This window comes from Bubalus kerabau, chromosome 4, assembly GCF_029407905.1.
Source record: "Bubalus kerabau isolate K-KA32 ecotype Philippines breed swamp buffalo chromosome 4, PCC_UOA_SB_1v2, whole genome shotgun sequence".
NCBI lineage: Eukaryota > Metazoa > Chordata > Mammalia > Artiodactyla > Bovidae > Bubalus > Bubalus kerabau.
In genome coordinates, this window is record NC_073627.1 from 73,257,238 (window position 1) to 73,500,333 (window position 243,096).

Here is a 243,096-nt window from a genome sequence, read left to right on the forward strand (position 1 = left end):
GAATAGTGCTGAGAATTCACCGTAGCACGAGAGAAAGGGAGGCAGAAGCCGGCTCAGCCCCGAAGCCGGGGCCAGAGGCTGCGGAGGAGCCGGGAGCCCGCTTCGAAGGGAGAAGGCGGGGACCTGGTGACACCCCTGGAGGGGGCCTCGGAGCGCACGGGGAAGGTGGGTTCGCGGCTGTGTGGGGATGATCCCAGGTCTGGGGGCCGGTCTAGAGGTGGTTTGTCTGTTGCCTTCGGCGCCGCCAGGGGAGGGGGCTCTTGGGGCACCGCAGGTCCCCAGAACTGGCAGTAGAGGGGAGCAGCGGGGACTGCGGGAGCACCCACCTCAGGGCACCCTGGAGTGGACACCCCGCACCCGCCCGCAGGAGATGAGGTCCTGCCTCACCCGCTCCTGGGTGCTTGCTGCCCTCAGCAGGAGTGGGACGGGTGGGTGGCCTCCATCTCTCATATCCCAGCTGGCCTCTTCCAGGGATAAGATCTGGGTGGAGATTTGAGCTTTGAGATATGAAAGGGAGGAGCCCCACTGAGTCTCTCCAGGTCTCCTGACCGCTGGTCACCTCCAAGCCCACCTGGCCCCCTCTGTCTACTTCAGGCTCAGTGATGTGGGTGTTCCTGTCCCAAGGATGCAATCACTAACTCAGGAGAAGTGACCCAAGGGCACTTGGGCCTGAGAGTGCTCTGAAGGGCTGAGGTCAGTGTGGTCAGCAGGAACTGCGCAGCCAGGAGGGCCTGGGGGAATGAGTAGCCCTGTGGCTGACTCCCGGTCACTGAGAGAAGGCGGGCAGTTCTGTACAGGCTGTGGCCAGGAGGCAGATGTCTGTGTGCACCAAGTCACGTTGACTGTTATGCTTTTTTTTTTTTAAATCCCATATTGCTTGTATCTGTTTCTCATTCCTTGTTTCTCCTGAGAAGATTTGGAAGGTGAGTTGATTCCAGGTTGGTAGACCACTGTCTCAAACCCACAGCCATGCTCTCCAGATTGTTTCCACCAGCTCCCAGCAGTTCCCAGTGAATCCCAGGTGGAATGAGCTAGATCCCGCCAACAGGGCAATCCCTAGAGTGCCCGAGGGAGGCGTGGTTCTAAAGCAGCTTCCTTTCCGATCCCCAGAGACAGTGCCACCGCCCTCCAGGCGGGATGCTGAGCTGGGCAAAGTCCTGGGAGAGCAGAGATGGCCAGGGCGCCTCTGCCTAGCCGTGTCTGTGGGGTGGGAGCTTCTGCCGGCGGGTTTTTAAGGGGCTTGGCAAAGCAGCCAGGAGCTGTACTCAGAGTGCACAGTAATGACAGCTCTTTTTCCCTGAGTGCATTTGCCAGTCGGGCATGGCTTGAGAACCCTGCGCACCCACTGGCCATTTTATCCTCATGATCGCCCTTCGAGGAGACATTATACCCCCATTTTACCAACGGGTCTCCAAGAGAGTCAGTAACTTGGTGCAGCGCGTGGGACTGGTGAAAGAGCAGAGAGATTCAGCCCCACATGCCTGACTCCTAAGACAGTGATCGCAAAGGAAGGCTTTGAACATCTGAGCAGAGAGGGAAGAAACCAGATGAAAAGCAGGCTGCGTGGTGGGGCTTGTCCTGTGACCTGGGAATGTCCCTGGCCGTTTCAGGGGCCCTATGGAGCCAGGAGAGAAGCCAGGCTCTGCATTCCACCTGGCTGGCTTCAATCCCACTCCCCTGAAGCCAAGAGAGGAAAGGGTCCTCCCTCATCCCCTTTTCCTCTTTGCCCACTCGAAGATCCCCAACTTCTTGTGTACTTGCTGTCTTGTCCTCCCAATTACATGCATGGGATTCCACTAAATAAACAGTCCCACCTCCATATCTACCAGCTTGGCCTTTTTCCAAGAGGGACTGTGTCAGGGAAGTAAATTCAGGCAGTGCCTAAGTATCGCTGAGAGAGATCCACTGAGCCCCAGCCCAGCGAGGAAGAAACTGCTTGTCAGTCTCCTCACGCATGCAGGTGGCACTCTCTAGGTAAATTTTGCTCATGGAAAACTCCCTTGGCCCCACAGGAGTGTCTGGAATTCCCAGAACCTTCTGGGAGCTGTGCCTTCCCCAGCAGTCGCTCTTTGTTTGCCTGGGACATAGAGCTGTTTGCAGAGGTGGAAGATGAATGACAGTTGGAGCAGTTTGACCTCAGTTTCCTGACTAGGCGGGAAGGGAGTTCTCACTCACGAAATGGAAATCTTCTAGGATTAATCAAGATGACTCTTAGCATGCACATGGACTCTGGGATTTGGACCTGGGCGAGGAGAAAGAAAGGGAAGGCAAATTCTGAAGCAGAGCTCAAGGAGGTGCGTGTGGACTAAACAGAGGGCAGTGGGCAAGCTGACCCAGAAGGATCTGGAGGTGGACAAGGTGGTTAGAAGGAACTTTGTCATCAGCCTGTAGAGTTTGAGCTGCCCCAGGGGGTCAAGTTGCCAACGTGAGTTAAGAAGACTGCAAATGTCAGCTTCTGCATGGTTAGGACAGCTGCCCCGGTGCAGGAAAGCCCATCGCTGTCCCCTCCCCTGCGCCCGTCTCCCCTACCCCTCCATACTTCTCTCTGGAGAGGCAGGAGAAAAGAGGAAAACAGAGAAATTGTCGAGAGAAGTTAGCAGTGTGCAATCTTTTGTCCTCTTGACGCCACCCAACAGCCACCCCCCCCCACCCCCAACCCATAACAACACTAGCCCATGAAAAGCTCCTTAAGGAAAGAAATGCAGAGCATAGGAGCTATTCTCCCTGTGGGCACACCATCCAGGAGGGTAGGGGGACAGTGAACTCCCCACCATCATGGGCCACCTCGCTCCTGGCTCCTGGGCAGCAGCCTTCACACAGCCCTGGGGAGGGGTGGGGTTCATCTCCTCCCAGGCACAGACTGAGCCCCACTTCTTCAAAGCCATCTGTCCAGGACAGCCAGAGATTCCCTCAGGTATCCTGATTCAGATGTGGGAGCTGCTTATGTATTCCCAGAGGCTTTGTCGTCAGGCTTGTCCCTGGGGACCTGGAAGGCCCAACTCAGAGCTGGTTTCCAGGAACATAATGGGCAGCCACAGCTCAGGGTCACTGAAGGCTGAGCAGCCTTTCCTCATTCCAGGAAGCCAGCCGGGCCTGAGTGTGAGCTGGCCAATTCAGCCCCGGGATGCCAGCCGGGGTGGTGCATGGTGAGGAGTACACAGGAAGGTTCTAGATCAGGATCTTTGACAGGGCAGGCCACTTCAGGCCCTTGTCATCCTTGTCCATCATCAAGTTAAAGCCACACTGTCTCCCCCAGCCCGTGAGCATTTACACGTGTCTTGACCTGGGGACATTGCTTTACTGACCTACGGGCTTGGTCCAGACTCTCAGGCTCTGCTGTGTTGTTGTTTGTTTACTTGTTTGATGGCAGCCACTTAAGACTATGAGTTGAGAGCAAACCTCAGTATCAGGCTGAATGAAAATAAGCCTCAGACTGAACTCTGCCACCCATCTAGACATTTTTTGAACACTTGTTTATTGCAAATGGGTCCAGCAGAGGTCAGACAGCCTGTTCTGTGAGCTTGGTTCAACTCACAGTCGTCTATCTCTCTAGAAGGCCCGATCATACCTCCCTCGAGATCTTGCCAGATTCTTTCTCCCTACTCTTTCATGAGTCAAAATTCATTTGGCCAGCATATCTTGAATACCTCTGTTTTCACCAACGAGAATGCATTTCTAATGTTTACTGTGTTAACTGTCAAATGTCTGGTGTTGAGCAGTAAGAAAGATACTCAAGCATTTGCTAGAGCCCCTTCTGGAGTAGGGAACCCTACACTAGGCTCCCGGCTGGGGTTGGGATGTCCCTTGTTGAATGCAGCTGGTTTCCGCTGGCCTCACAATACCACACGGAACATCTCATGTCTGTGAAGGATTTTAAGGTCAATCATTGACATCTCACCAAGGAAGCATAAGACGCTAGCTCTGTTTTCGAGGAGTGCAGAGTCTGATCAGAGTTGCTGAAGAGAACAGACCATTTGTGCAGCCCAGAGTTCTGGGCTGACAGTAGAGTGCTATTCTGCAAATTCTGGGGCACACAGAAACGTGTGAGCTAACTTCAGTGGTTTGGCAGCCAAGGAGAGTCCAGCCAAGCACTGTCATGGGCAGGAGGGGACTGTCCTACTAGAGGCATAATTAAGAATTCACAGACTCTCATCGGATCCTTGCAAACATTTGCAGTTGATTCCATTATGATCCCAAGGTCAGAGAATTAGTGTCAGGGCTTAGCCATCAACTCACATCCACCAACACCCAGCCCTGCCTCATCCCTAACCTGTTCCATTTCTTTCTCCAACTCCTGATTCCTGCCCTTTGTGAAGTGTGAATTCAGGCAGCTCAGCATCTGGCTGTGCTCAGCTCACACTGACACCAAAGGGGAGCAGGGTCACACATCCTACTTTCTGTTCTGCCTGGGGCCCCAGAGAGTGCAGGGCTGTGCTTTGGGGGAGCTGCAGACAGAGCTCCCACACATCCTTAGTACAGGCCTTGCCCAAACACAGGGAAACTCTGAGGGCCCTGCACCCCCGAGAAGTCAGCACGCCGAGACAGACTATGCAGAAGCTAGTGAAACTTCTTAGGACATCCTTGCCAAACCATTAGGCTTTGGAACTTTCGATGTGGAGTGAAACAGAAAACCAGTCATCCCAATAGTTTCCAATTTGAGCCTGACCTGGTTGCTTCCGCTTATTTGAAGCTGAAGCCTGTTATCCTGTGGACTCAGATAGTCCTAACTCTGACTTGTCTGGGAGCTGAGACAAATGCCAATTAGGGGACCCTTGGGTGGGGTGGATACACCCTGCGGGAGAGGATGCACAGCTCCTGCATCCTCAGCTGTGAAACGTTCCCTGTTCTTAGAGTCAGAGTGTCTGCTCAAACAGCCTTCTACTTTGATCTCTGCAAATTGCTTTAAAGGCCACTCTGTGTCTGCTTTCTGCCCCCTAATCCCCGCTGCCATGGCCTTTGGCCAGAAGAACCCCGCGGTCACATGCAGCGGTTGGCCGGGCAACGAAGGGTTGCTTCACCCCTCCTGCGCATCTCTGTCTCCTCAGGGTTCTCACGGAGGAGAACCTCCGCCTCGGACTCTGTGTTTCCCATGGCTAATCCCCCCGCTCCCCCCGAGGGACCCTCAGATTCTCAGGCACCTTTCTCCCGCCTTTCGGAGCTGAGTAGCCCTTTCCCAGGGCCTTGCAGCCTTGGAAGGGACACGGTGGCGGGGATGCTGTGTGGCCCAGCAGCCCCTCCTCTCCTTTCAGCCCGGCAGTGAATTATATCTGTGGCTCCCGGGAGCCAGGACCTCTCCCCCACCCGCGGGGACACACAAGTCTTTTTTGGAGGTTTTCTCGGCCACCTCTTCTTTCACTGGGGAAAACGATAGGAAAGGTCTCTCCATTCCCAGCCTCAGCGGGAGGTCTGTGCGGCCTCTCTCTGCAGCAGGGAGCAGACCATCAATTATTCAGCGTGGACCGAGCTCTTTGAAAGCACAGAAGTCCTGACAAGGATTTTTATAGATCCTTGCCTGCTCACAGTGTCCCAGAGAGACAGAGCAAGCTTTCTCCGTATTTTAGACATTGGAAGCTCCACTTGGAGTCAGAAGATGTGGGTCCAAGCCCAGCCAGCTCCCCGAAAGGAGCTGTGTGACCCCAGGCAAGTCTTGCAACATCTCTGGTTTGTGGCTTCTCTGTTATACTCTCAGGAAGGTCTTTCCACCCCAGGTCATGGAGTGAGTATGGGGAAACATTTGTAAACTGCAGTGTGATTTCCCAGTGTTTGTGATGGCTCCTGTGATTTCAGGTGTGGACAAGGGAGCTCTGAGTGATAACCTGAGGTGCAGCCAGTTAGCACAGGACTTGCAAACCAAGCTTCACTGGGAGAAACGCCTGAGAGAGCACGGATGAGTGGGTTCCTCTGTCCCTGCCCCCTGTGAGTGTGACTTCATGATAAGGTGAGAACCCCATGGGGTGCTGTGGTCTAGACTCTGCACTTATTGGCAGGGAATAAGGGTCAAGGCCATTGCCCCCAAACCATGCATTTCCGAGGGGAGAAGCGAAACCCGAAGGGGAAGTGAGTCACCACAGTCACTCGAGTTGGTGGGGGTGGGGACGGGGTTCTTGGAGCTGACTCCCAGGTCAGGGACGTCTCTTTCCCACCCAGGCTGGGCCTGACCAAAATGGACCCATTCCTCTCCCCCAGCAGCAGTCCTGGGACCCCTGGAGCAGGCAGTGAGGGAGTGACGAATGTAGCACCCCCCAGCTTCCTTCCACCCGTCCACTGGGCTAGAGGACTGTAGAGTAGAATGAGATGGTGTCTGAACTAGGCTCAGAGACTTGTTGGGAGAAGGCAATGGCAACCTGCTCCAGTGTTCTTGCCTGGAGAATCCCAGGGACGGGGGAGCCTGGTGGGCTGCCATCTGTGGGGTTGCACAGAGTCGGACACGACTGAAGCAACCTAGCAGCAGCACAGCACAGCAGCAGCAGCAGAGACTTGTCAAATTCAAACGTGAGGCTACATGGAAAGGCTTAAACAGCAGGTTGAGACCAGCTTCCTAAACCACCCCTGCCTTCCCCACTCAGACTCACTAGAAACATTCTGACCTTGAACTTGCAGGGGGTCTTCTACTGGGCAAGAAACCATCTGGAGGTGTGAATTTGTTCACTGGTTCACAGCACCACCATCCTCAGCATTGAATGAACATCCACTCTTTGCAGAACTCGGAACACAAAAGAGAAAGGAAGGTCCTTCCCATCAAGGAGCTAGACGGTGGTCAGGGAGCCTAGACACTCTCACCGTTCAAGGTCACACAGGCCTTGGGTGCAGCGCGAATGACAGCGCTGGGAACATTCAGAGGATGGCTTGGAAGGTGGGGTTTTCTAGAGGACTTTGGAGAGGAGACTCACCCTCAGATGAGCCTCAAAGCAGAGCTCTGGACCCAGCGAGAAGGGCGTTCCTCAAGGGCCAGTGATGGGCAAAAGGATAAAACCGACTGTCCAGAGAGTCTTCCTTCTTTCATTCATCCTATCACTCCTTCACTTGTTCACCGAGTTTACTGAGCACCTACTATGTGCTAGGCACTGTTCTGAGAGCTAGGATCACAGGAGTGAACAAGACGACATCCCTACGCTCAGGGGCTCACATTCCCATGGGTGACACGTGATCCGTGTGTAATATCCTAGTTATGTGAGTGGGAAGAGCTACAAAGAAAAAGGAAGCAGGGACGTCCCAGTGGGCTGGTCAGAGCTGGTGTCCGTGGAGGTGGCATCTGAGTGGTGGTGTGAGATCAGGGAGAAGTCAGCTGACAGAGCAAGGCATGAGGGCAGGGGCACAGTCTCAGAGCCTAAGAAGAAATGGTTGGAGTCTCACAGTGGTTTCGGGCAGGAGGAGTGATCTAGGCAGCCAAGGGGTGGCTTTCTGGAAGTGGAGAGTGGAGGGTTCTCCTGGTGGCAGCTTGTGGCTCCTGAGGAGCACATCATGGGTGGATACCACCCCACTGTCGTCACCAGCCTCCCCCACTGTGCATGTCCAGAGCACAACCGCAATAAAGCCCACCCCACCACACACACACGCACGTGCACACACAAACACATAGACGCACACACACACAATGTCCCGATTCATTCCGCCCCCACCGTGCACCCACAGTTGGCACCCAGGGTCCTGTCTCTGCACCATGTCTTCCCCATCTCAGGTGCTCCCAACACCAGCTTTGACCAAGACCAGGAATAAAGATGAGCTGGGAAAGATGATCTGTGCAGGGCCAAACCAACAGTGTCCCCTCCTGCTTCAGTCACCATGGCAACCTCGGAGGAGGTGAGAAAACACGCTCTCTGGCAGCTCCTGGAAGTGCCCTGGAGACTGTGGGTCGCTCCATGGGGCATAGGGCTGTGTCCCCCAGCCTCTCATCCCTGGTTGTTAGGGCTCCCACGAGTCTACAGAGCACAGATGGGGTTTTCCAGCCTCTATCGGCCACAGGAGGTCAGTCCTGAGGCCCAGCCCTGGGCTCTCTGTTTAAGATAAGCATCAGGGTTTTATGATGAAACCCCATACTGAAAAGCCAGCCTCATCACAACTCCACCTCCGTGTCCCCCACCTACTGACCTGTCACTCACCTGGAACAAAGAGGGATTCGCTGCTTTAGAAGAGGAAAGAAAAAGATTCCGGTGTGAGTTGCAGCCTCAGCCACGTTGGAACTTCATAATGTGAAGTGCAGACCACAGAGCGCTTTTCCCCGACTCTGTGCTTTCAGCCCTGCGGGTGGCTGTGGGACAGACACTGCAGCCACTTCATTTTCAAAAGAGGGGCCGAGACCCAAGTCTCCCAGCTCCCGCTGGAGAGGGATCCCCCCCTCCCAGAGGACAGACCTGGAGCAGGAAGCAGGGGTCCCTTTGTCTTCAGCCCCGGCAGCCTCTGACCTGCTCTCAGGGCACACCTGCGGGTGGAAGGTGGGGCTCTGTGGCCCTGCTGGGAGGTGGCCTGCGGGCCTGGCCCAGCTAAGGCCAGAATGGGTGCTGCCGCTCCCCTCCGGCTTAGGTGACCCCTCAGCCCTGGGCCTGAGTCCGATAGGTATTTTAGGCCTCAGGACACATAAAACACCCCCACAGGGAGGCTCTCTTTTAGGGATTGGTGCGTCCAGCCTGACTCAGGAGTAGAAGGTGGATGAGCAGAGGCAGTGGAAGGCACAGCAGTGGACCCAGAGTCGGAGGTCCGGCCCTGGGAGTGGGCCCCGCAGCTGGGTCTGTCTTCTGCAGAAACATTTCCACAGTGAAGAACTGGCTACACTGTGGCTGAGGCCTTCACAGGATCTGACTTTCCTCAGCAAGGCAGATCTGGCCGGGATGGGATGCCTTAAGGGGCTGTTCATCTCCACTCCAGTTCCTGCATATTGCCCAGTGCTCTGCTGCTGGAGGCCAGGGCCAGCCTCACACACGTGTGCAGAAGAGCCTGTGCTGCGGGTATCACCCCAGTGAAAACCAGAGCATGTCAGCTGAGGCACAGGGACCCATGGGTGGCATTTCTACTAGAAGGAGCAGCAGAAGTGTAAATTTGCCCGTATGGAAAATTCTTATTGCATCCTCATCAAGCATTACCCATAGTAGATTGTAAATTAGGAAACAATCAACTGTGGATGCAGGTGGAGTCTTTTTTTTTTTCCCCCAAATATTTATTTATTTGGCTGTACTGCCTCTTAGTTGGAGCATGTGGGATCTAGTTCCTTGACCAGGGTTTGAACCTGGGCCCCCTGTGTTGGGAGGGCAAAGTCCTAGCCAATGGCCCACCAGGAAAGTCCCTCCAGATGGACTCAGTAAAAGCTTCTTTGAGTGGAGAGCAGTCATCCAGCCTCAACTGGAGGTGGCATCACCCCATCTAAGGGACACGTAGAAATGTGGGGGAGAGTCTTTTGGTCTTCATCTTATTTTATGACACTGCTTAGCCATCAGTTATATGCTTTGGCTCCCCAAATGAACTGTTTGCTCCCCTCATTTCCAAGAGTCAGCCCTCATGAGGCTCAGAGTCCAGTGGAGGAGACCGTGGAGAAAGTTCCTGGTAGAAGTGCTGTGGTCTAAGAGGCCCACTGAGCCCACTGTTTTGAGCCAACCTGGAGCCAGACCACAGGGGTTCAGTTCCCACCTTTTCAGTTGGTTCTGTGACCTGGGGCTGGCTACTCCACCTCTCAGGGCTTTGATCTCCTCATCTCGGTCATGGAGATGGTGATAATGCATGCCTCGTGAGGGTACTGTGAGGACTGAACGTGTTCGTGCATGTGGAGCTCTTAGAACAAGGCCTGGCTTGCGCTGCTCTGAGACGTGACCTAATGTCGCTGTGATGACATGATTGTCTCCCCGATGTGGCCTCGTGGTATTGCGGGGCACGTGCAGCGTGGGCAAGTCGAGGAAAACTTGAAGGGGCAAAATTCCTGAGAACTGAGATGTGGAAGGGAGCAAAGGGCATTCTGGGCTGAGGGAAACAGCTTGTGCAGAGTCGCAACGGCCATGAGAGGGCCCGGGATTCAGTGTTGGAAAGGTTTGTGTATCACGGAGAAGAAATGAGTCCCTTCTAGTGGAGAACCCCAGACTAGAAGGAGCAGACTGGAGCCTGGGGATCCAGACTGCTGGAGAGAGTGACTGAGACTTTCTTGGGAAAACAAAGGGCAATAGGGAGGGAGGGGGATACTTCTCTGGTGGTCCAGTGGTTAGGACTCCACACTCCCAATGGAGGGGGCCTGGGTTCAATCCCTGGTCAAGGAACTAGATTCCACATGCTGCAACTAAGACCCAGCACAGCCAAATAAATAAAAATAAGTATTAAAAAAAAGAGAGAGAGAGCAAGTGTCCTGTGAGAGAGAGAGAGAGAGATGAGAATGGGTCTTCAGCATCCTTACTGCTCTCAGAGCCCATCTAGGAAGCGGGTTTGGAAGTTGTCCAGGAGGATAGATTAGGTCATCTTGGGATGAGATGTTGGCCGCATGACTGGGCTGCACCCACCTGACTCCCCCAGCAGCCGGGGCATTAGCTCATGGCTGGCACGACATCCTTTGTAGCAGCCACCAGGGGCCCAGAGCGAGCCAGGAGCATGTTTGAACAGCAGTCCTTGTGTGTGGTGTGGGTCCCAGGTGCTGACACGTCACTACTACAGAAGCTGATCTCCCCCAGGGCTTGTCTTCTGCTTCAGGAACTTCACGTTCTCCTGCAGCTCAGTGGCTGCCTGGCGGGGCGTGCCCAGGCCTGGAGGGATTACCGTCCAGCCTTGTTTTTCTGGATGTCCCAGGTCCTAAATCTGGAAGCATTCTCTGGCTTCTCTGCTGGGACTCTCTGTCTTTGCCAAGTCCCCAACGACTGTCACTTTGTCTCGGGCTTACTGTAGACCAGGCACTGTTAAGGGCTTGATATTTGTCACCTTGCCTAGTTTTCAGAATGACCTACAGAGTTGATAGTATTACCCTAGGAGCCAGCTTCACGAGCAAGGGACCTGGGCAGCCCCACAGAACCCTGTCCTTGGGTTCATGCTCTGCTGTCCCTGTCTTGAAAATCTTAGTACTTTTTTTTTTTTGGCTACCCCTCAGGTCTTAGTTGTAGTGTGTGGGATCTTTCATTGCGGTGTATGGACTCTCTAGTTGTGGCTCACGGGCTCTGGTTTAGTTGCTCTGCGGCATGTGGGATCTTAGTTCCCCTACCAGGGATTGAACCCGTATTCTCTGCATTGCAAGGTGGATTCTTAACCACTGGACCATCAGGGAAGTCCCCAAATCGTAGTACATTGTAACAAGGTGCCCTTTGACATTTTGCACCAAGCCCAGCAAATTCCATAGGGAGTCCTGATTCTCCCCATTTGTCAGGAGAAGACACAGAAGCACGGAGTGGTCTGAAGCCACATGCTGAAGATCACAGAACTGGGCCCCTGGGGGACTGACGCCAAGGCCTATGGCCCCTGGAGGAGGGACATAGGAGGGACACCCAAGTCCCTCAGCTTTCCTGGGCTCAATCTTCCCATTCTTGAAATAGGGTGATACCACCTGCTCTTCACTTCCGCTGTGGCTCAGCTGGTAAAGAATCTGCCTGCAGTGCGGGAGACCTGGATTCGATCCCTGAGTTGGGAAGGTCCCCTGGAGAAGGGAACGGCAACCCACTCCAGTATTTGGCCTGGAAAATTCCATGGACTGGATAGTCCCTGGGGTCGCAAAGAGTCGGACACAACTGAGCAACTTTCACTTTTACTTTTTTCACCCGCTCCTCAGAGCAGCCATGAGGTTTGAGGGAGAAGACAGACACACCAGGGGAGCCTTATACGCTCAGGCTCAGCCAATCAGGGATCAGCACGGGCTGACTCCCACAGACGCTCCTGCCGATACTGCCAAGTCGTCCTGACACCATCTTGGAACTGATGCAGAAACCGCTGATTAAAATAAGCTCCCCGCCCCCAGGAGGTAGCTACACGACAGTGGTCAGAGCTGTTTCCCCCCAGAAGGAGCACGCCTCCTAACAGGTCCTCCCTCTGCAGGGAGGGTGCAGCTGGCAGAAAGGGAGGCAGACAGACGTCCCAGTAGCTTCTTCTGCTCACAGATCTCAGGGCTCATCTCCTTAAAAGGCTTCGCTGGACATCACCAGCGCTCCTCTGTCAGTGGAGGATGCCCTGGAAGGTAAAACCACCCTGGGCACACTCCAGCCAGACTCTGGCACCTCAGCAAAGAGGTGGATGGTGCCTGGGAGGGCCCCCAGACAGAGGCTAATGGGTCTTTAGATTTGGAGAGATTCTTGAGAAGCCTGGATGACAGTGAGGCTGCATAGAAGGCCCCCATGAGAATGCCCCACATTTGCAGGTTGTGCTATGCCTACAGAAAGTCCTCACAAGCCTTAGTTCTGCCAGTGTCCCAAACCTAGGGGGCTGGTATTGTCACTCTCCATTTTATAGATGAGGAAACTGATGCTCAGCAAGCCTGGGAGCACTTACACCTGAGCGATCTGATTCTGTCTCATGCTTCTGTCTCAAGATCACTCAGATCTGTCTCTCAGATCACTTGGGAAGCTTTAAAATATGTTGATGCCTGAGTCTGGCTATAGACTAATAGTCAGGACCCTTGGGACAGGCCTGGGACTCATGTGGAGGTTCCTCGGGGGATTCTCATCTGTGTGACTGGAGCTGAGAGCTAGGTTCCTCTGCCATCAGCAGGGGGAGATTTCTTTTCATTCCTGGAGCCAGGTGCAGTACATCGCTCTGGTCAGATGCGATCTCAGGAAGGGGTTGCAGGAACCGTCCAGAGAGACAGCAGGCTCAGCTCTTGAATAACTCCAAGCCCAGGTGGGAGATGAGCCCACAGCCTCCCTAGTGGCCCAGCCCTCACACCATCGCCCCATGCCTGGTTCCCATCACCCTAGACACACAATCACAACTCTTTGTTTCAGTTTTTCTCCTTAGGCACATCCAGGTCAATACAAATCTCTTCATTCCCCATCTTTTCCATACCAAGTGTCCTCTCCGGGCTGCAGATGTCTTGTTTTTTTTCCCCCACATAAGCTTTATCTTGGACCTTGTTCCATACCAGTTCAGTCTTTTGCCCAACCTCATGCCCTCACACAAATTTTCAAAACTCACTCTGAAAACCAAGGACTCCTCTTCTCTGCCCAAGTGAAAGCTTTCCCACTCTGATGGCCCACCTCCACCTGCCCACACCCTGTGGGACACAGAGGCTGGGAGCCCAGGGCCTGATTCTGGCTCAGTTACTTCCCTGCCTCCCTGTGATGGGACAAGGGCCTGGCTCTCACCTCCTCTGTGGGGGTGGGAAGGCCAAGTCAGATCAAAGAACTGCAGCCCCAGCCCGGGAGGTGCTGCTGTGTGGGCATATTAGGTGAATGTGAGAACCATCTTTGTAGATGGTGAGTCATGGCCTCACTCCGTTTAACCATCCACCTGAGAGCAGCCTGGTCTTCCTCTGCAGGTTTCTTTGCTTCTTGCTCTGATGAGGTGAGGTAAGGTGTTGTCCTTGGAGAAAGAAGCTGAGGGTGTGCAGTAGGACTCGCCCTGAGGAACTGGAGCCTAGGAAGGGGCTGTAGTGGGCAGGGTGGGGCGGAGTCAGGGGTCTCTGGACCCAAGGCTCACCTGAGGCTGCCTGGGGACCACCCTTTCCCTCCCGCTGGCAGCCTTAGCTCAAAGAGACCTGAGCCTGCGTCCTTACTAATCACTGGGAGCTCTTGGGTGAGCCATGTAACCTCTGGAGACTCTGACTCCTCATGCATAACACGGAGACAAAAATAAGTAATTATAGACTTACAGGGAGGATTAAATGAGATAATAGGGGTGGAACCATTTCCTAAATGGTAAGACACTGTACAAAGTCCATTCTTTCCTGCATCGACTTCAGGCACTAAGCCTCTCTGAGCCTCCACGTCCCCTCCTGAGGCTGTGTCCAAGGGAGGGGTCAGCACTGACGTCATTCCAATCCTTCCTGCAGGTCCCACACCAGCCAGCAGCTTCCCGCCGCCGCCTGCCCTTCCTGCGAAGCGGACGGGGTCCATCCTGCATCCCCACTGCCGTCTGATCTGCCTGCCCCTCCAGCACTGATAGATCTTGGCAAAGCTGCCCCCGAAGATTCCTGCTAATGCTTGTCTGTTCCTGCCTCTTGCAAAGCATGGCGCCCACAGCACTCCAGGAAGCCTCTTAAGCCCTGAACGTCAGCAGCTGCTCCAGTGGACACTGTGCAGGTCCACTCCGCCCCCCTGGACTCCTGGAGCTGCGCCCTTCCTAGCGATGCCCTTGGGAGCCTCGGCCCCCACTGGATGAGACCCTTTCAGAGCAGGACTCGACCTTGCTGCCCACCAAGAATCCCACGGCACCTTCCACCACCTCTCATGTCTGGCTGTCTGGGCAGGTTCTAGAATGTCTATGCCCCAGATCCAAGTAGAAGAAGTGGCCGGTGGGGAAGAAGGGCAGGCAGGAACAACCCCACCTCCAGATGACCACCTCCGGAGCCTGAAGGCCCTCACGGAGAAACTGAGGCTGGAAACCCGCAGGCCTTCCTACCTGGAGTGGCAGGCCAGGCTGGAGGAGCAGACGTGGCCCTTCCCAAGGCCGGCGGCCGAGCCGCGGGGCTCTGCAGAGGAGGAACCCTCGCTCTTGCGAACGAGGGCACTCAGGCCGCATCCCCCACCTAACGGGAGGGCTAACCAGGACGATGGGCCCCCGCCCACTGGCAAGCTGGAGGGCTTTGAGAGCATCGACGAAGCTATAGCCTGGCTCAGGAAGGAACTGGTAAGTAAGTGGCTGTCCCTTCAGGAAACCCCAGAAAAGAAGCCTTTCTCTGTCTATTCCCCTGCTAATTTCACATCTTCCTATTCAGACAAGGGTGGGCCTCATTATTATGTAGGTCCATGTGGTCCGTGTGTCCATCAGCCCCCAACCACAGGTACTTATGGAGAGCCTGAGCCCATATTCTGAAGGTGTCCCCAGCCTTCCTGATGCCACCCCGAAGCCACAGCATTCCACACTGAGTGGTCCAAGAGCTGAGCGGTTCAAGAAGTGAGTGAGGTGCTTGTTGTCAATTGCTGATCCTCCTAGAGCCAGGTGAAGTCGGGTCTGGCAGAAGAGTCTCTTGAGCTCCTTCCTGGACTGTAACTGTGCCTCTTCCTGTCAAGGCCTGTCATCCTGCCATCCGCCCTTGTGATCCTTTATTCAGCAGCCACTCTCCCCACGGCGCTGTGCTGGGCAGTGGGGCTGTGTAGCTTGGGCTCAGCCCAGCAGTGCTCTATGCACATTGAGGGGTAAATAGGGAGATGCCTGGGGTACATGGCTGATCAGGCCTGGCGGGGGTGAAGGCTTTGGGCTGAGCCTCGGAGACTGGAAATTGCCAAGAAACCAAGGCTTCCCTGGTGGCTCAGAACGTAAAAATCCACCTGCATGCAATTCAGGAGACCGGATTAGATCTCTGGGTCGGAAAGATTCCCTGGAGAAGGGAATGGCAACCCACTCCAGTATTCTTGCCTGGAGAATCCCATGGACAGGGGAGCCTGGTGGGCTACAGTCCAGGGGGTTGCAAAGAGTCTGACACGACTGAGCGGCTGACGCACTGGGTGAGAGGGCATCCAGCTGGAGTAAGTGTGAGCACTGGGCATGTACTGGGAGCTGGGACCAGCAGCTCAACCCTTTTCCTGCCCATGGTCATGGCAGACTCCCATCAGTGGTGGCGCTCAGCACATGAGAAGGGGGTAGGCATACAAAGCTGTGTCGTTTGGCTCTTCTTAACCACTGTACTATGGGGTGTCTTCCAAAGGCAGTTGATTTTGTTCTGTGACTCCTAAAAATGTCACTTCACAAGAGATGTCGGCAGGCAGTCAACAGAATGTGTAGGGTGGGGCAGAGGGAAAAACAAAACTGGTGAGAGTCCAGCCCTTACACTGTGGTCTCTTTGAATCCTAGAACAGACCTTTGCAATTGGTATTATTGTCTCCATTATACAGATGAGTAAACTGAGGCTCATAGGAGTCAGACGACCTGCCCAGAATTATATGACTAGTAAGTGGTGAACTCAGCCTTTACCAGTGAGAGCAGAGCTTTGGGGAGAGAGGCCATGGGTGAGGGGGGTCCCCCCCCATAGGGCCCTGTCATCGGGCAGGCCTCTTCAGGTGGCAAGTAGAGAAACTCTCAAAGCAGAGACTCTGCAACTCTAATGGGAGGATTCTGATCTTGTTAAAATGAAGATTCTGATCCTACAGGAATGGAATCCTTGATTCTGAATTTCCAACAAGCTCCAAGGTAGTGCTGTACTGTTGGTCCACGGACCACAATTTGAGAATCTAGGACTGAAAAGCAGGCAAGACTGGGGTCAGAGAACCAAGACAGGACCTCAGAGGGGAGTCCCAGGACCCCCAGGCTTGCGCCCTAAGCCCTGTCCCTGCTGCATCTACCCTATAGGCTTGGGTTTCCCGAGTTAAAGTCACAGCATCCCACGCTGAGTCGTCTACGAGCTGAGTTTGTTCAGAAGACTGTAAGTCTGGCCAGAGCAGCCCTAATACAGATGCACGGGCAGGCCAACTGAAACATGCAACTCTGCCTGCTTCTAAGATTAAACACTAACAGAGGCAACCTATAAAATCCTTTGACTGACTTGAAAACAGAGTCGAACGTTTGATCAACATGCCTGTTCTCTGGTTTTAAGTCTCAAACATCAACTTCATGTCATTGTTTTCCTCATTTGTCATCTGTTAACTTGTTGAAGGTGTCATTAAAAATTAACCCATTAAAAAAAAATAGTCATTTCAAAATTGGTTTCAATAACCTTTGTTTTATTTTAAGCCCAGAGTCAAGTTTTCTCTATACCTGGGTGGACTTTCTCTGGCAATTTGTCAGGCTCACTTGCAAATAGGTCTTTTCTCTTGATGTGGCCAAGGAAACCAATTAAAAACCTGCAATTCAGTCAGCCGTGTGGCTGTTTGCCCTATGCAATGCCAAACTCAGTTGCTTGGGAGTTTGGGCTCGGTCGTGGGTTTGTGCCCTGAATAGGTCTCTATCTTATCCTGGGACAGTTGATGCATTGAGTGAGGTGTGTGCGTGCTCAGGCATGTCCAACTCTTTGGGACCCTGTGGACTATAGCCTGCCAAGTTCCTCTGTCCACGGGATTTTCCAGGCAATAATACTGGAGTGGGTTGCCATTTCGTCCTCCAGGGGGATCTTTCTGACCCAGGGAATGAGTGAGGTGCTTGTTGTCAATTGCTGACCCTCCTAGAGGCAGGTGAAGTTGGGTCTGTAAGGATGGGTGGTCCACGCCTGCCTCCTAGGAGGCCAGTTCAAAGGTAGAGTGACTGCTTGAATGTTGGTTTATTTCCAAGGCCAGAGAGGATCCTAGCAGCGCCGTCAGGGTCTGCCCTCCCTCTCAGCTTTGACTGCAGGGCAAGTTCAGGCACTTCTGACACCCCCAGGGATTTGCAAGTAGTGAGTTTTCCTTCAGAGTCACTCATTGTGGGTAGAAGGAAGGTGGGAATACTTAAACACCCTGCTGGCACTATTTCTCCAGCCAGCAAGACCTGACCTTTGGTTCTCCAAGTGTCCAGGAGAGGTGTTGCCACCCAGCCATGGCAGGCAGGGCTGCCAGCTCTGTACTTGGCGGCTTAGGCCCTCTGACTCCCCAGGTTTGCTTTCTGGGAAGACAGACTCGGAGCCGGGTGAAATGACCCTCTGTGACTTGGCTTTATCTGGGTTGCTCCCGCTGCCAGAGGTCACAGCCTCCAGCTTTCCACCTCCAGAGTAGCCTCACTAGGCCAAGGAGCCCGGAGTTGGTGGTGGGGTAGGGGAGGGTCACCTAGAAAGGGCATGGCCCTGAAGCTGTGGGACTCAGCCCTCTAGCTAAGCCTGGAATTCAGAATGTCACAAACCTCTGACTCCAGAGTTCACAGCCCAAGAGAAAAAGAGATGCTCCCTTCTGCCTTCTGTCTTCAATCCTAAAACATTCCCCTTGCCAGCTTGAAGAATAAAGGAAAGGGAGAAATCGTCTCCTTGGCCTGTGCAGAGCCAAAACTAAAACCAAAATAAATAAATAAAAATCCCAGCTTCCTAAGTGCTTGTCTTTGTGGCAAGAACCCCTGAGCATCAACAGATATTTTTCTCTTAGCCTCACGCAGGTGTTTGATCCCCACAGACAAAGCCTCCCACCAAAAAGGTGTTTATGGTTGTTAGAAAAAGGAAGAGAAACCTGCCAGGTTTTAATAACTGTAAGGCCTGCTGTGCCAGGAGTCCTGTAGCTGTGGACGCAGCTGGCCCCTCGTGGCCACAGCTCGGGTCCAGCTTCTCCAGGTTAACCTTCTCTTGCCTGCGCTGCCCGCTTGACAAGCATGTGACTAGGGTGTCCACACACTGCCCTCTGAGGCCAGTGTTATCCATTGCCACTGAATGATAATGGCCAAATGACAATTCAGGCTCACTGAGCATCTTCTGATGGGGATGGAGGTGAGAGGCATGAAGACACCCACATTAACCCTGCCCACCTAGGAAGCATCTCATGGTCCCCAAAGCACTTTTACATGCAGTATCTAAGTGAGAAGAATTGGAGGTATTTGCTCTTCCCATTTTATGAAAAGACTGAGGCTCAGAACGATGATGAGCCTGAGGGTCAGAGAGTTTAAGTAACTTCTCCAAGGTCTTACACAAGGGTGTGACTAAGCCAAGACCCGCATCTCCAGGCTTTGGACCCAGATCTCTTTCCTGTGTACTGGGTACCGGTGCTCACATCAGATGTTCAAGTCTGGGGCCAGGAGTTGTCAAAAAGCCTGCATTTAAAATTCTTCTGATCTCAGAATGGGACCCCTGTTATTAGCAATGTCTTGTAACAACCCTAAAGCAGGGATGGAGGGAGCCATGCCCAGAGCATGGTGAGAATAATTAGTTGCTCAGAGCCATCCAGGCTGGGTGCTGGCTGAGATAAGGTTAGATGCACAAGGGTTTCTAGCTCTATTGTACCTTTACTCAAGGCTCCTCCATGTAGCTGGGCTTTCTGCCTGTTGTTCCTGCAGGAGAAAGACTGTCCTGTTAATCTGGCCAGACACTGCCCTTTAGTTGTTACTAAAGAATTGATCAATAACCTCAGATATGCAGATGACAGCACCCTTATGGCAGAAAGTGAAGAGGAACTCAAAAGCCTCTTGATGAAAGTGAAAGTGGAGAGTGAAAAAGTTGGCTTAAAACTCAACATTCAGAAAACTAAGATCATGGCATCTGGTCCCATCACTTCATGGGAAATAGATGGGGAAACAGTGGAAACAGTATCAGACTTTATTTTTTTGGGCTCCAAAATCACTGCAGATGGTGATTGAAGCCATGAAATTAACTTTCCTTGGAAGGAAAGTTATGAGCAACCTAGATAGCATATTAAAAAGCAGAGACATTACTTTGCCAACAAAGGTTCGTCTAGTCAAGGCTATGGTTTTTCCAGTGGTCATGTATGGATGTGAGAGTTGGACTGTGAAGAAAGCTGAGCACCAAAGAATTGATGCTTTTGAACTGGTGCTGGAGAAGACTGTTGAGAGTTCCTTGGACTGCAAGGAGATCCAACCAGTCCATCCTAAAGGAGACCAGTCCTGGGTGTTCATTGGAAGGACTGATGCTGAGGCTGAAACTCCAGTACTTTTGGCCATGCGAAGAGTTGACTCATTGGAAAAGGCCCTGATGCTGGGAGAGATTGGGGGCAGGAAGAGAAGGGGATGACAGAGGATGAGATGGCTGGATGACATCACTGACTCAATGCACATGAGTTTAAGTGAACTCTGGGAGTTGGTGATGGACAGGGAGGCCTGGTGTGCTGCAATTCATGGGGTCGCAGAGTCGGACACGACTGAGTGACTGAACTGAACTGAACTGAACTGAACTGAAAGAACTGATAAAGGTGTTTCCCTGGTGGCTCAGCAGTAAAGAATCCTCCTGCAATGCAGGAGACAAGGGTTCGATCCCTGGGTTGGGAAGATCCCCTGGAGGAGGGCATGACTACCTACTCCATATTCTTGCCTGGAGAATTCCATGGACAGAGGACCCTGGTGGCTACAGTCCAGGGGGTCACAAAGTGTGGGACATGACTGAGTGATTGAGCATGGGGAGATAGCCAGTGCCGTGTGTAGGTGCTGTGGTAGGAGGAGTCCAATGTGGGAGTCTCTCTCACCCTTCACGGTTGGGGAACAAGGGCTCAAGGGCTGAGCTGGGCCTGAGGACGTTGGCATGGGAAGGGTTGGTTCTGAAAGAGGGGACACAGACCCAGCATGACTACTTCAAAGGGCCAGGGGCTGAGAATGGGGGCCCGAGCAAGGAGAGAGCAAGGGAGCCAAGAGGGCTGGTTGTACCTTTGAAGGGTTTGCAGAAGGGGAGAAACCTGAGCGCTGGCCTCTTGACTGAAGGGCTGAGTGCAGAGAGCGGGAGGGAGGCAGAGAGGTGGCTGGTGCAGGTGAGAGGTGAGTGTGGGCATGCTCACCTGCCCCTGGCAGCAGTGCCCCTCTCTCCCAGCTCACTTTCGGGCATAGAATTCCTTTCTTGGGCATAAGGTTTCCAGGGCTCCCTCCTGCGCAGGATGCACTCTTATGAGGTAGGGGAAGGGGACGAGCATCCCCTTTCCACAGAGGGGGTCACATCACCTGCCAGAGCCCCTCATCTCCTTACGGGCTGGACACGAACTGTCTGTGTCCATTCCGGCCACTGCAGGTGGAATTGATAGGCCACAGATATTCAGTTATCACAGTTCCAGAGGCTAGAAGTCTGGGATCAGAGTCCCAGCATGATCAGGAGAGGGTCCTTTTCTGATTTAAAGACTTCTCCAACTAGGTGATTGATAAGCTACAGATATTCAATTATCACAGTCCCAGAGGCTAGAAGTCTGGGATCAGGGTCCCAGCATGGTCAGGAGAGGGTCCTTTTCTGAGTTAAAGACTTCTCGCTATGTCCTCATGCGATGGAAGGGGCAAGGGGACTCTCTAGGGTCTCTTTGATAAGAACAGTAAATCTTTGTTCTTTGATAAGAACAGCCCCATGATGGGCCTTCTCTGATGGCTCAGTGGCAAAGAATCCACCTGCCAATGAAAGACGTGAGTTTGATCCTTGGGTCGGGAAGATCCCCTGGAGAAGGAAATGGCAACCCACTCCAGTTTTCTTGCCTGGAAGATCTCATGGACAGAGGAGCTTGGTAGGCTACAGTCCATGGGGTCATGAAGAGTAAGACACGACTGAGTGACTAAACAACAAAAGCCTTCATGAGGGGCCCTTACCCCTCGTGACCTCACCACCTCCCAAAGGCCCACCTCCTAATACCAGCACATTGGGCGTTAGGGTTTCAACATATGAATCTGGGGGAAGGGTGGACACAAAGATTCAGATCAAAGCAGACTAGAACCCAGAGGCTCTGGGTACAGACCGGAGGCCTGCAGAATGCATCACCACATTCTTCTCAAAGGTCAGCCTCACCTATATAGGTGGTAATTTGGCCTGGGACCTTCCAAGTTTGAAAATCAAAGACCTTATCATAGAGTATGTAGAGTATGACTCACCACTGGTGATGGAGAGTCCCTGGTGGGGCCTGCAGCAGCTCCTGCTCTCTGTCCCAGCTCCGGGGCTCTGCTCCGACTTCCCCTCCCAGCAGACAATGGCTCCAGGGGGATCAGGAGAGCACCTCGGAGGAACCCCTCCAGACAGAGGATGGGAGCCATGGTACCTGCCCCCACCCACACCCCTGGCCAGCGACATCAGTAGACCCTGCATCCAGCCTGTACCTGCCCCAGCCCCAAGGCAGGGGCTGCAGAGTAAGTGGAGGCTGAGAAACACGTTCTACCCTCTCCCCGAGTTGACAGCATCTTCTGGATATCAATTCACAAACACTGTTTGGTTTCTAGGGGTGTCTGAAAAAATTTTTTTAACTTTTCCCAGCATCTGAGATTGCCAACCAGCAGCACGCTTCAGTGACAAGCCTTACTTTCTTTCCTCACAGCATGATTCTGGCTCTTTCTGAGAGGCCAAGATCAAATAATGAGTCATGTTTTATCCAGGCTTCTAAGTGTGTGTCTGAACAATACTGATTAAAACAGTACTGGACCTTTAGTTAAATCATGAGACAGGTTACAAAAACTGTTCCCAAGTTTCCAGCATTAAGTCCCATAGAGAAGGGAGCGTGTTTCTGAGAGAATGGCTTGGACTTTATACCCAGTCTCTCTTCAGCATCAATCAAAGATTAATTGTAGCTGTTAGGCTGGGCTTCCCAGGTGGCTCAGTGGTAAAGAATCCACCTGCCACTGCAGAAGATGCAGGAGACTTGAGTTTGATTCCTGGGTCGGGAAGATCCCCTGGAGGAGGAAATAGCAACCTACTCCAGTATTCTTGCCTGAAGAATCCCATGGACAGAGGAGACTGGTGAGCAATAGTCCATGGGGTGACAAAGAGTCTGACATGACTGAGCTGAGCTGAGGCTAGAATAGCTCAGACACCAGCCTTAGAAACAAGGATTGAACAAAATGTCCTTGATCACCTTGGGATTTTTTTTCCCTGTCTACCTGAATAATGTCCCTTCCAAGAACTGTAGGAAGCAAGTAGATCAGAAGTAATATGCCACATAAGCTGAGCAATGCCGGTCAAATAAAGGCAAGAATTCCACCATCTAGGTCCTTCTAGGTACAGAATATGGAGATTGGGCAAGGCCTTCCAGTTTTGAGCCTTTATTAAAAGACAGAGACGTTGGCCCTAAAACCTGGTCCCAGTGACTCCACCATCCATGTGGGCTTAATGCTCTCCCTGGCAAAGGCTCAGCTGTGGGACATGTGATTGGTAGTCCCCCCTCCCAGGGTGGCCTGTGGCCTCTGCGGGATAAAGATACTTACAGGATTCTCAGAGGCGCGGTCTGTAACTCCAGCAATCCTATAATTAGGGCATAGTGAAAGGGTGTGTTCTCACCGGGTGAGAAAGCACATGCACCGAAGTCGGGGGTGGGGGGGGGGTGGGCTGGGTAGCCGCTGACCCAGGCCCTGTCGCAATGGTTGTGCTGCTCTGAGTGCTTGGCTGCAGGCAACACACGTGTGATTCTCTGAGTCAGATAAGAATGGCTCTTAGGAGAGCCTGTTTCTTTGTCTCTTTCTTTCTTTTGAGGGCAGGAAAAACTTATTGTACCAGTCACGGAGCTTGGTCTCAGGCAACAGAAGCTGCCACTGACTATCTTAAGTCAAACTGATTGAAAGGGGATTTAAAAAATTAATTTCTACTGGAGTAGAGTTGCTTTACAATGTTGTGTTAGTTTTGGGTATACAGCAAGGTGAACCAGCTATATATTTACATATATCCACTCTTTTGAAAATTCTTTTCCTATATAGGTCATTATAGAGTTTTGAGTAGAGTTCCCTGTGAAATACAGTAGGTCCTTATTATCTGTTTTATACATAGTATCGATAGTGTATAGACGTAGATCCCAATCTCCCAGTTCATCCTGGCCTCCCTTCCTCCTTGGTATCTGTATGTCTTGTGGAATTTAGAAAAATAGATGATCTTATTTGGAGAGATTGGTTATTTCTTAAGGTGAAAGGTGAAACTCCAAGGGAGGGAAGATGTAACTAACGGTGGTAATTAAACTGCTTTGCAAGAGGAAGGGCTTCTCCGTGGCTCAAGTGTAAAGAATCCACTTGCCAATGCAGGACACTCAAGTTTGACTCCTGGGTCGGAAAGATCCCCTGAAGAAGGAAATGGCAACCCACTCCAGTATTCTTGCCTGGACAATCCAAGGGACAGAGGAGCCTGGCGAGCTACAGTCCATGGGGGTCACAAGAGTCAGATACAACTTAGCAACTTAACAACAACATCTGCAAGAGGAGGAGGGAGATTTCTCCAGTTTTCTTTGATGAGATGAGGGGGTGTGATGAGTGGTAAGGCTCCAGGGTTGGGGGGATAGAAAGGGAGAATCAAGGAGGGTGGCGGCCAAGGAAACTCAGGAAACAAGAAGAATCTGCGTGTGTAAGTGGTTTGCTGTGAGGTCTCTTTGTACGAGTCTCATGGGTCATTAGTGATTTCCTGGAGAGTTAAAAGAGGAACTGGCTACTCCTGCCTCTGGACTGGCAGGAATAAAAACAAGAACTGCAGTAAAATGGTGCGGAGAACAGTATGGCAGTTCCTCAAAAACTTAAACATAGGATGACTACATGATCCAGCAATTCCACTTCTTAGTTTACACCCAAAAGAAGCAAAAGCAGGGACTCAGAGCCTGCTTCACCTGTGTTCATAGCAGCGTCATTCACAAGAGCCAAGAACTGTAAGCAGCCCAGACACCCACTCATCCATGGATGAGCGGATAAGGCACGTGTGAACTATACATACTCAGTGGAATATACATCAGCTTTAGAAAGGAAATCTGACTCATGCTACAGCATGGATGAATCTCGAATGAATGAAATATGACGGTCACAAAACAGTAAATAATGTACTGATTCCACTTACTCGAGGTAACCAGAGAGTCAAATTCACAGAATGGTAGTTGCCAGGGGCTAAGGGAGGGGAAATGGGGAGTTATTAATTAATGGAGATGGAGCTCCAAGTGTGCAAGATGGAAAGGATTCTGAAGATAGTTGGTGGTGATGGTCACGCAGCAATGTAAAAGTTTTTAATGCCACTGAACTGCACACTTCACAATGGTTTAGACGGTAAGGTTTTATGCTCTGTGTATTTTAACACAACTGAAAAAATCCTAGCAAGGGGGAAATAGCCTCTTAGCCCTGCACATTTTACTCAGGTTTCTTCAGGGGCTCATAAAACTCATTTCTACATGGATTTGGTTTGATTGCAGTGAAGTTACCTCTTCATTGAGGACTCAGTTTAGGATTTTAGGTGTGGAGTCCCGTTGGAAAACTCCTGTGTGGTCTGCAGAGGAGGTGGGAATGGGGCCAGTACTGCTGCTTTTCCTTGAAGCCCTGGACTGGCTTCACTATTTCTTTGAGCATCAGGTGAAATAGTGGATTTCTATTCAGGAGTCACAACAAAATATGTCTTGCAGGTGAGTCCTAGGCTGGGCTGCTCACATGACAATGTGCCCTCAGGACCAAGGCAGTGGAGGAAACAGAATTCCCAGCCCCTTCCAGTGTTGGGGCTCCAACAAAGGTAGTGACCAGGTCACCATCCCCATAGGAAGCGGTTTCCTTCCTTCTAGGCAGAGGTGGACACCTCCAAGCTCAGTGGGTGGCAGGTGGCTCCACCAAGGTGACCTTGTCCAAGGAAATTGGACAGGTGCCTTACTATCACCCCTCTTTCAGCTGATTTTTCAACCCTAAATTGTTCTCAGACTCTTGACCAGATCTATTTGCCATAGAAAAATAGCCCCTTTCTCCCATCAGGCATCCCTGCCCACCACATCTCACAGAGACTTGCAAACACCTGGTCGAAACTGAAATTCTCCAACTTTTGAGGATATTTTCAGATTGAGGATCCAATGAGGCCAGTTGCTGGGTTCACATCTGAGCCATAGGCTTCCTAGCTTTCAAAGAGATCGATCTTCAAATTACAGGAAACCCCAAAAAGAAGTGGTTCAAGCCAAACTCCCAGAAAGTGAAAAAGTGAAAGTGAAGTCGCTCAGTCATGTCCAACTCTTTGCAACCCCATGGACAAAGTCCATCCATGGGATTTTCCAGGCAATAGTACTGGAGTGGATTGCCATTTCCTTCTCCAGGGGATCTTCCCTACGCAGGGGAAGACCATGTTAAATAAAGCACTGACGTGAGCTGGCACTATCTTGCAGAAAAATTGGACCCCCATCTCCTTCAGAAGGGCTTAGGCAGCTCCTAGCCCAGCTTCCAAATAAGTGAATGAATGACCAGTCACCCTCTGGCGAGCCTGCCATCATTAATCTGGCTCTACTGGAGTAGTCTGATTGGCAATGCATCTGGGTTGTGATGCCCAAGGATTGAGAAGTAAATGGATGAACTGGATGCTATGAACTTGCTGTTAAATACTTTGGTGGTGATGGTCATTAAATACTTTGCTGATCCCCAAGCAAGACTTCCTATCTTGATTTTCCTCATCTATAAAATCTGGATAAAAGAGATCTGTAGAAGTACATCAAACAATGAAAGAGAGAAAATAGAGCAATGAAATGCTTATTGGTGGAGTCACTAATTTTTCTGCAATGCACTTGGTTCTAAGCCTGAAGAGGGAAAAGTGAGAATGTTAGCGTTTATTTGCATAACCAGCAGGAAAGTCCCTCTGGAATCTCACAGTTAGTCTTTCTAAATCAGTTTGGCTCCAAGCACTGGCTGAACAACACAGCTGAGTGTGAAGAAACAGAAGTACATAAACATTAACCACTTGCGAGCAGAGTAAACAGTGAGAAGGAATCAGATCTCGTGCCAAGTAAGAGCAGCTGGTGACCTCAGTGACCAAGTGTCATTAATGGAAAACACTCCACTAGGAGCCTGAAGAGACTCCAGGAGCGAAGCTGCAACACTGAATAGCTCATTAAAACTCCTCTGGATTCAACCAAACTGCCACACTGATACCCTGGGGTTGGCTGTATGGTTCCAACAAAGTTAACCTGTAAGTGAATTTTGGAAACTGTAAATGTGTGGCCAGGTGAGGAGTTATCCCATTTCTTCCTCAGTAGAAAAAAAAAACAACCACTAAATATATCATGAACCTTCTCCTAGGTCATGGGCACAAAATGGGTCCCATGCCCCACACTCCAGCTCTACCTGAAGAGGTGAACTTAGAGGTCAGAGGTTTGGGCTCTGGAGTCTGACTTCTGAGTGCCTCATCCCAGCTCGGTCAGTTGTGAGCTTTGTGACTTGTCATGAGGACTCACTTTGCTGAGCCTCTGCCTCTTCATCTAGAAATTGTGAGTGCATGCATGCATGTTAAGTCACTTCAGGCATGTCCAACTCTTTGCGACCCTGTGGACTATAGCCTGCTAGGCTGTTCTGTCCATGGGATTCTCCAACAAGAATACTGGAGTGGGTTGCCACGCCCTCCTCCAGGGGATCTTCTCCACCCAGGGATCAAACCCGAGTCTCTTATTTCTCCTACACTGGCAGGCAGGTTCTCTACCACTAGCACCATCTGAGAAGCCCAGAAATTGTGAGTAGGTTGGTGATATTACTTTCAGAGTTGTAGTGAAGATTAAGTGTTGCGTATCAACATACCCAGTTCGTGTCTGCCCGCCACCCCCCACCCCCGCCGCCATTCCCAATTCATATGTTGAAGCCCTAGGCCCCAGTGTGACAGTGTTGGAAGGCAGGGCCTTTGGAGATGATTAGATGTTGTGATCATGGGAGTAGAGCCTTTTGGTGGGATTATTGTCCTTACAGAGAAAGGAGACCAGAGCACTCTCTCTGCATCACATGAGGACACAGTGAGAAGGTGGAAGAACCTGTCAGCCAGGAAGTGTCCTCACTGGGAACTGACTCAGCACACCAAGTCCTTGAACTTGGACTTCCCAGCCTGCAGAACCGTGAGAAATAAACGTCTGTGGTTTAAGCCACTCAGTTTATGGTATTTTGTATGGTGGCCTGGGCTGACTAATACCTACTCAGAAAGCTTAGAACCTGGCTCACAGGAAAACATCCAATAAATATTAGCATGTATTTATGCTTGGCTCTTTTGAAATAAGAAGTATTGCAAACACTCTTAAATGTTTAAAGAATAAGGTGACAGCATACCCAGCACCCAGCATATAATATGAAACAGCTTCAATAGAGCTGAAGCCCCGAATACCTCCCACAATCGCAGTCTCTCCTTCCTGCCCAGAGGTAACCATGCTCCTGAACTTGGTATTTATCATTCCCACGCATTTCTTTATACCCTTACTCCATTTGTAAACAATGAGACTGAGCTGGGAATGCTTCCCAGCCAGGACTGACACACACGCCTTCCAGAAGGATTTGGACACAGTGTCTAGCTTAGCGCAAAGGGCTGTGCGGCAAGCGTGTCCTGATTTGTCACCTCACTCTATGATTTTTCACCTCCCTGACCTGAGAACAGGCTACTCTCTCTGTGCTATGCTTAGTCGCTTAGTCGTGTCCGACTCTTTGCGACCCCATGGGCTGTAGCCTGCCAGGCTCCTCTGTCCATGGGGATTCTCCAGGCAAGAATACTGGAGTGGGTTGCCATTTCCTCCTCCAGGGGATCTTCCCAACGCAGGGATCGAACCAAGGTCTCCCGCATTGCGGGCAGATTGTTTACCGTCTAAGCCACCAGGGAAGGGTCCCCAAATGATGATGCAAGCCGTTCGTTAGGTCTGTTAACCGGGGTCTGTGCCGGTAAGGGACTGTGCAGCACCCCACCTCCCCCTCCAGCTTGGCGCTGACGCCTCCCCTCCCCGCTCTTCTTGGCAGATGGAGATGCGGCTTCAGGACCAGCAGCTGGCGCGGCAGCTCATGCGCCTGCGCAGTGACATCCACAAGCTGAAGATCGAACAGACCTGCGACCTCCACCGGCGGATGCTCAACGACGCCACCTACGAGCTCGAGGAGCGGGACGAGCTGTCCGACCTCTTCTGCGACGCTCCCCTCGCCTCCTCCTTCAGTCTTTCTGCACCACTCAAACTCATCGGGGTCACCAAGATGAACATCAACTCCCGCAGGTTTTCTCTGTGCTGAGACGCCCTAGACCGGGCGGTGGAGCCAGAACGAGGGTTTGGGACGTGGACCGGGGATGTAGGAAGGGCGCTGAGGCCCAGCTACCCCCGTGGGTCTCTCCAGAGGCAGGGTGTCCCCGGGACAAGTGCTCTCAGAGCCCAGCTGTGGAGCCCAGTGTCCCCATGCCTGACCCTGGTTTAATACCCCGAGTCCTGCAGAAGGGCTGCTCCATCCGATGTTCAGTGAGACCTCGGTACCCCACGCACACGTCTCATCCCCCCACTCAATAACCCAGATTCCAGTTTCCCGGAATCACTGGTGCTATGACCTGGGAACCCAAAGTGGGTGGGGGGCAAAGCTGTGATTCTTGCAGAAGGCTTCCCCAAGGACACCGAACCCCAGAAGGGAGGTGATTAGATACGTCAGTGGCGCCCATGACACTGTCACTGTGCTCTGAGGCTCGCTTCACCCTAAGTGGCTGACTCAGCAACCTCAACAGGGACCCACCAGCAAAGGAAAATCAAGAGGAATAACAGGTGGCACTTAGGGAAGCAGGCCCCACCTGCCACCAGTGCCCTGGGCAAGGTCTTGGACCTTGGCCCCACAGGTGCCAGGTAAATTGTTTCCAGTATGTGGGGTCCCGCCCGGGTAGCCACATACACCCGTCCCAACCTCCAAAGAACCCCTTTGCTGTCACCCCACAACCTGGGATTGGGAGGGCCTAGGGGTGGGCTTCCCTGGGGGGCCAGCAGAGGCCTCCTGGTGGATTCTGACGTTGTTACCTCCGTCACCTTCGTGCCCTCCGCAGAAGCTCTCCCTGAGCCTCCTCTGAGATTCTGTGCCTGATTTAAACACCTGACTTTACCTGAATCAGACTGTTACTAACCTATGGCCAGCTTGTTTAAACTGTTTGATTTTTGCCCAAATGGTGAACCGGTGGGTAAGTCAAGTTTGACAGAGGTTTAGGGTTTGGTTTAAAAGGTTCTCCCTAAGGACAGGTGGGAGAGTCAGCAAGGTGAGGACTGAGCCCTCCACAGTTTAGGAAGTTAACCTAGTGCAATGCCCTGTGCCTGGGGTTTTGGGTGTTTGACCCAAAGTCTTTGATCCTTCTAGCCAAGCCCTCTGGTTCATAGAGGAATAAGAGAGGCTAGTGGAGGGGAGGCCCCCCACCCGCACCCCCGAGGCTCCTCAGCTCTTTAGTGGCTGTAGAATATGGATGTGTTAATTAAAATCATCATTGATAATGCCTACATGGATCATGTATCAATGAACTTGAATTCCAAAGATGGTACTAAGGCTTTGCCAAACCACGAACTACCAAGCTGTCTACTCTCCGGCTCACTCAACCCTGTCACCTCCCAAGTTGAAACTCTGCTTGCGGTCAGCATTCCGTCATCGACATGAGGTGCCCTATTGCTCTGCCTTTCCTGCTTCGTCTTCCTGTAGAGTTTCATCAAGGCCCATGCATACTTGCACGCACACACACACCATGACCCATGCTGGGGTAAGGTTGGTTTCCTCTTGTGGGCTGGGAGTAGGAGTTTGTAAATGATTGGTCCCTGGTTAGACAGAGGATAATTTGGTGTTTCCTTGTGATTTCTAAGAGCCAGAGGGTTTATGCTTCCTTCAAAGATGCTACAACCACATAGCCAAGATCTGTTTCAAGCTGACTCTGAGCAGTGGCAGAAGTCTGAGGCCCTGAGGTCCATGGAGAAGGCCTTGGTGGAAGGGCAGGCAGCCCCACTCCTGTCCTCAACCCAGCGATGCCTTCCCTCGGGGGTTCTGTACAGATGCTGCCAAGCCCTACAGAGGCACACCTGCCAGCCTTCCTCCAGAAGAGCCCTTGAGGTCGTGGGGTATCAGGCTGGGCTGCACACACTCACACCCACTCTACAGAGACATGACCATATACACACCCAACCCACACGGGCAAGCCCATTCAGTATTCTGGAAGAAAAGTGCCCAACTGGTTATTTTTCTTTCTAGAAACCAGTCATTACACTAACTGAAAAAGCTGGAATCAACCAAAGCTGAGTGATCTAGCTGAATGGCATCAAGTCAGTGGATGAGTCAACTGGGCAGTTCAGTTGCTCAGTTAACCTAATGATTCCTTTCTTTGAGATCAAGGCACACACCTTTTGGAATAGGTTAGTTGTCTGAGCTATTGTGCTTAGTTCATCCCCAAGGAATCTTACTTTGGGATAAGGGAGGAGGGGATCAGGAAGAGAAGCCCAGGGAAAAGACAGGTGTGTTTTCTTACTCATTGTGCAGCATCTGTTAGCAGCCCTATTTCCAAGGTGAATGCAGACAACTAACCAGGTCAGTTTGGCTCTGTGAAGTCCCTGCCTCGTGTGGTCAAGAGATGTCTGAGTCAGTCCCAGCCTAACCGTCATCACCTCAGAGCAGCCTTCCAGCTCTACCATGTGTATACAGTCCTGTTGCAGTTTTACTCATTATCTGCCCATCTTTCTGACACCCCCAAGAACCCCTGGGTGTAAAACTCAAAGTCTGCATAGACACTGCCAAGTGGGGCAATGTCTGACACCTTCGTGGACTCAGCAGTGATCCCAGAGGCCTGGGGAGCCTGGACAGGCTTGAGATGACCTGACCCTGCCCTGGACCTCCTCCCTGTAGCAATACCAAGTGCTATTATGTAATCGATGGACAATTTATAATTTTATTTTTTATGATTGTTTCTATATTGCTGTTAGCAAAAGTGAAATTAAAATATTTCAAAAGGACATCTTTATAAAGAGGAGAAATGTGCTTCCTTTTACGTTGTTCCTGTTATAGCACACGCAGGGCCAAGCACTGAATTGAAAGAAAGAAGGAGGAGATCAAGAGGGAGTGGGTAAGAGGGTGGGGAGGGAAGAGGAGCTACAGGATTCTCTGTCCTTCTGGTGCCTTCCCTCACGGGGAGCTGTTTGGTGGTGATGCCATCAAGAGCTTCCCAGCTCAGGATGCAAAGTTAAGATACCCAGCCATTATTCCTGACTGTGACCAAAGCCAGAGCCAAAGCAAACCCACTGTCTCCTACCCTGTGTGCTAAGTCACTTCAGTCCTGTCTGACTCTTTGCGACCCCATGGACTGTAGCCCTCTAGGCTCCTTTGAGATTCTCCAGGTAAGAATACTGGAGAGGAGGGCCATTTCCTCCTGCAGGGGATCTTCCCAACCCAGGGCTTGAACCCAAGTCTCTTGCATCTCTGGCATTGGCAGGCAGGTTCTTTACCACTAGCGCCACCTGGGAAGCCCCTCTCCTGCATTAAACACTTCAAACGTGACTGGATTCAGAATACTTGGGTCAAACTCAGAGCACAGCTGGATAGCGGACCCACAGGACGTATATTTCAAATCACAATTCCATCATCCAAGTACATTGCCTCGCAATGTACTGTCCCCTGTGGAGAATTTGTGTCAAACTCATTCAACATCTCAAGCAGCGGTCCTTAAAATGAAGCCCACATAAAGCACCACCTGGGGCGGCCGATGCAAATGCGTATTCCCAGGAAATTCCTGGGCTCTGCTCAAGGGTCCTGGTGTGCAGCTCTGGCTTAGGGCCTAGGAATCTGTTCTAACAAACACCCCCGTGAGACCAGCATAGGTGATCCACAGACACTTAGAGAAACCTTCAAAGGAACAAAGCAGGCAGGGAAGGCATGCTTGCTTTACTTTGGGACCTACTGCAGGACACCCTTTAGATACTTCGGAGGTAAAACCAGCAGGGCCCACTGGTAGCTGGAGACTAAGGATGGCTCTCTGGTCAGCAGCTGGACGGGGGTTGCTGTTTACTGAGATGAGAAAATTTGAGGGGAGCACAAGGCAAGAGACGGGCAACATTAGTTAGTTGTTAGTTCCATCTCAGTTCTCTTATATTTAAATGTCTATCAAACATCCAAGCAGGAAGTGAGTAGGTGCTAGGCTGCAAGAACTCGGACTTCAGGAAAAGACCAATGTTGGATGCATAAATTGGGGAACCTGGATTTGGGTGTTTGGGTGATATTAAAAAGCAGCATACTCAGATAAACTCATTTAGGAAGAAAGTATTGACTGAAGTGCAACACCCTAGGAACTCCAGCATCTAGTGTTCTGATAAAGAAGGAACAGTCCAAGGAGACTTAGAAAGACCAGCTGATAAAGTACAGGATAAAACAGATGAAGGAGGCATGGGAGCCTTAAAGAGGAAAATGTGTCAAGGAGAGTGTTGTCAATATCGACTGCTGTGGAGAAATTAAAGAAAAGGTACACAGAGAGATAAACAGTGCTTTCAAGCAAGACAGAGCCCATTTGTCCTTTATTACAGCAACAATAGCCCTTTCAGATCAGGGGTAGCACAGAAGTCCAGTTGTGTGGGTTGAGGACAAAATGGAGAGTGAAGAAATGGATTCTTTCAAGTTGGTTTGCTGTAAAGGGAGCTGAGAAATAGGAGCTGGACAAAGTCATGAAGTCAGGGAAACAATTTTTGGTTTCCTTGAAACAGTGTATAACAAAATAAATGCATAATAGAGTGTTAATTGTACATCAACAGTGTATCATAATAAAATGTATAATAAAGGTGCTGGCATAATATATAATATAGTAAAGGTGCTGACAATGGGAATAATCTGTTAGGAAAGAAGAAATGGATGGTGCAGGAGAGAGAAAAAAGTAATTGTAACAATGAAGTTCTTAAGGAGGAAAGGAGGGGAATGTCAGCATGTAAGTGGGGGAGCCAGGCTGGGAGGGAAGCAAAGACACTCATTGTCATGAGAGGGAAGATTGAAGATGAGTGGCTTAAGGAATCTGGTGGCAAGAGGAGGAGAGTCCCATTGGATCCTTCCTACGGTCCTTATAAAATAGGAGAGTGACGTGGAGTTGGTGGAATGTTGAAGGTCCAGGAAGAAAGTTTTGAAATAATTATCTCATCGAGTGGGCATGTTCATTTATTAGGAAGAGTAGTGGAAGCATCTGGCAGTGTTGGCTCCCCACTTGAGGCTGGTGGTCTTTCAGGGTGATGCAAATCCTGAGAATGAGGTTGTGTGTGTGTGTTTTTTTCCCTCCAGCAATGGTTAGACGCTACAGCGTTCACACAGAGCAGGCAGAGTGGCGAGGGGGTGTGCCAGCCAGGTGCATGGCAGGATGGGGAAGCAAGAGTTAAGTGTTTTGCAAAAGGGCAACCAGTGTGGAATCAAGGAGTCCCAACTGAGTAAGGAGGGAAGCGGGAACACGGAGATATGGGACTGGAGTGCTAGAGCTCCAGTGCCAGAGCTCTGGGTCCACAGCTGGAGGTCTAGGCGCCATCTGGGACTCCCTGCATGACAGGGCTGGTGGAGAAAGGCTGGACAGGTAATGATCAGAGTGTGGGGACAGTGGAAGTGACAATTCGGGGACAGTGCAGCTTCATCTTTCAGAGACCCAGCCTGATGCTACATTAGCTGCCTGGTGGCTCTGGCACCAGGTGCTTCAGGCATAGGTGATGTTGGTCAAGACCGAGAGCCCCCATGCAGACCTCACCTGGCTTATTTAGAAAGGGGCCTTTGTGCTCAGTTGACTGCATTCCCCTTGGCTTCTCTGCAACAGCAGAGGATCTCTCACTCTAACTCCCTGTCAAAGCCCCGAGTCTGAGATTGTGATGGTTGGGGAAGAAGGGCTGGGGGAGCACAGCAGTGGCGGCCCCCCCAGGACACACAGGCCAAGTACAACCAGGGACCTATCTGATGGGAATCTGATGGGAACCACTCAGACACATGGAAGTTTTCAGACGAGGTTATTTTTAAATACCCTGTTCACAGGCTCAAAGCAAACATTGGTGGAGACAGCTAGGCGGTCTCCGAGGGAAGTTGATTCAGGAAGAGAAACCTCAAACGTTGGAGCGCTCTGGACAGTAGTCAGCCACACTCACGGCAAAGAGATAAGTCCATTGGGGATGTTTCCCAACCGGCAGGGACAGGCGCCTATAGTGGGTGGAAATTCCCTGGGAAGTGATCCAGCAAGGCATGGTTCAGCTCTGCAAGACTGGAGTGTGTTTATTACCTAGACCATTTTATCAGACAGGGAGCCCCTCAGTCATGCTTCTTCCAGCCCCTTCCTCCCGACATGTGGACAACTGAAGCCTGAGAAAGAACCCAAGGGACTCTGCCTCCCTCAAGGAAACTCCCTCCCAAGGGGGACCCAGGCACCACCCACTGCTCCTCGAGCCTCATCTGGTCAGGGTGCCCCATCTGGTGGAACAAGACTGAGGCAGAACAAGAGCTCTCCCTCTCTTACCCCGTTGCCCCAGTCAGGGTGGGTGGGGAGTGGAATTGTCCCAGCATCCCAAGCTGGGGAGGACTTGACCCGGGGCGTCCGGGCTTACAGAACCATTGGAGGAGTCAGGCTGTTTTAAAAACGTGATTCCCAGAGCTGCTCTGGATTTCAGCAGGCAAACTTTTGGGCTTCTGGCAGTACCTGAGTGGGTGATTCTCAAGAGGTCTTCTGTCTGCCTCTCTGCCTGCCGACACCATTGGGTTTTTACTCACACAAACCCCGCCCCCCGCCACCAACAGAAGATGTGTGTTTCCCACCCCTATCAATTCTTCAGTTCTCTGCAGATACCAACTGCGTGTTCTACGTCTTAATTTTGACACTGTCCACACACAAAATGTCGTTCCCTATATCCCCCACTCCCAACCATAGTAGCCTCTGACCGCAGCTGTCTACACCTCTCTGTAAGGAAAGACTGAATGTACCATCCTAAAGATGTAGCATGGTGCCCGGGAAGTGAAAAGGGATGCTCTGAAAGCAGGTTTCTGTTAAATATTTTCAGCCACTTCTGTTTCTAGCAGAGGAGACACAGAGTCTTCCTGAGTGGTCCCTTTCAGAAAAGTGGATCAGAGGGACTCACTCACCATCCCCCTGGGGGAGGAGAGCCAGGTCTCTGTGCTGTTGGCCGCCTGGGAGGGGTGGGCAAACCGCACCCACACAAGAAGCCTCCTGAAGAAATGACCTTGACGCCTCTACAGCTTCAAAAGGACCTCTAAGGCTGAATGCCTGGCTCCTTCGTAGGAACACAGATGTGCAGTGAGACATGCCCCCCGGGGCTGGGACGCAGGAGGAGGTGACAGCCCCACTTCCAGGGACAAAGCAGGGAGCGAGAAGCAGGCGTGGGGAGCGATGCGTCTTAGGGAAGGAGGGACAGAGGAGAGACTTGCCCTGGTGAAATGGGGCTGGAATTCAATCACAGAACGTCAGAAGAGCATGGCTTTATATCAACCCCAAGCTGCAGGTGGGGCACACCACAGGCTGTCAGAGTCAGGCGGCGTTATAAATCTGAGTACGACTTTTTTTCCTCCTGTCCTTCAAAGAAGCAGGTCCAAGAGCTGGAGTGGCGGACCACTATCACCGTCTGGGGGATGCAGAACTGGGATTGCACCAAGGCCTCCTAGCTCCTCATCTTGGCTCTTCCCAGCACCCTCTCTTCCCCGAAGAACCTTGCCTCTGGACCCACACAGAGAAGGAGGTCTGAGAAGACAAATCTGAGAAGTTCTTCCCCCAGTACTGTAAATAATTTTTAATTTTTTTTCAGATTTTTAACATGGAGTTTGGTGGTTCAGATGGTGAAGAATCCGCCTGTAATGTGGGAGACCCAGGTTTGATCCCTGGGTTGGAAAGATCCCCTGGAGAAGGGAATGGCAACCCACTCCGGTGTTCTTGCCTGGAGAATCCCATGGACAGAGGAGCCTGATGGGCTACAGTCCATGGAGTCGCAAAGAGTCAAACAGGACAGAGAGAGACTAACACTTATTGAGTTAAGGAAATCCTAAAATGCCCCCTGCTGGAGAAACAGAGGAATCTACTAATACGTGGTTTGATTTCCAAAGACTGTAGCATCGTCAAGACTTTACACCTTGATATTTCCATTTATGATTGTCATCACTTTACATATTTGGTGGAAAGTTCAAAGTTCAAATGCTATCTCCATCCCTCAAAAATGGAAATCTCTAGTTGGAATACACTGTCACAATTAAATTAAATTCTACCAATACCTTTTGGTATTTACTATGTGCCAGGCAATATGCCAATTCTAGGAAAGCAAGGTGACTAGAAGCTGAAGGTTTATATGGCTCTTTGGTTTTATTCATGCCATCTCAACAGAGATTCATGTTTTGTGTAAATTTTAGAATTCTGTATGACCTTGGGATAAGCAAAGATCTTTTTATATAAAAACGCAAAAAAAAAAAAAAAAACCCCAAACCAAAAAATTTTTAACAAATTGGGCTTTATCAAAATGTAAAACTTCTGATCTTTGAGAAGAGATTGCTTATGGAAAAATAAACCACAGACTGGGAGAAAATATTCTCAATATATATGTCTGACAAAGAACTTGTAGCCAGAAAATTTTTAAAAAGCTTCTTAGAACTCAGTAATAAAAAGACAACTTAAATTTTTTTAATGTGCAAAAAAATTCAAACACACCCTTTACAGGAAAACAAGTGGCCAGTAAGCACGTGAAAAGATGCTCAACACCACCTGTCATCAGGGAAATGAAAACTAAAACCACAATGGTGCGCCACTTCCCAGGCTTCCCAGGGGGCGCTAGTGGTAAAGAACCTGCCTGCCAAAGCAAGAGACATGGGTTCCATCCCTGGCTTGTGAAGATCCCCTGGAGGAGGGCATGGCAACCCACTCCAGCATTCTTGCCTGGAGAATCCCTGTGGACAGAGGAGCCGGGCAGGCTACAAACCACAGGGTCGCAAAGAGTCGGACACGACTGAAACAACGTAGCACGCATGCGTACCACTTCACACCCGTGAGAAATACTAAAAAAGACTAGGAACACCAAATGTTCATGATGTGGAGCAAAGTCATATGCTGCCCCCAGGAGGTTCAATTGGTTAGTTCTCTGAATCGACTGCCGGCCGTGCTTACACAGGGTTACAATCTTTGCAGAGAGCCTTTCATATCCACACGGGATTTTATGGTCTGTGACCAGACGTCTTCACAGTACTCCCATTCACTCTTGACTTAGGTATTATTGTTGTCTTCATCACTACAGAAAAGACTGAGGCTCAGAAATCAGTGATTTATTTTTTTTAGGACCGCATAGAAGATGATAGACCTGGGATTCAAGTTCAAGTGCCAAGCAATTTTGTTTTCTGAATTCGCTCACCTCTTATGCCCTAGGAAATGTAACTCAGTTACTATGTTAATTAATTGAAATCACTTGAAATCACTGTGAGTAATGACATATCAATAACAACAGGAACAGATCTAAGAAGTAGAACTAGACTGTAACATTCATGTTCTTGCTCAGAGCAGTCCACACGTGTTTTTCAAACGATAGAATGAGTATAACACCAACTGTTGTATTTAACCATGCTTTATTTATGAGTATTTCGTTTCAACAAATACTCTGCGGTGGGGAGGCATTGTTAGGACCGTGGCATTCAGAAAGGATTAAGACACAGTCCTGGCCTTCCAGGAACTTAAAAGCCAGTGTTAAACCCTGTTCAGCTCAGGACTGTTTTCTGCTGTGTGTGGTCCTCACAGCAGCTGTTAACTTCCTACCGACATCCCATCAGCTCCTAGTGACTTACCGAATGGGCACAAGGTAGGGCACCATGTCTGGACTGTCTTGTTTTCCAAGAAGTATAATGGCATTTTCCAAAGTCAAATGGAGAAAGAACCTGACTAGTACAAGGGCGCTGATGCTCAGAGTAGGAAAGAGCCATTTAAATCAGAGCCGGCTTGCGGGATCCACAACACACAGCACCGTTTTTAATAAGGCTGTCAGCCTCCAACCTGACAGCCCTCGCCTGCTTGAGAACTGGTAATGTTAGAGTTTTGACATGCTTTTTAGCATAATTATAAAATCTGATAAGTCAAGAAAACGCAGGTCTTTTTTGCCTTTTTTCACAAGTTTTAAAACAACTCTTTTATAAATCATCATAAATACCTCCAATTATAAACATTTCTCTGGGAAGGAGGTGGTGTAGGTTGGGGCACTTCTGTGATACATACCTTTTATTTACACATGTCCTGCTTTTTGAGGGCAGGGGAAAGAAAGCAAAGACGGTTATTCTTCTTTTCCATGATGAGAAGCATTCTCATGAAGGACACCTCGGTTTTGTGCATCTCAATCTTTTTTAAAGTTTTGGCATACTCATTTGTAGAATGAATGACACTGAGTAAGATTTCCCTGCCCACATTTGGTTGTCCAAATGAGACTCTGTATCAACTCTTTTAGCTTCCCAGATGGCTTAGTGGTAAAGAATCTGCCTGCCAATGCAGGAGATGCAGGTTTGATCCCTAGGTTGGGATGATTCCCTGGAGGAAGAAATGGCACTCACTCCAGTATTCCTGCCTGGAGAATTCCATGGACAGAGGAGCCTGGTGGGCTACAGTCCACGGGGTCACAAAGAGTCGGACGCAACTGAGCACACACATCACACAGGCTCTTTCACGTGTCCCTGTTCATATTTATGGGCAAGGTTTATGCTCATATTTATAGGCTGAAGCCCCCTCCCAACTTACCAATTGAAATTCAGCTGCAGCCTCTCCTCTATAAATGAGTTCCCCATGTGATCTGAAAATATTATTTAGCAGCAGGAATGGTCATGTAAATCAAATGCAAATCAAATCAGCAAAATGTAGTCTATCTAATATCAAAATAAACTAATAGAGCTGTTACAATGACATATCAAGGAATATAAAATCACTGAGAAAATAAATCAATAAATCATTTTAGCAGTTTCAAGTATTGGTCTTTTAAAGTTTTTGCCTTTTTTCTTTTGGCTGGCAAGCTGTTACCTGTTATATGAAACTGTAATTGTCTGAACCCATAATTTGACTTACAGAATCATATCAAACTCTCAACCATGATATTTGGTAGGTGACTTTCCTCTTAAGTAAACGTCTCAGTATCAATGGTTTCATTTCGCATGCTGAATCTTCTACTGAACTAAGGAATTTCACTAAAGAATTTCTTAGCCATTATAGTACTGCTTGATACTTCTATTTATTCAATATTTCTGTTACCAACTAAGTCATAAAAATGTTTATTGAAATGTCCTATTAAATAATTGGTTTAATTTTATCAACTTATGTTCACCTGCAGCCCATGAAGTTTCATGACTATCAATCAGCCATATGGAAGGAACATCCAAGATGGTTTTTACTTTTGTCATCAAATGTGCATTTATATATAATTTATTTAAAAAATGAATAATTTTCTCTTACAATTGATGTTTCATTACTTTAAATATTCTTTATTTTTTTCTCTATACGTATTTATATATGACCTATATCTTCATTGGACTTCCCTAGTAGCTCAGCTGGTAAAGAATCCTCCTACAATGTAGGAGACCCAGATTCAACTCCTGGGTCAGGAAGATCTGCTGGAGAAGAGATAGGCTACCCATGCCAATATTCTTGGGCTTTCCTGGTGGCTTAGCTGGTAAAGAATCCACCTGCAATGAGGGAGATCTAGGTTTGATCCCTGGGTTGGGAAAATCCCCTGGAGAAGGGAACAGCTACCCACTCCAGTATTCTGGCCTGGAGAATTCAGTCATGGGGTTGCAGAGAGTCAGACTGACGGACTTTCACTTTTATATTTTTCATTATCTCATCTTTTCACATTATCTTCTGCTTCTCTTTCTTAATGTTTGTAAGTGTAACAACTTTATCATTCATCAAAATAATTTTTCAGCTTTAATAACTGAAATATTTCTTTCTTATAAAACAAAACAAAGTTTTGAGATATGTTAGGATGGAGAAGTCTGGTGAGCTACAGTCCATGGGGTCGCTAAGAGTCGGACACGACTGAGTGACTTCACTTTCACTTTTCACTTTCATGCACTGGAGAAGGAAATGGCAACCCACTCCAGTGTTCTTGCCTGGAGAATCCCAGGGATGGGGGAGCCTGGTGGGCTACTGTCTATGGGGTCGCACAGAGTCGGACACGACTGAAGCGACTTAGCAGCAGCAGAATATTATTTACTTGAATCAAGTCTCTAATTTGTCTGCTAGAATATTATTTATTGATACTTAAGCCAAGTCTCCAGTACTCTTGCCTGGAAAATCCCATGGATGGGGGCGCCTGGTGGGCTGCAGTCCATGGGGTCGCTAAGAGTCGGACATGACTGAGTGACTTCACTTTCACTTTTCACTTTCATGCATTGGAGAAGGAAATGGCAACCCACTCCAGTGTTCTTGCCTGGAGAATCCCAGGGACGGAGGAGCCTGGTGGGCTGCCGTCTATGGGGTCGCACAGAGTCAGACACGACTGAAGCGACTTAGCAGCAGCAGGAGCAGCAAGCCAAGTTTCTAATTTAAAATTTTTTTCCCAAATATTTAATCACTCCCATTTCAGTTTCCTGCTCTACAGGAATTATCTAAGTTTCACATTTAAATATAAAGTCCTCAGCTGTTTAAGCCTCACACTCCTTTCCCTCTTTAGGTAATCTAATTACCACTCAATACTCAGAATCACAGAGCCAGACCATCTATACCCTTGACTCTTGCAATGGGCACTATGGGAATGGACCAGCACTAGATACCCATCACCTGGATGTGCCCGTTCTGGGCCTGGATGCCCTCAGACCTGTTCCTCACGCTTTCCCTGCTCTGCTGTGTTTCGAAGGGGCAACCTGAAGCCTGCAAACCCCCTTCTCGGCTGTCAGCTGTGTTCAGCCCAATGGGAGGTGCTGGTGGGGATGGAAATTCAGGAGGAGAAGAGAAACCAGGCTGTTTCTCTCATCCCTCCCTCTGGCAGCATGTCCAACAGCATCTCCATCTCGTCTGCAGTTCCAGCACTGCACGCAAGCCCCTGGCTCTGGTACCTACCATCGCCTCCTCCTCTCTCTCAGCCCAGGGATGGAGGGCCTTCCCTCTGTTCCTGGACTTACATGGTCCCTGGGTGATTCAGAACCTCTCCATCCCCTGGGGAACCGAGTTCCTGCATGAAATCTCCTTTGCTATCCCAGTTAACCCTTGGCTGATGTGTTGCAATTTCAAAGCCCAGTGACAACATCTTTGGAGAGGCACTGCTCCCTCTCCCACTGGCCATGGGTTTTCCCTTCAATACCTCCTATGGCTTGAATCTGCCCATTGCCAGCTCTTCCCAGCTCTGATTTCAGCAACATCTTTTTGTTTGTGGCTTGAACTTTCATATGGAAGAAACTGTGTCATGGAAAACTGCTCACACTGCCTATCCCTGCTCTGCCAAGAGTCAGCTGTTAAACACAGGCCAACACACCCCTGGTGGAGATCAGGATGAGTTAGTGCAGTGAACACTTGTCCACTGACTGCCGGCAGAGCAGAGGGCTTCTCTGTGGAGGTGGGTGTCCAGCCTTAAAGGAGAGCTGGCCCCACATGAAGATGACTAGAGAGCTTCTGTGTCTGGATCAGGGCTGTGTTAGGGTGAGGGGAGGGAGGAACTCAGCTCAGGCACAAAATGTTAGGGGTGTCAGGAACCTCAGTAATCAAGACAACTGGTATTTTAAACGCAATATTTTTAAAGGTCAAAATCAATGCCTCCAAGCTCTATATGAAGAAAATAACAACATTTTCAGTGAAGACAGGATTGAACAAGGCTGAGATCACAGTGAGGTGAAGAAGATTAAGTCACACAATATCCATCTTGGTCAGGTTTTGATCACTTTTTCACATGGACTTTTTGTATTAGTTTTGATTTTTTTTAAAGTTCATGACTTTCCACTTGGCAATGATTTCTTGGCTACAACACCAAAAGCACAGATGACCAAACAAAAAAAGATAAAGTTCATCAGAAGTAAAGACTTTTGTAGTCCGAGGACATGATCAACAGATGAAAGAGACTAGGAGAATGGGAGAAAATATTTTAAATTTACATATCTGATAAGAGATTAATATCCAGAATATTTAAAGAGCTCCTAAAACTCAATAACAAAACCCACAACAACCCTTTTTAAAAATGAGCATAGGGCTTAAACTTCTCTGCAAGAAGATATACAAATGGTCAATAAGCACACAGAAAGATGCTCAACATCACTAAATATTAGAAAAATGTAAATCAAAACTGCAGTGAACCAACACCTCATACATATGAGGATGCTGCTGCTGCTGCTGCTGCTAAGTCATGTCAGTCATGTCCGACTCTGTGCGACCCCATAGACGGCAGCCCACCAGGCTCCCCCGTCCTTGGGATTGTCCAGGCAGGAACACTGGAGTGGGTTGCCATTTCCTTCTCCAGTGCATGAAAGTGAAAAGTGAAAGTGAAGTCGCTCAGTCATGTCCCACTCTGAGCAACCCCATAGACTGCAGCCCACCAGGCTCTTCCGTCCATGGGATTTTCCAGGCAAGAGTACTGGAGAGGGGTGCCATCGCCTTCTCCACATGCATTGCTAGTGGGAATGTAACATAGTATGTTACATTCTATCTAACAGCAGTTACAACTGCTGTGAAAGACAGTATGGAGGTTCCTCAAAAATTTGAAAATAGAACTGCCAGATGGTCCAGCAATTGCACTTCTGGGTGTTTAACTAAAAATTTAAAGCAGGGACTCAAACAGATGTTTGTATACTCAGCATTATTTATAAGAGCTACCATGTGAAGTAAGCCAGGTGTCCATTGATGGAGGAACAGATAATCAAAATGTGGTCTCTCATGCAACGGAATACTATTCAGCCTTTTAAACGGATGGAAATTCTAGCACATGCTACAATATGGATGAACCCTGAAGACTAAGTATACTAAGCAAAATAAGCCAGTCACAAAGGGACGAATACTGTGTGATTCCACTTCCATGGGGTACCTGGAGGAGTCAAATGCATACAGACAGAAAGTAGAACGGAGGTCACCAGGGGCAGGAGGAGCGGGGAATGGGGTTATAGTTTAGTTTCAGTTTTGCAAGATGAAAAAAGCTGGGCAGTGAATGATGCTGATAGTTGCACAACATTGGGAATGTACCTAATGCCAATGAACTGTACACATAAACATGGTCAAGATGGCAAATTTCATGTTATGTGTATTTTGCCAAATAGGGGGGAAAAAGCAAGGTGAAACCAGTATATAATTGGTTACTCATGTTAAATGGAGGGAGGAGGGGATAAGACTCCAGTATTTTATTTGCATGGATATGCATTTTCAAAGCTCTGAAAAGGTGCATAAGAAACTAAAAATAAACTTTACCTTGCAGGGCTTGGGTGGGAAGTGGGCAGATGGAAGGCAAAGGTGGGTGTGACATTTGTCACATGTCTTATAAGAGGTTCTAATTTTATATAAACAAGTCTCGGAAATTCCCAGGTGCTTATGGAAAAGCAGAAATCAGATTTGAAGGTTGCATAATGGCCACGTGGCCGCCTATGAATGCTAACTCTTTCTAGTGGGGTTTACCTTGACCTGCCATTGATCAGTGCCTTGTTATCTGTCTTATCTCACCTGAAACCCAGCATGAACCTCAGACAAACCAGCAGAGCATTTTCCTCTGGAAACAGCCCAGCTCCCTTGAGAGCAGGGGGCCCTGAAGCCCCTGGGACCCTTCCCTCTGGGGGGAAGGTCCATCCTTCCTCTGGGCTTTCTGTCACTCCCATGGACGCTCTTTCATTGGTGATCTGGCTGGGCCAGACCTGCTTGCCAAGCTCTCTGTGTTTTAGGAAGACGCAAGGATGCTAGGCACAGTCGGGGGACCTGAGGACAGACGCCTGTGGGGTGGGCTCCCCCTTCACCTCTCCTATATGCTCCCCTGCTCAGGGAGCTCTGGCTCTGGGTCCATGCCTTGCCCTGCCCACCTCACATTGGCCTGGGCCCCTGTCCTGCCCCATTCCCATGCAGGAGCCCTGCTCCTTAGTCCCATTCTGCAGTCAGACACGCATGGGTTTGAATTCTGGCTCTACTGCTTATGATCTGTGTGACCCTGGGGAAGTAGTTAACCTACCTGAACCTCCTGCCTAAAACAGGGACACTAAAAAAGTACCATGGACATGCACGGTCTCCTACTGGGAGGCCATGGTTCACACTGGCTTCAGGCGCCGGCATGGTTCTGCCTCTTGAGCTGGTTGGTGGCCACACAGGACTTTGCTTTATAAGTATTTCTTAAACTGGACTTTGAATTGTATGCACTTTCCTATAGATATGTTCTACCGTACAGTTTCCCCTATTATACAGAGTGAAGCAAGCCAAAGAAAAACACCAATACAGTATACTAACGCATATATATGGAATTTAGAAAGATGGTAACGATAACCCCGGAGAAGGCGATGGCATTCCACTCCAGTACTCTTGCCTGGAAAATCCCATGGACGGAGGAGTCTGGTGGGCTGCAGTCCATGGGGTATCGAAGAGTTGGACACGACTGAGCGACTTCACTTTCACTTTTCACTTTTATGCACTGGAGAAGGAAATGGCAACCCACTCCAGTGTTCTTGCCTGGAGAATCCCAGGGATGGGGGATCCTGGTGGGCTGCCGTCTATGGGGTCGCACAGAGTTGGACACGACTGAAGCGACTTAGCAGCAGCTGCAGCAGCGATAAGCCTGTATGCGAGACAGCAAAGGAGACACTGATGTATAGAACAGTCTTTTGGACTCTGTGGGAGAGGGCGAGGGTGGGATGGTTTGGGAGAATGGCATTGAAACATGTATATTATCATATGTGAAACAAATCGCCAGTCCAGGTTCGATGCATGATACAGGATGCATGGGGCTGGTGGACTGGGATGACCCAGAGGGATGGGATGGGGAGAGAGGTGGGAGGGGGTTCAGGATGGGGAACACATGTACACCTGTGGCAGATTCACATCAATGTATGGCAAAAACCAATAAAATATTGTAAAGTAATTAGCTTCCAATTAAAATAAATTTATATTTTTAAAAAAAGAATTAATAAAAAAAAAATAAATAAAAAGTAAAGCTATAGAAACAATATCAGGTGCTGAATAAATGCTAGTTTAGTTACCCCTACCCCCATAACATTTTAGTTCTCATCTGTCTTAAAAATCCTTTGATTCTCAACTATCACAGATCTCTCGCCCTTTCCAGCCAAGCTCCTAAAATGGCTGATGTGAACCTACCCCTCCGCTTCTCTCTCCCGCGTCTGTGAGACGCGGAGCTGAGCTGCCGTGGGTGTCAGGCTGCGCCTGGACAGATCTGATCAGCCACTGGGTTTCTGAGGGGCTGGACCACCGCTGGCCACGTGGTCACAGGCAGTCGGAGGGGGTGGATCTCCTTCCCCACCGCAGGGAGCGCCCTCCCGACACTGGTCAACCTCATCCCAGTGCGCGAGGGCGCTCGCTGGGCACAGTCCCAGGTGAGAGGTTCTGTAAACGATCCAAAGCAATGTCTTGCACCAGTGTTGCTGTTTAGTCGCTCAGTCACGTCCAAATCTTTGGACCCCATAGACTGCAGCACACCAGCCTTCCTTGTCCTTCACTATCTCCCTGAGTTTGTGCAAACTCATGTCTGTTGAGTCAGTGATGCCATCCAACCATCTCATCCTCTGTCACCCCCTTCTCCTCCTGCCCCCAATCTTTCCCAGCATCAGGGTCTTTTCCAATAAGTAGGCTCTTCGCATCAGGTGGCCAAAGTATTGGAGCTTCAGCTTCAGCAACAGTCCTTCCAGTGAATATTCAGGGTTGATTTCCTTTAGGATTGACTGGTTTGATCTCCTTGCCATCCAAGGGACTCTCAAGAGTCTTCTCCAACACCTCAGTTCAAAAGCATCAATTCTTCTGGGAGTAATTCACCCATTTGAAGAAATACACTGCTTTCTCAGCTCCATACCTAAAGAATCTGCCAGGAGGAAAGCTCCAGAAAAATAATTCTTATCCACCAATCACCCACTACACACCAGGATCTTCTCATACACCAGCCTATGCAATTCGTCTTCCAGTCCTACAAACTGGGCGCTCTGATTGTCCACATTTTGCAGGCGAGGACACTGAGGCTCAGAGGAGGTGAGTAATCTGCAGTGGGTCAGCTGGGTGGGAGGGTGGAGTCAGGATTTGCAATCACAACTGTGTGTCTCCCTTGGCCACACCTTTTCTGCGGTCAAGCTTACCAGCATTTCTCCAAAATGTCCGTGTGCCTGAGAGTTGCCTGGGTTCCTGTTAATTCTGACTCACAGGTCTGTGACCTCAGAGTCTGCATTTCTAACAAGCTCCCAGGGATGGTGCTGCAGCCGGTGGACCTCACTTTGAGTAGCAAGACAGGAGAACAGGCAGAATCAAGCATACATGTAACCCAGGGAGTCACTGGGGTCTCCCTGGTTTAAGGGTGCATCAGCTAAACTGGAAGGACTGAATGTTTGTGTCTCCCCAAAATTCATGTTGAATCCTAACCCAGGTTGTGATGGGATGAGGAGATGGGGCCTCTGGGAGGTGATTAGGTTAAGAGGATGAGCCATCATAGAGGGGAATTAGTGTCCTTACAAAAGAGACCCCCCCCAAGGGACCCCTTGCCTCCACCGCATGAGGACACAGCGAGAAGACGGCCGTCTATGAACCAGCACCCGGTGAAAAGCCCTGGGGGGAGACTTTCAGCCTGCCCTTCCAGGATGCGCCTTTCCCACACTTTCTACTGTTGCCCTGCTCGGGTGTTTTTGTTCACAGGCATACTCGCAGACTAGTTCAGGGTTCAGGTTGCTCTCTGATCAGAGGTGAGGAACTGGTAACCCCCACTCTCTGTTCGATCTGACCCGAGGTTGCTGGGTCGTATCCACCCCCAATACTGGTGCCACCCTTTCTGACCTGCTTATTTGTTCTCATTTCCCAACAACAACCAGCATAGCTTCCCTCCTTCCCGCTTGTGAAATTAATTGCACAAAGAATGAGAAGTCAGGGCTTTTCATGTTTCTAAGTTCCTTAGCTATGATTTTTGCCATAAACTACTCCTGTAATAACTGGCTCAGGCAGCCTGACCTGATTTCCCCAATGCACAGTCCATACTTCTTGGCAGATGCCTTCTGAGTCTTAACCACGTGCAGAACTTGCTTCTTTCTTCCAGGGTTACACAGCAGGAACGCTGGCATGGCATCTTAGCAAATCGCTATTGTACGACACGATGCTGGCACAGAGTTGGAGGCCTTGGCTGCTTTGACAGCACATAGAATTCCTGAGCCCGCAGATACTCGACTGATCACCATCTCCTCTCCACTATGTCCCATCACCAGCTGGGGACATTTGCTAAACACAGGTTCAGAGCTGCCTGCCCCGGGATGCTGCTCCCCTGCACACGGCTGTGGTGTCTGCAAGCACAGGCTCTACCAGGGCTCCCACCAGTGAGACAAAACGTCCAAGGGGCCGAGATTTGAAAACGGTGGATCTTGACAACAGACCCCCCAGGGGACCCTAGACAGGGAAGAATTGTCACCCTTGGATCCATTGACCCATATAAGCACTACAGAACCTCGGGAGCAGGGCGATGAGGAGAGAAGCCAAAGGGGCCTGTTGAGATGAGGCCAAACACACCCGGCACCTCGGCGACAAGACAGCATCCAGCCCCCTCTCTGGGAGCACCACCAGCTTCATAGGCAATGTTGACTCTGGCAGGAGGAGAGGATGCTATCAGCTCACAAGGTCTGAGTCTCAAGGCAAGGGCAGAGAGGCTGATAAGCTAAGTGGGGCCTGGGAACTGTGCCAGGCACGGGCACACGACTTACCGTGCTTTGTCCTGGCCAACCACAGCTGGGGCTGTGGACGACTGTCCGGCTGTGGCCTGGTACCCGGGGCAGAGTGGCGGGGGGTCGGGGGAGATGGCCAGCCTAGCCCCTCAGATGTGCCCCCTAACGTGAGTTGTCTGTATTTTCCTCCAAAAGTATACACGAGGATCCCTCACATCATGGTTCTTTACCCTTTGTGTTGGAGAGGGACCCTTTGAGAATCTGATGAAAGCCAGCACCTTCTACTCTGAAAAATGTAGCATTTATATGCAGCTGAGAGTTTGTTTTTTGATCCCTATTTAATCAATCCCTGGGTCAGGAAGTTCCCCTGGAGGAGGGCATGGCAACCCACTCCAGTATTCTTGCCTGAAGAATCCCATGGACAGAGGAGCCTGGCGGGCTACAGTCCATGGGATCGCTAAGAGTCAGACATGACTGAGTGACTAACACTTTCACTTTCACTTTAGTCACTCACACTCACACTCAAACCTTGACTGAAGGGGTGCAGGGAGCATCTGGGGGGTGGTGCACCCAGGGAGGGCATGGCAGCTCTGCACCCTCCCCACACCCTGCCTCGTGTGTCTCCTCCATCTGGCCCATCCTCCTTAGGTGTTTTATCAGGTTATTGCCTAAAGGCCTCCCCATCCTGGATGGCTCCAAGTGTGCCGTCGTACAGGTCCCAGATTCTGGGGACAGACCTGGAGGACTTCGCCTGGGTCCCCTCTCCTTTTCCTGGATTTTCCCGTCTCTTTCCAACATGCCTCAATCCCAGCCCTTCATCACCTGCCTCGCCTCCTGCTGCAGGGCTCTCCCCAATCCAGATCCCTCAGACTGGTGGCTGGGTTCTCCTAAGACCCACAGTCCCCTTCATATGGGGTTCCTCAGCCACACCTGCAGCTCAGGCTCTGCACTATGCCAGCTGCTACAGGATGTGGGAGGGGGTTTATCCCCCTTTTCTAAGGGATCCTGGTGCCTTGATTCCTGCAGCATTAAAGGTAAGTCAGGTGTTTCCAGGCAGTGGAGTTGGACAGAGTATCAGCAGAAGGCCAAAGCTTTCCTTGTAGATCAGCTGGTGAAAAATATGCCTGCAATGCAGGAGACCCCGGTTCAATTCCTGGATCAGGAAGATCTCCTGGAGAAGGGATAGGCTACCCACTCCAGTATTCATGGGCTTCCCTGGTGGCACAGATGATAAAGAATCCACCTGTGATGCTGGATACCTGGGTTCCATCTCTGGGTTGGGAAGATCCCCTGGAGAAGGGCATGGCAACCCACTCCAGTGTTCTTGCCTGGAAAATCCCCATGGACAACGGAGCCTGGTGGGTTATAGTCCATGGGGTCGCAAAGAGTCGGACACGACTGAGCGACAAAGCACACAAAGGTGAAAATGTTCAGTGAGCAGTAACCGGATCGACAGGTTTCCAGATGGCTGCATGGAAGAGAGCCCAGCACCCTGTCACCAGAGCAGGAAGAAACACATCCCGTTTCTGGGTCTCTGCTGCATCTGGCTTCAAGCAGGGGTGAGCTTCCGGGGCTCTGACTGTGTCCTTTTCATCCTGCCTGTGTCAGGTTCCAGGAAAGGAGAAAGCGAAATGCCATCCTTGGGTCTTTCCCTCAGAGTTCTCCTGGCTTCATGGGGAGGCAGGTGAGCATCCAGACTTCATGAGAACTAATAACAGGGCATCTGTTCTGCCATAGGCACTGTTTTTTGTTTTTCTTTAATTAATTAATCTAGCTGTGCTAGGTTTTAGTTGCAGCACACGGGATCTTTAGTTGAGGCATCAGGGATCTAGTTCCCTGACCAGGGATGGACAGCCCCTGCATTGGGAACATGGAGTCTTAGCCACGCTTTTATCTGTGCGGGGTTTCCCTGATAGCTCAGTTGGTAAAGAATCCACCTGCAATGCAGGAGACCCTGGCTTGATTCCTGGGTTGGGAAGATCCCCTGGAGAAGGGATAGGCTACCCACTCCAGGATTCTTGGGCTTCCCTTGTGCTGCAGCCAGCACAGCAGGTAGGGATCAAGAGTGGTTGATGCACAGTTTGGGGAAAAAAAAACTAGAGACAGAATTAAAGTTTTAAAGATAGAACCAGAGGACTCAAGACCTCTTGGATCAAGAGCCCTGTTCCTCAGAGCCACATCACTTTTATTTAGTGTCTTGGCAAGCAGAGAGTATCTGTTGTGCTATGATGAAGTCAGCCTCCTGTGTCCCCTGTCACATCTCCCATTTTATTGATTCAGTTCAGTTCAGTTGCTCAGTCGTGTTTAACTCTTTGTGATCCCATGGACTGCAGCATGCCAGGCCTCCCTGTCCATCACCAACTCCTGGAGTTTAGTCAAGCTCATGTCCATTGAGTCGGTGATGCCATCCAATGATCTCATCCTCTGTCATGCCCTTCTCCTGCCTTCAATCTTTCCCAGCATCAGGGTCCTTTCAAATGAGTCAGTTCTTCGCATCAGGTGGCTAAAGTATTGGAGTTTTAGTTTTAACATCAGTGCTTCCAATGAATATGCAGGGCTGATCTCCCCTAGGATGGACTGGTTGGATCTCCTTGCAGTCCAAGGGACTCTCAAGAGTCTTCTCCAATACCACAGTTCAAAAGCATCAATTCTTTGGCACTCAGTTTTCTTTAGTCCAACTCTCACATCTATACATGACAACTAGAAAAACCATAGCTTTAACTAGATGGACCTTTGTTGGCTAAGTAATGTCTCTGCTTTTTAATATGCTGTCTAGGCTGATCATAACTTTTCTTCCAAGGAGCAAGCATCTTTTAATTTCATGACTGCAGTCACCATCTGCAGTGATTTTGGAGCCCCCCAAAATAAAGTCTGTGATGGTTTCCACTGTTTCCCCATCTATTTTCCATGAAGTGATGGGACCAGATGCCATGATCTTAGTTTTCTGAATGTTGAGTTTTAAGACAACTTTTTCACTCTCCTCTTTAACTTTCATCAAGAGGCTCTTTAGTTCTTCTTCACTTTCTGCCATAAGGGTGGTGTCATCTGCATATCTGAGGTTATTGATATTTCTCCTGGCAATCTGGATTCCATCTTGTGGTTCATCTAGTCCGGCATTTCTCATAATGTACTCTGCATAGAAGTTAAGTAAGCAGGGTAACAATGTTCAGCCTTGACAATATACTCCTTTCCTGATTTGGAACCAGTCTGTTGTTCCATGTCCAGTTCTAACTCTTGCTTCTTGAGCTGCATACAGATTTCTCAGGAGGCAGGTCAGGTGGTCTGGTATTCCCATCTGTTGAATAATCTTCCACAGTTTGCTGTGATCCACACAGTCAAAGGTTTTGGCATAGTCAATAAAGCAGAAGTAGAGGTCTTTTTGGAATTCTCTTGCTTTGTCGATGATCCAACGGATGTTGACAATTTGATCTCTGGTTATTGATTACTTTAAACTATCTTTGTTATTTTCTTGTACAAGGGCTCTCACCTAGCTGGAGGTCATAGACCCGCATATGCCTTGGGAAAACATCTTAGTGTGTGCACAAGCGGTGTTATGAACTTGCGCTGACCCAGCGTTCCAAGGTCCACACTATGTTTTTCCTTAGCTTAGCAGGGAATGACAACCCCAACTGTTCAACCCAATGTGCTTTTACTTGGGTTATGCTGTATTGCTATTATTTTGCTTTTATTCTTTTCCCATGGTGATTTTCTCATGGCTTAGCCAGAGCAACAGGTGGCTGACTATTAATCCCTGTACCCTTGTGGCTCACCTGGTAAAGAATCCACCTGCAATGTGGGAGACCTGGGTTTGATCCCTGGTTTGGAAGATCCCCTGGAGAAGGGAATGGCTACTCACTCCAGTACTCTGGCCTGGAAAATTCCAGTTGCAAAGAGTTGGACATGACTGAGCAATTTTCACTTTTCACTGTTTCTGTGCATATGAGAATTCCATTGTCCTATTAACCCAGGAAAGGCCTTCCCTGGTGGCTCAGTGATTAAAAAAAAAAAAAATCTGCCTGCAATGCAGGAGACACAGTTTCCATCCCTGGGTCAGGAAGATCCCCTGGAAGAGGAAATGGCAACCCACTCCAGTATTCTTGTCTGGGAAATCCCATGGACCGGACAGAGGAGCCTGGTGGGCTACAGTCCATGGTGTTGCAAAAGAGTCATAACTTAACAACAGTAACCCAGGAACTTCTGAAAGAGTACCTTGGATCAGGAAAAAAAAGACAGTAAATATGCACCCAACTTTTAAGTGAAAAGGGGGAGAAATGCTAAAATCAGTGTTTTAAAATTTCTACTGGGCATAGGAGAGGTATAAGTAATATATGTTTTTAATTATGAAGTCAGTCTGGGTTCCCTGTTATTTGTTGTGAAAAATGGTATTAAATAGCAAAAAAGAAACACTCACTAAAATAAGTATTATTATTAATCAGTGCAAAGGAATCTTCCCAGGGAGTTGCAAACCATCTTTAAACAGAAGTGTTGAAAGCAGTTTGCATACAATTATACAAAATTCAGTATGAACAGGGACATTTTAAAAATCTTTTACTAAAACAGAAAGATTCTTAAAAATCATTTCTCCCTTTCAAATAGAATCCCATCTGTTTCAAGACTGAATAAATACATCAGCACAGCAAGTTCATTTCCAGAGTTTATTTCCAAACATTGCAAAATTAGTATCAAAGCATATGGAAGATACTTAGCAAAAGTTTCCCCCACCCCAAACTCAATGACTCAAGGAGAAAACTAGAAATTGTCAAACTGTTACAATATATATATTCTACCTCTTTCACTGACTGGAAATGTGCAATTCAACTTTACATAGTCCTCAGCAAGACAACGAAATAATTTTGCTTTAATATGAATGTACTGAATAATTTTAAGCAAAGTATTTTTTCATTAAGGTATTTTGATAATATACCTTATCAAAGGTATATCAAAGGTATATTCTCCAGAGGAGAAGGACTGGAAATATTGATTCATCTTTCATTAGAGCCTTAATGTCTCCTCAGTGACACTTAATGTCTTAAGTGTGGACAGGGAGGGAGGCAGCCTGTGAGAATGGGTGGTCCCTGAGCACAGTTGTGGGGTTGTGGCAGTTTTGTTTTTATAATTTTATTGGAGTATAGTTGATTTACAATGTTGTGTTCATTTCAGGTATACAGCAAAGTGAATCAGTTATACACATATATATATTCACTCTTTTAAGGTTCTTTTCCCATATAGGTCATTACAGAGTACTGAGTAGGGTTCCCTGTGCTGTAGGGAACTTATTATTTCCTACTTTGGAGAAGGCAATGGCACCCCACTCCAGTACTCTTGCCTGGAAAATCCCATGGACTGGGAGCCTGGTAGGCTGCAGTCCATGGGGTCGCTAAGAGTCGGACACGACTGAGCGACTTCACTTTCACTTTTCACTTTTGTGCATTGGAGAAGGAAATGGCAACCCACTCCAGTGTTCTTGCCTGGAGAATCCCAGGGACGGGGGAGCCTGGTGGGCTGCCGTCTATGGGGTCACACAGAGTCGGACACGACTGAAGTGATTTAGCAGCAGCAGCAGCAGCAGTTCCTACTTATATATAGTAGTGTGTATATGTCAATCCCAATCTCCCAATTTATCCCTCCTCCTCTTATCCCCCAGTTGGTTTTCTTATACCCCATAAATTACATGTTTACAGATATGCTTTCAAACATACCCAATGTTACTTTTTCAGGAAATGTTTAACTATGGTCTTGTTTCTAGTCCCCTGATAGAAGCCACAGCCTTGGAAGTCAGGAAGCTGCAGCCAGGCTCACACCATTTCTCACAGGTGAGGAAGTGGAGACTCAAGACAGGAAGTGACTCGGCCAAGATCCTCAACCTCAGGCAAAGTGACAGCCAGAATTCATTCCTCCTCCAGGTGCAAAGCTTTTCCCCCAAATCAAACACCCCTCAAAAATCAGATTTTCACATTTTTTACTTATGTGGGAGACTTGTGGATTTCCAGTGTGCCAGACAGGCTCATGTTCAAGTACAAAAGTGTCACGAAGGAAAGAAGGGAAACATTTAAAGTGTCACTGCCTATTGGCTAGGTGATCGGTCTCCTTTAGGTCCCTGGATTATGAATCCTGCAGACCTAGCACTGTCCGCAGGCTTCAGTGCACTAGGGGTCAGGGGAAGGGGCAGAGCATAGACCCCCTCCCCACGATGGGCGAGTGAGTATCTCTGAACAGCAAGTGAATGCCCCTGTAGAGTGATGATGGGAACACAGGCCTCCTTCCCTTTCCATCTTCCATTTGCATTTAAGTGTTTGTTTGTTGCTTAGTCACTAAGTCACGTCCAACTCTTATAACCCGCCAGGCTCCTCTGTCCATGGCATTTCCCAGGACAGAATTTCCCAGGAGGAATACTGGAGTGGGTGGCCATTTCCTTCTCCAGGGGGTTTTCCAGGGATTGACTCAGGGATCGAACCCACATCTCCTGCATTGCAGGCAGCTTGTTTACTGTCCTTCAGAGGATTAGTGGAGCTCTTTCAAAAGCTCATCTAAGAGTGCATAGAAAGGCTGTTGTAAGGAAGTCCTCTTTAGAAAATCATGTTTGGAATTGGTCTAAATTTGGGGGCCCAGTGCTAGAAGAGAATAACCCATGGTCCTCTGAGATTCCCATCTCCAACAATTGAGTCCACCTGAGGGCATGGAGCCCCCAAACCTGTACATTTAGACAAGCTCTAGGAGAGTCTGACGTGGCAGGTAAGGGATCAAAGTCCCAGTCACCAACCCCCCAGCTCACCAGCAGGAAGGCAATCAAAGTAAGAGATGCTCCTCTTGACTAGTTAGATCATCTCTAATATTCTTAGTTTCCTACCACTATCGTATCTTCACAGAGAAGGCGATGGCACCCCACTCCAGTACTCTTGCCTGGAAAATCCCATGGACGGAGTGCCTCGTGGGGTGCAGTCCATGGGGTCACTAAGAGTCAGACACGACTGAGCGACTTCACTTTCACTTTTCACTTTCATGCATTGGAGAAGGAAACAGCAACCCACCCCAGTGTTCTTGCCTGGAGAATCCCAGGAATGGGGGAGCCTGGTGGGCTGCCGTCTATGGGATTGCACAGAGTCGGACACGACTGAAGTGACCTAGCAGCAGTAGCAGCAGTGTATCTTCTTAGAGAAAAGTAAATTGGAAGTGATCATTTTTGACAGGTTAAAATCTCTTGAACATTGTGAACATGGGATTAATACACAGACATTTTTTTACGCTCTGATGGGATGTAAAGAATTCTTTTAAATTGGGAGATTATCTTTGATGGTCTTTAAAAAGTAATCTTTGGTCTTAGTCAAGGGAATGATGGAGTCTTAGGAGTGATATTTAAATTAAGTTTAATTTAATACAAATGTCACATATCTTCCCGGAAGTGGTCACTTCATCTTAATTAAGGAAACGGAAATGATTGTGACTTAAGTCTTCATTCTGTGATTTGGACAAGTTTAGGCAAACAGCAAAGATTCAGAAGGGCTACCACCAAACCTACAGCATTGAGAAGACGCTAAAGCCAAGTCATTTCTCCATGTGGCAGTTCAATATGAGCTGCGAAAATTCAATCCAATTAGTCCTTCAGCCCCACGTCATCTAGATTCCTTGGGGTCTGGAACCTCAGGGTTGTTATAGCTTTCCCTAGACAGCCACCCAGGACTCATGAGCTCTTCCTCCGGCCCCTTCAGTTAGCCTGGGCAACTCTGCTCTCAGAACCGTGGAAGTTCAACATCGTGGTCACCAGCTCTGGGAGGTCAAAATCGTGTTTCCATCCCCAGTCCTTCCGAGCGTTGCTATCATCAAAGTTCATTGGCCAACTATCCGCTAGGATAAGACATGGAAAAGAAGCTTAAGTTATTCAGGCTGTAGGTTTGCAAAAAGGTCTAGAACACTTTACATAAAGGTCAACATCCCATGAAAGAAACGTTCTCTTTGAAATCCCCCTTGAGCAGAGCAGAGCCGCTATTACAGGCGCACGCAGTCACCTTCTTAGACTAGAAGCCTTATCTACTGCCAGGCACTGTGAGTTGTCACCCGCTAGGAGAGTCCCCTGCAGACTTGTAAGGTGGGACTGCCGTGCTCAGATGGCATGGCACTCACACAGGGGCACAGTCACAGCCTCTGAGAACCCAGGGCTGCTCTCATACTATGTCTGTTTGTTTGATATTTAAACTGGCAAATGGTGAAATGCCGACAAGTGGTTTATTTGGACAGCTCTAGTCCACCCACTTTGGACATCATTTCCCAAAACTGTGCCACCTGCCAGCTCTGGTGCGATAGCAGCTCCTTCTTCGGAAGGTGTCGGGCCCCTGGGAAAGGCACTGCGCTCTCCTTCTCCTCCATGGTTTGTGTCCTCGAGGACTCGTGTGGCAGACTGCAGCTTAACTTTGGTTCTGAGGGGGAGGCAGCCGTCTACCTACCTATGGCCTGTCGGACAGGATCCACATTGTAGGTGACCTGGAGCTCTGGGACATGCTTGAGCACCTCCTGGGCCAGCTCTGCGGGGGTGAAGCTCATGGCACTGATGTTGTAGGTTCTCATGGACAGGGACTCTGCTGGGGCCTCCATGACCTCCAGGGTGGCCCGGAGGCAGTCGTCAATGTACATCATTGGGAGCCTCGTGTCAGGTTTCAGGTTGCACTCAAATCTGCCATTCTTGACAGCTTCATGGAAAATCTGGACCGCATAGTCTGAAAGAGAAGCTTGTCTGAGAGTCATCTCATAACAAAAATTATGAGTGAGCCTTTTGGATTAAGGCAGTGGTTCTCAGAAGTCTTAGTCTCAGAAACTCTTTGTGGGCTTAAAAACCACCGAGGACCCCCAAAAAGGTTTTATTAAGGTGAGTTATAGGAGCCTGGAGGGCTACAGTTCATGGGGTTGCAAAGAGTCGGACATGATGAGCGACCGAGCACATATACACACACAGCAACATCTACTGTATCAGAAATTAGTAACATCTACCATATCAGAAATTAACTGGGAACTTTTAAAAAATATTTCTATATTTAAAAATGATAATAAGCCCACACATTCATATGTATGATATTATATGTGAAAAAAAGAACATAGATTCCAAGTAAGAGAAAATTCAGTGAGAAGAATGGTATGTTTTCCATTTTGAAAATCTCTTTATTCCCTGGCTTAATTGGAAACAGTAAGAATCTCTGCTTCTGTGTTCAGTCTGCTATGCTACATACATCAGGCAGCCTGTGAGAAACTCCACAGTATACTTGAAAAGGATGGTGCAAAGGGCAAATAATATCTTAGTATTAATATGAAAATTGTTTTGACCTCCTGGATCCCTTGAGAGGGTCTGACTCAAGGATCTCCAGGGATTCCTCGTGCCTTCCTGGAGAAGCACTGCATTGGGCAATTTTTTTAAAAGTAACCAAACCCAAAGGCTCTTTGAAAATCCCTTAAAAAAATTCCTCAAATTTCAATTGAAGATATTCAAAGAAATGGAAAGAAAGCCCATGCTTGAAAGCCCATGATTGAAAGAATTACAATAGTATTGTTAAAATGGCCATACTACCCAAAGCACTCTACAGATTTAATGTGATCCCTGTAAAATTACCTATGACATTTTTCACAGAACTAGAACAAATAATTCTAAAATTCATATGGAACCACAAGAGACCCAGAATTGCCAAAGCTATCCTGAGGAAAAAGAACAAAGTTAGAGTACAAGCCTCTCAGACTTCAGACAATACTACAAAGCTATAGTAAAAATCCCTCGGATGTTGTCAAGTATCTTTTATGTTATATCTCAGAACCCCTCATAAGGGAAGGATCTCTGATGTGAGACTTACTGAACATAATACACACTCAAGTCCAAAATGATAACAATGTGGAAAACTATATGGAGGTTCTTCAAAAAACTAAATATAGAACTACCATATGACCCTGCAATTCCACTCCTGGGTACATACTCAGGGAAAAATAAAACACTAATTTGAAAAGATACACTCAGTCCAACATTCACTGCAGCCTTATTTACTATAACTAAGACATGTAAGCAATGGAAATGTCCATCAACAGATGAATGGATAAAGAGTTGGCCAATGTACACACTGGAATACTACTCACTCATAAAAAAGAATAAAATTTTGCAAGTTATGACAACATGGATGAACTTGGAAGGTAATATGCTCAGCGAAATTAGTCCGTTTGATTCGGGCACTGTGGGTGGTAAATTCCATTGGATTTACAGCATTGGTTGAGCTGCCCTGAACAAATTTAAGTCAATAGGGTTCAATGAGCTTCTCAGATGCACTTTTCAGAAAGGATGCAAAGACTCCAGCCAGCATATGGCTGAAATGACAGCAGATCCATCCCCACTGCGCCAGGCAAATAGAAAGCTAATTTTACATAAAAGAGAAATAAAAAACAACCCTACCAGTTGTTCCTCCTCCAGGCTGGGAGTCAGCAGAAATGATTCCGGGATATCTCAGGCATCGGAAATCTAATCCATACCGGTAATAATAATACTACGAGAAAGAGAAAACTTAACTTTAACGGATTCGTTTTGATGTTTGGCAAAACTAATACAGTGTTTCAGGTTTAAAAATAAAATAAAATAAAAAAATCTTTTAAATCAGGTCAGATCAGATCAGATCAGATCAGTCGCATGTATACCTGTGGCGGATTCGTTTTGATGTTTGGCAAAACTAATACAGTGTTTCAGGTTTAAAAATAAAATAAAATTAAAAAAAAAAAGAATCTTTTAAATCAGGTCAGATCAGATCAGATCAGATCAGTCGCTCAGTCGTGTCAGACTCTTTGCAACCCCATGAATCACAGCACGCCAGGCCTCCCTGTCCATCACCAACTCCCGGAGTTCACTCAGACTCACATCCATCGAGTCAGTGATGCCATCCAGCCATCTCATCCTCTGTCGTCCCCTTCTCCTCCTGCCCCCAATCCCTCCCAGCATCAGAGTCTTTTCCAGTGAGTCAGCTCTTCGCATGAGGTGGCCAAAGTACTGGAGTTTCAGCTTTAGCATCATTCCTTCCAAAGAAATCCCAGGGCTGATCTCCTTCAGAATGGACCGGTTGGATCTCCTTGCAGTCCAAGGGACTCTCAAGAGTCTTCTCCAACACCACAGTTCAAAAGCATCAATTCTTCGGCACTCAGCCTTCTTCACAGTCCTACTCTCACATCCATACATGACCACTGGAAAAACCATAGCCTTGACTAGATAAACCTTTGTTGGCAAAGTAATGTCTCTGCTTTTGAACATGCTATCAGGTAGAGCAATGCAAAGAATTTACAGCCTTTTCCTCAAACATCTCCCCGTACAGGCATCTTAAAATCTTCCTCGAGGAAATGAAGACCCTAGAATTGCCATTTTTCTTTAACAAATAACCCTGAAGTTTGTTATCATCAAATAATTGCCATTCTGGTGATAACATCGTCAGACAACACAGTAAATAATAGATCAGCTGACAGTGGGGAGTTTCTGCCTTTCTTTGGAAGGAAGACCCTGCTCATTGTGCTGAACAAATCTCCATAATCCTGACCTAGGAGGTAGTGTTGGGACAGCACAGGGAAAGATGGTCACTGTGATACGTCAGTTGAAGGGTCAGACACTGGCTAAAATGCCCTTTTATGGACATTTTAGTCAAGTAGTTAGGACTCTGCACTTTCAATGCTGAGAACCCAGGTTCAATCCCTGGTTGGAAAACTACAATCCCATAAGCATAAGCTATGAGTCATGACAAAAAAAAAAAAAAAGATGTGCTATGCAGAGATACAGTATAAAGACAAAGTGTATTAAAAAAGAAAACCAAAAGGACACTTGAAGTTATTTTAAGGTTAGCTCTGATAATAGTAATATCAGGAGCCTGAAAGAACAGTGCAGTACAAGTAAGATGGGCAGCAAATGAAGGAGGGGTGCCACTCAAGGGGCATGTTTGAAGTGTTGAAAGTGAGCACAGGGCTGAGGATTCTGCTGGAGCTATGGGTACTGGGCACCTGGCAAACACAATCAGTCCCCAAGCATTTCTGGGGGCAGGGATTGGAGGAGGGAAGAAGTCCTCTCCAAGGATGAATTAGCAGGTGTTTGAGACAAAAACAGAAAAGGAAACACTGAGTCACCTTGCCAAGTGATGCTTACCTCGCCCATAAGCTCAGCATGGACCTTGGACACCCCGTAGATGGTCCTGGGTCTCTGGATGCAGAGGTCAGGTGTTGGGTTCCGTGGGGAAGTAGGTCCAAACGCCCCGATGGTGCTCGGCACAAACAATCGCAGACCGTGCTCTGCGGCAACGTCCAGGACATTGTGCAGTCCTGAAACAAGCAGCCATTGTAACCTGGGAAACCTCTTCCCAGGATTCCCCAGGAAGGGGAATCCGGCAAACAGGGCATCCGGGGCATGACTCAGAGACTCACCAGTGATGTTCACGGCTCTGGCCAGGGACACGTTTGCTTCTCCCACTGCGCTGAGCAGGGCGCTGTAATGGAACAGCCACGTGATGCGGTTGTTCACCACAATCTCCCGAAGATTCTTGTAATCCAGGATGTCGGAATAAATAAACGGGCCTGCAAGGAGCAGTGAATCAGGCAAGTGAAGGAGTTCAGGGCTTGAAAACTTCAACAGCTTTTCCCATTGATTTTGAATTCCATTGCTACCAACTTGGTAACAACTATTCAGACACAACTCAGCATTTTTCTTATGCAGAGTACAAAGCCCAACCCCCAGGTGATTCCCTGGTAGCTCAGATGGTAAAGAATCTGCCTGTAATGCAAGGGACCTGGGTTGGATCCCTGGGTCGGGAAGAGTCCCTGGAGAAGGGAATGGCTACCCACTCCACTATTCTTGCCTGGAGAATCCCATGGACAGAGGAGCCTGGCGGGCTACAGTCCATGGGTCACAGAGTCGGACATGACTTAGCTACTAACACACACACTCCATGGTTAACAACACTTTAAGTCTTACACAGGACTTATACCTGCTGAGCGCTATTCTAAGGACTTCCTGTACAGGAAATCCCCTACATAGGAACGAGTTCATCCTGACAGCACGTTCATAAGTCCATTTGTTCATGTGTGTGTTAGTTGCTCAGTCGTATCCAGCTCTTTGCAACCCCACGGACTGTAGCCCACCAGACTTCTCTGTCCATGGAATTCTCCAGGGAAGAATGCTGGAGTGGATTGCCATTCCCTTCTCCAGAGGAACTTCCAAACCCAGGGATAAGTCCAACAAAGTTAGCCTAGGTACCCAACTAACACAATCGGCTATATAGTACTATACTGCAATAGGTTTATAGAATTTTTAATGCAAATCATACATACATAAAAAACAAATGAAAAACAAAACATTTTTAATCTGACAGTCTAGCACCTTGAACAGTACAATAGTACAGAACACCAGCTGGCATACAGAGGCTTGCATGCATGTTCACACCTTTGAAAGTTTGCAACTTGAAAGTAGGGGACTTACTGTATATTTAACTCTCAAACAGACTTTGAGGTGAGTATTTTGTTGAGGAGGAAACTGAGGCCAAGAGAGGTTAAGTAACTTGCCAGAATCAAACAGAATTAAGATTAAGAACTGGGATCAAAACCAGGCAGCTGGCTTGAGTCAATGCTGTTCACACCAAACCGCAGGCACCTGGTGATTTCACTCCACTTAAATAAGCTGCATATTTTAAAGGAATAGATAACATGGGTTTACAAAAGCCAAAAACCCACCGTGATATAAATAACCCACACATTGTGGGTTCAACACACTTGGTTAGGCTAGAGGTAGAGCCAGATTTCTGCAATGCCAATTTCCCCCACTTTCAGCACATTAATGCTCTTCCCCAAGGTGAACCACGAAAGACTGACATGGAACCAGGAGGGACTAGGAGATGTCATAAAGATATTTTTGATGAGGAAGTGATCTAGGAAGCCAGCGCCATCTTCCCTGAAGTGTCTTGAGGGGTCCAGCTCTCCCAGACATCTTGTGTTCAACCCAATGAAATGAGTTTTAATTTCTGACCTGACCTCTAGAACTTTAATTTAAGTCACTATTTTATGTAGGTTCAAGCAACAATAAGAATGCAATGCACATATTTATCCAATAAAATATGTTCATGGGAACTTCAAAAAAATAAAAAGTACGTAAAAACATCTTTGAGGTGGTAAGCAGCTCGACTACAGGAGTCTGAGGTCCGTGTGCGTGCACAGGTGTTTAAGAGCAAGTCCATGCTGAAATAGGAGGATTAATTTCTCCAAAACTTAAAGTTCCTTTTCCTCATTTCAGAACTTGATTTTTGTGTGCTTTCTCTCTGTTTTAAGTTCACCAAAAACTCTGAAAGGTAGGAATCCAAATTTTTATTCCACAGATATGGCTGCAGATTATATCCAAAGATATTACTCCACGACTTCACATCAAGGGCTAATGAACTCCCCTGTCCTTGGATCACCTGAACAAGCAGTGAGTATACCAATGACATTTTACAGAACGAATAAGGACAAAAACACCAAACTTTTTTTCCTTTTTTGGCCACACCCCCACAGCATGTGGGATCTTAGTTCCCTGACCAGGGATTGAACCCATGCTCCCTGCACTGGAAACATGGAGCCTTAACCACCTAATGACCGGGAAATCCAAAAGCAGGAAACATTTTTAAGTAGCACAAGTGGGCCTCAAACACTCCTCCTCCTTTAATTCACAAGCCTGGTTATGAGTGATGATACGAATCCTACAAGCTGCCTCTCCGACTGCTCTGAGAGCCTCTTACCACTAAGGAAGACGTGTTCCGGGGGCTTCCGAATGTCAGATAGAATCACATTGTCCTTCCCGAATCGTTTCCTAAAGGGAAAATTAAACATACGAGAAGGTACATTTGAGGACACACCAGGTCCTATGAAAACCATTCTGCCCAGAGGAACTGCCATGTACTGCCTGCCTCCAAATCCCACCTTTATACATGAGCCCTTCTTCCTCTCCATCCTCATCCAGCATCCCTGCGGTTCCAGCCACACTTGGGGCTGCATCTCCTGTTATGCCTTACCCCATCATTGTCCGTGCCTGTCACCAATGTCCTCCCAGGGCCCCAGAGTCCTTCCCTCTTCCCCCCTGTTCTTCTCTCTTTTCCTTTTATCCCACTTTCTCTAAATCCCACCTTGTTCCTTTTCAGTTTCTACATGTTCTTCTCTCAGTCCCCAAGCATCAAAAAACTGACTGACCCATTTGGAGGCAGGTCTTACTTTGCCTAACCTAGAACAGGCAGAGGGCAAAGGACCAGGATGGGGGACACTGAGTCAAGGACCCAAGACAAAGTCTGTGATTCTAAGAGGCACAATGAAATGCATTCCAAACGGTCATTTAGATACAATATCGTAAAAGACTCAGGAGCAAGAGGGGAGAGGACAGATTTAGGGGTTAAACAGGAGCAAAGATAAGCTTCACATACCCCCAAACTCAGATTTTAAATTTCAACTTTGAGAGTTCTTACCTCAGAAAGCTAGCAAGACCCACTCCAAGCTGGCCAAGACCCCCTGGATGAAGAAGAAAAAAGTGAAACTTTAATTTAAATTGAACCAGTTCAATTATTCCCAGGATGTAATAACAGAATAAAACTCCACTGGTAATCTTAGCTAATTAGGTGAAGCCCCAGGATGGCCTGATGGAACTGAATCACCTTCTCCGAGCTAGGTCAGAGATCAGGTCAGATGAGTTTCAGAGGCAGAACATTCTCCAGCAGAGGGGTGGCTAAGGGGAAGCCAGGAAACAGGAAGAGAACAGTCACAGGAGAGCAAGAACATCGCCCAGCCAGGAACTCACTAGCAGCTTTGGCTTTGTTATTTGATGGGCTATGAAGCTTGTCTCCTACGGGTACCAGAACACTTAAAGTCACATGTAATTGTTTTTTTTTTTTTAAGAAACTTTTTATTTTGTATTGGGGTATAGCTGATTAGCTATACCCAATTAGCTATCCCAACTATTGTGATAGTTCCAGGTGAGCAGCAAGGGGATTCAGCCATACATATACATGTATCCATTCTCCCCCAAACTGCCCTCCCATCCAGGCTGCCACACGACATTGAGCAGAGTTCCCTGTGTCATACAGTATGGTTATCCATTTTAAATATAGCAGTGTGTATACGTTGATCCCAAACTGTCCCTTCCCCTCATCCTTCCCACCCTACCCTGATAACCATAAGTTTGTTATCTAAGTCTATGAGTCTGTTTCTGTTTTGTAAATAAGTTTATTTGCAGATATAATAGCTGGATATCAACCTCTGGTGGGATTATCCAGAGCACCCTCCTCCATTAGACCTGCAGTGGAATAGGAATGGAGAAAGAAGGCAAAAACCAAGAAGTCACCCAAAAAAAGAGTAGATAACTGGGTGGGTTAGGAGGTGCTAAGAACATTAAAAAAATGATTACAGCATCTTAATCTGAATGCTTACAAATGCCATTGGTGGACATGGGAGAGCTGGGGGTCTAGGAACACATTTAGGGGAATACAACCCTAAATTCCATTTTGGGAGAAAGTAATCAGGCAGGAAGATGCAGACCGTGGGATTTCCTGTAAACTCGTGTAAACATGTGACTGAAACCAGCGACTGACAGTAGCACCTGGAGGGTGCTTTGTTGGTGGCGGGAGGAGGGAATCAAAGACACGGACAAGATGCTGGGAGAGTCAGGGAGGGAAGTGCTAAGGGAGCAGACCTCACTCGAAACCCATTTACAGCAGAGGAGGATGTGGTAGTGAAAGAAATATGCACACACTGAAGAATGTAAGATGGATAATGACGTGAAGTCAAGGCATGAAATTCTGGCAAATCGAAGACAATAAAAATGTGCTAATCAATCAGTGGTGGGCTTGGGTCAGCCGGAAGGACTTGTGGGCAGACAGTCAAATTTGCAGTGAGCAGATGCAGAACTGGACGTTGGGTGGACATGAGGTGAGAGGGGTTGGCGAGCCAGTCTGTGGACAATGAGACACAGGCTCCATGAGGTCATGGCGAGAAGTTCCCTGAGCCCCGGGCAGGCCCTGCCTATCTGCTCCGTCTCCAAGACACAAATATGCAGTAACTGCGTGGCCGGAGGAGCCTGGCCAAGGAAAGATGCGCCAGACTCCAGGGTCCACGTTTTGTCCACACACCTTGGATCTCGAGCAGGAAAGGGGAACCAAGTCCCAGAGTAGCTTTTTCATCCCCAGGTTCCCAGGTCCTTTCTTCAGATGACAAAAGATTTGGGCAGGGAAACCAAGCCCTGTCAACAGCGACAAAATAAGCACCAGGGATTTGCACAATTCAGGAGGAAGCCAAGAGTGGAAAGGGAGTTTCTGAAGAATACATGTCACCTGGTGGTATGTTAGACATTCCAAAAATGAATATATAGCCACACAAGAAAATAATGAAGCCACAAAGGCGGGAGAAAGAAAAAAAAAACCCAACCTGTAATTAAGACACGTTGCTGGTCTGCTTCTGAGAATGAAGTGGAGTGGAAGTTGGCATCCATTGGAATCTGCCGAGGAGAGGTCCCCAGAAACCGACTGGGTAGGACAGGAGCCCGGCAGCCACAGGCTGGGCTCTGCAGCATCCAGCAGGCGACCCGTCGCAACACCCGAACAACTGGCATGGTCTCTGTGGCACACCTATAACACAAAAGGAGCGGAGTTCAGAAAAGACACACGCGTTCCAATGTTCATTCAGCACTATTTACAGTAACCAAGACATGGATCCAATCCAAGTGCCCATCAACAGATGAATGAATAAAGAAGATGCGGTTCATATATATTTAACAGAATATTACTCAGCCATAAAAAAGAATGAAGGGCTTCCTGGGTGGCGCTAGTAGTAAAGAAGCCACTTCCCAATGCAGGAGACTGAAGAGATGCTGGTTTGATCCCTGTATCAGGAAGATCCCTGGAGAAGGGCATGGCAACCCACTCCGGTATTCTTGCCTAGAGAATTGACAGAGGACAGAGGAGCCTGGTGGGCTACAGTCCATAGGGTCGCACAGAGTCGGACACGACTGACGCGACTTGGTGCTCAGAAAAGAATGAAACAATGCCATTTGCAGAAACATGGATGGACCTAGAGATTATCATACTATGTGAAGTCAGTCAAAAAAAGAAAGACAAATATTGTATGATATCATATGCAAATCTAAAATATGACACAAAAAAACATACCTACAAAACAAAGACAGATTCACAGATATAGAGAACAGACTTCAAGTTGTCAAGGAAGAGCCAGTAGGGAAGGGAAGGAATGGGAGTTTGGGATTAGCATAGGAAAACATCTTACGGAAAAACCAGAATGAATTTTTTGGCCAACGTGATATTCTATATAGGACGGATAAACAACAAGCTCCTTCTGTATAGCAGGAACTATATTCAATATTTTGTGACAAACCATAATAAAAATGAATATATATATATTACATATGTATAACTGAGTCACTTGCTATATAGCAGAAATTAACACATTATAAATCAACTGTACTTCAATAAAATTTTAATAAACAAACAAAAAAGCAGAGGTCAGCATGTAACTGCTTACCTTCCAGACCCCTCAAAACACAAACCATTTAACCATGACTAACACTAAGATCGCCAGCTCCCAAGCAAAGCCATGCCCTGGATTCATGAACCAAACTAAAGAGACTGCTGAGTGCAGGGACAGGGAGCCAATCTAGAGACGACCGTGAGCCCAGCCCTGTGAAAAGGGATAAACGTTGCTCATGCAAAGTTCAGGCAAGCAAAGGTTGGCTGAGATTTAGAACTGGAGCCACACAGTGCTGACGACAACAGGCTCTAAAGTCACAGTGGAGGTTACTGTGTACAGAGCCGTCCATGCCAGGAACACCAAGTCACGGATCCAAGTGAAAGCCTCCAGTCTTCACAGCCTAATCCAACCAGTCCATTCTGAAAGTCCCATCTGTCCACGTACCACTGAGGTGCAAAGAGGTTCCGGACTAATTAACACTGCACCCTATGAAACTAACTCAGACATTATCTTAAGGATGATCCAGACTAGAAAAGCAGATCGTTAAGGTAAAAAGGCCCCCAGCAATACTGAGTAAGCCTTGACTAATTTAGATTTCACTGCCATCTCTTAAGAGAGGATAATTAGAAAGCCATTTTCTCCCCTCTTCCCAGATCATGTATATTTTACTGCAGTCCAGCTCTTCTTCCTTGCCAACTTTACCCAAGGTGAGAGTGTCACAAGAGTAGATCAGAGTGCAGGGCTTACTCTACTGGTTCGAACAGCAACCTTCCTGCCCATCCTCCCCAAGGTCAGGTCTTTGCTCTCTGCACACTGCCCTGTGGCCTCCACCTGTCAGCTGTCAGATTTCCAAGAGCACTGGTAGATGAAACTTCAGACACTGTATGTTAGTTTAGCAATGTGGACAGTTCGTGACTGAGTTGGTTCTTATTCTACAACTATTACTAGCTAACATGTAATGCTCAATACAGGCCACAGGCCCATGAATGCCCTCCTGTATTACAGCATTTAACCATGGCAACCACCACCCATCTCAGGGAACCCAGTTCTTAACCATCAAGCAGCTCTACGGTCCCTATTATGGGATGGCTTTGACTACCAATGCATATACATTAAAAACAAAACCCAAAAGCCCTCCACGCATCTACAGCATGTAGCTTTTCTAGTCAAGATTATTATCTTGCCATTTCCAAGTTCAGTTGAATGCTTTTAAGGTAGCAGCTCTCACATTTTCTAGTCTCAGAACTCCTTTTGCTGTTGTTCACGTTGCTAAGTCGTGTCCGACTCTTTCTGACCCACGCACTGTAGCACACCAGGCTCCTCTGTCTAGTGTTAATATAAACGTATTTTATGAAAATATATTTTCCAAAGCAAAAAACATACTGTCACTGTTTTACATTTACTCATCTCTTTGATGTTTTCCTTAATAGAAAAACAACTGGATTTTTGCACCTGCTTCTAACTCAATCTGTGGCTTCGATTGAAGTCAATGAAGAAAATCCAGACTCACAAAGCAAAGCAGTGAGGAAAAGGGAGCAGTATCTTAAAAACCTCCTCAGATAATTCTGGATACTCGCCTTTGATATCCAGAACTCAACACATGCTAGTTTCTTTAAAAGTTAGCTGCAACACAGAATCTGAAGACATTATCATGAAACTGTTGTACCTGTAACATTAGAACCCACTAGTATATCTAATGCTTCGAACAGATGTTTTATTCCTGTATGATTTTACAATTCTATGCCTTGGTCTTTTGGAAAATTTCGTTCAGTGAGTAATGCAGAGCTTCTAACTGCCAACACGCTTGACAGTACCATTCCTCAAAGTTATACTAGTTAACGTCACTGATCTCATCAGAAAATTCCTAAGTATTGGGAAGCGGTTAGGTTCACAATGGTGGATACATGTTAACCTGCAACAGATACCATTGGTTGTTTCCTTGACAGGCTCGCTAGGTTTATCTATTTTTTTTTTTTTTTTAAGAAAATGTTTGCTGATTGTCCAGGTATGAATAAGCATAGTTGGTCAGTCATTCTTTCAGGTAAAACTAGTACTCTATGAAAAAAAAAATGACCAGTGCAGCTCACAATTCAATCACAAAAAATGCTTAATCTCAAAACAACCATCATATTTTGATACACAACAAGTATATCCATTTACTACATGATATGCTAAAAAGATAAATCTCAAGGCTCAAGGTTTAATAAAAATTAATCACTTTTTACTGTTTCATACTTTTGAAATGTGGTGTTGGAGAAGACTCTTGAGAGTCCCTTGGACTGCAAGGAGATCCAACCAGTCCATTCTGAAGGAGATCAGCCCTGGGATTTCTTTGGAAGGAATGATGCTAAAGCTGAAACTCCAGTACTCTGGCCACCTCATGAGAAGAGTTGACTCGTTGGAAAAGACTCTGATGCTGGGAGGGATTGGGGGCAGGAGGAGAAGGGGATGACAGAGGATGAGATGGCTGGATGGCATCACTGACTCGATGGACGTGAGTCTGAGTGAACTCCGGAAGTTGGTGATGGACAGGGAGGCCTGCTGTGCTGCAATTCACGGGGTCGCAAAGAGTCGGACACGACTGAGCGACTGAACTGGACTGAACTGAAAGGACATTCTTAAGTAAGGGGCTTCCCTCGTGGCTCAGTGGTAAAGAATCTACCTGCCAACTCAGGAGACCCGGGTTGGATCCCTGGGTTGGGAAGATTCCCTGGAGAAGGAAATGGCAACCCACTCCAGTATTCTTGCCTGAAAATCCCAAGGACAGAGGAGCCTGGCGGGCTACAGTCCACAGGATTGCAAAAGAGTCAGACACAAGTCAGGGACTAAACAACAAGAGCAACAACAGTCCTTAAGTTTTCTACTTTTTATTTTTTTACAGGAAAGCATATGGCAGTGAAGAATGCCGTGACTTCTAGTACCAAGTGGTGCCACTGCCTTGATTCCTGCAAAGGGGCCAGGACTTCTAGCACCTCAGCTGGTGCACTGTCAGTGAAAATTCAACAGTTGGTCCAGGATAAACCATGAAATTCAAAAAATAATTCTATACCAAAGACTGGCACTATTTGTGTTTGCTGTCAAACCTTCACTAAAAAGCTAGTCTTTGATGATTGGTTTGGCATCGACAGTGCATGAAAACAAACAGAATGATCAGTCCAGCCATGACCACAGATTCTTCCACTTGCAAGACACACACTTCTGCTGTCAGTCTTCACGTCTGCAGCTAAGTCTTTGACAAGTTACTGTCACAGCGGCTGTGCTGAGTGTTTTCCATGCTTTTTCATCCAACCAAGGCTTTATTGTTTCTCCAGCCACTGCAATTTGATAACCTATCTTGTCATACTTCAATAGTTTTTTCTTTTCTAGTTTGGAAAGCTGTAACAAATAATGTTTGGCTTTTAAAGAGATCATCCTATCTATACTTCATTCGTTCAGAATGGTTGGTCTCAGAATAATGCTATTGCCACCAAAATATTATTCAAAATGCTCTTGTGGCATCAGACACACAAGTTAAATTTCTAACCTCTGTAAAACCTGAGGAAAGCGTTCATATTTTCATGTATTATTTAATTTTGTACATTTATCTGGAGAAAAATTCCTCTTTCCATGATTCAGAGGACTCTTGTGTCATTTCTTTTCAGGATTTATACACACAGATGCTATAACTTTGAGTTGAAAAAAATCAAGTCCTCTAAAGCCAATGATGTATCCTTAAATAAAAAAAAAATAAACTACAATAAACTTTTTGTTATTTTTCCATATAGGCAAAGGCTCAACTTAGAATTTCAAAGCAATGACATATTGATATTAAAAGAAAATGAGCTCCAAAGATAATAGCAGATATAACAGCATGTAGCTAATAAAAATGCACAGAAGTGATAAGAACAAATGGAGTTTATCTCTGAAAATGAATATATTTATACTTTAAGCCTGCTATCCTTAGAAGATTCTAGAAACACAAGAGTACACAAGCACACACCCCATTAGATCAGCGGAAAAACTCATTACAAGCCATGTGTCCTCTAGAAGATTCCACCACATATCTGAGAGAGGAACAATGAAAAAGGCAAAAAAATTTCTGAGTATTACTTTAAAAATAGCCTTGACTTCATGGACCTTACAAAGGTCTCAGGGAACCTCAGGGTTATCCCAGATTACACTTGAGAATAACTGTTCTAGAGTAAGACTTGCTTTGCCAAGCTAGTTGTCAAACTTAGAAATGGAAACCATCAAGGATGACTGGAGATCAGATAAAAGTCCACAGACTTTCTCCCCTACGCACTTTGCTTACTTTAGTTCCAAAGGATGAAAGAGAAACAGGCCAACAGACTTTCCTCCTTAAATTATTGAGTGTCTCCCCTGTGCAAGCCTTGCTGGGGTGGTTGTTATACAAACCTTCCCATCTCTAGGCATCTACATTTCTGCCCCAACCATAGCAGAGCTCAAGAAAGCAGTGGCATCATGAAGGGAGTGACAGATGCAGACTCTGAGCCCAGCTGGCTGTGATTGTTGGGACACGGAGCAACTGGCAAGGAATGGAGAAGAATAACATGGACCTCTAATTTGTGCATGTGCTTCCTGGAGGAGCAGATCAGGTAAGAAGACAAACAAGCTTGGTTTTGGACATGTTGGTTTTACATGCCAGGGGCCAGTAAGGCTGCCTCTCCCAGGGAGCTGTGAGTCCCACTGAACAGTTCTAGATGCATGTGAGAATTCAAACACCACGTCAAACAGGCAGGCAGGAAAGAGAAGTATCAGGGGTTTGTCTACACCACAATAAACAGAATGTCCTCTATTTTCAGAGAACATTACTTCCATTTTTGGGGAAAAAAACTTTAATTCAGTTGTGATTTCTCTGGAGACAGATAATTCTATTTCAAAAATATTAAAATAAACTCTAATTTGGAATATTGAAAACCAAGAAAATAGACCTTTTTTTCTGAGGATGCATCATCGGTTTCCCTTAATCTTGTGATCTTCCCAAATCTCTAGCTCTCATCATTCTCAGCCACAGAGATAGTAAATAAAAATGTATTAGGTCATGTCTCCAGCACATTCAGTATGAAGCTACAAGTATCCAGCTCCCAACAGATGAATGGATAAAGAAAATGTGGTATATACATGTGATGGAATATTACTTAGCCTTGAAAAAGGAGATCCTGTCAAATGCTACAACATGGATGAACCTGGAGGACATTATGCTGACTGAAATAAGCTGGCCACGAAAGGCCAAATACAGTATGACTCCATCCATATGAGTTACATGAGTTATCTAAAGCAGTCAAAAAGCATAGAAACAGGAAGTAGAAATTTAGTTGCCATGGGAGAAACAGAGAGGGGATAGGAGTGCTTAACTAACAGGCACAGCTTTCATTTCGCAGGATAAAAAAGTTTTAGAGATCCATTGCACAACACTGTGAATATACCTGACAGTATCGAATTGTACTCTTAAAAATGGTAAGAGGGTAAATTTCATGTTATGTGATTAAAAACCATAATTTACCAAATTTTTAAAAATCCAGGCCCAAGAAATGGTCAGTGCATACATATATTACTGGGGAGCTAGAAACTTCACCCAGTGTAGATCAATGCTGCCCTAGAGAGCCACAAAACCCCCAGCCAGTTCAAACTCCCAAGCCCTTGGTCCCACCAATCCCCTTAAATGGTTCTTTGCCCTCTGCTTATAAACCTGCTGAAACCTAGCATTCTCATCCAGCCTTCCAACCTTTCCTTCCAGTCTCAGGACTCTCCAGAGTGTTTATAACTGCCCCCAAACCACATCCCCTGCCCCTCCGAGCAGGCCTTCTTGATCCACACTCAGTGAAACTGCTTTCACCAAAGGTCAGTCATTGCCCAGTTGACAATTTCCTGGCCCCAGGACACTCTCCCAGGGCTCATCATGCCCATCTTCATCTCCCCTGAGTTCTCCCACTTCTCACTCTGATTTAAGGATCAATAACGCTTATAACTGCTTATTTGCAAGGCAGTCTTGGCTTTATATCCTCCCGTTCATTAAATCATAAAAAATTCATATAAATAAATGTGTCCTTTTTTTTTTTTTTTTTTTTGGCTGCACCTTGTGGCATTCTGGATCTTAGTTCTCCCATCAAGGACTGAGCCTGTGCCCTCGGCAGTGGAAACGGGGATGCTTAACAACTGGACCACCAGAGAAGTCCCCAAAGGTGTACTCTTCATAGTAATGATCCAACGGGAAAATCTGGCACCTCAACTACTGAGCACAGAGGAAGCGTCTGCTCTCCTGAACTCTTATTTAAGCCTCACAGTAACTCTGAAGCTGGGATCCTTTCTCCATTTTGCAGAATGAATTGACCCGCCCAAGGTCAGGCACATAATTAATTACCAAAGGGAAAGGGGTTGCAAACCAGGTCCGTTGAGTTTCAAACCCTCCTGCCAGCACCCCCACTCTTCCCTGCCAAGAGAAAACATCGGGTACCTAAGAGAGGGGACAAGGAGGACGCATCCTCGTGGTGGCGAAGGGGCCACCTTCCCCGCTGCCCCTCTCTCCTGCAGCTCGTCTCCTCCTCTTCGCCGCTCCCCAGGAGAAGAGTACCCACCAGCACCCGGGGTTCAAGGCCAGACAACGCCCTCCCTCCGGCGTGAGCCGGCGTACACTACCTCGCCAACCTCAAGTTTCCCCATCCTTAGAAATGGGACACCACATGCTGACAGGATTTAATAAAAGCAATTTATAAAAGCACTTAGAGAACTGCTAAAGACTCCATCAACCATCTGGTAAAGTCTGGACTTAACGTGGGGATGATCTGAAAGCCAGGAAGGGTCGGGGGAAAAAATCCTGGAGCTCTCAGCGTGAGCCATAGAGGGTCTCAGAGACAGGCTTGGCCCTGCGGAGCGGGCGCCCCTCACCTTCCCACAGTGCACACGGGCCTAGGAGAGGGAACCCCAAAAGACGCGGAGACAAGGGCCGCTAGCGGATCTCCAGCCTTAGCCTCCCACTTTCCTATGGAAAAGTTGTGGGGGAAGGGGGGGCTCAGGCTCCAGGGAAGATGACTGGATAAACCGGTTTTATAAGGAAAACCGCTCCTGGCAGGGGGTGCCCTTTCGAAACTTAGGAAGGGCCAGAGCCGTGCCAGCCGATCCCAGCAGTACCCCGACCCTCCCTCGGCCTCCCAGTTCCACAGCGACAGCAGGGGACCCGCGATCGCCCCGGGGAGCTCTGAGTCTGGGGCGCCCGGCCTTGTCACACCTATCGGGCCAGTCGGGGGCAAAGGGGTCAGGCAATCCCGCGGCGTCAGCCTCCGTTTCAAAGAGGCTCAGTTCCCAGGATCAGCCGGAGGGGAACATCCAGTCCCACCGCACTGACCTTCCGAGGCAGCCGCCCAAAGATGCTGCGCCGCTGAGGCGCTGGAGAAGCACGTGGCACAGAGACAGCGCGCAGAGCAGAAAACCCGGTTGGCCCTGGGCGCACCACGCCTTTATCCTCTCTGCGCGCAAACCCGCCCCCAGACGCACCAATCGCCTTCTTCGGTCCTGGCAGCCTTACGTCAGTGTAGGGTTACCGCGAGGGAGGGCACCGGTTGCCATGGTAACCGACTGGGCGGCGTGAGCCCCTCTCGCGGGCTCCGCCTCCCACCTTTCTTTAGGAGAGGTCGCGCACTGCCAGCCGAGCTTTCGAATCCAGCGAGCCGCGTCCCAGTTGCAGCAGAGCTAGACCGCAACTCTTCGCGTCGGACTGTGCAGGTGAGGGTAGCTCAAGAGCCTCCCACCTCAAGGAACCTCGATCCTCCGGAGCCCCCGGGCACAAGCTCATTCTGGCGATTAGCCTAGGACTAAGGGAAGAATGCGGGACGCAGAAGGGACTGGCAGAGTATAGACCTGGGGACCAGAGTCAGGAGATAGGGAAGGAAGAGACCTTGAGCGACTCATTTCATCTTGGTTTCCCACGTGGGAAACTGATGCGAAACTGGATGACCTCCAAGGCCACGGGACCAGCAGACTCAGCATCACCTAGGAGCTTGTTCAGTTCAGTGTGCGCATGTGCTGTTCTTCCTGCTCACCGGGTGTGAAAAGCCTTCCTGTGAAGTATGGCACTCTGTACCTCTCTCTTTTCGGATTGATCAAAGGGATTGTAACCTCCAATGAGACACTTAAGTGGTCATTTATAATGTAAGCTGTACATTTGGGATCATGTCTACCTTTTATTATTGCCTGGCTCAATGTAACATTTGTTGAAAAAAGAGATAGTTTTCCTTTTAGACTTTGGATTAGACTTTCGCTGTTTGGGGGCTTCCCTGGTGGCTCAGTGGTAAAGATTCTGTCTAAAGTGCGGAGACCCGGGTTCCATCCCTGGGTTGGGAAGATCCCCTGGAAAAGGAACTGACAGCCCACTCTGGTATTCTTGCCTGGAGAATCCCATGGACGGAAGCCTGGCAGGCTATAGTCCATGGGGTCGCAAAGAGTCAGACACGACTGAAGCAACCTAGCACAACAACTTTGCTGTTTAGTATCTTAGTCCTGATAATTTTTATTTTTAATTCAGTATATGGACTGATACTTAGCAGCATCCACTGTGTATCATGGACTGTGCTTGTTGTTGAAGATGCAGGAGTCCTGGATAGGTTGCTGCCTAAATAGCCAGAAAACAACATTTCAGTTCAGTCGCTCAGTCGTGTCCAACTCTTTGTGACCCTATGGACTGTAGCATGCCAGGCCTCCTTGTCCATCACCAGTTCCCAGAGTTTACGCAAACTCATGTGCATTGAGTCGGTGATACCATCCAACCATCTCATCCTCTGTCATCCCCTTAAATCTCTCCCAGCATCAGGGTCTTTTCAAATGACACAGTTCCTCGCATCAGGTGGCCAAAGTATTAGAGTTTCAGCTTCAGCATCAGTCCTTCCAATGAATATTCAGAACTGATTTCCTTTAGGATTGACTGGTTGGGTCTCCTTGCTGCCCAGGGGACTCTCAAGAGTCTTCTCCAACACCACACCTCAAAAACATCCTTTCTTCAGCGCTCAGCTTTCTTTATAGTCCAACTGTCACATCCATACATGACTACTGGAAAAACCATAGCTTTAACTGGATGGAACTTTCTTGGCAAAATAATATCTCTGATTTTTAATATGCTGTCTAGGCTGGTCATAACTTTTCTTCCAAGGAGCAAGCATCCTTTACTTTCATGGCTGCAGTCACCATCTGTAGTGATTTTGGAGCTCAAAAAAATAAAGTCTGTCACTGTTTCCACTGTTTCCCCATCTATTTGCCATCAAGGGATGGGACCAGATGCCATGATCTTCATTTTCTGAATGTTGAGTTTTAAGCCAACTTTTTCACTCTCCTTTCACTTTCATCAAGAGGCTCTTTAGTTCTTTCCTTTCTGCCATAAGGGTGGTGTCATCTGCATATCTGAGGTTATTGATATTTCTCCCGGCAATGTTGATTCCAACTTGTGCTTCATCCAGCCTGACATTTCTTGTGATGTACTCTGCATATAAGTTAAATAAGCAGGGTGACAACATACAGCCTTGACATACTCCTTTCCCGATTTGGAACCGGTCTGCTGTTCCATGTCCAGTTCTAACTGTTGCTTCTTGACCTTGTTAGAAATGTACATTTGAGGCTGCATCTCAGATTTGCTGAGTCAGAATCTCTACGCTGGGGCTCTTGTGAGAACTGTGGTTTCACAAGCTCTCTAGATGATGATGATATGTGCTAAAGTTGAGAAGCACTGATCTGGGGCAGTGATTCTCACTTTGCTGCAGATTAGAATCAAGGGGAAGTGATTGAAATAAAGCAGTTACGTTGTAGTGTGGAGGTGGAGGGGCCACCGGATGTCCAGGCAGGAGTATATTTTTAAAGCTTCTTGAGTAATCCCCACATGCTGTCAAGGTGGTAACCATAGGTATACCCTAGAGGTATACCTCCAAGTGTGGCCCCTGGAGAAAGCAGCCCCCAGCCAGACCTACTGAATCTCAGTCTGCATTTCTAAGGGGCTTTCCGAGTGGTTTTTATGCATGTGAGGGTTTTGGAAAAACATCTGTAAGGCCTCCTCCAACATTAAGAATCTATGATTTTGTGAAGTATGTCTTTCTGTTTTACAGACTCTTAGAAGGCCCCATTTCTTCACCTTTTTCTCTTTGACATGATCTTCATTATGGGTCTTTAGTGCACTTGAAGTTTGAAATTTTCATTAGACTTTTGGCCTCTCAAGAGACCTAGGAGGTTATCAAGGGCACTGTGCCTGTCTGACAGAGGTGCAGCCCCACCTAAACGGGTGAAGAAATTCCCAAGAGACCATGGGGACAGTAAAAACTGACTCAGCCACTGGGTCACCGCCCTTTCTAATACAGCAAATCATATCATGAGGAGTTACTTTTGGTTTTCCGCAAATGGTGGTGAGGTTGGAGATGATACTGAGCTTGCTTTGAGGGGGCTAGAGACAGGGATGTTTCAGAGTGGAGCAGCCCATTGAAGATGCTGCCAGTTTGGGAGGGGAAAGTGAGGAAGCGTCCATTCAACCTTTGCTCCTGAGGACAGGCAAGAAGAAAGGGTGATTCCCAAGGGACTAAAAGGTAAGTGGTTTCTGGCATGGATGAAACATGTTGTCTGCCGTATCAGTCAATGAAGGATGTTGCAGTCACCAAGCCAGCAGCCACGGGCAGTTGCCTGGACTGTTCAGCCTGAGGGGACCCAAGATGGCGAAAAGCAGGATGCTGGCCCCAGATAGCTGAGGTGCAAATCAAAGGAATGATTTCAATGAACCTAGACTCTCGGATCTTCCCATACTTAGAAAAGCACTAAATTATTTAATTTCATGTTTGGCTTTTTTTTTTTTTTTTTTTAAATAAACAGTAGTCTTTTGATGTTCTGACTACTGAACTTCTATATACCCTGGCTTGTCCCTTGCCTCTTTGGAACAGCCCCTCAGAGTAATCCGAGGCTGCCTTCTGGGCTTAAGTCCTCAGAAAATTTGCCAAATAAAACATGATTCTCAACTCTTAGGCTGTGCATTTCTTTTAGTCCAGGCTTTTGATGACTACGAAGGGACCCAAACAGACTTCTCTACTTCATCTGAACTTGATGAAGACCTGGAGCTTGGTGCCAGCAGAGGCCTCTTGGGCCCGTCCGCCTCTTCAGAGAGCCCCAGGAATCTGGATGAGGGTCTCTTGGTTCTTGAATCTCTTGTTATTGGCTGATGATCCTAAGTTTTATTCAATGGTATTTAAATTCTCTGGAGGAGTCAGTTAACCTTGAAACTTAGATTCAAGAAGAGGTACCTGGGTTATCCTTGGAGAAAGACGCTGGGAAGATTTCTGCTCAGCTTAGACACCGAGAGGCTCATCCTCAGTTGAGAGACTGGGATGACCTCGCCCAACTGAAAGTCACTGGGCAGGGCTGGACCAGGGAATTAAGTGGCATCATTTTCCCTTGAATTGGTAGTTGGAATAGTTTGAACAGAGTTTGTTGAAATAAAAGTGATCTCAACAAACCAACCCTGGAATGGGAAACAAAGCTTTCAAAAGGAAAAGGAACAACAGATTCAGTTCAGTTCAGTTGCTCAGTCGTGTCCGACTCTTTGCGACCCCACGAACCACAGCACGCCAGGCCTCCCTGCCCATCGCCAACTCCCGGAGTTTATTCAAACTCAAGTCTATTGAGTCGGTGATACCATCCAACCATCTCATCCTCTGTTGTCCCCTTCTCCTCCCACCTTCAATCTTTCCCAGCATTAGGGTCTTTTGAAATGAGTCAGTTCTTTGCATCAGGTGGCCAAAGTATTGGCGTTTCGGCTTCAGCATCAGTCCTTCCAATGAATATTCAGGATTGATTTCCTTTAGGATGGACTGGTTGGATCTCCTTGCATGCAAGGGACTCTCAAGTCTTCTCCAACACCACAGTTCAAAAGCATCCATTCTTTGGTGCTTGGCTTTCTGTATAGTCCAATTCTCACATCCACACATAGAGTATCCAATCATAGAGTAGTCATCTCTTATTGGGAATCCCTCTTGGGATTATCTGAGTTTTTTTCCCCCACTCATTTTAGAAAATAGAAAACCGATGAAGTCAATTGTTCAAGGTCCTCCTAGTACTCTTTCTCTTGTACTATTTGTCATATATCAGAATTTGTGCTGATATGAGTTGGTTTGACACTTTCATTTATTAAAATGAGTAAGATGAAAGGGCAATAGTGAAATCATGGCAGAACTTCATGCATCAGTGTTGTGGCTTCTTTGCTGAATTAGGTAACAGTTTCTGAATACTGGAAAAATGATGCCTTCATTTTTTGTGTGCTATTTACGGTGTAATGACTCAGACATGCACACTTTTAAGTCTGATTCTCTTATTAACACAATCTCTGTCAACATCGTAACCAGAAATTGGCACACTTTTTCTGTGAAGGGCAAGAGAGTAATATGTTAGGCATTATGGGTCTCATATAGTCTGCGTCATGTTTTCTTCATTTGTTTCTATAACGCTTTTAAAACGTAACAACTCTTGATTTACAGCATTTGCCCATCTCCGTGGTGTAAGTGTTTAAACCATGGCTGATGTCAGCCTACCAGCGTGCTGTCACACTGCATTTGGATTTGGGGAGAGGTGTACTGTGCCACAGGGCAGTATTTCCTTAGGTAATATTTCCACCATAACGATAAGGCTACAGTAACTAATCTCAAAGGCATACAGAGAAAAAATCTAGTAAAATACATAGGAAGTGGTGAATTTGGTTATTAACTACCTTTGTAATTTCATGTATTTAATTCAGTTCATGTAATTTGATTTTTAATAATGCCTGTATTGAAGAAGCAGCTGACAAAATCCCTGGAAAGTTAACAGTCTGCTTCAGCCCTGGTAGGTTGCTTCAGATCGGCTCCAGCAATGACAGTTGATGATGTTTTTCCAAAGGGAGGCTTCTAGCAGATGGGTTCACGCCATCGTTGCTCTGTATTATAATACTCAAAATTAAGTGCATTATAATACTCAAAATGGATTAGAGTTCTGAAATGTCAAGGTAGGATAGCTTTCATGTCTTTTCTACCTTTGTTCAAAAAAATTTAACTTGAAAGGAATTTCCAGTCTTAGAAAAATACTTTGTTGAACGGCTTCCTGAAGTTCTGAGAAAGGGCATGTTCCTCTGGATCTTGAACTTAAACATAGAAGAGAGCTTTCTCATATTGCTCTAATGACTACGTAGTGATTCTGTTATATTTTGAGGTTTATTTTAAAACAAATCTGAACAGCCTGGTCACATAATCCGCCACTTAGTGTGGTAAAGATTAATCCTATGAATCCCAGCATTTTTTTTTTAACTTGTGGTCAAATATGTAAACCATAAAATTCATCATTTTAAGCATTTTAAATGTACTCATAAAATATATTCTCGCTGTTGTGCAAACATTGCCACCATCTGTCTCCAGAAGTTTATTGTCCCAAACTGAGACTCTGTGCCCATTAAATAGTAAGTTCTCATCACGCCCCCCCCCAACACCCTGGCAACTATCATTCAACAACTTTCTGTCTCTATGAATCTGACCACTTTAGGTGCCTGCTATAAGTGGAATCATACATCATTTGTCCTTTTGTGACTTACTTCACTTAGCAGGTTTTTGAGGTTTATCTGTGTGTGGCATGTCAGAATTTCTTTCCTTTTTTTAAGAATGAATAATATTCCATTATATGTGTCTATCATATATTATTTATCCATTTATTGATGGAAATTAGGGTTGTTTCCACCTTTTAGCTCTTGTGAATAAAGCTATACTGTGAGAAGCACCAAGTTTAGTTAGAAAAATCCACCCGTGAACATGGATACTCTATGGCACCATAAAAAATTCACTTATTGAAAGAATGTATATGGATATTTTTCACTTAGTGAGGGTCACTTAGATATTCTAATAAGGCTTGGTTTGCATACACTGTGGCATTCCTTCTGTGTTTGAAAATGGAGCTATTTATCTTTTTTGTAAGATTTAAATACAATATGATCAATATTATAATGGCAGTCTAATCTCTCCCATGAGCTTCCCCAGTGGCTCAGAGATAAATAATCCACCTGCCAATGCAGGAGACACAGACATCTGTTCGATCCCTGGGTCATGGAGATCCCCTGAAGAAGGAAATGGTAACCCGCTTCAGTATTCCTGCCTGGAAATCTCATGGACAGAGGAGCCTGGCAGGCTACAGTCCACGGAGTCACAAAGAGTCGGACCCAACTTAGCTATTCAACAACGTTTTGGTTATGTCTTTCTAAAATAGTTTCTCCAGATGTTCGGTAACTTGAGTTTTGCTAAGTTAAATTAAATAATGGGAATTCATTGAATTATCCAAGTCAGTTCAAGTAAGATAAAATACCTGAATGTTAACTGCTAAACGAGTCTAAATTGACTTACCCTGTCTCCTTATGAGTGAGTGTGTGTGCTCAGTTGCTTCATTTGTGTCTGATTCTTTGCAATGCTATGGACGGTAGCTCCTTAGGAAGGGGAAACTAAAGATGTGTGGGTTTGTTAGATACACATCTGGTACCACACTGAAGAAAGAAATTGGTATTTGTTTCTAGAGGTTGTGGGATATTCCAATCGGGAAATGCTGGCATGGAGAAGACTACAATGACTTGGTGCTTGGCAGTTTTTGCTAGAGATTAAGATTTTTAAGGGTTGGAATTGTAATATGTAATTGAAGCTACTAAAGATATTAATGGAAAGATTTCATTATGGAAAGAAAATAGGATGTGGCATTTTCAGCAAAATAAGGTATGAAGAATGGAAAAACATTTTGTTAAGGGAAAACAATGAGTGTGCCCTAGACTCAGGTGTGTGTTTGTTTTGGAGGTGGAAAAACAAACCAATAAGGACACAGAAAGTTGTGACTAGTTCTAGAGAGAGAGCCCTATAAAGAAGTTTTGTAAATGGTCCAGCTGAGACTAGATTAAATTTAGTTAGATAAGTGGATTTTGTTACAAAAGTAGGCTGATGCAAGACTGGATTTTTGTTCTTCTCTGTTAAGAGAACAAAGTTTTCTTGGAATATAGCTTTTGGTAACAGATCATGAATTTGTTTGCCTTTAAGACACTTGTATTTGCTTTTTGAAATCTTTTGTCACTTTAAGTAACTAAGTTGCTTCACAAGGACCTATGATCCTATTGGACCAAGTGTTTGAAAGCTATTTGATATTTTTTGACAAACTTCCTGCCTGAATAGCAAATTGTAACTAAAGTTCTTCTGACCTCCAGCTCACTCTGGGATGCTTCCGAGGAACGCAGGGGGCAACTCAGAGAGGAAAATTAAAATAATTATGCTTATTTGATATGTTAAATTACTTGAGAAGAAGTGTCAAGTGATTGGAGATAAACCTTATGTTGTATGGATAATTAACATTAATAGAGATATTCTAAAATTTATATGGAATTCCTAAAAATGTGATATGTACTGATATAATGTTATCAGTCATATTCCAGTTATCTTAAAATATTGTATGTCACAGAAATATCCAAGTTTCTTGTCAGTTGGCCTGTAATCAGATCTTTCACCATGCTATTTAAGTCTTTTGTGGTCTATAGACAATCATTGTTTTACTCTTTTTGTAAAATGAAGATCTTCAAGAAAATTCATAAAGACTTCTTGATAAATGTTTCTGATAACTTACGACCATACTGCTAAACTGTGTAAGAAATTACAAAACTCTGATAGCAAACTTGACAGCTTCATCCAGATCAACAGGAATAAATTACATGGAACTCAATGAATTGATAAATACGATTTATAATTCTATGATTTTTTTCTGAAATATACCAGCTTTTAATCTTTATTTTCCAGAAAAAACCTTTACTCTTATGCTATGACTTACTACAAGTTGATAAATTGCCCCTTGGTAAACAAAGATGAAACTTTTTTTTTCTCTTTACCTGATACTTTCCAGAATTTGGCTTTTCCATCTGACTTGATGGTTTCTTGCAATCAGGTTACTTCTTATACTACCCATTGTTTTAATTGGCTCTTTATTTTCAGTGTGTTTATGGTTTGTCTCTCTCTCTCTGCTGGCATATGACTTTATTAATGTTACCCATCTGTATTGCTTATATCCTGTCTGTTTTATAAGATTGTTGTCTCTTGCATTGCCCAATGTGTATCCATGGCTCCAGCAAAAGAGATGTCATGATAGAGTTCATCATATATACATAGAATCATCGTAATTGTGAAACTCTAGGTATGAGAAGATGGCACCTCACTCCAGTACTCTTGCCTGGAAAATCCCATGGATGGACACGACTGAAGTGACTTAGCAGCAGCAGCAGCAGCAGCAGCAGCAGCAGCACGTATGAGAAGAAGCAACAAGGGAGAACATTTCCTGAATCACAACAGACTAATAAGACAGGCAATCTAGAGAATTTTAGATTATCAGTAAGGGCTGATCCAGAAAAGATCAGCACACCAGATGGCCTAGCAATAGAGTTTTCACCTGATTAGGAATAAAACTTCTTACAAGATTGGTCATGAAAGTGAAGTCGCTCAGTCGTGTCCGACTCTTTGCAACCCCATGAACTGTAGCCTACCAGGCTCCTCCATCCATGGGATGTTCCAAGCAAGAATACTGGAGTTGGTTGCCATTCCCTTCTCCAGGAGATCTTCCCGACCCAGGGATTGAACCTGGGTCTCCCACACTATAGGCAGATTCTTTACCATCTGAGCCACCAGGGAAGTCTCATTGGTCATGAAATGCCTCTCAAATGTTAGTTGAATTAATGACTAATGTGAGGCGCTGTGGATGAAAAGTATTGCCTTTCTTATCAGTAAACAAAGGATGTTGACACCCACCAGCCCAGCAGCCACAGCAGGCGCCTGGCAGCCGCCTGGACTGTTCACCTTGAGGGAATTCAGGCTGCAGACAAGCAGGATACTGGCCATAGATACTTAAGGTGCATAATGAAGGAAATGATTTCAGAGAGGCCAAACTCTGGCACCTTACCAAACACAGCAAACCTCTAAACTCATTAATTTAAGATGTTTCCTTTTCTTTAATAGTAATCTTTTGATGTTCTGACTACCTAGTTTTGGGCTTCCCTTGTGGCTCAGCTGGTAAAGAATCTGCCTGCAATGTGGGAGACCTGGGTTCAATCCCTGGGTTGGATTTCCTGGAGTAGGGAATGGCTACCTACTCCAGTATGCTGGCCTGGAGAATTCCATGGGCCGGATAGTCCATGGGGTCACAAAGAGTTGGACACGACTGAGTGACTTTCACTTTCAGTTCTAGGCTTCCCTGATAGCTCAGTTGGTAAAGAATCTGCCTGCAATACAGGAGACCCTGGTTCAGTTTCTGGGTCAGGAAGATCTGCTGGAGAAGGGATAGGCTACTCACTCCAGTATTCTTGGGCTTCTCTGGTGGCTCAGCTAGTAAAGAATCCGCCTGCAATGTGGGAGGATTTAATCCCTGGGTTAGGAAGATCCCCTGGAGGAGGGAAAGGCTACCCACTCCAGTATTCTGGCTTGGAAAATTCCTTGGAGTGTATAGTTCCAAGGGGTCACAAAGAGTCGGACATGACTGAGCAACTTTCAATTCACTTCACCTAGTTATTGTTGCAAAACCGCCATATCTTGGCTCTTCCTTTAACTCTTCAGCACAGTCCTGCATACCAATTTCCCTGTTTTTAATTCTTTTCCATGACTTTCCCCTTTAAATTGTTGGAGGACAGGTACAATTTCAAGCCCAGGAGACCTTGTGAATATGATGCTGCCCAGAAGCCACAGTTTCAGGTTGTTGTTGGGCCATGTGGCTAGGAGGTGAGAGGATTTCTTGATGCCCAACTCTGGTTTCTTCTGCAGCCAGAGCTTTAGTGGAAGTCCTGTGGAGTGTTGGGGATTTTCTCCCCGGGACTTGGAAGCGACGAACCTGAAAGAAGGACACTCGGACAGTCTCTTGCAAGGACTGACAAGTTTATTTCTGCAGTCAAGCCTTTTTATAGAAGCAGGAACAAAGAGCTTAAAGTATATGGCCAGCAGAGCGCATACGGGGTTAACACATAATCAGTAAAAACATTTCATGGACAGCGCGCTCTAAGTGACTCACGTGCTTATCCCACAACCTGTTTTCTCAAGTAGCATCCCTATTTATTATTAAATCTTGGCACCGAGCATAACCAAAGGCAGGAGATGTTTTTCTGTCCGCAGTACAAAGCCGGGTACTTCTGGCCCTTCGCCATTTTCCCAAGGACTTTCTCCTTTTACGGCTATTTTGTACTACGCTTCCCAACATATCCTCCTTTGTTTTTAAATTAAGCTCGGAGGCTGCTAGTTGGACTCCCTTGTGGGAGGCAGGGAGTCTTAAGTAGAGACTTCTGTATCCTATAAGCAATGACAAAAAGAGCAGGGTGATTAATACATATATAAAAATATTGCTTCCTGAAAGCCAAGCTCTAGGGTCTAGAAACGATAGGGTTTTGGTTAAAGTATCATAGAATTGAGTGCTATACAATTCCCTAGGTACCCTAACTTGAAAATTAGCAACTTGTTGTTTCAACAAATTGATGTCTGAACTTGAGTTATCTGTGAGATCCTGCAAATGTGCCTTAACTTTATCCCAAGGATATTCAGCGCTATTATAGGGCATGTTAGTCAGACAAAAAGAAGTAAAATTCCAGTGACAGCGTATACATGTTCGGAAAGTCAGTTGCTGCATTTGATCTCCTAAGTAGATAACCACAGTTTGTAACTCATTAATTCATGTTTGTAATTGCTGATCTATTTGAGCTTGTCGAGTCCATAGATCATGATAGTCTTTGTGTCAAGCAGGGATAAAATCATGATTTTGTATAGAATTATGTAAAGCCATACCAGACAAAGTTCCTACAGTCACAATGGAGATAAGGCTTAAGATGCCTGCAATAATCCACCCAATGATGCGCTTAGATCGCCTAAGCCCAGTTTTCAACAATACAGAAAGAAATACAGAATCAGTCCAAGGTTCAGTTAAGTTTATGGGAAGCCATAACTCAGATCTTTGTTTAACTAGCGCAATGCTAACACTGTGATATGAAATGGTGTGATTTAGGCAGGTATACAATGCACATGCAGTACAATTGACAATCTTGGCCGATAAGTCGATATCAAAATGCCCTACAATAAACAAGTATGGAAGGTGAACACACGACTGAATATAGCCAGTAGTATTATATAGGAAGGTATAATTAGAAGGACAAAACACACCCACAGTCCCATAAACACTAGCAAAGTGCTCTAAAGCTGCTGGAATTTTCCAAATGTGCCATTGCTCTGGCCCCACAATGGGGACGACAATCCTGGGTCGTGGGGGTGATAAGCCCCCATTATACCAATTCAGCAATATGTCCTTATCAGTCCAGAAACTTGTCTTAGATTTATGAAAGCCTCCAATGCTTGATCTATTAAACCAGAAGCAGTTATGATGTTCCTCCTGCTCTTCAGAACAGTTTACATTGCCAGAAACAGCTTATCTGGAGTCATAGGAGTCCCAGTACTCTTCAGTGTTTGCTCAGCCTGACGAGTCATGTTTTTCACTTGAGCCCATGTGGGGTAAGGATTCAGACGATGGCGTTTCCTCATTGGCTCCTCCAGGGTCATTGACGAGACCCTTCGCGTCAACTTCGTCACTTCCCAAGGGAGTCCGGTCTTGGGGTCCCTCTTGGTAACGGACATGGCGAAGGGAACCCAGATTTCCTCTCCATCTGCAATGACAAGACCATAACCCTTGCCTAGAAGTCGTAAGATTCCTGGCAGCCACTGATTAAATTGCTTATACCATATTGCTGTATTGATTTCTAATTTGCTGTTTTTGTCTTCTGCAAAATGTCTATCTGCACGAGTGTCAGAATTATTTTTTGTTAAGTTTAAAAAATTTAGGGAATAAAGAGTTAAAGATAATAATAATTGAGGGTTCATAGGATAAGAAGTGTATCTCCTCTTCCATATTCCCCCTTTCTGTTTTAGTAAATGAGTTTTTAGGGTGCGGTGGGCTCTTTCAATAATGGCTTGACCCTGAGGATTATAGGGTATTCCTGTAATGTGTGTGATGTCCCATTCTGATAAAAATGAACGAAATGAATGCGAGGTGAATGTAGGTCCATTGTCTGTTATCAAGACAGAAGGAATCCCCATAACGGGGAAGGTGAGTAAGAGTGCGGAAATGGCGTGTTTACTGGATTCTGAAGAGACAGGTATTGTCCAGATAAAGTTGGAAAATGTATCTATTGAGACAAAAAGTAAAGAAAATTTTCTTTAAGGAGCAGTGAGTTAAGTCAGATTGCTAAAGGGAATTAGGTTGTTGCCCCCGGGAATTAACTCCTGAAATCATAGTTCGTAAGTGCAGAGGGGCGCAGACATCACAGGTTTTAATAATATGCCATGTTTCAGTGAGAGGAATATGGTATTTAGAGTGCAATCTTTTAGCATTGGTATGAAGATTAGCATGTTTATCATTGGCAAATATAAAAATGGGAGCTATGAGCCTGTCAGCAGCATCATTTCCTGCAACCAGAGGACCAGATAAACCTGAATGAGCACATATATGTGCAATAAAGAAGGGTTCTGTACATGAGCGAATTAAAGCTTGAGTCTGTGAAAAGAGAGTATATAATTCTTCATCTAGATTGTATAAAAAGGAGGTAACAAAATCAGGAAAAAGGGAAGCAAGGTATTTGGAAGCAGTATACACGTTGAAGGATAATGGTTGAAGCGACAAAAGAGCATATAAAGCATACAATTCAACTCTTTGTACTGAAGAATAGGTAGTGGGTAATTTCTCTTTGATATCAGGGCCGACAATTTCTGCTATGCCTTTCTTGTTGCCATCAATGAAATAGGTGGGTGCATTGGAAATAGGCTGGGATGCAATGATATTAAGTTATAATGAATTTAGTACATTGTAGAAAGTCCTATAATTTTCCTTTCAGTAAATGAAATGAGATAACATTTTGAAAATCATTTAATGCCATTTGCATGGTCAAGTTATACTGTAAGGCAATTTACAATTCCTTTTTTGTCAAGGGAATATGTATTGCATATGGATCAAATCCAGTCAAAGTTTGTACATGGCTTCTTCCTGACACAATTAAGTGCCCTATTTTCTCAATATATGATACAATTTTTTTAGACTGTTTAGTGTGTAAATATACCCATTCTATTGGGCTATACTGAGCTATAATTGCAGTGGGCGAATGTTCAGTGGGGACTATATCTAAAGAAACTGGTTGATCATAATCTAGCCGAGTTGAAAAAGATTGTTCAATGTGTTTCTCCATTAAGGCCAGTTCTTCTTTGGCCTCTTTTGTTAGTTGTCTAGGGCTATTAGGGTCAGGGGATCGCTTTGAAATTTTAAATAAATTTTGTAAGGCATAGGTGAGGATGCCAACAGATGGCTGCAGCCAATTAATATCTCCTAGCAATTTTTGAAAATCATTCAGTGTGCGTAGAGATTGCATAGAAATTTGAGTTTTTTGAGGTCTGATTTTAGATTCTTCCATCAGATCAGATCAGATCAGTCGCTCAGTCGTGTCGGACTCTTTGTGACCCCATGAATCACAGCACGCCAGGCCTCCCTGTCCAACACCAACTCCCGGAGTTCACTCAGACTCACATCCATTGAGTCAGTGATGCCATCCAGCCATCTCATCCTCTGTCGTCCCCTTCTCCTCCTGCCCCCAATCCCTCCCAGCATCAGAGTCTTTTCCAATGAGTCAACTCTTTGCATGAGGTGGCCAAAGTACTGGAGTTTCAGCTTTAGCATCATTCCTTCCAAAGAAATCCCAGGGCTGATCTCCTTCAGAATGGACTGGTTGGATCTCCTTGCAGTCCAAGGGACTCTCAAGAGTCTTCTCCAACACCACAGTTCAAAAGCATCAATTCTTCGGCGCTCAGCCTTCTTCACAGTCCAACTCTCACATCCATACATGACTACTGGAAAAACCATAGCCTTGACTAGACGAACCTTTGTTGGCAAAGTAATGTCTCTGCTTTTGAATATGCTATCTAGGTTGGTCATAACTTTCCTTCCAAGGAGTAAGCGTCTTTTAATTTCATGGCTGCAGTCACCATCTGCAGTGACTCTGAAGCCCCCCAAAATAAAGTCTGACACTGTTTCCACTGTTTCCCCATCTATTTCCCATGAAGTGATGGGACCAGATGCCATGATCTTCATTTTCTGAATGTTTAGCTTTAAACCAACTTTTTCACTCTCCACTTTCACTTTCATCAAGAGGCTTTTGAGTTCCTCTTCACTTTCTGCCATAAGGATGGTGTCATCTGCATATCTGAGGGTATTGATATTTCTCCTGGCAATCTTGATTCCAGCTTGTGTTTCTTCCAGTCCAGCGTTTCTCATGATGTACTCTGCATATAAGTTAAATAAACAGGGTGACAATATACAGCCTTGACGAACTCCTTTTCCTATTTGGAACCAGTCTGTTGTTCCATGTCCAGTTCTAACTGTTGCTTCCTGACCTGCATACAAATTTCTCATGAGGCAGATCAGGTGGTCTGGTATTCCCATCTCTTTCAGAATTTTCCACAGTTTATTGTGATCCACACAGTCAAAGGCTTTGGCATAGTCAATAAAGCAGAAATAGATGTTTTTCTGGAACTCTCTTGCTTAATGCAAAGAAATAGAGGAAAACAACAGAATGGGAAAGACTAGGGATCTCTTCAAGAAAATCAGAGATACCAAAGGAATATTTCATGCAAAGATGGGCTCAATAAAGGACAGAAATGGTATGGACCTAACAGAAGCAGAAGATATGAAGAAGAGATGGCAAGAATACACAGAAGAAATGTACAAAAAAGATCTTCATGACCCAGGTAATCACGATGGTGTGATCACTGACCTAGAGCCAGACATCCTGGAATGTGAAGTCAAGTGGGCCTTAGAAAGCATCACTACGAACAAAGCTAGTGGAGGTGATGGAATTCCAGTTGAGCTATTCCAAATCCTGAAAGATGATGCTATGAAAGTGCTGCACTCAATATGCCAGCAAATTTGGAAAACTCAGCAGCGGCCACAGGACTGGAAAAGGTCAGTTTTCATTCCAATCCCAAAGAAAGGCAATGCCAAAGAATGCTCAAACTACCGCACAATTGGTACCATAGAAGGGGAGGGCAATCCGGGTTGTAAGGGCCCCATAGGTAACATGGTATTATTAACATTTCTTAAATCTATCAATATTCGCCATTTTTCCTGATTTCTTTTTTATTACAAAAATAGGGGAATTCCTCGGGGAAAATGAAGGTTCTATATGAGCTTTTTGTAATTGTTCATTAACTAATTGCATAAGAGCTGCCAATTTTTCTTTAGTTAGGGGCCATTGAGGTGTCCATACTGGGGTATCAGATTCCCAATCGAGGGGCAGCGATGTTAACTCAATGGCCCCCAATTAAAAGGTTCATTTAAAGAAATTGTGGCTTTCGTTTGTTCAAGAAAATCACGTCCCCATAAATTGATTGGAATATTAGTAATATATGGTTTAAGATAAGCTACAATTTGATTAGGGCCATACATTTGTAAATAGGATGCTTTGACAAAAGTTTGTATGGCATTAGCTTCATTTTCTTCTAATTGTCTAGAAGGAGCTATAACCTTATCCCAATCAAGGGGCCATTTTGCAGCTCTAATGATTGAAATGTTAGCTCCGGTATCTAACATGCCTGTGAAATTCTTTCCCTGTATGCATAAAGTAAGCATGGGTTTCCGATGTTCCTTTAATAAGGTGGATAGTGCAGCAGTAAGGTTGGTACTGCCAAAGCCTCCCTGCCGAACTTTATCAGATGCCTTCATTGGTTTGACATATGGCAAAAGTAATAATTGTGCAAAATGTTCCCCTTTTTGTAAGTATAAATTTCCCATTTTCACAACATTTACCATAACATGTATTTCCCCTTCATAATCTTCATCCACACCACCAGTCAATACCATTAAACCTCTCATTGTGCAGCTACTACATCCCCAAATCAGTCCCATTGTCCCGGGTGGAATCGGGCCATAATATCCAGTGGGAATTTTGTGGGGGTTGTATAATTCTATTAGTTCCATATCATAAGGACTAGGTATATCAATGCAAGCACTCTTAGATGTAGCTTCTTGTAGCGTCATAACGCTAGGTCCTCCTTTTGTAGTGGGGCTAGAGGATGGCCCCTTTATCAGTTTCCCTGTTATTTTTGTTGTGCACCGGGGTTCAAAGTGTTTCCATCCTTATCAAATTTAGAATGACACTCATTCAGCCAATGGAACCCCTTTTTACATCTTGGACATATTCCTGGGGGTCTCTTCTTATTAGAAGTAGTAGTATTTTTTCTGGCCTGTGTTGACATGCGACATTGTTTTTTCATATGGCTGGGCTTCCCACAGTTAAAACATTTGGCATTAGCAGCTTTTTGTACATTAAAAGTTTCCAATGTTGCCAATTTTGCTCTATGGGAACTAGATCTGATATCCCTATATGCTTTCAAATATTCCATAAGAGAGCCAGTCTCTCGAATTGGTCTAAGCATGGATTGACATTCCTTATTAGCATTTTCAAAAGTTGTTTTAAAATAATATTTTGTAAAGTCACATCCTTAATAGATTTCTCCATTGCATCCTTTAATTTTCCTATAAATTGAGAATATTCCTCCTCATGTTCTTGAATAATCTTAACAAATGAACCATCAGAGTTAGTGCTATCAACCTTTGCTTATGCCCTGCAGGCAGTTTCTTTAATGAAATGTAACATCTGAGGGGTAATATTAGCTAGTTGCGCAATCATATCAGCCATGGCTCTTGTTCCAGTGAGTATATCATAGGTTAAATTGGCAGGGTTACCATGAGATTGCTGGTCAATCATCAGCTGTCGGGCTTCATCATTAACCCACATTTGCCATTGCAGTAATTGTTGAGGATTTAAAACCATCTTTGCTACTTGAAAAAAAATCATATAGCATCCAACGGTCAGCCCATCCTCTGAGAAATTCTATACAGTAAGGAGAAATAGGTCCATACAGAGTACATGCTTTCCTAAAATTAGACAACATGCTAAAATCTAGATGAGCCCAAGTATTTTGGTCTTGGGCAGGTTGATTAAATTGCACTGGGAAAGCAAAAGTGCAAGCAGGCATCTCCCGAGGAGGAGTGAAATGATTAGTACGAGCAAAGTTAGCAATTGCTGTTGCAGGCGGAGCAGAAGGAAAAACCTTAGATTTGGGCTGTCTGTTGAATGAAATGACCTCCGTTCTAAGTGGCTTCAGTTTTGACATATCCTGTATATATATATATGTCTCTTAGTTGTTTTTCTAAGGATTTTGTCTGATTGAGCATAACATTCTTATATTTCAAAGCACCTTGTATATCTTGTTCTTTAAGCTCATATTCATGTAAAGATTGAATAGTTTTTACTTCCAAATCAATGTTATGTCCTTCGATTTGTTCTATGACAGCCCGTATGAGTGACCAGGTAACTCTTGCTGATATGCTCGCAAAACATTATTTTTAACCCTTTTCTAAATGTCTAGATTGAGTGTCCCCTCTTCTGGGAACCATGAATTGTTCCAGTAAAATATGATAGCAGTTGTTCAACTGATCTCTTGAAACATTAACACCGTTTTGTTTCAAAAAATGATGCATTATAGAAATGAAAGGAATTTTACTGCTATGTTGTTCCAGCCTGCTTACCTCTTTCTGCAGGGACTTGTCGCTTTGTTCAGCCTTCCTTTCAAGTCCCTGTTCATGGCGCCACTTGTTGGGGATTTTCTCCCTGGGACTTGGAAGCGACGAACCTGAAAGAAGGACACTCGGACAGTCTCTTGCAAGGACTGACAAATTTATTTCTGCAGTCAAGCCTTTTTATAGAAGCAGGAACAAAAAGCTTAAAGTATACAGCCAGCAGCGCACATACGGGGTTAACACATAATCAGTAAAAACATTTCAAGGACAGCATGTTCTAAGTGACTCATGTGCTTATCCCACAACCCGTTTTCTCAAGTAACATCCACATTTATTATTAAATCTTGGCGCCGAGCATAACCAAAGGCAGGAGATGTTTTTCTGTCCGCAGTACAAAGCCGGGTACTTCTGGCCCTTTGCCATTTTCCCAAGGACTTTCTCCTTTTACCGCTATTTTGTACTATGCTTCCCAACAGTGGAGTGTGCCACAAGAAATACCAAATGACTGGGTCTCATTTGGTCTGTTTTGTTCAGTGACTTTTTAACTGGGATGGGAGGGGCCTTGGTACAATATTGTGTGTCCAGAGTCCTTATCTGCTTCACATACAGAGACAGCAACTCATCTTTCGACTCTGTTCTCATGTCGGTCGTTACCAAGTGTTGAGGGAACTGGCCAGACGTGCCTAAGTGCTTGTCTATTAGCTACTGTATGTGTGACAGTTTGATACTGTTCATCTCAACATCCTAATTTATTCCTGGCCCGCTTCATTCTCTGCTGGGAATCAGAAGCTTGTTTTTCTGTGGCTCAGTCTGTTTATTGGTTCTTTCTTGAACCAATTGACGGTGTGCATTTTTAGATACATGGATTGCTTCTGACAGTGTTCTTTCTGATCTGACTTCACTCAGTGGATTTTGCGATGTTCCTGTAGAGGGCATGCTCTCATTCTTTTGCATGGCTGTCATCCTCCATCATCTTCCTAGATGGCTTCTTTCTGCATTCATCTCTCCGTGGACGCTTCGTGTGCTGCCACGTCCTCTGTCATAAGTGGTGCTCGTGGCCCATGTGGGTCATTTGTCTCTTTGAAAGCTGGGTTTCTGCAAATATGCCCCTAGAGGTGGGTCTGCCCCCCAGGAACTTGTGTCTCATTTTTCTCACGTGGGACACACAGTTCTTGTGATGGGACGATGCTCGTTTCTAGTGCCCTGTTGGCTGCAGGTGTACAGCATCTTCCCTCATCCCCACCTACATGTGTCTTCCCCTTGGCTCTTTGGCCCTGTAGGTTATTCCAGAGTGCCTGGTTCACCACCCTTGCTCTGCAGGAGGGCCCTGTTGAATCCCTGTTTTCTCTGTATTGGTGGGTATGAGTCTCTCCCAGCTGTCTCCTCTATATCCGCAGCCCCCCTTTTCCACTGTTGACAACCATCCGTTTTGTGTTCTAAGTCTGTGTGTCACTTTCACTTTTGGAACGCAGTCATTGGTGGGTGTGGATGTCTCTCCATTTCACCTGTAAGTGATAGTGTGCTATGTCAGTGTTCGTCTTGCTGACCTCCCTGAGGTCATTGTTAGGTGCAGAAGTTCCTGTGGATAGCATTGTGTCCTTCTTTTCACCTGCCACAACAGATTCCCTCTTGTGTGTGCATCACTTCTGTCTCCATTCATCTGGCCATGCCCAACTTGTTTCCTCCCGATTTCGGGATATTATAAACACTGCTGTGGTGCCTGCTGCAGTGCATGGGTCCTCTGGAATTTTTGTTTTCAAACCATACACTCCGAAGAGGGGGGCTGCCCAGTCATATGGTAGCTCATTGTCTGAATTTCTTTTAAAGGCCCCTGCATCCCATTGTCTTCCCCACTACACCCTGGGAGGGTTCCCCTCCCTTCACCTCTCTTAGCTTTTCGCCTCTGTTGATGTTCTGATGATGGCTGTTTCAGTGGGGCCTGTGACCCCTCCTCCCAGTTTGCTTTGAATGTCTCTAATAAGTCACCATCCTCAACATCATTTTAGGTGTTATTTTTGGTTTCTTTAAATGGTGGGAGTGGCAGTTGCCTGGTGATCATTTCTTCTTCCTACTTTCCCCTGTTTGTAATTCTTTTCCATGACTAATCCCTTGAAATGTTGGGACAGGTATTATTTCAAGCTCAGTAGCCCTCATGAATATTAAGTTCTGAGAATCAGTATTGTTCAGGTTGTTGTTGGGCCATAGGGCTAGAAGGCAGAAGGATTTCTTCGTCCCTGGCTCTGGTTTCTAAAGCAGTCAAGCTTCTGAAATCATGTTTTGGGATTATGAAGGATGGTGTAATGTGCCACACTGAACACCAAATGCCTGGGTCTGGTTCCTCTGTTTTATGCCTCCCCCCTCCCCCAAGAGTTGGAGTAACATTGGTATATGGTACTGTGGGACTCCAGAGTCTTTCTCAGTTTCACAGTTCCACGAGACAGCTGCTGAACTACTCACTGATTCTCTTCTCAAGTATGTTATTGCTGAGTCTTGTCAGAATCGGCTTCGTGTCTGTAGGTCCTGGTTGATTATCTACAGTATATGTCATGGTTTGCTTCTTCATCTCCACTTGCATAGTGGATCCCTCGGCCCATTCATTCTCCTTTGTTAATCAGAAGTTTTTCCGTTTCTGTGTCATTTCCTGTATGTATTCACGATGTGCATTTCAGATTCATGGGATAGCTTATGATATTGTTCATTGATTTTGACTGACTTCACTGGAAAAGGTCAGTTTTCATTCCAATCCCAAAGGCAATGCCAAAGAATGCTCAGACTACCACTCAATTGCACTCATCTCACAAGCTAGTAAAGTAATACTCAAAATTCCTCAAGCCAGGTTTCAACAGTAAGTGAACTGTGAACTTCCAGATGTTCAAGCTGGTTTTAGAAAAGGCAGAGGAACCAGAGATCAAATTGCCAACATCCACTGGATCATCGAAAAAGCAAGAGAGTTCCAGAAAAACATCTACTTTTGCTTTATTGACTATGCCAAAGCCTTTGACTGTTTGGATCACAACAAACTGGAAAATAAGAGATGGGAGTACCAGACCACCTGGCCTACCTCTTGAGAAATCTGTATGCAGGTCAGGAAGCAAGAGTTAGAACTGGACATGGAACAACAGACTGGTTCCAAATAGAGAAAGGAGTACGTTAAGGCTGTCACCCTGCTTATTTAACTTATATGCAGAGTACATCATGAGAAATGTCAGGCTGGATGAAGCACAAGCTGGAATCAAGATTGCCGGGAGAAATATCAATAACCTCAGATATGCAGATGCCTCTACTCTTATGTCAGAAAGCAAAGAACTAAAGAGCCTCTTGATGAAAGTGAAAGGAGAGTGAAAAAGTTGGCTTAAAACTCAACATTCAGAAAACGAAGATCATGGCATCTGGTCCCATCCCTTCATGGCAAATAGATGGGGAAACAATGGAAATACTGGCAGACTTTATTTTCCTGGGCTCCCAAATCACTGCAGATGGTGACTGCAGCCATGAAATTAAAAGACGCTTACTCCTTGGAAGGAAAGTTATGACCAACCTAGACAGCATATTCAAAAGCAGAGACATTGCTTTGCCAACAAAGGTCCATTTAGTCAAGGCTATGGTTTTTCCAGTAGTCATGTATGGATGTGAGAGTTGGACGATAAAGAAAGCTGAGCACCAAAGAACTGATGCTTTTGAACTGTGGTGTTGGAGAAGACTCTTGCGAGTCCCTTGCACCGCAAGGAGATCCGACCAGTCCATCCTAAAGGAAATCAGGCCTGAATATTCATTGGAAGGACTGATGCTGAAGCTGAAACTCCAATACTTTGGCCACCTGATGCAGAGCTGACTCATTTGAAAAGACCCTGATTGAAGACTGAAGGCGGAGGAGAAGGGACGACAGAGGATGAGATGGCTGGATGGCATCACTGACTCAATGGACATGAGTTTGGGTAAACTCCAGGAGGTGGACAGGGAGGCCTGGTGTGCTGCGATTCATGGGGTCGCAAAGAGTCAGACACGACTGAGCGACTGAACTGACTGACTTCACGTCGCATGATTAGCTGGGGTATAACCGTGTTCCTGCTGGTGGCATTCTCTCACTCTTCTTCATGGCTGTGTCACCTTCCATTGTTCACAGGTCACTTCCTGCCTCTGCACTCGCCTGTCCATGGACACTGTGTGTGCTGCCACGTGTTCTCTGTTGTAAACGGTGCTGTTTGGGTTTCTCCCAGGACACTCTTAAGAGGTGAGCCTGCCCAATCACCCTGTGGCTGAAAATTGTCACCTTTTCAGGGCACGTCTCTACTGTTCTTCACTAGTTGTTACTTCCCAGCTGCACCATAAATTAGTTCCCTTTTTTCTCTATGGCCTCTCCACCATTTATTCTTTCCTCTTTTTTTTTTTGTATTGACTTTTTGATGATGGCTTTTCATATGGAACTGGTTTATTCCTTTTCAAATTAAAATTTCCTGTGTATGGATTCACGACATTGAGCATGTTTCATGGACGTTTTAATCTGTTAACAAGGAAACTAGCATTTACCAGTTGTCATTAGTTTTCAAGTCTTTTGCAAAAAATTATTTTTGATTAGTTGTATGAAAATTGTTTGACAGCAAGTATCGTTTACAGTCTAGTATTCCTTTTGAATCAAAAGGAATAGGCTTTAGGCTCCTGTGGTTGGAAACAGCCACAAGACGGCAGCATTTCTTCATGCTCCACTCTGGTACTATGCTAATGAAAGCCTTGGGGTCAGTTTGACTATCTGACTCTACCTTAGGTTGAATATACCAGCTGGAACCACCATCAGCTTATGTCTTATTATTTCTTTTTTTTTTATTATTTTTTTTTTAGATTTTTCATTTATTGTAGTACATTTGATTTATTGTTGTGGAGGTTGTAGGTATACAGGATCTCATTTAGTTATACACATATACATATCTGTTCAACTGTTGCCTTCTTTTCACATATAAGTTATTACACGGTATTATGTTACTTGCTTTCCTATATAGTTGTTGGTTCCTTGTTGACAGTCTTATATATCAGGGTGATACATTACTTCCAACCTAATGTATCCCATCCTACCTTCCCCCTTGGTAACCATGCGCTTGTTTTCTAAGTCTGTGCATCTCTTTCACTTTCATAAATTAGTGGATTGGTATCAATTTTTGCATTTCACATAGAACTGATATATGATATTTGTCTTTTTCTGACTTACCTCACTTAGTACTGTATACCATATTGTCTCCAGATTCATAGGTTACTACAAATGGCATTATTTCTTTCTTTTTCATGGCAGAATCCTATTATATTGTGGAAATATGTCAGTTCCTTATCCATTCATTTGTCGACAGACATTTGGTTTGCTTTTGTGTTTGGGTATTGTAAATAGTGCTACAGTGCATGCTTGGGTGCATTTGTTTTTGAATTCTTATTTTCTCCTCTTATTCTCTTAGGAATGTGCCTGTCTGATCATATGAGAGCTCTATTTTCACCATTTAGACATACTTTCATAATGTTCTCTAAAGTGTTTGTTACCAATTACATCCCACCAGCATTATAGGAGGGTTCCCTTTTCCCAAGCTCCCCACTATACCATTTACTGTCAACAGCCTTTTTATGGAGAAGGCAATGGCAACCCACTCCAGTACCCTTCCCTGGAAAATCCCATGGACAGAGAAGCCCTGGTAGGCTGCAGTCCATGGGGTCGCGAAGAGTGGGACATGACTGAGCTACTTCACTTTCACTTTTTGCTTTCATGCATTGGAGAAGGAAATGGCAACCCACTCCAGTGTTCTTGCCTGGAGAATCCCAGGGACAGGGGCGGCCTGATGGGCTGCCATCTATGGGGTCGCACAGAGTCGGACACGAATGACGCTACTTAGCAGCAGCAGCAGCCTTTTTTATAATCGCTATTTTGACTAGTGTGAGGTGACATTTTGCATGTCTCTAATAATTCACCATAAATGAGCGCCTTTCATGGAATTTCTTTTCACTACATACTGAATAAATAGTATTTTCAATATCTACTCCTACTTCTTAGGAGATATCTGTGAAGTTTAGGTGGAGAGGTCATGATGTCTGCACCTACCTGCAGATGTTTCACCAAAACAACAGTGATGCTACACACACTCTCTCACACACACACACACTCAAGGGTGTTCAAGCCTATGTTGATTTATAAAGTATTCCACCTGGGTGAACAGTATGTGGGAGATCATTGCACTATTTGCAACTTTTCTACTGATGTGAATTTTTTCAAAACATAAAGTCCAGAAATATATGAAGTGTCAAGTGTTAGTCGCTCAGTCGTGACCAACTCTTTGCAACCCCATGGACTGTAGCCCACCAGGTTCCTCTGTCTTTGGGATTCTCCAGGCAAGAATACTGGAGTGGGTTGCCATTCCCTTCTCCAGGGGATGTTCCCCACCCAGGAATCGAACCCAGGTCTCCTGCCTTTCAGGCAGATTCTTTACCATCTGAGCTACCCATGTATATAGCAATTTTAATTAAGACACTGCAGAAACCTTTATAAATATTTGGGGGAAAAGTCAGCCTATAGATTTAATTTCTTGCATTTGAATGTATTCAAATTTTATTACCATTGTCTATGGATATTTAACACTAGCATTTGTGCAACAGTCCTCTTAGGCAGAGGGGGATTTTAACACACACATCCTACACACTAAAAACAACTGTACCATGTTCAACAAGACTGTTTTTTGATTCAGTAAACCAAGATTGACAGAGCAGCCAATTCAAGAGAAATGATTCCAGGACTTAAGTGAACTTACCACTTAAGGGAACATTACAGATTATACTAAAATGTTACACAGACTTAGCGAAAGGTCATCATTTCCTCCTAGATGCAGCAGGTTCACCATGTAGACACCTGTACATTAGAGCACTCTGAGGTTTTTGCAAAGCACACATTATAGATACATTTTCCATACAGTGCAATTTTTATTGTGTAAGACATGAGTAATAGTGCACTTAAATCCAACAGTCACATTCAAATATATCAAGAGTAAACTTCAAGTACCTGGTTACTGAAGAAATACATACTGTTATTCTTTTTTTAAATAACTTGTGCAAGTACAAGATTTTCAGTGTAGATGGTAATATATCTATAAGGATTCTAAACAAGAGAATGCGAGGAGTATTTGTTTAGAATAATCCACCTCTCTAAAAATATGTGCATTTGGAAAACTGAAGCAAATGTCTTGGGCTGACAGGCAGGCAGTGTTACACAACTTTGTATCAGAAATCACACATATAATATGTATACTCACAGACGGTTAAAGAGAACTGCTCTAGAAGACGGTGAGCTCTCACCGGGAACCATTTTCCAGGACAATGTAGTGTCCACACTGAGTCCTGTTATCTTTCATTAATTAAACACCAATGACAGTTCTGCACTGTGGCTCAGTTATAGGACATTAGTTTTTGTTTTGTTTTTTTGAGGGGATTTAGATAACAAGTTCAGACTTTCTAAAACCTAGCATAGAGTTTCAGAAGGTCTCTTTTGGGCTTCTAGTTGAAAGGAAGAAAATGCTGTGGACAGTAGACTATAAGGACTGAGTGAAAAAAGAAGTAGTTTTTATTTAAGAAACCAAAAATTAGAAAATAACCATTCCCTATTACCTGAGACTAAATATGAGTGTAGCAACCAGTCTTTTTACAGTTTTTTGTTGAGATGGTGAATTACACAAAAATACTACTTATAATAACTTAGTGTACATGCTCTGGGGGTGGGGGTGGGTGGGTGGAGTCTGTGTCATGTTTAAGGATAAGAAATGATTCATCTATGTTGTCCTGAGGTATAGGATAACCTGGATCGGATGGACTGAATGACTTCATTCTCTGGAAAATTTCAAAGCTTCCAGAACAGAGGATTAACTATTCCAAATATTGCCTATTTTTTTGGTCCAGGAAATACCTCTCTGATTAAGGGTGCTCGTAATAGACTTGTATCATTTTAATTCATAAAATCTGGATATGGGTAGACACTAAAACTGTGTCTCAAGTGAAGGTCCGACAGTAAGTGAACCTGATGCCCTAGCTAGGACTGACCCTTAAAGCAGCTACCCTTGAAACCAGGTAACTACAAGAGTCACATCTTTAAGCGGTTTTCTTTGTAATGTAGCACAAGGTTCCTCTTGATTTTCCGCTTCAAGTGACAATTACTGGTCAGATCTTTTCCATGATACTGATTTTTTTTAACTTAAGAAAGACTGAATCAAAGACTAAAATCTCACTTAATTTTATCCTTTAAAATGAAAAGCAGTGACTTATCTCTCACCTCTACAAAATCATGCTGCGGAGTTCAAAGAAAAGTTTTAAAATAAGATACATACAAAAGTAAGTATGTATCTTAAATGATTATTGTCTTCCAAAGTTTTCCCCAAAATCACTTTAAAATCTTGCTTCAAAGGCCTAATTTTTCTTAGGTTTAAAACAAGCTATAAAATTATTTTATTTCTATCAGGTTTTATAATTTCTGCTTATTTTCTTCCCATTTAATAAAAATCAAAACAAAAAATTTGAAACAATTACTGACAAGTCTTAAACCACCCAAAAAGTTTCAGCATTTTGATATAACCAAATTGTTTCTTCTGATTAAAAAAAAATTATTAATTTAAATCTAAAGATCCCTGTACTGCAGCAGTCCTTTGTATTAAAATATTCTTTGTGGGGGACTTACTTTTTTTTCCACTCCAAAAATGGAAACCAGCCTTCACAATGAATAAATACAGAAGATGCACAATGTACATGAACATGATTATACCTAACTTAAAGCTTGTATGGGGCAATCTGCATCCTCACTAATTGAGCCACTATTCTCTTCATTATGAAAGTTTTTAAAGCCGCCTTTATCAAAGACAGTTCTCCAAACTTAACCTTCAGTAAGTATCTTATTAATACATCCACTGTAATTATTCTTTTCACCCAAGGGATGAGTAATTTAATAGTATTACTAAAAACCCTCTTCAAAATTATATTGATAAAACACTTGTCTTTGTTAGAATTCTCAAGTTTGGGAAAACCTTAGTATTTACATTATTAGATGACCCCTTTGAAAGTGCATTGATACAAAAGTTTGTTTTTACGCCCTGTAAACAGAACTATAGTTTGGACAATCCCTAATTATAAATTAACACTAAAACACAAACTTGTCCAAACTGCTTATGATTGCTGTCTCAGTAAGAGAAAGAAAAAGAAATGGAAACACCATGTTATCATCATACTCTGGCTCATATGTGAAATGTTCATCAGGAAGACAGGTCTAAGCTGATGGCATACAGGTTCTCCATGACCAAGCCTAAAGAAAAAGCCCTCTAATGTTTCCACCCACAGAAACCTTATGGCCAATGGCCAACCAACATTACTACTGCGAGTTGGTTCTTTAAAAAAAAAAAAAAATCACTAAAAATTCTCTAGTTTTCCTTATGGGTCAGTTAACTGAGAAGAAAAAGGCTCCTTCAATTTTGAGGATCCATTAAAAAAGCTAGAGTGTTTCTTTTTTTAAAAAATTAACAGAGACATTTCACACAGCACACAAACACCTATAGCAAGAAAGTACATCTTTGCTCCTTCCCTCATTAGCCTTTCTTTAGGTGAGGACTTGAATGCCCCAAGATTCTTAACTATAATCAAGAAAACAGGCCAGGAGTAAAACTGAGCTTAGAGGAGAAAGACAAATTTACCAAAAGGAAAGCTCTGACTGTAGATTAGTTGTCTAGCCTTTTGCTCCCAGTCTGAGGAAACGGGGGAAAAGACGTCTTGGCAACTCTTTTGGAGATAAGCAAGTGTTCGCCGCTTTCTGCAGCTTCTGAATGTGGCCATAGATTTTGTTAAGAGTTGATTTTGAAGAACTAAAATTTTAACTTGATACATAACTCTGAAGCTGGGTTCAGTTTTGGCGTGTTTTACAATGAAATGGTTATATATAGATGGGATTGAAATGATATTAAAGATTGCCCTTCAACTGTCCTTTTAAGGGAAAACTAAAATTGAAAGTATTTGTTAAAACGAGCAGTGCCACAAAGTAGAAATGTACATGGAAAGCACCTAATCACGAACTGGTAGAGTCGCAGGCAAAAACCAGCCTATAGCATAAAGTCATCACTGTTTCTATAACACTAAAAACATTTCAAAGTGGCTTCTGAAGTTTAAAACATACCTGCATCATGTTCATAAACTTCCACTTAAATTATATTTGCCTAATGGACGAAGCAGCAGAGTCAAGATAAATTTTCAAGAGGCTCAAGGGAGTAAGAAAATCTTAACCTTAGTATTAGTAAACTTAGAATATTTACAAACAACACAATCAAGCACACACTTCTGTACATAAACCAGTGCAGTAAGAACTTCAGACAAGGGCAGTGCATCTCTGGTTTAAGGTAACCATATTTGTAGCTTAATTATAACAAATTAACATCTATTCTAAATGATGGTTTAATGTTACATCCAGCATTTGACACACTTAAAAGGTAGACCAAAACCCTGAAGAACCAATTCGACACTACTGACACCTTATCAGTAACAAATTTCTCCTTTATTTCTAAATTGCACGTACTTTTAGTGTCTATGGTTAAAATAAATTTACTACTTCTTAATGTAAATACCAGAGAACTTTAGCTGTTGCCCTTGTAAAAATAATTTACCTTGAATAAATATTCAGCTTTTGCTTTCTTGACAAACCAGAATGAGGACATGAATGCAGCTCTTGTCAGTCCAAAACTGTTTTAAAAGAAGAAGGGTGATTTTATGCGGCAAAGATATTGGAAATAGCATGTTAAACACAAAAGTCTCGGTTTACCAGCAATTTCAGGTTTGAAAAATATTTCTATATTTGGAGTGCTTAAAAAGTCTGGTCCTTTTTTAAACTAACAAATATTCTCTAAAGAGATTAGTCATATCCTTGACTGGTCTGGGGCATTGTAGAGGCAGAGAAAAGCTTACAATGAAATGGTGTATAACACAAATGGCATTAAATAGGTCACCTGTTTCACATAAAATGACTAGCACCTCCTTCCTGCTCCCAAAGTGAAGAGCCCCACCAGGCCACATGGAACATGAGTAATTATAGTAAGTTTCATTCATAAGGTATTGAGGAGCCCATTACATTAGAAGGTTCTCACTTCTAAAGCCTTACGTTCAAGGCTAAATATGTGATGGTGAACTGAGGGCAGAGGAGACAGAGGTGGGCTACCAGTCTGCACGGTCCTGCGAGGGCTGCCGTGGGTAGGATTCAGGGGCTCTCCTGCACCCCATCCTCAGTCTCCAGTTCTGCCAACTGCCTCCTAAGGAGATTTACTTTCGCTTGCAATTCCTTGTTGTATTCTATGATGTTAACCATTTCTTCATATGCTTCATCCAAATACTTGGAGGATCTGTTCCAGCGTAAAAAAATACCTATTGAATCCATGAAAGAAGAACAGAAGGGAAAAAGATGCACACCATGGATTAGCATTATACTTGTTGTGGTTAATACATAATCCCGTGTATTATAACCCTTTGCTTTTTTCACAGTTCACATCTGTGTTTTATTATACTCTAAAATGTACAGCAATCTGAGATACTGAAAGAGTACAGCTGAATAGTGTACAAGAAGTCACCATGTACATGCTTGTTTTTCAAAAAACCCCATAACATTATGAAACAGATCAAAATGCAGTTCTGGTTATATTCAGGAATACAAACTATAATCATTTACAATGCCATAAACTCCACACTTTCACAATACAAATATTCTTTTTTTAAACAATTACAGAACTTTATCCGAACCTGTAAGACCTCCTATAGGTGTGAAATCATTTTCAGTGGGAAAGTGGCAGTTAGAGCAAAAGCAGAACCACACAAATTGTTTAAAAAGCCGGAACTTCAGCACTCTCTCCCTCTCTCTGTTTCTAACAGACCGTCTTCCAATTCTGTAGGCAACTGCTTTTTTCCCCAGATAACATTAATTATCCTTTTATTATGGATAAAAAGTCATTTTCTCCTGTACATACATATATGTCATTGATATCAGCTCAAAGTGATGGCTTAACGGTATTCAAGTCAGGAGGTACAAATGCTTCCAGAATGCAGCATGCATGTACCAACAGCAACTTACCAGTAGCTGGTAAGTTCACAAAGATTTTATGAGTTAATAGAACACTTTCCATAAACCAAACTGCCATGCACCCTAGAGAGTCCTTCTGTATGCATCCGAATACTACTTACATTCTTATCAGAGAAGGAAGATAGAAACAGACTAAAGACCAACCTTGTTGATTTTTCTATTGCATGTATTTTTAAAATCCTGCTCTTCGATACAGGAATTACTTACTTTTAATGGTTAACTTCGGTGCAGATATAAACAGCAGAGAGACATTTTAAGGCCTCAGTGGTGTTTTTCTACAATCTATATACTTACCATGAGAATATTTTTATCCAACTTAGAATTTCATCCAATTCTAAGCTGAGGAGGCACTAAACATACAGGGAAACCTTGTTCTTAATGGAGCAGCAGGAGCACATCCATATAAAAAAACCTTCTTTTATCACTTAATCCCTGAACTTTCAATGATTTGTAAAAACCAGTTAAATTGTCCTTCAGGAGCCATCTGGCTCTCCAGTTTGCCTTTCCTCCCAAATAACTAGTTTCTCACTTCTGTTATTAAACATGACAGTGCTCTTAGGTAAACGGTCTCAGAGTTCCTGAACAAGAAGTACAGCTGTTATCTCTCATTTACGCGGTCACTTCTCCTGCGCCTGTGCCTGACTGCACAAGTAAGGAGAAACACCGAGCTGAGGCTCAGAGCCCCGGGAGACTCTAAGGGTGAGGCCACTTTCCCACAGTGCTGAACATGGGACCCCTCGACCGATAAGATTAGAAGCCTAAGCTGAGCGGGAGGAGGCAGCTAATGACAGCTATCCCATGCAGAACAAGCCACGAGAGCTGACAGCCAGAGGAGCGACAGAAATAGGCTCCGTGTCAAACCCAGAAAGGAAAGCAACCTGAGACCCCCTCACACATAAAACGGGCAGACAGTTTCCACAAAAGACTTGCCCTTGAAAGTCTCACACAGGAGAGCACAGTAAAATAACAGATGTGGATGGTACTTGAGTTTACCAAACAGCTGCCATTCCTGTGTGTATGCCCTTGTTGTTTTACATAAAGATGACTACAAATGTACTTACCACCTTCAAATTGATTAAAAAGAAATTAAATGGTATGTTATACCCTTTGTGTAATGAATAGATAATATATTTTAGATAGGTTTTTGGTAATTTTTTAAAAAACAAACTTTAGTATTTAAGGTATGCGAACTGACTCATTGGAAAAGACCCTGATGCTGGGAAAGATTGAAGGCAGGAGGAGAAGGGGCAACAGAGTTGGATGAGATGGTTGGGTGGCATCACCGACTCGATGGACATGAGTTTGAGCAAGCGCCAGGAGTTGGTGATGGACAGGGAAGCCTGGCGTGCTGCAGTCCATGGGGTTGCAATGAGTCAGACACTACTGAGCGACTGAACTGACTGCATTCTCTATTTAAGGAGATAAGCTTCAGAATCTGAAAGCAATGCAGGTAAAAACTCTTCTTTAGATATGAAAATCAAGTCTGGATTATTCCACTTAAACAAGACATCTGCATTACTGCCTTGATGGATGACATTATGTACATTTTATGGAATCTTACTAAAATGGACTAGCTCATTAACCCTTCAACAGCATTTAACAGAAGAAGCTGTCCTAAAGACTAGCTGATAAAGGGAACAGAAACCATCTCCTAAGAGCTTACAATTTATTCCTGTCCCAACTACCTATCACTTTCTTACACAAAAAGTAATGTACTTTCCCTCACCCCCATTAGGATGACCTATCAAAGATGGGGGGAGAAACAGGAAATAAGTATTGACGAAGATGTGAAGACACTGTAACCCTTGTCCACTGCTGATGGGGCTGTAAAATGGTACAAGTGTTACGGAAAACAGTATGGCTGTTCTTCAAAACACTGAACAAAGAATTACTGTATAATCCAGCAATTCCAGCATCAAAAGCAGGGTCCTGAAGAGATATTTGCATGCCTGTGTGCCAAAAGGTAGAGGCAACCCAGGCGTCCTTTGACATATGAAAGAATAAGCAAAATGTATACACAAATGAAAAATTACTCAGCCTTAAAAAGGAAATCCCGTCACACGCTACTACATGGAAAGCCTTGAGCACAATAACTGCGTTCAGTGAAATGATGCAGTCACAGAAGGACAAATACTGTATGGTTCCACTTAGGTGAGGCAGCAGGAGTAAGCAGAGCGGTGGCTGCCTGGGGCTGGACAGGAGCTCTGAGAAGCTGCTGTTCAATGGCTGCAGAGTCGTCAAGTTACACGAAGAAAAGCTCTGGAGACCTGTTTCACAACAACGTGATATACTTGACCATCTCTGTACAATTAAGTATTACGTTGGTCAATTTTGTGTTTTTATCACAATAAAAAGAAGTAATGTACCTTCTTATCTTGAGAAAATATCTGATATAAATAGCAGTATCCACGTACTCTTGTACCCACAGGCAGTCAAGAGAACATCCTGGACTATCAATAAAGGGTTTGCAAAGGATGCATGACTTACCCTCCCACAGCTGAAGACTCTGTGGAGCAACAGACGGCCAGATGACAAGGTTGTTGGCTTCAAAGAGAGGGTTGGTGAGCTTACTCAGTTCACTGGGCCGGTTGACCCAGGACCACAGAGACATCGTTTTCTGCTGCAGCTTCAACTTACATCTGATCAAGAAAGAAAACTGCCGTTAAACCAATTAACTTATGGCAACCACTATTAAATGCTGCTTCTAATAGGACCATTTCTTTTCTCTGTACATTGGAAGGCAGAACAAAATGCTGTCAAATTGAAATATCTGTCAGAATTTTTCACTGTCAACAATTACCTAAATTGAAGAAACAGAAAATCTCAACAGACCTATAACAGGTAAATAAATCTGACTCCATATTGGATCTGTTTCTTTTACTTTAATTTTTGTATTCTATTCCTTTTGCTACAAGTTAATCACTAAAAGGATGTTGCTTATAGCTTGAGGTATACATAATGGTCCATCTCTGGGAACTCTGCCTCCATGTTTGAATGCTAAGCTAAAATATATTTGTTTTGCTCACAGGAAACATCCTTACCAGGCCCACCAATGAATGGCTGCAGAAAAGAAGTTAACACTTTCCCTCCCAAATCTGGCTGGAACCAGGAAACATTTCAAACAAGTTACTTTTTTTAATGTTACCTCCTTAGCTCCTCCCCTTCTTTGTTTTATAAAAGTACCTAGCATCCAAACCCAGGCAAGACACTTCTTTGGGACACTAATATACCCTCTTCCTGCTCTGCTGGCTTTCCTAATAAAGTTGCTCGTCTTTGCCCTGACAACTTGTCTCAATTTATTGGCCTGTGGCGCGACAAGCAGTACAGTAAGACATTTCAACTGGAAGAAGTTAATCCTATCTCAACTCCATTCTATCATCAAAGAAAACACTCAGAGCAAATACCCTTGGGATACAGAGCAGTATAAAATATAAACACACCAATTAGTCAAACTGATCATGTGAATTACTGGCTATTGTGTATAGCCAAAACACACTGAGAAAAGTATGGTGACAGAATTTTCTAGAGCAAATAGTTCTAAATTTTCCCCCACAAGAATCTATAAGAAAATCTAATGTTGAAATATTTGCCAATTCAGCTTTAAAGTAAAAAAAAAAAAGAAAGATGTACTGCTTGAATTTTAAACTGGTAAAGATTCAGTGATTCCATTCTTTCGTGAAGACTGTTAATTGCTTACATTTATTATTCAACTACACGATGCCAGCTACCAGTCAAGAGACAAATCCTGTCTCTCACCCAGAGGAAGCCCTTAGATTGTACCCAAGTGAGAAGATGACCCGTTAAGCATCTTTTAATGACCATTCTGATATGAATCTTCTAATTACACCTATACACTTGATGGCGTCTGGGTTATGAAGCGAGACTTGCACTCTGGGCCTTAGGACAGTTTCTTGGGATGAGAGACACAATCGAGAACAGGAGCAGGAAGACCTGTACTGTAGCCATACTTCTGGTGACCAAATGGCTGGGTGTCCCTGGACAATCATTAACTTCTCTGGATATGACCTTTTTACTCTATGAAACTGCATGGAAGGTAGAATTAGATTATACATTTAAGCTTCTTACAGGTGTCACATACTATGTTCTTATAAAAGGAAAGTAACATTTTAATGGTTCCTTAATTTACTCAAAGCTTTTTAATCAGTGTATGGACTCATTTTAATCTAACAGAACAAAATCTAGGATATGCTCTCATCTAGCATGTGACAGGTTCATGATAAACATGTAGCATCTGGACTCATACAGAAGGACTCTCAGTTATACTAACAGTAACCACCACCATCTTTTAAATGTTGATAACGTTAACATAGAAGCAAATCCTCGTCTCTTTTAGGAAATAACCAAAACAACTGAAAATGGCCCCCACATGAGCAGTGTACCCACCTTTCACTTTCATTGTTGCCCAGGAAGGTTCCAAACTGTGAGGCGTAAGCATGCTCAAAGAGCATGATGAGGAAATTCTCATTAAATTCAAAAGAACAAGGGAACTGACGGAGTATCTGCCACACACAGTCCAAGAAGAGAAGAAACACGGGTGACTCCCACTTCTGCTTGCTGTTGCAGTAGGCTGACTGTGCGCAGCGCTGCTGGAATGGGTGACCAGCCTAAGAGAGAAGGTGGACACGTGGCAGTCATATCCTAGTGAGACCACATTGCGGCACATTAGTAACGATGTCACACAGTTGCAACAAAACCATTATATTGAACATCATATAATTTGGGTGACTGATCTTTAATGATTTCTTAGTTTAAGACAATCTTCATTTTGATATTTGGCAAAACTAATACAGTTATGTAAAGTTTAAAAATAAAATAAAATTAAAAAAATAAATAAATAAATATTAAAAAAAATAAATAAATAAAATTAAAAGCTTCTGCACAACAAAGAAAACTATAAGAAAGGTGAAAAGACAGCCTTCAGAATGGGAGAAAATAATAGCAAATGAAGCAACGGACAAAGAATTAATGTCAAAAATGTACAAGCAACTCCTGTGGCTCAATTCCAGAAAAATAAAAGACCCACTGAAAAAGTGGACCAAATAACTAAACAGACATTTCTCCAAAGAAGACATACAGATGGCTAACAAACACCTGAAAAGATGCTCAGCATCACTCATTATCAGAGAAATCCAAGTCAAAACCACAATGAGGTACCATTCACGCCAGTCAGAAGGGCTACTATCCAAAAGTCTACAAGCAATAAATGCTGGAAAGGGTGTGGAGAAAAGGGAACCCTCTTACATTGTTGGTGGGAATGCAAACTAGTACAGCCACTATGGAGAACAGTGTGGAGATTCCTTAAAAAACTGGAAATAAAACTGCCATATGATGCAGCCAAAAAAAAAAAAAAAAAAAAAAAAAAAGACAATCTTCAACTAAGGGAAAAGACAAGATTTCCAAATATTGGGCTGACCAAAAAGTTCGGAAAAACTCTAACTCTGTGGCCATCCCAGAACTTAACAAGGCTACATAGTTAGCCATAAGATCTGTGGTTGTTCTTGGAATATCAAATAGAATAATGGACCTCAGTAATAATAAACATAATATAAATCTTACTAGGTTGGTGAAATCTGGAGCAAAGTCAAAGAACGTTAAGTTCTGCAGGTACAAAACAAAGGTCAGCTCTCCCCTTCTATCCAGCCAGAGTGCTGTAGCCTGGAGTAAGCTCCATAAACCTCACCACTACATGGAGATAAATACGGGGTTTTCATAGACAGATTTCATCAGGTCACTCCTGATATGAATAAGTCTTCAGAAAGCTAAGATCATGGCATCTGGTCCCATCACTTCATGGCAAATAGATGGGGAAACAGTGGAAACCATGACAGACTTTATTTTGGGGGGCTCCAAAATTACTGCAGATGGTGACTGCAGCCATGAAATTAAAAGATGCTTGCTCCTTGGAAGAAAAGTTATGACCAACCTAGACAGCATGACAAAAAGCAGAGACATCACTCTGCCAACAAAGGTCCATCTAGTCAAAGCTATAGTTTTCTCAGTAGTCATGTACGTCAAAGAATTGATGCTTTTGAACTGTGGTGTTGGAGAAGACTCTTGAGAGTCCCTTGGACTGCAAGGAGGTCGAACCAGTCCATCCTAAAGGAAATCAGTCCTGAATAATCATTGGAAAGACTGATGCTAAAGCTGAAACTCCAGTAATTTGGCCACCTGATGTGAGGAACTGACTCATCCGAAAAGACCCTGATGCTGGCAAAGACTGAAGGCAGGAGAAGGGGCCAACAGAGGATGAGATGGTTGGATGGCATCACGGACTCAATGGACATGAGTTTGAGTAAACTCTGGCAGTTGGCGATGGACAGGGAGGCCTGGAGTGCTGCAGTCCATGGGGTCACAAAGAGTCAGACACGACTAAGCGACTGAACTGAACTGAATGTATGAAAACAAGTTCCTGTCATGAAGACATCTGTAGGAATACTTTTATATTAGAGACAAAGCTCTCCTTAGTTTCCCTCTCCTCAACAAAAGAACTGAACAGTCTGCCATCTACTGACCAAAGGAAATTGTCAAATCATTTGGCTCTCTGGCCTATCCAGAACCTGAGTATTGATGTTATCCCCGCAATCACATCCTTCTAGGTATTTCACAGATTTGTTTTATCTTTGTCTCTTTAATGGCAGCCCACTGCAGTATTCTTTCCTGGGAAATCCCGTAGACAGAGAAGCCTGGCAAGTGGACTACAGTCCATGGCATCACAAAGAGTCGGACACGGATGAGCACATACACAAATCATATGCATTTGTCTGCTATGCTCACAAGGAATGTAGCTGTGTAAGATCACCAAATACTTAGGAAGTCTGACTTAAAGGACCGCTGTCAGAGTGGGTAGATGTGGTAAACATAACAGCATTAACACATAATAAATATGAACTGTAACTGGAAGGGCTAGAAGAGAGATAATTCTCCTTTCAAGTTATGTCTAAACATTTGCTTTCAATCACAATTATATACTAAGTGACACAGTGCACAAACATTTGAATTAATCTCTAGCTTAGAGGATTTCCATCTATTTTACAAGGCCTTTATTTTAGCTGCCCTTCAGCATTTCATAGGCCAGCACTGTGCTGTGTCCAAGGAGTAAAAGCTGAACTTGGCAAGGTTCTCTGAACTCAAAGATGTCACTATATTTGGGTCTAGCTCGGGAATCAGTGTGACAAAAATGGATCAGTTTTATCTGTGGAGGAAGTTAAGGTCCCGAAGGCTTCATGAAAGCGACACTGAGCTGGATATTACAGGATGAGAAGGACTTCACCCTGGCTGGGGAGGACGTCAGGACGGAGCCAGGTGAGAAGACAGAAAGCGCTGAAGTACGCGCTCCCTACTTACAAGTCCCCACTCCTCCTCACACGCTTGTTTCTGTCTTTTACCTCAACAAGACTAGGCTCTGTGACACAAGACCGTGCTTTACACTCTTTGTGTTTCCCTGTAGGTAACAACAGACAACTAACAAGAGTTTGTTAGGGGAATAAAGTGCCAAATGAACAATCCGAGCAAAGAGGGAGACAAAAATGGAGAGGCAGTAAAGATCACAGACATTTACTAAGAGGAAGATAGATGAACTGTCCCCCGGAAAAGTAAACATCTGACTCAATCAAAATTTCAGATATCCATTCCCACAAACCAGGATCAAACACTGATTATAAGTAGTTCCTCTGTGGACAAAACAGCTTTTCTCACCTGCAGCCACTCTCTTTCTATTAAGGCCTCAAAGCCACGGATGGTCCTGCTTCTTGGTTCCAAGATGATCTGGGCCAGGGAGGTAACCTGGAGTGTGGAATCAGTTCCTTCTGTTCCATGGATCAGTATGGATGCTCCTTCCCTGAAAGGAAAATCCAGACAACAAATGGGACACTCCCAACACTGTCAATTGACTGCTAATAATAAACATTTCTTGAGAGTAACAGTTGAAAGCCTTTTGCATTCTGCTCTGTCTGGTAGGTTCAGATCTAAATAAGGTACATGAAGAGAGCTTCCCTTGGGGAAAATATGAAAGTATGGTAAGTCCCAAACTTCACTGGGCAAGAACTCTCTGAAACTTCTTTTCATTATTTTTCAGTTTAAGAAAATAGAAATTGTTAGATTCACAACTTAAGGATTTGTATAGAAAATAATAGGTCCTTGAGTACTTAAAAAATCTGTGTCATGGATGATGTGTGTACGTACAGTTCAGTTCAGTTCAGTCGCTCAGTCGTGTCGGACTCTTTGCGACTCCATGAATCGCAGCACGCCAGGCCTCCCTGTCTATCACCAACTCCCAGCGTTCACTCAGACTCACATCCATTGAGTCAGTGATGCCATCCAGCCATCTCATCCTCTGTTGTCCCCGTCTCCTCCTGCCCACAATCCCTCCCAGCATCAGAGTCTTTTCCAATGAGTCAACTCTTTGCATGAGGTGGCCAAAGTACTGGAGTTTCAGCTTTAGCATCAGTCCTTCCAAAGAAATCCCAGGGCTGATCTCCTTCAGAATGGGCTGGTTGGATCTCCTTGCAGTCCAAGGGACTCTCAAGAGTCTTCTCCAACACCACAGTTCAAAAGCATCAATTCTTCGGCGCTCAGCTTTCTTCACAGTCCAACTCTCACATCCATACATGACCACTGGAAAAACCACAGCCTGGAGTAGACGGACCTTTGTTGGTAAAGTAATGTCTCTGCTTTTCAATATGCTATCTAGGTTGGTCATAACTTTCCTTCCAAGGAGCAAGCATCTTTTAATTTCATGGCTGCAGTCACCATCTGCAGTGACTCTGAAGCCCCCAAAAATAAAGTCTGACACTGTTTCCACTGTTTCCCCATCTATTTGCCATGAAGTGATGGGACCAGATGCCATGATCTTCGTTTTCTGAATGTTGAGCTTTAAGCCAACTTTTTCACTCTCCACTTTCACTTTCATCAAGAGGCTTTTGAGTTCCTCTTCACTTTCTGCCATAAGGGTGCTGTCATCTGCATGTCTGAGGGTATTGATATTTCCCCCGGCAATCTTGATTCCAGTTTGTGTTTCTTCCAGTCCAGCGTTTCTCATGATGTACTCTGTATAGAAGTTAAATAAGCAGGGTGACAATATACAGCCTTGACGAACTCCTTTTCCTATTTGGAACCAGTCTGTTGTTCTATGTCCAGTTCTAACTGTTGCTTCCTGACCTGCATATAGGTTTCTCAAGAGGCAGGTCAGGTGGTCTGGTATTCCCATCTCTTGAAGAATTTTCCACAGTTTATTGTGATCCACACAGTCAAAGGCTTTGGCATAGTCAAGAAAGCAGAAATAGATGTTTTTCTGAAGCTCTCTTGCTTTTTTGATGATCCAGCGGATGTTGGCAATTTGATCTCTGGTTCCTCTGCCTTTTCTAAAACCAGCTTGAACATCAGGAAGTTCATGGTTCACGTATTGCTGAAGCCTGGCTTGGAGAATTTTGAGCATTACTTGAATTCCAGTTGAGCTATTTCAAATGCTGAAAGATGATGCTGTGAAAGTGCTGCACTAAAAATGCCAGCAAATTTGGAAAACTCAGCAGTGGCCACACGACTGGAAAAGCTCAGTTTTCATTCCAATCCCAAAGAAAGGCAATGCCAAAGAATGCTCAAACTACCGCACAATTGCACTGTGTATGTACATTAACAATTAAATGCCAGACTCTTCACATATACTTCACAGATACTGAATGGCACTGACTATCTTATCAAATAATGTGAACATAAGATGGGCTTCCCTGGTGGTTCAGTGGTAAAGAGTCTGCCCGCCAAGGCAGGAGATGCAGGTTTGACCCTTGGGTCAGGAAGATCCCCTGGAGAAGGAAATGGCAACCCACCCCAGTATTCTTGCCTGGGAAATCCCACGAACAGAGGACTCTGGGGGGCTACAGTCCATGGGGTTGCAAAGGATTGGACATGACTTTAGCAACCAAACAACAATGAACGTAAGTTACAGAACAGACACAGATGGTAACCCGATACACAAGCACAGGTCTGGACGGAAGCAAGTCCAGTTGGCAGGAGCTCCCCCCACCAGAACCCTGATACTCACTCACCTGTCAAGACACTGCGCAGCCAGGCAGGCAGTTGTCAGAATCTCTTTGATGTGACTCAGCCAGTTGGAGGCCTCCAATTTACCGAGCCATCGGTCCATGTTTTGTGTTTGGTCATTACAAGATTCCACGAGTTTGATTAAGCTCTCCTGAAGAATGTGATACCTTTGAGAAATAAGAAAAAGTAAATAAGAAGAAAAAAAGATAACAGAAGACAGAACAATGAAGGGAGAAACCAAATAAAAAACTCAGCCTCCAATATATCCAAGAGCAAGAGCAGCTCAAAATACTCTAAAAATATTTACCTTGCTATGTAATAATTTACAGGGTTTAGGATTATAAAACTAATATTTAAAATTATCTGACTGGGGAGAGGGTCAGAGCCTTGCATTTTGTGAGCGGTCAGAGACAGCCCCCTGACGCCTGCACCCTACTCCCATGGGCTCACTCTGGACACCGACAGCGTCAGCAGAGAACCCAAGGCCAGCTCAGATCACATCATTTCCTTAGTTCCAACTCCCACCCCCTCACCGCCCCAGAAGCAAGTATAAACCATTAACTGCAAGCATAAATGAGATGATACAGGTGGAGGAAACAAGATGTGGAAGTTAAGTGGGTATGCGGGAGATTAAATGTCTAAGTATTTTTGACTTAGGAAAATGCGGTTGGTCTGTAGCATCTCTTTTCAGTAACTTTGGTGACCACTGATCTAAAGCAGAGGAGATCTCATGGTGATGAAATTTCAGGGCTAAGAGAGAAAAAAATGCTATTTGATTAAAATTCACTTGTGAGCATCTACCATGAGTTTTCTGCTTATCTTACAGAACACAAGGGCAAGATACCCGGCCAATTTTTGACTCAAGCTAATATGAAGGTTCCTTTGAAAACTTATGATCTCCAACAGCTAAGAGGTCACCCACTCTAATTAGCTTCAAATGAGAGTCCATTACTGTCTGCTGAATCTTTTACCTCTCAATGGACTTGTGAATGCGCCTCCACTGGGGATAATGAGCTTCTTGCTCAAAGCCGCCTCCCTTGGCTCTGGCCTGCTGAGCTACATTTAGAGGCCGAGTGTCAATGATGTAGCCACGCTTTCCTGCCCTGAGGGTGGCATTTATCAGTTTCTCGTCTTCTTTGCACCGTCTCCCGTTTGTGCCCGTGAGTGGCTGACCACTTCGCATAATAACCTACAAGGACAGCAGAGTCTAAAATTTAGTAGTAGCTGCTTTCAAAGTTTCTGAAAACAGAAATGAATTAAGCTAGATTAAGAATGTCTCAAAAAACAATCGTGTGTCATTTCAGAGATGAATTTGATCCTAAAACAAAGAAATATTTCTATGTATTAACAACAGTTTAAAAATAGTAAAACAAAAATAAGACTTGGCATTCTTACATGATTTTTCTTTCCACTGTCTCAAAATACTTTCACATAATATAGCTCCTCTTAAAGATCAAATATTATAGTTCATTTAGTCAGTGAATTAATCATCCAGTAGATCCAGGCCTGTAATTAAGACAATAATAATGGCCTAGACACCAGGAAACTTTTGCTTCAGCTATGTAAACTTAGGGTCGGCAGATTTTATCAAGAATTATAAAGAGAAAAGGAACCAGTGGTAAAATTAAAAAGGTTATACACTATTATTCCTGCTTTGGGAATCATTTTCAATGTCTTGAAAGCTACTTATCTATTCTTTATTCTCCAGTGGCTCTCTTTCAATATTCCAGGACTTAACCACGCATCTCCAAAGACCAACAACTATATACTGGGTTGGTCAGAAAGTTCCTCTGGGTTTTTCCATAAGATCTTACTTATTTGATACTTTTCTCAAGAAAGCAACATCTATTATACTGATCTCTTCCCTGGTGAATGGTCTGGAATTATTTTAATCTCATCCCATAATATATACTGTTATCTTAACTACTTTGAAATTTAACATAATCAAGGAAGGTCGGTCATCCAGAATGGCAAACTCTCTGACTGACTGCATTTACCATGTAACTGAATAATAACATATTTTGAGTTGTTAGAATCCTTTATGGTGAACCCTAGTGAAGAGAAATACTGCTCAGCAAGCAAGATAGGTGACCTAATTTAAAAAAATCTCTTAATCCTAAATATCTACAATTCAGGGGAAAAAGGAAAATAGCTATAATTTATTCACTAATTTACTACTGGATGCAAAATGAGAAGCAGAGTTTACTGACTGAGAGAAAACATGAGGAGAAAAATAAATTTAGAAAATATTTAGGAAATGAATACACAATGAGCACCCGCCTATTCAATGCTTGACTCCTGTATTAAGTTGTGACTAATGATGTGTGTCACTCGTCTCCCTTTTGAAAATAAAAATGTCTGCTCAATTTGCCTTATGTGGGGAAATCTGGTGGGAGTAATTAAAGTATCGTGGGGCCTCTCCTGGTGGTCCAGTGGCTAGGACTCTGGGCGTCCACCGCACAGGGTGCAGACCCAGTCCCTGGTTGGGAGAATGGAGACCCCACGTGCCGCAAGGCACGGCCGGGGGTGTGAAAAAAACCTGTCATACCATTGTTCCAGTCTGAGAACTTTATTTTCTACCAAAGAGTGTCATTTTCAGTATCAGATAACATTAGTTTCCTTTGCCCTGAGTCCTGAAGATAAACCTGCCTGGGCTTTTCTAAGGCTAAACAGCATTATGGAAAGAATTCAAAGTCATATCCTGATCACAGAAAACATTCTATTCCTGATTCCCAAAAGTTTAAACAGAAGTAAAATTCCCGGCAGGAGACACTAATCGCTTCAATGAACAGGTACACAGAAAAGGTGAACAGTTCTAAGAACCTCAAACCAAATCTTCCAGTTGACCACGGAGCGGTATTTACTGCTCACTTACCATTCCGTTCTTTTTATGATAATAGCTGAGAACTGGGAAGCGGCCTCCATGGCGAAACGTGGCTACCTTCCGCAGTGCATCATCGTCGATGGCTTTGGGCACTATGACAGCTGGCGGGTAAGAGGGGCACACAGCAAACTCCTTATTGACATAGCTTAGCCTCCATTCGCTGATCTGAAAGACACAAATACTTCAAAGCTAAGCAGGTACCTCAATCTCACAAAATAATCTAAAAACTTCTAGGAAAGGAGCTTAGAGATTCATTTTCATACAATGAAGACACCATCTCACAGGAGTTTAATAGGACACCTACTTCCTTAAACACTTTCAGAAAACACGAGCTGCATTCTTCAGAGCCAGCTTCTTACAGTGCTAGGTATCACTAGCTCCTAAAAAGTTCTTCCTCATACTGGGCAACATTTATTGATCTGTAACTTCTATTTTTTTTTTAACCATGATTTCAGTACAAGTTCCCTATTACACAAGGCAGCCGATGGAATACATGAAAGATAGCTGATTCTCTTTTAGTTTTCTATTATCCAAATTAAATATATTAATTATACTCATGAACATCATCTCATTCATTCTTCTCTGGGTACCAATGGTACTCTTAAATTATAGCAACAGGAACTACAACAACTATAGCAACAACTCCAGATAACGCTTAACCGGAATAGAATAGTGCTACCATCTACATCAAACCCCTTGCTCACTTCTGCTGTTTAACAAAGGAGAAAAAATGAGGAAAGACTGTTAACATCATTCTTCAAGCAATAACAGCTTAATACTAAGAAAGATTATACTTATGAGTCAGTGAAATAATTTTAAACTCAGCAAGCTAAGGATCAAAAGCATACAATACAAAACTATCAAATGACAACTTATTTCTAACATGAAAAACGAAAACCACTTAAAGACTGTAAAAAGCTTTTGTGCACGAAAGTTTTGATATCTTCCTGTAAATCAGAGTTGGCCCAACATACTGGCCATGGGTTGTTGATGAGCCAAAGCATGTTTAATATACTATGCTTGTGGTCCTGCTCAGTTGTGTCTGACTCTCTGCAACCCTATGGACTATTGCCCGCCAAGTTCCTCTGTCCATGGAAGAGAGGAACCTGTCAAGAGTGGGTACTTCCTACTCCAGGGGATCTTTCCAACCCTGGGACTGAACTTGAGTCTTCTATGTCTCCTGCACTGCAGGTGGATTCTTTACCGCTGAGCCACTGAGGAAGCCCCTTGATATACTGTAAATGTATTTGAAAAAACCTTTTAGAAGATGCAGTATCATTTTTAATTAAATGTTTTCACTGTTCAAACTTATGTACATTATTAATTTAAAAGATACTTTCTAAAAGAGTCAATTATTAAAAAAAAAAAAAGAAGTATTCCTAGTTCCTGGAAAGTTCTTCCTCATATTGAGGACAATTTATTGCTCAGTAACTTCCTGTATTTTATTCTTTAACCATGATTTCAGTACAAGTTCCCTATTTCACACAGCAGCCTATGGAATATATGAAAGATAGCTGATTCTCCCTTAGTTTTCTATTATCCAAATTAAATATATTAATTATTCTCATTCATTCTTGTCTGGTTACCATTCACTTTGTTAATGATACTCTTAAAGTATAGCAACAAGAAGACTGCAACTCCAGGTAATACTTAACCAGAACAGAATAATGCCACTATCTCCATTAAATCCCTTGCTCATTTCTGTTATTTAAAAAAGGAGAAAAAACAAGGAAAGACTGTTAACATCATTCTTAAAGCAATAACAGCTTAATACTAAGAAAGTATTCTGCTAATCTAATTCTCCTTCCCCAGAGTAACCATTTTCAAGTCCTTTAGATTTTTATCAATTTTAAGTGTTTTTACTCTTAGGGATTACTTACTGGTTTCCTGCTCTAGAGAATGCCATGGTTCTTCACTGACCTGCAATATCACTTGTGTCAAATATTCTATTAAGTTTCCACACATGTTGGGGCCTGTATTCTGTCCCACTGGTCCAGCTGCAGCGAGTCTCTGGCTTTTAGAATAAGGTTGGCATTTAGTAGGCCAAGTCTCCTATATCCTCTTCCCTCCTTCTTGTTCTTCAAGAGAATCTTGGTTTCCCTTGATCCTTTGCCCCTTTAATGTAACTTTTTATCAAATTCCATGTAAAATCCCACTGGGGTTTTAAGAAGATGGCACTGACTGTATAGACTGATTTAGAAACAATGACATCTTTATAATATCTAATTTCCTTTTCTATGGGCATAGTATCGTTCCACTTTTAGATCTTTTTAAATTTTTTTCAATAAAGTTATAAAATTCCCTCAATAAACATCCTGCATATCTTTTCCTAAGAACCTTATTTTTTAATGCATTTTAGTTGTATGTTTTCAAATTTGTGTCTGGTGTAGAGAAATGCATGCAGTTTCAAGATTCTTTCAGTTTCCTATGTACAGAAACATATAATCAACAATATAATCAACAACTAAGAGCAATTTTGTTTCTTTCATTTCAATCCTTATACCTTTTATTTTCCCTTCTTGACTTCCTCAGCTAGGCGTAGTGATGGTGAGCAAATCTTTGTCTCACTCTTGAACTTACAGGGAATAACGAAAGATTTGCTTTTTGTATGTTTTCACTTTTGTAGTTACTCTTTATTAGATTAAATAAATTCCCTTCACATTCACCTCTGCTAAGAGCTTTTATCATGAACAAATGCTTAATTTATTCAAACTGTTTTTTCTCTTCTAATTTTGTTTTACCATATATGTAATTTGTCTTTTCTCTTTGGTTAATTTTGTGATATCTTTTTGCCTTACTGTTCAATAGTAGAACTCAATATGTCTAAGATTTCCTTTTCACTATCCCATGTGGTATTTGTGGGATACCTTAGTCTAAGGCTTTGTGACTTTCTGATTTTGAAGCTGATAGTCTCCACTATCATCTATTTCAAAACTGCCTTTCCTACAACTTCTCTATTATCTTCTTGAATTTCCATTTACTAAATACTGAGCCTTCTTGTTTTACCATCCATGCACGCATCTACCTTCTCTATAATTTTTTCCATCTTCCTTCTTTCTCTGTCCTGTTTGAGTATCTATATTCCGGATCATTAGATTCTCATTTTTAGTTATCCCTAATCAGCTACTTAACCTTTACATCAAGTTATTCTTTTCTCTTCTTTTAAGTCAACTTTACTGAGATTTTACTATTTTATATGAAAAATAAACTAGATCCATTTAGAGTACACGATTTCATGACTCTTGATGGCTATACCCACCCATAAAACACTACCACAATCAAGATGAACATTTCAATCATCTTTCACAAAAATTCCTAGTACACTTTTACAGTCTATACCTCTCCATCCACACCCAATACTAGGAATCACCATCTGCTTTCCTTCACTTTTAGTGTTATACCTAAGAAATCTTTGCCTAGTCAGGGGTCATAAAGATTTTCTCCTGTACTTTCTTAAAGAAGTTTTACACCTTTAGCTCGTATGTTTTGGTCTATATTTTGAGTTATTTTTTGTGAAATAAAGGTTTAGATCTATCTTTTTTACATCCAGGTGTTCCAATGCCATTAGTTGAAAAAACTATCCTTTATCTAGAGAATTGTCTAAGCACCTTTGGCAAAAACTTATCACAGATGCAAGAGTTCTTTTTTAAACCTTCTATAAATGATAGGATACTGAAAGAGAAACTCCCCAGGTCAGTAGGTGCCCAATATGCTACTGGAGATCAGTGGAGAAATAACTCCAGAAAGAATGAAGGGATGGAGCCAAAGCAAAAACAATACCCAGCTGTGGATGTGACTGGTGATAGAAGCAAGGTCCGATGCTGTAAAGAGCAATATTGCATAGGAACCTGGAATGTCAGGTCCATGAATCAAGGCAAATTGGAAGTGGTCAAACAAGAGATGGCAAGAGTGAATGTCGACATTCTAGGAATCAGCGAACTGAAATGGACTGGAATGGGTGAATTTAACTCAGATGACCATTATATCTACTACTGTGGGCAGGAATCCCTCAGAAGAAATGGAGTGGCCATCATGGTCAACAAAAGAGTCCGAAATGTATTACTTGGATGCAATCTCAAAAACGACAGAATGATCTCTGTTCGTTTCCAAGGCAAACCATTCAATATCACAGTAATCCAAGTCTATGCCCCAACCAGTAACGCTGAAGAAGCTGAAGTTGAATGGTTCTATGAAGACCTACAAGACCTTTTAGAACTAACACCCCAAAAAGATGTCCTTTTCATTATAGGGGACTGGAATGCAAAAGTAGGAAGTCAAGAAACACCTGGAGTAACAGGCAAATTTGGCCTTGGAATATGGAATGAAGCAGGGCAAAGACTAATAGAGTTTTGCCAAGAAAATGCACTGGTCATAACAAACACCCTCTTCCAACAACACAAGAGAAGACTCTACACATGGACATCATCAGATGGTCAACACTGAAATCAGACTGATTTTATTCTTTGCAGCCAAAGATGGAGGAGCTCTATACAGTCAGCAAAAACAAGACAAGGAGTTGACTGTGGCTCAGACCATGAACTCCTTATTGCCAAATTCAGACTGAAATTGAAGAAAGTAGGGAAAACCACTAGACCATTCAGGTATGACCTAAATCAAATCCTTTATGATTATACAGTGGAAGTGAGAAATAGATTTAAGGGCCTAGATCTGATAGATAGAGTGCCTGATGAACTATGGAATGAGGTTCCTGACATTGTACAGGAGACAGGGATCAAGACCATTCCCATGGAAAAGAAATGCAAAAAAGCAAAATGGCTGTCTGGGGACGCCTTACAAATAGCTGTGAAAAGAAGAGAAGTGAAAAGCAAAGGAGAAAAGGAAAGATATAAACATCTGAATGCAGAGTTCCAAAGAATAGCAAGGAGAGATAAGAAAGCCTTCTTCAGCGATCAATGCAAAGAAATAGAGGAAAACAACAGAATGGGAAAGACTAGGGATCTTTTCAAGAAAATCAGAGGAACCAAAGGAATATTTCATGCAAAGATGAGCTCGATAAAGGACAGAAATGGTATGGACCTAACAGAAGCAGAAGATATTAAGAAGAGATGGCAAGAATACACAGAAGAACTGTACAAAAAAGATCTTCATGACCCAGGTAATCACGATGGTGTGATCACTGACCTAGAGCCAGACATTCTGGAATGTGAAGTCAAGTGGGCCTTAGAAAGCATCACTACGAACAAAGCTAGTGGAGGTGATGGAATTCCAGTTGAGCTATTCCAAATCCTGAAAGATGATGCTGTGAAAGTGCTGCACTCAATGTGTCAGCAAATTTGGAAAACTCAGCAGTGGCCACAGGACTGGAAAAGGGCAGTTTTCATTCCAATCCCAAAGAAAGGCAATGCCAAAGAATGCTCAAACTACTGCACAACTGCACTCATCTCACATGCTAGTAAAGTAATGCTCAAAATTCTCCAAGCCAGGCTTCAGCAATATGTGAACCGTGAACTTCCTGATGTTCAAGCTGGTTTTAGAAAAGGCAGAGGAACCAGAGATCAAATTGCCAACATCCGCTGGATCATCGAAAAAGCAAGAGAGTTCCAGAAAAGCATCTATTTCTGCTTTATTGACTATGCCAAAGCCCTTGACTGTGTGGATCACAAAAAACTGTGGAAAATTCTTCAAGAGATGGGAATACCAGACCACCTGACCTGCCTCTTGAGAAACCTATATGCAGGTCAGGAAGCAACAGTTAGAACTAGACATGAAACAACAGACTGGTTCCAAATAGGAAAAGGAGTACGTCAAGGCTGTATATTGTCACCCTGGGTATTTAACTTCTATGCAGATTACATCATGAGAAACGCTGGACTGGAAGAAACACAAACTGGAATCAAGACTGCTGGGAGAAATATCAATAACCTCAGATATGCAGATGATACCATCCTTATGGCAGAAAGTGAAGAGGAACTAAAAAGCCTCTTGATGAAAGTGAAAGTGGAGAGTGAAAAAGTTGGTTTAAAGCTCAACATTCAGAAAATGAAGATCATGGCATCCGGTCCCATCACTTCATGGGAAATAGATGGGGAAACAGAGGAAACAGTGTCAGACTTTATTTTTCTGGGCTCCAAAATCACTACAGATGGTGATTGCAGCCATGAAACTAAAAGATGCTTACTCCTTGGAAGGAAAGTTATGACCAACCTAGATACCATATTCAAAACCAGAGACATTACTTTGCCAACAAAGGTCCGTCTAGTCAAGGCTATGGTTTTTCCAGTGGTCATGTATGGATGTGAGAGTTGGACTGTGAAGAAGGCTGAGCACCGAAGAATTGATGCTTTTGAACTGTGGTGTTGGAGAAGACTCTTGAGAGTTCCTTGGCCTGCAAAGAGAGCCAACCAGTCCATTCTGAAGGTGATCAGTCCCATGTGTTCGCTGAAAGGACTGATGCTGAAGCTGAAACTCCAATACTCTGGCCACCTCATACGAAGAGTTGACTCATTGGAAAAGACTCTGATGCTGGGAGGGATTGTGGGCAGGAGGAGAAGGGGACGACAGAGGATGAGATGGCTGGATGGCATCACCGACTCAATGGACATGGATTTGGGTGGACTCCGGGAGTTGGTGATGGACAGGGCGGCCTGGTGTGCTGCGATTCATGGGGTTGCAAAGAGTCGGACACGACTGAGCGACTGAACTGAACTGTTCTTAATATTAAATATTTTATTGCTAAAAAATGCTAACCATCATCTGAGCCTTTAGTGAGTCATAATCTTTCTGCTGGTAAAGGATTCAAAATATTGAGAATTACCAAAATGCAAGAGAGATATGAAGTGACCAAAAGCTGTTGGAAAAAATGGCACTTACAGACTTGCTCGACATAGGATTGCCACAAACATTCAATCTGTAAACAAAATGCAATATCTAGGAAATACAATAAGATGAAACACAATAAGTCAGGTATTCCTATAAAATACTTTTGGAACACAGCACCACTCATTCACTGATGTTTTATGTTTTCATGATACAACAGAGTGGAGTAACTGCAACAAAGACTTCATGCCCCACAAAGCCTAATATATTCACTGCTGGGTCCCTTACATAACTCAGTCCACTATTAACCATATTGTGTTCCCATCCATGAACATATATCTTCCTTTATTTAGATGTCCTTTAACTTCTCTCAGCAATGCTTTGTGTTTCTCAGTGTATAGATCCTGCCCTTTTGTTAATTTTCTTACTAAGTGTTCTATCCATTTTAAGGCTGTGCTGTGCAGTGCTGAGTCGCTCAGTCGTGTCACTAATTAGTTTGTGAACACTTATACCAAGCAATCTTGCTAAACTTACTAGTTCTAGTTATTTTATTGATTTCTGCTCTTATTTTTTATTATTTCATTCTCTCAAGTTACTTTGCTCATTTTTTCCCCCTAGTTTCTTAAGCTGGAGCTTAAGTTGGTGAATTTATTAGACCTTTTTTCCTATTTCACATAAGTGCTTTAACATTGTGTCTCTCTAAAGACTGCTTTAGCTGCAGTCTACAAATTTTGATATTATAATTCAGCTAAAAATATTTCCTAATTTCCATTCTGATTTACAGACTATTTACAAGTATTTCCTGTAATCTAGAAATACTGTGGGTATTCCTCAATACCTTGTGTGTTAGTCACTCAGTTGTATCCGACTCTGTGACCCCAGGGACTGTAGCTCGCCAGGCTTCTCTGTCCCCCAAATTCTCCAGGCAAGAGTACTGAAGTGGGTTTCCATTCCCTTCTCCAGGAGATCTTCCCAACCCAGGATCAAACCCGGGTCTCCTGCATGCAGGCGGGTTCTTTTATCATCTGAGCCACCAGTGCTAACTGATTTCCACTATAATCCTCTGTGCTCAGAGACTATATTCTGTATGCTTTCAAGCTGTTGAAGTTTATGTAACAGCCCAGCATATGTTCTCTCTTGGATAACACCATGTGCTCTTGCATACTGTTCATTCTGCAGAAGTCGGGAGTGGTATTCAGTGAATATCAGATAGTGCTGTTCAGATTCTCTTTCTACTCGTTTTGTTGTTTTGTTTTAGTCTAGTGTTCTGTTACGTGCTGAGAGAGCAGTTTAAACAATCTACTATGACCACAGAACTTTATTTATTTTCATCAGTTTAGGCTATAAAAATATATACCATTATATTGTCCTGATCAATTTTATCATTATGGAATGATCTCTTTATTTCATAATATTCTGTGTCTTGAAGTTTTTCATTTTAATCTGAAATTAAAAAAACAACTTCTTTTTTATACTCATTATTTTCATGGCAAATTTTCTCCACCTATTTATTTTCAATCTGTCTCTTTATATTCTAAATGCATCTCTTTCAAAAAACTGCAGCGGGAGGAACACTGCCAAATTCATTCTACAAGGCTACCTGATACCAAAACCAGACAAAAAGAGAGAATTACAGGCCAAAATCACTGATGAACAGAGATGCAAAAATCTTCAATAAAATACTAGCAAACCAAACCCAACAACACATTAAAAGGGTTATACACCATGATTATGCAACATTCAGAAAATGAAGATCATGGCATCCGGTCCCATCATTTCATGGCAAATAGATGGGGGAACAGTGGAAACAGTGTCAGACTTTATTTTTTGGGGCTCCAAAATCACTGCAGATGCTGACTGCAGCCATGAAATTAAAAGACACTCCTTGGAAGAAAAGTTATGACCAACCTAGATAGCATATTGAAAAGCAGAGACATTACTTTGCCAACAAAGGTCCGTCTAGTCAAGGCTATGGTTTTTCCAGTGGTCATGTATGGATGTGAGAGTTGGACTGTGAAGAAAGCTGAGTGCCAAAGAATTGATGCTTTTGAGTGGTGTTGGAGAAGACTCTTGAGAGTCCCTTGGACTGCAAGGAGATCCAACCAGTCCATTCTGAAGGAGATCAGCCCTGGGATTTCTTTGGAAGGAATGATGCTAAAGCTGAAACTCCAGTCCTTTGGCCACCTCATGCAAGGAGTTGACTCATTGGAAAAGACTCTGATGCTGGGAGGGACTGGGGGCAGGAGGAGAAGGGGACGACAGAGGATGAGATGGCTGGATGGCATCACTGACTCGATGCACGTGAGTCTGAGTGAACTCCGGGAGTTGGTAATGGACAGGGAGGCCTGGCGTGCTGCGATTCATTGGGTCGCAAAGAGTCGGACACGACTGAGCAACTGAACTGACTAACTGACACCATGATTAAGTGGGATTTATGCTAGGGATGCAAGGATTCTTCAATATATGCCAGTCAAACAATGTGAACAGAATAAAAACCACACAGTCATCCCAACAGATAAACAAAAGTCTTTCAACAAAATTCAACACCCATTTATGAAAAAAGACAAAAAAAAAAAAAACTCTTCTGAAAGTAGGCATAGAGAGACCTATGTCAACATAATAAAGGCCATGTATGACAAACCCACAACAAATATTATTCTCAATGGTGAAAACTGAAAGCATTTCCTCTAAGATCAGGAACAAGACAAGAGTGTCCACTCTCACCACTGTTTTTCAACATAGTCTTGGAAGTCCTAGCCACAGCAATCAGAGAAGAAAAATAAAAGGAATAAGAATAGGAAAAGAACAAGTAAACTGTCACTGTTTGCAGAAGACATGACGCTATACATAGAAAATCCTAAAGAGGCCACCAGAAAACTACTAGAGTTAAGCAATGAATTTAGTAAAGCTTCAGGATATAAAACTAATACACAAAAAGTTCTTGAATTCCTATACACTAACAATAAAAGATCAGAGAGAAATTAAGGAAATAATCCCATTTAACATTGCAACAAAAAGAATAAAATACCTAGGAATAACCTACCTAAGGACGCAAAACATCCATATGCAGAAAACTATAAGATATTAATGAAAGAAATTAAAGATGACACAAACAGAGAGACATATGCCATGTTCTTAGACTGGAAGAATCAATATTTTTAAAATGACTATACTACCCAAAGCAATCTAAAGATTCATTGCAATTCTTATCAAATTACCAATGGCATTTTTCACAGAACTAGAACAGCAAGTTTTATAATTTGTATGGAAACACAAAAGACCCTGAATAGCCAAAGCAATCTTGAAAAAGAAAAACAGAGCTGGAGGAATCAGGCTTCCTGACATCAGCCTATACTACAAAGTTACAAGTAATCAACAGGGTATGGTCTGGGCACAAAACCAGAAATACAAACCAATGGAACTCCAGGGACAGAAAGCCCAGAGATAAACCCATGTGCATCTGGTCACCTGATTTATGACAAAGGAGGCAAGAATATACAATGGAGAAAAAACAGCCTCTTCAAAAAGTGGTGCTGGGAAAATTGGACAGCTATGTGTAAAAGAATGAAATTAGAACACTACCTAATACCATTCACAAAAATAAACTCAAAGTGGATCAAATACTTTAATGTAAGGCCAGACACTATAAAATTCTTAAAGGAAAATACAGGCACAACACTCTCTGACATAATTTGCATCAGTATCTTTTTGTTTTTTAAAGTAATTTTTATTACAGTATAGTTCATTTACAGTGTTAGTTTTTGCTGTACAGCAAAGTGAATCAGTTATACATATATCATTCTTTTTTTTTTTTTTAAACTTTACAATATTGTATTGGTTTTGCCAAATATTGAAATGAATCCGCCACAGGTATACATGTGTTCCCCATTCTGAACCCTCCTCCCTCCTCCCTCCCCATACCATCCCTCTGGGTAGTCCCAGTGCACCAGCCCCAAGCATCCAGTATCGTACATTGAACCTGGACTGGCGACTTGTTTCATACATGATATTACACATGTTTCAATGTCATTCTCCCAAATCTTCCCACCCTCTCCCTCTCCCACAGAGTCCATAAGACTGTTCTATACATCAGTGTCTCTTTTGCTGTCTCGTACACAGGGTTATTGTTACCATCTTTCTAAATTCCATATATATGCGTTAGTATACTGTATTGGTGTTTTTCTTTCTGGCTTACTTCACTCTGTATAATAGGCTCCAGTTTCATCCACCTCATTAGAACTGATTCAAATGTATTCTTTTTAATGGCTGAGTAATACTCCATTGTGTATATGTACCACAGCTTTCTTATCCATTCATCTGCTGACGGACATCTAGGTTGCTTCCACATCCTGGCTATTATAAACAGTGCTGCGATGAACATTGGGGTACTCGTGTCTCTTTCCCTTCTGGTTTCCTCAGTGTGATTGCCCAGCAGTGGGATTGCTGGATCATAAGGCAGTTCTATTTCCAGTTTTTTAAGGAATCTCCACACTGTTCTCCATAGTGGCTGTACTAGTTTGCATTCCCACCAACAGTGTAAGAGGGTTCCCTTTTCTCCACACCCTCTCCAGCACTTATGGCTTGTAGACTTTTGGATCGCAGCCATTCTGACTGGCGTGAAATGGTACCTCATAGTGGTTTTGATTTGCATTTATCTGATAATGAGTGATGTTGAGCATCTTTTCATGTGTTTGTAAGCTATCTGTATGTCTTCTTTGGAGAAATGTCTATTTAGTTCTTTGGCCCATTTTTTGATTGGGTCATTTATTTTTCTGGAATTGAGGTATAGGAGTTGCTTGTATATTTTTGAGATTAGTTATTTGTTGCTCATTTGCTATTATTTTCTCCCATTCTGAAGGCTGTCTTTTCACCTTGCTAATAGTTTCCTTTGTTGTGCAGAAGCTTTTAAGGTTAATTAGGTCCCATTTGTTTATTTTTGCTTTTATTTCCAATATTCTGGGAGGTGGGTCATAGAGGATCCTGCTGTGATGCATGTTGGAGAGTGTTTTGCCTATGTTCTCCTCTAGGAGTTTTATAGTTTCTGGTCTTACGTTTAGATCTTTAATCCATTTTGAGTTTATTTTTGTGTATGGTGTTAGAAAGTGTTCTAGTTTCATTCTTTTACAAGCGGTTGACCAGTTTTCCCAGCATCACTTGTTAAAGAGATTGTCTTTAATCCATTGTATATTCTTGCCTCCTTTGTCAAAGATAAGGTGTCCATATGTGCGTGGATTTATCTCTGGGCTTTCTGTTTTGTTCCATTGATCTATATTTCTGTCTTTGTGCCAGTACCATACTGTCTTGATGACCGTGGCTTTGTTGTAGAGCCTGAAGTCAGGTAGGTTGATTCCTCCAGTTCCATTCTTCTTTCTCAAGATAGCTTTGGCTATTCGAGGTTTTTTGTATTTCCATACAAATTGTGAAATTATTTGTTTTAGCTCTGTGAAGAATACTGTTGGTAGCTTGATAGGGATTGCATTGAATCTATAAATTACTTTGGGTAGTATACTCATTTTCACTATATTGATTCTTCCAATCCATGAACATGGTATATTTCTCCATCTGTTAGTGTCCTCTTTGATTTCTTTCACCAGTGTTTTATAGTTTTCTATATATAGGTCTTTAGTTTCTTTAGGTAGATACATTCCTAAGTACTTTATTCTTTCCATTGCAATGGTGAATGGAATTGTTTCCTTAATTTCTCTTCCTATTTTCTCATTATTAGTGTATGGGAATGCAAGGGATTTCTGTGTGTTGATTTTATATCCTGCAACTTTACTATAGTCATTGATTGGTTCTAGTAGTTTTCCGGTGGAGTCTTTAGGGTTTTCTATGTAGAGGATCATGTCATCTGCAAATAGTGAGAGTTTTACTTTTTCTTTTCCAATCTGGATTCCTTTTATTTCTTTTTCTGCTCTGATTGCTGCGGCCAAAACTTCCAAAACTATGTTGAATAGTAATGGTGAAAGTGGGCACCCTTGTCTTGTTCCTGACTTTAGAGGAAATGCTTTCAATTTTTCACCATTGAGGATAATGTTTGCTGTGGGTTTGTCATATATAGCTTTTATTATGTTGAGGTATGTTCCTTCTAGTCCTGCTTTCTGGAGAGTTTTTATCATAAATGGATGTTGAATTTTGTCAAAGGCTTTCTCTGCATCTATTGAGATAATCATATGGTTTTTATTTTTCAATTTGTTAATGTGGTGTATTACATTGATTGATTTGCGGATATTGAAGAATCCTTGCATCCCTGGGATAAAGCCCACTTGGTCATGGTGTATGATCTTTTTAATGTGTTGTTGGATTCCGATTGCTAGAATTTTGTTAAGGATTTTTGCATCTATGTTCATCAGTGATATTGGCCTGTAGTTTTCTTTTTTTGTCGCATCTTTGTCATGTTTTGGTATTAGGGTGATGGTGGCCTCACAGAATGAGTTTGGAAGTTTACCTTCCTCTGCAATTTTCTGGAAGAGTTTGAGTAGGATAGGTGTTAGCTCTTCTCTAAATTTTTGGTAGAATTCAGCTGTGAAGCCGTCTGGACCTGCGCTTTTGTTTGCTGGAAGATTTTTGATTACAGTTTCAATTTCTGTGCTTGTGATGGGTCTGTTAAGATTTTCTATTTCTTCCTGGTCCAGTTTTGGAAAGTTGTACTTTTCTAAGAATTTGTCCATTTCTTCCACGTTGTCCATTTTATTGGCATATAATTGTTGGTAGTAGTCTCTTATGATCCTTTTTTTTCTGTGTTGTCTGTTGTGATCTCTCCATTTTCATTTCTAATTTTATTGATTTGATTTTTCTCCCTTTGTTTCTTGATGAGTCTGGCTAATGGTTTGTCAATTTTATTTATCCTTTCAAAGAACCAGCTTTTGGCTTTGTTGATTTTTGCTATGGTCTCTTTTGTTTCTTTTGCATTTATTTCTGCCCTAATTTTTAAGATTTCTTTCCTTCTACTAATCCTGGGGTTCTTCATTTCTTCCTTTTCTAGTTGCTTTAGGTGTAGAGTTAGGTTATTTATTTGACTTTTTTCTTGTTTCTTGAGGTATGCCTGTATTGCTATGAACTTTCCCCTTAGGACTGCTTTTACAGTGTCCCACAGGTTTTGGGTTGTTGTGTTTTCATTTTCATTCGTTTCTATGCAAATTTTGATTTCTTTTTTGATTTCTTCTGTGATTTGTTGGTTATTCAGCCTCGTGTTGTTCAGCCTCCCTATGTTGGAATTTTTAATAGTTTTTCTCCTGTAATTGAGATCTAATCTTACTGCATTGTGGTTAGAGAAGATGCTTGGAATGATTTCTATTTTTTTGAACTTACCAAGGCTAGATTTATGGCCCAGGATGTGATCTATCCTGGAGAAGGTTCCAAGTGCGCTTGAGAAAAAGGTGAAATTCATTGTTTTGGGATGAAATGTCCTATAGATATCAATTAGGTCTATTTGTATATAGACTGATATATATATATCAACTGGTCTATTGTATCGTTTAAAGTTTGTGTTTCCTTGTTAATTTTCTGTTTAGTTGATCTATCCATAGGTGTGAGTGGGGTATTAAAATCTCCCACTATTATTGTGTTATTGTTAATTTCTCCTTTCATACTTGTTAGCATTTGTCTTACATATTGTGGTGCTCCCGTGTTGGGTGCATTTATAATTGTTGTATCTTCTTCTTGGATTGATCCTTTGATCATTATGTAGTGACCGTCTTTGTCTCTCTTCACAGCCTTTGTTTTAATGTCTCTCTTCACAGCCTTTGTTTTAAAGTCTATTTTATCTGATATGAGTATTGCTACTCCTGCTTTCTTTTGGTCCCTGTTTGCATGGAAAATCTTTTTCCAGCCCTTCACTTTCAGTCTGTATGTGTCCCCTGTTTTGAGGTGGGTCTCTTGTAGACAACATATGTAGGGGTCTTGTTTTTGTATCCATTCAGCCAGTCTTTGTCTTTTGGTTGGGGCATTCAACCCGTTTACATTTAAGGTAATTACTGATAAGTATGATCCCGTTGCCATTTACTTTATTGTTTTGGGTTCGAATTTATACACCATTTTTGTGTTTCCTGTCTAGAGAATATCCTTTAGTATTTGTTGGAGAGCTGGTTTGGTGGTGGTGAATTCTCTCAGCTTTTGCTTGTCTGTAAAGCTTTTGATTTCTCCTTCATATTTGAATGAGATCCTTGCTGGGTACAATAATCTGAGCTGTAGGTTATTTTCTTTCATCACTTTAAGTATGTCTTGCCATTCCCTCCTGGCTTGAAGAGTTTCTATTGAAAGATCAGCTGTTATCCTTATGGGAATTCCCTTGTGTGTTATTTGTTGTTTTTCCCTTGCTGCTTTTAATATTTGTTCTTTGTGTTTGATCTTTGTTAATTTGATTAACATGTGTCTTGGGGCGTTTCGCCTTGGGTTTATCCTGTTTGGGACTCTCTGGGTTTCTTGGACCTGAGTGATTATTTCCTTCCGCATTTTAGGGATGTTTTTAACTATTATCTCCTCAAGTATTTTCTCATGGTCTTTCTTTTTGTCTTCTTCTTCTGGGACCCCTATGATTCGAATGTTGTAGCGTTTAATATTGTCCTGGAGGTCTCTGAGATTGTCCTCATTTCTTTTAATTCGTTTTTCTTTTGTCCTCTCTGATTCATTTATTTCTACCATTCTATCTTCTAATTCACTAATCCTATCTTCTGCCTCTATTATTCTACTATTTGTTGCCTCCAGAGTGTTTTTAATTTCATTTATTGCATTATTCATTATATATTTACTCTTTTTTATTTCTTCTAGGTCCTTGTTAAACCTTTCTTGCATCTTCTCAATCCTTGTCTCCAGGCTATTTATCTGCGATTCCATTTTGATTTCAAGATTTTGGATCAATTTCACTATCATTATTTGGAATTCTTTATCAGGTAGATTCCCTATCTCTTCCTCTTTTGTTTGGTTTGGTGGGCATTTATCCTGTTCCTTTATCTGCTGGGTATTCCTCTGTCTCTTCATCTTGTTTAAATTGCTGAGTTTGGGGTGTCCTTTCTGTATTCTGGCAGTTTGTGGAATTCTCTTTATTGTGGCGTTTCCTCACTGTGTGTGGGTTTGTACAGGTGGCTTGTCAAGGTTTCTTGGTTAGGGAAGCTTATGTTGATGTTCTGGTGGGTGGAGCTGTATTTCTTCTCTCTGGAGTGCAATGAAGTGTTCAGTAATAAGTTATGAGATGTCTATGGTTTTGGGGTGACTTTGGGCAGCCTGTATCTTGGAGCTCAGGGCTGTGTTCCTCTGTTGCTGGAGAATTTGCTTGGTATGTCTTGCCCTGGAACTTGTTGGCCCTTGTGTGGTGCTTGGTTTCAATGTAGGTATGGAGGAGTTTGATGAGCTCCTGTCAATTAATGTTCCCTGGAGTCAGGAGTTCCCTGGAGTCAGGGTTTGGACTTAAGCCTCCTGCTTCCAATTATCGGTCCTATTTTTACAGTCATTTCAAAACTTCTCCTTCTATACAGCACCATTGATAAAACATTTACGTTAAAGATGAAAAGCTTCTCCACCGTGAGGGTCACCCAGAGAGGTTCACAGCGTTACATGGAGAAGAGAAGAGGGAGGAGGGAGTTAGAGGTGACCTGAATGAGATGAGGTGGAATCAATAGAGGAGACAGTGGGCTAGCCAGTAATCACTTCCTTATGTGCACTCCACAACTGGACCACTCACAGATGTTCATGGAGTTATACAGAGAAGAGAAGGAGGAAGGAGACAGAGGTGGCCAGGAGGATAAAAGCAGGGAATGAAAAGGAGGGAGACAGATCCAGCCAGTAATCAGTTCCCTAAGTGTTCTCCACCGTCTGGAACACACAGAAATTCACAGAGTTGGGTAGAGTAGAGAGGGGTCAGGGAGGAGACACAGGCGACCTGGTGGAGAAAAAGCAGAGTCCAGAGGGAGAAAGAGCAGTCAAGCCAGTAATCTCGCTCCCTAGTGAAAAATGAGTACTGAAGATTGGGTTCTTAAAGGTACAAAATTGGTAACAAATACATAAAAGCAGAAATTAAAGATCTAGAGTAGAGTTTGGAATTTCAAAAATACAATGTTAAAGAAAAGAAGGAGGAAAAGAAAGAGAAAAAAAAAAACAAACAAAAACAAACAAAGTCACAAAAATTATAAAGAAAATATAGGTACAAAATTGATAACAAATACCAAAAAGCTAAAATTAAAAATCTAGAGTAGAGTTTGGAATTTCAAAAATGCAATGTTAAAGAAAAGAAGAAAAAAAAAAGTCAAAAAAATTATAAAGAAATATATATATGAAGTTTGCTTTAAAAAAAAAGGGTCTTTTTTTTTTTTTTTTTTGCTAAGTAATAGTAGGTTATAAAAGTGAAAATTAAAGGAATAATAGAGGACTTAAAATTCTTTGAAAAATTTAAAAAAAAAGGAAAGAATGATCATAAAAATAGTAAAAATATATCTAGGACTTTCTCTAGTTTTGTTGTGGGTATTGTGGGTTCAGTTCATTTTCAGCTAGTCGGACCAAGGAACTATATTTCTCAAGATCTATAGGCCCCTTCCTATGTAGTTGGTACTAACCACAGGGTTTTAATCTATTGCCTGTAGCTTCCAAGGCAGTTCCCTCTGTTATAGATTCTTCTGTTTGCTGGTTTCTTCAGTGTCTGGTTTCCACCCTGACACAAAGGGGACGGTGGAGGACACTTTTTTTTTTTTTTTTTTAGGCTCACTTGTTCAGTCGCGCTGTGGGGAGGGAGGGACGCAGCAAACAAATAACACTGGCACGTGCTCGCAGTGCCTCGGCCACACTGGGTCTGCCCCCGCTCACGGCACGTGTAGCCTCCCTGCCCACATTGCTCAGGCTCTAGGCTGCTCCACCAGGAACCATCCGTGGCTGGCCCTGGGCTGCTTGCACCTCCCAGGTCCAAGCCGCTCAGGTTCAGGCTCTCGGGTAGTCCTCAGAGGCGTAGACTCGGTTGGGCCTGCGTTTTGTGCCCTTCCCAGGTCTGAGCAGCTCAGGTGATGAGGTGTTCGGTGAGTGCAATTGCTGCGACCTATCGCCTCCCCACAGCTCAGTTATCTAGGTGTACGACCGGCGCACCTTCTCAGGCGCATGTTGACCGTCCAGACCCCCAAGAAGTTTTAGTTAGCAAAGAAGCCTGCTTACAGTTTTATAGATAATGTCTCTCTGGGGCTGCGAATGCCCCCTTCCAGCTCTGGCTGCCTGTCACCGGAGGGGGATGGTCTGTAGCCGGCTATCTCTGTTCAGTCCTTTGTTCCCTGCGTGGGCCTGGCGGTGTCTTAGGTTAGGGCTGGCTTTTCGCGTGGTAGATGTCCCACAGTCTGGTTTGCTAGCCCAAATTATTTCACTCAGATAGCGCTCGGGGCATTCAGGCCAGATCCTTACTCTAAGCGATGCAGCCCGCGCTGTTCCTCCCTGCCCAGCCCCTGCTTGCTATCGGCGTGTGCAGGCGTCTATGCTGCTTCTCCGCTGGGGGAGTTACTGAAGGGCTTGTAATCTGCGGTTTTTAATTGTTTATTTATTTTTCCTCCTTGTTATGTTGCCCTCTGTGCTTCCAAGGCTTGGCACAGATTTGGCAGTGAGAAGGTTTCCTGGTGTTTGGAAACTTCTGTCTTTTTAAGACTCCCTTCCCGGGACGGAACTCCGTCCCTCCCTCTTTTGTCTCTTTTTTTGTCTTTTATATTTTTTCCTACCTCCTTTCGAAGACTTGGGTTGCTTTTCTGGGTGCCTGATGTCCTCTGCTGACATTCAGAAGTTGTTTTGTGGAATTACCCGGCGTTTAAATGTTGTTTTGATGAATTTGTGGGGGAGAAAGTGTTCTCCCCGTCCTACTCCTCCGCCATCTTAGCTCCTCCTCCCTCATCAGTATCTTTTTGGATTTATCTCTTATGGTAATGAAAAAAAAAAAAAAGTAAACAAATGGGACCTAGTGAAACTTGGAAGTTTTTGCACAGTAAAGGAAACCATGAACAAGATGAAAAGACAGCCCTCAGAGCAGGAGAAAGTATTTGCAAATGCAGCTCAATATAAAAAAAAAAAATAAACAACCCAATCAAAAAATGGGCACAAGACCTAAACAGCTCTTTCTCCAAAGAAGACACACAGATGGCCAACCAACACACGAAAAGATACTCGACATCACTAGTTATCAGAGAAATGCAAATCCAAACTACAGTGAGATATTACCCCTTACCTATCAGAATGGCCATCATGTATAACCGATGATGAAGATGTGGAGAAAAGGAAACCCTCCTGCACTGTTGCTGGAAATAAAAACTGGTACACCTGCTATGGAGAACAACGTGAAGGTTCCTTAAAAAAGTAAAAAACACTACCATATGACCCAGCAATCCCACTACTGGGCACATACCCTGAGAAAACCATAATTCAAGATACGTACCCCAACGTTCACTGCGCACAGTGACAGTCACCAGCCACTTAGATGTCCACTGACAGATGAATGGATAAAGACGTTGTGATACATACATATATATATGTACACAATGGAATATCAGTCATTAAAAGGAATGACTTTGAGTCAGCTGAAACAAGGTGGATGAACCTTGAGCCTGTTATATGGAAACAGAAAACAACTGCAGTATGTTAATGTATATATGTGGCATCTAGAAAAACAGCACTGATGAACTAAGTTGCAGGGCAGGAATAGACACATAGATGGTCTTGTGGATACAGAGGAGGAAATGAATCAAGAGAGCAGCACTGACATATACACACCACCATGTGCAAAAACAGCTGATGGGAAGCTGCCACATAACACAGGGAGCCAAGCCCACGCTCTGTGATACACGCTCTGTGACAGCCTAGAGGGGTGGGATGCTAGGCGAGAGAGCCTCAGGAGGGAGGGGATGTATATACATACTTACGCCTGATTTGTGTTGTTGTACAGCAGAAACCAACACAATATTGTAAAGCAATTATTCTCCAATTTAAAAAAATTAAGTTAAAAAAAGAATGAATGTGCAAATAAACAAATAAAACTACCATCTTAAAAAAGAAAAGAAAATGTGAGTTGTCTTTATAACAACAGGCTCTCTAGAGTTTATAACTCACAGCAAAAGTTATCTAGTTAGGGCCTTCTGAATATAGCCTCCAAATAAAAATAGGACAAGCTGAAAAAAAAAAAAGTGGTACATAGATACAATGGAATATTCCTCAGCTATAAAAAGGAATGAAACTGGCTCCCTGGACACTAAGAGGAGAATGAGGGTAGCATGAACTGGGGGATTGGGACTGACACATACACACTATTGACACTATGTAGAAAACAGGTGCCTAATGAGAACCTACTGTACGGCCCAGGGAACCTTACTCAGCGCTCTACGGCGACGTAAACGGGAAGGCTGCCCAGAAAAGGGGATGCGTGTACAGGAACAGCTGACGCACTTTGCTGTACAGTGGAGACTAACACAATGTTGTAGAGAACCTATACTCCAATAAAAATTATTTAAAAATAAGAACACAAAATGCATCTCTGTACACAGCCTATATTTCAATTTTACTTTTTCTTTTTTTAGCTGCATCAACAGCTTGCAGAACCTCAGTTCTCTGATCAGGGATTGAACCCAGGCCCTCAGCAGTGAAAGCCTGGAATCTTAACTACTAGGCTACCAGGGATCTCCCTTGCTTTTTTCCTTTATTTCATTCTGACATTCTCTGTGTTTTAATTGGGATGTTAAGCTCAGTAATACTAAATATAGATATTGCTGGATTTTAGTCTAGCATTTATTTTGTTTGCCCCTTCATTTTTTTTATTGCTATTTCTTCTTTCCCACTTTCTTTTGAATTACTTTTTAGAACTGCATTTTAATATATTAACTTTAAATCATATCTCTTAACATTTTTAAGTGATTGCTCAGACCACCTTTCCTGCCTCCTGAGAAATCTGTATATAAGTCAAGAAGCAACAGAACTGGACACGGAACAAAAGAGTGGTTCCAAATTGGGAAAGGGGTACGTCAAGGCTATATACTGTCACCCTGTTTATTTAACTTATATGCAGAATACATCATGCAAAATGCCAGGCTGGATGAAGCACAAGCTGGAATGAAGATTGCCAGGAGAAATATCAATAACCTCAGATATGCAGATGACACCACCCTTATGACATAAAGCGAAGAAGAACTAAAGTGCCTCTTGATGAAAGTGAAAAGAGGAGAGTGAAAAAGCTGGCTTAAAAAACTCAACATTCAAAAAACAAAGATCATGGCATCCAGTCCCATCATTTCATGGCAAATAGGTGGGGAAATAATGGAAAGAGTGACAGACTTTATTTTCTTGGGCTCCAAAATCACTGTAGATGGTGACTGCCGCCATGAAATTAAACAACACTTGACCCTTGGAAGAAAAGCTATGACCAACCTAGATAGCATATTAAAAAGCAGGGACATTACTTTGCCAAAAAAGGTCCGTCTAGTCAAAGCTTTGGTTTTTCCAGTAGTCATGTATGGATGTGAGAGTTGGACCATAAAGAAAGCTGAGAACCAGAATTGATGCTCTTGAACTGTGAGAAGACTCTTGAGAGTTCATTGGACTGCAAGGAGATCCAACCAGTCAATCCTAAAGGAAATAAACCCTGAATATTCACCGGAAGGACTGATGCTGAAGCTGAAACTCCAATACTTTGGCCACCTGATGCGAAGAGCCGACTCACTAGAAAAGACCCTGATGCTGGGAAAGACTGAAGGTAGGAGGAGAAGGGAATGACAGAGGATGAGATGGTTGGATCGCATCACACACTTGATGGACACGAGTTTGAGCAAGCTCCGGGAGTTGGTGATGGACAGGGAAGCCTGGCGTGCTGCAGTCCATAGAGTCGCAAACAGTCGGACACGACTGAGCCAATGAACTGAACTGACTCTATGATTGCTTTTACTGAACTGAAGTGACAAGGACTATCGTTCTCAACTAGGGGTGATTTTGCCTCCAGCGAACATTTGTTAATGAGTGGAGACAATTGGGGGTTGGAGAAGACCACTGCTGACATCTAGTGGTAGACCAGGGATACTGCCAAACACCCTACAATGCACAGGACAGGTCTCACAACAAAGAATTATGCAGCCCAAAGGTCAACAGTGCCAAGGTTGAGAAACTGCTCCAGGGATTATAATATATACTGTTAACTTAAACATTAGCCCATGTTACATAACATGTAAAAACTCTGAAACTGTATAGGTCTGTGTATCCATTCAGAGAGACAGGCATACCAAACCACCTGACCTACCTCTTGAGAAACCTGTATGAAGGTCAGGAAGCAACAGTTAGAACTGGACATGGAACAACAGACTGGTTCCAAATAGGAAAAGGAGTACGTCAAGGCTGTATATTGTCACCCTGCTTATTTAACTTATATGTAGAATACATCATGAGAAACGCTGAGCTAGAAGAAGCACAAGCTGGAATCAAGATTGCCAGGAGAAATATCAGTAACCTCAGATATGCAGATGACACCACCCTTATGGCAGAAAGTGAAGAGAAACTACAGAGCCTCTTGATGAAAGTGAAAGAGGAGAGTGAAAAAGTTGGCTTAAAGCTCAACATTCAGAAAATGAAGATCACGGCATCTGGTCCCATCACTTCATGGCAGATAGATGGGGAAACAGTGCAAACAGTAGCTGACTGTATTTTTCTGGGCTCCAAAATCACTGCAGATGGTGACGGCAGCCATGAAATTAAAAGATGCTTACTCCTTGGAAGGAAAGTTATGACCAACCTAGACAGCATATTCAAAAGCAGAGACATTATTTTGCCAACAAAGGTCCGTCTAGTCAAGGCTATGGTTTTCCCAGTGGTCATGTATGGATGTGAGAGTTGGACTATAAAGAAAGCTGAGCGCCGAAGGATTGATGCTTTTGAACTGTGGTGTTGGAGAAGACTCTTGAGAGTCCCTTGGACTGCAAGGAGATCCAACCAGTCCATCCTAAAGGAGATCAGTCCTAGGTGTTCATTGGAAGGACTGATGTTGAAGCTGTAGCTCCAATACTTTGGCCACCTGATGTGAAGAGCTGACTCATTGGAAAAGACCCTGATGCTGGGAAAGATTGAGGGCAGGAGGAGAAGGGGAAGACAGAGGATGAGATGATTGGATGGCATCATCGACTTGATGGACATGGGTCTGGGTGGACTCCGGGAGTTGGTGATGGACAGGGAGGCCTGGCGTGCTGCGTTTCATGGGGTCGCAAAGAGTCAGACACGACTGATCCGTTCAGCCACTCCACATCCATTTTTAATGACATCGTTTCCGTGTAACATGTCTACACACACCATAAACACTACAAAGGCAATGCTATAGTTTTTGTTTTAGTCATACATATTTTAAAGACATTAAAAAGAAAAAATAGCTTGTTATATTTAATTATACCATTTCCAATATTCTTCAATTATTTTGAATATTTAGGTTTCCCTCTGGTATTATTTCCCTTTAGTCTGAATAACTTCTTTTAACATTTCTTATAGGGAAGGTCTCTTAGTGACAAGTTCTTAGTTTCTTTTTATCTGAAAGTGTTTTCTCACCTTCTTCCTTGTGAGATATTTTCACCAGATAGAGAATTCAGGGTTGACAGGCTTTTCACCTTTTAGCACTTTTTAATAAAAGTTTTGTTGGGACTTCCATGGTGGTCCAGTGGTTAAGAATCTGCCCTGTGATGATGGAGGGGTCAAGGGTTTGATCCCTGGTCAGGGAAGAAGCTGCAGAGCAACTAAGCTGGACCACTGTAACTACTCAGCCCACACTTTTGGAGTCCATGTGCCACACCTAGAGAGCCCGTGGCCCACAGCAAAAGACTGCACACGGTGCAATAAAGGTCCCGTGTGCCACAGCCAAGAGCCGACACAGCTAAATACGCTCCTTAAAAATAAATAAAATTTAGAATATAAAAGTTTTATTATGTAGTCTCCATAAATTCTGATGAACAGTCCATGGTCATCTGAATTATCTCTGTATGTAATGTGTTGGTATCAACTGGCAACTTGCAAGATCTTCATTTGACCATTGCTCTTTGACAATTTGACTATCATGTGCCTAGCCTGATTTTTCTCCTACTCATCCTGTTTGGGGCTTGCTACACTTTTTGAACTTATAAAATTGACCAAATTTTTAGCTTCTGAACATGATTTCTTTAAATGTTTTTCCTACCTATTGTCTATTCTCTCTTGGGTCTGTAATTACACACACGCTAGCCATTTTGCTCCACAGGTTTCTGAGGCTCTTTTTTCCATAATTTCCCATCTCCTTTATTTCTCCAAATAATTTCTATCGCTGTAGCTTCAATTGCACTGATTCTGTCCTGTCATCTCCTCTCTGCTATTTAACCAGGTGAACATTTTATTTCAGATATATATTTTCAAAAAATGCTGAGGGTTCATTTGACTCTTTTTAGCATTTCTATTTCTCTGTTAAGATTTCCTGTCTTGTCTCTCATTCGAAACATATTTACCTTTATGGAAAATCAAGCAATTTAAACAGCTGCTCTAAAGACCTTGAATGATCAAACATTTCAACATCTGAGGCATCTTGGGACTGGTACTTGTTGACTCTTTTTTTGATAGACTCTTTCTCGAGAATGGGTCCTAATATGAGTCATAATATCCAACTTTGGATTATATGCTATATTCACTGTGAATTTTATGTTGCAGAAAATCTGCATTCCATTAAACACCTTTGAAGAGTGTTTTACAAGGAATTAGCTTCTTCAGACAAACCACAAACTTCGTAACATCTGAAATGCACGGCAACTTAGATCTTAGTTCTGACTGCCCCTGGTCTGCCCCAAGCAATGGTTCAGGAGTCAGCCAGAGATTCAGGATTCCATACAGGATCAAGGTTCCCCTCTTGCGGCTCTCTGGTTCCTCCCACCAGCGAGAAAGTGGGCTTTCCATTAGAACATTAGCTGTCCGGCACCATCAATGCCGGTAACTGTGCGGACTTCAGGACAAAGCCCCGAAAAAGGAAATTTACTCTGCCGTTCACTTCCTCTAAGTTTTTCCTCCCCTCCCTCTAAAATACGCTGCTTTCTGTTCACTCACCAGAGCTTCAAGTTTTTCTGCTTTATTCATAGTTTGTCACTGACATCTGCAGGAGATCTTGTCAGACAGGGGCTACTCAACCATTACCTTATCATCGTCTTTTTTGTATATAATTTCTAAAGTGGTAGACTGGGGAAGCACAGATATATACTGTATATGTGCATTTCAGCAAAGTATCTGAAATAGTATTTTATTATATCCTAGAATAAAAGTATGTTAAGGGGAGGAACTCTTACATTTGTCATTTGTCCAACACTTTGATTTTATAGACATGGAAACAAAGTCCCAGAAAGTCAAGCAGTTAACATTAATATCTGGGATGCAATGTAAATAATTTGAGAGATAGTTTGAACACTCAGTCTTCTCAATACCACAGATCTCTCTTGAATATAACAGAGAAGCAGGGACTGGCTAATACTATTCATAAAGTTTTTTAGACGATCAAAAAACCTTCCTTAAGGAATACTGATGAAGTGATATGTGTCTACCTGATGGAGGATTCCAGTGATATAAAGACTTATCATACCTTTGTCCTGTCCTGCACAAATGCACACATTCCTATATTTATTGACTTGACAAATACCTACTGCTTGCAAACCATGTACTAGGAATGCAGCAGGGAACAAGAATGGCATGGTCCCCAGCCTCCTAAAGTTTGTATTCTAGCAGCTTGTATTCTAGCTCAGGAGACAATAAACAATGAAGAGAAGCTTTCACACTGGTGACCCCCTCCTACTTGAAACTCGCTCTTCCCTTGGCTTTTTCCTCCACTCTTCCTTACACGGTTAGTCCTTGGCCCCTACTGACATTAGATGTTTTCCCTCAGTAATCTCAACTTCTGCCTATGACTCTCACAATGTACACAATGTATACACTGATGACTCTCAAATTTTCATTTTTAACAGAAATCTCTCAAGCTCTAAACTATCTCTTATACATATTCAATGATGTGCACCACACAGGCCCTTCGAATTTGCCGTCTTCAAAACTGAATTCCACTCACTCCCTGTCGCGCACATTTCTCTGTCTTTCCCATCTCAGTAGTCAACCTAGACGCCTCTGCCTGTTTTACCTCTCATGTCCAATGAGTGGGTCGCCAACTCCTTTTAATTCCACTTCCTGAAACTTTCTGCACTACAACCCCTCTGTTACTGATCCAATCATTACTTCAGTAGCCTCCTAAGCAGTTTCCCAGCATTTTGCATCAGAATTGCTTTACTCTAACATAAATCTAATAATGTCATTTCCTCCGTGCCTTCATGAGTAATTTAATTCTGAAAGAGGCCAATGCAACTTTGGGCTACCTTAAAGTATCATCAATAGCTCCAATCTACACTAAATGTTATGAGTGCTATCTTTTATGAGAATCAGTGACAAACTGAAGGTCTTGCCGAGAAAAGCAATCAAGACAGGGCGTGGCCCTGAGTTCAGTGGTATGAGAAAAGGCTGAAGTAAATACTCATATTTTGAAAACTTAGTGGGGACATAAAACTTAATTTGAAGAACTATTTACTGTAGAGGAATAAGACAACCTGAGTACCACAGGCCACGTCAGAAACACAGGGTCTGAGTGCAGGGATGTCAGCTCAGTACCAGGACGGTGATACTGACTGGGACGCTGTGTGATGCTGCAAATCCTCTCGCACTAGAGACTCAGCAAGCAGGAGCCGGACAAGCACATCATGGATGCTGTCAGCACACAGGACTTCTGAACACAACAGGAGACTGATCGAACGCTGGCTTGCTGAACGTAGACTTAGAGTGATTCACTTATGGCACCTAACCACAAGAGGAATAATTTACACTGATATTTTTTGGATAACCAGGAAAATCATCCAGACATCTCCCTTCTTGATCAAATTCGGACTGCTGTTTTCCACCTAGGAAGTAACTACGGATTCCCCTAAGGTAGCCATCAGGTAGTAGTCAATTGATATGAAAGAAAAGCAGCATGCATTTGAGAATGTTTACTATGTAGTTTTTAATGCTATAAAGACCTTGAAAATAAATGTAAATACAGGTGGCACAAGCTATATAAAAACACTCTATATGCAAGAATATAAAATTCCCCTTCCTTTTTCACTTTGCTGCTATGGACGTCTTTGTTCTTTAAATTTCATGGCACCTGGTCCCTACTTCTTGATTTCTCAGGACCCATTTACAGAGGTATAGTAGAAAAAGTTAAAAAAAAATTTTTTTTTGCAGACCAAAAGCATCTACTTATTGGACAACTCTAGGTTCTTTCTTAATGAGATACAGCCATTTCTTTTTTGAGGTATCTGTATATTCTGGCCAGCCAAGAGTGAAGGGGAAGGCACACTCAATGCAAGACACAAATGTTCTCTGTTGGTTCAATCAAAAAACCTTTGTAAGTAGAATCCCACTCAGGGATTGGTTCAAGATGGCACAGTAAGAGGATACGCACTCAGCTCCTCCTGAGAGAGCACTGAAATCACAGTTACTGAACAACCATCAAGAGGAGAACACTGGAATCCACCAAAACAGATACCCCATGTCCAAAGACAAAGGAGAAGTACACCGGTCTTAGTAACCCAAATCATGAAATCACAAAAACTATCCCACAGAAAGAAATCGATATACATGGTTTTCTAATGTTCTTCGGGGTACAGATGAGTTCAACAGACTTCTGGGGGGATGGCTCAGAACCTAATTACTATATATAAAACTGCTTCTATGGAACACTTTTAAAACACCCCCAAATTAAAACAGGTCAGGACTATCTTTATGAAGATCTTAATGCTTTATCAGCAAATCTACTAGAAAGAAAATTACTTAAGCTGTAGCACTGAGAACAATTATGCAAATCTTTGAATGGCAGAGGCTGCAGCACTAATAGCTGCTTCTTTTACTTGTCAAAAGGAAGCGATCAGTTTCACCAGTAAAGTGCTGTGTTATTTCTCATTACCCATTAATTCTCTCAAGTGCTGTGTTATTTCTCATTACCCATTAATTCTCTCAAAAGTTACTCACCTCTGAAGAGTAGAGTTCAAACTCTTGCTCAGGGAGGAAAGAATGCCAGCCATCTTCTATCACTTCAAACATGGGCCGGTAAAAGAAAGGATACATCAGAGTGATGGAGTCCAGGGTAGATAACGCCTAGGGGACAAAAGAAGTAAAGAAAGAAAAAAGAAATGCGTCACAATTCCAAACATTTTCTAATTGCCAAATTGACATTCATCAAATATGGCCTAAAATGATGGACACCTAATACATTTCTCTAACATTATATTTATCACTAGATACAATTATACCTTATTTTCAGCCTCTAACACGGTGTCTGGCATATAACACTCAACTAGCATTTGCTGAATGAACAAAAGAACAAAACAATGTGCACACCTATTCTAGAAGAACAATGGAAAAAACTTCTTCTTGAGACCATGTAATAAGGCCTAATGAAATGGTCCAAATATTTCTGGGGATTAGAGAACAGGCTGCAGTTAATCAGTAAGGCCTTGGCTCAAAATCCAGTTATTAACTACATATGTAAGTTACTTAAAAATCAGAGTTTCTGAGCAATTGTAAAAAAAGCTTAGTAGGCAAAGAGTCAGACTGCTGGACTCAAATTCCAGATGCCAGCGCCAACGGTGGTATTACATGATGCGGCCACTCCGGGCCTCAGCTGTCAATGGAGGAAATAACTTCAAAGGGCAACGCCTAGGGCTGTTGAGGCATTAAGAGGTGTGCAGCAGGGCTAGGATAGTACCAGACACATAGCAAGCTCTAATTTCGGCTACTGTATGCTCCACGTAGCCTCCATCAACGTGAAACTCCCTCCATTCCTGGAGTGAGCAGATGCCCTCAACACATTCATGCTACGCTAACCACTCTCAAACCGGCGCAGTAACTCCGTGGTCCCAAAGTGAGCCTACAGGCCATCTGAAGTACAAGGCCAAGGAATCCTGACTAAGTGAGGAGCTGAGAGATGGAACCTGTCTGATGGAACCTGTCACCTGGCAGTTTCATCCTTCTGACAGGGGAGTTTTAGAAAGCATTTCTATGGCTAGAAAAACAAAGGCACCAAAATCAATTAGCACAATTCAAACTGCTGTAATTTTGGAAACATTCAGCTGGAGGGGCGCTAGGGGCCCAACATCATGCTAACATCCCCAAGCTCTCAGAGTAAAGCTACCTCCTTCTAAGTCACAGAAAGATCAGGTCAGTAGAACTTTATTTAATTTTTAAATTTTTTATTTTACTACTTAAAAAATATTCTTTGCAGTATTAAAAAATTTTTTCAGCTTTACTGTGGTATAAATTGATAAATAAAATGTAAAATATTTCTAACGTACAATGTGATGATTTGATACACAAACACAGTGTAAAAGAGTTCCCCCCTTGAGTTAATTAACACATCCATCACCTCAGTATTTACCCTCTGTTGTTGCTTTTGAGAACATTTAAGTTCTACTCTCTTGGCAAATTTCAGTTACATAATACAGTGCTATCAACTATAGTCTATGTTATACATTAAATTCTCAGGTCTGTAACTTTGACCAGCCTCTCCCTATTTCACCCACCCCTAGCCCCGGGAAACCACTTTTCTACTCCCTGTTTCTATGTGTTTCCCTTTTCTGTTTTTGAGATTCCATATATAAGTGATATCATGCAATATCTGTCTGTCTCTGCCTGGCTTGTTTCACTCAGCACAACGCCCTCCAGTCTCATCCACTGTTTGTTCAGGCCATTCTTCATGCAGCTGTTTCCACTGGCAGGACTGCTTTCCTTTTGATGGCTGAATACTATTCCATTGTGTGTGTGTACATGTGTGCACGCATTGTGTGTATAATCTTTATTCATCCATCCATCAACAGACACTTAGGTTTTTATATTCTTTGAATATTATGAATAATGCTGCAATGAACATGGGAGTACAGATATCTCTTTAAAACAATCATTTTGTTTCCTTCAGTTATACACTGAGAAGTGGGATTGCTGGATCAATGAAAGATCCTTTTTTAATTTATTGAGGAACCTCCATACTATTTTAATAGTGACTGGTACAATCATTATTTTAAATCCATGTTCACAAATCTTCCAGCAGGCAATAAGCACTCAGACTTGTCATGATTACATTTCATGTAGCTAGAGACAGAACTTTTCCTTTAAACACATTAATGCTCAAAGAAATAAAGTCATTTCAACCCTAAAGACAACCGAAACTACACAGAAAAAAATGGTTTATCAGACTTCCTACCTATAATTTAGAAAACTGAGCACTTGCCAGTTATTCTTCCAATGGGATTCTACTTAGGGTAGCAGATTTTGAGTATATGAATTTTGATAACAAAGAATAGCTCAACTATGCTTTATAAGAATTCACTTATTACTACCAAATTATATCAAGCTGTATGGAGGGACAGAGGAAAACGGGACGCCAGGACAAGGCTAGAGGCCAAGTACACGGTGTGCATGCACTCTGCTGGGAAAACAATCAACAGAGCATTCACTTTCTAAGGTCAAATCACAAGAGTGGCTCAGCATTTGTGGCTTCTTCTCAGCCATAAGGGCTTCTCCGTAGTCAGTCAGTTTCTACCGAGTTTTACATAATATTTAATATGTATAGCTAAATAAGCAACTGATTAGTGTCAAATGCTAACAAAGCTAAATGCCATCAGAGTTGGGTAATAGGCTTTTTTGCCCTGTTTCTTCACCACAGGCAATTTCACTAACATCCACCGGCTATCTTACAAGTTATAAAAGGGATAAGAAAAAAAAAATGTGCATGGGTCAGTGAAAATCCAACCCCACAACTGAAAAAAAAATAACATGCTCAACTGAAGTGGGTGAGCGGCATTACTTGGCCTAAAGAGCAAGACAGCATTTCCCTTCAACAGCCTAGAACGTACAGTGTGATTCTCACTCATGTCAACAAATACAGCCAAGTCAACATTCCTATGTTATTTCCAATGATGAATATGTAACACAAAGAGTTCAGCTTATCTTCTTGTTTTCATAAGAAAAATTTAGCAAAAGCAGAAAGAAAAATACTACATGCCATTTTCTCAGTATCATAACAGTTCTTCTATTTCTGTTTTTTTGTTTAAAAGCCAAAGGAAATCCTAGTTACAGGTTTAAGCCTTTCTGCCTCCTTTTAATAGTTAAGCCAATAGCATTTATTCTGCACACAAAGCCCATATTAGGCACTCAAAGAAAGAAGGAAAAAAACCCTCAATATGTCTCTATAATTATCTAGAAAATACTATAAACGTAAAGTTAACTGCTATAATTTAGTGGTAATGATGTAAAATAAAGCAATTTTAAAAATGAGTATATACCAAAAGAGTTGGTTAAAGTGGGAAAGAAAATAGTGTGTCCCTTGGACTGCAAGGAGATCCAACCAGTCCATCCTAAAGGAGATCAGTCCTGGGTGTTCACTGGAAGGACTGATGCTGAAGCTGAAACTCCAATACTCTGGCCACCTCACGCGAAGAGTTGACTCACTGGAAAAGACTCTGATGCTGGGAAGGATTGGGGACAGGAGGGAAAGGGGATGACAGAGGATGAGATGGCTGGATGGCATCACTGACTCGATGGACATGAGTTTGAATGAACTCTGGGAGTTGGTGATGGACAGGGAGGCCTGGTGTGCTGCGATTCATGGGGTCGCAAAGAGTTGGACACGACTGAGCAACTGAACTGAACTGAACTGATTCAATTTAAACACTAAATTATCCAAGTAAAATTTCTATTATTTCTAATCTGGACATATGTTCACTATCATTTCTATAAATATAAAATGAACACATCCTATCTCAAGCAAACAGGATATACGGAAATTCAAATTTACTAAAAACAAACAAAAGACTACAATCATTAGTGATAATTGCTTTACAAAAGAAATAAGATTTTCAAAAAGTCTCAAAATTTAGAAACACACAATGGAATATTATTCAGCCTTAAATGGGAAGGAAATCCTGTCACATGCTACAACATAGATGAACCCAGAAGAATAAGTAACATTAATAACTTCTCTAAGTCAATAAAATCTTTTTACATTCCTGTAACAATGATTCAGGGTAAGGCTTTGCCTTCAGTCTTCCAGATTTGAGTCACAGAACATGACTCAAATGATATTTATCTAAAAAAGAAACATAAGAGTTACAGTGAATCAGAAAATAAAGTTCCTTCTTTTATCACATTTTGTTTCCAAAACACTTACCTCAATGGAACTGGCTATATTCAAACATTCTTCCATTCCAGGAATATCCAACTGAATAATTCGAAAATCCTTACATTTTATGATGATGGTACCCAGTGGTCCCACAAATCTATAAAAAAATCATAAATTATGCTTAAGGACATATATACTCCCAACTCAAAGTATATGATTATTTCTTCAAAAAGACCTGGTTAGTCGTAATCACCAGCTATACAGGCAGACCTTGTTTTATTGTACTCACTTTATTGAGCTTCCCAGATGGTGTGTTTTTTAAAGATTGAATGTTTGTTGCAACTCTGTGTCCGGCAAGTCTGTTGGCACCATTTTTCTAATAGCATTTGCTCACTTCTCTCTGCATCACATTTTGGTAGTTGTTACATTATCCCAAGCCTTATTATGGTTGTTGCTATTTTGTTATACTTGTCACGGTGCTTTGTCATCAGTGATCTTTGACATTACTACTGTAACTGTTTTGCAGCACCAGTAACCATGCCCATATATGACAGCAAACTTAACTGATAAATAAATGTCCTCTGACTGCTTGACCAACTGGCTGTTTCCCCATCTCTCTCCCTTTCCTCAGGCCTCCCTATTTCCTTAAACACAACAATATTGAAATTAAGCCAATTAATAACTCTATAATGCCCTCTAAGAGCTCAAAGGAAAGGAAGAGTCACACATCTCACTTTTTTACATCAAAAGCTAAGAAAGATTAAGCTTAGTAAGGAAGCCATGTCAGTTGAAATAGGCCAAAAGTTAGGCCTCTTATTAGCCAAATAGTTAGCAAGTTGTGAATGCAAAGGAAAGTCCTTGAAGGAAATTAAAACTGCTACTCCAGTGAAAATAAGAATGATAAGAAAACAAAAAAAGCCTAAGTGCTGATAGAAAGTTTTAAGATCAGTCAGCCATAACATTACCTTAAGTCAAAGCCTAATCCAGAGTAAGGCCCTAACTCTAATTCTCTAAAGATGGAGACAGGAAAGAAACCTATGAGAGAAAAGTCTGAAGCAAGCAGAGGTTTGTTAATGAGATTTAAGGAAAGAAGTTGTCTCCATCACATAAAAGAAAGCAGCAAGTGCTGATGTAGAAGCAGCAGCAAGTTATCCAGATACAGTTAAGGTAATTCATGAAGGTGGCTGCATCAAACAACAGATTTTCAATGTAGACAAAACAGCCTAGGGCTTTCCTAGTGGCTCAGTGGTAAAGAATCCACCTGCCAATGCAGGAGACACGGGTTCGATACCTGGTCCAGGAAGATCCCACATGCTGTGAAGCAACTACGCCCATGCACCACAACCACTGACCCTGTGCTCTAGAGCCCGGGAGCCGCAACTACCGAAGCTTGTGCACCCTAGAGCCTGTGCTCCACGCAAGAGAGGTCAGCGCAACGAGAAGCCCACGCACGGCAGTAAAGAGAAACCCCTGCTCGCCGCAGCTAGAGAAAAGCGCAGCCCAACAGGGAAGACCCAGTGCAGCCAAAAATAAATAAAACTTTTTTAAAAAGCAGCCTTATATTGGAAGAAGATGGCATCTAGGACTTCAACAGCTAGAAAGAAGTCAATGCCTGGCTTCCAAGATTTTAAGGGCAGATACACTCTCTTCTGAGGGGATAATGTGGGTGGTGAATTAAAGCTGATGCCAGTGCTCATTTACCATTTCCAAAGTCCAAGGGCCCTGAAAAATCATGTTAAATCTACTCTGCCTGTGCTCTATAAAAAGAACGACAAAGCCTGGATGACAGCACATCTGTTTATAACAGGGTTTACTGAGTATGTTAAGCTCTCTGTTGAGAGCCACTGTTCAGAAAGATTCTTTTCAAAACGCTACTACTCACTGACGAGGCACCTGGTCACCTCCTAGTGATGGAGACATACAATGACATGCACGTTGTTTTCATGCCGGTTAACACAATGCCCATTCTGGAGACTGTGGATCCGACTTGATTTTCAAATCTTATTACTTAAGAAATATATTTCATTAGACTATAGCTGCCATACATAGTGATTCTTCTAATGGAACTGGGCAAAGTAAACCGAAAACCTCTAGAAAGGATTCACCATTCTAGATGCCATTAAGAATATTTGTGCTTCACGGGAAGAGGTCAAAATATTAACATTAACAGGAGTTTGGAAGAAGTTGATTTTAAACCTGATGGATGCTGTTGAGGGGTTCAAGAGTTCAGTGGAGGAAGTCACTGCAGATGTGGTAGAAATAACAAGAGAAATAGAAGTAGCATGTGAAGATGTGAATGAACTGCTGTAGTCTCATGATAAAACTTTAATGGATAAGGACTTGAACCTAGTGTTTCTTGAAATGGAGTCTACCCCTGGTAAAGACTGTTGAAATGACAACAAGGAAATCTGAATATTACGTAAGCTTAGCTGATAAAGCAGCAAGGTTTGAGAAGCCTGATTCTAATTTTGAGGAACGTTCTACTGTGGGGAAAAATTCTATCAAACAGCACTGCACGCTTCAGACAGATTGTTCATGAAAGGAAAGAGTCAATCAATGTGGCAAACTTCACTCTTGTCTTATTTTAAGAAATTGTCAGAGCCACCTCAACCTTCAGTACCCACCACTCTGATCAGTCAGGGTTCATCAGCATTGAGGCAAGACCCGCCACTGGCAAAAAGGTTACAACTCACTGAAGGCTCAGATGATGACTGGCATTTTGTTTAGCAATAAATTGCACATTTAACAGACTACAGCACAGTGTATCACAACTTTTATATGCATTGGGAAACCAAAACCTTCACGTGATTTACTGAGGTAGTCTCCAGACTACCAAACACGCAACACCTCTGCTGTGTGCCTGTATTCAACTTCCTTCTCCCTTATTAGTTTAATGAAGGAAGAACCTCATGCCTCCATCATTAAAATTTGAGCCATGAATTACTTAAAATACATACATTAAAATTTTTTAATATATAAAGTCATTCACACTAGGCCAATTCATTTAGTGGAGATTATTAGGAGTCTTACTTCAAAAAATAATAAATCTGTAGTTGATGTATTAAGTGTTTGTATAGAGATATTTCTGAAACATAGGAAAAACTGTTCATTTCAGATTTTACTTCCTTCCAAATTTGCAACAGTTGGTCTGAAAAACAAGTATCTTTTTTTCCCCAGTCTTTAAAACCTATTAACTTGCAATATCTATTCTAAGTCAAGGAAAACTTCAGAGTAAATGCCATATTTAATCATAAATTTTGTTATCAGTAAGTTTTGAATACATTTATCTTACCTTAGTTGGGACTTTTGTCTTCCTTTTCCTGTTGTTTTCTTTTGTCTACACTTGTTGATAGCTCTGATTTTCCTTTTGCTTTGCCACCAATTGCCCCAATTCTTTCACATTAATACTTGTGAATATTCCCTAAACTATGATTTATTATACTTATCCAGAACTGGTAATTTTATTTATACTGTGCCTAGTTTAGGAAGAAGACTCCTACAGCTACTCTTCCTGAATTCTGTAAATACCCCATCCCCAACATCACTGCATTGTGGATTTGGATAAGCGAAAGTTATCAACATGGGTCAAATCCTAGCAAGAAAATTCCATCAGATATCCATTAACTGATCAACACAGTGGAATGCCTCTTTTAAAGTATATTTTGAAAAGTCATATTCTTGTCACTTCCACTTCTGGCAAAGTTTGAATTTCAGGGACCATATTTACCCTACTACCCGAAACAACTAAAATAAGGAGGCAAAATATAAGGAAGAACCATTTTCAAGACGCTGAACATCAAACAACAATTTTTAAGATATCGAACAAAGATCTCTGGGAGATGAGAAACAAGATGAGTCTGATGACTACCCCAATGTACTGTTTTGAGATTTCCCAAGTTATAGAGAAGGGAGAGAAGAATTGGGTGGGGCTGACAGTCTGAGAAGACCATCTATATTAGGAAAGAAGGAAATTAATGAAGAAAATTTGGGTCTCAAATTAGTGACCTCAGATTCCACTATCCTAGAAATATACCAGCAAGTTGAATCCAAAGCAGAAAATATTAAATAACAAAGATAAGAGAGGAAAACATTAATTTAAAAAAGAGACAAGAGAAGATTGTAGGGAAAAACAAAGCAAAAATGACTGCTTCAAAAGATCATTTAAGAGTGATAATCTTCTAGGCAGACATTAGGAAAAAAGAAAGTCACAATCTAACAATGTCAGAAATGAGAGAGGTTACAATCACATAGACTCCACAGACACTAAAAAATACTAAGGGAATATTAGCAACAATTTTATGCCAATAAATTCAACAATGTAAATGATATGGACAAATTCCAAAGAAGACACAACTACTAAAGATCATTCAAGAACAAATAACTTGGTTAATTCTTTATCTGATAAATAAACTGAAATTTTCATTAAAATATTTCCCACAAAGAAAACTCCAGTCCTGGGTGGCTTCACTGATGAATTCCATAAAATATTTAAGGAAAAAATACTATCAACTCAAGAAAAATTCTTCCAGAAAACTGAAGAAGAGACATTTACTTCTCATTTCACACCTAAAGTCTGGCATTTTCCTAATACAAAAACCAAAGACACGACAAGACAACTACAGACCAACAGCCCTCATAAACTAGATATAAAATTTCTAAACAAAACATTAGCAAGTTAAATCCAACAATACATAAAAGGATAATCATGAGTAACTCAGGTTTACTGCAGAAATGCATGGCAGTTTTAACAAAGTACATTACTGTATTAAACTGAAAAAGAAAAACCATATGCTCATCTCAACAGATATACAAAATGCATGACAAAATCCCACAGCCATTCAAGATTTTAAAATGAAACAAAACAACCCAACTCTCAGCCAACTAAGAACAGAAGTGAACTTCTTCAACCTGAAAAACAGCATTTACCAAAAGCAACTCTACCACTAAGAGTATGCTGCTGCTGCTAAGTCGCTTCAGTTGTGTCTGACTCTGTGTGACCCCACAGACGGCAGCCCACCAGGCCCCCTGTCCCTGGGATTCTCCAGGCAAGAACTGTGGAGTGGGTTGCCATTTCCTTCTCCAATGCATGAAAGTGAAAAAATAAAGTGAAGTCGCTCAGTCATGTCCAACTCTTAGCAACCCCATGGACTGCAGCCCACCAGGCTCCTCTGTCCATGGGATTTTCCAGTTAAGACTACTGGAGTGGGTTGCCATTGCCTTCTCTGACCACTAAGAGTATACTTAATGGTAAAAGGCTGAATGCTTTCTCACCAGGAATAATGCTAAGATTTCACTCTCACCACTTCTATTCAACACTGTGGAACCAGGGGCTTCCATGGTGGTCCAGTGGTTAAGAATCTTCCTTGCAATGCAGGGGACACTAGTTTGATCCCTGGTCTGGGAAGATCGCGCGTGCTGTGGAACAACTAAGCCCGTGCACCACAACTAGTGAGCCCACGCTCTACAGCCTGTGAGCCACGACTGCGGAGCCCAAGTGCTGCAGCTGCTGAAGCCCGCGTGCTCTGGAGCCTCGAGTTCTGCAAAAAGAGGGGCCACCACGATGAGCAGCCTGTGCACTGCACTGAAGAGTAGGCCCGTCTAGCTGCAACTAGAGAAAGCCCATGAGCAGCAACAAAGACCCAGGACAGCCAAAAAAAAATTTTTTTAAGATTTTTTAAAATAAAAACATTGTACTACTAGTTACACCTAGTGCTACATGGCAAGAAAACAAGATAAGTGACATCTAGGTTGAAATGGAAGAAATAACACTGTTTTTAGTTGTTTGGAAAAGACTCTGATGCTGGGAGGGATTGGGGGCAGGAGAAGGGGACGACAGAGGATGAGATGGCTGGATGGCATCACTGACTCGATGGACGTGAGTCTGGGTGAACTCCGGGAGTTGGTGATGGACAGGGAGGCCTGGCGTGCTGCGATTCATGGGGTCGCAAAGAGTCGGACACGACTGAGCGACTGAACTAAACTGAACAACTGCCTATTTAGAAAATCTGAAGAAAGTTATTTTTTAAAAAGCTATTTGAGTAAATGAATTTAGTAAAGCTGAAGGATATAAAAATATACAAAAATCAATAGCTTGCATATCAATGGCAGGCTAGTAAGCAAATTATTCACTCTCTCTAGAAATAAGCTGGCTTCCCAAGTGGCTCAGTAGTAAAGAACTGACCTGTCAAGTAGGAGACTCAAGATCAACCTCTGGGTCAGGAAGATCCCTTGGAGAAGGAAATGGCAACCCACTCCAATACTCTTGCCTGGAGAATTCCATGGGCAGAGGAGCCTGGTGGGCTACAGTTCATGGGGTTGCAAGAGTGGGACATGACTAAACAACAACAAAACAACAATAACAAAGGAAATTAGCTAACCTTGAGAGTGGCAAGCCCTAAGATGACAATGTGTCATAAAATACAGAAAGTTAAAAACTTGATTGATACAAATAAGGAATAGGAAGTTGAAATTTTAGAAATACCACTTGAAATAGAATCAAGATATGAAATACATAGGAGAAATTCTAACGAACGATGTAAAAGACCTAGAGTGAAAAATCTAATACACAGCTGAAAAATATTTGAGACCTATATAAGACAACTTCCCTCATAGCTCAGTCGGTAAAGAACCTGCCTGCAATGCAGGAGACCTGGGTTCGATTCCTGGGTTGGGAAGATCCCCTGGAGAAGGAACTGGCAATCCACTCCAGTATTCTTGCCTGGAAAATCCCATGGACAGAGGAGCCTGGTGAGCTACAGTCCATGTGGTCACAAGAGTCAGACACGACCTAGCGACTAAAGCACCAAATAAGATAATAGATTTGTTCATAAGTCAGAATACTCAATATTAAGATGTCAGATGTTAGTTCTCACCAAGTTCATTTATCAACAGATTCACCACAATCTGGATCAAAATCACAACTGGCTGGGACTTCCCTAGTAATCCAGTGGTTAAGAATCTGCCTGCCAGTGCAGGGGCGATGAGTTCAATCTTGGTCCAGGAAGATCCTCACATGCCATGAACAGCTAGGCCAGTGTGCCACAACTACTTAAGTGAACAGTAACTGCAGCCACGGAGTCACAAGGTGCCTGCTTCTTGGAAGGAAAGCTATGACGAGCCTAGTCAACATATTAAAAAGCAGAGACATCACTTTGCTGACAAAGAACGTATACTCAAAGCTATGGTTTTTCTTTTTCTTTTTAAATTTTTTTTTTAATTTATTTATTTTAATTAGAGCTATTAGTCACATACAGATGTGACAGCTAGACCGTAAAGAAGGCTGAGTACTGAAGAATTGATGCTTTCAAACTGTGGTGCTGGAGAAGACTCTTGAGAGTCCTTTGGTGAGCAAGATCAATCCAATCAATCCTAAAGGAAACCAGTCCTGAATATTCATTGGAAAGCCTGATGCTGAAGCTGAAGCACCAATACTTTGGCCACCTGATGTCAACAGCTGACTCACTGGAAAAGTCTCTGATGCTGGGAAAGAATGAAGGCAAAAGGAGAAGGGGGTGATAACAGATGAGATGGTTAGATAGCATCATCGACTCAACGGACAGGAACTTGAGCAAACTCTGGAAGATACCGAAGGACAGGGGAGTATGGCATGCTGCGGTGTATGGGGACCAAAGAGATGGACATGACTTAAGGACAGGACAACAACACATTAAAAGGATCATACACCATGCTCAAGTGAAGTTTATCCCAAGAATGCACATTCTTCAAAACACACAAATCAATCAATTTTGACATACCATGTTAAACAAATGAAAGAATAAAAATCATATGGTCATTTCAATAGATCCAAAAAAAGCTTTTTGACAAAATTTAACACCTATTTATGATAAAATCTCCAGAAAATGGGCACAGAGGGAATCTACCTCAACATGATAAAGACCATATATGACAAACCCCCATCATTCTTAATGGTGAGAAACAGAAATGAAAGCATTTCCCCTAAGATCAGGAACAAGACAAGGATGCCCACTCTCACCACTCTTATTCAACAGTTTTGGAAGTCCTGGCTCTGGCAATCAGAAAAGAAAAAGAAATAAAAGGAATACAAATTGGAAAAGAAGAAGTAAAACTGTCACTGTTTGCAAATGACATGTTACTATACACAGAAAATCCGGAAGATTCCACCACAAAACTACTGGACCTCATCAATGAGTTTGATAGTTGCAAGATATAAAACTAATGCACAGGGCTTCCCTGGTGGTCCAGTGGTTAGGCATCCACCTGCAATGCAGGTGCCACAGGTTCAATCCCTGGTCCAGGAAGACCCCATGTATCATGGAGCTACTAAGCCTGTGCACCACAACTACCAAGCCAGCACTCTAGAGACCGCAAGCCACAACACTTGAGTCCATGCAGTGCATCAACTGAACCCCGTGAGCTTAGAGCTTAAGCTCCAAAACAAGAGAGGCCGCCGCAATGAGAAGCCATGCCCTGCAATTAGAGAGCCCACACGCAGCAACAAAGACCCAGTGCAGTCAAAAATAAATAACGAATGCACGAAAGTGAGATTAAGGAAATAATCCCATTTACCATCACAACAAAGGAATAAAATACCCACGAGTACATCTACCTAAGGAAAGAAAAGACCTGTGCTCAGAACGCCATAGAATACTGATGAAAGAAATGAAAGAGGACACAAACAGGTGAAAAAACATGCCATGACCGATGCCGAAGAACAGATGCTTTTGAACTGTGATGTTGAAGACTCTTGAGAGTCCCTTGGACTGCAAGGAGATCAAATCAGTCAAGCCTGAAAGAAATCAGTCCTGAATATTCATTGGCAGGACTGATGCTGAAGCTCCAATTCTTTGGCCACCTGAGGTGAAGAACTGACTCACTGGAAAAGACCCTGATGCTGGGAAAGACTGAAGGCAAGAGGAGAAGGGGACAACAGAGGATGAGATGGTTGGATGGCATCACCGACTCAATGGATATGAGTTTGAGCAAGCTCTGGGAGTTGGTGACGGACAGGGAAGTCTGGTGTGCTGCAGTCCATGGGGTCACAGAGTCGGACTCAACTGAGTGACTGAACTGAACTGATACTACACAAAGCCATCTCAGATTCAATGCAATTTCTAGCAAAATTAATGGCAGGCTTCAGAGAATTAGAACAAAAAAATTTATAATTTGTAAGACCCCGAATAGCCAAAGCAAAGTTGAGAAAGAAAAACAGAGGTGGAGGAATCAGGCTCTGCAATTTCAAACTACGTTACAAAGCTACAGTAATCAACAGTGCGGTCCTGGCACAAAACCAGAAATATAGACCAATGGAACAAGACAGAAAGCTCAGAGATAAACCCAAGCTCCTGGGATCACCTGATCTACAACAAAGGAAGCAAGAATATACAATGGAGAAAGAACAGCCTCTTCAGTAAGTGGTGCTGGGAAATCTGGACAGCGGTGATGAAATTAGAGCATTACCTAACACCATACACAAAAGTAAACTTAAAATGGACTAAAGACCTGAATGTAAGATCAGATACTACAAAACTCTTAGCTGAAAACAGGAAAAAAATCACTCTTTGACATAAATCACAGCAAGATCTTTTTTTACCCACCTTCTAGAATAATGAAAATAAAAACAAAAAATAAATAATTAAGACCTAATTAAACTTAAAAGCTTTGGCACAACAAAAAGAAACTATAAACAAGAAGAAAAGACAACCCTCAAAATGTGAGAAAGTTTTTGCAAACAAAGCACTGACAAAGGATTAAGCTCCTTATATACAAACAGCTAATGGAGCTCTCTCTCTCTATATATATATGTATATAAAATAATCCAATCAAAATGGGCAGAAGACCTAAACAGACATCTCTCCAAAGAAGACATATTGATAGCTAACAAACACAAGAAAAGATGCTCAACATCACTAATTATTAGAGAAACAGAAATCAAAACTACAATAAGCTATCACACCTCACATCAGCCAAAATGGCCATCTTCAAAAAAAACCTACCAACAATAATGCTGGAAAAGGTGTGGAGAAAAGGAACCCCCTTACAGTGTTGGTGGGAATGTAAACTGGCACAGCCACTGTACAGAACAGTATGGAGGCTCCTTAGGAAACTACAGATCCGCCATATGACCCACGAATCCCACTATTAGGCATACAGCCTGATAAGAACATAACCCCAAAAAACGTAAGTATCCCTAGGTTCATGCAGATGCAGCACTGTTTACAACAGCCAGGACATGGAAGCAACCAAGATGGCCATCGAGAGATAAATGGATAAAGATGATGTGGTACAAATAAACAAGGGAACAGTACTCAGCCATAAGATGGAATGAAACTGAGTCAGTTCTATTAAGGTGGAGGAACCTAGAGCCTGTCATACAGAATGACCCGAGGCAGAAACAGAAAAACAAACACTGTATATTAATGCATATATAGGGAGTCTGGAAAAATGGTACTGCTGAACTATTTGCGGGGCAGGAACAGAGGCGCAGACAGAGAATGGCCTTGTAGACACAGCCGGGAGGGGTAAAAGGGGGGACAAATTGAGAGAGCAGCACTGACGTATATATGCTATCGTGTGTAAAACTAGCCAGCAGGAAGCTGCCCTAAAGCCCAGGGAGCAGCTCCGTGCTGCTCAGTGATGAGCCTGGGTGGGGGGTGGGGTGGGAGAGAGGGGAGGGGTGGGGAGGAGGGGAGGGGTGGGGCGGGAGGGTCCAACAGTGAGGGGCACAGGTATACATATGGCTGCCTCAAGCTGTACAGCAGAAACTAACACAACACTGTAAAGCAATTATATTCCAATAAACAAAAAACTAAATACAGAACAAACAGACAATAAAATTCACATGGAGGAATTCTCTGGCGGCCAGCGGTCAGGATGCTGTGCTTTCACTGCAGCAGGTGCGGGTTGAATCCCTGGTTGGGGAACTAAGATCCTACCAGCTGCACTGCGTACCCAAAAATAAATAAACAAGTAAATTTAAAAAAATCCACAAGGAAATGCAAATGAATTCAAATAACCAAAACAAGTATGAGTAAGAACAAAACTGGATATCTAACACTCTATAATTTAAAGATCCTTTAACATTGTGGCAGCAATGGCATCAAACAGACCAACACAATAGAGAAGAAACTCTAGGGATATATTCACTCACATATGGACAAAGGAGTGCAAAACAATTCACTGGAGAAAGGGCAGGCTTTTCAAGAAATGGTGCCACAACAGTGAGATAGCTATACGGAAAAAATGACTTTGGATCTTTATAAATCCACACACAAAACCGACTAAAAATGGATCATATATCCAAAACCCTAAAACTATAAAGCTTCTAAAAGAAAACATGGAGAAAATCTTTGTGACCTTTGGTTAGGCAAAGATTTCTTAGGTAAGATATAATGAGCCCAGTCTACAAAAGAACTACAAATTGTATGTCTTTAAATGTTTGCTCTCTGAGAGACACAGTTAAAGAGAATAAAAAGACAAACCACAGATTGAGAGAAAACATTTGTGAATCTTATATTTGATAAAGGACTTGTACCACAATACACTTAAAAACAAACAAAAACCTTATAACTCAGTAAAAGCAAAGGACTCTGGAAGACAGTGGAATCAGAAGAAGTAAGAATCTCTCTTCCCACCTGCTAACAATTGCACTGCCAGAATCTGCCTGATATAACTACTTTGGAACTCTCACGTCTATTAAACTTCTAGGGAAAGACTTGGATAATAAATTGCAGTTCAGTTCAGTTCAGTTGCTCAGTCATGTCTGACTCTTTGCAACCCTATGAATTGCAGCACGCCAGGCCTCCCTGTCCATCACCAACTCCCTGAGTTCACTCAGACTCACGTCCATCGAGTCAGTGATGCCATCCAGCCATCTCATTCTCTGTCGTCCCCTTCTCCTCCTGCCCCCAATCCCTCCCAGCATCAATCTTCTCCAATGAGTCAACTCTTTGCATGAGGTGGCCAAAGTACTGGAGTTTCAGCTTTAGCATCATTTCTTCCAAAGAAATCCCAGGGCTGATCTCCTTTAGGATGGACTGGTTGGATCTCCTTGCAGTCCAAGGGACTCTCAAGAGTCTTCTCCAACACCACAGTTCAAAAGCATCAATTCTTCGGTGCTCAGCCTTCTTCACAGTCCAACTCTCACATCCATACATGACCACAGGGAAAACCATAGCCTTGACTAGACGAACCTTTGTTGGCAAAGTAATGTCTCTGCTTTTCAATATGCTATCTACGTTGGTCATAACTTTCCTTCCAAGGAGTAAGCGTCTTTTAATTTCATAGCTGCAGTCACCATCTGCAGTGATTTTGGAGCCCCAAAAAATAAAATCTGACACTGTTTCCGCTGTTTTCCCGTCTATTTCCCCTGAAGTGATGGGACCGGATGCCATGATCTTCGTTTTCTGAATGTTGAGCTTTAAGCCAACTTTTTCACTCTCCACTTTCACTTTCATCAAGAGGCTTTTGAGTTCCTCTTCACTTTCTGCCATAAGGGTGGTGTCATCTGCATATCTGAGGTTATTGATATTTCTCCCGGCAATCTTGATTCTAGCTTGTGTTTCTTCCAGTCCAGTGTTTCTCATGATGTACTCTGCATATAAGTTAAATAAGCAGGATGACAATATACAGCCTTGACGTACTCCTTTTCCTATTTGGAACCAGTCTGTTGTTCTATGTCCAGTTCTAACTGTTGCTTCCTGACCTGCATATAAGTTTCTCAAGAGGCAGGTCAGGTGGTCTGGTGTTCCCATCTCTTTCAGAATTTTCCACAGTTTATTGTGATCCACACAGTCAAAGGCTTTGGCATAGTCCATAAAGCAGAAATAGATGTGTTTCTGGAACTCTCTTGCTTTTTTGATGATCCAGCAGATGTTGGCAATTTGATCTCTGGTTCCTCTGCCTTTTCTAAAACCAGCTTGAACATCAGGAAGTTCACGGTTCACATATTGCTGAAGCCTGGCTTGGAGAATTTTGAGCATTACTTTACCAGCGTGTGAGATGAGTGCAATTGTGTGGTAGTTTGAGCATTCTTTGGCATTGCCTTTCTTTGGGATTGGAATGAAAACCGACCATTTCCAGTCCTGTGGCCACTGCTGAGTTTTCCAAATTTGCTGGCATATTGAGTGCAGCACTTTCACAGCAGCATCTTTCAAGATTTGAAAGAGCTCAACTGGAATTCCATCACCTCCTCTAGCTTCATTCGTCGTGATGCTTTCTAAGGCCCACTTGACTTCACATTCCAGGATGTCTGGCTCTAGGTCAGTGATCACACCATCGTGATTAGCTGGGTCATGAAGATCTTTTTTGTACAGTTCTTCTGTGTATTCTTGCCACCTCTTCTTAATATCTTCTGCTTCTGTTAGGTCCATACCATTTCTGTCCTTTTTTGAGCCCATCTTTGCATGAAATGTTCCCTTGGTATCTCTAATTTTCTTGACGAGATCTCTAGTCTTTCCCATTCTGTTGTTTCCCTCTATTTCTTTGCATTGATCGCTGAAGAAGGCTTTCTTATCTCTTCTTGTTATTCTTTGGAACTCTGCATTCAGATGCTTATATCTTTCCTTTGCTCCTTTGCTTTTCGCTTCTCTTCTTTTCACAGCTATTTGTAAGACCTCCCCAGACAGCCATTTTGCTTTTTTGCATTTCTTTTCCACGGGGATGGTCTTGATCCCTGTCTCCTGTACAATGCAGTTTTGGATAAATTCAGCTCTTAACAAAAGAGCAGCTACCCATTCCCAGCCCTACCCAAGTGGCAGGCAGCTGTGTACATTTTCCTAGAGCAACACTTTATAGGAGCCAAGATGGGAAGAGAGGACCCTGTTCTTCAAACACCAGAGATCTGTGCTATGATCGGTTATTGCTGATTCTGATCACAGAGGTGCAAAGAGGCAGGCAGCCACTGTTGTTGCAATTTCTGCCATTGTCGTAAGCTGTCACCTCCAATCGATGACTTCCAGTGGATTTAGACAGTCGGCTCTCTCCTCACTTCTCTTCATTCTTCACTTTCCTCTTTCAGGAACCAGACATTAAAGATCAGGACATTCGAAAACTACTGTACATTTAGGGAAAATTAAGAAGTAACTGTGACTGAACAAACCCAGGCTCAGAAAAGACCTGAGAAAATCTTAACTTTACACCTCAGGCTGATCTTTGGCATAGAGACATCCCATAACAGTCAAAAAAACAAAAACAGTAAACAAAAGAAACCCCCCAAAACAAAAAACATCAAATCCCAAGGAAGAGGGAAAATCTGATCCCCAGAGTTACCACATTATTAGGTTCAAATGTCCAGTGTTGAGCAGAGGAAAAAAAAATCGCAAAGCAGAGAAATAAACAGGAGAGCACAGCCCGTTCAAAAGGTGAATATAAATCAACAGAAACTCTCTGAAAAAGACTTGATGGAAGTTGATATAGTAGACAAAGACTAAAATAACAGTCTTAAAGATGCTCAAAAAGCTAGAGGAAAATGTGGGTAAAGTCAAGAATATAATGTGTGAACAAAACGGAAACATTGACAAAGAGATAGAAAACCTAAAAAGAAACCAAAAAATTCTGGAGCTTAAAAGTTTTAAGAACTGAAATGAAAAGTTCACAAGAGGGATTCAAAAGCAGATTCCCAAGAGGCAGAAGACAAAACCTAGGAAACTTGAAGACTAGAAGATAAGACAATGGAAATTACCAAGTGTGAAGAACAGAAAGAAAAAAGATTAAAGAAAAATGAACAGAACCTAAGGGACCTATGAGATACCAACAGGCTGACCAACACACACATAGTGGGAGTCACAGAGAGAAAAGACAGAGAAGGGCAGAGAGAACATCTGCAAAAACCACGGCTGAAAATTTCTCAAATCTGATGAAAGACGTGAATATAAACAAGAAGCTCAATGCAGTCCAAGTAAGATTAACTCAAAGAGACCCACAACAAGAACTCAAGAACTTGGGACCCAGAAGACAGTTGGCTGATATATTCAAAGTGTTAAAGGAAAAACTGTCAACTACATATCTGATAGCCTGCAAAACTGTCCTTCAAAAGTGAGGGAGAAGTTAAGGCATTCCCAGGTAAAGAAAAGCTGTGGGAGTCTCTGACCACTAGACTTGCTCTACAAGAAACGCTCATGGGAGTCCGGCAAAGTGAAATGAAAGGGCGCTAGACAGTAACTTGAAGCTGTATGAAGAAATAAGGTTTCCAAAAGGTAAATACATGGGCAGTTATAAAGCTAGTATTACTCTAGCTACGGCCTGTAACTGCACGTTTTATTTTATACATGATTTAAGAGACTAATAACATTTTAAAGAAATAGATTACATGCTCAGGCTCAAAGCATAAAGATATAACTTTATGATATCCATGGAAAGGGATGGGGACAGAGCTATAAAGGAGTAGACTTTTTGTATTTTTTGAAGTGAAGTTGGTATAGATTCAAATTAAGAGTATTTTAACTGTAGGATGTTAAATTTATTCCCCATGGTAACCATAAAGAAAACAGCTACAGAATAAACACAAAAGTAAATGAAAAAATTTTAAACATTTCATCACCATAAAATCAACTATACACAATAAAAGACATTAACATAGGAGATGAGGGACCAAAAAAGCTTTAAGGCATATACAGAACAAATAGCACAATGACAAATAATTAACCTAAATACAAGAGGGTTAAACTCTTCAATTAAAGGACAGATACTGACAGAATGGATAAAAACATGATCCAACTATGTACTCTCATAAGAGACACATCTGTGATCCAAAGATATAGCCAAGTTGAAATTGAAGGGATGGTGGAAAAAGATATTCCAAGCAAACAACAACCAAAAGACAGCAAGGAAAGACTTTACTAATATTAGAAAGAATAGTTTATAAATAAAAAATGATTATAAGAGACAAGGGACATTATCTACTAATAAAAGGTTCAATACAACAGGAAAGTCTAACAATTATAAACATTTGCACATCTAATGAAAATCAAATATATGAAGCAAAATCTGACAGAAGTAAATGGAGAAGTAGTTCTACAATAATAGATACCTTAATACCTCACTCACAATAATGGACAGAACAAACAGATATATATATAAGGAAACAGAGGATTTAATACAATAAGCTAACTTTAAACTAACTAGACCTAGCAGATATACACACGCTACCCAACAGGATACACACACACAGAGAAAATTTTCCAGGATAGACTGTATATTAGGCCACAAATCAAATCTCAAGATATTTAAAAAGACAGATATAGAGGCTTTCCTGACAGTCCAATGGTTAAGACTTTGCCCTTCCATTGCAGGGGGCATGGGTTCAATCCCTGGTGGAACTAAGATCCTGCAAGCCACAGAGCATGGTCAAAAAAAAGATAAACATTATACAAAGTGTTTCTCTGACCATAGGGGATGAAGTCAGAAATGAGTAACAAAACCCAAGCCTCAGTCAATTTAAGAAAACTGAAATCATATCAAGCATCTTTCCCAACCACAATGCTATGAGATTAGGTATCAATTACAGAAAAAAAAAAAAACTGTAAAAAAACAAACAAACATATGAAGGCTAAACAATATCCTTGTAAATAACCAAGAGATCACTGATGAAATCAAAGAGGAAATAAAAAAGTACTGTGAAACAAATGACAACAAAAACATGATGACTCAAAACCTATGGGCTGCAGAAAAAGCAGTTTTAAGAGGGAATTTTATAGAATACAACCCTACCTCAATAAAAATATCAAGTAAACATCTTTACACCTAAAGCAATCAGAAAAGGAAGAACCCCCCCTCAAAAAAAAGTTAGTAGAAGGGAAGAAATCACAAAGATTATGGCAGAAATAAATGGAAAAGAAATGAAGAAAACAATAGCAAAGATCAATAAAACTGAAAGCTGTTTTTCTGAGAAGATAAAATAGATAAACCATCAGCTAGACACCTTAAGAAAAAAGCAATAAGACTCAAATCAGTAAACTTAGAAATATGAAAAAGGAGATTACAACTGACACTGCAAAATACAAAGAATCCTAAGAGACTACTTTGAGCAATCATATGCCAATATGGACAACTGGGAAGAAATGTATAAATTCTTAGAAAAGTACAACCTTCTAAGACTGAATCAGAAAGAGAAAATATGAACAGATCAATCATAAGCACTGAAATCAAAAACTATGATCAGGACTTCCCTGGTGGTCCAGGGGTTAAGACTCGCACTCCCAATGCAGGCAGCCAGGGGTTTGATCCCTTATCAAGAACTAGATCCCACATGCTGCAACTAAGACCCAATTGAGACAAATTAATAATTAAAAAAACAAACAAACTATGATCAAAAATCTCCCAACAAACAAAAGCACAAGGCCAGATGGCTTCCCAGGACAATTCTCTTAATATCAAACATTTAAAGAAGAGCTAATACCTATCCATCTTAAACTCTTCCCAAAAACTGTAGACAAAAGAAAACTTCCAAACTCATTCTAGTAGGCCACCATTCCCCTGATACAGAAACCAAAGACATTACACACAAAAAAGAAAATTATAGGCCAATATCACTGATGAACATAAATGCAAAAATCCTCAACAAAATACTAGCAAACAGAATCCAACATCACATTAAAAAGGATCATACACCATGATCAAGTGGGGTTTATCTCAGGGTTGCAAGGATTCTTCAATACACATGAATCAATCCAAGTGACATACTATATTAACAAACTGAAAGATAAAAACCATATGATAATATTTTGATAGATGCAGGGAAAGATATTAAAATTAAACACCCAGTTATGATTAAAACTCTCTAGAAAGTGGGCATAGAGGGAGTCTACCTCAACATAATAAAGGCCATATACAACAAATCCACAGCAAACAACTTGCTCAATGGTGAAAAACTGAAAGCATTTCCCCTAAGATGAGGAAAGACAAAAGAGTACGGCTTCTTGCCACTATTATAACATAGTCTTGGAAGTCCTAGCCATGGAAATCAAAGAGAAATAAAAAGAATACAAACTGAAAAAGAAGAAGTAAAACTGTCATTGTTTGCAAATGACATGATACTATACAAAGAAAATCCTAAAGATGCCACCAGAAAACTACTACAGCTAATCAATGAATTTAATACAGTCACAGGATACAAAATTGATACATAGAAATCCCTTGCATTCTTATACACTAACAATGAAAGCTCACAAAGAGAAATTAAGGGAACAATCCCATTTATTATTGCAACAAAAAGAATAAAATATCTAGGAATAAACCTACCTAAGGAAAAGAGATGCAAAAAAGCAAAATGGCTGTCTGGGGAGGCCTTACAAATAGCTGTGAAAAGAAGAGAAGCGAAAAGCAAAGGAGAAAAGGAAAGATATAAACATCTGAATGCAGAGTTCCAAAGAATAGCAAGAAGAGATAAGAAAGCCTTCTTCAGCGATCAATGCAAAGAAAGAGAGAAAAAAAACAGAATGGGAAAGACTAGGGATCTCGTCAAGAAAATCAGAGATACCAAAGGAACATTTCATGCAAAGATAGGCTTGATAAAGGACAGAAATGGTATGGACCTAAGAGAAGCAGAAGATATTAAGAAGAGATGGCAAGAATACACAGAAGAACTGTACAAAAAAGATCTTCACGACCCAGATAATCATGATGGTGTGATCACTGACCTAGAGCCAGAGATCCTGGAATGTGAAGTCAAGTGGGCCTTAGAAAGCATCACTATGAACAAAGCTAATGGCGGTGATGGAATTCCAGTTGAGCTATTTCAAATCCTGAAAGATGATGTTGTGAAAGTGCTGCACTCAATTTGCCAGCAAATTTGGAAAACTCAGCAGTGGCCACAGGACTGTTTGAAAAGGTCAGTTTTCATTCCAATCCCAAAGAAAGACAATGCCAAAGAATGCTCAAACTACCTCACAATTGCACTTGTCTCACACGCTAGTAAAGTAATGCTCAAAATTCTCCAAGCCAGGCTTCAGCAATACATGAACCGTGAAGTTCCAGATGTTCAAGCTGGTTTTAGAAAAGGCAGAGGAACCAGAGATCAAATTGCCAACATTCGCTGGATCATCAAAAAAGCAAGAGAGTTCCAGAAAAGCACCTATTTCTGCTTTATTGACTATGCCAAAGCCTTTGACTGTGTGGATCACAATAAACTGTGGAAAATTCTGAAAGAGATGGCAATACCAGACCACATGACCTGCCTCTTGAGAAATCTGTATGCAGGTCAGGAAGCAACAGTTAGAACTGGACATGGAACAACAGACTGGTTCCAAATAGGAAAAGGAGTACGTCAAGGCTGTATATTGTCACCCTGCTTATTTAACTTCTATGCAGAGTACATCATGAGAAACGCTGGACTGGAAGAAACACAAGTTGGAATCAAGATTGCCAGGAGAAATATCAATAACCTCAGATATGTAGATGACACCACCCCTATGGCAGAAAGTGAAGAGGAACTCAAAAGCCTCTTGATGAAGGTGAAAGTGGAGAGTGAAAAAGTTGGCTTAAAGCTCAACATTTAGAAAATGAAGATCATGGCATCCGGTCCCATCACTTCACGGGAAATAGATGGGGAAACAGTGGAAACAGTGTCAGACTTTATTTTTTTGGGCTCCAAAATCACTGCAAATGGTGACTGCAGCCATGAAATTAAAAGACGCTTACTCCTTGGAAGGAAAGTTATGACCAACCTAGATAGCATATTGAAAAGCAGAGACATTACTTTGCCAACAAAGGTTCGTCTAGTCAAGGCTATGGTTTTTCCTATGGTCATGTATGGATGTGAGAGTTGGACTGTGAAGAAGGCTGAGCACTGAAGAATTGATGCTTTTGAACTGTGGTGTTGGAGAAGACTCTTGAGAGTCCCTTGGACTGCAAGGAGATCCAACCAGTCCATCCTAAAGGAGATCAGCCCTGGGATTTCTTTGGGAGGACTGATGCTAAAGCTGAAACTCCAGTATTTTGGCCATGTCATGCTAAGAGTTGACTCATTGGAAAAGACTCTGATGCTGAGAGGGATTGGGGGCAAGAGGAGAAGGGGACAACAGAGGATGAGATGGCTGGATGGCATCACTGACTCGATGGACATGAGTCTAAGTGAACTCTGGGAGTTGGTGATGGACAGGGAGGCCTGGCGTGCTGCGATTCATGGGGTCACAAAGAGCTGGACACGACTGAGCAACTGATCTGATCTGATCTGATCTGAAGGAGACAAAAGCCTGTATACAAAAAAGTATAAGATGCTCACAAAAGAAATCAAGGATGACACAAACAGATGGAGACACAGCACATGTTCTTGGATTAGAAGAATACTGTGAAAATAACTATACTACCCAAAGCAATCTACACATTCAATTCAATCACTATCAAATTACCAATGGGATTTTTCACGGATCTAGAACAGAAAATTTTACAGTTTGTATGGAAACCCTGAAGCGCCAAAGCAATCTTGAGAGAGAAAAACAGAGCTGGAGTAATCAAGCCTGCTGACTTCAGACTATACTACAAAGCTATAGTAATCAACAGAGTACAGTAATAGCACAAAAACGGAAATATCAATGCAGATAAACAGGAAGCCCAGAGATAAACCCATGCGCCTATGGGCACCTTATCCTTGACAAAGGAGGCAAAAATATACAAAGGAGGAAAGACCTTCTCTTCAATAAATGGTGTTGGGAAAACCGGACAGCTACATGTAAAACAATGAAATGAGAACACTTTCTAAAACCCTACTCAAAAATAAAATCAAAATGGATTAAAGAACTAAATGTAAGGCCAGACACTATAAAACTCTTAGAGGAAAAAAAAAGGCAGAACACTCTTTGACATAAATCACAGCAAGATCCCCTTGATACACACCTTCTAGAGTAATGAAAATAAAAACAAAAATAAACAAATAGGATCTAATTAAACTTAAAAGCTTTTGCACAGCAAAGGAAACCATAAACAAGACAAAAAGACAATTCCCAGAATGGGAGAAAATAACTGCAAACAAAGCAACTGATAAAGGCTTAATCCCCCAAATATACAAGTAGTTTATAAAGCTCAGTTTCAAAAAAACAACCCAATAAAAAAGTGGGCAAAAAATTTAAGTAGATGTCTCTTCAAAGAAGACATACAGATGGCCAACAAACACATGAAAAGATGCTCAGCATCACTCATTATTAGAGAAAAGCAAATCAAAACTGTAATGAGGTATTACCACACACCAGTGAAAATGGCCATTAATCAAAAAATCTACTAACCATAAATGGAGAGGATGTAGATGCCCTGTTGATGGGAATGTAAATTGATAAAAACCACTATGGAAAACGGTATGGAGGTTCTTTAAGAAACTAGGAATAAAACTACCATATGACCCAGCAATCCCACTCCTGGGCATACACCCTGAGAAAATCATAATTCAAAAAAACACACGTACCCCAGTGTCCACTGCAGCACTATCTGCAATAGCCGGGACCCAGAAGCAACCTAGATGTCCACCAACAGGGCAATGCACAAAGACGTGTGCGTATATGCAGTGGAGTGTCACTCAGCCATAAAAAGGAGCGGAACTGGGTCATTCGTAGTGATGTGGATGAGCCTAGAGTCTGTCATACTGAGTGAAGCAGGTCAGAAAAGAGAAAAACAAATACTGCATGTTAATGCATATCTGCAGAATCTAGAAAAATGGTACCTATTCGCAGGGCAGGGATAGAGATGCTGATGTAGAGACTGAAGTTTTGGACACAACAGGGGAAAGAGAGGGCAGGACAAACTAAGAGTCCAACCGCCACACGTGCAGCCAGTGCAGAGCAGACAGCTGGTAGGAAGCCGCCAGATAACACAAGGGGCTCAGCTCGGTGCGCGGCCGAGACCTCGAGGTGTAGGGTGGGGGCAGAGGAAGGCTCAAGAGGTAGGGGACACACAGATGCTTATAGCTGCAATTCATGGGGTCACAAAGAGTCGGACACGACTGGGCGACTGAACTGAACTGATAGCTGATTTATGCTGTTGTTCAGCAGTAATTAACACAATATTGTAAAGCAATTATACTCCAATTAAAAGCTCTCAAATTGTGAAAATTAATACATTTTAAAATAACCAACAGAGCAAAGAACACATCACAAGGGAAATTATAAAGTACAGACAGAAATGTGAAAACAAAAACACAATATTACAAAACTTATGGGACGAAGCCAAAGCTTTATATATTACATATACTTATATGCATAAAGGCACATGATGTATGAAAAAATCAGTCAAGGATAGGTTGTTAGATGATGGTTTTAGGAAAACTGGCTTGCTGGATGGAGGAAAAAAACAAAGTTGGATTCTTATCACACTTGTAATGAATATAGAATCCAAATGGATTAAAGATCTAAAAATGAAGGGTAAAACTATAAAGCTAATATGGAAGAAAATCTAGGAGAATATCCTAGTAATCCTGAAATAAGGAAGGACTTAAGTAACACTTAAAAAGCACAAACCACAAAATATTGAAAAATTTTGCATCAAAATCAAAGACTTCTCTTTAACAAAGGGCACCACCCAAGAGTCAACAAATGGGTGAGATATATAGAGAGGATATTTGTAATGTCTAAGATGAAAAATTAATATCTACAGAATATATAAGGAACTGGCTGGGAAAAAAAAAAAAGAAAACCCAGGTTTTAAAAGTGGGCCAAGGAAATTCACAGGCAGTCCACAGAAAGGCAAAAAAAATTTTAATGATTTGCTAACAAATCATTGCCCTTCTACAGTCTATTTTCTTCCAGCAACCAAAATCATCTTCTAGAAGTCTATCAACTGCTACACTTGCAAGGTTTCAGCTCTCCAAGGCTCCCCATGAAAACCATCCCTGCTGATCCCGCCAACCACAGTTTCTGCAATCTCCCTGTGCGCACTGCCCTCCTGCCACACTGGCCTTCCTTCTTCCTCTGACATGCCAGCCATGCTCCTGTCTCAAGTCTCTGCATGCACACTCTACTAAGAAATACTTACTCACTGGTAAAGAGAGAAGCACAAATTAAAACAAAAGAGAAACCATTTCCCAGTCATCATATTGGAAAAACTTGAAGGGCAACAATACCAAATGTTGGTAGGAACACGGTAGAAATAATCATGGTGGGAGGGCAAAGTGGAGCAGGCATTTTGGAGAGCCATCTGGCATCCTCTGTGAGGTCACCCGCGCGTCGGCTTTCTGGCTGAGCCCACCCTAGGCAGGTCTCAGGGAAACTCAGCTGAAGACTCTAAAGGGACCTGAGTGAGGACGTTTACCAGAGCTGTCAGACTGTAGGGAGCCGGAGATTATCTAGGGGTGAGGTAAGTGAACCACCACAGGCACTTTCGGAGAAGGCGATGGCTCCCCACTCCAGTACTCTTGCCTGGAAAATCCCATGGGTGGAGGAGCCTGGTAGGCTGCAGTCCATGGGGTCGCTAAGAGTCGAATACAACTGAGCGACTTCACTTTATTTTTTCACTTTCCAGCACTGGAGAAGGAAATGGCAACCCACTCCAGTGTTCTTGCCTGGAGAATCCCAGGGACGGGGGAGCCTGGTGGGCTGCCGTCTCTGGGGTCGCACAGAGTCAGACACGACTGAAGCGACTTAGCAGCAGCAGTAAGCACTTTGGATGGTGGGCTACGTCCATGGGGTCACAGTCAGACACAACTGAGCACAGCACAGCACAGGCACTCTGGAATTTAATACTGAGATCAGAAGCAGTGAGACAGATGTACATACAGCAATATGAAGAGAACTTGGAAAAAGAGTAGAGTTAAAATGCTGAGAAACAGAACAAGATCTACGACCTAATCCTACTTCGGTAAATTAAACTCACACACACACACATGTGCACACCTACCCACAACAGTGCTCTACAGTTTATAGTGATATGCGTATCTGAGGACAAGTTGCAACACTTGACATAGCTGCCTGTAGTGCTCGAGGACAAAGTGGAGAGAGAGAAAATTAGGGCTGAAGAAGACCAACAAAAACAAAAAAGACTTTGTAATGAGCCAATCATGAAAATGATGAGTCATCAACCGAGTAGGAGTAACTCAACTTTCTACCATAAAAATAAAAGAGAACTATAACTGTAAACCTTGTGTACAACCTTGTCTGCAGAAGGGATTAAACAAAATTCTGTGAGCACTGTACACGAACATATTCTACAAGCATGTCAAACATTCAAATATACTGGTTATGAGAGGGGCTTTCTCCCTCGCGTGAAAGCACTGAGGTTCGGGGAGTTAAGCAGTTCGGCAAGGACACCTAACTAATGGGAGGCAGAACTGAAGGAGTCAGTTTAACTCCTGCTCTTCCTCTCGCATCCATTTACAAATTCACAGCAGCTAAACCTTCGAAATACACCCAGGACTTCCCTGGTGGTTCAGTGGTTAAGAAGCGGCCTTCCACTGCAGGAGACAGTTTCCGTACTTGGTCTGGGGAGATTCCAAGCGCCACAGAGCAACTAACCCTAAGCGCTGCAGCTGCTGAAGCCCGTGTGCCCGAGAGCCCACCCTCCACAACAGGGGAAGCCCCGGTGAGGAGGAGCCAGGGCACCGCAGCCAGGAGGAGCCCACGGGCAAGTGAAGACCCAGTGCGGCCCAAAATGAACAAATTAATTAAAATACACCTCAACCCTGACCACGGTTGATCACACTATTTCTGCTTCCACTTGTAAGTCACCATCATCTTTTGCCTGAACTACCCAACCGTCTACCTGGGCCTTCTGCTTCCACTCTTGCTCTTCTACCATCCATTTTCTGCCAATGACCAGAATCATCTTCTAGAAATCTATCAACTGCTACACTTTCTAGCTTTCAGCTCTGCAAGGCTTCCCATGAAAACCATCACAGTGGCATCTCAGCCCGCACATGATCTGGCCACTGCTGATGCCTCCAACCACAGCTTCTGTGGTCGCCCAGTGCCCCTCGTGCCCTACCCCATGCTCACTGCCCTCCTGCCACACTGGCCTCTTTGTTCTTCCTCCCACATGCCAGGCGTGCTCCTGTCTCAAGTCTCCATATTTGCATTCCCTTTGGCTGGAGCTTGGCTGGAACGTGCCTTCCTCCGATACTCAGTGCAGGCTTCCTCCCTTCATTAATTCAAAATCACTTGTCCTCTCGAACATTCCTTCTAAACACACTGCCTCCAGGCATTCTCCATCCTCACATCTTCCTTTTTTTCCTTCCTGGCACTTACTACCTGATGCTGTTACATATTTATTTGTTGATTTATTTGAATGTCCATCTCCTCCCCAGTATACAAGCTCCTCGTCTGTCTCAGCCACCACTGCACGTCCACAGCCCAGGCAGCGCTCACCATACACAAGACACAAGGAAGTAAGTAACTCTTTTCTGAAAGCAACAACTCAACAAACTCGGCTCTTACCACCTAGCTCACGCTCTTTCCATTACATCATGCTGCTTCCCAGGTAAAAGTGTGTACAATCTGTCTTTTCTCTAAGGATTAAAAGGTCCTTATCTTAAACATTCATTTAAGCCCAACCAGGCCCAGCATGTGGTAAATGGTAGGTAAATATGAAATGACAAAACAGAAAACAAACCACAGGAAGAGATAAAAAAGAAAAGAGTTGATGGCATGGAGCAACTCTAATTTGTATTCTGGGTCACCACTCTCCACTCAGTGGTTAAGTCTTTTATCTCCTAAGTGCCTATCTGCCCATGCCACAGATAGGAGCTTTGATGGAGATAAATATTAACCAAATTCCTGCCCTGGCTTCAAGGAGCTAACACATAACTATCAAAACACAAATTTTAACAAATATTTATGAAAGAGGTATAAAGAGCTATAGGATTTCAAGGGGAGGAGGATTACTTCTAGTTGTGTGAAACGGGTGGCAGATTGAAATGGTTAAACTGAATACTGATAGATGAATAACGGCTGGATGATAGCCTGTAAACCTCCTGCAAGGCAAGAGCGATATTTTATTCATCGTGCTGTCTTTAATGTTTTACAAAATGTCGGAAACATAAGGCAGTCAATGAATGTTTAACAAATTTGGGAGGCGCAAGCATTCCAGGCAGAAGGAAGATCGTCAGTAAAATACAGACGTGAGAGAATGCAGGACATGGATGAACCAAAATGGCATTAAAACATGTATAATATCATATATATAAAAAAAAGAAAAATAGGAGAAAAGTCTTTGTGACCTTGGATTAGACAAAGGTTTCTTAGTTACAACATCAAAATACCAACCCAGAAAAGACACATTTGATAAATTGGATTTCATCAAAATTAAGAACATTTGCTCTTTGAAAAGCATTGTGAGAATGCAAACAAAATATCTGCAAATCAAAAATATCTGATAAAGGGCTTGTATGCAGAATGAAGAATTCTCAAAACCCAATACAAAAACAAACTAAAAAAAAAAAAAAAGTGAGGACTGACTGGTAAAACGGGTTCAGGAAAGAGAATGACAAGGACTGCCATACACGACAGACTAAGGGGTCTGCCCTGGGGGCTCAGCTATAAAGAACCTGCCTGCAATGCAGGAGATGAGGGCTCCATCCCTGGGTCTGCAAGATCCCAGGAGAAGGAAATGGCAATCCACTCCAGTATTCCTGTCTGAGAAATCTCACGGACAGAGGAGCCTGTGGTCTACAGTCCACGGGGTTGTAAGAGCCGGACTTGATTGACTAAACCACCACCACAATGAAGGCAAAAAGGGAACACTTAAAACTTTTACACAGGAGAAGGTGATCTCAGGAGTCAAACAGGAGTCTGCTGCTTGAAAATAAATCTATCATCACTTCACTCATATTGTTTAACTTTTCCTACTAGAAATAATTTTCTTTTAAGGCATAACCACTTTGGGAATCTTCTTCACCTCCAAATTCTCCTGAGAGCTAACCAAAAAACTTTGGTCATTCATTTTCACTTTAGTGTAAGTTGGATGACCAAATTACCTTCTGGCTAAAGTACACAAAACCATTGGGGAAATGGTAATTTTGACTACAGATGAACTATAACTTTTAGCCTCTTGAGACACTACCCTGGAAAGAGAGCCTGCGGTGCAAAAAAAAAAAAAAAAAAAAAAGTCAATTAATTAATACCTTTGTTTAAGAGCCTATTCTGTTCTTTGCACAGGAGAGTAAAGAAAATAAAACACATTCTAATCTTCCAAAAGACGCTTATTCCTTGGAAGGAAAGTTATGACCAACACAGATAGCATATTCAAAAGCAGAGACATTACTTTGCCAACAAAGGTCCATCTAGTCAAGGCTATGGTTTTTCCAGTGGTCATGTATGGATGTGAGAGTTGGACTGTGAAGAAAGCTGAGTGCCGAAGAATTGATGCTTTTGAACTGTGGTGTTGGAGAAGACTCTTGAGAGTTCCTTGACTGCAAGGAGATCCACCCAGTCCATTCTAAAGGAGATCAGTCCTGGGTGTTCATTGGAAGGACTGATGTTGAAGCTGAAACTCCAATACTTTGGCCACCTCATGCGAAGAGTTGACTCATTGGAAAAGACTCTGATGCTGGGAGGGATTGGGGGCAGGAGCAGAAGGGGACGACAGAGGATGAGATGGCTGGATGGCATCACTGACTCGATGGACCTGAGTCTGAGTGAACTCCGGGAGTTGGTGATGGACAGGGAGGCCTGGCATGCTGCGATTCATGGGGTCGCAAAGAGTTGGAAACGACTGAGCGACTGAACTGAACTGACTGAATCTTCCAAAATGGGAAGTCTTAAATTGATGATCCAGAAGGTAAGAAACAAGGAGAAATATGATAAACTGAACATTTCCGAGAGGAGGGGAGAAGGGTTTGTGGAATTTAGACACTATATACTGAATTTTTTCAGTTTTCCTCAAAAGTTGCAAGTAAAGACTTTGTAATCACATTCACTCACAACTTCATGAACTATGATGGGCAATTAACATTCAAGGAATATGATGGTGCAAGGAAAAGAAATTTAAAATGAAAACGTTGCAAATCCATCCAAACAGTGTTATGTACCAAAAATGATAATCACGGTAACAACCACACGGTAACCCAATCAGACTGAATGGAAACCCGGTATCTCAACTGGATGGTTTCAGCTTTCTAAAACTCAAACCCTCAGTCTAGGCCAGAGCGAGGGTCGTTCTGCTGACTGGTTGGGCGAGGGGACACAAGGAAAACGCTAGGACGGGTTTCCGCAGACAAGCATCTGAGTTGCGCGCAGAACAGGGGATGCATGAGACCAGCACTCACCTCTTGTCGATGGCGTCAATGTTTGAATGGAGAAGCCACAGCTCCTCTGTGTTGTCCTGCCGGGAGGAGAGGATCAGGTGGTGGCCAGTCAGACACAAGGTCCCCTCGACGGCCGGATAGAAAGGTCGGTGCAGCACCACATTATCCACCCGAGGGGTCTTGATCAGCTCAGCAAATTCCATGTTCTCCAGCGGCCGGAGCCAGGGGACTGTGGAGTCCCAGAGGTGCAAAACGGTTCCACCGCTCCTGGGCTGAAGGCACCGATCCCGCGCCCAGCAGGCAGTAGGGGCGGGACCCGGGATCGGAGGCCGCGCCCCGCCCCAGGCTGGGGTGGGCGCGGCGAGGCCTCTGGCCACTATCACTGGCCCGGGGAAGGCCCGGGCTGGGCCAGGTTGGGCGCCTCTCCCGCACCTCTAAGTAACCTCAGGCCCAGGACTTGGGCAAAAAGAACGCTCTGCGACAGGCCCAGCCGCTGCCGCCTCCACCTTGAGATCTGGCTTCGGGTAGCCAGGCTGAAAGAAGGAGAAGGCCGCCCAGGGCCACTTTCCAAGTCCAAGACGCTAAGGACTCCTGGCGGAAGTAGCCACTCACAGAGGGAACTTAAAGCAACTCCGGGCGGAAGCGACGGACTGAAAACAGGAAAGACGGGACAGTCCGACTCAGAAATTGGTCCCCACCTAGGTGCGAAGAGAATGTCTCCGGAAGGACAGCAGGAGTCGAATATTTGTGTTCCTACCAGAAAAAGTTCTGCCTGCATGCACCCACTGCTGCGCCCGCTACTCCTACAAATATTCCATATGAGAAAATGCAGGAGAAAAAGGAACGACGAGAAGAGGTCCCTGACCTGCCTGCCTCCACTTGAGCAGTAATCCCTATTCGGCGAGTGGGATTGCCGTAAATTTTGGCGATTTTCATCCTTTCGCCGTGAAGAGAGAACATTTGGGATCGAGGCGGTGACTGTGACCACAAAGAAGGGACCAGATGTAAGGGAGGAGCCGGCTGGACACGCACAATTACAGAGGGCGAGCGCGAACGTGCTGTGACCTTGAACAAGAAAGAGGAAAAGCATACAAACGCCTATAAGAAAACCTAGATAGAAATATATACAATGCTCAGAAAAGGGAGTAATTAATCCTCAATTCAGTTCAGTCGCTCAGTCGTGTCCGACTCTCTGCGACCCCATGGACTGCAGCTCGCCAGGCCTCCCTGTCCATCACCAACTCCCGGAGTTTACTCAAACTCATGTCCACTGAGTCCGTGATGCCATCCAACCATCTCATCCTCTGTTGGTCGTCCCCTTCTCCTCCTGCCTTCAATCTTTCCCAGCATCAGGGTCTTTTCAAATGAGTCAGCTCTTCTCATGAGGTGGCCAAAGTATTGGAGTTTCAGCTTCAACATCAGTCCTTCCAATGAACACTCAGGACTGATTTCTTTTAGCATGGACTGGTTGGATCTCCTTGCAGTCAAGGGACTCTCAAGAGTCTTCTCCAACACCACAGTTCAAAAGCATCAGTTCTTCAGTGCTCAGCTTTCTTATAGTCCAACTCTCACATCCATACATGACTGCTGGAAAAACCATGGCCTTTACTACAGGGACCTTTATTGACAAAGTAATGTCTCTGCTTTTCAATATGCTGTCTAGGTTGGTCATAACTTTCCTTCCAAGGAGTAAGCGTCTTTTAATTTCATGGCTGCAGTGATTTTGGAGCCCAGAAAATAAAGTCAGCCACTGTTTCCCCATCTATTTGCCATGAAGTGATGGGATCAGATGCCATGATCTTCATTTTCTGAATGTTGAGCTTTAAGCCAACTTTTTCACTCTCCACTTTCACTTTCATCAAGAGGCTTTTGAGTTCCTCTTCACTTTCTGCCATAAGGGTGGTGTCATCTGCACATCTGAGGTTATTGATATTTCTCCTGGCAATCTTGATTCCAGCTTGTGTTTCTTCCAGCCCATCATTTCTCATGATGTGCTCTGCATATAAGTTAAATAAACAGGGTGACAATATACAGCCTTGACGTACTCCTTTTCCTATTTGGAACCAGTCTGTTGTTCCATGTCCAGTTCTAACTGTTGCTTCCTGACCTGCATATAAGTTTCTCAAGAGGCAGGTCAGGTGGTCTGGTATTCCCATCTCTTTCAGAATTTTCCACAGTTTATTGTGATCCACACAGTCAAAGGCTTTAGCATAGTCCATAAAGCAGAAATAGATGCTTTTCTGGAACTCTCTTGCTTTTTCGATGATCCAGCGGATGTTGGCAATTTGATCTCTGGTTCCTCTGCCTTTTCTAAAACCAGCTTGAACATCAGGAAGTTCACGGTTCACATATAGCTGAAGCCTGGCTTGGAGAATTTTGAGCATTACTTTACCAGCGTGTGAGATGAGTGCAATTGTGCGGTAGTTTGAGCATTCTTTGGCATTGCCTTTCTTAGGGATTGGAATGAAACCTGCCCTTTTCCAGTCCTGTGGCCACTGCTGAGTTTTCAAATTTGCTGGCATATTGAATACAGCACTTTTACAGCATCATCTTTCAGGATTTGAAATAGATCAACTAGAATTCATCACTGCCACTAGCTTTGTTCGTAGTGATGCTTCCAAAGGCCCACTTGACTTCACATTCCAGGATGTCTGGCTCTAAGTAAGTGATCACACCATCGTGATTATCTGGGTCATGAATTAATCCTATTCCATGCATAAACTCAGGTGACTTCCTAAAACACGGTTAATCTGTAGCAGAAGCGACTTCAGTCTAGGTCTATGAAATTCAAGGCATTGGGCTTTGGTTACTACTGCTTTGGTCCTCACTAAATACAATCTAACTGAACTACTTTCAGACACCTAAAGTCTGCCAGAAATTTGCTCCAGTAATTTCTCCACGCCTGGTGTCTCCTTCTATTTTTAAACTAACATTTTCATGCTAAATAGGGAATTAGAGGGAATATATGCAAAGGTTTAAGTCCTTTTCAGTCTAGTGTCACTTCGTTAAGCTTTGAACTCTTCACCATGTAGTACCTAAGAACAGTGAGCTGGCTTAAATCTCAGAGCAGTCAAAGACAAAATAAACTGCCTGAATTCTTATCAGATCAGTCAACACTTATCCTTGCCCTCCCTAAAATGTACATGACCTAAAACTCTGCTAAAGACAAAGCCTTTTATGATAGTTAAAGGTGCAAGTCCAATTTTTGTTGCTTGTCTACAATAGAAAAGTAGGAACCAACAGACAAAAGAGCATGAGGGGAAATGATTTATCATCTTTTTTTCAAATTGGCAATTTTTGTTGTCCTTTCACCGTGTGGTTCATTATAAAAACTACCAATTGAAGAAGGGAAAATTATCCTCCAGAGCGAAGAATTGGGAAAGGTTTTATGGAGAAGGTATCATTTGAGAGGGGTGTAGCCTAGACACCTGTCCAGTTTAAGGAAGTCCTTTAGGTAGGGAAAAACTCTTCACGGAAGGCAAGACCTTTTTCTTTCAGTTTTCCTGAGGGGGAAGCCTATGAAAAGACCGTTCTGAAATTACATTTAAAAATGTTTAGCATTCCATAAATGTATAAAACCTTCTTGCTGATGAACAAAAAGCTGTCAAAATCATCTTGTGTTGTTATTATGAAATACTAGAAACTATTAGAAAATTACATCTTCTCTGGGTTGAACTCCAAGCACGGAAAGAATTTTAGATCTGAACCGTTGGTCCTCTAAGGGTCAAATCTAAAAGGGAAAGTGGTGTCTACTATATTCCACTGCAACCTTGGGACCCTGGGCTATTTTCATATCCCTCGAGCCTGATAAGGCTGGGAGACAAGACTGGAGTGATCTGGCACCGAAGGACCTAAAAGGGATGTACCAGGAAATGATTCCCTCTTTGACTATAGTGCTTAGCCCCTTCTGATTGGCAAAACAACCTCAAGATCACGGTGGACCATCATGAACCTAGAGCACACCAGTGCACCTAAAGAATGTGAAAATCTGTGTGGAAACAGGTCTGAAAAGCTTCAAACTTGTGAAACTGTGCTTCAGGGTGCTTCAAACTCACAAGACCTCTGGGGATGTAAAAATACACCCGCCCTCAAAAAACCAGCCCCCCCTAGGTCAGGGATAAAAATTCCAAACGGGGCCCACTTTCAGGAAGCCTATTTCCAACCTACACTTTACTCACACTCTTTCAAAGAAAGCACAGGGAGACAAGTTCTATATCCCCAATGATTACAGGAAGGCAAATCAAAACTGCAACGAGGTTGCCTCTGACAGCTGCCAGAAGGGTCATCATGAACAAGTTTCCAAGGGGAAAATCCTGGATACAGCCTGGAGCAAAGGGAACCCTCCTACACAGCTGGGGGATACGTAAATTGGTAGAGCCAGATGGAGAAGAGCACAGAGGTTGGTTAATAAACCAGAAAGAGTGCCACCAGACCATTTAGACATACCACCTCTGGGCACCATCCTCCAGAAATCCGAATTGGAAAATATGCTTGCACAGCAACATTCATGGCACCACTATTTACAAATGGCAAAATGGGCAAACAACCAAATGACCAATGACAGATGAAGGGATAAGACTCCTGGTATCAAAATAGAATGGAATTATTCTCAGCTATGAAAATGAACAGCATAATGCCATTTGCAGCAATGTGGATACAGCTAGAGATGTCCAGCTGGAATCTAAAAATACTGAGCAATGAACTAATGTTCAGAAGGGAGAGACTCTGGACCAAAAATCCAAAACTTTAGGATTAGGAAAGGGCAAATTCAGGGGCCATATAAAACTTTGGACTGAACATATACAAACCCATATTTATAAAATAAAGAATCAACAAGAACCTACTTAGATCAGAGAGAACTCTACTGAATACTCTGTCAAAAGCTATCTGGGAAGAGAATCTAAAAGAGAATAAGTATACGTGTATAGGTGCATCCTCTTGCTGTACAAATGTAATTAAAACAACATAAAAAAGCAACACTTTTTTTTTAATTCTCCAAGTTGAGTGTGGGCTCCATTGTGATCCCCTTCACCATAGCCTGCCTGGATCCTCTGTCCATTGGATTTTCGCCACAAGAATACTGCAGTGAGTTGCCATTTCCTTCTCTGTGGGATCTCCCCGACCCAAGGATTGAACCCGGGACAATATCCCCTCAAAAATAAAAAGGAAATAAAGAAAAACACTCCAAACAGACAGAAATGCCTACTGTGTTCTGCTGCAACCTCAGGAGCCTAAACTGTTGTCATATCTCTGGAGCCTGAGAAGACTCGGGGGCAAGCCTGTGGGGCTGAGGGAGCTGGGATGACTGTATCAGCAAATAATCCCCTTCTTTGATTTGGAATGCCTGGTCTTGACTGCAGCCATGAAATTAAAAGACGCTTACTCCTTGGAAGGAAAGTTATGACCAACCTAGATAGCATATTCAAAAGCAGAGACATTACTTTGCCAACAAAGGTTCGTCTAGTCAAGGCTATGGTTTTTCCTGTGGTCATGTATGGATGTGAGAGCTGGACTGTGAAGAAGGCTGAGCGCCGAAGAATTAATCCTTTTGAACTGTGGTGTTGGAGAAGACTCTTGAGAGTTCCTTGACTGCAAGGAGATCCAACCAGTCCATTCTGAAGGAGATCAGTCCTGGGTGTTCATTGGAAGGACTGATGTTGAAACTGAAACTCCAATACTTTGGCCACCTCATGCGAAGAGTTGACTCATTGGAAAAGACTCTGATGCTGGGAGGGATTGGGGGCAGGAGGAGAAGGGGATGACAGAGGATGAGATGGTTGGATGGCATCACTGACTCGATGGACCTGAGTCTGAGTGAACTCCGGGAGTTGGTGATGGACAGGGAGGCCTGGCATGCTGCGATTCATGGGGTCGCAAAGAGTCGGACACAACTGAGCAACTGAACTGAACTGAACTGGTCTTGTCTGAAAAGTGGGAAAGTGTTAGTCGTTCAGTCATGTCCGACTCTGTGCAACCCCATGGACTGTAGCCCACCAGGCTCCTCTGTCTATGGGGTTCTTCAGGCAAGAGTACTGGAGTGGGTTGCCATTCCCTTCTCCAGGGGTCTTGTCTGAATGGCACCACAATCTCCAGATCTGGGGGTCCATCCTGCACCTAAAACATATCTGGTGCACCCAAAAGGATGTGAACGTCTGCGTTCAAAGGGGTCTAAAAATACCCCAGGTCTCCAGTTCAGGCAGGGTGGGCATCCCACCCTGGATCCAGCCTCTTTCCTTAGAGTCACCCCCTTCTTAGAATAGCACCCTCAGGACCTCGAATTTACAGTAGCTGAGATTAATCTAGGGTTGAAGTGTAAGGAGGAAGAAGGAATGAGATGGACGCCCTTGGGTGACTTGCTGTCATATTCCAGTCTCATTCACAGCCCAGGAGCCCCGCTTTCCCTAAGCCCTCGAGGCAGGCGGAACCAGAGCTGGCCATGAGTAAGTGCTGCCGCCTTGTGGCCACTTGACATAACAACAGCAGCTTTAGAACCTGTGCTTCAGGACACTTCAAACTGGGGATGTCAAAGACACCTGCCCTCAAGAAATGGGCCCAGGTAGGTCAAGGATAAAGAAATACCATGGGGCTCACATTCAGGAAGCCAGTTTCCAACCTACACTTTCAGTTCAGTTCAGTCACTCAGTCGTGTCTGACTCTTTGCAACCCCATGGACTGCAGCACACCAGGCTTCCCTGTCCATCACCAACTCATGGAGCCTACTCAAACTCATGTGCATTGAGTCAGTGATGGCATACAGCCATCTCATCCTCTGTCGTCCCCTTCTCCTCCTGCCTTCAATCTTTCCCAGCATCAGGGTCTTTTCCAATGACTCAGTTCTTTGCATCAGGTGGCCAAAGTATTGGAGTTTCAGCTTCAACATCAGTCCTTCCAATGAATATTCAGGACTGAATATTCAGGACTGATTTCCTTCAGGATTGACTGGTTTAATCTCCTTGCAGTCCAAGGGACTCTCAAGAGTCTTCTCCAGCACCACAATTCAAAAACATCAATTCTTTGGTGCTCAGCTTTTTTATAGTCCAACTCTCACACCCATACATGACCACTGGAAAAACCATAGCCTTGACTACACAGACCTTTGTTGGCAAAGTAACATCTCTGCTTTTTATCATGCTGTCTAGGTTTGTCATAGCTTTTCTTCCAAGGAGCAAGCATCTTTTAATTTCAGGGCTGCAGTCACCATCTGCAGTGATTCTGGAGCCCCCCCAAAATAAAGTCTGTCACTGTTTCTATTGTCTCCCCATCTATTTGCCATGAAGTGATGGGACTGGATGCCATGATCTTTGTGTAGTAAACTTACACTTTACTCATACTCTTTTAAATCAAAGCACAGGAAGACAAGTTCTTCATCCCTAATGATTACAGAACAGCAGATCAAAACTCCAATGAGGTTGCCCCTGACAGCATTCAGAAGGGTCATCATGAACAAGTCTCCAAGAAGAAAATGCTGGACACAGCCTGGAGCAAAGGGAACCCTCCTACACCGTTGGGGGAAAGGTAAATTGGTAGAGCTGGATAGAGAGGAGTACAGAGGTTAGTTAATAAATCAGGAAGAGTGCCATCAGACCATCTAGACATACCACTGCTGAGCACAGGTCCTGCGGAAACCCAAACTGGAAAACATGCTTGCACAACAATGATCACAGCACCACTGTTTACAAATGGCACACTGGAAAAACAACCAAATGTCTGGCAACAGATGAAAGGATAAACTCAAGGTATCAGTATACAATGGAATGACCATTCAGCTATGAAAACGAATGCCAAAGAAGCTAAAGTTGAATGGTTCTATGAAGACCTACAAGATCTAGAATTAACACCAAAAAAAGATGTCCTTTTCATCTTAGGGGACTGGAATGCAAAAGTAGGAAATCAAGAGATGAGTAACGGGCAACATTGGCCTTGGAGTACAGAATGAAACAGGGCAAAGGCTAACAGAGTTTTACCAAGAAAACTCTCTGGTCATAGCAAACACCCTCTTCCAACAACACAAGGGACAACTCTACATATGGACATCAGCAGATGGTCAGTACTGAAATCAGACTGATTATATTCTTTGCAGCCCAAGAAGGAGAAGCTCCATACAGTCAGCAGAAAAAAGACCAGGAGCTGACTGTGGCTCAGATCATGAACTCACTGCAAAATTCAGGCTTAAATTGAAGAAAGTAGAGAAAAACCACTAGGCCATTCAGATATGACTTAAATAAAATCTTCAAGGGATTAGATCTGACAGAGTGCCTGATGAAACACAGACAGAGGTTCAAAACATTGTATAGGAGGCGGTAATCAAAACCATCTCCAAGAAAAGGAAAGGCAGGAAGGCAAAATGATTGTCTGAGGAGGCCTTACAGATAGCTGAGAAGAGAGAAGCGAAATGCAAAGGAGAAAAGGAAAGATATATCCATTTGAATGCAGAGTTCCAGAGTATAGACAGAAGAGATAAGAAAGTCTTCTTAAATGAACAATGCAAAGAAACAGAGGAAAAAATATAGAATGGCAAAGACTAGAGATCTCTTTAAGAAAATGAGAGATACCAAGGCAACACTTCAAGCAAAGATGGGCACAATAAAGGACAGAAATGGTATGAACCTAACAGAAGCAGAAGATATTAAGAAGAGGTGGCAAGAAGACACAGAAGGACTATACAAAAAAGATCTTAATGCCCCAGATAACCACGATGGTGTGATCACTCACCTTGAGCCAGACATCCTGGAGTGTGACCACAAGTGGGCCTTAGGAAGCATCACTATGAACAAAGCTAGTGGAGGTGATAGAATTCCAGCTGAGCTATGTCAAATCCTAAAAAATGATACTGTGAAAGTGCTGCACTCAATATGCCAGCAAATTTGGAAAACTCAGCAGTGGCCACAGAACTGGAAAAATGTCAGTTTTCATTCCAATCTCAAAGAAGGGCAGTGCCAAAGAATGTTCAAACTATCACACAATTGCACTCATCTAACATGCCAGCAAAGTAATGCTCAAAATCCTTCAAGTTAGGCTTCAACAGTATGTGAACCAAGAATTTCCAGATGTATAAGCTGGACTTACAAAACGCAGAGGAATCAGAGATTAAATCGTGAACAACTGTTAGATCATAGGAAAAGTAAGGGAATTCCAGAAAAACACCTACTTCTGCTTTATTGACTATGTCAAAGCCTTTGACTGAGTAGATCACAACAAACTGTGGAAAATTTTTAAAGAGTTGGCAACACCAGACCACTTTATCTGCCTCCTGCGAAACCTGTATGCAGGTCAAGAAGCAACAGTTAGAACTGGATATAGACCAATGAACTGGTTCAAAATTGAAAAGGAGTACATCAGAGTTGTATATAGACAACCTGCTTCTTTAATTTACATGTAGACTATATCACGCAAAATGACAGATGGGAGAAGCTAAAGCTGGAATCAAGATTGCTGAGAGAAATATCAATAATCTCAGATATGCAGATGACAACACTGGAGTGGCAGGAAGCTAAGAGGAAATAAAGAACCTCTTGATGAGGTCAAAAAGGAGAGTGAAAAAGCTGGCTTAAAATTCAACATTCAAAAAAATAAGATCATGGCATCAGGTCCCATCACTTTATGGCAAATAGATGGGGACAAAAAAATGCAAACACAGACTGACTTTATTTTCTTGAGCTCCAAAATCACTGTGCACTGTGGCTGCAGCCATCAAGTTGAAAGATGATTGCTCCTTGGGAAAAAAAAAAAGCAGTGACAAACCCAGACAGCATATTAGAAAGCAGAGACATTACTTTATCGACAAAGGTCTGTACAGTCAAAGCTATGTGTAGTCATGTATGGATGTATGGATATACATGTACAGTAGTCATGTACGGATGTGAGAATTGGACCATAAAGAAGGTTAAGCTTAGAAGAATTCATGTGTTGGAACTGTGGTGCAAGAGAAGACTCTTGAGAGGTCCTTGGACAACAAGGAGATCAAACCAGTCCACCCTAAAGGAAATCATCCCTGAATATTCACTGGAAGGACTGATGCTGAAGCTGAAGCTCCAATACTTCAGCCATCTAATGCGAAGAGCCAACTCACTGGAAAAGACCCTGATGGTGGGAAAGACTGTGGGCAGGAGGAGAAGGGGGTGAAAGAGGATGAGATGGTTAGATGGAACTACCGATTCACTGGACATGAGTTTGAGCAAACTGCAGGACATAGTGAAGGAAGCCTGGCGTGCTGCAGTCCAAGGGGCCGCAAAGAGTCAGACAGGGCTGAACAAATACAACAGCCTCTTTTACAACCCTCAAGCAGAGCTTCCACTAAACCTCTGACTGCAGAACATACCAGGACTGGGTAAGAAGGACTCCTTCCTCCTTCTAGACATATGGCTGGACAGCAACCTGAAAACTATTGCTCTGGGAACATCATATTCACAAGGGCTGCTGGGTTGGAAATCATACCTGCCAAAAAAGCACCAATAAGGATGCTCACCAAGGCGAATATTATAGATGTGCAAATCAAACTCTGACCAAAGATCACCTGGACCACTCAAATGGCCATGAGCAGAACACTGACAGGAAAGAAGAGCCAAGAGGGAGGTCAAGGAAAGGGGACCCCTCCCAGAGAGCTGGTGCAGAACAGGCACTAAAGACACTGCCATCAGGTGCCTTGAAAAAGCAGAAAGCCAGCCAGCCCATGATCAGGCAGTCCTCCTCCACAGAGGACACAGTTTGAAAACCAGAGTTCCAAAAGATACAGGCACCCAAACGCACACGGCAGCCTTGAGTACACTAACCAGGACAGGGAAGTGTACCAAATGGCATGGACAGATGAATGGAGAAAGAGGTGCAGCCCCCAAAATACAGAATATGCCAGGGCCAGACAAAGGAAGGATCTGATCACATCCCTAGTAACTTATGTACCCAGAGATGACCTTAGACAGTGCGTAAGTAAGAAAGACAAACCCTAACATCCTGTGATATCAATTAGATGTGGCAAGGAGACACTGATATTTAGTAACTTCTGGGCTCCAAAGGATATCTACTCTCAAAGAATTTACAACGCAAGACATCGAAAATACAATTTCGCCCGACACCAGCAAGGCAAGAGACAAGTTCAACTGGTAAATCCTACTCCCACCCTTGAGAGTTTTAAAAGGCCTGTGATAACCTGCTCAAACTCATGAATTCTAAGACACAATCCAAATGAAAAGTACAATGAGAGGGATCAACTTGCTCCAGTGTGAAAGGCCCTCATCAAAAAGTCTAGGGAGAGAAAATTAAAAAAAAAAAAAATGGCAGGAAAGAAGAAATGGTGGAGAGGCTGATTAGAAAAGGGGAAGCCTTTTATGCTGCATCTGGCACATAAATGGTTACAGCCACAAAAAGAACAGGAGAGGAGTGCCCTGACAAGGTGAAAACTCAGCAACCAGGCGATGTGGCCCACCCAGCTCCAAGGGTATATCTGGAGAAACCCAGGTTTCAAAGAGACAAGTGACTCACGCGGGCACTGCAGCACCATTTACAACACATTGCCACATGCAGCACACAGAACGTCCACAGACACACGAGTCCAGAGGAAGTGATCCGTGAACATGATGGAAAGAGACTCAGCCACGCAGAAGAAGGAAAGAACGCCCTTTGCACGAACATCATTCTATCCAGGGGTAATCCTATTAAGTGAAGTCAGTCAGAATCAGAACACTGTCAAAGTCACCGCAAATACCTAAAAATGCACATCACGAACTGATTCAGGAGAGAGCAAACAGACTGAGCAACGGAGAAACAAACTTCTGATTGCAGGAGAAATTAGGACGTTGAGATGAACAATATCAAACTGTCACATACACAGGAGATACTCAACCAACACTTAGGCACATCTGGCCAGTTCTCTCAACACTCTGTAATGACCTCCATGAGAACGGAATCCAAAGATGAGTAGCTGTCTCTCCACGGAAAACTCCGAAGGACTCTGGAGTCCTACAGGACACACAATATTATACCAAGGCTCCTCCCATTCTGGATGAAAAGTAATCGAATGAAACAGATCAAATGAGACCCAGGCATTTGGTGTTTCTTGTGGCATACTCCATCCTCATTAACAACCCCTAAACGGGATTTCCACTAAAGCTCTGGCTGCAGAAGAAACCAGAGTTGGGCATCAATAAACCCTTGCACCTTCTAGCCACATGGCCCAACAATGACCTGACACTGTGGCTTCTGGGCAGCATCACATTCACCCAGACTCCTGGGCTTGAAATCGTTACCTGTCAACTTAATTTACCAACAATTTAAAGGGGCAAGTCATGGAAAAGAATATCAAACAGGAGAAACTCTGAAGGATCATGAGGCAAACACTACGACTCCAATAATGAAACAAAAAAGCACCCGAAATGAAGCTCAGCGAGGCGAGTATTAGACATATGCAAATCAGACTCTGACCAGGGATCAACTGGCCCCACTGAAAATGGCCATGAGCACAACATCGACAGACAAGAAAAGCTAAGAGTGAGGTCAAGGAAAGGGGACCCTCCCAGGGCGCTGGCGGGGAACAGCCACTAAAGACACCGCAGTCAAGTGCCTTGACAAATCCGAAAGCCAGCCGCCAAAGGAAGGGGCAGTCCCCCACCAGAGGCGGGGAACAGCCACTAAAGACACCGCTGTCAGGTGCCTTGACAAGTCCGAAAGCCAGCCGCCAAAGGAAGGGGCAGTCCCCCACCACATGGCGTACAGTTTGAAAACCCGAATTCCAAAAGACACGTGTACCCAGACGGACACCGCCACCTTAGGTACACTGGCCGGGACACGGAATCATACCAAATGGGCACGGACAGATGAATGGAGAGAGAGGTGAGGCAGACAGAAGATGGAATATGGCCCAGCCAGGAAAAAGAAGGACCTGATCACGTCCCCAGTAACCTAGGCACCGAGAGATGACCTTAGGGAGGAAGCAAGAAAGACAGACCTTAACATCGTGTGGTATCTCTTAGATGTGGCGAGGAGACATTGATGCCCATGAAAGACTGCTTCACAGAAGTGAAATCCACATATGGATTGAGAACACAAACTGATGGTTGTCAGTGAGGGGAAAATGTAGCAGGAAGGGTCTGTTTGGAGGTGGGGCCAAACTGATACCCACTGACACACACAAAGTAGCCATTCAACCAGAACCTCCTGGAGAGCAAGGCTGATGAACTCCACACTGTGTAATAATGTACACGAGAAAAGAAACCAAAGATGAACAGACTTAGGTAGGTGGAGAAAGGAAGATGCTGTACACCTGCCACCAACACGGCTTTGTAAACACACAGTACTCCAACAAAAAGCTGTATGTTCCATTTGGAGAAAATACAAAAATTAAGGAGACACACGTTCCTGGAGCCTTCTTCTGATGCAGGGCATCCTAATTTACAAGGAGAGAACAGGAATGTGTCCAAGGCTCTGCTTTTCTTAGAAACAGGAGCAGGAATGGAAAGTGCTGCAACCTTGTGGACATGCCCCCCAGTAGCAACCTTCAACCTATTGCTAAGTCTGTGCCCCAAGCACTTATCCTGAAGAAGCTGAAGTTGACTGGTTCTCTGAAGACCTACAAGACCTTCTAGAACTGATACCAAAAAAAAAAAAAAAAAAGATGTCCTTTTCATCATAGGGGATTGGAATGCAAAAGTAGGAAGTCAAGAGATACCTGGAGTAACAGGAAAGTTTGGCCTTGGAGTACAAAATGAAGCAGGACAAAGGCTAACAGAGTTTTGCCAAGAGAACGCATTCATCATAGCAAACACCCTCTTCCAACAAGAGTCGACTGTACACATGGATGTCACCAGATGGTCAATACCGAAGACAGATTAATTATATTCTTTGTAGCAGAAATGGAGAAGCTCTATACAGTCGCAAAAACAAGACCAGGAGCTGACTGTGGCTTCGTTCATGAACTCCTTATTGCAAAATTCAGACCTAAATTGAAGAATGTAGGGAAAACCATTAGGCCATTCAGGCATGACGTAAGTCAAATCCCTTTATGATTATACAATGGAAGATTAGATTTGAGGGATTAGATTCGAGGGATTAGATCTGATAGAGAGTCTGAAAAACTGTGGATGGACATTTGTAACATTGTACAGGAGGTGGTGATGAAAACCATCCCCAAGAAAAGGAAATGCAAAAAGGCAAAATGGTTGTTTGAGGAGGCCTTACACATAGCTGAGAAAATAAGAGAATTGAAAGACAAAAGGAAAGATATAACCATCCGAATGCAGAGTTCCAGAAAATAGCATGGAGAGACAAGAAAGCTTTCTTAAGTGAACAAGGTAAAGAAACAGAGGAAAACAATAGAGTGGGGAAAGATTAGAGATCTCCTCAAGAAAATCAGAGATACCAAGGGAACACTTCATGCACAGATGGGCTCAATAAAGGACAGAAACAGTATGGACTAACAGAAGCAGAAGATATTTAGAAGAGGTGGCAAGAATACACAGAAAAACTGTACAAAAAAGATCATGACCTAGATATCCATGATGGTGTGATCACTGACCTAAAGTCAGACATCCTGGTGTGCGAAGTCAAGTGGGCCTTAGGAAGCATCACTCCGAACACAGCTAGTGGAAATGATGGAATTCCAGCTGAGCTATGTCAAATCCTAAAGGATAATGCTGTTAAAGTGCTGCGGTCCATGGGGCCTGTCTTAGGGACTTCTGAACAACAGCAACCACGTGAACAGTAGACGGCAGTAGAGTTCAACAGTAATGAGAGAGGCTTTCATTTTATTAAAATAATTAAGTGAAGCTGTTGGTTAAACAAATTATCCAAACTGCCTGGAAATAAGGGTTTCAGAGGATTCTCATAAGCAAATAAGATGGTGTCATTTATAATGTATGTAAAACATCAACACCTCATAGATAATGTTATCATCATTTTATGTGATACTTGAAACATCTAGACATTCTATCAACTAGTCCACTAGCCTGCATTAAGTGCCTACCTGCTTATTGCCACTGTGGAGAATGGAAACACTAGATCTGACATGGCCCTTGCCTGCGAAGAATAATGTCTGCTCTGTGGAGGACAATGCAGCCTGCACAAGAAATGAACAAAGAAAGACAGTACGTGCTAAATTATGACACACACTACAAAGAGCGCCACTGATGAAAGAGTAAAGTTATGTCTGCATTGTTTCATTTTGCTTTACTTCCTTAAAGTAGATGAACGTTATCAAGCAACATTTACATGGTGACATGATCATCTGTTAATTGCATGAAAATAAAAGCATTTTGAGAGAATTGTTAGGGTATGAGGAATTTATTAAAAGTGTATGTTAAAAAAGGAAAAAATGATGCTTCCTTTAAAAACTGCATATGTTATATTTTTTATTATTATTTGTAAATTGCTCCATATCTTTTCTATCTATCAGTAATATTCATAGGAGGAAAAAAATGAAGTACAGGTCTACGTTCCTGGTGTTGCGTTTCTCCATTCGGCCTTGAGTAGTTGGTAGAAATGAAGATGGTCTGAAGATAGCAATGTCGGTAAGTGACAGCCAGAAGCAGTCGGAGTGTCTCAGTGGCGCTAACCGCTGACGAGCAGCTACTCTCCACGTGCTCTGTTGAGCAGCTGTTCTCCACGTGCTCTGTAATTGTGTGCTGACTGCAAGTGGCTGGGATGAGCTGATAGCCTTGTGCTGTGTTTTTCCTGTGTTCTCCATCTGTTCTCCAAGCAAATGGGTTTCTAAGCTGTTGATGGTATCTTCTGGAAGCTCTTGAATTCCCCCACTTCTCTCCATCCCCAGGGCAACTGCCCTAGTTTGTTATGTGACAGGAGAAGCTCTCAGCTGGTCACCTTTCTTCCAGAGGAGTTCTCCTCCCATCTATTTTCCACTTGGCAGCTGAAGCCCTCTCTGCTGGTCTAAATTTTTTTCTTGATTTGTTAAGTCCCTTCACGATTTCGTCCCTTAGGCAGCTATCAGCATTGCAGACCTCATCTCTTCTATTTGTCTCCACTCAACACACCCATCCCTGATCCTCGTTCCTTGCAATTTTCACACCAACCATGTTTAAACAGCTCGCTGTAAGCTCTTGAGACTTTTTGCACCCAATTAGAACCTTGCTACCAAGAGGAAGTGTAGAACAGGGGGGACCAGCATCCTTGGCATTCCCTGAGAACTTCATTAGGAATTCTATTCCAGGGGCTTCCCTGGTGGCTCCGCAGGAAAAAATTTGACCGCCAAGGGACTGTCAAAAAAGTCTTCTCCAGCACCACAATTCGAAAGCATCAATTCTTTAATAAGGAAGAATAAATCTCATTCCGTATGAGATCTGTTTCCATTGCTTTTGCTACAAGAATGTTGCCTAGAGTCTGAAATAAAACAGGACAGCCCCAGTCTCAAGGCTCTGACCTTTAGGTGTGATATGTTCCCATTCATATAGAGATTAAAAGTTGGGGAACAAAGAAGAGCCGTTTGACTTGCCGGAGGTTTACAGGAACATTGTGAGCAGGCCTGTTGGGGCAGCTCTAAGAACAAAGGGTTCCAGCACCAAGAAGTATACAGCAAGCAACCATACACCCATCCTGTTTTAGTATAAGAGAAGGCTGGATTTTAACTCAGCAAAGATGGTTCTTTGAGACACTAGTTCACCATCATCTAGGTCTTCTGGCTTTTCTAATACAGTTGATATTCCTTGCCCCACAACTCATTTCTTGACTTACTGGCTTGTCATGAAGTCAGCAAAGAGTCGGACACCACTTAGCAACTGAACGATAACAAGAGGCCAGCGGTACGAGCTTGGGCTCAGGAACACAGTGGCCTCAGCATAGGCAGGCTGCATACACGGCAGCTGAAAACGTCAAGAGTGAATATTTCCACGAGCAAGGCAGAGCTGCATCAACTTTTGCAGGTCACATCATGTCATTTCCACTGCCTTCTGTGGATCTTAAACAGTCCTAAAACCCACTCGGTCTTGAGGGGAGAGGACACAGGCTCCATCTCTCAACAGGAGCAGTGTCAGAAAACGTCCGCCACAGGGACCCAGCTGACTGGGAGACACACATGTATGAACTTCCCCTGCACACATGCGCAGCTGGAGAGAGGAACAAAGAGAATGCTTGGAAAGTCAGGGTACTGAAAAAGAACTGTTCCACTCATAGACATAAGGAAGTGAACCAAGAATCTGCAATTACATATAATTGACTGTAATTAAAAGAGAGGGACATGTCTAAAATAAAGGCATAATTAAGAAGTAGGAACATTTACTAGGTGGGACTGTCAACAATGCAAATTCAGTGATTACTGTAGGGTTTATTTTATTGTCACTGAACCTAAATTGGGATCGCTGTCCAATTATGTAGGGAGGAAAGCCTGCTTTCAGCTCTTAAATCCACCTCTCCCTAGCCACCCATTCTTTCTTTCCCCACACTATTTAGGGGAAGCTTTGTATACAATTTAAAATGAGACATGTATATTTTTTACCTTTTTATTTTGTATTGGAGCACAGCCTATTAACAATGTTGCAGTCGTTTCAGGCTAACAGCAAGGGGACTCAGCCCTACATATACATGTATCCATTCTCCCCCAAACTCCCCTCCCACCCAGGCTTCCACAAGGCAATGAGCAGGTTCCATGTGCTATACAGGAGGACGTTGTTGGCTGTCCGTTTTCAGTGCATCATAGCGTACATGTCCATCCCAAATTCCTTATCCCTTCCCCACCTTTTTCCTCCCTGGCAACCATAACTTCATTCTCTAAGTCTGTGAGTGACATACAGTTTTGTTTTCAACCCTTTATTTAACAGACTGTGACACCTGTCCAATTTCCCCTCTCGTCATCCCTCGCTTTCTTTCCTTTGTCCATCCTTCACCATCCTTTCCTTTCTCTTCTTGCTCTGCTTTTCTCGCCATCTGTTTTTTTCTCAGAGATGACCACCTTAAGAGGACCTACAAGTATCACCCCAAAGGTGACTCAGTAATTACAAGGAGAACAGCGCATCTTCGTCCTGGAGAGAGCTGGTGATGGTCACGGTGACCAAGCATTGGCAGTGCCGACATTCTGAACCTCCCGATAGGAGGCAAGGTCGGGCGCACAGCAGCACCGGGAATGTGTTCTCGCCAGACACACTTAACCCGAATCTAGGCATGAGGGAAACATCAGATACATCCACAGGGTGGAATATAATACCAGACAATTGACCTGGGCGCCCCTAAAAGTTCAGTGCCACAGAAAAAAAAGCAAGAGGACAAGCAGATTTGAAGAGGCGGAAGGGAAAGAACCCCCAAATGCGAGGCAAAAAACTTGATTCAGTTCCTGATATAAAGAAAGAGTGACTGCAAAAAGACATTTTGGGGGGAGTGTTGAATATGAATTGTATACGAGATATTATTGAGTCAACGTTAATGTTTTTTAAAGGGGATAACAGCAATGCGGTTGTGCAGGAAAATGTCCTTTTTCTCAAGAGATGCATACTGAGATATTTAAAGATGAAGTGTACATATACATATGTGTATATATATATATATATACACACACACATACACACATGAAGTGTGTACACACAGAGAATGAAAATATGGCAAATTATTGACAACTGGTTCATCAGGGTGAAGGGTTTAAAGATGTGCATACCATTCTTGCAACTTTTGTATACCTGGAAATTTTTTTCCAAGTTAAGGTTGAAAGAAAATCAAAATAAGAAAATAGCACCAGGGACTTGCCTGGCAAGTCCAGCAGTTGAGACTCAACACTTCCACTGAAGCAGGCACAGGTTCAGCCCCTGGTCAAGGAACTAAGATCCCACATGCAGCACAGTGCAGCCAAAAAGTTAAAAAAAAAAAATCACAAAATATAATCCTATTATATTTTGAAACAATATAATGGGCATTAATGCAATTTCTGGGAGTTTCCCTGGTGGCTCGGCAGTAAAGAATCTGCCTGCCAAGCAAAGAGTTGGATACTGCTTAGCAACTAAACAACAAAAACGACAACAAATGCAAGTTCTGGCATTTGACAGCTAAACACGGGAACACACTTGGAGCTGTGGCGTAGCACGGCATGCTGTCTGGAGTGGCCTGGCCTGGAGATTCAATTTTAATGTGACCCTGGACCCAGGGAAGCATAATGGCTGACCTTTTTGAGGATGTCTGGGTTCCTAAAGCTCACCAAAGACCAAAAGACTTGGCGATAGCTAACTGCTGCTGTGAACTTCATTGTTGCATTGTCGGCAGTCACTTGTAGGAATTCAGATATGAGTTGTTAAATCACACATTCATATTTAATGTAATCTAGACGGAAATGGCAACCCACTCCAGTATTCTTGCCTGGAGAATCCCACGGACGGAGGAGACTGGTGGGCTACAGTCCACGGGGTCGCAAAGAGTCAGACACGACTGAGCAACTTCACTCATTCACTCACTTCATCAGTTAGAACTTCTCTTCATGTGACAATTCCAAATCCCCAAATCCACTAATCTTTCCTTTTCCTAACTTTCTGTCATGTTAAATCTGCAGTACTTGGGTAGACTTCAGGTCTCTACCAGTCGGTTGGATGGCATCACTGACTTGATGAATATGAGTTTGAGCAAGCTCCGGGAGTTGGTGATGGACAGGGAAACCTGGCATGCTGCAGTCCATGGGGTCGCAGTCGGACACAACTGAGCGACTGAACTGAACTGAACCAGCCTTTCTCAGCATTATTTCCTTCCCTGCACAGACCCTGTCCACTGGTCAATAAATTCCACCACACTCTTTAGCAGCCTTAACTCTACCTGAATGAAGGGAAGGACTGCATTTGCTTTACCCTTGTAGCTCCAGCCATGGGCATATAATAAATATTTGATAAATACACCTGAATGAAGTTGAATTTTCTAATCCAACTTTCTCATTTTACAGATGAAGAAATTAGACTCAGAGATTTTAAATCCTTGATCTAAAATCAAATGGCAGATACCATGGACTAAAATTTTCATTTTTTCTCCTCCAGTTTTATTGAAATATGATTGATATATAGCAGTGTATCCTGGAGAAGGAAATGGTAACCCACTCCAGTATTCTTGCCTGGGAAATCCCAAGGACAGAGGAGCCTGGTGGGCTATAGTCCAGGGGGTCATAAAGAGTCAGACATGACTGAGCAACTAAACAACAAACAACAGCACTATACAAGTTTAATTGTGCAAGAAAATGATCTGACTTACTCACATCACAAAACGATGACCGCACAAGTTCAGTGAAACATCTATCATCTCACACAGATACAAAATAAAATAGAAAAAAAATATTTTCCCTTGTGATGAGAATTCTTAGGAATTACTTTATTAGTGACTTTCATATGTAATATACAGCAGTGTTAAATCTATTTATCATGCTGTACAGTATATCTCAAGAACTTATTTATCTCATAACTGGGAGTTTATACCTTTTGACTACCTTCATCTAATTCCTCCTCTTCCCGCCCTGCCCCCTGGTAACCACAAATCTGGTTTCTTTTTCTGTGACCTTGTTTGTTTGTTTTTGAAGTATAATTGGCTGACAGCACTATGTTAGTTCCTGTTACACAGCACAGTGATTCAATATTTCTACGCGTTTCAAGACTATCCCCACGATAAGCCCGGTTACTGCATGCCGTCATCAAAGTCACTGCGCAGTTCCTGACTGTATTCCCTACGCTGCATGTTTGACGCCTGTGACTCCCTCACGTTGCACCTGGAGGTGTGTGCTTCCCGATCTCATGCCCCGGTTTCTTTCTCCCCCACACCTCTCCCCTCTGGCAGCTGCCTCTTTGTCCTCTGTATTTATAACTCTTTTTCCTGGTGTGTTATGTTTGTTTTTTGTTTTGTAGATTCCACATATAAGTGAAATCATACAGTATTTGTCTTTCTCTGCATGACTTATTTCACTAAGCATAAGTTGTTGCAAATGGCAAAATTCCATTTTTTTTTTACAGTTGAGTAATATTCCATTGTGTGTGTATGTGTAATATTCCATTGCGTATGCATGCATATATACACACACACAGTGGGATATTGCTCAACTGTAAAAAAGAGTGAAATTCTGGCATATATGTGTGTCTGTATATAGGTACTAAAAAATACTACATCTTCTTTATTCATTCATCTGTTGATAGACACTTAGATTGCCCCTCTCTATGTTGGCAATTGTAAATAATGCTGCAAAATCCATTTTTTAACCTTTTTTGTCAATGTTCTTTCTACTGCTTCCTTCGCAATCATTTATTTAGTCTCGTTTAATTTTTAATTTTTGAGATAAGATAAATGAGGGATAGGGAAAGAATGAAGAACCAGATTGTCCTCAAATACAAACTAATGACCCAGGATTTGTCTCCGTAGTCTGGTCTCTGATCTGTTTCCTCCAGCTCCTCATTCCCAGGGGAGTGGAGGTATATGTGACCAGACACCAGAAAGAAGTGGTGGTTCTCTCCTCTGTTATTTCAGGCCACACTGTGTGGCATGTAGGATCTTAGTTTCCCAACCAGGGATCAGCCCCATGTCCCTGCACTGGGAATGTGGAGTCTAGACCACCAGGGAAGTCCTTTCTGCTGCATTTTTAATCAGTTCCTCCCTGGCAATAAGTCTCTAGCCCCTTGATTCACTTTCATTTTTTCTCCTTGTTTTCTGTGTGCGTGCGTGCGTGTGTGTCGCTCAGGTTTTTGCTTTTAAGGAGCAATGAACATCTGTTTTTCTCAGCTTTCAACTTGAGAATATCTCCTCTCCTAAGACTTAAGAGCACATTCTGTCATCATCAATGTCAAAGATAAACAAATCAGACACTAGTCAGAGTGTTAAGGGAAGATTTAACCAGTGATATACTACTGCAATGAGACTTCACTGATGGCTGAGTCATAAAGAATCTGCCTGCAATGTAGGAGATGTGGGTTCAGTCCAAGGGTTCGGGAAGATCCCCTGTGGTAGGAAACGGCAACCCACTCCAGTATTCTTGCCTGGAGAATCCCATGGACAGAGGAACCTGGCGGGCTACAGTCCATGGGGCTGCAAGAGTTGGTCACGACTTAGCAACTAAGCCACCACCCACAGTACTGCAATAGGTAAGAAGATCCAGAGTGAGCTGAACTTTATTTGTTCAAAGGTGACTTGATGTTTTAATGTTTTAAAGGGAGAGTGAGATTATTTTCTTTATTTCTCTAATATTTCATTGTTAGTGTATAGAAACACAAGAGATTTTTGTATACTTATTTTGTATCCTACAACTTTAGCAAACTTATTGATGAGCTCTAGCAGTTTTCTGGTGGCATCTTTAGGACTTTCTATGTATAGCGTCATGTCATCTGTCAACAGTGACAGTTTTACTTGCCCTTTGAATTCTAATCAGGCCCTCTGAGCCTTCTTCAAATAAGCCTCAGTCTTGGCCTCTAAAAACTGCAAACTTTCATCACAAGTGACTTCCTCTGCCCACCTCTCCTTACCCCACCCACATTTGAAGCCTTGAATAACACTAACCTGATTTCTTTTTTTAAAATTTAATATAAGTGTTTATTGATTGATTTGGCCACATCAGATCTTGTTTGCCACACAGAGGATCTTCAGTTGCAGTATATGGGATTTAGTTCCCCGAAAGTGAAAGTTGCTCAGTTGTGTCTGACTCTTTGTGACCCCACGGACTATACAGTCCATGGAATTCTCCAGGCCAGAATACTGGAGTGGGTAGCCTTTCCCTTCTCCAGGGAATGGAGACACTCCTTTCCCAATCCAAGGGTTGAACCCAGGTCTCCTGCATTGCAGGTGGATTCTTTACCTACTGAGCTATCAGGGACACCCCTAGTTCCCCAACCAGGGATCAAACCTATACCCCCATGCTCCATGTATTACGAGCACAGAGTCTTAGCCACTGGACCACCAGAGAAGTCCCAACACTAACTTGATTTCTAACAGCTCAAGGCCAGAGCCCTAAGATGACTGTATTCACCTTAAAGCTCTTGCCTAAAAAACCTCAAACCTAAAAAGAATTTAGTGTTTGTTCTACCTGAAACCTGATGACAGGTCCTGACCTGACCTTACAGAACATTTCCTAAAAAGGGCCTACAGTTGTGAATCCTTCCTCTGTCCCTTTGAGATATCTATATATAGATATAGATATATATATATCTAGATATATATATCTCCTACAATTCAGGAGTGTCTTTCTCAAGGACCTGCAAGCCACTCCTTTGAAATGCAATCCTCAGGAAGGAGAGGTCCCCATCTCTCAGTCTGTGGGGGGATACCATCCTAACTTGATAATTGCCGACAAACCCAGAGACCTGATCACTGAACTGTGTCCCCCAAAATTCATGTTTTGAAGTTTTAAACCCCAGGACCTCAGAATGTAACTGTTTGTAGGTGATTAAAGTTTTAAGAGATGATTAAAGTTAAACAAAGTCTTTGAAAAGTGTTAGTCTCTCAGTCATGTCTGACTCTTTGTGACCCCATGGACTATAGCCCACCAGGCTCCTCTGTGCATGGGATTTTGCAAGCAAGAATACTGGAGTGGGTTGACATTTCCTCCTCCGGGGATCTTCCTAACCCAGGGATCGAACCCAGGTCTCCTGAATTGCAGGTGAAGTCTACAGTGGCCCTAACCCAATATATCTAAAGCCTGTGGCCACTGCTGAGTTTTCCAAATTTGCTGGCATATTGAGTGCAGCACTTTCACAGCATCATTTTTCAGGATTTGAAATAGCTCAACTGGAATTCCATCACCTCCACTAGCGTTGTTCATAGTGATGCTTCCCAAGGCCCACTTGACTTCACATTCCAGGATGTCTGGCTCTAGGTGAGTGATCACACCATCATGGTTATCTGGGTCATGAAGATCTTTTTTGTATAGGTCTTCTGTCTTCTTGCCACCTCTTCTTAATATCCTCTGCTTCTGTTAGGTCCATACTATTTCTGTCCTTTATTGTGCTCATCTTTGCATGAAATGTTCTCTCGGTATCTCTAATTTTCTTGAAGAGATCTCTAGTCTTTCCCATTTTATCGTTTTCCTCTATTTCTTTGCACTGATCACTGAGGAAGGCTTTCTTATCTCTCCGTGCTATTCTTTGGAACTCTGCATTCAAATGGGTATATTTTTTCTTTTCTTCTTTGCCTTTAGCTTCTTTTCTCAGCTATTTATAAGGCCTCCTCAGACAACCATTTTTGCCTTTTTGCATTTATTTTCTTGAGGATGGTTTCAATCACTGCCTCCTGTAGAATGTCACATAGCCACCTGGGAAGCACTGTAATAAAATAGAATTCTAAAAAAGTAGTGAAAGCAAACTTTTCTATTCTAATCAAAGGGTAGGAAGTGCTTCCAAGTTTGAATATTTTTACCTCTAAATGGAAGTTAGTTTTCATTTAGGGTTTTTCTCATTTCTAAAAATGTTGTGGATTATAATTTAAATCTATAACAAAATAATCTATAAGTTCTAGAAAATGCCTTAATTGTATATTTACGTATATAATATTTTTATAGAATTGATGAACTTCCCTGTAGCGCAGATGGTAAAGAATCTGCTTGCAATGCAGGAGACCTGGGTTTGATCCCTGGGTCAGGAAGATCCTCTGGAGAAGGGAATGGCCACCCAGTCTAGTATCCTTTCCTGGAGAATCCTATGGACAGAGAAGCCTGGTGGGTTACAGGCCATGGGCTGGCAAAAGAGTCAGACACAACTGAGCGACTAAGCACACAGTAGACATATAATTGATATTTCAAGAAATTAGGACAGTTCCTCAAACTTGGTAGGAATGGAATTTATTCTAAGGTCTGAGTTTCTGTATTTAGATTGGGTTGCATTTACAAATCAGCTATTAACACACTCTTATTAGCAGCCTCAGATTACTTGTATCTGGACCCAAACTCAGTCCAAAATCCTAAAATCTACTCATCATCCTAATCCCCCATCCTTATTCAGGCCCCACCATCCTGGAAGAATCAGGAATAAAAACAGTGAAGAGTAAATAGATCCTCAGTCATGAAGCTCAGTGGGGAAAAGCTGGTGTAAGACAACTGAGGAAATGCAGTGAATAAAGCACTATAGAAAAGGTCGTTCTGAACCTTTTGTATCAATAGGAGTCAGGGCTGGGGTGGGTAGCAGACATTAATCAAAGATATGAAAGTAATCTGTTAATTACTTAATATTTGCTTTTGTGCATCATTTTGTTCCTAAAGCTGAACTCAACGTTCCCAACACACTCATTTAGTGCCCATTTTCTATTGTCCCTTTTTTTATGCTGTTTGAATCTACAGAAAAAATTTAACCTTGCTTCAAACTAATCACAAAAATAAGATCTAGCTTAAATAAAGTTCTAAATGTAAAAAATAAAAACTCCCACAAAACTATTGCTTTCTACTTTTAGTTATATGGAAGATTACAAACCCTAATAACCCTTTTGTGTAAAACACCTATAATTATCTATTTTTTTAAAGAAAATTTAAAACCCAACATACTATTAAATGCATAGCTGGCCTGGCAGAAAAGTAAAAGGGAACTCTCAAAGACCAAAAATTATGGAAATGATGAATTCAGAAATGTGAGCAAGGCTATAGAAGCAGTTACTGTTCAAGGAAACTTTGGGGGCCTGGAGTTTCCATTTGATAGTTTGCTTGAGGGGAAAGAGATGAAGTCTAGAGCCTGTACAGGTGGTTAAGTCTACCATCTGGAAACCTTCATTATATGGGACCCTGAAAGCCACATTTCATTGAGTAGTCCAGGGGGGGAAAAATCCCCTTTGGATTTTTCCCTTACTCTCTTAAGGAGATAGTAAGGAAACATCTCTCTTGACTTTAACTCTGGGTGATGGGGAGACAAATATAATAAGAATTTGCACTTCACCCTCAGACAGGTTTAGGGCCAGAATGTATAGTGTCTGCGAGTCCTGAGAACACCAAACTGATCATTTAAAAACATCCTTGATTGCTTGTATATCAGGTGTCGGCAAAAGCAAACGTGACTATTTGCTCAAGAAATGCCCCTCAGACTCAAGTCAAAGAAGTGTCACAGGTGGGTTCCACCGGACACAGTCTCATAACGACAATTTATAAGGCACAAGAGAAAACAAGCCACAATAGCAGAAGTTAGGAGGAAGAGGAGAGAAACATTCACAAAAGCCTGAAGACACTGGAAAGGAAAGTAAATATTTTAATATGTTTGTAGAAATAAAAGGGAGATAGTGAAGGACAGGGAAGCCTGGCATGCGGCAGTCCATGGGGTCACAAAGAGTCAGACACGACTAAACAACAACAAGAAATCAAAGGAGGTGCTAGAAGTATGACTTTGGAATATCAAATAAGAAAGAATTTTGCCAGTTTACAAGTAAGAACTTGGATCTGCTACAATCTGTACAATTTACAGTTAGTACTAATCTTAACAATTAGTTCCTAGAAAATTGAGAGCATCTACTCAGTTGGCTACAAAGACAAGCTGAGATCTGACCACAAAGTTTTATTTAATGCTTAGACCAATATAACATTTTATATGCAATCATGTTGGCAAACAATGTTATGTGAACAACCTAATTCTGCATTAAAAATCCTTCCTCCAAGATCCTCATGGAATCTGTTATTTGACTGTTGACTACACGTACCGTAAAATTTTGCCAAGGCTCAATTTTGTTGCTCCTTTGTTTTTAACATTTTTGGAGGGCCAACATAGATCACCCAGAGCTTGCCCCTCAATTCTGGACCAGGGGACATTTTGGCAACATGAAAGAGGACTATGTGTCCGTCTCTTGACCTTCTCACCTGAGAGGCCACTAATAACCAGAGTCCAAGTAGCAGCAGTGATTGGGAACCACTGAGTTATCGCCTGTCAGAACCCCTACAAGTGGTCATGAGATCATCGAAGCTGGATGGTGAATAGATGAGAGTTCATCATATGCTGTTTCTACTTTTGTTTGCATATGGAAATCTCCATTAAAGATTAAAAACTAGGTTCTGCTATATCTACAGAACACTTCTCTCAACAATAGCAAACTGCACGTTCTTCCCAAATGCATATGAAATATTCTCCAGGATAAAGTGTATGCTATCCCATAAGAGAGACCTTAATAAACTTAAAATGACTGCATTAAACTAGTACAGCCTCTGACCAAAATGGAATTAAATTAGAAATCAGTAACAGAAAGTAAGTTGGGAAACTCACATATATGTGAAAATTAAATAACACAGTCCTAAATAACCAATAGACCAAAGGAGAAATAAAAACAAAAATTTAAAAATATTTTGAGATGAATGAAATTAGAGATACAGAAACCAAAACTTATGCAGCTAAGGCAATGCCTACAGGAAAATACGTAGCTGTGAATGTCTATATGAACAAGGAACACCTGGAAGTCAGTTCATGTAATATACAATGTCAACAGAATAAAAACAAAGCCTACATGATAAGCTCAATAGAAGCAGAAAAACTTTTTGAAGAGATCTGATATCCTTTCTCATTTAAAAACAACAGACAAAACCACACAGCAAATACACAGAGAAACTTCTTCAACCTGAGAAAGGGCATTGGTGAAAAATCTACAATTAACATCATACTTAACGGTTCTGAAAGGTAAAAAATAATACAAAATGCTTTTGCCACTTCTATTCAACATTGTACAAAAGGTTCCAGTAAGGCAATTAGGCAATAAAGCAAAATAAAAGTCATCCAGATTAGGAAGGAAGACATAAAATTATATCTATTTATATTTAACATCTGAGTGAACTCTGGGAGTTGTTGATGGACAGGGAGGCCTGGCATGCTGTGATTCATAGGGTCGCAAATAGTTGGACACGACTGAGTGAATGATCTGATCTGATCCTTAACATCATCTTCCATAGAGAAAATCCTGGAGAATTCATTAAAAAAGCCCCACAGCTATTAGAACTAATAAACAAGTTCACCAGGATTATAGGATACACAATCAACACACAAAAATCTTCTGTTATTTCTATATGCTTTTTCCATGAACAATCTGAAAATAATTCCATTTACAAAAGTATAAAAAATACTTAGGAATAAATTGAACAAAAGAAGTATAGAATTTATATCCTGAAATCTAGAAAATATTGTTCAAAGAAATTTTTAAAGCTCTAAATAGACATCTCATGTTCATGGATTGAGAGCTTTAGTACTGTCAAAAAGGCAACATTCCCCAAAGTGATCAGGTTCAACATAATCACTGCTGAAATCCCAGTTAGCTTCTTTGTAGAAACTGACAACCTGGTTATAAATATATTTATAGATAAATGCATCACATATGTTTATATGGAAATGCAAGGGACTCAACCAAAACAATCATGAAAAAGAACAAAACTGGAGGAATCACACTTCTTAAATTCAGATGTTACTACAAAGTAATGGTTAACCAGATAGCGTGATATTGGTACAAGGATAGATACATAGATCAATGGAGTAGAATTGAGAGTCCATAATAAACTTTAAGAGGGAGGGGACATATGTGTACCTATGGCAGACTCATGTTGATGTCTGACAGAAATCAGCACAATATTCTAAAGCAATTATCCTCCAATTCAAAATAAATTTTAAAACAAATAAGCGTGGCCATTATTATATAATAAATTTAAATGGAGTCACCTATAAAAAATGTTGTACATCTGAAACAAGTATAATAATAGGCTGGTTTAAACTAAGGGGTGTTGCGTGTACGGGAACAGCAGTCAAGATGGGAAGGGGGCTGCCTGGCCTTTACACAGACAGGCATGCTTAAGCAGGTGTGCAGGGATCTGGGCAACTGCAAAGAGCAGGACAAGGGTGAGTGAGACAAGCTCCAGTTCCTAGTATTGTAAGTCCCCACTTTCTGAGACTACGTGACCTATATGATCCAGACTGTGCAAGGAGCAAGCTGAGTTACAGAGGAAGAATGAGCAGGAGGTTATGTAAAGTTCTAAATTTCCTCTTCAACAGTAGAGGATGGTAATGACTCTGACACCCCCTCCCCAATCTCAATGATTAACTGAGATGACTTCCCAGTTTCCCTTTAGCAGCTTTCATGGCTGAGCAGAATCTACTGAGGTTTGAGGAAAACATCAAGTCCACCATCTCCCCAGACTGCCAGCCTTCTGATAAAAGGCACCTCTCCTTTCTACCAACATCTGTAAGTATTGATTTTTAAGCAGCAAGCAGCAGGACCTGATCTGATAACAAAATGTCCAGAACACAGAAATATAGAGAGACAAAAAATGATTTTGGTGATTGCTTGGAGCTGGAGGTATAAGAGGACATGAAGACAATAGCTAAAGGATGTGGGATTTCTTTTTTCAAAAAAAAATTTTTTTTAATGTAGATCATTCTTTTAAGTCTTTATTGAATTTGTTACAATATTACATTTATGTTCTGGTTTATTTGCCCTGAGACATGTGGGATCTTAGCTTCCCAACAGGGATCGAACTTGTACTCCCAGCACTGGAAAGCAAAGTCTTAACCACTGAACTGCCAGGGAAGTTCTTGCTGCTGCTACTAAGTCACATCAATTGTGACCGACTCTGAGAGACCCCATGGACAGCAGCCTACCAGGCTCCTCTGTCCACAGGATTCTCCAGGTAAGAATACTGGAGTGGATTGCCATTTCCTTCTCCAAGGGAAGTCCCTGGAATTTCTTTTCCAGGTGGCAAAAATGTTCCAAAATTGATCATGGTGATGTTTGCAGAGCCCTTTAATATACTAAAATCTAGTGGTTTGTAGAGTTTAAATGAGTGAATTGTATGGTATGTGAACTACATCTCAATAAAACTCTTACAAGGAGACAGAGAGGGAGAAGTTGTTGTTAAAGGCAGAGATGCAAATTAATGTAGGGTTAATATTTAACCTCACATCCATACATGACTACTGGAAAAACCAGTAGTCATGTATGGATGTGAGAGTTGGACTGTGAAGAAAGCTGAGTGCAGAAGAATTGATGCTTTTGAACTGTGGTGTTGGAGAAGACTCTTGAGAATCCCTTGGACTGTAAGGAGATCCAACCAGTCCATTCTAAGGGAGATCAGTCCTGGGTGTTCATTAGAAGGAATGATAATAAAGCTGAAATTCCAATACTTTGGCCACCTCATGCGAAGAGTTGACTCATTGGAAGAGACCCTGATGCTGACAGGGATTGGGAGCAGGAGGACAAGGGGACGACAGAGGATGAGATGGTTGGATGGCATCACTGACTCGATGGACGTGAGTTTGGGTGAACTCCGGGAGTTGGTGATGGACAGGGAGGCCTGGCGTGCTGCGATTCATGGGGTTGCAGAGAGTCGGACATGACTGAGCGACTGAACTGAACTGAATATTTAACCTGCATTAAGCCATGTTTCAGAGAATATGGTCTAAACCTGCATGTCCAGCAGAAATTTCAGGGATAATGGAAATAATCTGTGCTGTCCAATAGGGTAACCACTAATTACATGTGACTACTGAGCAATGGAAATGTGGCTAGAGAGACTAAGGAATTAAATTTTCAAATCTGTTGGTGTTTGCATTATGGATTGTTCTGTTCTAAGGAAACAAACAATAATCCATAATGTGATGGAATTCCAGTTGAGCTATTTCAAATCTTGAAAGATGCTGCTGTGAAAGTGCTGCACTCAATATGCCAGCAAATTTGGAAAACTCAGCAGTGGCCACAGAACTGGAAAAGGGCAGTTTTCATTCCAATCCCAAAGAAAGGCAATGTCAAAGAATGCTCAAACTACCGCACAATTGCACTCATCTCACATGCCAGTAAAGTAATGCTCAAAATTCTCCAAGCCAGGCTTCAGCAATATGTGAACCGTGAATTTCCTGATGTTCAAGCTGGTTTTAGAAAAGGCAGAGGAACCAGAGATCAAATTGCCAACATCCGCTGGATCATCAAAAAAGCAAGAGAGTTCCAGAAAAGCATCTATTTCTGCCTTATTGACTATGCCAAAGCCTTTGACTGTGTGGATCACAATAAATTATGGAAAATTCTCCAAGAGATGGGAATACCAGACCACCTGACCTGCCCCTTGAGAATTCTGTATGCAGGTCAGGAAGCAACAGTTAGAATTGGACATGGAATAACAGACCGGTTCCAAATAGGAAAAGGAATACGTCAAGGCTCTATATTGTCACTCTGCTTATTTAACTTATATGCAAAGTACATCATGAGAAACACTGGGCTGGAGGAAGCACAAGCTGGAATCAAGATTGCCGGGAGAAATATCAATAACCTCAGATATGCAGATGATACCACCCTTATGGCAGAAAGTGAAGAAGAACTAAAGAGCCTCTTGATGAAAGTGAAAGTGGAGAGTGAAAAAGTTGGCTTAAAGCTCAACATTCAGAAAATGAAGATCATGGCATCCAGTCCCATCACTTCATGGCAGATAGATGGGGAAACAGTGGAAACAATGTCTGACTTTATTTTTCTGGGCTCCAAAATCACTGCAGATGGTGATTACAACAATGAAATAAAAATACGCTTACTCCTTGGAAGGAAAGTTATGACCAATCTAGATAGCATATTCAAAAGCAGAGATATTACTTTGTCAACAAAGGTCCGTCTTGTCAAGGCTATGGCTTTTCCAGTGGTCATGTATGGATGTGAGAGTTGGACTATAAAGAAAGCTGAGTGCCGAAGAATTGATGCTTTTGAACTGTGGTGTTGGAGAAGACTCTTGAGAGTCCCTTGGACTGCAAAGAGATCCAAACAGTCCATCCTAAAGGAGATCAGTCCTGGATGTTCATTGGAAGGACTGATGTTGAAGCTGAAACTCCAATACCTTGGCCACCTGATGCAAAGAGCTGACTCGTTGGAAAAGACCCTGATGCTGGGAGGAATTGGGGGCAGGAGAAGAAGGGGATGACAGAGGATGAGATGGTTGGATGGCATCACCGACTCAATGGACATGAGTTTGGGTGGACTCCAGGAGTTGGTGATAGACAGGGAGGCCTGGCGTGCTGTAGTTCATGGGGTTGCAAAGAGTCGGACACAACTGAGCAACTGAACTGAACTGAAGGAAACAAATCTCTCACCAAAAAAAAAAAAAAAAAAAAACAATATTCATGATTTTTACTCATTCATACACTATAGTAAAGATCTTACAACTAACCAGAAAAATGGAATCAGTGTATTAGTTGCCAAGGTCTTCTGAGGGATAACTTGTTTGAATGTTTAGGATGTTTGGTAATTCATCTTCAAGAAGCTCTTAAATTTAAAGATGTGAAAACTGCTTAAGTCCAGAAGTTGCCTTAAGTCACAGCAGGAACTGACAGCTACTCCCATTCCGCTTTCTGTGCCTCCTGCTAGGGACTGAATGTGTCCCCCATATCACCATGCTGTTTCTAAAGCCAATTGTGATGGTGTTAGAAGGTGGGCCTTTGGAAGGTGATTAGGTTGTGAGGGTGAAGCCCTCAGAAATGGGATTAGTGCCCTTACAGGAGAGGCCCCAGAGAGCTTCCAAGTTTCTTCCTTCACATGAGGTCACAGCAAAAATGAACCTGGAGGCGGGCCCGCCCATGACCAGACTACCACCCTGATCTTGGGCCTCCAGGACTGTGGGCAATAAATAAACTGTCTGCTATTTATAAGCCACCAAGTCTGTGGTATTTTGTTATAGCAGCCTGAAAGGACTAAGATACCATGAGAAGGCAATTCCCCTCACCAACCGCTCACTGTAACTGACAGGAAAATCAGGTTCTGACCCAGCAACACCCTCTCTCAAACAGCTCTTACATAGATGGGTCTCAGCTGTCAACCAACACATACCCATGGAAGTAGACCTTGAATGAAAGATCAGGCGGTAATAGATAAACTTTTGTCATGAGTTAGGTGCTATTTTTAAACCTAATTAAGAGCCCTTAAATTTTTAAAAAAATCTCTATTAATTTATGAAACCTAGAATACAACCAATCTATGTTGTACCAGATGTGAGAACAAATTACATCTCGATACAGTTTCCAGAATGGTTTGAAAATGCACGTGAGAATCACCAGGATAGCCTGTCTGCCCAGGGAGTTAGCAAATGCAGTTGGAAAGTCAAATTCAATACAGTTCCTATTTTGATGATTTTTTGCAGTTAAAAAGAACATAAATAAGCAAGATAAAGAATCTTGAAGACTCCCCAAAGAGTAAAAAAGTTTAAAAATGATGCCAAAATACTTAATGCTTTAAACATGCTGGCCCTTTAAGAAAAACTCTTCAGCCATGGGAAATAAAACTTACAAGTTGTTGGAGAGTCAAGTTGCAAATTATATACTGTAACCACCTATATATGCTTGTATTTCAAATAGTGTAAAGAAATCAGTCTTCTAGAAACTGAAGATTCCACTAGCTCCCTTTTTGGAAAGGGAGATTTCCAATATGAAGACTTAAATTTAACACAGTTATTAAAACATGGATTAAAAGGTATATTTTTACAAACCAATGTGCATATACTTAACATCTATAGCTATAAACTTAAAACTGGTTAACACGATTTAGAAAAAGACATATATTACCCTAACAAGGGAACATTTCACGCAAAGATGGGCTCGATAAAGGGCAGAAATGGTACGGACCTAACAGAAGCAGAGGATATTAAGAAGAGGTGGCAAGAATACACAGAAGAGCTGTACAAAAAAGATCTTCACGACCAGATAATCACGATGGTGTGATCACTGACCTAGAGCCAGACATCCTGGAATGTGAAGTCAAGTGGGCCTTAGAAAGCATCACTATGAACAAAGCTAGTGAAGGTGATGGAATTCCAGTTGAGCTATTTCATATTCTGGAAGATGCTGCTGTGAAAGTGCTGCACTCAATATGCCAGCAAATTTGGAAAACTCAGCAGTGGCCACAGGACTGGAAAAGGGCAGTTTTCATTCCAATCCCAAAGAAAGGCAATGCCAAAGAATGCTCAAACTACCGCACAATTGCACTCATCTCACACGCTAGTAAAGTAATGCTCAAAATTCTCCAAGCCAGGCTTCAGCAATATGTGAACCGTGAACTTCCTGATGTTCAAGCTGGTTTTAGAAAAGGCAGAGGAACCAGAGATCAAATTGCCAACATCTGCCAGATCATGGAAAAAGCAAGAGAGCTCCAGAAAAACATTTATTTCTGCTTTATTGACTATGCCAAAGCCTTTGATTGTGTGGATCACAATAAACTGTGGAAAATTCTGAAAGAGATGGGAATACCAGACCACCTGACCTGCCTCTTGAGAAATTTGTTTGAAGGTCAGGAAGCAAGAGTTAGAACTGGACATGGAACAACAGACTGGTTCCAAATAGGAAAAGGAGTACATCAAGGCTGTATATTGTCACCCTGCTTATTCAACTTATATGCAGAGTACATCATGAGAAACGCTGGACTGGAAGAAGCACAAGCTGGAATCAAGATTGCTGGGAGAAATATTAATAACCTCAGATATGCAGATGATACCACCCTTATGGCAGAAAGTGAGGAACTAAAAAGCCTCTTGATGAAAGTGAAAGTGGAGAGTGAAAAAGTTGGCTTAAAGCTCAACATTCAGAAAATGAAGATCATGGCATCCAGTCCCATCACTTCATGGGAAATAGATGGAGAAACAGTGTCAGACTTTATTTTTTGGGGCTCCAAAATCACTGCAGATGGTGACTGCAGCCATGAAATTAAAAGACGCTTACTTCTTGGAAGGAAAGTTATGACCAACCTAGATAGCATATTCAAAAGCAGAGACATTACTTTGCCAACAAAGGTCCGTCTAGTCAAGGCTATGGTGTTTCCTGTGGTCATGTATGGATGTGAGAGTTGGACTGTGAAGAAGGCTGAGCACCGAAGAATTGATGCTTTTGAACTGTGGTGTTGGAGAAGACTCTTGAGAGTCCCTTGGACTGCAAGGAGATCCAACCAGTCCATTCTGAAGGAGATCAGCCCTGGGATTTCTTTGGAAGGAATGATGCTAAAGCTGAAACTCCAGTACTTTGGCCACCTCATGCGAAGAGTTGACTCATTGGAATAAACCCTGATGCTGGGAGGGATTGGGGGCAGGAGGAAAAGGGGATGACAGAGGATGAGATGGCTGGATGGCATCACCGACTCAATGAACGTGGGTCTGAGTGAACTCCGGGAGTTGGTGATGGACAGGGAGGCCTGGCGTGCTGTGATTCATGGGGTCGCAAAGAGTCGGACACGACTGAGCAAGTGAACTGAACTGAATAGTAAAACAGGTATATATTATCCTAATTAGTAAAAAATTAAAACAATGTCTAAATAAATCCTTAATAAAAATATAAAAAATACTTCTGCTTTCTAATACTAAACCAATTCTCTCTAAAAAGATTTTGGATCAGAAAAAAAAAAAAAAGTAAGAGTTTAATAACAGCAGTTCCTTTTGATAAATTACAAGGAATAAATAAATGCAATTCAGCATTTTGTCAACAACTACTTACCAGATAATGGTTCCAGAAACCCCATATTCACATTTTAAATTTTAAGAGTTTTAATATTATTTAGTACAAGAAAGTTATATAAAAATCTATATTTCAAATTCACCTAATACTACTAATCAATTATGAATTTGTTTTTAAAAAGTTATACATCTGATTTTATCATAATGTACAAAATAATTTAAATATAACATCTTAGTTATGCAATTATTATCCTACTATAAGCTTGACTGAATAGGATGTCCTAAATTTCTTATACTTGGCAGGTTATCATTACTTACATGGTATATTTAAGATGGTAAATACAAGCCAGAGTATTTCATGAGAGTTACAACTAATGGCTTCATGTAAAACCCTGCAAACCAATGCAAACCAATGGACTCACCCCACCTTTTCTGCCTGGATAAGGTTTACAGTGTTGCACTTCCCATAAGTTTTTAATAATAACCATGATTATGTATTTTTTAATGTCAACAGATCCCTAACTGACCTGAGACCTTAAGAGCCAACTGAGAAGACTGGGGAGTAATCTCTATGTATCTGGAAATTTCCTAAAGAAAAAAATTTAAATTTATAAGAAAAAAAAGAAAGTAAGTTCATGTTCACACGGTTGGGGCTTATGTATCCCTGCCATGTAAACGCATACATCTTTATGGCACTCACAAAGAAAGAAAAAAATCATAAAATTGCTTAATAATGTTCTTGATAACAGTTTCAAAGGGTTAAATAATTCTGGCCTTTAAACACTGTTTGGGTACAAGGCTATTAGGAGCAAGGCATGGAGGCACTCTGGGAGGAAGATGTGATGGGCCCCGAAAGCCTGCAGACACAGGTCCCTGCCACAGTGGGACAGCACCTGTCCTGGACCAGTCCTGGGCCATCACAGGGGAGGGCGGCGCCTGTGAGGAGCAAGGTGTCCACCTGGAGCGTGGTACCCAACTCTTTGCATGAATGAATGAACGACGCCTGGCTGATCCATCGGTGGACGGTGAGCTGCCAGCCTCGCTGTGGTCCCCTGCGCTCCTCGGTGACAGGTGATGGCTGTGAGCTGTGCCTGCCGCATCCCCTGGGGTGTGCTCTGGCCTCTCCTAAGGTCTGCTAATGTTTGTACAGACTCCGTTTAGGTCTTCGATACTCCCCATTTTATGCAAATTCCTAACGGTGGTAATATTACCTTCAGGACTGGTTACTATAAAATATATTAGGTCAAGACAATGGACACTTCCTGTTTTTTGATACCTTTGCTTTTATCTTAATAAATTGATCATTTCTGTTTTTAAATTAATAGACTCTTTATCTCCCTCCTAATCCTTTTACCCTACCCTCACCAACTCTGAAGTTTCCCCTATTATTTACATCTTTTATTAGTGGGGTACATTTGTTGATTACCAATACTGAAGCATTGTTAACAACTAAATCCGCAGTTTACATTAGTGTTCACTCTTAAGTCAGTTCAGTTCAGTCACTCAGTCGTGTCTGATTCTTTGCGACCCCACAGACTGCAGCACGCCAGGCCTCCCTGTCCATCACCAACACCAACCTTGCTCAAACTCATGTCCATCGAGTCAATGATGCCATCCAACCATCTCATCCTCTGTCATCCCCTTCTTCTCCTGCCTTCAATCTTTCCCAGCAACAGGGTCTTTTCCAATGAGTCAGCTCTTCACATCTGGTAGACAAAGTATTGGAGATTCAGCTTCAGCATCAGTCCTTCCAATGAGTATTCAGGACTGATTTCCTTTAGGATGGACTGGTTGGATCTCCTTGCAGTGCAAGGGTCTCTCAAGACTCTTCTCCAACACCACTTTTCAAAAGCATCAATTCTTTGGTGCTCAGCTTTCTTTATAGTCAAACTCTCACATCCATACATGACTACTGGAAAAACCATAGCTTTGACTAGATACTCTCTATCTTTTAATATGCTGTCTAGGTTGGTCACAGCTTTTCTTCCAAGGAGCAAGTGTCTTTTAATTTCATGGCTGCAGTCACCATTCATAGTGACTTTGCAGCCCAAGAAAATAAAGTCTGTCACTGTTTCCATTGTTTCCCCATCTATTTCCCATGAAGTGTGGGACCGGATGCCACAGTCTTAGTTTTTTAAATGTTAAGTTTTAAGCCAACTTTTTCACTCTCCTCTTTCACTTTCATCAAGAAGCTCTTTAGTTCTTCGCTTTCTGCCATAAGGGTGGTGTCATCTGCATATCTGAGGTTATTGATATTTCTCCCTGCAATCTTGATTCCAGTTTGTGCTTCATCCAGCCCGGCATTTCTCATGATGTACTCTGCATATAAGTTAAATAAGCAGGGTGACAATATACAGCCTTGATGTATTCTTTTCCCAATTTGGAACCAGTGTGTTGTTCCACATCCAGTGCTAACTGTTGCTTCCTGACCTGCATACAGATTTCTCAAGAGGCAGGTCAGGTGGTCTGGTATTCCCATCTCTTGAAGAATTTTCCACAGTTTGTTGTGATCTACACAGTCAAAGGCTTTGGCATAATCAAGAAAGCAGATGTAGATGTTTTTCTGGAACTATCTTGCTTTTTATATGTTGGCAATTTGATCTCTGGTTCCTCTGCCTTTTCTAAAACCAGCTTGAACATCTGGAAGTTCTTGGTTCATGTACTATTGAAACCTGGCTTGGAGAATTTTGAGCATTACTTTGCTACCATGTGAGATAAGTACAATTGTGTGATAGTTTGAACATTCTTTGGCATTGCCTTTCTTTGGGATTAGAATGAAAACTGACCTTTTCCAGTCCCGTGCCCACTGCTGTGTTTTCCAGATTTGTTGGCGTACTGAGTGCTGCACTTTCACAGCATCGTCTTTGAGGATTTGAAATAGCTCAACTGGAATTCCATCACCTCCACTAGCTTTGTTCATAGTGATGCTTTCTAAGGCCCACTTGACTTCACATTCCAGGATGTCTGGCTCTAGGTGAGTGATCATACCATCGTGGTTATCTGGGTCATGGAGATCTTTATTGTATAGTTCTTCTGTGTATTCTTGCCACCTCTTCTTAATATCTTCTGCTTCTGTTAGGTCCCTACCATTTCTGTCCTTTATTGGGCATATGTCCATCATTATTGTATTATACAGAATAGTTTCAGTGCCCTAGAAACTCCATTCCTCTACTTTTTAGTTTAGTTTTAATTGCAGTTGAGAACCTTTTTTTTTTTGGAATGCCCACTATCTTTGGTTTTTCCCCAAATGGTTACTAGGTGAGATTATAAACAAAACAAAAAGATAATTTATGGATTCAGAGGAACTATCAATATTTGCAAATGATGTGGCCAACAGGGCTTAATTTCTAAAATATACCAATAGTTCATACAACTCGATAACAAAAGACAAACAGCCCAATCAAAAAATGGGCATAAGATCTAAATAGACATTTCTTCAAAGACGACATACAGATGGCCAACAGGCACATGAAGAGATGCTCATGGCCGATAATCACTAGAGAAATGCAAATCAAAACTACAATAGGGTACCACCTGCCACTGGTCAGAATGGCTGGGGAGCTCGGTTTTCTTCTCTATGAAGTTGAGACCTGGGGAATGACAGTATCCACCCTATAAGATTTGGGGGCAGAGGGGAGGAAAGGATGGGGAGTTACATGGGTACAGGGCTTCAGTTTTGCACGCTCAGAGTTCTGGAGATGGATGGTGATGATGGATGTACAACCACGTGAATGCACTTAACGCCACAACATTGTACACTTGAAAACAGTTCATTTGGCAAACTCTATGTTATATGCATTTTACAATTTAAAATAGTTTATAAAAACAAAAAATGAGGGGATAAGGAGCTCATTTCTACACGGTTCCTGGAAACATACCCTTAGGCTGTCTGCCGCCCAGGGGCAGGTGGGGACTGGTCATTTCACAGCATTAGCTGGTGAGGGTCAGACGCTAGGCTTCAGTTTCCTCACCCCAAAACTGAAGTCACTGTGAGAAGTAGAAATAAAGCAGGTACAACTGTTAGAAATGGAGGCCCAGCCTTAACTGGCTTCCCTGTTGGCTCAGTGGTAAAGAATCCGCCTACCAAAGCAGGAGACAGAGATTCAATCCCTGGGTTGGAAAGATTCCCTGGAGGAGGAAATGACAACACTTGCCTGGAGAATCCCCATGGACAGAGGAGCCTGGTGGGCTATAGTCCACAAGGTGGCAAAGAGTCAGACATGACTTAGCGACTAAACAACAAACAACAACAATCCAGCCTTAGTAAACAGTAATAGTTGCTGCTAGGGGAAGCTACCAGGGAACAGGGTTGACTCAGCCTCCACGGACTGGCAGCCCAGACTCAGCAGGGTGGTATCCAGATGCCCCCTCATTTTGGGGGCTGGAACGCGGCTTCCAGTGCAAACCAGAGTGGCAGAAATTTTGCAGCAATGCCAACGAGAAGGGACAGAATTGTGGTCAGTTTCTCTGGAGGGGTTAAAAATTCACCAAGTTCCAATGGAGGGCAGGGCATGACATCTTGACTTGTTTTTGAAGCACGTATTTAGATTTCACAAGAGGCATGGGGTTGCAGCCAGAACACACTCACCGTGGGACTTTCAACTCGTCTTACCTCCGACCGATCCTTCCAGCTCCAGGCCTAAATTGCTGTTTGTCAGTTGCTCTGAATTCTTCCCAAATAGGCCTTAAATGAAGGGGGCAGGATTAGGCCAGGGGAACGTGGTCTCCACGGGCCGGAGGAGCACGCATCAGTGGCTGGCGCTGCTCTCACCCTTCTCTCCTTCTCTGAGACACTTTCCCAGCCCAGCACTGCTCCCTGCTTCTCTAAAGCAGTATCCAGTTTCCTGATAGAAAAGCCTTCCTTCAAGTTTTGAATGGCTGTCTGCAGCTGGCCACCTCCCAAACGGGAAAGTGAAAGTTGCTCAGTCGTGTCTGACTCTTTGTGACCCCATGGACTATACAGTCCATGGAATTCTCCAGGCCAGAATACTGGAGTGGGTAGCCTTTCCCTTCTCCAGCGGATCTTCCCGACTCAGGAATCAAACCTGGGTCTCCTCCATTGGAGGCAGATTCTTTACCAGCTGAGCTACCAGAGAATCCTCCCCCAAAACGGGAGGTGGACAGCAAATTGTTTGAGATTTAAGACCCAGGGGGACCTATTATAATTAACACCTGGGGTGGATCATTTTTTAACATGTCCCTGTCCGTATACAACAGAATTACTTTTAGTAACAATCATATAATATTTCATTATTCAAATTTAGAACAGACTTCAAGTATGAACTAAATTTTCACTTGCCAATAGAAAATATTAGATCTCACAGTTCCGTATTTTACTGTTTAAAAATTGTTGTTGTTGTTGTTGAGATACAATTGAATTTAACTTTGTAGTCTGCGCTTCTCAGGTGGCGCAGTGGTGAAGAATCCTCCTGCGTCTGAGACACAAGAGACTGGGGTTGGATCCCTGGCTCAGGAAGATTCCCCGGAGGAGGAAATGGCAACCTGTTCCCATATCCTTTCCTGGGAAATCCCATGGACAGAGGAGCCCGGCAGGCTGTAGGCCGTGGGGTCACGGAGGGTCGGATAGCACACACAGCTGTACTATGAGACAATCACCAGGATGAATTTAGCTACCATCCATCACCACGCATGGTTACTTTTTGTTTTCTTGTGAGCAGAACTTTAAAGATCTATTCTCTCAGCCACCGTCAAGCATACAAAACAGTATTATTAACTATAGTCACCATGTTGTACCTTACAGGACTTGTTTATTTTATAGCTGGAACTGTTTTAAATTTTACACACAATCAAAACCTGCAAGTTTACGCTATCATGTAGAATGACAAATGTGAAATAACTCAAGGCATGCCTTTGTGCAATCCCTGTGTTATCACGGGTTATTTTGAATTGGCTATTAAAACAGGTGTTGGAGACAGTTACTGCTCAATTATTAAACCCCAGGCTCCGGGGGACATCCAGTGGTAAAGACTCTGTCCTTCTACTTTAGAGGGACCGAGTACCATCCCTGATCACCCAGGCACACAGTGTGGCCAAAAAACAAAAACAAAAGCCCGTCCGCCCTCCCTTCCCCTCCCCCACAAGCTTTCAACCTTTCTATGCCAAATGGAACTTACCCTGAACTGAAAATGCATGAAGCTGAACCCACTGAGCAGGAACTTCGGCACAGCAGGGAGTTCTCTGGATAAACTTTCAGATAGAATACAATCATTAACGCATAAAGAAGGAAAAGTATCATGTTGAAGCTTACATATGTACTAATAAAGCACCATCTTACCTGCCAGAAGTTGTTTAGAACTTGAAACAATGAGAGATTTGTGTGTGTGTGTGTGGAAGGAGGAGGATTTTATCACTGACATTATTTGGAATTACTGGCACAGGGTGATCTAAAAAAAATGAAGTGACTTTTAGTCTGTATTATTGTGTTGAAGTCTCCACAAACAGAGCATCCCTTGCTGCTTGTACAAGAAAAGGTTGCTCCCCAGCTCTTCCCTTTGCAGCTGATTTTCAAAGGCGGCCTCAGGGCTGTGAGATTGCACATCTGACTTAAATTAAATGAACAGTCTCCAGTTGAGCGCTTTTATTTTAGGTATAGGACCTCTCAATGGGGGAGGGGAAATGAATGGAAAGTCACTACATCACATTTCTCAGATATCAGTGCTGAGGATTTTTAGAGCATGTTTATAAATCGAGAATTTGGGAGCAAGACAGGACAGCAGTTTTTTCAAGCTGCAGGACAGTGTTTGGCACGCCCTCTGGTGGAAAGTTTGAAAATAGAAAGATCAGTTCAGTTCAGTTCAGTCGCTCAGTTGAGTCCAACTCTTTGCGACCCCATGAATCACAGCACACCAGGCCTCCCTGTCCATCACCAACTCCCGGAGTTCACTCAGACTCACATCTATTGAGTCAGTGATGCCATCCAGCCATCTCATCCTCTGTCGTCCCCTTCTCCTCCTGCCCCCAATCCCTCCCAGCATCAGAGTCTTTTCCAATGAGTCAACTCTTTGCATGAGGTGGCCAAAGTACTGGAGTTTCAGCTTTAGCATCAGTCCTTCCAAAGAAATCCCAGGGCTGATCTCCTTCAGAATGGACTGGTTGGATCTCCTTGCAGTCCAAGGGACTCCCAAGAGTCTTCTCCAACACCACAGTTCAAAAGCATCAATTCTTTGGCGCTCAGCTTTCTTCACAGTCCAACTCTCACATCCATACATGACCACAGGAAAAACCATAGCCCTGACTAGACGGACCTTTGTTGGCAAAGTAATGTCTCTGCTTTTCAATATACTATCTAGGTTGGTCATAACTTTCCTTCCAAGGAGTAAGCGTCTTTTAATTTCATGGCTGCAGTCACCATCTGCAGTGATTTTGGAGCCCAAAAAAAAAGTCTGACACTGTTTCCACCGTTTCCCCATCTATTTCCCATGAAGTGATGGGACCAGATGCCATGATCTTCGTTTTCTGAATGTTGAATTTTAAGCCAACTTTTTCACTCTCCTCTTTCACCTTCATCAAGAGGCTTTTTAGTTCCTCTTTACTTTCTGCCATAAGGGTGATGTCATCCTGTATAAATTTTAAAGTTAACAGCTTAAACCTGTCGTGAAAAGTAGACTCACTGGAAAAGACCCTGATGCTGGGAAAGATTGAAGGCAAAAGGAGAAGTGGGGTGCAGAGGATGAGATGGTTAGATAGCATCACCGACTCAATGAACATGAATTTGCGCTAACTCCAGGAGATTGTGGAGGACAGAAGAGCCTGTGGCAAAGAATCCAACATGACTTAGCGACTGAACAATAATATCTTTACATTGGTTATTAAGTGCCCTGCTCTGGCTAAAGCTTTTACCTGTATTATCTCCTCCTTACAACTGATTGTAAATTAGGCATCTGATTCCAATTTTACCAATTATAGAACCAATTATAATTCAGATTTTATATTATAATTCCAATTTTACCAATTATAGAACCAATTATAATTCAGAGAGGCCACGCAAATTAACCACCACTAACACAGCTAACCGGAGAAGGCAATGGCACCCCACTCCAGTACTCTTGCCTGGAAAATCCCATGGACAGAGGAGCCTGGTAGGCTGCAGTCCATGGGGTCGCTAAGAGTCAGACATGACTGAGCGACTTCCCTTTCACTTTTCACTTTCATGCATTGGAGAAGGAAATGGCAACCCACTCCAGTGTTCTTGCCTGGAGAATCCCAGGGACGGGGGAGCCTGGTGGGCTGCCGTTTATGGGGTCTCACACAGTCGGACATGACTGAAGCGGCTTAGCAGCAGCAGCAGCAACAACACAGCTAACAACTGGTAAAAGTATGGTTGAAACTAGTTTTGTCTCATTCCAGAGCCTGAGCCCTTACCCCACCATGGACTGACTTGCTACCACCTACACAACTGAGAGCCTGGGGTCTTGAAGAGTGCCCACCCCAAACCGTGCTTCTAAAACTATATACTTGCACAACTGTGGTCATTTTTGATGTTCACTTAAAGGTTGTGATTTACTCTCAAAGAATCACCGTGGCTTGGTTTGTCACTCTTTTCTCCTATTTTTGTTGCTTTTGTGTCTTAACGTGTTCTGGCCAGTTCATGGCAATGGCCTTTTGTCCAGCAATAGTAACTCTCAGACTTCAAAGAACATTAGCAATATACCTCATCTCTGACGCCTTGGCCATCTTGGAGCCACACAACTGAAGCAAGCTGGTTCTGCGAGTAGCTCGGGGTTATCCGATTTAGTGGATTCACAAGGTGGGCATCTTGAAAATCCATGGAGGGAGTTTTTGCTGTCACGTGATTGGAGGTGCTGGAAGTTCAGGACACTGGATGTTTACCATGCCCAGGACAGGTCACTCAGGAAGAGTTTACCCGGGCCCCATGAGACTTTCCAGCATCCTGCCAGACATTGTGAGTTAGAACATCTGCTTCAACCAGTGATGGGATTTCAAGATTTGGGATGCCTTTTCTGTGATATTTCATCCCTTCCACATCCCATGTCACCACGAGGAATTATTTTGATGTTGTACTTACACATAAGGCCTGGATGATTTGCAAAGTCCTCCTTTCTTATTTTCCTCTGCAATTTATAATCTAGCTCAACATCTTATCCCTACTTAAGATATTTTCCTCTTTCTCCAGCCATGTTCAAATAAATCAGCTCTGTTAATACTTAGCACTAACTTTTATCCCTTTGTCTAATTGTTCTTCAGCTTTCTCATTCTCTGTCTTTCTAGGAAATGGCTCCAAATCCTCGATTTTTTTTTTTTTTTACTACTCTGCGAGGCCTGTGGGATCTTAGTTCTCTGACTAGAGATTGAACCCAAGCCCTGGCAGTAAGAATGCCAAATCCTAATCTCTGAACTGCCTGGGAATTATCATCTTTGACTTTTCTTAAATCTAAGCTTAGTCATTGTAAGTCAGGGCAATAAACCATCTCCTAATGTCTCACAATATAGTTCTGTTTTAAAAATATAGTGTATTAATACAAACTTTGAGGTATAGGAAGGCCAACAGGCCCAGAGATGAATGCCATTGAATTCATTGTTACTCACAGTTCCCAAGAGGAGGGGCACAGCACGGCGTGGGGGAGGGGCACACAGGGAAGCATCAGGGTGGGCTAGGAGGCAGAGGAGCAAGGAGAAAATGAGGGCTAGTCTTCATCGTGGTTTCCATGGAAAAACAACAAGTGAGTTAGGGGAAGCGGGCTTAGGATCTGGCCAGTGTGCATAATTTTAGTGGCTCTGGGCACAGGGCTGTCCCTAGAGCTCTGGTTCTGGTGTGATGGGGAGAAGGGAACCGTGGTCTATCAGGAATGTGAGAGCCTGATAAAGGTGGCTGGGTGGTGGGCTCTGGACTGGTTGGTGTGAATTTTAAAATCCTGCTCTTAGGACTTCCCTGGCAGTCTAGTGGTTAGGGCTCTGAGCTTCCACTGCAGGAGACACGGGTTTGATCCCTGGTCAGGGAACTAACATCCTGCATGACTGTGGCATGGCCAAAAAAAAAAAAAAAAGAAAAAAAAGAAAATCCTGATCTTGGGCCAGTTGCTTACTGTCTCTAGGAATAATATCTCCAGCAGCCCTGGGAGGTCCAGTCTCTCCAGGTGCAAGAATGCCCCAGATGCCAAAGCATCAGAATACAGATAACAAAAGACACATTTAGAACACTGCCCAAACCTTTACCGATTAAAATGCATATTATTTTGTTACAACCTATTCACCTGAATTTCCCACTTAGGTTACAGTTGGGCATCAGAGTGGTTTTTAAACATTATGTCTATAGATGGTTATAGCTATGATTTTCATTTTAGAACCACAAAGATGTTACCAACGTTTATTTCAAAACAGGAGGTAGGATCAAATGAGACTGGGAGCCACAGATGTTTTACAGATGAGGAAACTGAGGCCCGGGGACCCCAGGTGACTCTCCCACAGTGGATTGTAAGAAATGCTGACTTCAGGCTCAATCTCCAGGATTCCCAGGACTTTCTTTGGCATTAAACAGCCTTGACTGGGGCTTCCCTGGTGGCTCAGATGGTAAGTAATCTGCCTGCAATGTGGGAGACCTGGGTTTGATCCCTGGATTGGGAAGATCCCCTAGAGGAAGGCATGGCAATCCACTCCAGTATTCTTGCCTGGAAAATCCCCATGACAGAAGAGCCTGTTGGGCTGCAGCCCATGGGGTCACAGAATCGGACACGACTGAGCGACTAAACATACAGCACAGCCTCAACTAAAAGTTCTAAACAGACAGTGTGAACGTGCTCTGCAGATGCCCTCAATGAGTACTGAAGATAACTCTCCAGTGTGAAGGCCAGCTCTAAAAGTTACAGCAAAAATGTGCCAAAATAAAGTCGTTATTTCATTTTTTATAATCCTGGGGAGACAGAGCACCTGTGTTCCATTGGCTGTATCCTTTCTGCCTTTCTCTCACTTCCTCTTCTTCTGTGTTGGTCAAATAGAAGCTATGGTCCACTCTGCCTTTCTGACCATCTTAACAGTGGGACTCCTCCACAGTCTTTCCTGACCAGCCAACAATGGGACCGTCATGGTCTCCCAAAGACTTCCCAGGTCTGTTGAAACCCTACACCAGTGCTTCTCACGTTTTCCTGCCAGTTGTCTGGGGAGCTGGTGAAAATGCAGAGCTGCTGTTTCTAACCTGTTCCTGGGCGAGGCTGAGGCCCCTCACACGGGGTACACGTTCAGTAGAACAGGTCAGTAAGACTCTCACGTGAGATCTGGGGGTAGGCCTCAAAGGCATCTGAAAAACTTTAGAAAAATATGGCTTTCCAGTCCCACTGGGGAGCTGTGCCATCATAATCTCTAAAGGCAGAGCATGGAGTAAGACTTTTGATTTTTACTTTTATTTTCTATTTTTTGGCCACACCAGGCAGCATGCATGAACTTAGTTCCTCGACTAGGGATCAAACCTGTGCCCTCTGCAGTGGAAACGCAGTGCCCCAACCACTGAATCACCAGGGAAGTCCAAGGAATAAAAATTTTTAGAAACTCTCCAGATCACTCTGATAACTAACCAGGTTTGGTTACCCTCTCCCCTCAATCACCACCCTAAAATGTTGACTTCACATTTATGGATACCATGCAGGCATTGTAACAATCTGAAATTGGCTTTGGAAGTAAGCACCTTGCAGGCTGCTGCAAACCTAGAGAGACTGTGATGTATTTTCAGGTCGAATTTCAAGAACTGTATCTTCCCACGCAATTACAGGACCAAACCAGATGGGAAAACGGTCTAAAACAATCTTGTGATGTTAATACCTTTATTTGCATGTATTTATACATCTCTTGAGATGATCAAGGTAGTTGCCAGAACCCAAATTGAAACATTCACTGCATTAGAATTTAAAAATTAGGGCACTGATGTATATCTCACCAGAGACTCATATTTGCATAATTATGAGTGCCCTGCATTTTCTTGGCTCCATCTCTGTCTTAAAGGCTGGACATCATCCTGCCCTCTGCCCACTCTTACAGAGGGCAGTTCTTTTTTTTTTTCATTCAGCAAACATTTATTGGGTTCTTACTTATCTGACCACGATTGTAGTAGTCCTGGAGATTAATGATAAACGAGGCACAGCCCTGGCTATGTGACTCATACAGCCTAGTGCAGGGCTCAACAAACTACAGCCCAGGGGACACATCCAGCCCGATTTTGTAAATAAAGTTTCATTGGAACAAAGTCACACCCACTTATCTACATGTTTTTTATGGCTGTTTAAAAAAAAAAAAAAACTAGCTTTGCTGAGATATAGCCCACATACCACAAGATTCACCCTTTTAAACTTTACAATTCAGTGATTTTTCGTATGTTCAGAGTTGTGCGACTGTCAGAATTACTTAATTTTAGATCATTTTCGCCATCCTCAAAAGAAACTCCGTGCTCTTCAGCAATCACCTACCCCTTCTCCGTCCCACCAGTCCCTGGAAACCGCTCATAAACTTCATGCCTCTATTGATTTGCTTATTCTGGACGTTTCATGTAAACTGAACCGTAGAATATGCAGGCTTTTGTGCCTGGCTCTTTTTCACTCAGCATCATTTTCAAGGTTCATCCATGTAGCTCAAGTCAGCACCTCTTTGTATGGCTCTCTGGCGGCTTCTGTACTGTGTATTAGCAGAGTTACGTTGCTGGAACTGAGACTGTATGGCCAGCAAAGCCTAAAATATTTGCCAACATTGATTATGTTTTATCAAAGAGTTTGTGACCCAAGGTCTAAGGTAAGGGGAAAAAGGCATTTTAGAATCTTAGAGTTGGAGAAAAGTTTATTAGCAAGTGCCATGTCTCCTTGACTCTGGAATCTCTTCATTAGCACCCGTGCTGGGTATCTTAGTGTGTGCAAAGGACCTCTGATAGTCTTTTTTTTTTAATTTATTTTTTATAGAGGGGACGTTGGTTTATAACATTCTATAAGTTTTATGTGGAAAACATCATACTTTACTTCTGTGTACTCTACAGCTTGCTCACCAGTAAATATCTAGTTTCTGTCCATCATGGAAGCAAATTCTTTTTTTTTTTAATGTTTATTTATTTATTTGGCTGCACTGGGTCTTAGTTGCCGCATGTGGGATCTAGTTCCCTGAGCAGGGGTTGAACCCGGGCCCTCTGCATCGGGAGCCCGAGGTCAGCCATTGGACCACCAGGGCAGTCCCATGGAGGGGACGTAAAATAGTCTCTTTCCCCACCTCCAGAGAAGGTGGGAGAGGGAAGAAGGGAGACAAACAGTGGAGGATGCCCCCAAGTGAGAATGCTGCTATAGACTGAATGTTTGTGCTCCCCTAGAATTCGTATGTTGCAAGCCTAACCCCCAATGTATAGGCAATGGGGGCCTCTGGGGTTGATTAGATCAGGAAGGGTGGAGCCGTTTTCCCTTCCTCAGCTTGAGAACACAGAGATAATGTGGCTGTCTATGAGCCAGAAAGAGGTCCCTCACATCGAATTTGCTGGCACCATGATCTTGGAATCCCCAGCCTCCACAACTGTAAGAAATAAATTTCTGTAGTTTATAAGCCACCCTGTCTCTGGTATTTTATTACAGCAGCCTGAATGGACTAAGACAAATGCCCTTCTGAGCTACAGAAACCCTTAAAAAATTTTTTTTTCCAAAAGAACACAACAGAGAACCACAGTGATGGACTATGCCAGCTACAGACAGAATTTACCCAATCTGACAAAGAAATAATGCTGCGACCCAAATGGGTGGGTCCAGACAGGTTTCAGGCTGCTGAGAAAACTTTGGAAATGCCTCTGTGGTGGAGACAAGTCACTCCAAGGGCAGGGTCTTCCTTCCTGCCCAGCACACCATGTAGTCGTAAATGTACGATGTCTTCAGGCCCAAACTGCCCCAGAGAGATGCCCCTCCAATTTCAGATGATAAATGAGTATCTTGGGGTGGGGGGTGGGGGGTTGTTACACGCTCCAGGCAGCAGTTGCTCAGGACTTCCAGTAGCCAGTCCTGCGAGGGCTTGACCCCAGGCTGCACCCGGTGGGACGGGGTCTGCTTCATTCACCCTGTCTCCCCAGCACCCAGCATGGCACCTGGCTCGTGGAAGCTACTCAATGAGCACATGACTGATGGACTCACTTGAAGGTGAAATGCTTTTTTAGATCTAGAAGTGCCTGTTGGGGTCGTGTGCGGATTGGAAAAGAATTTCCAGACATGAGGCAGAATGAGAGAAGAATAAAGTTTATTAGAGAGGGAGACACTGTCAGAACAGTGGACTGGCTCAAGGTAGAGCTGACTCCTTTTGTGGGCTAGTAGACCATTCCAGTATTCTTGCCTGGAAAATCCCATGGACGGAGGAGCCTGATGGGCTGCAGTCCATGGGGTCGTGAAGAGTCAGACACAACTGAGCGACTTCACTTTTACTTTTCACTTTCATGCATTGGAGAAGGAAATGGCAACCCACTCCAGTGTTCTTACCTGGAGAATCCCAGGGACGGGGGAGCCTGGGGGGCTGCTGTCTATGGGGTCGCACAGAGTCGGACACGACTGAAGCGACTTAGCAGCAGCAGCAGCAGCCAATTTTTGGAGAAGGCAATGGCTCCCTACTCCAGTACTCTTGCCTGGAAAATTCCATGGACGGAGGAGCCTGGTAGGCTGCTGTCCATGGGGTCACTAAGAGTTGGACACGACTGAGCGACTTCACTTTCACTTTTCACTTTCATGCATTGGAGAAGGAAATGGCAACCCACTCCAGTATTCTTGCCTGGAGAATCCCGGGGACAGGGGAGCCTGGTGGGCTGCCATCTATGGGGTCACACAGAGTCGGACACGACAGAAGCGACTTAGCAGCAGCAGCCAGTTTTTAGAGGCTCAAGAGAGAGAATATTCCTACTGGAAGGGTGGCGTTATGTTACAGAGTGGGTAATAGGGTGGGCATTTTACCTAATATGAGGTCAGGGAATTGGCCGGTTTAGATCCCAAGGCTCACGGCAGCAGTTGCTATAGGGCTTGGTTAATTCTGAAGGTTTTATCCTGTGGTATAAGGTGCCACATTTTCTACATTTTTTCCTAAACTTTGATTCGGCATCCTTTAAACAGAGCCTCTGAAAGCTTTGTGTCTGAGAGCCGACTCTTTGGAAAAGACCCTCATGCTGGGAAAGACTGATGGCAAAAGGGGAAGGAGGCGGCAGCAGAGGATGAAATGGTTCGAGAGCATCACCGACTCAATGGACATGAGCAAACTCCGGGAGGCAGTGGAGGACAGAGGAGACTGGCATGCCGCAGTCCACGGGGTCACAAAGAGTCAGATAACACTTAGTGACTGAAGAACAACAAATCTGAGATCAGCTCCCACTGGCTGCGAGCCGCCCCAGGCAGTCTGGTCTGAAAATTCAACACCGAGTTAGGTCAGTGCTTCATGCTTCATATCCAAGAAGGTGAGGGGTGTTGAGGGGATCGGAGATGCAGTTTTGAAGGACAAGGGCTTCCCAGGGCAGTGTTTACTGCAGATTCTGGGGCCTCCCTTCCTTGAAATGTCTTTCTATGCCCACTGAGAGCTTCACTGTGCCTGGGAAGTGGGGATGGGCAGGGGAGGATCTTCTCCTCCTGAAGGTACCGTGGCGTGTGTGCGCTCCCAGGCATGGCGTCTATCCAGGGAGCGGCTGGTATGTGGGTCTGCCCCCCTCAACAAGTCACTCAGGGAGGAATGTGCTTATTTGAGTGAATGTTTCCCGCCCCCACTCCCCACCAGACAGAAAACCTCTTCCCAGCATGGAGAGTGCCAGGGGGCCAAGGCAGTGACCAAAGCTCTACTCTCTGAGGTCCAGAAGCCAAAGTGCTGTGGGGGGACCCAAGCCACGTGGGTTTCCTCTTCCCTCCTCCCAGCTTGGGGCAGGGAGGATGAGAAAAGCCACTCCCAGTGCCGGGGGTGAGCGCTCCCTTCCTGTGGCACGGAAGGTCTTTGAGGGACCATGAGTCAAATCCATGGACAGAAATCTGGGGGCAGAGGTGATCAGACCAGACCCAGACCAGAGAAGAAGCTAAAGGCAGAGCAGGGACCCTGACTCACCTCCAGAGAAGTCTTCTTCTGATGAGCTCTCTTTACGGGTTAAGGTGAGGCTTGAGTCCCAGGGACCTGAGGGGAGGTGCCCCTGAAGGGCAGGTGTAGTGTTACCAATTTAGAACGTTGGGAGGAGTCAGGGGAGGGAGTGGAGAGAGTGGGGACGTGGAGGCTCTGGTGTGTTGACACATCCCCACTTGATGGAACCTCGCTTCCTCCCTTGGAGGAGTCCCACATGGGGCCACACTTCCGTGGGGAAGAAAGGGCTGATGGATTCCCTTCCAGCCATGTTCCTTTTTCCTCCCGGATGACGCTGTTAAAAAGTGGAACATGTCCAAACAAGCAGACACAAGTAGAGATGAACGTTGTCATGAGGCTGGTGGAATACCCTGTTGGTCAAATCTGCTTGGGACAGTTAAATCTAGACAAGCCCCTGGATGCCACTGCATGGGATGCCCCCTCCCTCTCAGCCCAGGTTCTGCCTCTTTCCCTCCACCTACCCCCACCCTCCAGGAAAGAGCCCAGGATGAGGACTGCTGTGTCAGATGTTGCCCTGATCCTAGGACAACTATAAGAACTTGTCATGGGACTTCTCTGGTGGTCCCTTCCACTGTAGGGGACATGGGTTCAATCCCTTGTCTTAGAACTAAGATCCTGCATGCCATGCAGCAAGGTCAAAAAGTGAATAAAAATAAATTTACATAAGCAACTTTAAAAGATAAAGAAATAAAAAATTTTAAAAAACACGTGTCCTATTGGAGCAATGAGAAACCTTTTTGCTGGTTGTCAGTGGTTTTCTGATGAAAGCAGCTTGTCCCAGGGATTCACTGGCAGAATTTCTAGCATAAAGTATTAGGGGGAAAGTGTTGTCTTTGGAAAATACAACCTAGAACTTTTCTGTCTCTCCCCGCCCTCATCCCCAGTTTCTAAAATATTCATATATTTATTTGGCCGCACTGGGTCTTAGTGTGGACTGTGGGATCTAGCTCCCTGAGCAGGGATTGAACTCGGGCCCCTGCACTGGGAGAGCGGAGTAGAAGCTACTGGACCACCATGGAGGTCCCACCCACCATGCCCAATTTTTAACACTGAGTTTTCTCTCTAGCTTCTGCGCCTTGCATCTGCCTGGGATTTTCCCCTACATGGCCCTTATCCTAATCTTTGGTTGCCAGCCTCCATTCAGATTCCAAGAGTCAGTAGTTTGGGGTCCAGGGTTTTTTTTTCCTACCTGAGTGATATTGCGGGGGGTGGGGTGGTGGTGTTAGGAGGCAGTGATGCCCAGAGGGCCCACCCACTTACCTCCTTAATTCCCTTGTCACCTCTCTTCCTCTTCTGGGGGCGGGGGTCACCAGCTGCTGCTGAGAAGCCTTTGGTCCAGTCAGAGGCCACTGAGGCTGACAGGGCTGCTAATAAGCACCCAGGATTTTCCTCTCCGTGCTCCTCTGCCCCTCCCCCACCGTGAACAAAGGAAAAGGCACGCGGACACACATGTTATTAAAATGAACTGTTTATATTATCTCAGTTGAGTCAATACATTATAATGTATTAAAATGGAAAGGTACAAAATTGAAATAAATACTTTCTGATTCATGTATAAATCTTTTTTTTTGTCAAGATGATTTTTATCGTCAGTACATGTCACAAGAAAACATTTAAAATGACACTGAAACAATCATTTAAATCATGGTGCATGGAGGAAAAAGGTAAAGAAAACAACTTTTGGCTTGTTTTGGCATGAGACTTTGATACAATTTGGGTTCCCCAAGACCATGTGAAGGGTGATAAAATAGAAATGCTCAAAACCGACTTAAAAAAATAAACAGGCTTTACAAAAACCCTTTTTTTTTTTCTTTTTTTTTTTTTTGATGAACCCAGCCACTTCTCTACATGGTCTGCACTTACAGAAGATACATTCAGTATTGTCCACGGGAAGACAGCAACTGCCTTTCGTTTTAAAGAGCTCGGTGGAGGGGCTGAAGGAATGTGCTGCTGCTGAAGGCAGGGAAGGTGTGCAGGAGAACGGAGAGTCTAGACAGTCTTCAGGAACGGCTCTGAGAATGAGGGGGCTGGAGGGTCTCTGGAACAAGAGTTGGCGCAGAGAGAGGTGAGTTGTCCAGATCTGAAGCAGAGCAAATGTGCAGGGTGGAGACAGCGGTCAGTAGTGAACGTTTGGGCAGGGGGCTGGGGGTGAGGGGTTCAGGGGGTGGGGGTCTTCCTGCCTGAGCAGTACTGGGTTTCCCCTCAGCCTGGGAACATTTCTATCTCAGCAAGAGGCTCACCCAGTGCTTTGGGGACAAGGCTGGGGACTCTTCAGGCACAGCAGCGTGGGGGAGACCAGGACAGGTGTGGGCTCAAAAATGAACACCACGCAAAGGGCTTTCTCCTCGGGTTCTAATTGCTTGGTAGGTGGTTGTTAAGGCAATAAGGACTTTAGCAAACTAGAAATTAAGGGCAGCTAAATTCAGCCAGATGGAAGGTAAATAAAAGGTGAGAAAGTGTTAGTCACTCAGTCGTGTCCAACTCTTTGGGACTCCATGGACTATAGCCCACCAGGCTCCTCTGTCCATAGAATTCTCCAGGCAGAAAACTGGAGTGGGTTGCTATATCCTTCTCCAGGGTATCTTCCCAACCTGGGGATTGAACCCAGGTCTCCTGCACTGCAGGTAGATTCTTTAACGTCTGAGCCACAAGGGAAGCCCTAAGCAAAAGGCAAGGAGTCTCTTTCTCCTCAGCTACCTCCCTGCCCCAAGCACAGGAGACCTCAGCTCCCAAAGCTCCAAGCGTCCAGTGTGTGAAAGCCCAGGGTTTGCCCTTTGGAAGGCTCTGTGGACAAGGAGGCTCAGCTCTGGCTGGAGGCAACTTCTCTCCAGATTCTCTTTCCCGAGGGCAGGCCATCCATGGTCACCCAGCCAGGGAGTGAAAAGTGGAAGCACCAAGGCTCATGCAGAGTTAGGGTAAGTCCTTTGCTGTAGACTATCTGACCCATCCCAATGGCCTTGAACTCTGTGTGTCCTGGAAAGCAAGGCCTGATGCTCAAATGCCCCAGTGAGACCCATGCTCCGTTAGAGGGCAGGACTAGCCCTTCAGGGTTCAGGAATGTTCCCCCTACATCAGATGGAATGACAATTATGAAGTCCATCAGAGTTTGAGGTCCCGACAAGGGTTGTAAACTCATGGCTGGCTCCTTAGGGGTTTGAAGGAAGCTCCTTTGATCTGAACCCACTCACAGAGAAACATACAGAAGACTGAACAAAACAGATGGAAGAACCTATTCCTTTGCCCTTGTTCTGGAGTGAAAGAAACAGACCTTGAAATACTGTGCAAAAGATAAACCTTAAGAGTTGCCCCCATTCTGGGCAGGCTGGCTGGCAAGATGCAGGGTAATCTGACTGCGGAAGCTTAGAACTGAAGAACTGGCTCTCAAGACAGTTTCTAAAAGGTACAGCAACTCACTCCAGCAAATGCAAGCTCAGTAAAGAAGATAACATCCCCTCCATCCTGTAGCACCAGGTTGCAGCCTAATACCAGAGCTCTCCATGAAATGCCTGGGGCCTGAAGATGTAATGGCATGGATATGGTGGCAATGATCTAATTACTCAGCCTCACCTCAAAAGGGGGCATTCATGGGGAAATGGCGTGCAGAAGGAGAAATGCCAATGGCAATGGTCAGCTGTCTGGGGACCAGTGTCCTGCCTGACTTTTCTCTGGTAGAAGTCATACTATTTTGGTCCTAAGAAAAATGGGTGACATTTCTTCCAGGAATCCAAGGATTATAATGACAAATCCATAATAAAACCAATGTGATCTCGAGCTGTGGGGTGCCAGATGAAACAAGATTGGTCAAGAGTTGATTGCTGTTGAAGCCTACTGGGGGACTTCATTGGACAATTTGATTTTTGTTTGTATTTAAATATATGTTTTGATTTTAGTCACAGTATAAAACAAGGCCCCTTGGAAGTTCTCTAACTTAACCTCTCATTTTACAGAGAGAACCCAGTGTCCAGAAACACACGGGGTGTTCGCACAGCATTAAGACATATTGGTTGGACATTTAGATTGTTTCCATGTCTTGGCTATTGTAAATAGCATTGCAGTGAGCACTGGGGTGCATGGATTTGTTTGAATGATGGTTTTCTCCGGGTGTTATGAGCAGGAGTGGGATTGTTGGGTCATATGGCAACTCTATTTTTAGTTTGTTAAGATACCGTTATGCTGTTCTCCATAGTGGCTTTGCACCAACAGTTTAAAGAAATCCAAAAATGCGGGGATATACGTATCTGCATGGCTGATTCACTTTGCTGGACAGCAGAAAATAATACAACGCTGGAAAGCAATTATACTCCATTAAATTTTTTTTAAAGATATATTGATTGCATTTACATCCTTAAATCAATGTCACGTTCTTCAGCTCTGCTGTTACCATGTTGAAAAGCAGGTGGGTGTGTTTTTTCCATTTAAATCCTGCCTTAAGAGCCATAACTGCCAGGTACCCTTCTCCCATAAAGCTGTTAGGGGGCGCGTTCTTTGAAGGCTCTTTTCAGGCTCAGCATTTCTAAGGCACTCGCTCTCCCCTAAGGTTTCTTTTTTTTCCTCTAAGGTTTCAAGTAGCCACTTGAACACTTGTCTAAGGGACAAGCAGCTGCTGTGGCTGCTTCGTCTCGGAGGAGCCACCACCAGGAAGGACACTGAATGTCCTTCCTGAACCCCTGGCTATGTGTAGTTTTCTCTGGAGCCTGATAGAGGGCCTGGTAGGGGAAGGGGGTGTCACATTTCTGACCAGGGTAGGGGTGTCAAAGGCTGGCATGGCAGCCCCTGAAAGGAATAAATCCCATCAAAAGTCTTCAGCTCAGGTTCCTTGATCTCTTTAGAGAAACGGCACTGTAATCTAATTGGAATCAAAGATATGAATCCATTTGATAAGAAAAAGACTTTTAAGAACTAGAGGCTAAGAGGGAGGCTGAACACTGGACTTTCCTCACAGTGACGACATAAGTAGGGAATCAAGGGGCCTTGGTAGCAAGCCATAGACTTTAGCTTGAAAATTAAAATAAAAATGTTCTATGTATGTCCTTGTAAGCTTATGAGGACACAGCTCAAGGAGTGTTTTCCCAAAGGAGAACAAGCCAAGTAAAACAGGCAGCTCCAAGGTCCCAAAAGGAGGAAGGTGAGGTGGGAAGTCCCATACCATTTTTAGAAGGAGGACACCCAGGAAAGTTCTGGGTCCACCATTTTACATAAGGGAACCGTGCTTTGGATTCTGGGGGTTCAGTTGAGATAAAAGTTAGCAGAGAGGTGCATAATGGAAAGAAGAAAACAAGAGATTTATAGTAAGAATTATGAATACTTGCCTGGATGAAAAACCGTGGCCTCCTGAAACAGCTAAAAGAAACAACGGCATGTTCTAGGGAGATGAGATGCTATGGGTGTGGAAGACCTCCAGGAAAGCTGACATGGCTGACGGAAAGATGGGGTGACTGGGTGGGTGCACAGACCACTCCCATTATTTAGAAAAATCTGTTCTGGCAAGAAACTTAGTAAATTTATAGATTGCAATTCTGCTATTTCTTTCTCTCATTGTTCCTCCTCGTCCTTCAAAATATAGGTAAACAAGACATCAGCTCATTTTTTATTCCAAATCCTACCCTCTTAACTTGGTTTACAGACAGCCCGGTTTGGAGAGGGGGTTTGTGTCTATGTCTGTTGTTCATATTGACTGCAGCAACGGAGAAAACAGACTCTTTTTTCTCTTCCCCAGAAACTTACATAAAACATGGCAGTTTGGGAAGTATCATCTGAATTTCACAAATTAAAAGAAGGTCTCTGAGCTACTGGTTACAGTCAGGAGAGGGGAAAGGAGCATTGTGGTTGGGGACCTGATGCAAATTTATAGCTGTGTTTCTTTGGGAAAATTACTTCCTCTCTCTGGACTTGAGTTTCCTCATTTACCACTATGTAGTCTACCTTGACTCTGAGGAGATATAGCAAGTGCCCCTCAAACCTAATTTTAAAAAGTCAATATATTTTGAAAAACATCCGTGGCAGTGGTCAGTAATGAGCTCAGTGCCCATGGTTATGAATGTCCAGCAGGATGGACAAGACGAGAGACTGAGCTCTTAGGTCTCCTCTCTGCAGAGCGGGAGCAGCAGCAAGTACCCGTGTCCACCTCACCGGCTGTCAGAGCTGACATTTCACTGCAAAGCCAAGAAGCCTGAAGACCTCAGAGGACCAGCTGTGTCTCTGGGTTTGAGGAGGAAGGAAAGGCCCATCTGGAGACAGGTCCACAAAACCAAACATGCTGGAAATACCGGTGCTTCTAATAGCAATGTTGGTTGCACAACAATGCTGTGCTTGTTGGTTCCCAGCAGTGGGGGTGAGAAGATATAGCACAGGAAAGTCCTTGTGTTCCCTGGGGAAAAGCAAGCCCATGATTCTGACTCGAGTAGAGGAAACAGGATTCCAGGGGAGAGAAAGTCAATTCCATTTGCCAGAGACATTTCCTCCCAGTCCCACCTCCTTCCAAGCTGGGCAGGAGCCCCCTCAAGGAAGAGAAGATTCTAGAAGCCAGGGTAATGTCAGACTAGTGGCTCGTGCCCTTTAAGACATGACACATCTTTTCCCTAAGCAAGCCCGGGTGTCCTGAGAAGGGCAGGGAGGCTGCCAGCACGGTCACCAGACTCCCTGCAGCTCCGTCTCTTATGACCGACTCTTGCTCTAAGTGCGCTGAAGATGCAGGAAGGTATAGTTGCTTCCCGTCCCCCACCCAAAACATGTCCTCATCTTACATCTGGGGAAACTGAGGCGCAGGAAGGACAAACAGTTTTCCTGCAGCTCTTATACTGATCTAGTCACACACCTGGGAGGAAAACCCTGGGTCTTTCTCTCTGAGTCTTTTGCTATCTTCCATTGCCTTTCTGCTTAATTCACATTTAAAGTCTATCTGCTTGTCTATCTATAATATATATACTATTGTGTATAAAATATAAATAATTTGTACATTTCTGTCTAACTCCCTGACCTTTTCTCCTCCTTTTTACATAACTAGGTTTAGCGGGGGAGGGGGGGGGGCGGTGGAAATTGACGTTCCATGGCGAGGGAAAACCGCAGTACTGCTCAGAGGAACAGCCTTCTAGAATGAGGGATGACAGCCTTTGTCTATGGGGTGGGGGTTTGCTTCAGGTCTGGACTGCACAGCAAATCAAAGGGAACACAACTCAGCAGAAATCGACAATGGAGACATCTGTGCCAGACGACATGAACTTCCACAACCTGGTTTTAAGGAACAGTAAATACAATAGAGAGAGATAGATACACTATGCAGAATCTTGAGTCATAAAACAAGTTATAAATAGAATTATGCTAAATTAAAGACGGACATCATAGGGAATAGTCTGGTCAACAACCAATCACCATTAGAATCAAAAAGTAAACCGGCCTTTTCACTGAGTACCTCCACAACGTTTCTCAATGCACTAAGTACATTTTAACCATGCAAAAATACACAAACATCTTAACTAGGTTGTTTTTTTTTTTTTTTGTAAAAAAAAATCAAACACCAACATTATGCATTTTTTTTGTTAATTATATTGGTTAAAGTAACAGCCAGTGGCTGCCAAATATCAGATACATCATATACATAGTTTTATACAGAATCTGGACAACACAACATTACACATCAGAGAGAAAGAGAGAAAAAGAGAAAGAGATTATTTGTTCCTTTGTGGGTTTGTTGTTGTTGTTCAGTAAAAAGAATAAAGTAAGATATGAGAAGCAATGCTAAGAAGGAAAACACTTCAACAAGTTAGGAATACATAGGGAGAATTGCTAATAGAAGTACAGGAGGAAAAGAGTTCATAGTTAGGTCTGTGTCTAGAATTTTCTTCACTAAGAAGCAAAAGAGCACAACAGGTGTATTGGTTTGGAAAAGCAGATAGAGCAATTAACATCATGCTGTCTGGTTTCCAGCACGTTTCCAGCAAGGATAAAAAAAAAAACCATAATCACAAATTAATTTCACAAGTTTTGTTTTCAAAAATGTCCTCCCTTACCCAGGAAGCTGGGTAGTACAGGGGTGGAGGGAGCTCAGTTTTGAGAGTCCTTGGCAAAGGTTTAGCCAAAACAGTTGGCCTTAGATTAGTTGGAGATATGAGCTGTCTGTGGGAATTCACACGATGGAATGCGACGTCGGCTCACTGGGTCCCCAGGCTCCCTGTGCCAGCCGGTGATCTGGCCGAGGGAGCACTCAACCCCCAGACAGGTCTGCTAGCCAGACCCCAGTCCTGCCCCTGAAACATTTGGCATCAACACAATCCTAAGAATTCAACCTGGAAAGAAACAAGACCTTGAACACAAACTATGGAAGCACTACCGTGGTCACGGTGAGATACAAAAATGTGAGAATTCAGATGTAATCAAAAATACAAAATCAGTTTTGAGAAGATTTGCTTTTTGTTTTGTTTTGAAACCATTACAGTGCAAGGTTTTTCAAATTACAGTAAAAGTTATGTGTCTGCTTACAGTAACTAGAGTAAGTAGCTGATTTTACTCTGCTGGAATCAGAGGTCCCTGATAAGTGAGGATGCACCAGTCTGAAAGCAACCCAGCACGAGAAATAGATGTCTCAACAGAAACACAGGTAATGATGATGGTCTTCACTCCTTTGAACAGTAACAAAAGATGGTGTCCTTTGAACCACTCATTAGCATGAGTGTCTTCTTCCGTTGAAAATAATAATAATAATAATAATAAATGGATGGTATGAAAAGTCCAACCAGAAAAGGACTGGAAATCTGGGGCTGAAGGGTAGAGCATCTGAAGGGAGTTTCTCACGTCACTGAGCTTTCCCATCATACTTAAAAAGAATTGGTTTAGCACGAGCCTCTTTGGGCACTGCCGCTTTGTGCTTTGGCCTTCCGTCCCAGGCTACTGGAAGAGGAGGAAGCACCACCTCAGGGGGTCAAAGGAAACCGTGATGGAGGTCACGCCCTTGTGCCATCGAGAATCGCCCCCCTAGGAAAGGACCATGGAACTGCTAAGCAAGGGCTGGGGTGGGGGTGGGACAGGCAGGGACCAAGGAGCCCTTGTCTGGCCAAAGGGATGGCCTCTGTCAAGCTCAGTCTCAGAGCCTCAGGTTCTGGGAAGGATGCAGAGGAAAGAGTCAAGAACCACACATCACACCTGAAAGGAAGAGCCACCCAGGGGGTGAAATGAAGTGACAAGTGACAGCCTTCATACTCATGCTGAGGGACAGAGAAGAGGGAAGGGTGATGAGGAATCACGTGCTTCCATTCTAGAGCTGACAGTCAGAATGGGTCAGGGGGAGGAAGGCGCCCTGGAGAGCCTCCAAGAGCCCTTATCTCTGTCCCAAGAGGCGGGGGCAGGCGCTGGCATGGACCTCAGGCCAAAAGACTGCCGAGCCCCTCTTCCTCCCACCCCTCTCAAGCCTCACCTCTTCCTAACTCAGTGGAGCAAACTCTCCCCAAGTCTGTTGAAATTAAAAGGGGATAATTTTCGACAGCCATGGCGGGATCAGGGCCTGGGATCTGCCCGTCCTAAGTCCAGGGTTAGCGGCCCCGTCTGCCATCCCCCTGGGACGTGCCTGGGTGGTGGGACCCACCTGCCTCCCGTGAATGACCTGTGTAGGTGAGTGACCCCTTTACTCACACCTACACCTTGTGAAAAAGAAGAAACACACATTCCTCCATTCTGTTAGAAAGCTTCCTACCTTTGATATAGAATGTGAGGTGCCCAGGAAGAACGCAATTATTGGTTGTAATCTGTGCCCGAGAGGAACTTTGGGCACATTTTGCTACATTCCTCGAGATGAAAAGACAGTTCTGTCAGACCCTGCAAGCTCAGCGCCCCCACACCACGCTGGCTGTGCTCCCCGGGGGGCGGTGGAGCACCATGTTCAGCCAAAGCATGAGGCTTCCCCTAGCACGCGTCCCTGGCTCGTTCTTACCCCAGGGGCTGTGGAATCAGGCAGAACCTGTGTGTGCATCCCTTCCTTTTGGCACAAGGTGCTCACAGGTCCTCATTGCTTTGACTATAAGAGACCCTGCACTTCCTAGGTTCCCCAATCCCGTTTCCTACCCAGCCTTCCCTGGGGGGGCGGGGTTAGGGGCCCAACCTGGCCTATTATAGCAAAGCGGTTGCCCTAGAAACATTCTTTGCATTCTTCCCCCAGCTCTGAAAGGCCTGGCCCTCTGGGGCACAGTAGTGGTGGGACTCCAAACAAGCTGCCTGCTCACACCTCTGGGTGCCACTGAGGGGCTGGTCACTTCCAAGCCAACTTAGATCTACAGGGACCACAGACTGCAGGTCTCCCCTCCAAAGGAGGATTTTTTAAAGGCGCAAGCTGCTTTGCCTGAATGGCCTCAGCCAATGCCCCTGCTCGAGATGAACCCTGAAAGGCCTGCCCAGCTAGATCTACTCTTGCCAAATCATGTGTCTCTAATCTGGCGGTCGGTCATTAAAGTATCATTTAAGGATCGTTGATCACAAGTGTACTTACGCAAGTAAAGGGACAGGATAGAGTTAGGGAATGAGATGATAGATAGTGTGGCTTAAATGCTGAAGAAATGCTCCAAGATTCCTCTGGGCTGAGTTCCTGTTGCCAAACTCAGGCAAATGTGAGGCCTGGTGAAAATTTCCAGAACTGGGCTGCGATAACCCATTTTCAGTTCCAGAGTCTGTTTAACACTGTTGACCATTAATTGTGGAGCTGCGCTGGCTGAAAGAGATTCCCAGAAATGTGGCCGCAGAGAACAGGCACAGTCAGCCCAGGGATGCTGGTGGGGGAAGTGGGTCTGGTCAATAATCTCTGTGCGTTCAATACAGCTGATTCTCCTCTCCTGACTAGCAGATGCTCTGGTCTGGTCTTTCCCCCAATACACTTAACGTGGTTAACATCAACAAGAGAGGGATTGGGAGATGCAGAATGTTTTTACCTTCAAGATACATGTTTTGAGTATGTTTATAAAGATGGTGGAAATTTGAGTTCCTCTTCTGAGCAAGAGAAAAATAGAGCTGAATGATTCAGGAGATGTTTACCTTCCATTTAAGGATGATCTCCCAGTTCTTATGCTCACAAACGTGAGGATGAGTTTAAAAGGAGAAGCTAAGATATTTTTTCTCCTGTATTTTTTTCTTTTTAAGAAGAAGTTCACAGTCTGGAGACAATGAGCTTCATAGACATTTGTTGAATGAGTTTGTGTGTTGATAACAGAATTCTGGGTTGAGAAGGGACCTTAGGAAGTGTTGCTTTCATTTTGCAGGAAAGAAATTGTACTTCAGCTGGTTCAGTGGATTGGTGGTGATTCCAGTTGCCTTGCTACTGCAAATGGATTGTGTGGAGGTGGGACCCTGTTTGGAAGGAAGGTGGGGCTGGAGGCAGCGCTCCTTGGCCGTGTGATGGAGCAGCACAGCTTCCTAAACAATCTGTGTTTCTACCATGAAAGTCTCTCCAGCCTGCTCTCACTCAGCCACGCTTAGAGCAAAGCACTGGATATAAGAACTGGCAGACTTACAGTGGTCCAGTTTGCTGAACTGAACTAGGAGATTAGGAAATTAAAAATAACTTTTAAAACCCCACTATTCCTCATCACTGTTAAACAATGAGGACTTTAAAAAAAAAAAAAAAACCACCACCTATTGAATAATCTGTAGCTTTGAAATGAACTTACTTGGAGGTTAACACGTTTAGAGATGGGCATCTGGTTAGTGGCGACTGCAACAGATGTGCTATACCTGTACTTCAAAAACTCTTCTGATTATGCACCTCCAGATAGATATCAGCATTCACCATGAGAACAGAGCAGTGCACCCAAAAGAATCAGTGTTAAAAGGAATGAAATACAAGTTCATCACTGGCCTAAAGGGGCATCATAAGAGTGAATGTCTTGTGGGGATCAGCCCAGGGGTTTGTATTTCATAGGAAACCTTGAAGGTTAGCTGACTGTGTCATGCCATTGTGCCTCCTTTTCCCCTTGTCTCTTCCTAAGATGACAGCCTTCTCTCTTGTTCTCTACACCCCATGCACACATTCATAGCACACTGCTGAACCTATACTCTGTAAACCCATAAACTCAGGATGGAGATATGTGTTCATGGACATGAAGAAATGATGGCTAAGAATAATAGCTCAGGGGGATGGGGTACATATGTTGAGTTTTTGGTCTTTCATCTCCTGGAGGTAAAGAGGTCTGCTATGGACTAAACATTTGTGTCCCCTGCCCCTGTCTCATGCCCAAATTCCATATGTTGAAACCCTAATTCCCAATGTGATGGTATTTGGAGGTAGAGCCCTTGACAGATAATCGGATTTAGATGAGATCATGAGGGTGGGGCCCCTGTGAATGAAGTTAGTGCCCTTATAAGAAGAATGGACCAGAGCTCTCTCTGCCACATGAGGACACGCCTATCCCTTCTCTAAGGGATCTTCCTGACCCAGGAATCTAACCAAGGTCTCCTGCATTGCAGGCAGATTCTTTACCAACTGAGATATTAGGGAAGCACAGCAAGGAAGCAGCCACCTGCAAACTAGGAGGAGATCTCTCACTGGACAACAAACCTATGACATCTTGATCTCAGACTTCCCAGCCTCCAGAACTAAGAGAAATCGATGTGTGTTTCTAAGTCTCCCAGCTTATGTTACTTTGTTACAGAAGCCCAATCTAAGACAGAGTCCTTTCCTAAATTCCTTATTTGCATTCCGTTTCAGTCTCCAGATCAAAGCTAACACGACTGCAGGTGAAGCAACTTGTTTTCTTTCTAAAGCAATCTATCTTAGAGAAAGAGGAGTCTTCGCGTTACTCTTCTCGATTTGTCTCTTCTTTCTGGTCAAGCCATCTTCCCTAAGACAGCACTGCTTTAGAGAAGGGCTCCTGGTGATCTTGCAAGAGGTATCTGCTAAAAGTGGTAGTCAAGGGAACCAATATATTGGTGTCCACTGGGGGCTACTTTTTAGGGAGAGGAGAAGAAGAATAGGGGACACACTGTTTTAAGGTCCAAAATCCAAGATGTGCCACCCACTAGGGGTGCTCTGCAATCTTTCAGAAAGACCAGTGGAGGCAAAGAGCTGACAACACCATCATCTTCTCTCCCTTAGAGCTCAAAGAGCTGTATCTGGACCCATAACTTTAAGGCTTACCCTTCAGCACTTGATGTACAGGTTCTAGTACTCTGTCCAGACTATTAATTACTTGAGAACAAATTCTACTCCCGTGCCTGGGCTATTTTCTAGCTGAAGGATGAGTGAGTAAATAAGGAGACTAAGTTATGAATGAACAGACTGGCCTTGAGTCAAGAGTCCTGAGCCCTTGGCTCTCAGGGGAGGGGCTCTCCTTCTTATCGGGAGAGACTGCTTCAGTTTTGACCTGAGACAAAGCAGAGTTGGAACCAGTGTTCTCCAAGTTCTGTGGGGCAGTCTGTCTGGAGGCAGCAACTCTTGTTGAATACAGAGGATTTCTTTTCCATATGTTGACTCAAGCTGATAACTGAGGGCCCCCTGCTCTTAGTCCATTTCACTATGAGTTGTTTATACACAAGTCAAGCCATTCAGTCTGCTGCAGGCTGAGATAAATGTCCCATCATAGGTGGACCCTCAGAGTTCTATTAGGCAGCAGGAAGAAAAGAAAGGTAAGATAATCCCACCAATTTACATGAGGGGTGTATGGCCATTCAGTCAAGACACCCGAGCCCACATGGTGGTTTGTCTTTCATTAATCAAGGGAAGTTGGGCAAATGATTCAAACCCCAATGTCTCTTTCCTCCTCTGTAAATTAAGGATCTATATTAAATTCCCCCAGATAATAAGATCACGATTAACATATTCTTAAAGATGACTTGTGCAAAACAGCAGCCCACTTTTCTGAAAGGATACTGGACTGATATGGTTAGGGACGCAGGTGGTCATCACCCTTCCCATTACGAAAAGATTCCAGGCCATGGATTGGCAGCAAAGACTTATTTTATGGAGGTTAAAGAGAGAATGACTAATGAACCAGACAGACCTATACTCTGTAAACCCATACAATCAGGGGATTCCAGTGAGAGGACCAAGCCTGTTTATTCTATTATCAGGGTCTAATGTTCAGAACAGCCACCCATGCATGTTGACTTAGACATGCTGAGATTCTGAGGTCTGCACCAAAGGCCAGGCCACTCTGATGGGGAAACGTGAATTCTAGGAAGGCTGGGAAGGGTCTTGTGCTTGCCCAGTTTCTTTGTGCCTTGTCTCATCCAATGTCTGAATGTCTTTTTTTTTTTTTCTTCTCAGAACATGAAACCAAGCTAAAGAAACTGTGGTGCAATCTGTGTGTAGGGCTGAAGAAATTGGAGGCCACTGGGGAAAGGGTCAGACAAACCCTAATTTTTCTTGGCCTCCTTTTCATCAATACCCTTTTTATGGCATCTGGAAAGGCCCAGAACCACTGCACTAACTATAGAAACAAGCGGGCCTTTCCTCAGATCCCAAAGACTCAGACCCCTTTAGGATATG

General features: G+C 43.6%; 3 protein-coding genes and 1 long non-coding RNA gene across 5 annotated transcripts; 2 read left to right on the forward strand and 2 right to left on the reverse strand.

Moving 5' to 3' along the window:
* Positions 1-14,104: 14,104 nt before the first annotated feature.
* On the forward strand, positions 14,105-29,744 carry FAM167A (family with sequence similarity 167 member A). The gene is made up of 2 exons (XM_055580176.1): positions 14,105-14,730; positions 28,291-29,744. Exons 1-2 carry the CDS (start codon positions 14,359-14,361, stop codon positions 28,552-28,554), a joined length of 636 nt encoding a protein of 211 aa, XP_055436151.1. The 5' UTR covers positions 14,105-14,358; the 3' UTR covers positions 28,555-29,744.
* A 25,699-nt stretch (positions 29,745-55,443) lies between these two features.
* On the reverse strand, positions 55,444-74,042 carry LOC129649827 (L-threonine 3-dehydrogenase, mitochondrial). The gene is made up of 9 exons (XM_055577708.1): positions 73,895-74,042; positions 65,497-65,696; positions 63,546-63,588; positions 62,829-62,899; positions 60,490-60,639; positions 60,215-60,387; positions 58,496-58,586; positions 56,520-56,789; positions 55,444-55,923 (listed from the first exon to the last, which is right to left on the reverse strand). The coding sequence occupies exons 2-9, from the start codon at positions 65,678-65,680 to the stop codon at positions 55,784-55,786; spliced, it is 1,122 nt and encodes a 373-aa protein (XP_055433683.1). The 5' UTR covers positions 65,681-65,696; positions 73,895-74,042; the 3' UTR covers positions 55,444-55,783.
* Positions 74,043-74,149: 107 nt separating this feature from the next.
* On the forward strand, positions 74,150-107,453 carry LOC129649828 (uncharacterized). Its single transcript, XR_008713304.1, has 4 exons — positions 74,150-74,271; positions 96,305-96,412; positions 106,719-107,131; positions 107,319-107,453. It is a non-coding gene; the product is annotated as an uncharacterized LOC129649828 (long non-coding RNA).
* On the reverse strand, positions 100,177-177,943 carry MTMR9 (myotubularin related protein 9). 2 transcript variants are annotated; one of them, XM_055577707.1, is made up of 10 exons: positions 177,326-177,929; positions 149,221-149,329; positions 145,029-145,154; positions 117,222-117,395; positions 115,318-115,535; positions 114,352-114,513; positions 112,007-112,148; positions 108,695-108,915; positions 106,778-106,929; positions 100,177-103,581 (listed from the first exon to the last, which is right to left on the reverse strand). In XM_055577707.1, the coding sequence occupies exons 1-10, from the start codon at positions 177,505-177,507 to the stop codon at positions 103,418-103,420; spliced, it is 1,650 nt and encodes a 549-aa protein (XP_055433682.1). In that variant the 5' UTR covers positions 177,508-177,929; the 3' UTR covers positions 100,177-103,417. The 2 variants fall into 2 exon arrangements, with proteins under 2 accessions (XP_055433682.1, XP_055433681.1); XM_055577706.1 differs by lacking the exon at positions 100,177-103,581 and having other exon boundaries at positions 105,488-106,929; positions 177,326-177,943.
* Positions 177,944-243,096: the final 65,153 nt, after the last annotated feature.

What these genes read in the sequence shown, in the direction of transcription:
- LOC129649827 (XM_055577708.1), bottom strand. Translation starts at nt 65,680, where the DNA reads ATGCCAGTTGTTCGGGTGTTGCGACGGGTCGCCTGCTGGATGCTGCAG. An exon ending in GGTCTTGCTAGCTTTCTGAG is followed by an intron (nt 62,900 to 63,545) that starts GTAAGAACTCTC and finishes TTTTCCCTTTAG; the next exon opens with GAAACGATTCGGGAAGGACA. An exon ending in CAGAGCCGTGAACATCACTG is followed by an intron (nt 60,388 to 60,489) that starts GTGAGTCTCTGA and finishes TGCTTGTTTCAG; the next exon opens with GACTGCACAATGTCCTGGAC.
- FAM167A (XM_055580176.1), top strand. Translation starts at nt 14,359, where the DNA reads ATGTCTATGCCCCAGATCCAAGTAGAAGAAGTGGCCGGTGGGGAAGAA. An exon ending in CCTGGCTCAGGAAGGAACTG is followed by an intron (nt 14,731 to 28,290) that starts GTAAGTAAGTGG and finishes TCTTCTTGGCAG; the next exon opens with ATGGAGATGCGGCTTCAGGA.
- MTMR9 (XM_055577706.1), bottom strand. Translation starts at nt 177,507, where the DNA reads ATGGAATTTGCTGAGCTGATCAAGACCCCTCGGGTGGATAATGTGGTG. An exon ending in ATTGACGCCATCGACAAGAG is followed by an intron (nt 149,330 to 177,325) that starts GTGAGTGCTGGT and finishes ATTTTTTTATAG; the next exon opens with ATTTGTGGGACCACTGGGTA. An exon ending in TAGAAAGAGAGTGGCTGCAG is followed by an intron (nt 108,916 to 112,006) that starts GTGAGAAAAGCT and finishes CTTCTCTCTTAG; the next exon opens with GCTGGTCACCCATTCCAGCA.